The sequence below is a fragment of the Globicephala melas genome, chromosome 5, assembly GCF_963455315.2.
Source record: "Globicephala melas chromosome 5, mGloMel1.2, whole genome shotgun sequence".
Lineage (NCBI taxonomy): Eukaryota > Metazoa > Chordata > Mammalia > Artiodactyla > Delphinidae > Globicephala > Globicephala melas.
Window position 1 is genome coordinate 76,152,022 of NC_083318.1, and position 288,358 is coordinate 76,440,379.

Here is a 288,358-nt window from a genome sequence, read left to right on the forward strand (position 1 = left end):
CCCTCCCCCCAGGAGAAAAGACTGCTCCCACATCCCACCCGCTGTCTGCAGCAAACAGTGGGGTGTCGCTTCAGGACATTGCTTCAGACATGTTAAATTCACCCCCATCCATTAAACCATTGATGTCTCTGTTGCTGACTCCAGGCTCTTTCTTAACATCTTGAAGCTGGGCAAGTATAGGCTTTGTAGGCCGGCTGGGTGCAGCCCAACACCCCCAAAATTGGTGGCGGGTGCTGGAGAGATTGAGCACTGAAGGGCCTTTGGTTTTACTATGAGATGAAGGCTTTTGAGCCAAGGAATGACTTAAACTTCGTGCGTTATTTATAAAACCTCAGTCAGGCTGCTACTTTTCCCTATAATCCATTCCCTCGCATTAGCCAAAGTGACCTTTTGCAAACAGACCTGGTCATTCTCCTCCCCTGTTGTTTCTCCTTGCAGAGAGACAAGAATCCAAACTCCTAAAATACTTAAAGAAACTAAACTCTAAAAAAATTTCAGCAAAATATGTCAATCTGAAAAGAAAATCTGATTATTTTCTAACAGGTTTTTACAGTATTTAATACTATTCTATAGTATTTAAAGCAGGGGTCGGGGTAGAGTTCCTCTCCAGACTAAACCAATTCCAGAGGAATGTTGGAGGTCACTCTGAAGTGATCTGCATATGCAAACCAATGTCCTTTAGTTTATCTATTCTATCAAAACCTTGTCTTCAGTTAAAGACCTCACTCCTGTAAATGGGAAAATAATTTTCTTTGTATTCCTGAAACTGCATGTCACAAATGCACCAAATAAACATGTATGTGAAACATCCTCTATTTCTTCCATACTGACTTTATCTATCCTCCTACAACTCTACTTTGGGGAGATTCCTCCAAGAAATTCAATTTGATCTTTTTATATATAACTGGATTTGGTGGGTTTTAGGTCTGAGCACACTTTACTGGAATATTTCTAGGAGACACACCCAGTAAAAACGATGAATAAATGAATTTCATTTGTGCAACATAAAGAAAATTTCAGTATACAAATATTTAATTTTGTTTTTGGAATGCTTTAAAATTTTAATACATGGGATTCTGGGAATTTATTAAAAAGAACTAGACAAATCTACATATAATGACAGGTTCAAGATCTATTATAAAAGGAAAAAAGTTCTGGACAGTATGTAATAATTTTAGTTTGAATATGTATTTTATATGTATGTCATATATGGTTAGAAAAAAGCCTTAACCATGTAACTATTGACACTACTTATTCTTGAGTACGAGTGATATATAAAATTTTAGTTTTCAAATCGTACACTTCTGGAATGTTTGATATTTTTTACAAGTTTGTTTCTAATTAGTTGTGAATCACAAAAAATTCCAGAATCTAATACTTATAAAGTATATAGTACTTCAGTGTTTAAATTCATATTTATAGAAACTAACAAAATAGAACTAAATTATGACTATTGTAAAATAATGATAGTCAATGATTGGACTAAAACCTCTCTCTAGGTGTAAATGACCCATTTTATTTGGACTTCCAGATTAAGATGATCTATACTTGCTGACAAATTATCAGTGATTATTCTAAAAAAAAAAAAAGTTATGCTTCAGTTTTGCGGCTATATTAAGGAAAAGTCTACCTCCTTACTATAATTCCCACTTCCGTCTTTAAAAAAAAGGGGGGGGGCTTACCCAGTTCCTGCTGATTTACTAACCAGCCCATCTTGGTACTGACCAATAGTTGCTCTGCTCACTGTGAATGGGAAAAGATGGATGGTACCTGACCACAGGCTAAGTTAGTTTGGCAGAATATCAAGCAGGAATGTCAGTAACTGAATATTCCTGAAAGATCACTGAAAGAGTTCCCCTCCCTCAGTGAACCACTCACCACATATAAGAATAAGACTATTGGAGCCTTGTTGGATGGATTTCCTCCACAAAGTTGTTACCCGAAAACTGGGTTTCCTTCTTGGTGGGTGTCAGGGCAAAAGATACAACCAAGCCAAAGATTGGAAGAAGTAATGATTTGTGAAATAAAAGTCATATCTTTATGTCAAGACAAGAGAAGTTTAAACAAAAAATCTTCTCAGCCCTTTGGACTCCTCTCTCCCCACACTGTGCATTGTATATCTGCATTATGCATCACCAACCTTCCCCTGGGAGGGGGAGGAATACCTGCTCAACCTTAAAGAGGAACTTCTAGCATCAACAAGACAACTCCTTAAAAGATAGCATTACTTCTTGATCTTGTAAGAGGTCACATGACCTACCACAATGACTCATTTGAGGTCCAGCCCTCTGTCTCAAAAAAGCTTATGTAACAGTGCCTTGACTTCTAAAGGGTGGAACAGTTCTCAGAGCTTTCTGACATGCTCTTCCTGGGTTATAATCCTCAAATTTGTCTCGAATAAAATTTTCCATTTCTTTCTTAGATCGACTGATTAATTTTTCATCAACAGATTTATTACTTGCAGCAAGTAAGGAGAACACCAGAGATCTTTCCCAAAGCAGTGTCTCTCCAAACAGCAAAATGTGGAATTTTTAAGCTAAGGGTACATGCATATTTATGAAGGGGCTTGGGTGGTATATGCATATTCATGAAGGGGCTTGAGCAAGGGAGAATTCAGGCTAGAATTGGTGCAAAAGTCGACAGAGTCCAAGCTTTAGTTGATGGAAGTCAGAAAAGGTCAACATCATCATTCAGTCCTCCACCTGAGTGGGGCCCTCAGTTCCTGGACAACTCAGAATATCAGATTGTGATGTATACCCCTTGAGGGGGAACTAGGACTCTGTTTTATTGCTGAACTATTGCTTCCTGACTGCTTTTCTTTTGTTCCTCCATTCCCTCACTTCCCTTAAGATCATTAATTACTGAGACCCATTCAAGGGCAAATCATTGTGGCCAGGCTTAGATCACAAAATGGCTTAGGCCAAAAATGGCTTCTCTTATGTCAAGAAAGCCATGCCTGGTTCTCTTTCTCTGGGGACCCCCTACCCTACCTGCTTACGAAGTCAGTGTCTCCTCCAGTAAACCTGTCCTGGCCCAGACTGGGTTAGGTGCATGGATTGGCTGCCATGCATAATTAAATAAATCGTGTTTAGGGCCACGACATCCAAGTACCAGGTACTAACAGAGCACATAGAGGCTTAGCAGGACTTGATGTAGTTCAGGTGGAGGCTTCCTGGAAGATGTGACATTTAAGCAGATTCCTGAAATGAGAACAAGCTGCCCAAGCAGAATGGGTCTGTGTTGCAATGGGGGTAAGTACTGAGGCCCAGAAGAACCATTTAGGTAGTTGGAACAGCACGTGGAGATAGTCTGAGACTGGAAATGGCCAATGTGGTGGAGCTGGTGAAAGGAGAGGTAGCAGCCCAGGTCAGGCAGCTTCTTATTGGACTTGTTAAGCAGTTCAAACATTGCCCTAAAAGAAATGTGAAGGCACTGAGGGGATTTTATCCCAGGAATGATGTGATCAGATGATCTGATTTGCATTTTTAAAAGTTGACTTTTTAAGGCCTCTAGATGAAGAATGGAATGTAGAGGAGCAGGAATGGGCAAAGGGACATTAATTAAGGCAAGAGATAATGGTGGCTTAATGCTTGTAGATAGAGTGAATGACAGAACTTTTGAATAAAAGTATAGGATATAAGGTCTGAAAAGTCCCCACAAATCCCTGCCAGGTTCCAGGTTTTATGTCTCAGTTAACAAGGCACCATGAATTATCCAATGCTACATAGCTTATTCATAGTAGAGATAGACTACAAACCAATTCATAGTAGAGATAGACTACAAACCAATTGCATTTTTCTCTTGCTACCTTTTTTTATGGACCTCCTCATATGACTCAGCAAGTTTTTGAATTTTAAAAAATACAGTGCTTTACTAAATGATGGATATATGAACTTCATTACACTAGTCTCTCTACTTTATGTTTGAAAATGTTATAATAAACAGTTCTATATAAAGCAGTGCTTTAAAACTGTTGGGGCATAGGTACAAATTCAAGGCCTTTGAGTCAGTTTAGCAATGGAAACAATTCCAGAGTTTCCTGGGGCTCCCATACTCACATGGTACCCTCTGGGCCCCAGCCTGGTAGACTCAGCTGGGTAGTATTTGGACTGATTGCCATAGTCATAGATAATGCCAGATTGCTGGACTCCATGGCACTTCCCTGGGGCAAGACATGGAACCTCTCTTTGAATCTTCTGTAAAATGGGAGTCCATACTATCAAACGACAAAGATAATACAATTTAGTAACGCGTTCAATGAACTGTATTGAAGGGAAAACCATCCATGAATTGGGGATGCTGCTCACAGAGAGTGGATCCCTCTTTCCGAGGGGTTTTAGGCCAGATTGAGTTTTATAGCACTTAGAAGAGGCAACAGGAAACGGCATGATTTCCTTATAAGCCTAGTAGGTCCTATTTTCCAGGGTAAGGTGAGCTAGCTAAAGCTCAGCTAGAGGACTGTGATCTGTGTGTGTTAGGTTTCCTTGAGAGTGCGGCGTTTCCTAGAAGTGCAGGCTGACTCAGGTTTAGATTTGTGACCTGGGCCGGGCTGCTGGGGCGGCCTCCATTTTCTGGGTCCCCATACATGAATTATCTTTATCCATACTTTCTATACAGGGGATATTGTGAGAACAAAGTGAGTCTGTGTTGGTCCCACATTCCCTAATCACTGAACGTCATTTTTTCTTAACTGTTCCTTGACGTTGAGTAATCAATGTCACCACAGCTGTCTGCATAAACCACCAAGAGTGACCACATAGTTGTCTCTTTTTGAGTTATATTACATGTTAAAAATAAACTTGAAGAAGTTCCAGGTTTGTTTTAAGCTGGGGACTGTTACTCATTTAATAGCTTCCGAATATAGAAAGCAAAGATAACAGTTTATATTCACTAAAACAATTATATGGAAGGTGAGTGAGTGGTGAGGTAATTCGATTGACTTTCAGTCTGAAACCTCTGGATCTTGGAGGGTGGTGGTTGACAGTTAAAGGAATTAGCTTTAGCTATTAATTTCTTTTCCAAAGTGGCTGGTGTGGCAGGTGTTCCTTAGGATTGTGATCAAGGAACTCTTCAAATAGCACCCTCTATTTTGTTTTTAATTTAAAAAAATTTGTTTATTTTTGGCTGCATTGGGTCTTCGTTGCTGCTCATGGGTTTTCTCTAGTTGCGGCGAGCAGGGGCCACCCCTCGTTGCAGTGCGTGGACTTCTTACCGCGGTGGCCTCTCTTGTTGCGGAGCATGGACTCTAGGCACGCGGGCTCAGTAGCTGTGGCTCGCAGACTCCAGAGCACAGGCTCAACAGTTGTGGCACAAGGGCCCAGTTGCTCTGCGGCATGTGAGATCCTCCCGGACCAGGGCCTGAACCCATGTACCCTGCATTGGCAGGCGGATTCCTAACCACTGCATCACCAGGGAAGCCCCAGCACCCTCTATTTTATCTTCTACCCGGTCTTTCTGCACCGTGTAGATTCCTTGGTACCCAGAAAACATTCAATTAGTCATCTCCTTATTTGCATTGGTGAGGGAAGATTCAAAAGAGTAAACCTGACACATTGTAAGTACTGAATGATTGTTGAATGAATGAAACAATTTATAAGCAAATTTGAGGCCTATAATTTAAATATAACATTATAAGCTGCATAATATAGAAATGCATATTGTAGAAAGTGAAAGTACCCTCCCATAAGCCCATTCCACAAAATAAACCTGGTTAATATTTTAACCACTAGTTTTATTGAAAACACTGGACTGAATATACTTGTATATCTATATACACTAGAAGATTTTGTTGGGTCAAAAGCCTTGTGTGTTTATGTGTGTGTGTGTGTTTATTTTGGCAGTGCCAAGTTATTCTCCAAAAAAGTTGTAACATTTTTCACTCCCCCAAACATACTCTTATAAGATGTTCCAAGATTATTTTATTTTACTTTAAAAATTCTTATTTTCTATATTATAAAAGTACACATCCTTTTGAGAAAAATTAGAACAATTTGGGAACATACAAATTAGAAAATCATAGTATTTCCTACCCTCCATCCAATTTTGGGGGTTATTTTAGAATTAGACGATGATATGGTCAATATATTAACCTCTCAAAATCAATTTTAGTTTATTATTTTTTTCTTTTTCCCCCCAGCATATGTAAACAACCTGTGTCACTCCTAAGAAATTCTGGGAGAGACCTGCCTAGGCCTCCGAGACCTCAGGCACTCTTGCTTTTCAAGGCCCTACCTTACATCCTACCAATCAACTTCAAATGCAGCCACATCAAATATTATACATATATATATACCCATACAAAATGGTAATAATTGAATATTTTTCTCTTAAAAATACTTGGGTGTAAGTAACTTATTTAATTTGTCAGTTATGATTTCTCAATAACTGTTCTGCATACTCAGGATTTCTTGAGAAGTGAGAAAATATAGTCTGTAAGTTTTTAAAAATATATAATGACATTTAGTAAATGCTAAATTTATGAATTAAGTTGACATAATGTATTTGTAATCTTTCATTAAACCTTTGTCAACTTGTCTTACAATTCCTTTTTCAAAGCTTAGAGCATAGACCTTGTAGAGATGGCTGATCTAGCTTAGAAAGAATCATACCAGAGCAGATGGACAGGATTTATTCTTTCTACACAAAACTATCTGGCCCAGCAATTCTTCAGAAAAATACTGTGGAGCTTAGTCTGAATGAGGGAATTTTCTGGAGGATACTATTGATTGTTTGGTGGCAGACAGTGCAAAAGATGTAACAGGAAAATGACTTGGCTTTTTGCAGGCTTCCAATCAGCCTACAGCCCATGGCTATATCATGGTGCAGAGAGGGACAAAGAAGCGGAGTTTTCTGTACCCAGATTGATCTTCAGAAAAGTCAAGGCAACAAAGCAGTGTAACACCTAAGGACAGTGGGTCTCAACCAGAACAACTAGTGCCCCAGGTAAGTTGCCAGATTTAGCAAATAAAATTATAGGATGCAACAGAGAAATATTACATGTGACAACCTTATAAAAATTATTTGCTATTTATATGAAATTCAAATTTAACTGGGTTGCTATGTAAGGCAACCATGTCACTAGGAGACATTTCCAATGTCTGGAGTCACAACTGGGCAGGAAGGTGTGCTACTGGCACCCAGAATGTAGAGGCCAGAATGCTGGTAACATCCTAGACTGCAAGGACAGTGACCCTAAATGAAGAATTATCCAGCCCAAGATGTCAGTGCTGAAGTTGAGAAACTCTGACCTAGGCTAACTGGTACATAAGGCATTTGCTGGATTGGCCATATATTTACATTTCAGTTTTTGAAAGAATAATTCTTGTTATAATAAAAAATTCAAATAGCAAGAAAATTATTATTTGAAAGCAGAAATCTCCTGTCATCCTACTTCCCAAATCACCACAAATAGTTTGAAACATTATTCCAGATATTTTTTCAGACCAATGTATACCCTTTTTATTTTTTGGCCACACCATGCAGCTTGCAGGATCCTAGTTCCCTGACTAGAGATTGAACCCAGGCCCATGGCAGTGAAAGTGCAGAGTCCTAACCACTGGACTGCCAGGGAATTCCCATATACTCTTTTTAAAAAATTAAAAACTGGTGCATACTATATGATCTGTTCTGAAATCTGCTTTTTAAAAATTGTACAATGTTAGATATCTTTTTATACCAATATACAGTACTATTTAAGCCATATTTATCTATATGAAACATTTATTTTTAAAAAAGTTTTTATTGGAGTATAGTTGATTTACAGTGTTGTGTTACTTTCTGCTGTACAGCGCAGTGAATCAGTTGTACATACACATATATCCATTCTTTTTTAAATTCATTTACCATATAGGTTATTACAGAGTATTGAGTGGAGTTCCCTGTGCTATATAGTAGGTCCTTATTAGTTATTTTATATATAGTGGTGTGTATATGTCAATCCCAATCTCCCAATTTATCCCTCCCCCCATTTTTTCCCTTTTAGAAACTATATGTCTATGATTACATCCAAAACCAACTCCTGCTGATGAGCATTTGGACTGTTTCCAGTTTTTTGCGATTGCAAATAGTGCCACAATAACCATCTCTCTCTCTCTCTCTCTCTGTGTGTGTGTGTGTGTATATATATATATATATATATATATACACATACACACATATATATGTATATATATATATTTTCCCCCAAATATTTCTGTAGGGTAAATTCTTAGAAATGGAGTTGCTAGGACAAAGTGTGTGCACAATGAAGTCTTCAAGAGTCTACCCTCCCAAGCCGAATTACCCTCCCAAGAGGTGATACCAGTTTACATGGCAACTTAACCATGTATGAGCCTGCTTAGAGATTTCTTTATGAGGGTTACTAATTTATTTACTTTACATTTTTACCCCACTGGAACTGAAAAAGCAATGTAAACACCAGCAAATAAATATGTTATTTATTTTAAATTTATTTATTTATTTATTTTTGGCTGCACTGGGTCTTCATTGCTGTGCGCGGGCTTTCTCTAGTTGCAGCAAGCAGGGGCTACTCTTCATTAACGTGCATGGGCTTCTTGCAGTGGCTTCTTTTGTTGTGGACCACGGGCTCTAGGCGTGCGGGCTTCAGTATTTGCGGCACGTGGGCTCAGTAGTTGCGGCATGTGGGCTCAGTAGTTGTGGCATGCAGGCTCCAGAGCGCGGGCTCAGTAGCTGTGGTGCACAGGCTTAGTTGCTCCACAGCATGTGGGATACTCCTGGACCAGGGATCGAACCTGTGTCCCCTGTATCCGCAGGCGTATTCTTAACCACTGGAACACCAGGGAAGTGGACTTACCAAAATTACTTATCAAAATTAACAAGTTGCTCATTAATACTTGTTTCAAGACCGTCACCTTGCTATGCTCACCAATGCTATACTATTATATTATAAAGTCTGCCCATTCCCGACCAGTTCCCTGCCTTACCAGAGCAGCTTAAAGTCATCTGACCTGGGCCTGAAACCCTATAAATATCCTCCTCTTATTATTAAGAGTCTGTCAAGGTGCTGTTCCTTCTTTCTGCAGTATTAAACTTAGCTTTGCTTAGCCAACAAGTTTTTTGGTGGTTTTATGGGAGGTTAATGATTGACAGCAATAATCTACATCACAGGATTGTCATGAGCAGTGAATGAAATCAAGTCCTGAAAGCATCTCTAAACAGTAATGTACTTTCCATTGCACAGCAGACAGTGCCTAAGATGGTGCCCAATTATCACTTCCCTCCTCTTCCTCTTTCTTGAACTGTGCAGGCCTAATGTGGCCTGAGAAACTTAGAAGAGCATGGCAAAGAACTGACATTTACTGAGCACTTGACACAACACTGTGCCAGGCACTCTGGTAGGAGTTCTCCATTTATGACCTCACTTTGTTCTCACATTAGACTTGGCAAGATGTCATTATTATTCTGATTTTCCAGACTAAGAGATGGAGACTGAGAGAGGTTAAAGGATTTGCCTGAGGTCTAAGTAGCAAAGCCAGGATTCCATCCAGCTCTCTCTGACTCAGCTTGTACTTTCCCTCCTATTACTACTTTACTTCCAAGGCTTGTAGAGTTTTCACTGCAATTGTGGAAGGTCAGCCTGAGATTTCAGGGCAGGAGGCCACTCAGCTCCTTATATAAGAACCCCAAAGGAGAACATCACATTCTAGGGCAGCACTGATGAAATTGAAATATAATGCAAGCCACATATGTAATTGAAAATTTTCTAGCAGTCATAACTGAAAATAGTGAAAAGAAACAAGTGAAATTAATTCTTTAAATTTTTCAATTTAAAGTAATTATAGATTCACAGAAGTTGCAAAAATAGTACAGAGGGATTTGATGTCCTCCTTCGTCCACTTTCCTCCAATTATAACATCTTATATGATTATGGTATAATATCAAAACAGGAAAATTGATATAGGTACAATCCACAGACCCTATTCGGATTTATCACATTTACATGCATATAGAGCTATTCCATCACCACAACAATCTCCTTTGTGGTGTCCCTGTATAATCAATCACAAGCCACCACCCCATCCCCCCAACCCCACAAACACACCCCCCTCTCCATTCTTAATACCTGGTCACATCTAATCTATTCTGCATATCTATAATTTTGTCAGTTTGAGACCATTACATAGATGGTATCATGCACTGTATTAGTTTCCTAGGGCTGCTGTAACAAATTGCCACAAACTGGGGCTTTAAAAAGAGAAATTTATTCTCTCACAGTTCTGGAGGCTGGAAGTCCAAAATCAAGGTCAGCAGAGGCATGCTGCCTCTGAATGGCCTCTAGGGTAGGATCCATTCCATGCCTCTTCTAAATTCTGATGGTTGCCAGCTTCCTTGGCTTGTGGCCACATCACTCCAATCTCTGCTTCAGTCTTCACACTGCCTTCTCTGTTTTCTTCTCTGTGTATCTCTTATAAGGACACCTGTCTTTGGATTTAGGACACACCCAGATAATCCGGGATGATCTCCTTATTTCAAGATCCTTCATTTAAGTACATGTGCAAAGGTTTTATGACAGCACTATGCTAGGCATGTGTAGCTGGAGCCCAGTGAGTGAGAGTGAAAAAAAGGAAAGAAATATAGTAGGAGATGTTAGGGAGAGAATAGCAGGAGGAGATGCAAAAATTAGAATACTAGTTGTTTAATGACTTAATTGTTGCTTGAAATCAAAGTATGGACGGTATATGTTATTAGCTATTAACTGACTTTGTGAGCATGGACTTAATATCAGGAGAGATAATCTTCACATCTATTCTGAGCCAAAAAATCCAAGTGAACTATGCTTGTCCTAAACCTAGATTATGCATCTCTGTCAGATTCAGTGTCTCAGTGCTCTGCGGACAGTGTTAGGTAAACAGTGCCAATATTTCCCCCTTCATTTTCCTCTTTTCTAGATTACATGCAGACTATCTTCTTATGGAAACATTCTATCTTCTGAGCACAACATCGGAATTTAGATTTCATTTTCATCCAAATCGATACACTTGATTCAGTTAAGGTTTCACGGTGTTGATGCCGAAAGCTCCGCCGCTGTGCACCGGTGCTGAATTGAATCTTGGAGACAGAGTTTTGGGTAAAGTAGAAAAGAAGAGCTTTATTGCTTTGCCAGGCAAAGGGGGACACAGCAGGATTCTGCCCTTGAAAACTATGTGCCCCCTGGGCTTCCCTGGTGGCGCAGTGTTTAAGAATCCGCCTGCCAATGCAGGGGACATGGGTTCGAGCCCTGCTCTGGGAAGATCCCACATGCCGTGGAGCAACTAAGCCCGTGTGCCACAACTACTGAGCCTGCACTCTACAGCCCATGAGCCACAACCGCTGAGCCCACGTGCCACAACTACTGAAGCCCACGTGCCTAGAGCTTGTGCTCCGCAACAAGAGAAACCATCGCAATGAGAAGCCCGTGCACCGCAATGAACAGTAGCCCCCACTCACCGCAACTAGAGAAAGCCTGTGCACAGTAACGAAGACCCAATGCAGTCAAAATAAATAAATAATAAATATATTAAAAAAAAAAAGAAAACTATGTGTCCCAACCCAGGAGGATTTAGTGAGATGTTTTATAGCAGTAGTTCAAGGGTGGAGTTGTGCTGACAAAATTAGGGTGTGTGCAGGGCCTGCACTCCTCTAATCTGGTCTCAGGTAATCTTCTTTTTTTAAAAATAATTAAATAAATAATTAATTAAAAAATATTTATTTTTATTTATTATTTTTGTCTGTGTTGGGTCTTCGTTGCTGCACACCGGCTTTCTCTTAGTTGTGGAATGCGGGCTTCTGATTGCGGTGGCTTCTCCTGTTGCAGAGCACGGGCTCTAGGCACACGGGCTTCCATAGTTGTGGCACACGGGCTCAGTAGTTATGGCTCGCGGGCTCTAGAGTGCAGGCTCAGTAGTTGTGGTGCACGGGCTTAGTTGCTCCACAGCATGTGGGATCTTCCCAGACCAGGGCTCGAACCCGTGTCCCCTGCATTGGCAGGTGGATTCTTAACCACAGCACCACCAGGGAAGCCCTAATTTATTTATTTTATTTATTTATTTTGGCTGCATTGGGTCTATGTTGCTCCGTGCAGGCTTTCTCTAGTTGGGGCGAGCAGGAGCTACTCTTTGTTTTGGTGCGCTGGCTTCTCACCATGATGCCTTCTCTTGTTATGGAGTATGGGCTCTAGGAGCGTGGGCTGCAGTTGTGAGTATGGGCTCTAAAGTGCAGGCTCAGTTGTTGTGGCACATGGGCTTAGTTGCTCCACGGTGTGTGGGATCTTCCCGGACCAGGGCTTGAACCCATGTCCCCTAGCATTGGCAGGTGGATTCTTTAAAACTGTGCCACCAGGGAGGCCCCTCAGGTAATCTTGATGAGCCTCTCTGCTTCCTTTAATCTGACTTCAGGTAGTCTTCTGTGGTATGAGGAATGCTGACATAATCCATTTTGGGGTTTTTAATTCTATAAAGAGCTTAAAGACATTGTTATGCGTATTCCTTGAGAGGGAACCAGGACCCTGCTCCAAGGCTGCACTACTGTTTCTTGGTTGCTCCTCCTTTGTCTCTGCATCCCATCCCCTCCCTGATTAGCAACTGTTTGAACCTGCCCTTTGGAACTCAGCGAAAGTCATGGAGGCTGAAACCTATTCCCTACAAACAAGAATCAAGGGACACGGAAAGGCTTCCGTGCCCAGAAGCCCCACAGGGTCCTGCTTGGTTTCACTATTGAAAGGGTCAGTAATACCCACTCACTGTGGCATAGAAATTATTTTATCAGAAGGCATTTGAGTTTGTGAAATCTCTTATCTTCCTAAAAGTAGAATTAAGAACTCAATTGTCATAAATCCCCTACCCTAGAGGCCATCCCTGGGATCCACCAGGGATGATTGACTCTTATCAGGAGCCATGAGAAGTCTCCACACCACATGTAAACAGACATTGTTACAAAACTATCCTATCTCCCATCTGTTCTCCTGAGGCCAATTTATCTTTCCAGAAAGTCATTTGTTTCCCCATGAATGCCCTTTCTCCCTCCCTTTCCCTTATTGAGAACTCATTTGTTTCCCCATAAGTGTCTTTCTCTCCCTCCCCTTCCCCATTAAGGTGGTATATAATAAGCCCTAAATTCTAACTGCCCCTTGAGTCACATTTTTCTGTGCACCCTCTACATACCTTAAGGAAAATATGGTGATTGAATGTTATCTTTTGTTAATCTGTCTTTTGTCAGTTGAATTCAAAAGACCTGAATCAAGAAAGAATGAGTACAGGAAAAGTTTTTGTTGTTGTTCTTTTTTTCTTTTTTATTAAAGTATAGTTGATATACAATGTTGTGTTAATTTTTGTTGTACAGCAAAATGATTCACTTATATATACATTCTTTTTTTTTTTTTTTTTTTTTTTGCGGTACGCGGGCCTCTCACTGTCGTGGCCTCTCCCGTTGCGGAGCACAGGCTCCGGACGCGCAGGCTCAGCGGCCATGGCTCACGGGCCCAGCCGCTCCGCGGCATGTGGGATCTTCCCGGACTGGGCACGAACCCGCGTCCCCTGCATCGGCAGGCGGACTCTCAACCACTGCCCCACCAGGGAAGCCCTACATTCTTTTTTTAATATTCTTTTCCGTTATGGTTTATCTTAGGATATTGAATAAAGTTCCCTGTGCTATACAGTAGAAATTTGTTGTCTATCAATTCTATATATAATAACTTACATCTGCTAACTCCAACCTCCCACTCCATCCCTCCCCCAACCCCCGCCCACCCTTGGCAACCACAAGTCTTTTCTCTATGTCCATGAGTCTGTTACTCTTTCTTAAATAGGTTCATTTGTGTCATATTTTATGTTACTTTTTTTAAGAAATTTATTTATTTATTTTTGGCTGTGTTGGGTCTTCGTTGCTGCACGCGGGCTTTCTCTGGTTGCAGCGAGCGGGAACTACTCTTCATTTTGGTGTGAGGGTTTCTCATTGTGGAGCAAGGGCTCTAGGTGCGTGGACTTCAGTAGTTGTGGCTCGCGGGCTCTAGAGTGCAGGCTCAGTAGTTGTGGTGCATGGACTTAGTTGCTCCATGGCATGTGGGATCTTCCTGGACCAGGGATCGAACCCATGTCCCCTGCATTGGCAGGCAGATTCTTAACCACTGTGCCACCAGGGAAGTCCCTGTGTCATATTTTAGATTCCACATATAAGGGATATCATATGATATTTTTCTTTCTGACTTACTTCATTTACTATGATAATCTCTGTCTCCATCCAAATTGCTGCAATGGCATTATTTCATTCTTTTTTAGGGCTGAGTGGTATTCCATTGTATATATGTACCATATCTTCTTTTCTTTTTTTTTTTTTTTTTTTGCGGTACATGGGCCTCTCACTGCCATGGCCTCTCCCCTTGTGGAGCACAGGCTCCGGACGCGCAGGCTCAGCGGCCATGACTCATGGGCCCAGCCGCTCCGCGGCATGTGGGATCCTCCCGGACCAGGGCACGAACCTGCATCCCCTGCATTGGCAGGCGGACTTTCAACCACTGCGCCACCAGGGAAGCCCCTGTACCATATCTTCTTTATCCATTCATCTGTCAGTGGACATTTAGGTTGCTTCCCTGTCTTGGCTATTGTGAATAGTGCTGCTATGAACATAGGGGTGCATGTATCTTTTTGAGTTATAGTTTTGTTGGTATATATGCCCAGGAGTGGGATTGCTGGATCATATGGTAATTTTATTCTTAGTTTTCTGAGGAACCTCTATACTGTTTTCCATAGTGTTTGCACCAACTAACATGCTCACCAATAGTGTAGGAGAGTTCTATGGGAAAAGTTTTTTAACTCCTAGACACTTTTGTATGAGTATATTAAAATTTTATTCATTCGCTAGCTGGGCTTTAGGATTGTTTCTGTTCTTGGACACTAATCTATAGGGTTTTTTGCATGGCGTAAGTTTTCAATTCTCCTCAGTTGATACCTGGAATGGCATATCTAGATTGTGTTCTACATGTCTCTATAAGAAACTTTAAGACTATTTTCCAGAATGGTTCTTTTGGGGGATGTTGAACCAAAAGACAGAAGCAAGCCGAAGATTGGGAGAAGTGAGGATTTATTACTTGCAGCAAATAAGGAGAACACTTGGGACGTTTCCCAAAGCAGTGTCTCCCAAACAGCAAAATTGGGGAACTTTTAAGCTAAGGGTACATACATATTCTTGAAGGAGCTAGAGCAGAGAATTCAACACAGAACTGGGACATAGGTTGACAGAGTCCAAGCTTTAGTTGATAGAAGTCAGAAAAGGTCAATATCATCATTGCATCCTCCACCTGGGTAGGGGCCTTGGTTCCTGCAGAACTCAAAGATATGTAACAGATTGTTATTTATATCCCTTGAGGAGAAACTAAACCCGTCTTATCTCTGAACTATTGTTTCCTGACTGTTTTTCCTTTGTTCCTTTCTTTCCTAATTTCCCTTAAGATCTTTAATTACTGAGGCAAGCATGGTGCCAGTCTTAGATGCAGAAAACTTAGGCCAAATTAGTTTCTCTTATATGTCGGGAAAGCCATGCCTGGTTCTCTTTCTCTGGGGACCCCCTACCCTATCAGTTGTACCAGTTTTCATTTCCATTATCAATAGATGAGAGCTCTAGTTGCTCAGCTTCCCCATCAGCACCTTATATGGATAGCTATGTTACTTTTAGCCATTCTGGTAGGTTAAGTGATTATTTGAAGACAAATAAGGAAATGTCCATTGAAGAAACATTTATTTATAAAACCACCACCTGGTTTTAGCTTTGGCTGGGTTGATATAAATACTTTGTTTGATTTTATTGACTGTGTCAGAAATAAGATCATGTGGAGAACACACAACACAATTCTTTATCTCTTCAGGTCCTCATGGTCAGGTCAGAAAGGGTATAAAAACTATGTACAATAGTATACCTCTCATGGTACTCTGGAAGATTTTGCCTCTTTTCGGAAGGAAGGGAAAGACAGCCAGAAGTCGTCTTTTGAATCAAGTCCCATTTCCCCTAAATTGACAATGAGCTTTGTAGGTTAAAAGGTCAATGCTGGGGCATGAGTGTTTTAAAAGCAATGCAGGACAATAAGGGTTTCCCTTGCCAGAAGGTAATCTTAACCTTAAAATAGGCTTAAGAGTTAAGGAAATGTGGATCTGAAGAGACTTCTTACCTCAGATATATGCTATCTGTATAGCCATTGAACAAAATAATTCACCAGGCCCAAAAGAGTAAAAGATATTTTAGGTAAGGGCAGACTGCTGCCAGTGAAGAGAATTTAAGGCACGTGGGAAGGCCACTGGACCGGTTGGGAATCTGTGTCCCTGGATCCAAGTTCTGGCCGTGGCCTAACTAGTTGTGCAAATCTGGACAAGACAAATGCTTGCAGGCCTGTCTCTTTTCATCTATAAAACAAGAGCTTGGACCCCTAAGATCTCTTCCAGTTGCAACATTTTGTGGTCAGCATGACATGGAGGAAGGATTCTGGGAAGAAGGACAATAGAGGAGGCCACAACAAAGAGATGGAATGCAGGGGAGGGGCAGGGCTGTGCAGGGAGAGGGGTGTGGCTTGTATTTAAACAGGGGCAGGCAATTCCCTGGCAGTCCAGTGGTTAAGACTCCTTGCTTTCACTGTGGAGGGCCTGGGTTCAATCCCTTGTCGGGGAACTAAGGTCCCACAAGCTGCATGGTAGTGGTGGCGTGGCCAAAAACAAAAAACAAGGGGCTTCCCTGGCGGTCCAGTGAGTAAGACTCTGCCCTTGCCCTGCAGGGGGCACGGGTTCGATCCCTGGTCAGGGAAAGTCCCACATGCCATGTGGTATGGCCAAAAAAAATAGAGGCAAAAACCAAAAAAACAGGGGCAAATGGAAGGACCGTTGAGGCCCAAACGGACTCTTAAATTTCACCAAGGATAATCCAAGGAAAGACTGGTGTGTGGAACTAGGAGTGTGCTAGGAATACAATATGCAGAAGAGCCGGAAGGGAGATTTTCGACAGGAAGGCAGCGCACAGGGACCGGTGATCTGAGAGCATTTATTTGTCCATTCAACAAACAGCTATTGAAAAGGGGATATTTTAGGGGCCATTCAAAGAGGCAGGCCAGCATTTAGCATGAGGGAAGTCTGTGATGGGTATTGAGCTGGGGGTACCAATGGGGATATGAGGGGCCCCATTTTGAGACTGTGACACCAAACTAGGATCCTGTAAATTTAACAAACACTTGTTGAGCAGCTACCATGTTATAGGCACTGGAGATAAAGACTAATTTCTCTGCCCTTCTGCACCTTGGTTCTAGTAAGGAAAGATAAACAATAAAATGGTAAATAAAATGAATAAATAAAATACATGGCATGTTTGTTAGTGATAAATGCTAATAAGAAAAACAAAGCAGGGAAGGACAGTAGGATTGGGTGTAAAGGGAATGGGGCTGTAATTCTAAAGAGTGTGGCCACTGAGAAGATAACATCGGACCCAGGAGGGGAGGGAGTGAGCGGGATGGACAGAGAGGTACTGGATAGTCTTTCAGAAAAAGAACAGCAAGTCGGGAGAGTAGCCAGGGTTCAACAAGGCCAGTGAGGTGAAGGGAAGAGGAACGAGGGGAGAGTAGTTCAAAATGTGGTCTGGGTTCCATGAGGAGGCAGGAAGGATCCCGGCTCATTCTGGAGCTCCCTTGCTCACCTCCTTCCCGTCCCTCAGCATTTAGGGAACACCTCTGTGGCTCAAGCTGCAGATACTGTCATGGATAAGACACTGTGTTCCAGTTACCAGAACCAGAACAGAAGGTCGGGGCCCAACTGGCAGCGAGGGGAGATGAAGCTGCTATCAACAGCACTAGATCAGGCCGTAAATCCCTGTCTTCAGACACCATCATTCTTGAAGCCAGTGTGGCTCAAGACCTACTGGTGGGTCTCCCCACAGAGGGCAAAAGAAGCTACAGAGAAGAAACTAGGACTGCCAGGTATACTGAACTAATATATATATATATATATATAACTAATATATATATATATACTATATATATATATACTATATATATACACTATATATATAGTATGTACATATAGTATATATAGTATATATATAGTATATATATTAGTAATATATATATACTATATATAGTATATATATAGTATATATATTACTAATATATATAGTATATATATTGTATATATATATTATATATAATATATATGTTCTAGGAAATACCTGCACAATATTCAATTTTTTAAAAATAAATTCATTTATTTATTTATGGCTGCGTTGGGTCTTCGTTGCTGCGTGCGGGCTTTCTCTAGCTGCAGCGAGTGGGGCTGTTCTTCCTTGCGGTGCGCCGGCTTCTCGTTGCGGTGGCTTCTGTTGTTGCGGAGCACAGGCTGTAGGCGGGTGGGCTTCAGTAGTTGTGGTGCGTGGGCTCAGTCGTTGTGGCTCGCGGGCTCTAGAGCACAGGCGCAGGAGTTGTGGTGCCTGGGCTTAGTTGCTCCGCGGCATGTGGGATCTTCCCGGACCAGGGCTTGAACCCGTGTCCCCTACATTGGCAGGCGGATTCTTAACCACTGTGCCACCAGGGAAGCCCAAGATTCAAATTTTAACAGAATAAAAAGCACCTTATTGCTGTACAGCAGAAACTAACACAACACTGTAAATCAACTATATTCCAATAAAAACTAATTGAAAAAAAAAAGCACCTTAGACTACTAAGCTGCTGAGAATTTTAGCCATCAATAGTACAACCTCTTCATTTTACAGAAGAAAGTCAAGAGCAGTGATTTCTCAAAGCAACATAGGGAAGGAGAAACCATTCTCTAGCCTATCTGGCCAGTGCACTGTCTAATCTGTTGCCGGAAAAATGGGGCAGGAGAGGATGGTCATGTCTCAGGTCTCCGGTGAGTTCCTGGGATGGGCGCCAAGTGAGGGTCCTTGGCTTCTCTCAGGAAAGAATTCAAGAGCTAGTAAAGTGAAAGCAAATTTGTTTAGGGAGATACACATTCCATAGACGGATTGGGGGCTGTCTCAGAAGGCTAGAGGCCCTGGGGTGTGCAGGTGTTTACTTTTTATGGACTGGGTAATTTCAAAGGCTAACAAGTGGGAGGAATATTCTAACTACCTTGGAGAAGGGGCAGGGATTTCCAGGAATTGGGGCACCACCCACTTTTGGGCCTTTTATGGTCAGCCTTGGAACTGTGATGGCACCTGTGTGTGTTTCATTTACATGCTAATGTATTACAATGAGCATATAATGAGGCTCAAAGTCTACTGGAAATCTAATCTTCTGCCATCTTTGGCCTAGTAGGTTCTAACCCGTTTCTGTCATGTCCTGATCTTCTTAATGGTTATATCATTCTTTTATTTGTTGTGCCCTGAACCCTTCCTTTTCTGTCTCAAATCTATCACAACTTTTGTTACCACCACCAAAAGTTTCAGAATAAGATTGTAGAGAGCACAAAGCAATATTTTAAGTTACTGTAAGTTATTATTATAAGTTATTAAAAGTTATTGTTAAGTTATTGTAAGTCACTGTGAACTAAATGAGAAATGGAAATTGTGCTGACTCAGAGAACACAAATTTCAGAGCCAGATTTTAATCCTTACAGGATCAGTTATCTCTGGAGGAGACTCCTGGAGGTGCAAAGTGGAAATGTAGGGAAAATGGGAGAAAGGCCCCAGGTATTCGTCCAATGTTACCTCTTTGGCTGGTGATAGTGGAACCATAACGTTTCAACATCAGGATGGAGATGTTGTACCCTAATTTTTTTTTTTTTTTGCGGTACGCGGGCCTCTCGCTGCCGTGGCGTCTCCCATTGTGGAGCACAGGCTCCGGACGCGCAGGCTCAGCGGCCATGGCTCACGGGCCCAGCCACTCCACGGCATGTGGGATCTTCCTGGACAGGGGCACGAACCCATGTCCCTTGCATCGGCAGGCGGACTCTCAACCACTGCGCCACCAGGGAAGACCAAGATGTAACATTTAAAGTGGATTATTGAACTTCTTAAAAAGAGCTCAGTCAAATTGAGCTTTTCCTGAAGAAAAAGCGAATCATGGTCAGGAATAAAAAGCATAGAAGCTCAAAAACAATATTTAACCAAACTTATGAAGTGAATCTCTAGAGAAAAATATTACTAAGAACATATGACAATTAAAAATTTTTAAATGATGAATTAAATTTCTGGGAAAGAATCCATGGGCTTAGATTTTAAAAACCAGAAATCAGTGACAGTTTAAAGTCTTTATTTTGTAGAAGATCTTAAATTTTGGATGCAGCAAAGTAACACAGAGCTTCTTGAAAACAATTAATAATTAGTTTATAGAACCAGCTTTTCCATGGAAAGTTTCTATTGATTTGTAACTTGGCTTTGAATTTGACCTGTGGCCTTCATGTCATGATAATTTGGGTCACTCTGAATATGCCATCTCTTGAACAAGGGCCTCCGCTAATTTTAAATGAATGCAGCTGCTGATTTGCCATTCATCTATTTGCATCACAATATGTGGGAATAAATTCCCAATTAATAAAACATTTCCAGTAAGCAGTCAGACTGAGGAATGAAGGACATTTATCTAGTAAGTTTAAAAAGAGATGTTGCCTTTTTGGACATGAAAAAGGGAAAGAATGTTAACATTTTTGAGGGCTTTGTAGAGGACAGAATTGTTCCCTGGGCTACAGCATCTAAAAAACCCATGCAACCTCAAATTAGATTTTAGTTAAAAAAATTTTTTTTTAACTGAATAAATGTAGAAACATTTGGGGGATTCCCTGGTGGTGCAGTGTTTAGGACCTGGCGTTTTCACTGCCAGGGGCCCAGGTTCCATCCCTGGTCAGGGAACTCTTGATTCATGCAAGCCATGTGGTGTGGCCAAAAAAACAAAAAAGTTTGTTACCAGGCCTACAAAGGTTTTCTTCCTTCTTTCCTTTCTTCCTTCCTTTCATTCCTTCTACACTCCCCCCACCCCCCATTCTCTCTTTTTTTTTTTTACCGTTCCCTTCTGCATTTTTCTTTTTCTTTTGGGATCAATGAAGGTGAATACTTCTTGATTCATGGGGAGAGTTTGAATTTGATATTAAGTATCAAAACCTTTTGTGGTTAAGCACCATAGGACCTTCATTCCATTTTGCATCTGACATTGCATTAATTAATAACATTGTCAACAGTTAGGAAAAGAAGTCTACTGAGGAGTAGACCAGAGAGTCTGAAAGCTCTCTCATAAGAGAAAAAAGTGAAGGAACTTTAAAGAGAAGGAACTGGGGGAGCCTGAGAAGGAGGTAGGGAAGTCTCAGGTAGGTTTTTGAGCTTGCTGTTTTCACTGTGTATAATGTTCCTTCCCTTATTTTCTACCTGTTGAAATTCTCCCAGTGCTCAAGGCCAGATCAGATAATCATCTACTGTGACGTTTCTAGATCCTCTTAGTTAGAAACTATCTCCCTCCTCTAAACCCCCAAAGCACTTGCTGCTACCTCTTTTATAAAACTGATAGTCCAACTTATCTAGATCTGGGTAGTCAGGATCTCGAATGCCACACTAAGGGGTTTAAGGGAGCCATTCAATTTCTGAGGACAGCTGTTATTTAAGACATCTAAGGCATTTCTGGTACAAAAAGAAGGGAAGGGGGCATGAAACTACTCTCTCTCTCTCTCTCTCTCTCCCTCTCTCTCTAGCATATTACTGTGTACCAGGTAGCATGCATGGGTTACCCCACTTTATAAACGTGGAAGCAGGTTACTCTCCAAAACTTGCTCAGGAAGCAGCCTCCACGTCCTCACCACCCTCTATACCCTCTGTAATCTGAGGGTAATTGCTACACTGAAATAGTGCTTTGAAGGCTCAGCAATGACCTTCCACGTCTAGGGACTTGTCCCCTCTGTCCTCATTCTCACAATTTTGAATCCACAACCTTCCTGTAACATTTTCTTTTCACAACTCACTAACTGATTGCGTTTTTTTGGCTTACATTTTAAAATTTGGAAGGCATTTTTTACGTAGAAGCTTAAAATGAAGCTTAATTAGTTAAGGGTGGCGACTTGAAGAGATTCTTAAAGGTATTTTCAAGCACTTTAGACTTGAAAGGGAGGGTGACAAAGCTTATACATTTTTCTTTTAACAGTGCTGTTCTCATGCATGCACGCCAGGGCTGGGAGTTAACTTTTCTGTTTATGATGGAAATCAAGAAAGGGAGGCGGCCTCGCTTCTCTTTAGACCTAAGGGTCAGAGTTGGGGATCTGAGGAGGTCAGGGTCAGCTATCCGTCGGGGCGCCCCTAGCACGGCTGGGGCCCAGAGCAACCTCCTTCATCCAGGGGCGGGGCGCGCCAGGCGGCCACGCGCGGGGGCGGTGGAGAGGGCGTGTCCCGCGGGCGCGCGCGGGAGGCGGAGGGGGCGTGTCCCGGGAGTGGCGGCGGCGGCTGCGGCGGCGGTGGCGCCGCGGGCCGGGTGCGCGGCGCAGCCTTCTGTGCTGGAATGTGCGGCTCCCGAGAGCTCACGGCGCAGGAGCAGAGCAAGCGCCGCCGAGGTCCGGGGCCCCAGGTGGCGGCGGCGGCGGCGGCGGCGGCGGCGGCCGGGACGGTAGGGCGAGAGCCGGAGGCCTGAATACTCTCTGCAGCCCCTCTCCTGGGTCTTCGCGGGCCTCGACTGCCCCAGCGTCCAACTTTTCCGCCCTCTCCCTCCCCTCCCCCGAAACTCCAGCAACAAAGAAAAGTAGTCCGAGAAGGAGCGGCGACGCGGGTCTTCGCCCCTCCTCGCCCAGGAAGGCCGGTAAGCGTGGCGCGGTCTGGGAGACGGTTGGGTGGGGGCGGCGGGCCGGCCGGGCGGTCGTGGCGGCGGTTGCCGCGGGAGGGGGAGGGCGCGGAAGGACGCGGAGCGAGGCGCTGTCCAGGGCTGATTTGCAGATACTGTGGCTCCGGCGGTGGCGGCCGCGTCGGGCGGGGACTGGCGGCTGAACGGGATCGGGTTACACCGTCGCGGTCCGGGGGCTGGGCCGGGGGCGTTGGTGGGGAGCGGCGCGGCGCCGGGACCCCCTCCCCAGTTGAGGCCGGGCCGCCGCCTCCGCGCGGGCCCGGGCGTCCCTGGGAGTCTTGTCCTGAGGCCAGGAGCGGAGCTGCTTGGGGCCCTAGTTCTGAAACTTCCTCTCGTGCTCCTGCTCCAGGTCCCGCCGCAGCTCCTTGCTTGCCGGCGGTCCTCCCGCCCCCTCCCTCTGCGGCCTCTCCCTTTCGCCGGAAGGCGCCGTTGAGTGCGGCCGGGAGGGTTGAGTCAGCCTGGGGCTCGGGTGATTCTGCCAATGGGGCTGGACAGCGATTTCTGCGATCGGGCCGCCCCGCCGCCGGGGCCCTCTGCGTGGGGCCACCTAGCCGCCGCCGTCGGCGGGGTCGGGGCGCGCGTCCCGCGGGGCGCCGTGGGGGAGTGAACCCGCAAACTTCCGGGGCGCGGGGTGCCCCCTCCGGCGCTCGGGGCCCGGCGCCTCGGGAGGGCGCTCGCGGCGGCTCCTCGGCCCCCTGCGGAGGGCGAGGCTGGGGCCGGCGAGCAGCCGGGACGGCGGCGACGCGGTAACTTTCCTCCCTCTTCCCGGACTCGGGCGCGCGGGCCAGGAGGGGGCAGCCTGAACTGGGGAAGACTTGACCTGGCCCAGCGGCACCCCGAGTTTGCCCGTCTTGCAGTCTTTAGTGTTGGGGAGCCCAGGGAAAGGTTCAGGACGAGTGTGGCGGCAACTGGTGTGTCAGTGGTGCAGTGAGCGGGCCGAGCCGAGAGGAAGCGAGAGCTCCCGAGTTTGCAAAGAGCTGCTTTGTGTTTGGTACGTATTTTGAGAAAATGGCCGAATGCCTATTTCAGTTAGGAATGCCGCCGCCGAGGCAGGCTCTGGTGGCAGCAGCACGTAGGAATTCGCGTAGCACGTTGGGCTTTCGGACTGTGCTTGGACAGTCTTCCCGACCAACGTTAAAATCCCTTTGGGGATGGTAGTTAGAGTTTGGGAAGAATTAGAAATTACCGAGTAGTCTGGGCTGTTAAACCCTTGGACAGCGTTTGCTTTGTGTGATGGCATTTGATTCCAACTTTTGTTGGTACCTATGACTCAACCGGTTTGTGTTTATGCACTTGGGTGAGACAGGATTACTTTTTGTATTTTGGGTTTAACATTTTTTTTTAGCCTTTGCCACCTATTTTGCTTTTTCTAATTCGCAGGAGAACACCTAATTTGAGAATTACACCTTTTAGATTGGAAAGTAGCATGGTTAAGACAGTTTATAAAAAAGCCCAACATGTTTTCAAGGTGATCTTGTTATGGATCCGCCAGGCAAGTGGGCCAAGTCAAGCACAGTGCAAGAAAGTTGCTGATTTGGAGATGAGTTGTCCAGTTATTTTATTAGGGGGTTTGAAAGTTTCTGTATTTTCATTTGTGTATTTTTGAATACACCAAACTTCCCTTTTTACAGGAAGAAAGGTCCATAACTTTTGTTTACTTTGAAACAGGTCATTAAAAAAAGAAACTAAGTGGTACTTTAATGGTACTAAGTACGTTTTCAGAGTACATTGGACCCTTGAACAACAGGAGTTTGAGCTGTATGGGTCCACTTATATGTGGATTTTGTTTTCCAAGAAATATATTGGAAAGTTTCTTAGAGATTTGCAACATTTTGAAAAAATTTACAGATGATACACATAGCCTAGAAATATCGAAAAAATTTAGAAGGTACCTCATGAGTGCCTAAAATATATGTAGATAATAGTGTATTTTATCATTTGCTACCATAAAATATATACAAATCTAATAAAAAGTTTAAATTTATCAAAAATTACACAAACACAGACCACCCATGGCACCATTCCAGTCCAGAGAAATGTAAACAAATGTAAAGATGCAGTAGTAACTCATTACTGCCTAATATTAACTGTAGTCCATACTGTAGTACTGTAATAATTTCATAGCTACCTCTTTTTGCTGTTTTGGTGAGTGCAAGTGTTGCAGGTATCCACTCAAAACGTCTTGTGAGTCTGATCATTTCCAGGTGAGCAGTTGGTCTCTCCAGTAAACTGTGTTTGCAGTAAAAAAAAAAAAAAAAAGTCACCTCTCGTAGTTCCTGAGCGTTTTTTATCGTGTTTAGTGTGATACCAGAAACCTTGAATAACACCGTGGGACCCATATGAAGTGTTCTAGTGATGCTGGAAATGCTCCCAAGAAGTAAAGTCATGACATTAGAAGAAAAAGTTGAATTGCTTGATATGTACCATAAACTGAGTTCTGTAGTTCCTGTTACCCGCCATTTCAAGATCAATGAGTCCAGTGTAAGGATTGTTGTAAAAAAAGAAAAGGAAGTTTGGAAACTGTCTCTGCATTTTTGCCAGCAGACATGAAAGACTTACACTTTTTGCGAAATGCCTTTCTATCTCATTGAAAATGCATCTTTTACGTGGTTATAGCATTACTATAAGAAAGGCATACCTATAGAGTCTAATATGATTCGAGGAAAAGAGAAGTTATATGACGACTTAAAGCAAAAGGAAGGTGCAGTTTCTAAATCTGGAGAATTTAATGCCAGCAGAGGATAGTTTGGTAATTTTAGAAAAAAATATCAAGATACCAGAACCGGCTTTGAGTTCCCAGATGCCGTGAACACAGTTATTGAAGAGAAAGGCTGTCTGCCTAAACCAGGTTTTTAACACAGAGAAATGTGCCCTACTCTGGAAAAAATTGCCAAAAAGGTCATTCATTAGTAAGAAAGAGAAGTGAGCATCAGGATTTAAGGCTGATTGAAGACTAACATGTTTTGTGCGAATTGATTTTTTGATCAGGACTGCTCTTATCTATAAAGCTGCTAAGCCCACTATCCTTTTTTTTTTTTTTTTTTTGGCCACGCCATATGGTTTGCGTGATCTCAGTTCCCTGACTAGGGATTAAACCTGCGCCACGGCAGAAGCCTGGAATCCTAACCGTTAGGCCGCCAGGGAACTCCTGAAGCCCACTATACTTAAAGGGAAAAAAGATAAATACCAGTTGCTATTCTTTTGGTTGTACAACAAGAAGGCCTCGGCAATGAGAACACTTTTCTGGATTGGTTCCATCAGTGCTTTGTCCCTGATCACGAAGTACCTTGCAGTAAGGGACTGCATTTTAAAGTTTTTTGGTATTGGACAATGCCCCTGGCCACCTAGAACCATGAGCAACATTGAAGGTGTCAAAGTGGTATACTTGTCCCCCAACACAACGTCTTTGAATGAAGCCTGTATTGAGGTGTTGTAAGGACCTTGAAGGCTCATTACTTGTGGTACTCTATGAAAGGATTGTCAATGCTATGAAAGACAACCCCGATAGAACATCATGAAAGTCTGGAAGGATCACATCATTGTGATAGAAAAAGCTGTGAAAGCCAGCAAGCCTAAAACAATAAATTCCTGCTGGAGAAAACTGTGTCCAGATGTGCAAGACTTCACAGGATTTACGACAGCCAATCAAGGAAGTCATGAAAGAGATTGTGGGTATGGCAAAAAGGTGGGGGGGGGGCGGTGAAGGACTTCAAGATACAGATCTTGGGAATATTCAAGAGCTAATAGACACCATACCAGAGGAATTAACGGGAGTCGATTTGGAGTTAAGTGTTTCTGAGCCGGTGCCAGATGATGAGGAAAAAGACATGGAAATAGCAGTACCAGAAAACAAATTGACATTGGACAGTCTGGCAGCAGGGTTCCTTTTGTTGAAGACTACTTTTGACTTCTTTTATGACTTGGACCCTTGTGTGATACAGACACTAAAACTAAAGCCAGTGGTTGAAGAAGGATTAGTACCCTATAGAAACATTTTTAGAGAAGTGGAAAAGCAAAAAAGTCAGACAGAAATTAAGATGTATTTCCCTCAAGTTACACAGAGTGCCTCCCTCCTTCCACTTCCTCCACCTCTTCTGCCTCTGCACCTCTTTCTTCCTTCCCTTCCACTTCCTCTACCTCTTTCCACTCTGCCACTCCTGACTCAGCAAGACCAACCCCTCCTCTTCCCCGCCCTCCTCACCCTACTCAACTGAAGACAGAAAGATGAAGACCTTTATGATGATCCACTTCCACTTAATGAATAGTAAATAATCATGCCATTCAGTTAATAAACTTATCTGTTGGATATGTGTGTGTGTGTCTTGTGAAAATCTAGTAATCGTATAACAAGAGCTGGGAGACATTGTGTCATCATCGTCATTACCTAAGTATTCATTGTGTGTAAGACTTGTACAAAGGTATAAGATGATATTTAATATGAAATTAATAATGTATTAGTTTTTCTACTGCTGTATAACTTTGCTTTTAAATACTTAACATTAAAATACAGTATGCCTCTTACAATTTGAGAAAGCGTATCAGCCTATCATCACATGTATGTAGTTTCTTAAAACAAAACAGTATTTCCAATACTATATTATGAATATGCCTTATACTATATGCTTAAAAATTTTGTGATTAATTCATTTGCATATAGGCTAGGCTACTGTGAAGCAGTCCTATTGATCACAATAGACTACCATAAAGCAATCATTGTTGCTGCTTCTTTATCAGTGCATTAATCGTTATACCTGTAAATAAGTATGAATTTCTTTTTCACATTATCTTTTCTCTTTTGATGCCTAATGTTAGTAATACGTGTAACATCTACAGTATTTTGCATCGTATAATACAATATTGATAAAGATACTGACAAGCACAATTCATCTTGTACACTATTATATAATGCACATAACATGCAAAATATGTTTAACTGATTGTTAATGTTATCCATAAGGCTTCCGGTCAGCAGTAGGCTATTGGTAGTCTGGTTTTTATGGAACCCAAAGTTACATGCAGATTTTTAACTGCACTGGGGATTGGTGCCCCTAACCCTCTTGTTCAAGGGTCAACTGTAGTTTATTCTTTTGGAGCTAGTTGAGTTCATATGAACTTCAATTCACTAACTATAGGCTTCTGCTTTTCAGGCTGTTTGTACTTAATAAATGCACAGGTAGCTTTTGGATTTTTCCCCTTTCTGATTCAGACCAGTAAACTTTTGAAGGGGGAGTTGAGAGGACAGCAGTTTACTGTTCATATATGGAATTTAAAATAAAATTTTAATTAGCACTAAAAATGAAGGTTACTTATATTTTTCCACTAGAAAAAGTAAAAGTGCTTGAGGGAAGGCAAGCCAGTGGTAGACCTAGTTGATGGATGAGTTGTGTCAAACGCTTGATAGAATTTTTTGTAGGGGCTCATAGAAATTTTTTTGATGACTGCAGTAAAGAGAATTTGGAATTACAAAAATATTGTAAAGGCTTATTTTCAGTAGTTAATGAAGCTGATTGAGTTTAAAGATTATATTGGAAAATGTATCTTTTTAAGTTATGAAGAATTACAGTGATGTTGTGGTTTTAGACCAGTAAAAGTTGTGTTTAAAGTGGTGCTTTCGTGTTATTTGTTTTGTTTTGAATGCAGAACACCGTTATGGCCACCCAGGTAATGGGGCAGTCTTCCGGAGGAGGAGGTCTGTTCACCGGCAGTGGCACCATGGGCATGGCCTTGCCTAACGACATGTATGACTTGCCTGATCTCTCCAGAGCTGAACTGGCTGCGCCTCAGCTCATCATGTTGGCAAATGTGGCCTTAACTGGGGAAGTAAACGGCGGCTGCTGTGATTACCTGGTTGGCGAAGAAAGACAGATGGCAGAATTGATGCCTGTTGGGGATAACAACTTTTCAGATAGTGACGGAGAAGGACTTGAGGAGTCTCCTGAGGTAAAAGGCGAGCCCAGTGGGCTGGAAAACATGGAACTGGAGAGTTTGGAACTCAGTGTTGTGCAACCGCGGCCTGTGTTTGAGGTGTCAGCTGCCTCAGAACCGTACAGCGCAAATAAAGATCTTCCTCGGGAAACACCTGTAGCAGAGGACAAATGCAAGAACTTGAAGACCAAGCCCTTTCGCTGTAAACCATGCCAGTATGAAGCAGAATCTGAAGAACAGTTTGTGCATCACATCCGAGTTCATAGTGCCAAGAAATTTTTTGTGGAGGAAAGTGCAGAGAAGCAAGCCAAAGCCAGGGAATGTGGCTCTTCCACCGGGGAAGAGGGAGATTTCTCCAAGGGCCCCATTCGCTGTGACCGCTGCGGCTACAATACCAATCGCTATGATCACTATACTGCTCACCTGAAACACCACACCCGAGCTGGGGACAATGAGCGAGTCTACAAGTGCATCATTTGCACGTACACCACAGTAAGCGAATATCACTGGAGGAAACACTTGAGAAACCATTTTCCAAGGAAAGTATACACATGTGGAAAATGCAACTATTTTTCAGACAGAAAAAACAATTATGTTCAGCATGTTCGAACTCATACAGGTAAGAGGACCTTTCTTGTTTATAAGTGTACGCTACCCCCCAAATGAAACACTTTAAAAATGAAAAATTTCAAACATCTCAGAAGAGAATGCCCCACTGCACCCATGGGTCCCCATCAGCTATACTCAAGAGTTATTAATATTTTGTCATATTTGGCAATTCAGTTTTTTAAATAACAGCTTTATTGAGATGTACTCCACTCCCACACAATTCATCCATTGAAAGTTAGAATGCATTGGTTTTAGTGTGTTCACAGAATTGTGCAGCCAACACCACAGTCAATTTTGGGACATCTTCACCCCAAAAGGAAACCCCTCTCAGTGGTTGCTCCCCATTTCTCCCCAACACCCCTTAATTATTCACTTTTAAATTGACTTTCATTAAGGGGTCTCATTTTTTTTTTTTTTTTTTTGAGGTCCACGGGCCTCTCACCGCTGTGGCCTCTCCCGCTGCGGAGCACAGGCTCTGGACGCGCAGGCTCAGCGGCCATGGCTCACGGGCCCAGCCGCTCCGCGGCATGTGGGATCCTCCCGTACCGGGGCACGAACCCACGTCCCCTGCATTGGCAGGCAGACTCCCAGCCACTGCACCACCAGGGAAGCCCAAGGGGTCTCATTTTTTAAAAGCAGTGTTTGTAACTACTGATAGTTATGTTAACATTTTCCTGATGTGAATTGGTACCTTTGAGGACTGATTACTGGTCTGAACAAAATGGTTAGGGTAACCTAGTACTCTACTCTGTATCAGAAGTGAAAAGGGGCTCTGGAATGCTGTTTGCATCAGATCCCTTTTGCAGTAGTTGTCACTCTGCAGGACTGAACCCCATGCTGAAGTGAGTCATACTGAGGAGAGGAATTGATGTTGCTTTGCTTAAGTGGTAGACATAAACAAGAAAACTTGCAGATGAAATTCCATTATAAGAAAGACCATGTGTAGCAAGATTCCTAAGCTCTAGTAGATGGCTTCTGTGTAATTTAAAGCTTTAAAATCTAGTTATGTAAAAGAATTTGCAGTCTCTTTGGAATTTGTTATAATCTGTGATTGTCTCCAGGCTTCAAAACCATTTTATTACAAAAGTAAAAAAGTACACACACTTCACAATTACATGGCATAGGAAATGAGAGTTACTTGGGAATTCTACACCATTAATCACTTAACAGTTTTAATTAAACAAACTGTTAGACTAAACTAACCTCACCTGCAATATCATTAAAACAAATCCCAGATACCATATATTCTTTCACCCTAAGTACTTTATGTCCTTTCACAGTTTTGTGAAAACCTTGGGGCCTAATTTAGAATTGGCCATAATCTGTAGAGCTTTCAGGTAGTAACTGTGACATGGTAAAAGTGCATGACTTTTATGTGTACACCTTTATGAATTTTTTTAAATTGAGGTATTATTGACAATGATGAAGTTTTACAAATATATATACTCATAGCCACCATGCAAGTCAGCATAAGGAATATTACCAGTGTTGGGACTTCCCTGGTGGTTCAGTGGTTAAAACTCTGTGCTCCCAATGCAGGGGGCCTGAGTTCGATCCCTGGTCAGGGAACTGGATCCTGCATGCCGTAGCTAAAAGATTCCCGCATGCCGCAACTAAGATCCAGCGCAGCCAACTGAATAAATAAATATATTTTTAAAAAGTATTAAAAAAAAGAATATGACCAGTGTCTTTGTCTTATTAAATTTTGATTTTTTGGTGTCAGTTATATTTTGATACTTTCAAAATTGTTGAGTCACTGAACAGTTTAAAAATTTTCCCCAAAATCTAAAAATGTTTTCAACAATAAGTCTAAATTAGTTGATTTAAGAAATTTTTAGAATTAAAAAAAAGGAAAATGGAGAGAACTGGGAAAATTTCAGTTTTGTTGTATATTCTCAATTTTTTATGTATACTTTTTTAAAAATAGGATCTCTACTTTTTGCCATTTCTTAATTTTACAGTGGTTTCTTTTCACTTAATTACTGTCTAGGTGACTAATTTTAATGGCTGTATTTTATATACGTCATCATTCATTACTTAACTTTTTCTCCACATTAAAGTTGCTATTTCCACAATAAGGTTATGACTTACATAGCTAACATTGGTTGTACATATCTCATTTCATTTTAGTGTTAAACTTATTTGGTCTTAATACATTTTTTATTAAAAAAATTTTTTTATTTATGTGTTTTTTAAATTAATTAAATTTTTTGGCTGCGTTGGGTCTTGGTTGCTGCACACGGGCTTTCCTTTAGTTGCGGTGAGCGGGGGCTACTCTTCACTGCGGTGCGCGGGCTTCTCATTGCGGTGGCTTATCTTGTTGTGGAGCACAGGCTCTAGGCACGCGGACTTCAGTGGTTGCAGCACGTGGGCTCAGTAGTTGTGGCTCGCGGGCTCTAGAGCGCAGACTCGGTATTTGTGGCACACGGGCTCAGTTGCTCCGTGGCATGTGGGATCTTCCTGGACCAGGGATCGAACCTGTATCCCCTGCATTGGCAGCTGGATTCTTAACCACTGCACCACCAGGGGAGTCCTGGTCTTAATACATTTTTTAAAAAAATATTTGTTTTATTTTTGGCTGTGTTGGGTCTTAGTTGTGGCATGTGGGATCTTTCGTTGCGGTGTGTGGGCTTCTCTCTAGTTGTGGTGCAGGGGCTCCAGAGCGTGTGGTCTCTGCAGTTGTGGTACATGGACTCATTAGTTGGTGGAGCTCAGATTGCGTGGGCTCTGCAGTTGTGGTACACGGGCTCATTAGTTGGTGGAGCTCAGGCTCAGTTGCCCTGTGGTATGTGGGATCTTAGTTCCTGGACCAGGGATCGAACCCACGTCCCCTGCATTGGAAGGTGGATTCTTAACCACTGGAGCAGGAGGGAAGCCCCTGTCTTAATACTTTTAAAAAGCTTTTTCCCCCAGTATTACCTAATTTGTGGTTTTTTAAAAGAAAAAAATTTCAAAACAGTTTGTTGGTGTATAAATAGAAGGATAGTATTTATTATGTAAATTCTGAGAGTATCAGTGGTATTAAATGCATGGTTCTGAAAATGGTATTTATGGAAAAATTAATTCATCTAGTGCTGAAGAGCAGAGGAGATAAGAAGCGATCATCAGCAGGAATCACTTGTTTCTTATTTCTCCCTTAGGTAGCCTACTTTTCAGGTTCACTTAGTGGGTGTCTTATGTTCCTGTATTGAGTGCTCAGTGTTAGGTGCTTTCTTCTACTCTCTCCTAATCTTCAGAACAATTTACTGAGGAAGACGGTGTTTACTGAGGGAGAACTTCAGGCTTGATAGCCTAAAGTGATGTGCCCATGGTCATATACAACTAAGATTCAAACTTCTGAATCTCATTTTATAGGTAATCATCATGGTAGGGGGCTGAGGATTTCCATTTGAGTCTTCAATCAAAAGAGTTTTCATTTTGTGGTTTTGATATCTAACCAGTTCACAAATTTTACTTTAGTGCATTCATTTTTTTTTTAATGTATTTATTTATTTATATTTTGGCTGCATAGGGTGTTCGTTGCTGTGTGCTGGCTTTCTTTAGTTGCAGCGAGTGGGGGCTACTGTTTGTTGTGGTGTGTGGGCTTCTCATTGTGGTGGCTTCTCGTTGTGGAGCACGGGCTCTAGTCGCGCGGGCTTCAGTAGTTGTGGCGTGCAGGCTCAGTAGTTGTGGTTCTCGGGCTCTAGAGCGCAGGCTCAGCAGTTGTGCACGGGCTTAGTTGCTCCGCTGCATGTGGGATCTTCCTGGACCAGGGCTCAAACCCGTGTCCCCTGCATTGGCAGGTGGATTCTTAACCACTGCGCTACCAGGGAAGTCCTCACAAATTCTACTTTAAAAGATGATGTTTTTGCCTATACGTGTGACTGAAAAATTACTAGCACTTCTAGAGTATTTATGCCTATTTTGGTGAGTTGTACAGGCAGAAGCAACTTGTTTCGTTACGAAGAATTTAAAAGTAGATTATCCTTAGTTGATCCTTCACGTTAATCTGTAAGGGTATCAAATTTTTCTTCCGTTAACTTTTTTTGGTAACAGCTTGACTGATACACAATTGATGTACCATATAATTCACTGTAGATTGGCCTGTTCTGAACATTTCATATCAATGGAATCATATAATATGTGGCCCTCAGTGGCTACCTTCTTTCACTTAGTATAATGTCTTCAAGGTTCATCCATGTCCTATGTACAGTACTTGTTTTCCTTTTACTGCCAAATAATACTCTCTTGTATGGTTAAGCAACATTTTGTTTATCTGTTTATCAGTTAATGGATTTTTGGATTATTTCTACTTTTTGGTTATTATGAGTAATGTTGCTGTGACCATTCTTATACAAGTTTTTGTGTAGACATACGTTTTTATTTCTCTTGGGTAAATATACACCTAGGAGTGGAATTGCTAGGCCATATGGTAATTATGTTTAATCATTTGAGGGACCGGCAAACTGTTTTCCAGAGTGGCTGCACTGTTTTACAGTCTCACAAGCACTGTATGAGGGTTCCAAATTCTCCACAACCTAACAAATAAATGTTAACATCTGTTATTTTTGATTATAGCCATGTTGGTGCGTGTGAAATCTTCATCTCACTGCGGTTTTGTTTTAATTTCTCTTGTGGCTAATGATACTATGCATCTTTTCATGTGATTATTGGCCAATTATGTATCTTTTTTTACAAAAATACATTCAACATTTTTTTTTTTTTTTTGCGGTATGAGGGCCTCTCCCATTGCGGAGCACAGGCTCCGGACACGCAGGCTCAGCAGCCATGGCTCACAGGCCCAGCCGCTTTGCGGCATGTGGGATCTTCCCAGACCAGGGCATGAACCCGTGTCCCCTGCATCAGCAGGCGGACTCTCAACCACTGCGCCACCAGGGAAAGCCCACATTCAACATTTTTTAAGCTATCTTAAAATTCATCCAGGCTAAAGTAGGCATTCTGTTACCATGAGCTATTTATGTCTAATCTATAGTACCAGCTAATAACAGCTGAACAGTTATTAGGAACACATTTCACACTTATCACCACATTCTCTTTTTATTTTTCACTCTGTCTATTCCTTTCCTTGTCCCATGTTATTAAATACATCTATTACTGTAATGTATAATATAGACAAAATAATAACTGTTGTTTATGTGCCAGGCACAGGGGTTGAATGCTCTACAGGTATTATCTTAAATTCTCACAATTCTAGAAAATGAAGGTAGTGTTACTGTTATAGATGAGGAGGCTTGCCTGAAGTCATACTTATTATCTTGTGGCCAAAAAATAGACAAAAACAAATTGTCAAGGTGTTTTTTTCAGTATATTTTGTGGTTGACAACCCCTGTCCAAAAAACACACATGTTCTGCCTTTGAATCTTAAATTCTTTAGTAGTAAATCACTGGTCTGTTATTGTCAGCTGGTCGCTGTCCCTGTGGCTTTATGAGTATAATTTAAAACTGACCTGAGTCTGGGACTTCCCTGGTGGCGCAGTGCTTAAGAATCCACCTGCCAATACAAGGGACATGAATATGAGCCCTGGTCCGGGAAGATCCCACATGCCGCAGAGCATCTAAGCCCGTGCGCCACAACTACTGAGCCTGTGTGCTAGAGCCCGTGAGCCACAACTACTGAAGCCCGCGTGCCTAGAGCCAGTGCTCCGCAACAAGAGAAGCCACCATAATGAGAAGCCTGTGCACCACAACAAAGAGTAGTAAGTAGCTCCTGCTCGCCGCAACTAGAGAAAGCCCGCACGCAGCAACGAAGACCCAACGCAGCCAAAAAATAAATAAATTTAAAAAAGAAAAAGAAAACTGACCTGAGTCTTCTATAAAACTTCTAATTATCACTTGAAATTTTTAGCTTAAAACAATAGCCTCCCCACTCAAAAATGTTATTGCTTTAAGCTAACAATTTAAAATGGTAGATTTATCATTTATAAGGATCCAAAAAATTACCCAAGCCATAGCATCAGAAAATTTGGGTACATGGTTTTGTTAAGGATAATTCTGATTTTCAGAAGTTGATTGATACCTGATCAAGATAATTTTTCAGTTCTTAATATTTGCTATTACACATGTAGCATTACTGTGAAAATTAAAAGGGCTGTAATTCAGAAAGCCAATGATACTTTTTCTTCAGCAAAGCAGAAATAATGTAGTTATGTGTATTCTGAATTAAGTCATTTACTGTTTCAATAAATGATAAAAACTGGCCATTTTGCCAATAATAGGGAGAAAAAATTCTTGGTAAAAAATTTTTGCTCAGTATTGAATAATGTATGTATTGTTAGTGAGAATTGTATTTGCCTTATTTTATTATTTGAACATTAATCATTATATTTTTGTAGGAGAACGTCCGTATAAATGTGAGCTTTGTCCTTATTCAAGTTCTCAGAAAACTCATCTAACCAGACATATGCGTACTCATTCAGGTTGGTAAGAAATCGGAATTTTTCTATCATTTTTAGTAAACTACCATTATAAGGAAGTTCTTCTAGACTTGGAACTGGGTCATTATTTATGATTTATTTTTAATATAATTTGGATATTTATATACTTTTAATAATTTCAGTGTGTGGCTGCTGGGTTCCAGGGATTCCTACTTAGCTGCTTTCCTGAAATTTGGATTTGTGCTCTTGAGAGTTGATAAGGTTTCTGAGGATTGATTAACAAAAGCCAAACTTTAAGGAATGATTGATAATCCAGGATCCCAGTTTATTAACCTATAATAAATAAAATACAGGACTATAACAAGTGAGAGATTTATCCACTCTAGAACTGAAATAATCATTGTCACCATCCAGAATTGGTCCCCGTTATGAAGGTATATAGATGGCAAAGTTAAAAAGCCAATATTAGCATAGGTGGTCTTGAATGGATAATTATTTCATTTTGGCCACACTGACCCTTGGGTGGTCCTAGAGATATTGACATGGTCCACAACTTCCTTTCCTTTTCTCAGTAGATATGTTACCATTTCATCTTGCATGAAATATTTCGTACTGGAGGAAATACATCCAGTTTGTATTTGCCTTTGTAATATTTTTGTAGGTATCACACTGGATAGTTCCCCCATCCTGCTAACATAGGAATTCGTTTCCCATTGTGAGCACAGTGAATGTTTGTTAAAGGGAATTGACATCTTACTAAGTTTTTTCACGGACTACTCTTTTTTTTTTAACATCTTTATTGGAGTGTAATTGCTCTACAACAGTGTGTTAGTTTTTGCTTTATAACAAAGTGAGTCAGCCATACATATACATATATCCCCATATCTCCTCCGTCTTGTTTCTCCCTCCCACCCTCCCTATCCCACCCCTCTAGGTGGTCACAAAGCACTGAGCTGATTTCCCTATGCTATGTGGCTGCTTCCCACTAGCTATTGATTTTACATTTGGTAGTCTATATATGAACATGCCACTCTCTCACTTTGTCTCAGCTTACCCTTCCTCCTCCCCATGTCCTGAAGTCCATTCTCTATGTCTGCGTCTTTATTCCTGTCCTGCCCCTAGGTTCTTCAGAACTTTTTTTTTTTTTTTAGATTCCATATATATATGTTAGCATACGGTATTTGTTATTCTCTTTCTGACTTATTTCACTCTGTATGACAGACTGTAGGTCCATCCACCTCACTACAAATAACTCCATTTCATTTCTTTCTATGGCTGAGTAATATTCCATTGTATGTATGTGCCACATCTTCTTTATCCATTCATCTGTCGATAGACACTTAGGTTGCTTCCATGTCCTGTCTGTTGTAAATAGAGCTGCAATGAACATTGTGGTACATGACTCTTTTTGAATTATGGTTTCTCATGGTATATGGTAGTGGGATTGCTGGGTCAGATGGTAGTTTTATTTTTAGTTTTTTTTCTTTAACTTTTTTTAAAATTTATTTGTTTTATTTATTTTTGGCTGCATTGGGTCTTTGTTGCTGCGTGTGGGCTTTCTCTAGTTGCGGTGAGCGGGGGTTACTCTTCGTTGCAGTGAGCAGGCTTCTCATTGCAGTGGCTTCTCTTGTTGTGGAGCATGGGCTCTAGGCACACGGGCTTCAGTAGTTGTGGCTCGCGGGCTTTAGAGCGCAGGCTCAGTAGTTCTGGAGCACACATTTAGTTGCTCTGCGGCATGTGGGCTCTTCACGGATCAGGACTCGAACCCTTGTCCCCTGCATTGGCAGGCGGATTCTTAACCACTGCACCACCAGGGAAGCCCTATTTTTAGTTTTTTAAGGACTCTCCATACTGTTCTCCGTAGTGGCTGTATCAATTTACATTCCCACCAACAGTGCAAGAGGGTTCCATTTTCTCCACACCCTCTCCAGCATTTATTGTTTGTAGATTTTTTGATGATGGCCATTCTGTGAGGTGATACCTCATTGTGGTTTTGATTTGCATTTCTCTAATGATTAGTGATGTTGAGCATCCTTTCATATGTTTGTTGGTGATCTGTATATCTTCTTTGGAGAAATGTCTGTTTAGGTCTTCTGTCCATTTTTGGTTTGGGGTGTTTGTTTTTTTGATGTTGAGCTGCATGAGCTGCTTGTAAATTTTGGAGATTAATCCTTTGTCAGCTGCTTTGTTTGCAAATATTTTCTCCCATTCTGAGGGTTGTATTTTCATCTTGTTTATGGTTTCCTTTGCTGTGCAAAAGCTTTTAAGTTTCATTAGGTCCCATTTGTTTATTTTTGTTTTTATTTCCATTTCTCTAGGAGGTGGGTCAAAAAGGATCTTGCTGTGATTTATGTCATAGGGCGTTCTGCCTGTTTTCCTATAAGAGTTTTATAGTGTCTGGTCTTACATTTAGGTCTTTAATCCATTTTGAGTTTATTTTTGAGTATGGTGTTAGGGAGTGTTCTAATTTCATTCTTTTACATGTAGCTGTCAGTTTTCCCAGCACCTCTTATTGAAGAGACTGTCTTTTCTTCATTGTATATTCTTGCCTCCTTTATCAAAAATAAGGTAACCACATGTTCTTGGGTTTATCTCTGGGCTTTCTATCCTGTTGCATTGATCTATATTTCTGTTTTTGTGCCAGTACCATACTATCTTGATTACTGTAGCTTTGTAGTATAGTCTGAAGTCAGGGAGCCTGATTCCTCCAGCTGTGTTTTTCTTTCTCAAGATTGCTTTGGCTATTCGGGGTCTTTTGTGTTTCCATACAAATTGTGAAATTTTTTGTTCTAGTTCTGTGAAAAATACCAGTGGTAGTTTGATAGGGATTGCATTGAATCTGTAGATTGCTTTGGGTAGTATAGTCATTTTCACAGTGTTGATTCTTACAATCCAAGAACATTGTATATCTCTCCATCTGTTTGTATCCTCTTTAATTTCTTTCATCAGTGTCTTATAGTTTTCTGCATACAGGTCTTTTGTCTCCTTAGGCAGGTTTATTCCTAGGTATTATTTTTTTGTTGTTGTAATGGTAAATGGAATGTTTCCTTCATTTCTCTTTCAGATTTTTCATCATTAGTGTATAGGAATGCCAGAGATTTCTGTGCATTAATTTTGTATCCTGCTACTTTACTAAATTCATTGATTAGCTCTAGTAGTTTTCTGGTAGCATCTTTAGGATTCTCTATGTATAGTATCATGTCATCTGCAAACAATGACAGCTTTACTTCTTCTTTTCCAATTTGGATTCCTTTTATTTCTTTTTCTTCTCTGATTGCTGTGGCTGAAACTTCCAAAATTATGTTGAATAATACTGGTGAGAGTGGAGAACCTTGTCTTGTTCCCGATGTTAGAGGAAATGGTTTCATTTTTTCACCATTGAGAATGATGTTGGCTGTGGGTTTGTCATATATAGCCTTTATTATGTTGAGGTAAGTTCCCCCTGTGCCTACTTTCTGGAGGGTTTTTATCATAAATGGGTGTTGAATTTTGTCGAAAGGTTTTTCTGCATCTATTGAGATGATGATATGGTTTTTCTCCTTCAGTTTGTTAATATGGTGTATCACATTGATTAATTTGGGTATATTGAAGAATCCTTGCATTCCTGGGATAAACTCCACTTGATCATGGTGTATGATCCTTTTAATATGCTGTTGGATTCTGTTTGCTAGTATTTTGTTGAGGATTTTTGCAACTCTGTTCATCAGTGCTATTGTCATGTAGTTTTCTTTCTTTTTGACATCTTTGTCTGGTTTTGGTATCAGGGTGATGGTGCCCTTGTAGAATGAGTTTGGGAGTGTTCTTCCCTCTGCTATATTTTGGAAGGGTTTGAGAAGGATAGGTGTTAGCTCTTCTCTAAATGTTTGACAGAATTTGCCTGTGAAGCCATCTGGTCTTGGGCTCTTGTTTGTTGGAAGATTTTTAATCCCAGTCTCAATTTCAGTGCTTGTGATTGGTCTGTTTATATTTTTTATTTCTTCCTGGTTCAGTCTCGGAAGGTTGTGCTTTTCTAACAATTTGTCAGTTTCTTCCAGATGGTCCATTTTATTGGCATATAGTTGCTTGTAGTAATCTCTCATGATACTTCATATTTCTGCAGTGTCAGTTGTTACTTCTCCTTTTTCATTTCTAATTCTATTGATTTGATTCTTTTCCCTTTTTTTCTTGATGAGTCTGGCTAATGGTTTATCATTTTTCTTCTCAGGACTACTCCTTTTAAGATTAAAAAAATATTTTCTTAAGCAAAAATTATTTTCCTCTCGCCAAATACTTGATGGTTACTATGGAGGCACTTTTTTTTTTTTGGCTGCACATCCTTCAGGATCTTAGTTCCCCCACCAGGGATTGAACCTGTACCCCCTGCAGTGGAAGCGCAGAGTCCTAACTGCTGGACCACCAGGGAATTCTGTGGAGGCGCTGTTTAATAGCTGGGTCATTTGACACATTTTATGGTTTGAGAGTCTTTTTATGAATTTTAGATTTTTTTTTTCTGGTCACTCCAGGCAGCATGTAAGATCTTAGTTCCTCCACCAGTGATCGAACCCGTGCCCCTTGCATTGGGAGCTCAGAGTCTTAACCACTGGACTGCCAGGGAAGTCCCTAGAATAATTTTTTAATAATTTTTATTAAGGTTTAATTTACACATACAAAAATGCACGCATCTTAGGTATATGGGGCAGTGACTTTATGTTTTCTCTTGTTTGACTACACCATCTAGGTGGAGACATGAAATGTTTTACCACCTTCAGAAAAGTTCCCTCCTTACCCTTTCTAATCGGTACTCCCGTAGTCCCCCCTCAACTGATACTCTGACTTACGTTAAGAAATGTAACATCTTTCTGTAAAATATTTTTGAGATAGATTTCATGCTGCATTTTCAGAACTCTAAATTTATTGCTGAGTAGTATGCCCCTGTTACTCACTAATTAAAATTTCCCTTGTTACTCTTTCTGGGCTCTTCTTGATAAGCATGTGTAAAGCTTATAAAACTCCCTTTTTGAATTTGCCTTACATCTATAAATTCATTTGGGAAGAATTAAACAGACATCTGACATTTATAAAGATGAAAAGCAGGTAAATTTTACCAGAACTGGAAAAGGGAATTAAGTTAAAACTGTTGGTACAGGGCAAAAGAATTTTCATTTAGCTAGGTATTAATAAGCTAAACTTGATGAATTGATTTTCCAATACAAGAAGGATTTGATGGCAATAAAGGAAAAATGGGGGTGGGGTGAATGAATCAAATAAATGATGTCACAGTTTTATACAGACTCCTAGGAACTCGCATTCTCTGACCGTTTCACAGGTGGGGGCTTGCATCTTGTTTGATTCTGGCTGTGAAAATACTCTCATTCATTAGGGCTTATAAAATGATGACATTTTCTTTATAATTCTTTTAAGAGCACAACTATTTTCCTGAAGAGATAAACTCCATTTATCAGCTGTTTGTTTACTCAAAAGTAGGATTTATGTACTAAGGCAGGATAGGCACATGAAATCTTCCCTTTTGTTTACCTATTCTAAAACTTACCAGTTCATTCCAAAAGTGATGCATTACAGGTAATGTGTATTGACTGCTTGGCTATCTATCCTTTGCTAAGAGCTCTATGTGGATTAGATTATTTATAGTTCACAACACTTAAGAATATTTTACAGATGAGGAAGTTGAGCCTTAGAGAGTTTTCAGTACCTTGCTCAAGACTTCACAGTAAGTTGCAGAGCCCATATTTGATCTCCGCACGTATTTTTACTGTAGGACAAGTTTTTAACCGTTATGTCACATACCTTTTCCCCATTCTGTATCTATATATGTTAAGTAAATGTCTCCATTCAAGTCATTCAATGGAGAGGACAAGATAGGGCGAAGTATAGAGTGATGTAGCATATTGTTAGAAACCTCTATTTATGAATCTGTTAGTGGATTAATAATGGAAAAGAGTTGTCCAGTTAGCTGCATTTACAATCTGACATGGGCAGATAAGTTTTTGTTTTGTGATCGAGTATTCTATCATCAGGCATTTTTTAATCATGTAAAGCTCACCATCTACATGGTTTTACTTCATGTCTGAGTAGTTTTGCTTTATGAAAACATTAAATAAGATTTGATGTGAATTTGAGAATGTTTGAGAGATGAATTTTCATAAATGTCAATTTCCATTTTTCTGCTATGCATTCCATTGGACCAGTGGGGTATGGATACCATTTGGTAATATTTGCTAGAGTGTGATCTAGATGGGTATGTATTCAGATAGAATGAGTTAATCTTAATGCCTTTAATTTGGGGGTTGGGGGTGGGCTTCTAGTCTTGTATGTACGTGTGATTACTTTCTTTGCTAATTTTATATACCATATATATTTGTATGCCCCTTTTCATTTACCTAGTTTCTTTGCCCATTCTTTAGAAGAAGGTGGGAGAAAATCAAGAAAAGATTTCTGACTTGTTATATTTTTGCTGCAGAATAGAAACTCCAGCAGTGAAAAAGTTTGCTAAGTAAAACTTGACTCAGCTCTTGCCACGATGCACAAAAGGGTTAAATTTAAAGGAAAATCCTTTTGCTCCCTGAAGACAAAGCATTCTTTTAAAACTTTCACACAGAAGGTCTGGGAGTGTAGCCTAGAGTGTATAATATTTCTTTTGAAGTCTCAAGGTTTATCTGAACTGTATGGGATTTTTCTGTTCTATTCCATTATACATTTGTTTTAACTAAACATAAAAACTTTAAAATTATCTTATCTCTTTGAGTGCCTTTGCCCCAAAATTAACATCAAGAGCCCAAGTCACTTTTCCAGTAATTGTGTATTTCTTGATGAATCTGTGTCCTTTATTAGTGCTGGAGAGCCCTAGCTTGATGAACTTTTTTGAAGATGGTGATTAACTGATATAATTATTCTCCCATTTGTTATGAGAATCAATGTCAAGAGATAGAGGAAGGATATACAAATAAATATGGTAAATGTAATTTGCATGATAAAGTCTTCAAGAAATAGTTTTGGTGGTTTTTTGTTTGTTTGCTTTTTTACATATATCCAATTCCTTACAAGTATGCTTGAGTAAATCTTGAATTCATTTCTTAATGTATGCCTTCTGCAACGTCTCTCGTTTACCTTCAGGTGAGAAGCCATTTAAGTGTGACCAGTGCAGTTATGTGGCCTCTAATCAACATGAAGTAACCCGTCACGCAAGACAGGTTCATAATGGGCCTAAACCTCTTAACTGCCCACACTGTGACTACAAAACAGCAGATAGAAGTAACTTCAAAAAACACGTGGAGCTACATGTTAATCCACGGCAGTTCAACTGCCCTGTATGCGACTACGCAGCTTCCAAGAAGTGTAATCTGCAGTATCATTTCAAATCTAAGCATCCTACTTGTCCTAATAAGACCATGGATGTCTCAAAAGTGAAGCTAAAGAAAACCAAAAAGCGAGAGGCTGACTTGCCTGATAACAAAATCACCAATGAGAAAACAGAAACAGAGCAGACAAAAATGAAGGGGGATGTGACTGGGAAGAAAAACGAGAGGTCTGTAAAAGTGGAGAAAAAAGATAATGTTTCAAAAGAGAAAAAACCTTGTAGTAATGCCTCAAGCCAAGTGACTACCAGAACTCGCAAATCGGCACTGGAAGCTAAAGAGACGGATGTGCACCCAGGAAATAATGCAGAAAAAAGCTGTAAAAGCAAGAAAAGCAAAAGGAAGACAGAAGCTGAAGCCCGTTCCTTACAAGAACGTGTGAATGATGAGGAACCTGTGACAAAAAAGAAAAAGAAGGCAGAAAGCAAATCCAGAAATAGTCAGGAAGTGCCGAAGGGTGACAGCAAAGTAGAGGAGAATAAAAAGCAAAGTAGTTGCATGAAAAACAGTGCAAAGAAGAAAACTCTGAGAAGTAAATCATGTAAAAAAAGCGGCAAGCCTGCTCAGAGGAGGCCCACTCAGATAGAGCCTCCTCCTCCCATGGAGTCTGCTGAGGGGGGGCCTGTTCAGACGGAGCCTCCTCCTGCCGCCCCCCCATCTCCTCCCCCTCCCCTTGCCCCCGAGCGGCATGCTGAGGTCGAGGTTGTTCAGACGGAGCGGCCGCCTCCTCCTCCCCCTCCACCCCCATCTCCTCCTCCACCTCTTTCCCCTGGGGGGCATGCTGAGGTCGAGGTTGTTCAGAAGGGGCCTGTTCATGCGGAGCCTCCTCCTCCCGTGGAGCCGATCCCCAAAAGGTCTCCTCACAAAGATAATGGCAAGGAAAAGTCCAACGTGCAGAGTGAAATGGCGCAGAAGGAGCAAGTCCTTATTGAAGTTGGCTTAGTGCCTGTTAAAGACAGGCAGGTTCTAAAGGAAAGTGCCGGTGCACAGGATCTCTTACCACCATCACCACCTCTGCCAAAGGAAGACTTAAAAGAGGAAGAGTCAGTAGACCAAAAATTAGTCCCTGCAGGCGAAGGACATAAAGAAGCTCCTCTTCAAAAAGTGGAAGCAGAAGAGGCAGATAAGAGTCTAGCTGGTCTTGCTGCTGTTACCAAGGCATCTGCCAGTATTTCATCCTCTGAACAAAACTTGAATATTCCAGAGGGTGAAACTTCAGATGGTAAACATCAGGCTGACGCTATGCTTTGTGAAATGAAGATGGACGCTGATGAGAAGAAAACAGAGAATCCCCCCAGCAGAGACTCGGCGGTTGAAGAACCAGCTTCACCACCACTTCTTCCTCTACCGCTAGAAAAATGTGAAGCAGTGTCCACAGCTACTGTGGCACCACCTCCTGTCACCGTGGCAGTAAATGAGTCTCAGGAAATGGATGAAGACGAAGGCATCCACAGTCATGATGGAAGTGACCTAAGTGACAACATGTCAGAGGATAGTGATGACTCTGGATTGAATGGGGCTCGGCCAGTTCCACAAGAGACTAGTAGAAAAAATGGAAAGGAAGCCTTGGCAGTCAAAGTGGCCGAGGGAGATTTTGTTTGTATCTTCTGTGATCGTTCTTTTAGAAAGGAAAAAGATTACAGCAAACACCTCAATCGCCATTTGGTTAATGTATACTTCCTTGAAGAGGCAGCTCAAGGGCAGGAGTAAATAAACTTTGGGCAAGGCTTCAGTTCTTAGTTTGTAAGGTCTGTGACATTTTGTATTCATTTGTAGTAATAGACAACCTTTTGTTTTTAAAATTGCTTTAATTAGTATCCAATCTTGATTTTTAAGTGGCATTCTTTTCCTTAGGAATCCGTGTACCTATTGATGTACACATTTTAGCAAAGCCAAGGGAGTTAGTGTAATAAACCAGCAGACATCTAAATCTATTAGCTTTTGCTTTTAATTGAACCCAGAAGGCCAAGGTGGTATTAGAGCATTCTATCGATTTGTTCAGCTATAATTTGTGAGTTTTTTCCTCATGTCTATCTTCCTGTTTCACGTTAGTTTATTCTTAGTTCCTTGTTTAGCTCTGTAAAAATTAGCATACTTAAATAGCAAATTACTTGAAGAATTTGCCTGCTTTATATAAAGTTAGCACTTTAAAATTGTTTTAGAGATGAGAAGAGACATTTAAATTGAAGAGAAATTCTCCCAACAATGGATGTTATATCAGTCCAGGTATTTACTTCCTGAGTTTTGATCAGTATATGTGTTTTGTGTATGTCAATCGTCATAAAAAGTGGTTTTGGTGGGTTTTTTTTTTTTTCGGTGCTTTAATGCCTTAAGATGTTGCACATTGTTGTTTTTAACCTATGCAGTTAAATTTTTTCTAGAAATAGCATTGTGTTGTAACACTTTATATCTATATATGCATGTTTATTTTGACCTCTTTGGAGGGATGCTTAAGTCTTGTTTGCAAAAGAGCAGTTTTCTTTTCCCCTGCTGCAATTGTCTTTTTTGCAGAATATTAGTCTGTTCAAATTTGTGAGCAAATGAAAGATGCCGGTTCAGTCCATTGATTTTGATTTTAACATCTTATATCTATGCCAGAATCTGTATTTCATATAAGTTATTTATTTTAAATTGATGTGGTGAATCACAGCTCTCAGTTTGAACTTTACAATAAATAAACCACTAGGCTCCATACTGAATGGATTTTTATCTCAAGTACCAACCGTAAGTAAACTTTTGGCCTGTTGTAGTAGATTTGCTTCCTAAATGTATGGTGTTAAATCGTATCTTAGAGGAAAACCTCTTCTCATAGATGGTTGGTGTATTTATGGCTACTCCGCTGAATAAAGAACTGTAATTTTTATCTGGAAGCTGCAAATCTGGAATTAGGAGGCATAGTTACTCCTTCAAGTTATACAGGATTATCAGTTTGTGAGATTCCAAAGCCATAGCAATTATGTGGAAAACCTAGAATGAGAAAGGGTAGTATGAGTGCTGGTAGACCAGCTGCTACTTCCTGTGAATTCAATGAAAAAGGCCTGGTGAAAGTTAAGTTCAGTCCAGATTAAAAAATCATACTTTCTCAGGGATGTCCTGGCTGTTCCCGGGACAGCCTTTTTCTACAGGTGAGGCCTCAAATGAATAGAAGCTATTCTGGTGTTCCTACAGGACCACTTTGTATGGAAAAGAGTATGTACCCCATATTTGTTAGTAGGTTCTTTGGCCAGTCACCAAAGAATATGAAAGACTCTAACATAGGTTTTTTTCCTTGCTGATAAGTTATTCATTACAGTAAAATAAAATATGATCCCAGTAGGGAACTTTGATTCCGATCCTCCCATGTTCTATTCTGAAGTAACCACTTTATATTTCATTTATTTTCTTTTGTCTGGTGATCTCTGAGGCAGGTTTCAGAGTTTGGCAATGCAACATGAAAGATTAGGAAAAGTATTAAAGTGTGGGTAGAAAACTTATTAACCTGAGAGTGAAATTTAAGGTAAAAGACATCTGAACCTTGGAATTGGCTGGGAGGCCAAAGATTTAAAGAAGCAGAAGATTTTCTCAAGACATGAGTAAGTTGTTTGTTACTGGTGTGTGTTTTGTTGAATTGTAGGTGAATTCTCAGCTCTGACAATCATTGTCATACAGATCAATCTGCAAATATTTATGTTTTAAAACTTAAATTATGAAGCTAGTTAAACCTTTCTAACAACTAGATTTAATATTCATGGATACATTTTATGTTAAAAAGTTACCTTTTACAGTACATATGAAAATATTTGTGTTAAGTTCAAATTGGAGATTGGGAATCAGTTTGGGGAAGAGGTTTTGTGGATTCTTTGACACTTCAAAAGAAAAAAATATGACTTCTGGGGAATTGGACTAATTTTCTTATTTAGATTTAAAACTAGAATTCCAAAAACAAAAATGTGAAGGAAATTAAAACCCCTTATTATTAAAGTGATCTGTGAAAACATTGTTACTGGAAATTGAATGAACTTGAGGCCTTTCCTCCAGAAAACAAGGACTTGATTGTCAGGCCTATATTAGGTTCTGAACCTTAATGCCATGTATTTGTTCTTATTAAAAATTGTTTCATTGAAAAGTATATTAGTAATATGAACTTCTGGTCTAGTTGGGAGTTCTTCCATTTGAAAAATGTGCTATTTGCATGAGACTGTTTGAATCTTTTTGTTTTCTCAGTTTCCCCTCCACTGGATAGGATTGAAGCTAGACTTTTCCCTTTTGATAACAGAATAAAAAGTGAACATCTTGTTTATAAATTGATGTTTAGTATTAGAGTGAAAGTTGAAATACTTAGAATACATTATAAGCCTAATGCTAGGTAGCCTTGTAAAAATAGATCTATTTTAACTATCTTCTGCACCTATATTCACATTGCTTTTCAAGATATTTTAAGTTATATTTTTTTCCTCTTTTCAGAGCTGCTTCTTTGGGGCTCTTTTTTTTTTTTTTAAATTGAGGTGTAATTCACAAAGGGCTACATTTTATTGATAAGACTTCTTATAACTATTGCTAGATGTTTTGCTCTAGTCTTCCAGGAAGGGCCATTTTATTTTTTAGAGTCACTTCTAAAGTCATGTGGTCCTTAACTTTGGGGACTCTTGCATCTGAGTGCTAATTCAGATTTAAGCCTAAGTAACCTCATTGCCTCTCACCCCATGAATGTTGACAATGGATGAAATACTTTGCTGTAGTTCTGGACTAAAATGCTGGGGAAGAAACTTAATTTTCTTTTTTGCACAAATCAGGAAAACAGCTACTGTGCAGAGTTTCCTTTTGACCTCAGAAGATGAACTGGACTGATAGTGTTAATTCAGATTTAAGAAATTATCTGAATCTTGGTTTGAGTTGATTCGGGATCTACATGCAATATTAACTAGATCGGATACCTTTTATATTTTCACATGTATGCATAGGCTCTCCTCACCCTCATCAACATCCATTAGTTATTGAACTTTGTGAACTGTCATTGAAACATTACAACAATGTTTTGTTGCACCAGTTTTGTAAAGTTTTACAGTGCAATACCTGTTACTTTTCAGAGACAAACCAAAGGTTAATTTCTCAAGGATCTTGCTGTTTGCTTTAGCAGCATTTGATGGAGTATCTTTTTTATATATATATACATTTGTAATAGATGAAAAATAAACCAGATTGCAAATCCTTTTTTTTTTTTTGAAGCAAACCATGTACCAGGTTTTTGGTCCAAATTGTGTAAGATAAGTTAAATTGCATTCTGTTAACCCATATGAGTGTATTTCTGTATGCATAGTTATGTTGAAATAAAGTTTTAAAAAGCATTTTATGCCTTTGTTTATTTTTGGTACATCAAATGTCAAGGAAGCCAAATTTATTTGACCAGAACTGCAAGTGTATTAATAATTCTCAAAATATTTTCCCCCTGATAACCTAGAAGTAGAAAGGTTGTGGAAGTCTTTATTTGGGGTAAACAATCCAGTGGGTAGTAGTCCAAATCCTCTCTTCCTATAATCTGCATTCTGGGAAGTGGATGTGGAGGTAGGGGAGAAACAACCTGAAGACAATTTTATAGGAAGTTTTATGCGGTAATATTTTCCAAACCACAGGTCCCCTTAACAGTTGTAATATACATGTCCATTCTCAGTAGCAGGCCTGGTATCAGTAAATTTTCACGCATAATTGGAAAAAGATGCATTGAAGGGAAAATAAGATTAAGTTACATTGAGTGTTCACTGAATGCTAGGGCAGTATTTTAAGGATTTTACTCTACTAGTGGAAGTCTGAGATGAAAGTGAAATCCAAGGGAAAGTGATAAGCCATATTGTAGTAAGGTTCTGCTTCCTTTGTTAATGGAAATAAACAGTTGTGCTTTATGTTGAAGGCTTAGGTATTTTTGGACTTGAGAGAAAAGGGAGAGTGAGTTGGAGAAACATCAGAACAACTGGATTGCATTCTGTCCTGATGCAGCAGGTGACCTAGAAGATTGTGAGTCAGGAAAGAACGCATATTTTTTGTTGAATTGATGAGTGATTCACCCTCTTTCCCCTCCTGCAAGACTTTATCAGCGAAAAGCAAAATGAATTTCCACCATTTATTTTATTGGCATGGTGGAATCAATAACAAGAAGTATGAAAATTTCTGCCTAACTAAGGATATATGGGGAATTTATCACGAATATATAAATGTTATTGATGTGTGACTTGGTTTGTTACCCTCAAGTTACAAGTGTGTTTGGTTACAAGTGTGTTTCTCCAGTCCTTTGCTACTCCTTTCTCAGTCATCCATTTTACGTTTACCCTTTGGCCATGCTTGTATTCTGCTCATGTCTCACTAAGGGCTTGACCCTAGTTTGTAGGCAGAGTTAACGGTACGGTAGTATGAGCTCCCCTCCAAGAGTACTTCAGAGGTCTCGTCTTCAGCTCCATAAGGGCAGGTTGGTGAAGATGCTAAGGATAATGTACTGATCTCTGGTAATCGGGAAGTTTCAGTGTCACAAAATGCCTTTTTAAAGGATTTTGATGCTTGCTGTACTAAGTGCTTGGTTGGCCTTGCAATTAGAGCTGGTTCACGATGGGCCTCTTACTACTGTAGTTGGGCAAATCATTTTTAACTTTACTGAACCTGTTTCTTCATCCAGAAAATGGGGGCATATGGTACTTCCATCCATAGAGTGGCTTTTGAGTGTTAAATGCTTTTGTTGGTTTTTTAAATATTTTTTTTGTCTCTGCTGCATGGCTTATGGGATCTTAGTTCCCCGATCAGAGATTGAACCTGGGCAATGGCATTGGAAGCACCGAGTGCGAACCACTGGACCGCCAGGGAATTCCCGAGTGTTAAGTGCTTATTAAGCACTTAGCCTAGTGCTTGGCATGTAGTTTTAGTATTAAGACCTTTTCCACTAGATAACAAAGCAAGTAAGTATCCTTAAATATATAAAGTGCTTCCTCTGTTTGGCATTGATTAAGTTGTATAAGCCACCTGCTTCTCTTCCATGTCTTGCAAAATAGCTTTTAATGTTAAAGTAGTATGTGGGTTTTTGTGTCAGATGATATTGTAATCTCCGCTAGAGTCAGAATGCTTTTGTATTCACTGCTTTACTCAAGTACCTAAAACAATATCTGGCCCTTAGAAGGGCAAATAGTTGATTGCCCAGGCCAAGGATTGTGTTTGTGGTGTTTTTCTGTGTATGTGCTTCTCCTTAATTTCAACTAATTAATATACAATGGTCGTTTTACTGTAACTTAAAAATTCTGGTAATGCAGAAATCTTGGTTCATAGACGTCGGTATTGTCTGGATGCATTAGCAAGGCAAGGAGGAGAGTTCACTCAAGTAGCAGGAAATAGCAAGTCTTGAGAAAGCGACTTTAAGAAACAGAAATGTTTAAACTTACAGAGAAGTTGGAGCAGTGGTACCCTGAAATCTTGTGTACCCATTATTTGGATCCACCACTCACATTTTGCCTTCTGTATATTATGTGTGTCTTATGTGGTGGACCCCCAGAAATTAAGTTGTAGGCATACCCCTTCATCTCTGAATACTTCAGTTTGTATCTCCTAAGGATAAGGGCATTCTCTTGTACAATCATACTGTAAAAATCAAATTCAGGACTTTAAAGATTGGTGTAGTTCAGATTGTGCCAAATCGCTTAATACTAATCTTTAACAATCTCCCTGTTCCTAATCCCTCATTGTATTTAGTTGTCACATCTCTTCAGTTTCCTTTAATTTGGAATAACTCCTTAGCATTCGTCCTTCACAGCATGAAGAGTTGGAAGCTGTTTAAAGAATGCTCCTTAATTTGGATTATTCTGATTGCTTCTTCATGCCTCAATTCAGGTTATGCATCTTGGCAGGAATAGTAAGTACTGGTGCATTACGTCAGAAGACACATGATGCCGTTATTTGTTGTGTTAATTTTTACTATTTGGTTAATGTGTTGTCTACCAGATTTCTCCACTAAGTTATTATTTATTTCCCTTTGTAATTAACATTCTGTGGGATGATATAGCGAAATTATCTTCAACAAACCCAGTGATTTTAGCGTATATTGATTTTTTGCTTGAGTCAATTATATCTTTTATGGTAACTGATATTCTCTATCAAAAAGAGCTTTCTTTCCCCTTTCCCCATAGACCCAGGTTCTTGTTTCTGTGTTATCTCACAGTCATTTGTTTACCCCCATTCATCCTGTGCGGTTGGGGGAGGGTGCCCTTTCAGGCTTCCTAAATGAGACTCTCGTGAGACTATTACACTGAACGACTGAAACTCAGATTTATCACATTTCTCTCTGCTTATCTTGTAACAGTGCTATAAAATTTATGAAAGCTTGATGGAATGCCTTAAGGATTAAGTTGTGGAAACTTACCAGTGGTCAAGATTCTACCACCAGAAGGGGCAATTTTAGAGAACAGAATCTTAATTCTTATATTGATTTTGAAATACCACACCTTTCATTTCATTTTTTTTTTGTGCTCTAATTACTTTTTAAAGATCACATAATGCACGTACAACTGCATACTTATAAAACTCAAACACGTTAAAATCTATCTTGACTAGCTCTCTTCCTACTAGTCTTCTTACTCTCATTTGTTTCTTGAGAATTAAATACTATTAATGGTTAATATTAACTCTTTACCTCCATATGTGTATGCATGTTAAATGCTTGATTTCTATGCATTTTACATAACTGAGATTATTGATACTCTGCAATGAGTAGAATTTGGAGATCTTTAGTCAGTATTTAGGACTATTTTCATTCTCTACAACTATCGCATCATGTTTTATTGTATGGATATATCTGGTTTTATCACTTTAATTATTGCCAAAATTGGTTGACACTTTGGAAGTACTTTGAGAGTGGACGCCATGTGAAGTGAGTGATTCAGGGAACCCATAATATCTTACAGCCTTACAAGTTATGTTTATGCTTGTGTTCTTAAGATAGAACTTCTTTCAGGGCTTCCCTGGTGGAGCAGTGGTTAAGAATCCGCCTGTCAATGCGGGGGACACGGGTTCGAGCCCTGGTCCAGCAAGATCCTACAGGCCGTGGAGCAACTAAGCCCGTGTGCCACAAGCTAGAGCCCGTGAGCCACAACTACTGAAACCCACACGCCTAGAGCCCATGTTCCGCAACAAGAGAAGCCACTGCAATGAGAGGCCTGCGCACTGCAAAGAAGAATAACGCCCACTTGCTGCAACTAAAAAGCCTGCGTGCAAGCAACGAAGAACCAACACAGCCAAAAATAAATTTCAAAAAAAAGGTAGAACTTTCAGATTTGCTAATAGTAATCATGTCTTGCACTCTATATGTTCAAGTTTTTTTTTGTTTGTTTTAACACAAGATGTATATATTCGGGATGTTTAATTTAGTGTTGCTTATAATAACAAAATGATGGATAACGTGTTCATTTAACATTCATCATTTATGTGGTAGGGGAGTGGAGATAGCTTAGATTTGCATCTGAATGGAGTTTTTGGTCATCTTAAATTTACGAAAGTAATACACCCACAGTTAAAAAAAAAAACAAACTATTCCTAAAAGATTTATGATGAAATCAAAATCCTACAGCCTTGTGTTCCCTCCTTTTCTCAGTCACGTAGCTGCTCTATGTATCTGACTCCTGAGGTAAATTTAAGTTAGCATCAGATTTCTTATTTGATAAATTTACAATGGATTCTCTTCACATAGGTTAGAATATATAGCATGTTATACTGCATTTTCCTCAAGGTGATGAACATGCTGAAACCTTGTGGTGGATGAAAGTGGCCACAGATTCTTTGCAGCCCTTCCAGTCAGCTTGAGTCTGTGCTGCCATTGCGACTTGCTTTGACCAATAGAATGCAGAAGAGTGACATTGCGTGATTTCTGAGCTTCAGCCTCCAGAGGCCTTGCAGCTTCTACTCTCATGCTTTTTCTGAACATGATGACCTTGTGAACAAGCCTGAACTAGCCTACTTTAGGATGATATTCTAGGTAGAGAGAGGGACCCATGGAAAAAGGTCCAGGTTTCTCACCTATTACAGCCATCGCAGCTGAAGCTTCTGACATGGACTGAGGTCTGTAAATGCATGTCCCCATAGAGCAGAAGAAACACTGAGCAGAGCCCAGATTAAACTGCCCAACTAAAGAGCCAAATAGAAGCTGTTTCAAGTCACTAAGTTTTGGGGTGATTAGCTGCTCAGCAACATATGTGGATACAAACCTAATTATGCCCTCAATCTGGTTAAAAAAGAAGCGTTTCCAATTGACAAATGAGTAACTGTACCTAGAAGTTACTGAAGCCACGCTGAATGGTAGAGTTGGTGGGTTAGTGGGACTGCTAAGCATTGTTTTCTTTTATTGAACAGTCTTAGCCAAGTCCCTGTGTTGCAAATCTTCAACACATTCCTCAGAATTACTTTATGTAATAGCCTTAGTTGTCCAGTGAAAAACAAATTTTTTTAGCTAGTCCTTCAATAAAATACATCTTTCATCCGATATTTTAAGGGACAGTCGTCCCCATTTTTCTGATTTTCCTTCCTGTTGAATATTTAACCATAGTTTAAAGTCAAAGACAGGAAAAAAATCTTTTTAGGCCAGATGTTAAATGCTGAGGAAAACTGGAGATTAATAAAAAGCCTTTAAGTGGGCAACCAGGATCCCCTTTTAGTGAAAGTAAGATGTGAAAAGGAACAGGAAACAGGATGAGTGCTACACAAGTACAAAAGACAAGGTCACTTAAGTTCAGGGCCAAATTTTGTTTTTGAAGCTATTGGTTTTGTGAATAAATACGGACCACCAGTTCTCCTATGTCACTAATAGGATCAGAATTTTAAATAGGTTTCTATTTTAGGATAGTTTAGTGATCTAATTCTTTGGATGTTTGCATTCCAAATTTCCTGTGTATGTAATTTCCTATTTTCTTTTCTTTTTTTTTTTTTTTTTGCGGTACGCGGGCCTCTCACTGTTGTGGCCTCTCCCGTTGCGGAGCACAGGCTCCGGACGCACAGGCTCAGCGGCCATGGCTCACGGGCCCAGCCGCTCTGCGGCATGTGGGATCTTCCCGGACCGGGGCACGAACTCGTATCCCCTGCATCGGCAGGCGGACTCTTAACCACTGCACCACCAGGGAAGCCCTCCTATTTTCTTAATCAGGATTGTGGGTTAGGATCTCCACTCATGCTGTGATCTGTCCGTGGTACTTGGCAAAGCTCACTAGCAATGTGAAAAGATTCCCAGCCAGCTATGAAAGCACTTTCGTTTTAAAGCTGCCTGAGATGGTAAGACAGCATGGAAATCACAGTGGGACACTTGTTTAGGTTTGGGCAGCATTGCTGAAGTAAGACAGCAAGGGTGCAGCACACCGCGCGTGCACACACACGCACACACACACACACACCAGCTCTGAGGAATTGTTTTTAGGAATATTCTTCTCAGGCTGGAATTGTATATGGGAGGATTCAAAGGAAATTAGGAAGGGTCAGTAACACAACACAGAGTTTACAAGAAAATTGTGTCATTACCTTCTTTGGAGGCCTTCAAAGTGGTTTTCTTTTCTAAGATAACACATTTCCCTCCTAAGGTTGAAAAGTTCTCGCTTTTAGATTTGTAATGGATTCTAGTAAATACAGGAAGTATTGTTGGGTGGTTAAAAACCTGGGTGTTGTTGGAACTTTTCTGTCCTGATTATGATGGTTGTTAAACGAACCTATATGTATATTAAAAATCCATAGAACTGTGCATTGAAAGGGGGAAAAAAAGTCATTTTTACTGTATAATTAAACAAACCCACAGGGTACTGGAGCTTGTGTTTGAATCACGGCTCTGTCACTCATTAGTTGTGTGACCCTGGGCAATTACTTTTACCTCAGCTTCATCTCTAAATACAGGTAATAATAGTATATACCTCCTACATGGGGTTGTTCTAAGGATACAGTTAACCTATATAAAATGCTTAAAACAGTGCCTGGCTCATTGTATGTGCTAAATAAGGGCTAGCCACTAGTATTATTATAAGAATGTAAGGAATTAAAAGAAGCTATATGGGCTATCATGTGATCATAGCAGCTAGGAATAGTCTCAAATACAACTATCTTAAGGTATTGCATTTAGGCAGGACGGGAAGAAACCCTAGAAAAGTGTCAGTGCTACTAAGCAAATTTAAGTCTGCTCTATTGCTATTTTTCAGGGAAGGCAAAAAACAACACCCCAAATAGAAAAGTCCTCTCGTTCTAATTCATTCATTCCTGTACTGAATGCTGGCTGTTTTCCAGGGAATTACTGAAAAGTTAGAAAGGACCTTGGCAGTCTCTCATGTCCAAAATTACCTGATGATGTGTTCTCTAGCACGTGTATCTCTGTGTGGCCTCAGTTTTCTCAGATTTACCAATACTCCTGGCCAGATGTACTGACTGTGATTAAGCATCATACCTGTTGCACCTACCAGTGAGAATATTATGACCAAATTCTTCCACTAGGTTCATTAGCCAGAAGGTAAATTCTGAGAATTGTTTGAGAAGCAAAAGCAAGCTTCTGCAAAACAGGAACCTGGGGCTCCAAGCCATGGGTATATTAAGTATGCTCTTAGGTATATTCAGATCATGAAACTCCTGTACTAAATGAGAGAATATCGATGGTCTTTGACATGAAGGGGAAAAGTGAGGCATCATTCCTATATGATGTTAAAACGTTAATTTTCTTTCTTTTTTTTTTTTTTTGCGGTATGTGGGCCCCTCATGCTGCGGCCTCTCCCATTGTGGAGCACAGGCTCCGGACGCGCAGGCTCAGCGGCCATGGCTCATGGGCCCAGCCGCTCCGTGGCATGTGGGATCCTCCCAGACCGGGGCACGAACCCGCGTCCCCTGCATTGGCAGGCGGACTCCCAACCACTGCGCCACCAGGGAAGCCCCTAAAATGTTAATCTTTAGCCATTCCCACCCACTACAGGGCATCAGTGGGGCAGACAACATGACAGAGACATTAAGAGCAGGCAGAGGTGCTATCTATTGGATTCACATGAGTCTGAAGTTTTGTTTTTATTGTTTAAGCACTACTCTTTGACAGTTGAAAGAAAACAATCCCCCGGGGAGGAGGAGAGCCGCCAAGAGAAAATGGAACATTCTGAGAAAGAATGGAAATGATTCTGTTGCTCCACAAGACAGAGCCAAGTGGGAGGGAAGCCAGGGTAAATGGTCAGAGGCCATCGACAGAACAGCTCGCCTCAGCTTCAGTGCTGGGTTCCTACTCAGTGATTAACAGCTCTGCCATGTCTGGCACAGCTGGAGCTCCAAGTTAGTCATCTGCAGGAAACTAGCCTTGATTTCCATTTTGCAAAAAGCATCTGAGTGATCAAGAAACACAAGCACACAGGATTGCATCTTGTGCTCCACTTCTTGGTTGTCATGGGAAGTGTCCCAAGTATCATAAACACATTTAGACTCTGGGGAACTACACAGTAAAGCCCTGATGATTGGTAGGGCTTGCTGTTTATGGTAATTAAAAATACAAAATGTGTTAAGCTTCACTTTGTAACTTTGAAGAAAATGCTCCTGTTTTAAAGGTGACGGCAGGGGTGGTGGGAAGAGAGATGGGGGTACTTCAGCCTCTCCTGTGGACAGGAGGGGGCTGTCCTGACACCTTGCCATTAATTTCTACTCTTTACTAATTCTTGCATGCTGCCACAGTGTAAATGATTAGTGATGGAAGGGCAGTCTTTGCACTTAGATCAATGGATTAATAAGTGTCAGTAAGCTGGGCTTCCCTGGTGGCGCAGTGGTTGAGAGTCCGCCTGCCGATGCAGGGGACACGGGTTCGTGCCCCGGTCCGGGAAGATCCCACGTGCCGCGGAGCGGCTGGGCCCGTGTGCCATGGCCACTGAGCCTGCGCGTCCGGAGCCTGTGCTCCGCAACGGGAGAGGCCACAACAGTGAGAGGCCTGCGTACCGCAAAAAAATAAATAAATAAAGTATCAGTAAGCTGACTTAGAAACCAACACAGTAAGAGAACTTTCTTATAGCAAATCCGCTGTGGATCAGTTGGATAGACCGGCAGTGATCCTTGGCTGCATTAGGTTGGCAGAATGTAAATTAATAGCAGATTCTAGCAGCAGTTCACTGCCTTATGCTCAGAGGGCCTTTTCTTTTTTCTGTCTGAGGTATTGTAACCACTCTTTCCTGGCTTTCCTGCCTGTTTTTGCTGAGAATCATAAAAGGTTAGGACTGAGAAATATATAGTGTAACTCCCTCATTTTATAGATGAGAAAATGATGACCCAAAGAGACTGATATAACCAGAGAAACTGAAACTTACTTAGTAAATTGCACTGGTACATTGCAAGGTACATTGGAACATTTTTTAGATACTACTCGGTCAAAATGTAACTATTGAATTTTAGAGGTAAGAGAAACCTGAGAATATAAGTTATGAACATTTAAAAATGGAATCTTTGCTAGTAGAGAGGTGTACAAGCCTAGGGAGAAGATAAGGAGGGAGAAATGTTCTGCTCTCTAAAATACATTATAAGTTTTCAGGGTAAATACAGCATCAGTTTTGGGGTTCTGTATTTTTCCACAAATGTCAAGTTTACCATATTTTCTTCATTTAATCTAAAGATTCAGGCCTAAGCTCCAAACTATGAACAGTACATAGAAATATAATGGTCACAATTTTAACTTGTAAAATTAACAGTATTTCATTCTCTCCAAAATCATCTAAAAATCGACTACCAATCATTTTCTCAATTTGGGAAGCTACCGCCCTCTAGAGGGTGGGTCTGGAAACGTCAGGGGTACTTCTCAACTATCACGATGAGGGATGGGGCTGGGAAGTTGCTCCTGGCCTTTCATATCTGGGAAGGATGCACATAAAGAACTACCTTCCCCAAGATGTCAATAGTATTCACTTTGAAAGTCAATGAAAGTGAGATCTACAGAGTTTTGACAAGTTGCATTTTAAAACATTGACCGTTTATCCTACAATGACTTACTTAGTGAGAAGGGAGCTAGAGTGTACACGTTGACAGAGACCATGGGACTATTGAGAAGTTCATGCTAAACCTGAGTCCATAGGAAGCTCATGGATCTGCGTTTCAGGCCACCTTACTCCACGAGCGTTTATCTCAACATTGGGATCTGGGACTTGACTGGCCAGTTCATTGTCCACAGCTCTAGTGCCACTTACTCAATTAGGAATACAGAAAGGTAAAGACTTCTGACTGATGTAATGTTATACAGTTTACAGGCAAATGTTGATAAAATGGTTAAAGTGCTCTGATCCTTGCAGAAGAAACTCTGAATGCCAGAAAGACATAACATGAATTCTTTTCTAAGATTTTCAGGCCCTTTTAGATTATGTAAGAGAAACTTCTACTTGTTTTCCAGTTTCCATTCTCCCTTTCTTCCCTTAAGTAATACAAGTCCGAAATCCCCATTTCCCTCTACATCCTCCAGCTTCCCCATGGCGGGTGCGGCCATGTAAGTGTTGACCAGTGGGCGCTGTGATGTGGGCAACTTCCAGCACTTCCCCCTTCTTTTCAGTAGGGGAGCTGCACGCTCTTCACTCTCTTCTCTTTTTGCCATTGCGAAAGGATGACAACTTGAGCAACCACCTTAGACCCAGAGATGGAAGCTGCGGCATGTTCCCCCGGTTGGGTCCCTGGATGACTCTGTGGAGCAAAGCCAGTTACTCGCTTTTATCTCATTTCAGCCCATGTATTTTGGAGACATTGATTTTCTGCCATTTTTTCATATGCCAACGGCTAAGCTGCTCTCTCAACTAGACTCCAAATTAGAAATGCCATCTGGTTTCAAAAAATAGTAGTGGGAGAAACCTGAGTGTAACAGAACTCCATTTTAGGTATATTTGAACCATAGATACACACATATACATACCCTACCAAACAATAACTTGTGTTTACAAACTAAATTCATTAAAAAGAGGCACGGTCCTTGGTAGCTTAAAAAGGGTGGCAGAAGGTTTTATTATAGCAATATTTAATGCAATGCAATGTATACAGTATGTTCTATATCGTTAATCTTCGGTGTGAACAGGTTAGCTTCATATATTTATCTTTTTTTCTTTTTCTGCAGATTGTACACAAGGGCAGGAGGCTTTTTGGTTTTATAGGCCACGCTTCTCCGGATGCGCTCTCCTTTGATGTTAACTACATGTGGCAAGAGTGGGCGCCGGACCGTCAGGACTGTTCCTTGAGGTGTGTAGCCTCGGAGGTGCAGTTTGTCCTTAAACTGTGGCGTTACTGCTACCCAGCCTATGCAAGAACATGGCAGAACACAGGTGGTGTTAGCAACTATCTTATTAAAAACACCAAACACAGCTCAAAATGGAAACCCAAGGGAGGCTACTGCTGTCTTTCACTCTATTTTTTAAAAGCATACAATGCATTTGTGAAAAGGTACAGATTTATTTTCAGAGTAGGTTACATCTTATGAATAATCTAGTATGTATTTCTTAAAATATTCAGCTTATGTCAGTTAAGGCATATCTGTATAAAAATATACTAAAGGTCAGTAAGGCTACTTTATTCACCTTTTAAAAAGTGCCTGGTGTAGGGACCTCCCTGGCAGTCCAGTCGATAAGACTCCGTGCTTCTATTACATGGGGTGCGGGTTCGATCCCTGGTCAGGGAGCTAAGATCCCACATACCGCGCGGTGCGGCCAAATTAAAAAAGATAAAAAAGTGCTTGGTGTAAAATTACCTGCAGAGGAGAACTTGATATCAGCCACTGCTTCAGGTTCCCCAAGTCCTTCATCTAATGTGATGTCTTCAGCAACAAGAGGAGGAAATCCTGCCATTCTTTCTTCTCCACCCATTGGAACCTTCCATTGGGAGGAGATGAAGATATTTGGAGGTTCAAATTAAACCCCTGATAACTCTAATATTAAGTAAAGCACTGATAAGATAATACTGTACAGGTATCAAGAATAAAATCCTTTCAAACCATTTAACTGTTGAAAAAAACCCAAATCACACTTCTAGGTCAAATGAAAAGCCCGGGAGCTCTGTGATGGATGAAGCCTATAGATCCCAGTGACAAGGGCCCCATGTGGGCATCCAACTGGTGGTAACGTCCAGACAGCAGAATCTTGCTTTATTAGCTTACAGTTTTTACAGTCCTCCATAAAGCTTTAGACACAATAATTTTGGGCAATTAAAGCAACATCCTTCCAAATACCTTATTTCTTACAGGCCTGGCTGGACACACAGATTAATCCCTGCCTCATCACCTCTCAAGGGTACATGGATAACGGGTAAGATTCAGCTTCTATGTTTACAGGTGTTTCCATGAATTGGAAGTAACTGGATAATAATTTACCTGTTTATTAACAGATCTCTCCGTGTTTAGCACTAAGACACAAAGATAGCTATTACAATATGTTCTATATGGTCCCTACCCCCGAGGAGATCAGAAGGTGGAAACAGCAAGTAAATAAATTACAAGGTAAGAAACGTGATGAGAGGCATCTACTAAGTACTGTGATTGTGAAGGAAGTAATGAACGTGGTTTGGTCAAGGAAAACATTAATGAAGAGCAGAATTTGAAAAATAGATTAAAGTTATTCAGTGGGAAGGTATCCTGGGTTAGTATCATGTACACAGAAATTGGAAAAAGGATAATGAGTTCAGAGAACTGTAGTTTAACTGTGCAGAGTATGTTATGTGTGTCTGTGCATTACTGATGAGGCTATCAGTTTAGACTTCTCTCAGTAATGTGGAACTACCAAGGAATTATAAGCAGGAAAGAGAAAAGAATCAAGAAAGAATACTGTGGCCTGCTTTGTATTTTGGAAAAATCTGCGTAGTGCAGGGTTTCTCAACCTCAGCACTATTGACCTTTTGGGCCAAATAATTCTTTGTCTCGGGAGGCTGTCCTGTGCATTGCACAATTTTTAGCAGCCTCTACTCAGCATCCACCAAGTTGTGAAAACCAAAAATGCCTCCAGTCTTTGTCAAATGTTCCCTTGGGGTAAGAGTCAACCCTGGTTGAGAACTACAGCTGTGATGGGGTGAGGGTGGGCAGAAGGCAGTAAAACTGGGAGCTGGGAAAATACCTCAAAACAGGATCTCAAAACAGCCTAAAGAAAGTAGATTACAGTTTGGACTATGAGGCTGGACTCGGTGATAATTAGGAGGCAGGATTGCCTTTGACTTGGGAGGTGAGTAAGAAAACCAGAAGGCAAGGATGAGCCACAGAGCAGCCCAAGAAACCATTTGTATTACACCGGAAGAGAAGCCTCAGTGTTGTTTTGTGAATTATCAGTGAGTCCACTCTGAAGACTACACAGATGCATGGGGGTGGAGCCCTACCCTGAAAATCCCACATGTCTCTGGAGTATTAACTTTAGGGCAGTTATTTCGATGGAGTTTTAATTTCACTCTGGCTTTCTTAGGAAATCCAGAGAGAAAGAAGCATTTACTTCCCAAGTCAGGTTGGTTTTATCCTTGTTGAAGGGCGGGTGTGTATTTTGTGTTTTGACTTATTTTCAGTTGTATGAGCGTTAATTAATGGTAAATCACCTCTGCATTGGATGTACCCGCTATTTTTGCAGTAGGTATGTCCCATAATCTTCATCACCACAAATACGGAGCAGTGACAACAGTCCCCTTGCACTTGATCTTCTCCACAACCTCGTGGTGTAGGTACAACAGAGAGAGGTAAAGGAAACTTACCTAAAGTCACACAGCTTCGTTAAGTGGTGGAGCAGAGCAGGATTTGGACCCAGCCTGGCTCCAGAGATCTTAACTGTCATACATTACACACCAGCCAACAGTGTGTACCCATGTCTGGTTAAAGATCTGTAAACAGGCCCCATTCAGTCTCTGGTGAACTTGGAACAATTTCAGTGGCATAGAAAGGGCACAACAGGGACTGCAGAGCATGGGACGTGAGGAGTAAACTTGATTGTAAAGAGGAGGAATGAGCGGGACACTGAGTTTTGTTTTTTAAAGATTAGAGAGAGGGACTTCCCTGGTGGTCCAATGGTTAAGACTCTGTGCTCCCAATGCAGGGGGCCCAAGTTTGATCCCTGGTCAGGGGACTAGATCCCACATGCATGCCGCAATGAAGATCCCAAGTGCCACAACTAAGACCCAGCATAGCCAAATAAATAAATATTAAAAAAAAATAAAGATCAGAGAAATTTTAACACACTGCTTAACAGGTCAAAGGAAGGAGCAAGTAAAGCAGGAGAGAAGAGGTACAATAACCTCTAAGTGCCTGGGATTAAGAACCTGGGAGGAGAGCTTTTCCACTCATACAAGGGCTTCTCAACTCAGCACTATGCACGTTTTGGACCTGATAACTCTGTGTTGTGAGGTGCTGTCTTGTGCATTGCATTATGTTTAGCATCATCTCTGGCTTCCACCCACTAGATGCCAGTAGCATCACCCAGTTGTGAGAAAATCTGTAACTTAGAGCTCTTCACTCACAGTATACAGCACAACTTTCTGCAATAATGTGACCGCTGGGCAGTTGAAAAGTGGCTAGTACAAGTGAAGAACTAAATTTTAAAGTTTATTTCATTTTAATTAATTTATTTAAATAGGCACACGGGCCTACCGTATTGGACAGTATGACCTAGAGAAAACCCAGCTCTGTCACTATTCTAGGATCGGTCCAATCCAACGTCCCTTTTCTATAGGAGCCCACCTCACAAATATAGTCAAAATCCTCAAGGTGAACAAGGTCAGGGGAGAGCTAGCTGAGAGTGTAACAAAGATGGTTCTATCCAACAAAGGCATTTTTAGCAGGGCCCTGGGACTATCACAGGGTGTGTTAACCTAACTATGCAACCATCAAAGCGTGTTGTCTTACCTTGAGTAACGTATGACCCCCGTGTTTCTGATATATAGTGTCTGCCTTGTCCAATGAAGTAATGTGAACGGGAAGGAAGTTGGAAGCCACAACTGTAAACCAAGCTGACTGATTTCCCTTAAGAAAGGAAGAAGGAACTTATTTTATATAATGAAAAACTTGCAAAACCAGCACATAACAAGGTATGATTAAAAAAAAAAATGGAATTCCCTGGTGGTCCCCTGGTTAGGGCTCTGCACTTCTACTGCACGGCGCACGGGTTCGATCCCTGGTTGGGGAACTAAGACCCTGCATGCTGTGCAGTGCAGCCAAAAAAAACAAGGTGGGGGGGGGGGCAAAATATGGCAGAATACTGCATTTCACCCATTTACATAAAACTATGATTCCTTCCATAGGTTTGTTGATACTTAAAAAAAAAACAAACAAACGTCTATTATAAAAAACAAAAAATACTGTCTGCTTTAAGCGTCCCTGTGTAAAGTTTGGTTTAAAATGTTAACATTCTATGGTCTCTATGGAAATACATAAGGTTTTAAGTGTGTAAGCCTAAATTTCCAACAAATTATGAACAAACACAAAACCAAGAAGTGTGCTAAGGCAATGGCTTGCAGGTTGCATTTAGTGTTGTTGGACATATCCATGTTTCATTTTCCATTTTTCTCCTCACTTTGGTAAAACGGGGATCAATTCTACAGTTGCTCTAAAATCTCTGAGTGATGCTATGTAAATGAATACCAAACCCAAAAACACATCTATAAAAGTATACACATCATGGAATATAAAGAGCATGGAATTTATTTAATGCATATTAACCCTGCACTTAAAGGTACGACCTCTGATTTCCATGTAAGACAATACCACAGGAGAGGGAAAGTATCTTTGCTTAATGCCAAGCTGTATGGGGCACTCGACTGCCTACTGAAGATACAGTTTTTTAAGACCTATTACTTTTTTTCCCCCCATTTCATTATCCCAGGTTTTTACTATAGACATTTTCAAACACACACAAAGGAATAGTATACCAACCCCCACATAGTCATGACCTGGTTATCAACATTTTGCTAGTCTTGATTGTATATCTGCTTCCTTAAAGTAAATCCCAATACTAAAGTCATTTTTCAATGGTACGGACTTTCCTTACCTTCAGAAAATCTATGCGGCCTATGGCACCCAAAAATAGAACCATTCCTGGTTTAAGCACGAAAGTTCTTGGAACAATGGAATGTGTTGGCAAAACAATATTTACTTCTTTTTCTGTTAGAAGACTTAAAATCTGTAAAGCAGAGGGCAGGTTTTTTAGAGAATTACTTTCAATGAACGTCTGATATATCATGCTTTACCTGTAGGATAAAAAGTTATTATATATTCCAGGCTTCACAAGAAATCAAAGTATGTATTTTAGAATTTTCTGCACATAAAATTCATATATTCTTTCTAAATGAATCAATTTATAGATGGCTTTACTCTTGTTTTAAAACTTAATCTTGAGTAATGGCAAAATAACTTTACAGGAATATGAAACAGCAGCATCCTCTGAATTCTGTCAAATTTGCTGTGAACTGAAAACACTGATGATTCAATCCCAGGAGAAAAAATATGTTCTCTCGTCAAGCCTTCTAGGGAGCAGTAGTTTTCAGATAAAGGTAAGGTAAGGTAACGTGCTATATTCTGTCCTAGTGGCAGCTATGCATGCATTAAATGAAAATGATCACCCCGTTCTTGGAGCAGGCAAAGAGCTTGAAGAAGCTTTTCTAAATTCCAGTCTTTGGTTTCCTTATTTCCTCCAAATACTCAGCAAAAAAATGAGAGAAAGTTATGAATCCTGTGGCTTCTAAGGATGAAGAGTTCCTAAATAGACTAGAGAAAATGGAAAAGAAAAGCCAGGCGGTACAAGATTCTTGTAAGACTTAGGGAATCAAAATCTGATTTAAAAATTTTTGAGAAAGTAAAAAAATGGCCAGAAGTCTTTTGTGAACTTGCTTCTTAAGAAAAATAACAAGGAGATAACAAAATATGTGATATCTAGGGAGACTCACAAGAGAATATGTAAGGGGGCTGTGAGTATTTGTGCTTGAAAAAGCACATTAAAAGCCACGTGCAGTAAAGAAATATTTTAACCCTTTTAGCAGAGACCCTAATACTTCACAATAGAGTTCCTTGGTTCAGTTTGGGAAACACTGGTTCAAGGCATTAAATATATCAATAAACGGACAGAAAATCAAACTGCCTGAGAGAACTCTTATATCTAAAAACTTGAGGGTCTCACTGCAAATTAGCAAATCTGAATTTGCGAGTTAGCAAAGTCTTGCCTTTCTGACTAATTGACAAGAGGATATACATGACTGAAGTAACTGCTATCTCTGACCTAACTGAGCCTAAAACTGAAGAATGAGTTGGTGAAGTTAAAGTTAAAGAACAGTTAAAGTTAAAGTTGAAGTTAAAGTTAAAGAACATTACTAGGAAGCACTACAGTTACTCTGAAGTTCTGGATTGCTAAGGAAGTAAAAACTGGACACAATTATTCTAGGAGAGAGAAAAAAAAAGTTAAAAGGTACATCAAATTCTGAGAAGGAAACAAGTGATTCTGATGAGGCAAAGGAAGGAAAAGTATCTAAGAATCTAATGTTGTTTCATAGGGATATACAGAGATAACTAGGTGAATTAGAACCTGGTCACTAACCATATTCAAAGGAAGCTGATTAGTGGATCTGTTGAAAGGCAGTATCCTGGATACACACTTGATTCAGTCAGTGACTTGGATAATGATCAAAACTGCAAATGAGGGCTTCTCTGGTGGCACAGTGGTTAAGAATCCACCTGCCAACGCAGGGGACACAGGTTCAAGCCCTGGTCCGGGAAGATCCCACCTGCTGTGGAGCAACTAAGCCCGTGTGCCACAACTACTGAAGCCCGCGTGCCTAGAGCCCGTGCTCCGCAGCAAGAGAAGCCACCGCAATGAGAAGCCCACACACCACAACGAAGAGTAGCCCCTGCTTGCCACAACTAGAGAAAGCCCACATGCAGCAATGAGGACCCAGCCCAGCCAAAAATAAATTAAGTAAATAAATTTAAAAAACAAAAAAACCCAAAAAAACTGCAAATGAATAAAAGGTTCTGAGATATAACAAATATGTAGGATATAGGCTGAATTTAAGATAAAATAAAAGTTGCCCGGGAGATCCTGCAACTGGACTAAAAAGATATACAAGGGCAAGATAGGTAGAGTTGATCCTATTCTAAATTAGGTTCATCTGAGGGCACTTACATAAGAAAGTTAGTTCTTTGTGTCATACTTTCAGGAACAAAAACAAATTAGAATTCGTTCTGGAAAGGGTCCTTTGTTCATAGCCTGTTCTCAGAATAGCTATAGGAAATGAAGACAAACCATCTGGATTATGTCAGCACAGTAAGTGCTCCATGTTTGTTGGCTGAACTAATGAAAGAGAAGAAAAGGGTAGAGTGAGGAAGAGAGAGGATATTACACTCTAAAACATTTCAATGTCTGGCAAAGGGAACTAGACATTATATTTGTTCTATACACCTTTGGGGAACAATAGGTACAAATTACAGGGACACTGCTCGGCTCAATATAAAGAGCAGGGTTACCTTGGGAGGTGAGGTGACACTGCTTCAGCTGATGGTGAGTCACTCCTTACTTCAATTCAAGGTGGATGCACCTTCTGGTGAACATGTTATAGAGGGAACTCAAGCATGGAACAGGTGGCTGGACTGCAGTGATATTTATGATTTCTTCCAACCTCAAAATCTAGGATTCTGTAAATGTCTTCCTAACTAAGGTAACAACCACAAGGATAGAAGTAGGTAGTTAGCAGTGACGTCTACCAAATGGCATACAGTACTTGATGGCATATAGATTCATCCCTGAAACGCTTCTATGCATGAATCAGAACTGAGTCTAAAATGAAAGGATACCTCTTTTTCTGCCAATTAAGACACTACTCTTGCAATTGAAAGTTAATGTTTCTAAAAGACATTAAATACCTACACAATTTTCTTTTGTAATTCCAGGGGTGTCATAAAACCAGTGGGCATCTTTCACATCTTGCGGGGTCAATTCTACTCGTTTGGTGGATTTATCTGCAACCATAACAGGTTCATTTCCCATGTCAAAGGCAAGTGAATCGGCATCAAACTCAAAGGCAGCTTTATTCTTCTGTTCTTCTGAATACAAGAATGTTCTTCCAACTCTTCCTAGAACAAGTTATACTGAAGTTAGTAGTCACTCCTTTAAAGCTTTTGACTTGAGACAGGTAGTTCTTAAGTTTGCCTCGTAGAAGTTACTAGGACTAACAATGGTGTTTGGAAGGAAGTGAGACCACAATGATACTTTTGCTTTATTTCTAAATGCAGTGGGAGTCGGACTCTTGCATTGATCAAGTATGTGTGGCTGGCTGTGCACACTGGGCAAAGGGGGAGAGTTTTGGGAATCAAACTGTTTTTAGTAAAGAAAGGTTGTAAAGAGATACCAAGGAAAGGGGGACAATCCAGTTTAAACCTGCTGCAGGTCAACAACTTGTACAGGGGGCTGGTATCTTAGTGAAAATGCTTGTTGCTGACAATGGCCAGAGAGGCAGTTATTTGCATTTCCTTTCCTGGATTTCTCCAAGTATCTACTGTCTCAATTTTCCCAACACAATGAATTCTGGGTTTCCAAACAGTAGCCTTGCCTCTAAAAGGCCTCTGTGTTCCAGAAAGAGGAAGTGTCTCTCCCTACAAAAACTGGCTAGCTCCAGAGAGCTCTATTTCAGGTTGTTCTACAGAAAATTTTAGCATAGACCTAAGGAAGAGTTTTCCTACAGAAGATGCTTACCTACTACGTAACCATGCTTTTTCAAGAGATTAAGTTTATTTTGTTCTTGCTGACTAAGATCTTCTTCTGCTTCCGTTGCATCTTTTTTAAGCCTTTTTTGCCTTTGAAACATTCTGTAAGGAGTTGGGTTACAAATAGGAAACTTCAGAAGGTTTAATGTAGTACCTGAAATACCAAAGAAGACATATATTCTCATAAACGTTGTACAAGAAAATGGAATAAAACATGTATGAGGATCTACACTGTCTTGGATACTGTGATTATTTCTCTTAACTTTCATGACAACCCTCCACAAAATTATTCTTACTTTACAGATGAGGCAATAGGTTCAGAGATTGGCCCACAAGCTCAACCAGGATTTGAATGCCAAATCTACAGGCCTGATCTTTTACATCTTCTGCATACTCCTAACCGGTATAAAAGCACTTCTGTGTATAAGTCAACCAGTGTCCCTGACAGAGAAGTACAGCTTATCAAGCAAAGTTCAACACTGGTTTCAAAGAATCAAATGAAGTAGTTCACTTTGCCAACTATTAGATACAAACAGGTCACAGAAGGACCCAGTTTGCAATTACTACAGACGTTTCTTAAAGTCACAAAGTTGATATTTCTTTGCAACAAAGCCACATATATTGCATTAGTGAATTATTCAAATGTTAAATCTGTATAGTACTCTCCTGACTAAACTCAAGATATGAAGAGTGAGACTGAAGGGTGGAGGGAGGTTTAGAAAGTAAAAGGACTTTCTGGAGAAATATACAAAGAACTAAAGTTACAAGGGAAACCTCCAAGAGAGCAGACACTGCTTTGTCCCCTGGTTCATCTACAGTGCCTAGAACAGTGACTGGTACCTAGAAGTACTCTAATTATTTCTATTGGAAAGTTACTAAAACATGTACTGAATTTCCAAGCATTAAACTGACACAAAAGAGAAATGTGACCGAAGTAGGTAGAGAATTTTTAAAGGAAGCCTCCAGCCGGCCCCTGGTGTACATTAAGGAGGGATATAGGACTAGGTGCCTGAACTACGATCAGACTTCCAGCTTCTCAGAAAACGAAGGAGGGTACTTCCCTGGTGGTGCAGTGGGTAAGACTCCACGCTCCCAATGCAGGAGGCCTGGGTTCGATCCCTGGTCAGGGAACTAGATCCCACGTGCATGCCACAACTAAGAAGCCAGCCTGCCGCAACTAAGGAGCCCAAGTGCTGCAACTAAGGAGCCTGCCTATCTCAAGACCAGGCACAACCAAATAAATATTTTAAAAAAATACGAAGGGGACGGGCATCCTAAGGCTCACCAGGCCAAGAGGAGATGGTGGCTCTGTCGATAGCCTCAGCGCCCTTGGCGATGCAGTAATCGGACTCCAGGAGCGTGTTGAAGAGAGTGGACTTGCCAGCGTTGGTGGCGCCAACCAGGTAGACGTCGCCGCGGTAGCGCCAGGAACGCTGGAGCGCGGAGATCAACTCTTCGACTCCATAGCCAGTCTTGGCGCTGATGAGCCGCACGTCTCTGAGCACCGTGCGGGACCTGGGCGAAAGATTCGCATTCTCCCCATCCCGTGGCCGGTCCCCGCTGGGGTGTTGTGGCCTTCGGTAGCCAGGGGGCGGCAGGAGCCCGGCGCGGGTACAGTCGTCCCACAGTCGCTCCCGGAGCCGCTGTCGGTAGCCGGGAGTATCCTGGGGCAGCAGGTCCACCTTGTTTCCCAGCACGATCAGCTGCTTGGGGCCCACCAGCGCGGGCAGGTGGGGCAGCAGGGAGTCGGGCAGATCAAGCAGGTCCACCATGTACAGCACCAGGGCGGGCTCGGGCCGCCGCAGCGCGGCAGTCACTAGCTCCAGGTACTGCTCGCGACTCACCTGCACGTGCAGGGCGCGCCGGTGATGCACCAGCAGCCAGCAGCGCTGGCACACGGTCTGCGTCAGTCCGCCGTCCTCCTGCGCCGCCGCGCTGAGGAACTTCTCGCTGGGCAGGTAACCGGGCAGTCCCGGGTCCTGGCAGTGCAGCTCCGCCCCGCAACCCGAACAGTTTAGGCCGCTGGGCGGCACCGTCGCGTCCGGGTGCCCCACGACCGGGTGCACCCGCCGGCCGGTGCGTAGTTTCTGCTGCCGCCGCTCCTCCTGCCGCTGCAGCACCCGTCGCTCCTCCTCCTGACGCTGCTGCAGCTCCCGCAGCTGGTCTTGGAGGGTCACTGCGGGCTCCGAATCCGGGACGTACTCGGGGAACACAAAACTCTCCTCCATGTCAGCCCTTCCTTGGTTATCCCCAGTCGCTGTCGCGCCACGGGGAAGCCCACATCCCAGGCCGGATGAGTGCCGGGAGGTGGAGTTGGTCGCACATCTCCTCTCGAGGAGCGTCTCCCGGAGGCCATGGCGCGCTATCGTGGGAGTGGATCCCCGCAGGAAGCTGCACAGAAGCCTACGAGTGAGGCCCGCGGGCAGCATGAGAAACGCGGGCGTGGGCAAAGGGGCTGAGCCACCTTTTCTCACGTGCTCTGTGGCCCCAGATGTGCGTAAAACGGTAGCGACAGCCCGGGACTACCTGAGAGCTGTCATTTTTCAGCGTCGCACTTCAGCTCCTCCCGCGTCTAATCTCGTGAGTTCTCGCGATGAAGGCTCTGTGGTCAGAGAGCCCACTTAAAGCGGAGATAAATGCCCCGGGCACCTTAACTGGGGTGGGTTGGCCCAATAGGCTAGTGAGTGAGGGTTTATCAACTTTCAGGCTTCTTCAACGCGCCGCCGCTGGCACTACCTGCCGTTAAGAAATCACATTTTTTAAAGCTTCGTATTGTTTTGTCTTTCAGATTGGAAAATAGAAAATCTAATGCCGCAGACTTATGGCCACAATTAAAACCTTTTATTAATACATCTTCCTGGCTTTATTATTTTTTTGCGGGTGTCAGTATTTGTGCAACAACATTAAAATATTTCTTAAACATTTTAAAAAATTGACTATGGTTTATGTACACAGAAATCTTTTTTTTTTTGCGGTACGCGGACTCACTGTTGTGGCCTCTCCCGTTGCGGAGCACAGACTCCGGAGCACAGAAATCATTTTTTAAATCTTCGTATTTTTAAGTCTTTGGAACCGAAAAAAATAAAGCACGGCTACAACTAAACCCTTTATTATTAAATCTTTTTGACTTTTTTTTTTTTTAGGTGCCATTATTTGTGCAACAACACTGAAAAACAAAGTTTCATTGGCTGGATCCGACTCAAACTGTAAGGAACAGTTCTCATTCTCAGGCACGGGGAAACTTCAGCCCACAAATCGCGCATGCACAATACTAACCCTTAACACAGCTTAACGTACCCTTCGCGCAGGCGCAGACCTTAATTGGCGTCTTTGTGGGCGGAGCTTCGTGTGGGACGCAGCGTATCCTGGGAACGCCGGAGACGGAAATTACTTCGCCTCACGCTGCAGACGTCGGAGTCGTTGCGCGCCTTTCCGTGTGTGATTCTAGAGTTAGGAGCTCCGGAACCGTTTGCCAATATGTATGACGCGGACGAGGGTAGGTGACCACCCAGAACACTCCGTGGCGACCCGTCTAAGGGGGGAAACGTGGGTAGCTGGACGAGTTGAGGATTTGCGGTCTCCTCCTCGGCCCGCCGCACCATGGCCCCAGTCGTTTCCCCACACTCCCGAGGCCGGGAACGAATCCGGGATTTTGAGAGGTGGAGGGTGCAGGGAACGTAGCCTTTATCATCTCGGTCAGGGTGACTCTTGTTCTCTCCTCAGTCTGCCCCTGGGTGAGTCTGACACTCCCTTCCCGTCTTGAAAACAGCGCGCAGAACCATGCGACAGGTTCCGTTGTTCCGACATTGAAGCAAAGGACTCCTTTTTTGATTTCCCTTAAGGCGAGAGTTAATGAATTTATGAATAGTTGAATTTTTGAGCATCATCCTGTGCCAGGCATTGTGTTAGGCTCTGGAAGAACTCTGGGGACAAGGAATATAGTTTCTGTGTGTGTGCGGCGCGGGGGCAGGGTTTGGTTTAGTTTGGCGTTCCTTCATGCTGTCATATGCCTAAGTAAATTATTTTAAAAGATGACCTTTACATTTCCTCTATCCGCGAGATGACACAGTTCTAGATGGTATGTATTTTAACGAACAGGGACAGTATGTCTTTTTTTTTTTACATGTAGAGTTCGTAGTCACGTGTAGTGTATTTTCATTGTATATTTTTAATGCTCCCTCTTCCGTTCTCCAAAGCTGCTATTTCAAAGTTCGTTTTCTTCTAGCTCCCAATCTCCTGGCCACCGCTTACATTTCTCTTTATTCCCTCAGCTACTTCATGGAGAAAATAGAAGCAAAAACTTAAACTCTACTGTTTAAACTTGTCTCATTTTTATCTTGCGTCTAGAAATTTATTAGCATCATTGTATTCTTTTTCTTAACTCCTGAGAAAAAAATTCAAAAAAAGTTTTTTCAGCTTAATTTTTTGAGTAGGTAATATAGTCTCATTTCTCAGAGGCTAGAAAACAAAAATGTTAAAAAGGATAAATGATGTACAAGTATAACTAAAACTGACTTCATTATTATCTCTCCTTTTCCAACCTTCCTACTTCTCCTGGGTGGCTGTGATAATAACATCTAGTGTGCCATCAAAGCTAGAAATCTCCAAGCCATTTTAGATACCTTTGTCTATTTTACCTCGCCCCCCATGTGTAGGAGTCAGTAATTCCAGACCATTCAAGAAGCACTTATTAATAATTTATTTTGGATATGTATCAAATTTTGAATCAAAGTTGTTAAGTTTTACAGACTATGTATATAGGTCAGAATAGAAAAACAAAAATAGAGCACATTTATTCTTTTCCATAAGAAGATGAGACTAATATTAGCACCAGTGCACACTGATTTTTCAAATGCCCCATTTTATAAATTACTGTTGCTGCACAAATTCCCCAAAGTTTTGCTGCTTAAAAATTATTTAATATGTTCATGGATTAAATGAGTCAGGAATTTGGACAGGCATAGTAGGAATGACTTGTCTGTTGCCTGATGTCTGTCAGTGGTTGAACTGGGAAGACGCAAAAGCTGAGTGTTGACTGCTGGGGGCTGGGTGATGTGGAGTGTTTACTCATGTGTCTGGCATCTAGCCTAGGAAAACACAAGGATTAGGATTGCTGATTGCAGCATCTCGTAAGTGGGCCCACCGTTTAGATTTTCTCACCTAAGTAGTAGGAGTTCTTAACGGCAGCTCAGGGCTCCAGAAGTAAGTGTTTCAATAAAGAAGGTGGAATTGCATTGTTATTCCTGACCTAGCTTCTAAAATCATGTAGCATTGCTTTAGCTGTATTCTCTTAGTTATGGGAGAGTCAAAAACCCACCCAGATTCAAGGGGAGGAAGCATAGACCCTCTATATTTTGATGGTAGGAGTGTCAAGATCACTTTATAAAAGAGCATGTGAAATGGAAGATAGTTGTGTCCATCTTTGGAAAATACAGCCTGTCATCCCTGTCCATGTGTGAAATGTTGCTGTTATAGACAGTTCACCTTAAGGTATTGCCCAGCTATTGGAGTCCTTTGCTGACTCCTCCCTCTTAACCTGATCTCTGACTGCAGTCTCTGAGGAGCCTATTGATCAGAGGATTATGAGCTTGCTCCTAGTTATCATTATAGGTAGTTATTAATGAGAATTATATGGGCTTCTTGGAGATGATGGAACAATTACAGATTCACACGACTTGCACTGAAACTTTCTCACGAGGCCTCTTTGTGTATTGGGAGAATACTGTGACGTAGACCTATGTATGTGTACATATATACCTATGTATATTGTTTCATTACAGTTCAAGTAATGTGATGACTGAAATTTTAAAGAAGTGGGGTAAAGCGATTGTTTTTTATTTAGCAAAGAGTAAATGTGTTTTTGCTACTTCACATCATAGTAAGATGTGAGCTAGTAGTATTTATTGCAAGTGAGAATGATTTTTTTTGTTTTTGCAGATATGCAATATGATGAGGATGATGATGAAATCACACCAGATTTGTGGCAAGAGGCATGCTGGATTGTGATTAGGTAACTTTTTAGACCAAACTGAATAAATTTTAAAAGGCACTGTAAACTGTACAGGGATTTCCTGCTTATTCTGTGTTTGAAAATTAGATGTTCTGTGTGAATATGCTGCATGAGAGCTGGTTTGTCATTTTATTTATTTTTTTAACTTTTAAAGTATTCTGATATACAGAAAAGTTACACAAAGAATTCATGTACACTTCACCCAGATTCCCTAAATGTTAACCTTATGCTGTGTTTTCTTTGCCTTATTCTTTCTCTGTCTACGTATTTTTTTTCTGAAATATTTGAGTCAGTTGTTTACCTAGGAATATTCTTTTACAGAATCATAATCTTATTAAAATAAGGAAATTAATACAGTAATCTTATTTAATCTAGAGACCTTACGCAGATTTTGCCAGTGTCCCAGTAATGTTCATAGCAAAATAAAAATTTTCTTATCCTGGATCCAACATAAGATCATATATTACATCTTGTTTTCATGACTTATTCTTTTGTCTTCTATAATCTAGAACAGTTCCTCAATCTTCCTTTCTTTTTTTTTGTTTCGCAAACTCACCATCTCTCTACAGCTTCCCATGACCTCACCTTTTTTTTTTGACCTTGACATTTTTGAAGAATATAGGCAAATTATTTTTTAGACTGCCCCTCAGTTTGGGTTTGTCTGATGTTTCCTCATGATTAGTTTCAGATGATTACTTTTGGCAACAGTGATGTTGTGCTCTCAGTGCATTGTATCAGGAGGCACATGATGCCTATTTGTTACATTACTGGTGCTGTTAATTTGATTCCTCTTGGTTTTCTCCTTGTTTTAAATGGATAAAGTTACAACAGGTGGTATTTCGACCCACATTCCCATCCAATTCTAAGTGTAATTAAACTGTAATAAAACTCAGCAGGAAGCCTTACATATAGGTAAGAGAAGTAACTTTTAAGTAATAAAGTAACATCCTGCTATGTTAGGATATAAAATGCTGCAAGTCTCCTCACTTACCAAACTGACAGGTGCTTTGTATATAGTAACATTTTGATGCCTGTTTGAGCCCCACCATCTCCAAGATGCACATCCTCTCAGTTGACACTCCCTTTTCAAAGAGCACAAGCTTCTGACATTCTACCAGTTGTGTATGGAATAAAACTGAACCTTTGCTGAACGTTGTTTTAAAAATATGAGTTTTGGGGATGTAAGTATGTGTTTTTTTTTCCTATTAAACATGGGCTATAAACACTTTGTATTGAGACACTTGAATCTTCTATGATTTTGAGTATTAAACACAAAGAGACATTTTTAGCCAGATATTTGGAGTATGCCTATATTTTGTGATTGCCAGGGAGAAAGAATATTTTGATCTTAGCCAAAAAAAACAAATTGTTTTCAACTTCGGTGACAAATTGCTCAAGGATTATATATGCTATTTGACAAGTCCTTGCATTTTACATTTGTTACAGAATAAAATGCCGTTTGATCTTTATATTTTAATTGATTATAGGTGCTTTAGTTTTTGTGATATGACATTTTGTTTTTTCACTATTTAATATCAAGTGATCTTTCCCAAGCATTGTGAATGTGATATTACTTAATATATAATGACTTCAGTAATATGTCTCTTGGACAATAATCATGGTAGTAGATACCATAAATAAGAACTATTCAAATAGTTTAGGTGTTTAAGGGATGGCATTCTAATGAAGTACTGTCCTAATGATTTTGGGGAGAGTAACTATGGTTCAGCTTCCTGGGAGGATGAAACTTGTCCATAGTTTTTTAAAGATTTTTCATTGTAAATTGTCCATAAAAACCATTGCTGATTGTGCTTTCCATGTGCTTATGTACCAATGGCTGACCTAAATGGTTGTGAGAAATTTCTTTCCTGTCAGCTCACAGTCTCTACTGAAGGAAGTTGCCTCCACTCTTCTTGAGTCTGTGCCTTATACAGGGATGAATGTGTACTGTGTTCTCTGCCATAGAGAGCTTCTAATATTGGTGGCCATGGTTGATTGAATCAGGGTGGAACCTTGACCCAAAGCCAGCCAATCTGTAGGCTGGCCAGTTACGTGTGAGGTGATCTGATGATGCCAAAATGGAAGGCTGATGATTAGTTGGGCTACGAATGTTGTCTCAGAAAATTGATGTGAGGATGGGGGGAGTTAGTTACTAGGCAGAGAGGGCAAGGAGCTAAGTCCAGCTATGCAGCTTTTCCTGTGTGGTGGTGAGGGGAGAGATTCCTCTTGCAAACGGTGTGTCTACTCTTCTCGAGTCTCTGTCCTTCTTTAGGGCTTCAGTATTTGATTTCTGTGTCTATACTAATAGCTTTGATCTCTCACCCTTGCTCCATTTTTAATCAGTCATTTGCTGAGTATTTTCACTTGAATGACTTAGTCCCATCTTACCTTTAACATATTCAAAGTAGAATAATCTTTAACCTAAAATCGAAGTTCTTACACATGCTATATTTTAGTCATTGATATCATTTTCTTCCCTCTTATTCAAATTAAAGTTCTTATTTTTATCTTTTTTTCCATGCTTTTTTTTGTTATATAAGTTTTAGGTGGACAGCATTATAGTTCAACATCTGAATACACTACAGAGGGATCACCACCACAGTCTAGTTACCATCCATCACCATACCTTTGACCCCCTTCACCCATTTCACCCACACACACTAACCCCCTCCTCTCTGGTAACCACTAGTCTGTTCTCTGTGTTTGTGAGCTTTTGTTATCTTTTGTTTGTCGGTTGGTTTTGGTTTTGGTTTTTTTTTTTTTTAAGATTCCACATATGAGTGAAATCATGTGGTATTTGTTTTTCTCTGACTTTTTTCACTTAGCATAATATTCTCTTTGTCCATGTTGTCATTTATTTTTCTGTTTGACTATGCATTTCATTAGTTTTGAGAAATGTTTCAAGAGGTTGGATGAAATTTATCTATAAAGGACATTTATAAATTAGGACTTCCTTATAGTTCTTATGTTGTGCTTTAATAATTTTACCCACAAGTATGTCTCATTTCCCCAAACTTAACAATAAGTCCTACAAAGAAAGTGTTCCTAATCTTACCTCTTTTTTGGACACCTCATAGTATTTTATGTAGTGATGAGTGCAGAGTGTTGGTATTTAATGATTAGTATTTGTCAAATTTGATGATAATGAAAATGGGGAAATATGCTAGAAAACATCACTAGGTGTAACTGATTATGAACTCAAATATTTTCCCAGTTCCTATTTTGATGAGAAAGGCTTGGTCAGACAACAGCTGGATTCTTTTGATGAGTTTATTCAGATGTCTGTTCAAAGAATTGTGGAAGATGCTCCACCTATAGACCTACAAGCCGAAGCTCAGCATGCTAGTGGAGAAGTTGAAGAACCGGTAAGATGGTTCAATAAAGTAATATAAATAAGGGTATTGATTCGAAATTTCAGTCCTTCTGTCACCTGGCTTAAAGGTTAAAAAAATAAAAAGTTAGGAGGTGTTTTTATTAGTGTACTTAAAACGTTTCAGTCAGCTCCTGATTTATTCTTACTAATGGAGAGATGCATTTTTGCAAGTAATGCAGAACCCTAATTCTTTTTCAGATAGTATGTGTTTAATAGCCAGGAAGAGGAAACTCAGAGGTATGATGAACTACAAAGAGAAGCAAGCCAGAAATAGTCGTGTTGCCTCAGAAAATCCCACTTTTTTCTTTCACAGAGTAAGGAATCAAAAGAAAAATAGGTGAAGGACCTTTTTCCCTTGATTATTTGTTGCATGAAATACATTATTATATCAATATAAGAGCTAATAAGGGAAAAGCACCCAAATATATTAGCTCTTTTAACTTTTCTAAGTTCATTGTAGTCTTTTTTTTTACACATATGCATGTTTTCAGCATTGTTAAATCATAGCAAGGCTATCATTTTAGAATCTAGTTTTACATGAGTGATTGTAAATAACTGTGTAGTCCAAAAAATGACTGTCCCTAGTTTTTGTTTTTTTTTTTTTTTTAACATTATTTATTTATTTATTGGCCGCGCTGCCTGGCTTGCGGGACCTCAGTTCCCTGACCAGGGATTGAACCTGAACCACGGCAGTGAAAGCCCAGAATCCTAACCACTAGGCCACCAGGGAACTCCCATGTCCTTAGTTTCTGAGTAGAGAGGCAGCATGATGGGCCTTGAGGGACAGGGAAAGCTAAAAAAAAAAATGAGGTAGAGAAGAAGTAGAATTAGACAGAGGGAGAGATTATTATTTCCTGCCAGTTCAGTCCCTCTTTTCTGTAGCTTATCTCGTAAGGGCTAATGTATTATTCTCATTCTGGTTGGAGGTGCTGCACAGACTTTTGCTGTTAAGAACAAAAATAATTGGCTCTTCTGGCACTGTGTTGGAAAAATGGGTGTAAAATGCTTTTCCTATACTTACGGCGTTTTCTCTTCATGGTCTTTTCAAAACAAGAGAGATAACAATATAACATAGCAGCTTCATAGTGCCAGAATAAGTACTACCAAAGAGCTCTCTCAAGCTTGGCTATCAGAGCATAGTGGAAAAGATGGGAGGGACTTAAGCTGACTGTGAAGGGCGTTAGTCTTAGTAGGGAAAAGATATTTAATCATTTCAGCAAAAATACTTTGTGTTTTTGGCTTATGGCTGGAATAGAGGGACCACAGTAGTCAGTAGATTGTTTTTGGTTTGATCTGTTTTTGATAGGTGTTTGTGGAAGATAAGATGGAACCAGATTGTCACATGCTTTGGATGTCATGGGGCATTGTGGAAAGATTGTCAAAGAATGTACATGAAGCATTATTTTTAAAAGGTTACTTTGGAAATGGTGTTTACTTGGAGTGGGAAGAGGCTGGAGTCAGATTAAAATCTTGGAATAGCTGAAGTTTCAGATAATAATGTCCTAGATTAGGGTAATAGTGGAAATGAGTAGTTGGATGGCTGAATTCCTTTTGGTTCATTATCACCACTAGTTCTCTTTGCTCTTTACCTACTCCAGTTTGGGAAACTTGGGTATTAATAATTTTCCTTTAGTGGTCTGCTTAGTCCCATCTTTTCCTTTTCTGATATTTGATTTAGAGAGAAATCCACTATCCATTTAGCTCTGGAAAGTTCTCATGGATCTTGTTTTATTGGGTAGCAGATACATATTTAATTGAAAACTTTTCTTTCTCCTTTCTTCCTTTCTTTCTTTCTTAACTATGGACTGAGCTAAAGTCAGCCAGGGTTGGAAATTCTCATTCCTTTATGTAGAATAGTAATTAGGATTTTCTGTGTGTTTTTAAATTCCTCTTTGCACAGAGCGGTATATGAAGGTGGCTGTCATCCTGACTCTATACATCCCTTACACAAAAATGCCCCCCAAGGATGCCCAGTTATCCACCCCACTTCAGTTTTGGAGAATTGGCAGGTGGGGCAAAACACTAAGTCTCAGGAGGGTTTCTTGAGACATTTTTGTGGGAAGTTTTGGGTCAAGGGGAGAGATGAGACCCAACAGTGGGTGTGCCATCCTCTGCCTTCCTGGGGAAATCCAAATCCCAAAAGTTTTCTGAAGAGAGGCACCTCTCTCCGTGACCTAGGGAGGGGAGGTGACCAGATGACCAGACCTACTGCCTGGATGTAAGGCTGAGGCAGAGAGAGGACAGGGTCAAGCAGATATCTCAGACCCAAGACAGAAGAATGAAATGCAAGAGAGGGGGAGAAGGGGACTGAGAGATCCCAGAGGCCCAAGTCATCAATTCCACCCTGTCTCCAGTTCTGAGCAGAAACTCTTCTTCCCAAGACTACAGTGGAGTTTTAGTTCAGGGACTGGCTTTGCTCCAGGGCACAGAGAGGACAAGCCAGGCAGAGATCCCACAGGTAGTGAAGGTGGAGAGTTAAGGTATCGGACAAAAAGATGGACGCTCCCACAGTGGGTACGCACAGACCACAGCAGTTTTGAAACTGTAAGCCAGGATCAGGGTAAAACATGCAGCTGTGGCTGAAATACAGAATGTTATAGGCCCTCTCCAGTAAAATTTAAATCACTGCTTATTCCACTCTGTCCCCTGCCTATGAGCTGTTCCCAAGGTTTTTTCCAAGGCTGGAGTCCTGGACAGTAAGAAGGAATGGGAGAAAATACTGAGGTCAGCATGTAGGGCTGCGGCTGAGACTTGATATGCCTCTCCCCACCCCCACTCATTCTGTAGAAAAGAATTTGCTCTCCCTCCCCTTGATGGGCTGTTGGAATGAAGGCAGGGTAAAGAAAAAGGGAGGAAAACACTCAGCACATTCTTTCTCCTGCTTTGATCTGAAGTGTAGCTGCAGCCAAAGGGCACAGAAGTGGGGGAGAAAATATGGGGGATAGGAAAGCATGGGAGCATAATCCAGTTGAGAAAGGAAGAGGGTTCTTCCACTGCCCTGTGTCCAAAAATCTGCTGAGAGCTTTAGTCCCGGAACTGCAAAAAAGAGTGCGAAGGAATGGGAAGCGTATATGGGTTTGTGGGGGAGGCAGCCACAGACAGGATGGAGATCTAAGGATCCCTGGGATCCCTGAGCTGACTCTAAAAGCATTAGTTGGGGGACTGGATGAGAAGTCACAGCAGACATGTGGATTTTTTGAAGGGGTATGGAGCCAGGAACAGTGAGGTCTTCACCGAAGGAGTGACCACTTGATCTGTTCTTTGGCTGACTGCAGCACCTGAGACTCAGTCTTCTCTGTAAGGGGGACATCTCCCCTTAGTGCCACCCGCTGTACCACTTGCTGGGGATTGCTCTCTAGGATCACCCCTCAATCTACGATTTCATCCACAACCAAGAAGAACCCCTCCATGTTCTTCAGCAGAGCTCACTTTTCTGCATTTTTCCTCAGCATCTGGCTCAGTGAGTCGAAGAAGAGGCAGTTCAGAATAGCCATGAGCATCATCTCATTTTCGTATGAGCTGCCAATCGTATAGAAATAGAGATCGATAACTGCTTTTGCATACTACTGTCAGGCCTCCCAAGAGGGCAGTTTCAGTGTCAGACTGACAGGTCTTGTTGAAAGTGTTCTTCTCAAAGGCCTTTTGCTCCTTGACACAGAGGTAGCTGTCATCACAGTACTTGGCAAAAAATCTATCTCCATCATTGTCCAGAGTCAGAATGGCTTTGACAGTGTACAAGGAGGGGTCCGAAATCAGTGCATCTATCTTGCCCCATAGCTGGCACCGATGTCTTCTGTACATTTAATTGAAGAGTTAGGTTTTCTTTTTTTCTATCTTCTGTTGATTAGTTTAGAACACACTTCTAATTGTATGAATTTATCTTTTCTTTGTTTTCTGATAACTTTGTTAACCTGACCTAAACTAAGGAGAGGGCACATGAAACAGCTATACAGATCATTAATGCAAATCCATTTCAGTTGTTTGATATGAACTCAGAGCTTAGTCTTTATTTACCTGTGATACATTAAATCTCCTTTTGTCTTCCACCTTAAGAAAGTGATGAAGTATAAAACTTGACATTTGTGGAGTATGAATGTTGCCCTGGGAGAGTCACCATTTTAGTAAAGTGGATTGACTTTGGCATTTTCTAGAGCTGTTTCTACTCAAAATGTTAATGTTGATTAAAATGGAATCATTAAATCGTTTATGGAAAAAAATTATTTACCCTTTTCCATTGTTTTTGTTTTCATTTTAGCCAAGATACTTGCTGAAGTTCGAACAAATTTACCTCTCCAAGCCTACCCATTGGGAAAGAGATGGTGCTCCATCACCGATGATGCCAAATGAGGCCAGATTAAGAAATCTCACGTAAGAAAGATATTTCTTTTCCAGCAGCTGATATTGAAATAAGATTCAGAAAATAAAATTTTAGCCAGTTGAGAGTTTTAGTAATCACCTTAGTATTCACTTGTGATCTATTTTTATTTTCAAAGGTACTCTGCTCCACTTTATGTTGATATAACAAAAACAGTCATTAAAGAAGGCGAAGAACAACTTCAGACACAGCATCAGAAAACTTTTATAGGAAAAATTCCAATTATGTTGCGTTCAACTTACTGCCTATTGAATGGCTTAACAGATCGTGATCTTTGTGAGTTAAATGAATGCCCCTTGGATCCTGGTGGCTACTTCATTATTAATGGATCCGAAAAGGTATAGTAGCATTATTTTTTTTTAATTACCAAATGATGATTAAGATTTAAATCATGAAAGTTGAAATCAAAAAGTAAACTTTTGTATAATCTGGAAGTAGCAGTTGAATTATTAAGGAGGTGACAGCCGAATTTATATTAAACCAAAACTTTGTTTAGTTATATATATTGGGTTGGTCAACCCAATAATATACACTAGAAATTTGGTCAGTTTGAGCTTATATGTTTTGGTGAAGTGTTTATGCAAAATGGAGTTTGTAAAGTTCAAGAATTGATGTTTCAGTGAGCCTATACAGTCAGACTAAATAAAGATGTAGCTTTGACTGTTGTTTCTAATTCAAAGATCTTGTTGGTTTTATTGCTGTAATTTTATTGTCCATATAGGTTCTGATTGCTCAAGAGAAAATGGCAACAAACACAGTCTATGTGTTTGCCAAAAAGGATTCTAAATATGCCTACACAGGAGAGTGTAGATCATGTCTGGAGAATTCTTCTCGACCCACCAGTACTATCTGGGTTAGCATGCTGGCAAGAGGAGGACAGGTATGGACTATTATATGCTATTTGGGTTTATTCCTTTTGGTCTAGTTTTGTAAGTTACCAGGCTGCATGTTTAGTCAGAAAGTTTTTCTGGAGCATATTATCAGTGTTGTATGGTAGGCATTTTATTATTTACTTACTACTGTGTAATAAATCACTCCAGTAGCAACATTTATCATCTCACAGTGTCTGGATGTGGATTAGCTGGGTCCTCTGGTCACAGGGCTGCAAACAAAGTGCTTGGGCTGCAGTCATCATCATAAGGCTTATTTGCATGGCTGTCGGCAAGATCCAGTTCCTTGCTGCACGGCTCCCCTCCATACAGCCCCTGACAATATGGCAGCCTGCTTGTCGGAGAGAGTAATTGAGCAGAGCCGTAGAGCATATGAGCAAGGTGGAAATCACCATCTTTTACACCTTAATCTTGGAAGCAACATCCTATCATTTTTGCCATGTTCTTTTTGTTAGATACAAGTCAGTAGTACATCTAGTCTGTACTCGGGGTGGGGGGACTACACAAGGCAGTAGTAGTAGGCAGGGATCATTAGTCACCATCTTAGAAGCCACCTACCATAGGCTTGTTACTTACAATAATGTAATCTAATAATAGCATTTCTTGACTGTTTGCTATGTGCCAATTATGTTACTCAGATTGCTTGATTTAATCTTTGCAACTATACTGGAAATTTGTTGTAATTAACTATTTAATTTCATGTACATTTTTATTTGTAAAATTTTAAAAAATAAGTCATATACACATTAAATAGTTCAAAAAAGTACAAAAAAGCATACACTATAAAAATTAGTCTTCCTTTGACCCCCAGATCTCTTCTCTAAGAAGCAGCTGATTTGATAATTTCTCATGAATCCATCCAGAAATAGTCTTAATTAAAAAATGCAAATGGGGGCTTTCCTGGTTTTACAGTGGTTAAGATTTCGCCTGCCAGTGCAGGGGACACGGGTTCGATCCCTGGCCTGGGAAGATCCCACATGCCGCAGAGCAATTAAGCCCATATGCCACAACTACTGAGCCCATGCGCCGCAACTACTGAGCCTGCATGCTACAACTACTGAACCCTGCATGCCTAGAGCCCGTGCTCTGCCACAAGAGAAGGCACTGCAATGAGAAGCCCATGCACCGCAACAGAGTAGCCCCCGCTCACAACTAGAGAAAGCCCACTTGAAGCAACGAAGACCCAATGCAGCCAAAAATAAATTTAAAAATTAAAATAAAAAAACCAAATGGGAGCATACCATGCACACTGTTTGAACATTGCTGATACCTTTTAAAAACAGATTTAGATCAGCAGTTGATCATTGTTTGTAAGTTGATATTCCATGCGTAGATATAGCATAATTTATTGAGCCATTTCCCTTGTGATGGATGTTTAGGTTTCCAGTTTTGTGCTCTATTATAAACAGTTCTGCAGAGTCTAATGTCACTTTAATAAGTTTTATAAAGAAGAACTTGAACATTAGAGAGGTTTAAGTGCCTGAAGTTAAAATCCTGTGTGGAATAGGTGTTTTAAAGAATTAAAATGGTTTTTACTTGTGAATGGGGGTAGAATGGGGCCCAAGTACAAGTGTTTGGAAAAGATCCCCAGGTGATTGTGATGTGCATTCTTTGTTGATAAGCATTGGCCTGGATTATGAAGGGCAAACGAAAGGAAAATCATCTAGATTTAGTGATAAGTTTGATATGAGGATGAATCAGTTAAGATTCTTTGGTTCTTTCCAGAATTTTCATTTAATCAATTTAGGAATCGGGCCTAAATTGCTGTTGGTGCCCATGTTGCTGTTGTTTTTAATTCCCCAGAGTAGTCTAATGCGAAGCCAGAGTTGAAAATCACAGCAAAAACACAAGGTCTTTGTCTTATAATCATGGGAAATAAAATTAAAAGGATAATATTTTAAAGGGAATGAAGTGAACAATCAAGGTGTATGGTCTTTATTTTGTTGAAATTCAGTATACATGTATATTTCTGTGTAGGTTTTTTGTTTGTTATTTTGTTTTGACCTTGCCACTCGGCTTGCGGGATCTTAGTTCCACGACCAGGGATTGAAACCAGGCCTCGGCAGTGAAAGTGTTGAGTCCTAACCACTGTACCACCAGGGAACTCCCTCTGTGTAGTCTTTTTAATTTTTTTAATTCACAAACAGTTGTTCATAGTGATTCTGTCGACTTGGACGTTGTGGCTAAAAGATGTAGCCAACTGCCCATTCCCATACTCTGTGTGCTTTCGGAGTGCTTTGTAGTCAACCCTGGCTAAGTATGGGACAGTTGGTATCTCACAACTCCTTGTATCCACCAGGCTTTGTGTAATCATTGCCAAGGGCTTCATTGTCATGTCCATTAGTGCCCACAGTAGCTATTTTAAAACAATCTGAAACCTTCCCTCGCCTTTCCAACTTTACAAATTACTTGCCTTGGGCCTTGAGGCTTGCTGGCAATGGAGTGAAATTAGGATTCTCAGCCACTGAATTTCCTGTATTTATTAGGCTCCTAAAGTGTGTGCACCCAAAAAGTTGACTAGTCTGCCTGAGCTGCCAACATTGTGATTATAAGTATCAGCAGCATGTGGGCAGCCGCAAAAAAAAAAATTCTATCGTTCTCTCCTGAGGTTCTAGATAAAATAGAGAACGTCCAAGAATTGATTTTTAGAAAGAACCTAGTGAGTTCATTTTTAGACAAAAGGTTTGGAGGTGGCGTGGTGCATGGTGTAGGCATTCTTTTTTAATGTTTTGTGTATTCTGAAAAAGGTCTATGATGAAACAAATGGAATAATTGAAAACTAAGTTGAAACAGCCAAATGGCAGTTGGGATGGGAGGGTTGAGAGTACAGGAAAAAGGTCAAGATGAAGATTCACCTGTCCTTTATGTAAAGTTGTTACTGAACATCCGTGAGATAGGTTAAGGTTTCTAAGGAAGGAGGCCTGAAGTAGGAGGAGGAAGACAACAGAAACTTATTAGATGGACCATGATAATGTAGGGTTATGAAGCCAAGAGAAGATAGACTTTGATATTGAAGGAAAGAAATTTGATTAAAATTGAGAAACTAGGTGTTTGTATGCCAGTGTAGTAACTTTTATTTCACTTCTGTGTTGCAATTAAAGAGGGAGAAATTGGAAGAGAATCTTATGTGAGAGAGGCTGTTTGTTGATTTTGAAATGTTATTCATATTTGGAGATATGTCACAGACCAACTCTGAGTTAGTATTTATTTTTCATTCTGTGCTTAGCTTTTTTCCACATTTGTCTAGCTATATTCTCTCTTATTTTCCCCTCATCTATTTCTTTCTTCCAAAATTTTTAATTGTTTTGGTTGGGGGAAAGGACGAGGGGGGGTCTGTGTTCATACCTGCAGCCAAAGGTCATTTCCAAATACAGTCTGGGGCAGTTCTAGAGGATCCTGGCAGACAGAGAGTAGAGAATGGAAGTCCTCTCAGGTTCAGATGACCAGTCTATCCATCAAATAAGTAAACCTCTTGCAGTGGTTTTTGAAAAGCAGCCATAGGATGTTCCTTAGAATATGAAAGCCATGCCTCTTTTGAAATACCTACAATGAACATGTATGTAAAATTGTTCTTTTGATGTTTATATATGGCTATAACGTCTGTATTCTCATATTCTAATGATTTTTTATTTTTCTAGGGTGCAAAAAAGAGTGCTATTGGTCAGCGCATTGTGGCAACCCTACCATATATCAAGCAGGAAGTTCCCATCATTATTGTGTTCAGAGCATTAGGTTTTGTGTCTGACAGAGATATTTTAGAGCATATTATTTATGACTTTGAAGATCCAGAGATGATGGAAATGGTAATGTGCAAGCAAAATGTATTCATAGTATTTTTCAAGAGGTTTAAAGTTACTGTTGCTAATCCAAAAACATAGTAGAAAACTGCTCTGAAGATCAGTTTAGCTGTTGCAAACCCCATGCTGTTTACTGTGTAGTGAAAGCCTTCAGCCCTGCCTTGGCTTCTTTCTTATTTTTTTTTAAAGGCATATAAATACCAGAATTTAGTGAATTAATTTTCTGTTTTACCTTTTTTTTTTTAACACCTTTATTGGAGTATAATTGCTTTACAGTGGTGTGTTAGTTTCTGCTTTATAACAAAGTGAATCAGTTATACATATACATACATCCCCATATCTCTTCCCTCTTGCATCTCCCTCCCTCCGACCCTCCCTATCCCACCCCTCTAGGTGGTCACCAAGCAACAAGCTGATTTCTCTGTGGTATGCGGCTGCTTCCCACTAGCTCTGTGTTTTACATTTGGTAGTGTATATATGTCCATTTGGCTTCTTTCTTGACAATTCTCTGTAAAATCGACATGAAAACTAGAGGCAGTCAGAGTTCATTGACAGCAGCAAGAAGAAACAGTAGTAAGGAAAATCGTAAAAGCATACTAGTCTGATGCAGTGTAGTAAAAAGGGAAAATGTAGTTGATATCTTCTTTTTTTAAACAACTTTTTATTTTGAAATCATTTCAAACTTACAGAAAAGTTGCAAACAGCTCCTGTATACTCTACACCTATTTTCAGCAGTTGTTACCTTTGCTGCATTTGCTTTAGGATGCTCTTTATCTATATATACACATTGTTTTTTTCGGGATCATTTGAGAGTAAGTTTTAGGCATCATGCCCTTTTACTCCTAAATACTTCAGTGTATATTTCCTAAGAATCAGGATATTTACTCACATAATCATAGTATTACAATTTTTAAAATTGGTACTTCAGTGCAGTACATACTGTTAACTTGGAGATCTTATTTAGGTTTATGTCAGTGGTCCTGATCATGTCCTAATGGCATTTCTTTTTTTTCCTGGTTCAAAATCCAATCTAGGATAATGTATTACATGTTGTTTTTATGTCTCTTTAGTCTCTTTTAATCTTCCCTTGTCTTTTTCCTCAGTGTTTCATGACACTGAAGTTTTTGGATAGGATAGGCCATTTATTTTGTAGAATATCCTTCAATTTGGGTTCTTCTGATATTTCCTCATGATTAGATTCAATTTATGCATTTTCTGGCAGGACAAATACAGAGATCATATTGTGTGCTTTCCAGGGCATCACATCAGGAGTCACATGATTTTATTGTGTCCCATTATTGGTAATGTTAATTTCACAGTGCCGTCTGTTAGGTTCCGCCACTGTAAAGTTATTATTTTTGTGGGAAGGATTGTTGAGTCTAGAGAAATATGCATTTCCTTATCAATCTTTTCCATTGATGATCCTTGGCTAAGGAGTAGTTGATATTCTTAAAGTTGTCCTGAATCATCCAGAGTCTTTAAGACTACAGAGAAATAAGGTAAAATACAGGCTAAACATCGGTCACAAAGAAGCTGGAGTATATTTTAGTTATTAGAGTATTTATTGATATGGTTACATGACAAAAATGGATTCTGGTTAGATTTTTGGCAATAGTCATGTGCTTTTTTTATTTTTTAAACTTAAAGATAATAAGTATTTAGATACTTACAAGATAACCTTTTAAACCAAGGCTGAAAACAGCATGACACATTTATTCATTTGAGACTTAGTAAATTTTAATTTGAGTGTTAAACTTCTCTAAATTGATTTTAGATATTTGAAAGGAACTTTTTAAAGCTACTGTTCATTAAAATGTAAAAAACAAACAAAACATCCCCAAGACTCACTGTGCTCTGTTATAATGGAATTATTTGTATTTTTCTGGAAAGTATAATTGTGCTGATGAGTGGATTTTTTTCAGAGGTCCCTAGATCTCTAAGGTGTCTTCAAGTTCTAAGATTTTGTGATTCCTTGAATTTCTAAAAATATTTGCATATTCAGTTAGGTTCATAGGGATATTTAACATAAATTAAGTGACAGTTGCCTTATTTTAAAGTAAAGATGTGAATTTGAAAATAATTTTTATTTAAATTAACTGCTAGGTTAAACCTTCTCTCGATGAAGCTTTTGTCATCCAAGAACAGAATGTTGCACTAAATTTCATTGGTTCAAGAGGGGCAAAGCCTGGTGTCACCAAAGAGAAAAGGATTAAATATGCAAAGGAAGTATTACAGAAAGAAATGCTCCCTCATGTTGGTGTCAGTGATTTTTGTGAGACCAAGAAAGCTTATTTCTTGGGGTATGTCAAATTTCATTGTTTTAAGTTCTTTGCCAAGCTGTGGTTGAGATAAAATTTTTCTTAAAGCTAAAAATGTCAAAATTGATCTTTTTAATGTATAAGTTTAAAAAAAATCCCAAACCATGTCCTTTCTTTTTTACTTCTTTCTTTTCTTTTTTTAAAGGTACATGGTTCATAGGTTGCTGCTAGCAGCTTTGGGTAGAAGAGAATTAGATGACAGAGATCATTATGGAAACAAAAGATTGGACCTTGCTGGACCACTACTTGCATTCTTATTTAGAGGGTAAGGAATTACAGAATGATATTGTTAAAAGTAGAGAGATTTCACTTTAGATTCGTTATTGCACTTGAGATGCTAAACTATCTTGGCATCCATATTGGGTACACATGAAGTTAGCTACATTCTTTGCCACTTGCCCAGTTTAGTTCTATTGATACTTCAAATTTGAGAATTTCAAGATTGTGAGGAAATTTATAACTTGTTTACGTTTTCTCTACCTTTACAAAGCATTTGAGAAAGCTGAATTATTGCCTTGATTTTCTAAGTGCTGATACTGGAATTTTTATTAGTTCTGCTTTGCAGTTTATAAAAACAAAAGCTGGAAGGAAGTCTATCAAGATATTAGCAGTGGTTGTCTCAGTATTGGGGTTATATGTGATTTTTATCTTATTCTTGATATGTTTTTATATTTTTCGTATTTTCTATAATGAACATATAATACTTCTATAATTAGAAAAACTTATTTGTAAAAATAATGTAGGTAATTTAATATAGAAATAATATTAGCAATGTTTTGTATGTGTTCTGTTATTTATTATATTGTATATTAGTGTTTTTCAACCTCGTTTTGTTATTGCCCCACTAAGGGGCCTCTTTTGAGTATTTTTCTCTAATTGCTTTGCTTGTATATGTTTATGTACCGTATGTACGTCTTTGCTTTTTATATAAAAAGTAATAACACTTCCCTCCCTCTACCTCAACCACTTTTCGCCCCCTTGTGGGCAATATTGTCCTTGTTAAGGATGCATATTGTAGACCTTTACATGTTTAAAACATTTTATTGGGCAGAATGTTTAAGAATTTGCTTAAAGAAGTACGGATCTATGCCCAGAAGTTCATTGATCGAGGAAAGGATTTTAACTTGGAGTTGGCAATTAAAACAAGGATTATATCTGATGGCCTAAAATATTCTTTAGCTACTGGGAACTGGGGTGACCAAAAGAAAGCTCATCAAGCCAGAGCTGGAGTATCTCAGGTAAGGATGTTAACTGTGACTACAGGTTTGATAAGAAAATGTTATGGGACTAATAGAATCTTTCATTCACTGAATGTAAATTGTTTTGCCTTTTTTTTTTTCTTGGTCAGATATAAAAGTACTTGGGGGCTTTTGAATTATGAAAGTGAAATTTTTCTTAAATTAGCTGTTAGCATTACTAAGAGATTTAAAAGTTTTGACTTGCATCAAGATATTTAATGAATTCGAGTAGCTTCTTGGGAGGTGAAACAGTCCATGTTTGTGAAATTTTTGGTTTTTTTTAATGCCTTAAATATTCTTCTTTAATTAATTAATTAATTTATTTATTTTTGGCTACATTGGGTTTTCGTTGCTGTGCACGGGCTTTTCTCTATAGTTGCTGTGAGCGGGGGCTACTCTTCGTGCGGCGCGTGGGCTTCTCGTTGCATTGGCTTCTCTTGTTGCGGAGCACAGGCTCTAGGTGCGTGGGCTTCAGTAGTTGTGGCACGCAGGCTCAGTAGTTGTGGCTCACAAGCTCTAGAGTGCAGGCTCAGTAGTTGTGGTGCACAGGCTTAGTTGCTCCGTGGCATGTGGGATCCTCCCGGACCAGGGATTGAACCCATGTCCCCTGCATTGGCAGGTGGACTCCCAACCACTGTGCCACCAAGGAAGTCCCAGTTTTTCTGTCTTAAAAGCTCTGTATTAGAAGCTGATACCCAGAGAATAAATGGGCATCTGCTTCCTTTTTTGCAAAATGTAATACCTCTAACAGTGATTTCTCTATGTTGGCCTGTTGTTATGTACAGTGATTGCAATAGCTACTCTCAGGAGGAGTAATGGGGGAAACCTTTTACAAAAATGTCTCACTAGGTATTTTTTATTTATTTTTTGTATTTTCATATAAGATTGAAAATTTATAGTGTATATGTCTAGCTTTATGGAGGGGATCTCCCCCTCTTTTTTTTTTTTTTAAACTAGCCTATACCAGCATCACCTTATTAATTTGGCATTCAGACACCAACTTTAAGCTCCTGATTCCTAGAAACCTAGATGCCTTAAGAAATTCTGGAAGAATGCTTAGAGTCCAGTTAAATTTCTAGTTCCTTTTAGTTTAGTAAGGATTTGTTGAGTCTACTTGGTGTTTGTGATGCTGGGTTCACAGAGTTGAATGAGACGCTCTTCCAGCCCTCGAGCTTACCATCTATTAGAGGAAACATTCGTCCATGTACAGCTCATTCTGCCTTGAGCTGAATTATGATAAACGCCATCCTGCCAATTCAGTTCAGTGTGTGTACTGGGACTTAAGATGTGCCAGGCACTCTGTCACACATTGGAGATACAGAAATGAATAAAACATGATCCTTGATCTTCAGTAGTTCACAGTCTATACTCATAGATGTAAACAGATATTACAACATGGTACAGTGAGTATTAAATGAGAGCTGTGCACACCTGCTCTGTGGGAATGCTGGAGAAAGGCATTTAGCACTGGCTGAAAGGGTGAAAAGAAGTGTTTTCTTTAGGAGGTGACAGTTGAGCTGATTCCTGAAGGGTTGTTGGGAAATAGCCCAAGTCTTGGAGGAGGGTAGAACCAGTAGCTCACAGGAAAACTGGAGAAAACTTAATATCCTGAACAAAGGGACAGGGAGAAAAGAGCATGTGTATGTGGAAGGAGCTAGAGCATTCTTGGGTTTTCAAATCAAAGCGAGAGAGTTAGGAAGATGGGGTTGGAGTGGAGAGCTGGAACACCTCATAGAGGGGAGTGACATGTTCATTTTTGCTTTTTAGGTAGATTCACAGTAATTGGCAGTGTGGAGAAAGATTTGAGAAGGGCAGAGTTGGTGGCAGAAAGATTGTTGCAACAGCCTCAGTGAGAAATAATTAGGGCCTGCACTAGAGCAGTTTTGTAGAGGTGGAGAGTGGAGTCAAATTTGAGAAATATTTACGAAATAAGTTTTGTAAGACTTTGTGACTGATTAGTTGAATGATGGAAAACTCCACAGAGTAGAGAGAAGAGAACAGTTCTTCCTGGAGGTGGGTCGTATGTCTTCTATGGAAGTGGTAACATTTCACCAGACAGAGCAGAATGGGGTAGTACATTCCATTCTGTGGCAGTAGCGTGGTCAGAGTTGTGGAGGTGAGAAGGTGTTTGGCAATGTGAATGGAGTACAGGAGTTCTGGAGACTGCTGGTAGGGGAAGGTCATCTGGGGCTTCATTGAGAAGAGCTTCAGAGTCACGCTGCTCTAGTTGGCGGGGAACTGTTTAATATTTTTTAATTCAGTGAGTGTTGTGAACTTATCTATATCTGTGTTTTAATAATTCTGGTAACTGAGGAGAGTAGATTGGAGAGGACATTACAGGAACTTATGAGCTGATGGCGATAGTATAGGTAAGAGATAAGGGGCTGGTTTATTGCTGTGACATTGGGAATGGTTTTTTGAGAAAGTTTGAAAATAGAGTTGACAGGATATGTTTATTGTTTATTATATGTGAAAGGAGGAAGTCAGAGACAAAAATATCTTGAGATTTCTAGATTGGGAGATAAAGGGAAGGGTGATGCCATTAACAATGACAGGAGACTTAGGAAGAAGAAGGAGGATGGGTTGTTGTAGGGCTGGGGAATGTGGTGATTTTGTTATTAGGTACATTGAGTTTGTGTTGCTTGCTTTATATCCCTCTAAATATTATCTTACTTACAAGTATTACCTTGCTTAGTGTTCTGTAAGTGTTGAATCTCTGTGTTGGATTCAGAGGCCTCAGCCTGGGAAAAGTTCTCGGATGGATTAGTGATGTCTGCTATGATCAAAGGAATGTGAGTTGGTAGCGTATAAGACTTACTGAGTGCCTAATGTATGCCAAGTGTACTGTTCTAGGTACAGGGATACAACAGAGAACAAAACAAACAAATAAAAATTCCCCACCCTTGTGGAACTAACATCCTAGTGGTTGGAGATAGACCGTAAACAAAACATTTATGTGGTATGTTAGAACTGTGTGTCATATATTTGCCATTGCTGCTGTAAGGGTCAGTTAAGTTACAGGGGTGAATAAGATTATCCAGGGCAGGATGGAGAAAGGAGGGAGGGATGCGGACAGTTGGACACTGAGTGGATTATATGTAAAAATATGACTTTGCCTGATTCTAGTATTTGCCAAAAATGTGATAATGTGAGTAACCGAAATGCCCAAAATTTAAAGATTTGCTATTGTTTTCTAGGTATTAAACCGCCTAACTTTTGCATCTACTCTTTCTCACCTGCGTCGTTTAAATTCTCCCATTGGTAGAGATGGCAAGCTAGCAAAACCAAGACAGTTGCATAATACGTTGTGGGGAATGGTGTGTCCTGCTGAGACTCCAGAGGTAATGCATTAGAATTTATGTTCAAGACAGAAAGTCCAACAGTAATCATGTAGGGTATAATTACTTTTATAAGAAATTTTTTGTTACTTATAATTACTTATAATTTTATTTAACTATGTAGTATAGTTTAGAACTAAGATATTATAATTTTGTTCTTAGGAAGTAAGAGTACATTCTGAAATCAAATTGGAGGAAAATGTTTGTGGAAAAGAATTTGGATAGGCATGTTAAATCAGTATGAGTAATATGTACTTTATTTATTCCAAGGGCCATGCTGTAGGACTTGTGAAGAATTTAGCTCTGATGGCTTATATTTCAGTTGGATCTCAGCCTTCTCCAATTCTGGAATTTTTAGAAGAATGGAGTATGGAAAATTTAGAAGAAATTTCTCCTGCAGCTATTGCTGAGTGTGTATAAATACAATTTAAAAAAAAAACTTGTTAATCTTCGGTTATAACTTATTAGAGGGTTACTAAGTGCAGAATGCTTTTGGTTTTGCATTTTAGTGCAACGAAGATTTTTGTTAATGGCTGCTGGGTTGGAATACATAAAGATCCTGAACAACTTATGAACACTCTACGGAAATTGAGGCGTCAGATGGACATCATTGTGTCTGAAGTAAGAGTCCTTAATTAATTAAGAGGACATGATCTCTGGGATTTCCAAACTAGGCATAAAGACTAGTGAAAGTTATCTTTGCTTTGGTATCTTTCTTGAACTGGTTTCCTTTGAATTGTAAAGTACATTTTCAAAATTCTAGATGATGTTTTGAGCTAGATTTAATTATAAGGTATTGTTTGCTTTAATGCCTTAGATATACGCATCTAAAATTTTGACATGTAATTTGTTATTAAATTATATTTTGGAATTCAAATTACATTTTGAAGTAAAAAATTCTTTTGAGAATCTTTTTGTAAAGCTGACTACAGTGCTTTTAAAAAGCGAGTGAATATCTCTGATTTCTCCTTTGTCGGAATCCAGAGATTCATTCATGAAATGTGATACACCTCTATTAGATTCCTTTATGTTTAGGTGGATGTTGAAGAGCTCTGGGATTAGGATGGATTTTTTTTTTTTAGTCATCAAAATACTGTATGAGCTTTATTCCTCCCCAAAATAGGGCTTTTGCTTTTAGTGTACTGTATTGAGGGCTGGGCTCAGGCTTTTGATTTCCCCAAATCTACACCTTTGGGTCTGTCTCGGTGAAAGTGGATTTGGAGAGAAACTGTAACACACTTAAGCTGACCTCCTGTCTATGTAGCAAAGCAGAGAATCGAGGTTTGGCTGCTCCAGGCCTTCCTCTAGTAGGCAAACCTGGATTTTGACCCAGGCGTATTCATGGCTTGAAGAAATCAGGAACAGCATGCTTCACTTGAGTGTGGTGGGCAAGGCTAAGAGAAAGCCTAAGAACGAAAATTGGTTGTGTTTTTTGTGATTGAGAACTTTGTTAATGCCAGGTGTTTCTGCTGAGAGCTGCCTTTAGGTTTTCTGTCTTCTCTAGGATAAAATTAAATTCTTCATGCTGTTTTAGGCCTCTTTACCTTTCCATGGGCCCATTCCCTCAACCTGGAATGCTTGTGCTCCTTGTCATCCATGCGTCCTCAAAAATGGGTAATAGGGAAAAGGGTGCTTATTACTTTTTTTTTAGGTAAATCTCACCAATTCTGCAAAACTCTAGTGTTAACTCTCGTCTCCTTCAGGATATTTCACCTGACCACCCAGTTTGATTTAGATCAGAGGTTGGCAAACATTTTCTTTAAAGGACCAGGTATTAAATATTTTAGTCTTGGTTTACCTTACAGTGTCTGGTGTGTATTCAACGCTGCTGTTGTAGTAAAAAGTAGCCATAGACAATACATAAATCAGTAAAACTTTATTTAAAAAAAATAGATGGCAGGTGAGGGCAGATGTGGCCTGCAGGCTGTTCGCTGAGCCCCTGATTTAGATCTGTCTCTGTGACTATATGTGGCATATTTTCCTTAAATAACTTCTGACAGAATGCTTATACCAGATAGTAACTGTTGATTTATTTGCCTACCTCACTTTCTAAACTATTAACTTCTCAGAGGCAGGGAACATGTCTTAATATGACTTTGTATTTTCAGTTCTGAGTATGGTGCCTGACATGTAGTGTCTGACACTGAGTGAGTGTTTGTTGAAACTATGAATGGACCCTATGTCCTTGGACTAGGCTCTTTAATCTCCTATTGGAGAGTGTTGTTGGGAGCTTCTTAGTGGGAAAATTGTGTATATTTTTCAGGAGTCTAGTATTTTTTCTTTTCCTTCATACTTTCTGATAATCAGAGGTCCTCATTTTACCCATTTCTAACTTTAGCCTTGTGTTGGACCTGTTAGGCTTTCCTGTCAATAGTCCTCTCAAGAACACCTGTTTCCTTTGGAACACAAGATACTGTTTGGCCTTTGAGGAGACGCAGCTCAGTTTATGTCTTCCTGTTAAGACAAGAGCTATATTCTATTAACTGTATTGTAATATTCTATATTCTATTAGGAATTCTCTAAGGATTCAAGGTAAGCATTTGAGAATGCCACGCATGGTGTTTTTGCTCATAAACACAGTGTTTCAGATTGTTTTCTAAGGACAGGAAGTGGGCTAGGAATGTGGGACTTATCTTCTTCTTGGCTTTTGACTCTTTACTTTGGGAGAACTTGGTGTTTTTGATCAAGCTTTTATGATTTACTATCATTTTAAAACTGAGTAATCCAAACCTTTCCTTTCTTAAATAAACCCAATCTTTAATTTCTTTCTTTTTTTTGGCTGCATTGAGTTGCTTGCGTGGTTTTAGTTCCCCCACCAGGGATCGAACCTGGGCCCCGGCAGTGAAATCGCAGAGTCCTAACCACTGGACCACCAAGGAATTCCCCACCCAATCTTTTCTTTAATAAAAGTATCCAGATGCTGATTTCACTTTTTAAAAGTACTTTTGTGTAGAAATACCAATCTGTTTTTCCATTTCCCAACTCATTGGCAATTCATTGCTTAGTTGACTTTTAAGATTATATATTAGATCTAGATAATTTACTGAAGATTCTTATTTGTTTACTTCTTGACTTATTTCTTTTTATATTGGCACTTCAGAGTCTGTAGTGCTTTTAATATTATGTTCTTTATCGTAAGTTTTCCCAAAATATTTTTGATGTTTTCCAGGAATATATTTTCTAGCACTATCCAGTAGAAATATAATGCAAGTTACATATGCAATTTATGTTTTTCTACTAGTCATGTTAAAAAAGTAAAAAAAAGGGAATTCCCTGGTGGTCCAGTGGTTAGGACTCTGCGCTTTCACTGCCGAGGACGTGGGTTCAATTCCTCTTTGGGGAACTAAGATCCTGTGAGCCATGTGGCATGGCCCCCCCAAAAAAGAAATAGATGAAAATAATTTCATTATGTTTTATTTGACCGGATACATCAAAAATATTACAATTTCAACATATAATCAATGGAAAATTATTAATGATAAATTTTATTTTTTTGTACTATCTTTGAAATCCAGTGAGTAGTTTATACTTACAGCATATCTCCTTTCAGAATGGCCACATTTCAAGTGATCAGTAGTGACATGTGGCTAGTGACTGCTGTATTAGAGAGCTAGACTATAAACCATTTGTCTTATAGGTGATTGTGAGAAGTCAGGCTTATTACTGGGAAAGCCTGATCAAGGCAGAGTGATATAGGGCTGGATATTGAAAGGTTACACACGTGAAGTACATGTAATTACCAAAGAGGGAAAACAAGAAAATAAGAAATATACTCGTATTTGTCATATCAAACATATATTTTCTTCATTTTAATTTATTTTGCATGACATTATTACCAGATATTGTTTAGCTTTATAATTACCAAGGTTAGATATTTATCCTATATAAAATTTTAAATTATACCTAGGTTTTTAGTATATTGAACAATGATAAACTAAGATCTATTAATTTTATTTGATAATCTATTAATCCTGTTGTATTTTTAGCTAAGCCTTAATGATACAGAGAAAATAAAAGTTCATGAGACTGTTTTGTCTTTTTATGTATAGGTTTCTATGATCAGAGATATTCGAGAGAGGGAGATTCGGATCTATACAGATGCAGGCCGTATTTGTAGACCACTTCTGATTGTGGAAAAACAAAAGCTACTTTTGAAGAAGAGACACATTGATCAATTGAAAGAGAGAGAATATAACAACTACAGGTAAGAACATGCAGTTAGAAAAAAAGTTAGATATAATTCACATGCCCTAAAATTAAGCATTTTAAACTATGTAGTTCGGTGGGTTTTAGTATAGTCACAAGATTGTGCAACCATTACCACTATCTAATTCCAGAATATTTTCATTGACCCGGAAAGAAACTCTGTACTCACTAGCAGTCACATTTGCTTTTTCTTAATTTTTGTTATCAAGTAAGAGACTTTTAGGGTTTTATTTAAGCGTAAAAGTCTTTGTGACATGGTAAAGACTACCTCTACTACTAATAAGAAATAACCTCTGTGCTTTCACTGCATGGGGAATGGGTTCGATCCCTGGTTGGGGAGTTAGGATCCTGCATACCGTGTGGTGCGGCCAAAAAAAAGAAAAATAACCGATGTGATATAGATAATGTATAACATAAACAATATAATAATAAATTTAATAAAAAGAATCTTTTACAATTTATTATTAGTGATATATGAATGTGTATATTTTTATTGTTAAAAATTCAAAAAATAGGTGTAATAAAAAAATACAAAAGCCCCCAATTCACACTCTCCTTTTCAGAAGTAAATACTGTTACCATTTGGGGTATTTGTTCTTCCAGACCTTATTTTTTGTTTTTATATACTCACCCTAGCCCCACAAGTAGGTTCTTTACATCAGAGCAGAGCAAAACAAACTAACAGTAGTTACAGAGCCATACTTTATGTGTATTGTTCAGTAACTTGTTTCTTTCACTGTTAACAATGGTATGCTTATTTTGGGACTCTTTCTATGTGAATGCATACAGATATAGGAATACTCTTTATTAAGTAGGAAGCCTAGTTAATTAAAATAGTTCAGGAAGTAAGGAAATTAAATGAATTCTTTTTTAGTTGGCAGGATCTTGTGGCCAGTGGGGTAGTAGAATATATTGATACTCTAGAAGAAGAAACAGTGATGCTCGCAATGACCCCAGATGATTTACAAGAGAAAGAAGTAGCTTATTGTTCCACATATACGCACTGTGAGATTCATCCATCAATGATTCTTGGTGTCTGTGCATCTATTATTCCTTTTCCTGATCATAACCAGGTTGGTAGCAGTTTTTGACTATGCTTTGTAAGGAATTGGGGGAAGCAGAATAAAAATTAGAGATTAGTCTGTAGTTTTTTCTGGAAGAAAAGCCTTTTAGTGTAAAGATGATGAACTACAGCATTTAATATGCTTATTCTTGTGTTTGACTCTTAAGAGCCATAATTGATTATTCCAAATGGTTATCACTTATCTTTCGGAAAGAATAGGAACTTTACCAACCATATTTCTGATTTATGAAGTACCCTGTAAAGTCTGTTTATTTAGAAGTAATTAAATTTTCACTGATTCCGCTTTTCATTTCTACCTTTAGTCCCCTAGAAACACATACCAGTCTGCTATGGGTAAGCAGGCTATGGGGGTTTATATTACCAACTTTCATGTTCGTATGGATACATTGGCCCATGTTCTCTATTATCCTCAAAAACCACTTGTGACTACACGGTCAATGGAATACCTACGATTTAGAGAGCTGCCAGCAGGTATGTTCAGTTTTGTTCTACATTTTTTAAGATCCTGCCATGCTTAAGACACTTTTGTGGGTTCTTTGGAGGGTTAATAAATGCATATGAAACAGTCTCTATTCTCTTAGAATTTATAATGTGGTGGGAAAACATGAGCACAATTCAATAAAAAGGTAGATATATGTAAAGTGTTATGATGGAGGTATAGATTCCTTTGGAAGCACAGAGTGAAAGAAATGATTGATTCCTGTTGGAGTCTAGAGCCAATTTCATAGGGGAGGTAGCATTTTGGACTAGAGTAAAGTTGATGAAAGGGTATTTGAATTTGAGAGATGGTTTGAACAAGGTCCTGGGTGCATGAAGGCAACTGTCAGTATTTATGTCAGTTTAGTATGGCCTGAGTGGAAATGCATGGAAGTGATACTTGGTCTCATAGTGTGGAGACAGCAGGTTGAATTTTATTTGGAGAATGAAGAACTATCCAGCCTTTTTTTTTTTTTTTTTTTGCGGTACGCGGGCCCCTCACTGTTGCGGCCTCTCCCGTTGCGGAGCACAGGCTCCGGACGCGCAGGCTCAGTGGCCATGGCTCACGGGCCTAGCCACTCCGCAGCATGTGGGATCCTCCTGCACCAGGGCACAAACCCGTGTCCCCTGCACCGGCAGGTGGACTCTCAACCACTGTGCCACCAGGGAAACCCTATCCAGCCTTTTTGAACAAGGAAGTAATACAGTTACAAATTTATTTTACAGTATAATTCTGGCAGTCACGTAAAGGATCGATTAGAGTCATATACGGTATTAAGTAGGGAGGTAACTTAGAGGTTCTTGTAGTGGTCTAAGTGAGAAATGGTAAGGTCCTTATTGAGACATGAAAAAGCGTAAGGGCGTGAAACACCTGTTGGAATACACTTGTTAAGATTAACACTTGATTACTTATTGGATGTAGAATGATGAAGAGAGGGGAGAAAGGAATTGGAAATATTGTTGGTGTTCTTGGCTTGGGTGATCGAGAGAGATACTATTAATAACATTGGGAGCATGTTAGAAGAAAGAAGAGGTTTTATTTATTTATTTTTTTAAATCAATTTTTATTGGAGTATAGTTGATTTACAATGTTGTGTTAGTTTCTGCTGTACAGCAAAGTGAGTCAGTTATACATATATCCACTCTTTTTAGATTGAAAGAAGAGGTTTTAGACGTAAGATAATAAGTTCAGTTTTCAACATGCTGATTTTGAGTTGCTGCCAAAGCATCTCAGGAATGATCCTCCAACAGTGAGTTGCAAATGTGGTTAGAAAGAAGGTCAAATCAAGAGCTGTGAAGTTTTTGATATATTAATGATAATTATAGATTACTGTGAAATTGCTGAGGGAAAATTCAGCGTGAGAATAAAGCCAGAAAAAATAAAGTCAGGCACCAGGAAGAGAAATCCAGAGAGGAGATTTGAGATGTAGATGATAAGGAGAAGAATCAGGAAGTTGCAGGAAGAGGTTCTCAAGGAGACTGGACAATGGGTAAAATGGTGCAGAGAAGACTGAAGGGTATCAGTATTGAATATAAAGGAGACAGCATAGTTCTTTGGCAGAGTTGTTGTCTTACCGTATTATTAGCGGAATTTTGGCTTTGACCCTGGATAACATTATTTAGTAAAGTTTGCCTTGTAAATAGTGACTTTAAATTATTTAATAGGGGATCTGACATTTTGATAGCAAATTCTCACAGGTTAGAATGATTTATTTTCAAAGTCTTCCACAAGGGGTTACTATTGTCTAGAAAAACAAAATCTGTTACGTTGTCTACAGTATGCTGGTATCTTTGGGCTATACTTGCAGTGCTGTGTTTTTCTTCAGCATTTAGATAATTTCTTTATGGCTAGAGAAGAAAAGAAACAGGTGAAGGATTGGATTTGAAATAGAATGTTCCTTTGGCACTGATACGAAGTGGTGAGGGCATGGCTGGTAGGGACTACAAGCCTTGCAGCTCTGTTATTGCTTCATGCCTTAATCTTGTTATCTATCTATATTTTAAAAAACTTTATTTTGAGATAATTTCAAGCTTACAGAAAAGTTGTAAGACTGTTACAAAGAACTCCTATATAATATTCATCCAGATTTCCTAGTTCACATTTTACCACACTTGCCTTATTCTTTCCCTTTCTCTTTCTTCTTGAACCATTTAAAAGTTAAGTTACAGACCTGAAGCTACATGACTAATTAATTAATTAATTAATTAATTTTTGGCTGCGTTGGGTCTTTGTTACTGTGCGTGGGCTTTCTATAGTTGTGGTGTGTGGGCTTCTCATTGCGGTGGCTTCCCTTGTTGCGGAGCACGGGCTCTAGGCACGCAGGCTTCAGTAGTTGTGGCACGCGGGCTCAGTAGTTGTGGCACGTGAGCTCTAGAGTGCAGGCTCAGTAATGTGGCGCACGGGCTTAGCTGCTCCGTGGCATGTGGGATCTTCCTGGACCAGGGCTTGAACCCGTGACCCCTGCATTGGCAGGTGGATTCTTAACCACTGTGCCACCAGGGAAGTCCCACATCACTCTTTTTTTTTTTTTTTTTTTTTTTGCGGTACACGGGCCTCACTGTTGTGGCCTCCCCCGTTGCGGAGCACAGGCTCCAGACGCACAGGCTCAGTGGCCATGGCTCACGGGCCCAGCTGCTTCGCAGCACGCGGGATCTTCCCAGACCGGGGCACGAACCCGTGTCCCCTGCATCGGCAGACAGACTCTCAACCACTGCGCCACCAGGGAAGCCCCCACATCACTCTTTAATTCTTCAGTGTATGTTTCCTAAAAAAGACATTCTCCACAGTACAACCATCAACATCAGGGGGTTAACATTGATACCCATCTAGTCAGCAGTCCCCAATTCAGACTTTGCCAGTTGTCCTCATAATATCCATTATTGGTCTAGGATCTAATCCAGGATAGTGCATGTCTCTTTAGTCTCTTTAATGTGGAACAGTTCTTTCGTTTTTCCTTGTCTCTATGACCTCCACATTTTTGAAGAGTCCAGTCAAGTTACTTTATACATTGTCTCTCAATTTGGGTTTGACTATTGTTTCCCCATGGAAACAATATTCAGGTTATGAATTTTTGGCAGTACTAGCATAGAAGCAGTGCTATATTCTCAGGGCATGATATCAGGAAGCACATGCTGTCTCTGTCCCATTATTAGTGATTTTAACTTTTATCATGTAATTAAGATATTGTTTGTCAGGTTTCTCCACTTTTTATTAATTATAATTATTTTGTACTTATTAGGTAAGTAATAAGTCTTTGTGAGAAGATACTTTGAGATGATGTGAATAGCTATTCCTTGTCACACTTTCAGTCATTAATTTAGCAGGTGATTATTGCCAAATGGTGATTTTCTAATCTTATCATTCCTCCCTGTTTGATGCTGAAATTGTCCCAGATTTTCCAATGGGAGTATCTTCAAGATGACTCCTGATAGGTCCTCATTGTTCTTCAAGCACTTCCTTACATTTTGCCTCATCTTGTGCTTTTCTTCCCCTAAACTTGGACTTGGTCATTTCTCCTTTTAGGATAAAAGAATAGTGTGTAGAAACCAAAATCTGGGTGCTAGGTGTGCTCCTTGCTATTATAATGTCATCATTTCTAGGTCCTCTTGGCTGTTGGAACTACGAAAATATATGTATGCATATACCCCTCCCCACCTTTATCTATTTTTTTTTCTCTATATACTAAAGAACCATGAGTTCATATCAATACCATATCTCCCATCCCAGTACAACACCATAGTGTTTATTTTAGAATTCCATTCTCTGACAGTGACAAACCTGGCTCCCGTTGTCCTCAGTATATTTAGTTATTTGCTCAATCTATTGATGTAACCAATCTCCTGACCATCGTGGCTGAATTATTAGCTCTGGCCCTGCCTAACCTGCCAGCTGCATTGGCCAAATTCTAAGGGGCTTAGGAGCCCTAAGGAGAAGGGGCTAATAGGGTTATCTTAAGGAATGTCTTTGGATTAGTATCATTCCTATTTCTATAGAGTACTGTTTCTTTGGTTGACATCTTCTGGGAGCAAAGATCCTTGTGACAAAAGTTCACCTTGACTTAAAGTGAGTCAAGATACTTAGAGCCTCCTTACTGCTGAGCTGAGGTTTGAAGTAGGTGGGGACAGAATGGCTGAAAGGGTTTGAGCCTGGCTGACAGGTGGGTTGTAATCCTAGATTTCACGTTTATAGTCTTTGAGATCACAGATACTTTTTTGAAGTTACTAATATTTATTGAGCAGTTCGTGTGAACCACCAGCCAAGGCACCTTACATGTTATTTCTAAGCATCATAAAAGCTTTGTGATGTTTTTTCACCTAAAAAGTGAGAATAATAATAGTACCTGCCTCATAAAGCTTTTCTGATGATTAGATGGTTAAATCCACTTAAAACTCAAGGTTTAGTGCCTAGCAGTTAATAAGGGAGAAATAAATGTTAGCTGATTAGTGATAGTGGTGGTTGTATCATCTCTGTTTTACAGATGTGGCGACAGGATCAGAAAGGTTATTTGCCCAAAGTTTATACAACTTAATTTGAAAATCCAGAATGTAAACTCTGGTCCTTTTTTTCCCCTTTTAGACCAGATGTACACCTTCCCCCCATTTCACTTTCTTGTGCTGTTTCCTCTTCACTACATTGTTTCTTGATTTGGGGCTTTTAAGCTAAGAAGAAAATATTAGACATATAATTCAGAAGTTCACTGTTTTTAGCTAAATTTAGCTGATCTTTCAGACTTGCCCAGATACCTTGGATAAAGGTTGTAGGATGGAGGGGGTTGCCTCCTGGGCTGTAGTTGATACAGCAAGTGTGGGCGATCCAGGGATTGTCACATGAGAGGAGGAAAGCCCCACAAGGGCCAAGACAGTTGAGCACCTATAGGCTGTCACCTGGAGAAGAGGGAGGGCATAGGTAGCGCTGCATAAAAACATGAGGACGTGCTAGGGAAGTCTTGCCCATTCGATGTATCACAGATGTCACGTATGTCCTGCTCCTGGCTCCTTAGTAGTAGGATCATATTACATCTCCCAAGACCCTGGAATTTCTGCCAATTCCCGACTCCTTTCAGATCACCCCCCTGCCGTCAGGATCCTGCATCTTTATGTACTTTTTCTGTGTTATGCAGCTTGACTGTGCGTGAAAATTAAAATTCTTCTAGTTTTCTCAGACAGTCCACACAAAAGAGTGGTGACTAGTGTGGATATTACTAAAGATTCCTTAGAGGAAATCATTTAGATTTCAGGAGTTTTCATTGCACGCCTGAGGAGAGACTATTTGACTTTTCTGATCTCTGAAAACTCTTCTTGGCTCTCTGCTATTGGGTGCTTTATCTCTGGTCCTTCCCAGGAAGGACTCAGCTTCCTTGACACTGCCTTTCCCTTGGAGGATTTCTTACTCCCCTTCCTCTCCCAGCAGAGCATTTTAGTTTTTCCTGCTCCAAATACAGGTACACAAACCCATCAGGGTGCCCAGAACAACAGATGCCCTCTTGTTACTATGATCCTTCTTTAGAGAGCAATCAAGGTTATATTTAGCACAAAGTGTTTCGTGTTATCTGTTCAACAGAGCTTGCAGTCTCAGATTCCTACAGGCTTAGGCAAGATTGGTTGAGTAGGTGGAGTTGAAGAGAGGTTTGCCTTTTTGCTGGGGTTAGCCCTATTCAGCTTCAGCTGTGGTTGTGATGTGTACGTGCAGACTCAGTGATGCCAGATCTGACTTTTCAAGAAAAGCTTGAAATCTAAGCTTTAGTGTGAATTTATTTTTTAAAATGTTATGGTCAGTGCATTTAAAATAGCTAGTGGAAAGCTTTCTGTGGCACAGTGGGCCATAGAAATGTAGTTGTTGAGGAGCAAATGTGGTAGTTGGGGAGGAGGGCCTGCTTTTTGTGTGTATCTCTTTCTACAAATCTATTCCTACCTTGGGTTGGGAATTACTGATAATCAGAGACTTGGAGGAGTGTGTCTTTAGTGACCCAGACTCAGACCAGCAGTGCTGCCACCCCTTACCTGCACTCTGCTTATGAAAACTTTTGCATCCCTGCTGTACACATAAAAGTGTGAATGAATGGTGTGTCTCCTCTTGAAGGGTGGGTTGTGTTTTGTTTTGTTTTGTTTTTTGCGGTACGCGGGCCTCTCACCGTTGTGGCCTCTCCTGTTGTGGAGCACAGGCTCCGGATGCGCAGGCTCAGTGGCCATGGCTCACGGGCCCAGCCGCTCCGCGGCATGTGGGATCCTCCCAGACCGGGGCACGAACCCGTGTACCCTGCATCGGCAGGCGGACTCTCAACCACTGCGCCACCAGGGAAGCCCGGTGGGTTGTGTTTTGAAAGTTGAATTTAGCTTTAAGGAAGCAAATATAAACAGTTTATTCAGAACTTAGATAACCAAAACATTCAGTCATCCAGATTTTGATTCCTTTGTATTCTGTAGTCATAGTTTTTACTCCACATTTGAAATATTTAGGTCAAGGTACTATGTTACTGTAGCTTTAGAGTTGAGTGTGTTTCAGTTTTTGGAAAATCTGATGATTCACGTATATATGAATTATGTTCATTGAAACCCCACTCAGGGACTTCCCTGGAGGTCCAGTGGTAAAGAAACCACCCTGCAATGCAGGGGACTCGGGGTCGATCCCTGGTCAGGGAACTAAGATCCCAAATGCTGCGGGGCAGCTGAGCCTGCGTGCCATATCTGCTGAGCTCGCACGCCTCAACTAGAGCCCACGTGCTGCAAAACTACAGAGCCCACGCGTTCTGGATCCCATGCGCCACAACTACAGAGCCCACGTGCCCTGGAGCCTGTGCACCACAACTAGAGAAGAGAAAACCACGCCACAACTAGAGAAGCCCCCGCGCCGCAACGGAAGATCCCGCATGCCGCAACTAAGACCTGATGTAGCCAAAAATAAAATAAAAAAATAATAAATAAATCTTAAAAAAAAAAGAAACCCCACTCACATTCAACAATCATTTCTTATATTGCAATCTACTAGTTTATAGAGTTTTCAGCTTTTTTTCTTCTTTAATACTTGTTACTTTATTTAAATATAATTTTAATTTTATATTGTAGTTGATTTACAATATTGTGTTATTTTTAGGGGGTACAGCAAAGTGATTCAGTTATACATATATACATATCCGTTCTTTTTCAGATTCTTTTCCCATATAGGTTATTACAGAATATTGAGTAGAGTTCCCTGTGCTATACAGTAGATCCTTGTTGATCCCAAACTCCTAATTTATCCCTCCCCCCCACCCTTCCCCTTTGGTAACCATAAGTTTATTTTCGAAGTCTGTGAATCTGTTTCTGATTTGCAAAAAAGTTCATTTGTATCATTTTTTTAGATTCCACATATATTCCAAATATCATACGTGTCTTTCTCTTTCTTACTTCACTTAGTATGATAATCTCTAGGTCCATCCATGTTGCTGCAAATGGCATTATTTCATTCTTTTTTATGGCCAAGTAATATTCCATTGTATATATGTACCACATCTTCTTTATCCATTCCTCTATCGATGGACATTTAGGTTGCTTCCATGCCTGGCTGTTGTAAATAGTGCTGCAGTGAACGTTGGGGTGCATGTGTCTTTTTGAATTATGGTTTTCTCTGGGTATATGCCCAATAGTGGGATTGCTGGGTCTTATGGTAGTTCTGTTTTTCATTTTTTAAGGAATCTCCATACTGTTCTCCACAGTGGCTGTATCAATTTACATTCCCACCAACAATGCATGAGGGTTCCCTTTTCTCCATGCCCTCTTCAGCATTTATTGTTTGTAGGTTTTTTGAAGATGGCCATTCTGATCGGTGTGAGGTGATACCTCATTGTAGTTTTAATTTGTATTTCTCTGATAATTAGTGATATTGAGTATCTTTTCATGTGTTTGTTGGCCATCTGTATGTCCTCTTTGGAGAAATGTCTGTTTAGATCTTCTGCCCATTTTTTGATTGGGTTGTTTCTTTTTTGATGTTGAGCTGCATGAGCTGTTTGTATATTTTGGAAATTTATCCCTTGTCAGTCACTTGGTTTGCAAACATTTTCTCCCATTCTGTGGATTGTATTTTCATTTTGCTTATGGTTTCCTTTTCTGTGCAAAAGCTTTTAAGTTTAATTAGATCCCATTTATTTGTTTTTATTTCCATTATTCTAGGAGGTGGATCCAAAAAGATATTGCTTCGATTTATGTCAGAGTGTCTGCCTATGTTTTCCTCTAAGAGTTTTATAGTGTCCAGTCTTACGTTTAGGTCTTTAATCCATTTTGAGTTTACTTTTGTGTATGGTGTTAGAGAATGTTCTAATTTCATTGTTTTACATATAGCTGTCCAGTTTTCCCAGCACCACTTATTGAAGAGACTGTCTTTTCTCCACTGTATATTCTTGCCTCCTTCCTAGATTAATTGACCATAAGTGTGTGGGTTTATTTCTGGGCTTTCTATCCTGTTCCATTAATCTATATTTCTGTTTTTGTGCCAGTACCATACTGTTTTTATGACTGTAGCTTTGTAGTATAGTCTGAAGCCAGGGAGCCTGATTCTTCCAGCTCTATTTTTCTCTCTCAGGATTGCTTTGGGGTCTTTTGAATTTCCATTACAAATTTAAAAATTTTTCGTTCTAGTTCTGTGAAAAATGCCATTGGTAATTTGATAGGGATTGCATTGAATCTGTAGATTGCCTTGGGTGGTATAGTCATTTTGACAGTATTGATTCTTCCAATCTAAGAACTTGGTATATCTTTCCATCTGTTTGTGTCATTTTTGATTTCTTTCATCAGTGTCATATAGTTTTCAAACTACAGGTCTTTTGCCTCCTTAGGTAGGCTTATTCCTAGGTATTTTATTCTTTTTGATGTGATCGTTATTGGGATTGTTTCCTTAATTTCTCTTTCTGATCTTTTGTTGTTAGTGTATAGAAAAGCAAGAGATTTCTGTGTATTAATTTTGTATCCTGCAGCTATACTGAATTCATTCATGAGCTCTAGTAAGTTTTCTGGTAGCATCTTCAGGAATTTCTGTGTATAGTATCATGTCATCTGCAAACAGTGACAGCTTTACTTCTTTTCCGATTTGGATTCCTTTTCTTTCTTTCTCTTTTCTGAGTACCAATGGCTAGGACTTCCAGAACTATGTTGAGTGAAAGTGGTGAGAGTGGACATCCTTGTCTTGTTCCTGATCTTAGAGGAAATGCTTTCAGCTTTTTACTGTTGAGTACGATGCGAGCTGTGGGTTTGTCATATATGACCTTTATTATGTTGAGGTAGGTTCCCTCTATGCCCACTTTCTGGAGATTTTTTGTCATAAATGGGTGTTGAATTTTGTCAAAAGCTTTTTCTGCATTTATCGAGTTGACCATATGGTTTTTATCTTCAGTTTGTTAATGTGGTGTATCACACTGATTTGCAGATACTGAAAAATCCTTGTATCCCTGGGATAAATACCATTTGATCATGGTGTGTGATCCTTTTTTTTGTGGTATCTTTGTCTGGTTTTGGTATCAGGGTGATGATGGCCTCATAGAATGAGTTTAGGAATGTTCCTTCCTCTGCAATTTTTTGGAATAGTTTTAGAAGGATAGGTGTTAATTCTCTCAATGTTTGATAGAATTTGCCTGTGAAGCCATCTGGTCCTGGACTTTTGTTGGAAGTTTTTAAATCACAGTTTCAATTTCAGTACTTGTGATTGGTCTGTTCATATTTTCTATTCCTTCCTGGTTCAGTCTTAGGAGATTGTACTTTTCCAAGAATTTGTCCATTTCTTCTAGGTTGTCCATTTTATTGGCATATAGTGGTTTGTAGTCTCTTATGATCCTTTGTATTTCTGTGGTGTCAGTTGTAACTTCTATTTCATTTCTGATTTTGTTGATTTGAGCCCTCTCCCTTTTTTTCTTCATGAGTGTAGCTAAAGGTTTATCAATTTTGTTTATCAATACTTGATACTTTAAATCTTTATGGTCTCATCAAAAATATTTTTGGCAGCAGCAACTAAATAAGATTGTTTATATTAAAGACTTGCTTATATCAAACATTTAGCCATCAGAGTAGTTGTCTCACAGATTGCTATTCCAGGAGGAGGAGACTTTGACAGTTACCATGGTGAAAACATTTGAGGCAAATATGATTAAATAAAATTGATTTAAAAGAAAGGGGTAATTTTTCTTTGTTTCTCATATGGTGCTTTAATGCTTTCTCTTAAATGCACTGCAGGTATCAACTCAATTGTGGCCATTGCATCATACACTGGATATAATCAAGAAGACTCTGTTATCATGAATCGTTCAGCTGTAGACCGAGGCTTTTTCAGGTCAGCTATTTATAAAAGTTGTCAAAATACATATATGGTGGAAATATTAATATTTTATTTTTAAAAAGTTCTTTAAAAATAGGTGCGAATTGTGTGTTTCCAAACTTTTGGGGGTTTTAAATGTCAGTCCGGAAGAAATTTTGATCTGACAGCAGAGAAATTTTTCTGTTAGGATATTTAATCTTCTGCCTCCATTCATGAAACGTTGTGGTTTCCTATATAGGGGTTAGTGTAGTAAAATCAGTGCCCTACTCCAGAAAGCAGAAGGCTTGGGTGATGGTCACGAACAACTGAAGACACTGCTTCTTGTATCTGAGGATTTTCAGTTGCTAATATTTTGAGCCCCCCTTTATTTGTAAGCAAATAAATGTTTGTGTTTAGATAATATAGAAATATCTAAAGTAAAAATAAACCTAGAGTTTCAGGACCTGTGAATATTGGGTTAGCTAAAAAGTTCGTTTGGGTTTTTTTGTAAGATGTTATGGAAAAACCCGAATGAACTTTTTGGCCAACCCAATAACTACTATTAAAATTATAGTATATTTTATTTTTCAATCTTCTATTCTTCAGTTTATTTTATTGTCAAACATTAATCTCAAATCCATGGTATGTGAAAGTTGGTTAAAAAACTGGGAGTTAAGAAGAGAGGATGGATTTTTTTCTGTATAGTTTTCAGAGGATAGGCACTAAGACCAGAGGTGGACGTTATAGCTTAATATCATAAACTTCTCACTAGAAATATTGGGACAGATCCTGGGTGACCATCTCTGAGGGTTATTATGGGAGGGATTCTTATTTTGGGTAGGAGGTTGGACTCAGTGACATTAGTCCTTCCTGGTCTCATATAATTCCAGCTGTGTTAAGGTTATGGGTCAAATGCTACATGTGTGGCCTGTACAGCTCTTATGACTTAACTTTGACCCTTAATACAGTTAACTCTTGTCCCAGATTCATGGTTTAAATTGCCATGGTTTAAATTACCACATATCAATTAAGTAAAATTTATTGGTATGTTCTAAGCCCTATTATTAAAGGAAAATAAAAGTTAACTTTAGAACCATGTGTTTTTAGGTCTGTTTTCTATCGATCATACAAAGAACAGGAGTCTAAAAAAGGGTTTGATCAAGAAGAAGTTTTTGAGAAGCCTACACGTGAAACTTGCCAGGGTAAGCAATACTGACATTGAAATTATGGAATTCAAAGTTAGCTTACCATGGTTTTCCTGATTAATTTTTTGGGTTTTGCCCGCCCCCCTTTCTTTTTGCCATGTGGGAGTATGTTTTCTTATTATTCTTAGAGCTTATATTAAGGAAATAGGTATATTTGCCAGAAGTCTTTGCACCTAGGAGTGGGCTTGCTATAGTCCTTCCATTCCGCTAAGTCTTGCATTGAGGAGGGGATTTAGGATATCAGAGAGGTCATGTAATTTCATGGGACACACCTCAGCCCCATTCTCACTTGTACTGTGTCCTGTCCCTCAGTTTATCTATTTGCATGGGAACTTCCTCTCCTCTTCACATTGTGGTGTGACCATAGTGTTTGTCTAGCCACACTATTTGTATGTATTTAACAAATAACTAATGAGAGGACGCCTAGAACTTTCTGTTTCTTCTGGAAAACTCAAAACTTATTTTCTAGTTATTATTTTTACAGTCACTTAAAAGCTGTATAAAGTGGGATGGATAGGATATCCCAGGGAAAAGGGTTATCTCTCCTATAGTTTTGGCTTTTTTTTTTTTTTTTTTTTGGTACGCAGGCCTCTCACTGTTGTGGCCTCTCCCGTTGCGGAGCACAGGCTCCGGACGCGCAGGCTTAGCGGCCATGGCTCACGGGCCTAGCCGCTCTACAGCATGTGGCATCTTCCCGGACCGGGGCACGAACCTGTGTCCCCTGCATCGGCAGGTGGACTCTCAATCACTGTGCCACCAGGGAAGCCCAGTTTTGGCTTTTAATAGTATTGCATGAAGTAAAATGTTTTTTTTTTCCTTAGGTATCTTCCTATTACTCCATTTCCTGTGGGTGGTTCTCTGTGGTAGTGAATTGATGTTCAGTGGAGTTAAGATTATAGAAGATTAAATTCAAACTTTCTGTTGGAGTTTATATGTAGAGGACATAGATACTCTTCCTTATGCAATATAGAGATCAGAAGATGGCAACACACTTATCCAAAGTCACTTAGCAAATGGAGAGTCTGAATCAGCCCAATGCTTTTCTACCGAGTTCAGAATAGTTTGTAGTATTTGGAATAAGGGCACATTACTACACATGTTAGAGATTCCTATGAACTTCTCTCTGACTTGGAACTGATTTATATATTTGGTTTTTAATCTTTTGGGGAGGGGGATTATGGGACATTTTAAATACTTTTCTTTATGGTATTACCATTTCAGAAAATTCTCTTTCTTCTCAGGTATGAGGCATGCTATTTATGACAAGCTGGATGACGATGGTTTGATAGCTCCTGGGGTTCGTGTATCAGGAGATGATGTTATTATAGGCAAAACAGTCACGTTGCCTGAAAATGAAGATGAATTGGAGGGCACTAATAGACGCTATACTAAGAGAGACTGTAGCACTTTTCTCAGGACTAGTGAGACGGGCATTGTGGATCAGGTTATGGTAACTCTCAACCAAGAAGGATATAAATTTTGTAAAATAAGGGTGAGTATAGCTTTGTCATATTGCTATTTATAGAAAGTAAATCAGAATGACTTAACTAACCTATTTTTTGTGTGAATTCAGGTACGCTCTGTTAGAATTCCACAGATTGGAGACAAATTTGCTAGTCGACATGGTCAAAAGGGTACTTGTGGTATTCAGTATAGACAAGAGGTAGGTATCTTTTATCACCTCTAACCCAAAGTTTTGTTGAACATTTTATTAAATCAAAATGTTCTTTAACTTGAGAGCCCAGAGGCAGTAAAGGCTTGACTTTTAATTTTAGTGGTTTTTTTTTTTTTTTAGATTTTATTTATTTATTTATTTATGGCTGCATTGGGTCTTCATTGCTGTGTGTGGGCTTTCTCTAGTTGTGGTGAGCAGGGGCTGCTCTTCGTTGTGGTGCATGGGCTCTAGGCACACAGGCTTCAGTAGTTGTGGCTCGTGGGCTCAGTAATTGTGGCTCATGGGCTCTAGAGTGCAGGCTCAGTAGTTGTGGTGCATGGGCTTAGTTGCTCCACGGCATGTGGGATCTTCCCGGACCAGGGCTCGAACCCGTGTCCCCTGCATTGACAGGCGGATTCTTAACCACTGCGCCACCAGGGAAGCCCTAATTTTAGTGTTGAATAAGTAGGTGAACACACTACGTTGAACAGAATTTAGGACATAGAAAAGTTTAGATGAGCAGGAGCTAGTTCTAGTTCTCTAGCTAAGAGATTTAAGTTTTTTTAAGTGTCTTTAAAAAAAATTCCTTTATAGGATATGCCTTTCACCTGCGAAGGTATCACCCCCGATATCATCATAAATCCCCATGCCATTCCCTCTCGTATGACTATTGGTCACTTGATCGAATGTCTTCAAGGGAAGGTAAGAGATTTTCTTTAAAAATACAGGTTCCAAATTGATGTTTCTTCTGAAATGTTAGGTCATTTCTTTCATTTGAGCCAGGGTACTTTGGAAAAAGCCAATATGACATTTAACTTTCCTGCTTTTAAATTGGTTTGATTATGTCTCTGTTTTTTGCCAAACTTTGCAAAGTTATGACTGAGAAGTTTTGCAAAATTTACTACATCCAGTCTTTACTTGTATATATGGTTATTCTTTTGACTGGTTCTTTTCTATAAATGGTGGTTAGTTCAGTGTGAACCTAATGGTTTTATAGCTATACTATTAGCTATGCATGCATCTTTCAGTGGAGGTTTTTCTATTTTTGAGTATCTTATTAAGGCAGAGAGGCTACAGCTTAACACATGGATGGCTTGGTTTTAGGGCATTAAAATGTCATTTTCCTTGAGTCGTAGGAAGTACTTGGGAGTCTCATTCTTTTTGTATCTGGCCTCACAGAGTTTCCTACTTGAAGGCTTATAATTGAGTTGCTTTTATTTTTTAGGTAAATTAGTTTGTTATATTTTATGTAAAATGCTAATAAAATGAACCTTACTATATTACAGCTTTCCATAACATAGATATTTAAGTTAATCATTAATCTTAAGTTCAAAATCTTCCTTTCCAGAAAGGATTTTTTTTTTAATATATTTATATTGACATAGACTTCTAAAGGGTGACAGAAGGAAGCAGGCTTTTAGAGATGACTTTTCTTTTTAAAGGTATCAGCTAACAAGGGTGAAATTGGTGATGCCACTCCATTCAATGATGCTGTTAATGTACAGAAGATTTCTAATCTTTTATCTGATTATGGTTACCATCTCAGAGGAAATGAGGTATGTTTGCTCTTACATTGGTAATTTGTTATGAGTATTCTTTTTTGTATGTGTGTGATTTCATTTTTTAAAAAATTAAATTTTTCATTAAAGTATACCACATACTTCAAATTACATACAAAATCGTAAATTTACAGGTTGATGAATTTTCACAAAGTGAACACAGCTGTGTGACTGGCACCCAGATCTTGAAAATTACCAGAACCCTTTTATGCTTAGATGCCCCCCTTGTGTCCCCTTCCAGTCACTACCATCATACCCCCCCCCGTGACTACTCTCTTTACACTATAGTTTTCTGTTTTGATTTTTATAGAAATGGAATTATACAGTATATGCACATATATTCTTTGAGCTTGTTTAATACTTTTAAGTCTGCTTCAAAATCTGTCTGTTTCAGGTCCTATACAATGGATTCACTGGTCGAAAAATCACATCACAAATTTTTATTGGCCCCACTTACTACCAGCGTTTGAAACACATGGTGGATGATAAGATTCATTCTCGTGCTCGGGGACCTATTCAGATCCTTAATAGGCAGCCCATGGAGGGTAGATCTCGGTAAGAGAGCTGCATCATCATCATTTTTATATAAAGGAATGGTTCTCAAATTTCTTGATTCCAGGACCCCAAAGGCTTTTGTCTGGGAGTTGTATCTTTTTTTGTTGTTGCACTGGGTCTTAGTTGCAGTAGGCAGGCTCCTTAAATATTTTCCAAGTAAATTTAGTGATGAGTGACATTGGTTTACCTTTTTGCAAATCTTTTTAAATGAACTGGTTTGTGAGAAGACAGCTGGATTATTGTGTCTGCTTCTGCATTCATCCCATTGCAGGATTTTATTTTTTATAATTAAGTATTGCTATATGAGGAAAATCTGACCTCACACAGATTTGTGGTTGGAAAGGGAAGAATATTTTAATAATTTTCAGGTGATTGTGGATTTTTTTTTTGATGCTACACCAAAACAAGTTGTCCTTTTTTTAAAAATAAATTTATTTACTTTTGGCTGCGTTGGGTCTTCGTCGCTTTGTGCAGGCTTTCTCTAGTTGCTCCGAGCGGGGACTACTCTTTGTTGTGGTGTGCGGGCTTCTCGTTGCGGTGGCTTCTCTTTATTGTGTAGCACGGGCCCTAGGCAAGCGAGCTCAGTAGTTGTGGCGCACAGGTTTAGTTGGTCCGCGGCATGTGGGATCTTCCCAGACCAGGGTTCGAACTCGTGTCCCCTGCATTGGCAGGTGGATTCTTAACTACTGTGCCACCAGGGAAGTCCAAGTTGTCCTTTCTTAAAGGTTACTTGTGATGTAGAATTTGAAACCACTTAAGTGAATCTTTTATGTTTATTATATTAAAATCCATTGGGCTTACACTTTGTATCTTTTATACTTATGTAATTTTATAGTATCATATTTGGTCATTTGGAAAATATTTTCACTCAGCAGTGAAAGCGCTGAGTCCTAACCACTGGACTGCCAAGGAATTCCCTCTCACAGTCTGGATTTTTGTTGATTGCATTCCTGGGCTCTGTGTTCCTATTTTTCTTGTAAATAGCTAATCGGATCTAGAGCCTTGATGAGGTGAAATAGCTAATCGGATCTAGAGCCTCAAGGTGAAGCCTTGATGAGGTGAAGCCTTGTGTTCTTTCACAGTAATACTTCAAAGGCAGTGCTGTATACTTTCAATATCTGGTTGTCTCTTTTATGACTTTAGCAGCTATTAATGATCATTACGTAAAACCTTTAATTATTGGGCTTCCCTGGTGGCGCAGTGGTTGAGAGTCCGCCTGCCGATGCAGGGGACACGGGTTCGTGCCCTTGTCCGGGAAGATCCCACATGCCGCAGAGCGGCTGGGCCCGTGAGCCATGGCCGCTGAGCCTGCGCATCCAGAGCCTGTGCTCTGCAACAGGAGAGGCCACAACAGTGAGAGGCCCGCGTACTGCAAAACAAAAAACAAAAAAAACCCCTTTAATTATTTAAAGGTTTGCAAACTGATGAGATTCTAATTTATCATTTCTTCATTTATTAGCTGGAATACTTTCATAGAGAGAAATGTTGTTTCCTCAGCTGCTAACCTGGTGACATGGTTCATATACTAAAAGGCAAAATAAATGCTTAATTCTTTCCTTTTATTTACCAATTTTCAAAGTGACGCGGTAGTTGCCTAGAATCCTCCAAAGCTGACCAAATGTTTTGTTTTTGGTAATATCATTAGAAGCTCATTGATCTTATGTATTTTGTACATTAAGAATGTTAAGGAAGCCATCATCCACTTGCCTGGCCATCAGAACAATGCATTTCACTTACATGCTGGGGAAACCTGTGATTAGTCACCTGTTCTTTCCATCACTTTTGCCAACATGCATTTATCATTTTAGGTTTTATTGCCTGGGAGTCTCATTCATGGAGAAGCTGCTTTATTTAGATTGACTTTTTTATTATTCATTTTTTAGTATAGAGGTGAATTCTAGTAAGTTAAATAGTCTGATGAGATTTTATTTTGTACTTCATTGTATTTTATTTGGAAAAGTATATGCTATACTTGAGAATCTTATGTGTTTACTCTGGGGACCTTCTAATGCACACCAAATAGTTGGTAGACTTCTCACCCTCCCCACCATATAGAGAGAATGCAAGAGTAGAAAAATCGGAGTCTAGTTCTCTTTCTTTCTAATATTCTTTATGATAATAGAAAATCAGTACAAAATAGTCTGTTGTTCTTTTCCATGACAGTGATGGTGGCCTGCGTTTTGGAGAAATGGAACGAGATTGTCAGATTGCCCACGGAGCAGCCCAGTTTTTAAGGGAAAGACTGTTTGAGGCATCAGATCCATATCAGGTTCATGTTTGCAATCTTTGTGGAATAATGGCGATCGCTAACACTAGGACCCATACGTATGAATGCAGGGGCTGCCGAAATAAAACCCAGGTATGTACATACCTTACTGACAGTTGATATCTGTTTAGGATATAACCACGTTGGCCTAATCATCCAGGCAGATTTAGTGTGGTGGAACAGATTGGCATTTTCACAATTTTGATAGCATGCTTCTATAAGATAAGAGTCCTAGTTTTAAATGAGGAAAAAGGTAACAATTCTGTTTTTCTAAAAACTAATTAAGTTTCAGTGTGGTAATTTCTCTAAGCTAAGCTGTTCATCTTTTGGAAATAAGACCTTGTACAAGGAATTTTAAACAATGAGTTTTGTTAAACCTTTTAATTGAGAAGGGTGAATATAAATTATATCTGGCAGAAAGGGCAGAATACCAAAGCCTTTTAGGAGAAGAGCCCCAAAGGCCAAGGTAGGATGAGTGTTATCAGCCTCATTTGTTCATCACCTCCAGTACCAAGTCTTTAGCTTTTTCTGGGGTAGGGAAGTGGGGGTCCCTTCAATACAGCTTTGCTAATTACCTTTTTTTTTTTCTCTCCCCCAGATCTCTTTGGTGCGAATGCCTTATGCATGCAAACTGTTGTTTCAGGAACTCATGTCTATGAGTATTGCACCTCGAATGATGAGTGTTTAGCTCTTTTAAAAATCTTTGTGTCTTGTTTGTTTCTATGATATAGCTTTTAAAAAATTTTTAAAACAACAAAAATGTACTTGCACTAGGAGAAAAAGCATTTTATTTGTTTTGTTTAATGATATGCATGCTTTTCTTCTGTAAATAGACAAATTTTTGTAGACAGTCTTGATGTGTTATCTTTATTTTGTATTTCATGGTGTAAAACCAGTGAATATAACTAAAGTGTTAGTGGACTGGATGAAAAGAAACTGGTTATTAGGCAAGAACAGGGGTTGTAGTTACCCATGACTACTTTTAGCTATGCAGATTAATATATTCTGCAGGTTTACAGCTCAGCACCTTCACCTGTTTAAAAAGAAAAGATAAAAATAAGTTACATATATGGACATGGTTGACTTTCTAATTTTGAGGTAGTTTAGTGTTTGTTTCCAAATAAATGAAGATGTTAAAATGTGGGGATAAAGGATGTGTGAGTAACTATAAATGATATGGTGGAATTTGAGCCATATGGTTTTAGATGTGGAAGGTGATTTTGTTGTACTTGTCTATCTATAAGTGACAGACCTTACTATAGAACTGGGAGAAGCATGTTTCACAGATGAGCAAGGTGAGATCCAGAGAGGCCAAGGAACTTTCCTTTGTCATCCAGTTCTCATTCAGAATTTAAAACGGAATAATTAGTGGCAGAGCTGAGACTCAAACACATGACTCTTAGCTACTGCTCTGTTTCATCACTTGACTTTACACATCTTGGCTGAAGAGAATCTGACCAAACACATCTTTACTTGATATTTCTTCCTTTCGTACCGCAGCTGAGTGATCCACACAGTGGAATGGTTTTGACAAATGCTGACAGTAAATTTCGTTATTTTTGGCTTAAGGAAAAACCAAGTCAGACATCAGTCTAATAGATCTATATAAATGTAAAGTAGCATTACTCTCATACCGCCAGGATGGATGCTTAAGAGGAAGCTTTTGACAGTGAAGTGGATAGAGGCAGAACAGAATTGAGTACTTGCCAATATACTCTTTCTGGGTTTTTTCTTATAAAAGCTCAAAGTGAAGGACCAGAATTGTCTACAATCATTTCCTTTTAAATGGGAATTTAATATAATAGTCACAACACCAAGGAAAATGCTGTGACGATAGATAGAAAGTTATGGGAAATATAAACCATTCCAATCAGGTTTGACTCTTATGTGTAAGATAAAGTGAAAGCATCTGAGTCATAATAATAGCATTCCATCAACCACTGAATGTTCTTTTGGAGCCATGCACTCTACATTTTGATTACATACTTAATGTCCTTCCCTTGTGGATTCCTAACATCACAGAATTTCATTAAGAGCTATGTCTGATACTTTCATACTTGGTTCTGTGCTTTATTAAACAAAAGCACTAGTCATTTTTAAATGGTTATGAGATTTATTACCTACCTTTTTTCACTGGTATTTCATGTAAGGCATCAACCACTGTAATTTTTGCTGATGCCGAAGCCTGTCCTTGGGAATTGGATGCATGGCACTCATATTCTCCGGCATCTTCCTTACTAAGAGGAGATACCTGTGAAAGAAAAAGGATCTTTAGTTTCTCTATGGCAGTGAACTTTTTTCTTGTGACTTCAATTAGGTCATTATTTCATAAGTTTCCTAACATGACCAGGCGTTTCATAGCAAAGTATTTCTACTGCTAGAAACAGTGCAAGTCTTGTGTTAGGAGTAATTATATAGCTATCGAATTTGGTCTGCCAGGAGGATTCCTACTATGAGGTAAAGCTGTCATGGACAACTTTAGGTCACGTTGCATAGGTTAAAAACAGGCTAGGTGCACATATCCTCATTTGAGGGAGACGTTGGTGTAGGGTATGTGATCTAAGTACTATCCATGCGTGTCCATGGCTATCAGAGGTCAAGTAAAATAATCAATAATTGATTAAAATAATGCTTGGGTCATTAGTTCCCTTTGAGGATTTTGCTTTGAACTCTTAGGGGAAAAAAAAAGTTGGTTCTCACTTATTTTTTGGTGATTTCCAAAACATCCTAATAAAGCCCAGCTGTTTTTTTTTTTTTTTTTTTTAAGTTTCCTTTGAAAGAGAAACAGCAGCTCGTGGTAAGGCTGTTCTAAAGAGATGTGGAAGGGCAGACGAATACTTTGAGCCTGGTAGTACATCAGGCACCTTTGGTTTGCTCTGTCTATTCCTAAGAGTGAAATCCTTGCTAGCTCTTGGTACTCACCAGCACCCAGCCAGTTACTTCATGCTTTTCTGGGCCACCCCGGGTCTGAATGGCCAGGTTGTCTCGGTCGCCAGGCAAGAGTTCTGTTCTTTGAACTCCATAATGACCCCTTTTAACCTGCAAAAAAAAAAAGGCGGGGGTGGGGGATATAGTCTGAGTTTTCTGCACTGGATCATCAGCTTGGAAGTGGTCAACATTCCTAGAATTGCACAGGGTATGCATCAGACTTTCTAACTGGATTAAACCCAGCAATTTCCATATTACCCTTTCCTGAATACTTATGTAAAATATACATTCTTTTTTTTACTTCTTCCTGTCAGTTTCCCTCTAAGCTTGTATATTTTGAATTAATGTATTTTTCTGCATGTTTGGGGAATACAGACTCACACTTTCCTGCCACTGGCTACCATCATTAACGCATGCCCTTGTAAATTCTGCTTCTCAATGTTGGGTCTTGTTTGCCATATGCCATTTTGATAAACTGTCACCGAGTCCTGGGTTTGATACTTGGGACCTTGTGTAAGAGCTCAACTCTTGGGACTCTTCCTGCAACAGCTTCATCAATGGAAAATAACAGTTTGAGTCCAAAGCCAATACCATTACTCTATTCTGAGGGCTAAGGGTTCATCACATGATTTACTAAAGACCTGAGAACAAAAACGCCTGTCCAATACGAGCTGCTGTCGTTGTTCTCTTATGACAAAACTTGCTATCCCTGTGCATGTCATGATGAGATTCAGAAAGATGAAGAAAGAAGAAACTGGGTTTCCTTGGCTTGAGGCCACTAGAGAATACTGTCCTACTTCCCCCCCTCATCTAAAAAGGTAAACTGTGCTCATTATGTAAACTTTGGAAAATGTATAAAAATTCACAGAAGAATAAAATTTACCTGTAACCCCTCCATACATATACATTTAGCATAAATTTCTAGAAGTGGAATTGCTGAGTCACAGTATAAATATTTTAAGGCTTGTGATAATGATGGGTTTAAAAATATATATCGAAGAATACATGAAGCAATGTTTGTTTATTCCATCCCAGCCTTCAAGAGTTAGGTTGATGTTTATTGATATTACCTTTGTAATTAGAAAAAAGGATTTACAGTCTCAAATAGGTAGTTTTCATTTTCTTTTATAATTAAGCAAATCTTGAGTTAGATCATAGTATCTAATTTTTTTTTTGACACTTTACATCAGAGTTGCTTCTCCTACTTGTGAGCCCACTGCCACCACATGCTGTTACTAAGCTGTTATCTCAGCATCAAACCCACCCTTTATTTTTTCTGCTTCATGACACCAGGATTGGCACTCGGCAAACCATGTGGAATCTAGGCCAACTCCTACTCTAAAAAATACCTAGCATTACTTATTTGGAATGCCTGGTTTTCGCCTGTTTGCTTTTCTTTTTTTCCCTGACAGTTCCCCATATTGCCACTATTAGTGAGAGAAAACCAGGTATCTCAGTGTTTTTCTCATATGAATGTTATAAAGACAAAACAGATAAACTCAATAGGCATCTTTTTCCTTCAGTTTCCAAGTTGCAAACTGGAAGAAATGGTTTATACTAGTGCAGATCTTGAAACATTTATTTAAAAACGGTTTTAAATAATGGTTTTGGTATTTCTCTCTTTTTTTTTAAATAATGGTTTTAAGTATTAATTTGATTCAGTGGCTAAAGTAATATATCTCTGGTCTTTATATATTGAATTTCAGAATTCTTTAAGGGTTTTGTATGTGACCAAAGCAGAAAAACACTACCGTGTTGAAATAGTGAATCTTAGCAACTGAGCTGTTGCTCCTCAGCTCATGTAGCTCTCAGTAAAGAGCATTCTGTACCAATTAACCCGACCCACTGTGTGCCAAGAAACTGTTCTTGTTAAGTATTTGATTGGAAAATGAATGCTTATATTCAACAGAACTCATATCTTAATTAACGTATTGTAAAAAGTTTTATATCATGTAGAAAACATACAGAAGTGCAAAGAATTTTTACGTGGCAAATTTTTATATGGCAAACTACTGCCTTACTTATGTAAGGGGAGTGGGTTGATAAATACATTTTTGGTTTGAGAAAAAAAGATGCAGGCCGAGCTGAGAAAAGTGATTTCTAATACAATTCTACAGATGTGCAATGGGCTGGAAGTTTGTAGGGTGGAAAAAACTGCCTAGAAGTCACTGCTCACCATAGAGCCTCAACTAGGTGAAGAATCAGAGGGAGACCCAGGAATTCACCTCAGCCCTCTGTGGTTGTGTTTTAGCTGCAACAAGCAATAACTAAGAAAAAGGTGCCAATGACTACAGAAACAGGATGCATTAGTCTGATTGCTACAGGTTGATAAACCTCAAGCATTCATTGAATTGCAGGGATCATTTATGCAGCTTAGAACATATTTGCTGTGCCTTTTTGGTGAAATTTCAGAATTCTATGATGAAATAGAATACACAACTGTTAAAATTTTAAGCTCCTCAGCCACTGTAAACAAATAAAAGAATGGTTGGCTAGGAAGAAATATTTGTAATACATGATAAAGGGTCAGTATCTCTAATGTACAAAAAGCCACAAACTGATAATAACAAGAATCAACCGAATAGAAAAATGACTAAGGCTATGAACAGGTAATTCATATAAAAGAAAATTCAAATATAAAAATATTCTGAATGTAGTCAAGGAAATTAAAGCATTAATGAGATGATACTTGTACCCATCATTAACAAAAACTAAAAAGAGTGGTAATATTCATTGCTGGTGAGGATGCAGGGAAATGACATCCAAACATTGCTGGGGAGAGTGTGAACTGCTACAATCCATTTAGAAAATGATCTGACACCACAGCAATCAGACAGGAAAAAGAAATAAAAGGTATCCAAATTGAAAGGGAAGAGGTAAAACTGCCATTATACTCAGATGACATGATTCTGTGTATAGAAAACCCTAACTGTCCACACAAAAACTACTAGAACTGATAAACAAATTCAGCAAGACAGCAGGGTACAAGAATACCATACAGAAGTCAGTTGCATTTCTTTACACTAACAAGTATAAGAAAGGGAATGTAAAAAAAAAATACCTTTCAAAATTGCACGCCCAAAAATAAAATATTTAGATATAAACCTGACCAGGAAGGTGGAAGACATATGCTGAGAACTATAAACCATTAATAAAGGAAACTGAAGATGATTCAAAGAAATGGAAAGATATCCCATGCTCTTGGATTGGAAGAATTAATACTGTTAAAATGGCCATATGACCCAAAGCAACCTGCAGATTTAATGGGATCCCTATCAAATTACCCATGACATTTTTCACAGAACTAGAAAAAATCCTCAGGTCTATATGGAACCATAAAAGACCCAGAATTGCCAAAGCAATCCTGAAGAAAAAGAACAAAACAGGAGGCATAACCCTCCCAGACTTCAGACAATACTGCAAAGCTATAGTAATCAAAACAGCATGGTACTGGCATGAAAAGAGACATATGGATCAGTGGAACAGAATAGAGAGCCCAGAAATAGACCCAAACACCTACGGTCAATTTTCAACAAAGGCAAGAATATACAATGGGAAAAAGACAGTCTCTTCAGCAAGTGGTGTTGGGAAAATTGGACAGCCGCATGTAAATCAATGAAGTTAGAACACACCCTCTCACCATACACGAAAATAAACTCAAAATGGCTTAAAGACTTAAGCATAAAACAAACCATAAAACTCCTAGAAGAGATTGTAGGCAAAACATTCTCTGACATAAATCGTACCAATGTTTTCTTAGGTCAGTCTCCCAAGGCAATAGAAATAAAAATAAACAAATGGGACCTAGTCAAACTTACAGGCTTTTGCACAGCAAGGGAAACTATACAAAACCTGAAAAGACACCCTACAGAATGGAAGAAAATATTTGCAAACAATGTGACCCACAAGGGCTTAATTTCCAAAATATACAAACAGCTCATACAACCCAGCAACAAAAAAAATGACTCAATCGAAAAATGGTCAGAAGTCCTAAATAAATATTTCTCTGAAGAAGAAATACGAATGTCCAATAAGCACATGAAAAAATGCTCAACGTTGCTAATTATTAGAGAAATGCAAATCAAAACTACAATGAGGTGCCACCTCACACCAGTCAGAATGGCCATCATTAAAAAGTCTACAAATAACATGCTGGAGAGGGTGTGGAGAAAAGGGAACCCTCCTACACTGTTGGTGGGAATGTAAATTGATACAGCCACTATGGAAAACAGTATGGAGGTTCCTTTAAAAATAGAATTACCATATGATCCAGCAGTCCCACTACTGGGCATATAGCCAGAGAAAACTGTAATTCAAAGATATGTGCACCCCTGTGTTCATAGCAGCACTGTTCACAATAGTCAAGACATGGAAACAACCTAAATGTCCATCAACAGATGAATGGAAACAGTAGATCTGGTTCATATATACAATGGAATACTACTCAGCCATAAAAAGAACAAAACAATGCCATTTGCAGCAACACGGATCTAGAGATTATCATACTAAATGAAGTAAGTCAGAAAGAGAAGACACATATCGTATAATATCACTTATATGTGGAATCTAAAATATGACACAAATGAACCTATCTACAAAACAGGAACAGACTCACGGACATAGAAGACAGACTTGTGGTTGCCAAGGGGGAGGGGGTTGGTGGAGGGATGGAGTGGGAGGTTGGGATTAGCAGATGTGGGCTATACTCAGACATATAACTGAATCACTTTGCTGCATAGCAGAAATTAATACATTATAAATCAACTATAGTTCAATTAAAAAAGAAAAGAAACCAGACAGAATTCCTTGAAAACAGCAACAAATGAGATTAGCAGAGTGCATAACACACTGTAGATAAGAAATAAATGTTTACTGTATTGAGGGTACTAAGGAGTGCTCTAAGAGGTACACTGCCTCCAACTTGTCAGATTTTTTAACATTTCCATAATTATTAAATGAAGTGGTAAAGAATTTTAAAAAAAAGTAATCTGACAATGTCTATTAAGACTAAAATTAAATCTTTTGACTTAGTCATGTATCTTTTGGGGGAATCTATCCTATAGGGGCAAAAAAGGTGGTTGCATGTAGGATATGTATACTCAGATATTTAAGGCAGCATTATCTAAGGTGATGAAAAGTTGGAAACACAGAAACTGTGTTTATTATGGTATATCCACACTTGGAATATTATGTAGTTCTTGAGAAGCAGACCTGGAGGGATGCCCAAGAAATATTTCTTGAGAAACGCAATTTCAGAGTACTTGCACACTACATCCCCACCTCACCCCGCACACTGGGAATATGTGTTTGTATACATTTGGGCATGAATAAGGGTATAGAAAGATAAAAACCTGGGAAGTTCACATTGGTTATTTCAAGGAGTGGAAGGAGGTGGGAGGATGTTATGACCTCTTTCTTTATACATCTTTGGATAGTTTCTCCTTTTTACCACAATCAATCACACACATATACATATATACATACATATATATATATATATATATTTTACTCAAAAAAGAATATTCTTAGAGGTCATGAAAGTCCTAATCTGAAGAAATGTTCAGGTAGGAAAAGAATAGAAAGCCTCAATCTCAGAAACATCTAAATGTTTGGAAGGAATTCTGGTGTTTCACGTTCCTTGTAAGCATCCCTCTGACTTACCAGGGTTAAGGTAAATTCAGCTATTTCAGTTCATTTCCCCATTTCAAAATATTTCCCTTGGAATCTTTATAGGCTAGGGGTTTTCTGAAAAAAACTATGGGACTTGTTAAGGTCACATGATAAGTCCTGGTCAGGATAGCACAGACCACTCACTAGGCTGCCATAGAACTGTCGCTGTAGCCTGAAGTGTCTTGGAGAGAAGGCTTATCCTGTCAGTTCTGCTGTTGCTAAGAACCCTTGAGCAAGAAAGACATGCTACCTTCTTTGAACCTTGGTTTAAGTCAGGATTCTAAGATTCATTTATATCCAAAAAGCAGTTCTGCGCTTAAATTGGCTTTGACAGGTGATCTTAAATATAAATCTGCATTCTTAACAGTTTGGTTACAAGGAGAGTGGGGCAGAAAACAAATGGCCTGTTTTAATTCTTTAGGTCAGTGACTCTCCAAGTGCTTTGACATGTTCCATAGTAAGAAATATATTTTGCATTGCGATCTGGAATATACAAAGGAAAAGTTTTATGAAATACCTTTACTAAATGTACCTTTACCTAAGACATTTTATATTTTATTTTTTAAGAAATTTCTTGTTGTGATCCCTACATTAAATTCAAGACTCACTGATGGGTCATGGTCTGCAGTTTGAAAAACACTGCTTTAGGTCATGCATGTGGCAAAGTACATTATGAAGGTGGAAGAAAATCAGCAGAGCCTGGCAGTTGGGTTTTTGTTTGTTTTGGCAAGTCTGTAGACAGTTTTTTTTTCTGTTTCTCTCTCCACTCCCATTCCATCCATTCCCACCGCCACCCCCCCCCCCGAACTCCCCCAGTTGACAAGCCCTCAGGGAAGTCCATGGAATCTGCCCCCATAGGATCCTAAAGTTTAAAGGAAAAGATTCCTGAGGTTAATTTATTCCCTGGTATGTGCGTACGTTAGCTGGAGCGATAGGCAGAGCAAGGACTGAAGAAATTACTCTCTGTCAAGATCGGTCATGAAGGTCACATGCCCTGGGACGCTTGGGTCACCCTGGCTTCTCATTGTGTATCCCTAGAGAACTGCACAGAGCTTTTTATGGATATCCTTTGGAAAAGTTGTTCCTCACCTCTCCACCCCCTGGATCAAACCAGCAACCTCCAAATAAGCAATGAGGAGCATAAGCAGCTTTTGCTGAAGGCCAGGAGGAACACATCCACCGGCTGCATTTTTGCTTTTCACTGCTCCTGCCTCCCCTTTTAAAAAATATAGTTTACGGAGGTAAAATTTCATCCCTCCCTTTAACAGACGTTCTGGCTGTAAAGGGCAGTAATAGCACAGCTGGTGTCATCTCTGCCCACCCCCCAGCCCCAGAGAGGTTCCAGAGTCCCCCTGACACCGCTCCTGCCAGACGGCCACATGGGGGATCCGGAGGTTAGCAGGTGACCCAGCCTGGGTCAGAGCCCTTCAGTGGGAATTCTACAAAGCAGCAGAGAGAGGAGGCGCTTTCTTTCCTCTGGGGTCTTGAAACATTATAATGTGACCTTGGAGCTGCCAGTGACACTATGGCCTATAGCATGGAAGAATCTTTCTGAAGTAGAAGGAAAAAATGATGTAAGGGTACATTGAGAGCAAAGAGTCAAGAGTTAGGGTTCTGACCCAACTGTGTACCTGGATCCAGCTGCCCTTGAGGCTAGAAACGTCCCCCACCTCTTTTTTTTTTCTCTTTTGCCTAAACTAGTGTGAAGTGAGTTTCTACAACTTGCAAAACAAAAAGTTCTGACAATGGGAGCCAAAATCCCTCCTGGAGTTCTAGAAGTTGCTCCCCTGGTCAGACACCAAGGAAACAAGATAATCAGGAGAGCCCATCATCCACCTTAGAGCTTGCTGGAGAAGAGAAGCAGCTGAAAAGGGGCTTCTTGTCATGCCTTTTAACGGAAACTACATTTCCCTTTTGTTAGCATGAGTTCGATGATATTTACCCCACAGACTGTTGTGAGACTTAAGTCAAAAGGTATAAGGGCAATAATGTAAAATAATGTACAGTATGACTGTGAAGTATTACTTGAGCTGGCAAACGAGTGTTTTCTCTTCCCTTCTACAGACACACTAAGAATATGTTGTCTTTCAAATATAAAGATAGCTATACAAGATAACCGCTCCTCAAAGGGAAACATGTTCAGGAACAAGAGCTAACATCTCCTGAGTGCTAATTATGTATCTGACAACGGGCCAAGTGATGTAGCTGGGTTACTTTATGTAATCTTTACAAGAATGCTATGCCATGTTCATGTGGAGGAAAAACTGAGAGAGCATTGTTTTTCAATCTAGGGTGGCTTTTCCCCCAGGGAACATCTGATAATGTCTGCTGGCATTTTTAACCGTCACAGTGGTGTGTGTATGTGCGCACACGCGCACCTGCTACTAGCATCAGGTGGGTAGAAGCCAGGGACGCTGCAAAACTACTTACTGTGCACAGGGCAGCTGCCACAACAAAGAACCATCTGGATCAAAATGTCAACAGTGCTGACGCTGAGAAATCCTGGCTCAGAGACAACCCAGCCAATCCGCCCAAGGAGCTCACAATCTTAACTTGTAACAATGTTACACTGCAACACACACATACGCTCACACTCACATATGCGCACACACACACACACACACAGAGGGTGGGATGGGTGTTTAGCATCATAGTTCTTCCAGCTCCTAAGGCTCCCTGCTCAGGGACTGCTAACAAAAGCAGGGCAGGGACTATTCTGGAGGTCAGTAAAATTGTTTGATAGATCCAGGACAGGTGTCTGGAAGACTGTCAGAAGGCCTTGAGTTTAAGGAGCCGCAGGCACTGGACTGGCTGAGGACTTTAGGCTATTACTACCCTGTGCAGCATAAGAGGAGCCGGTCAATCTAGGGTATCTTCTGAAGTCTGGGCCACTGACCTTGTTCCAGATGAGGACAGGGGTTGGGATTCCGATGACCTCACAGCTCAAGTACACCTGGGCACCAGTGACATTCCAGATGTCCTTGGGGGGCGTCACGATGGAGGGACCTATAAGAGAGGGCACAAAGTCAAACCATCGTTTTAAGCAGTCTTTAACATCCCTCAGCGTGCTAGTAATCTGTTAAGTATTACTAGGAAGTAAATACCTCATTATATTTAGGAGGCTATCCCCTCTGTTGATTACCTGAAGCCAATTTCAAAGACCAGACTAGCTTACCCCAGCCACCAGCGGGAGTTTAAGCTATTCTCTGGTGATGCATACATCTTGACAGTCAAAAGACAATTAGGAAGAAAAACACATTGCTTACAAAATTTTCTTCTCCCACGAATCATGCTTAAATGAGTTTTAATTTACCAGCTGTTTTGCTTATCTGCGACTTTCCAATTAATATAGTGAAACTTTACTCCCAAAATAGTGAATGTTTCTCTTTTTTATATACCAGTATTTCTGTCTGGGGGGAAGGGGCAACAAACAACCACTCCTTGGTTAATGTGCTGGACACTCAGCACATCCACTGCTAATTCGCAGTGCCTGGTTTCAGGCACCAGGGGCCTTCAGAGAGTCCACATTAGAGGGAAGGAGAGCCAGGAGCCTGGGGTGACAGCACATTACTTCCAGAACCGAACCTGGCCTGAACCCAAAGCTCGACGCCATTTCTTCAAAGAATGAGTTAATTATTCCCTCTGAATTTCAGCTCTCCACTGCCTTGGGTCTTCCAGCTGAATAAAATATCTAACTTTAGGGTCATCTTGCATCACAGTCCTGGGAAAGGGACAACCTCCCCTTGGGGCCTGGAAAGTTTTCTGGCATAAGCAGCATTCAAAGGGCATGAAGTCTCCCCTTTTGCAACAGGCTATTTCCAGCCCACGATTAACTTCTTGAAACAGAAAGGAAATAACAGCATGTAAGATTTTTCCCACTCATCTAAAGTATTAGAAGCTGATTTTTTAAAAATCCCTCAGGGTAGTTTTATTTTTCCCCTTTGTAAGAATGTGCCAAACAAAGTTTTGAAAGCTCTAAATATATTTCGTGTTTCCTTCCCGCTAAACCCTAGGTCTGAAAGGAAGCATCTATCTTGGCCAGGGGTCTTGGCTTTTCTGTGGCAAACATGGACGTGGTTAGCACAGCGGTGCTGTGTTTATGTGTGTTGCTGGCTCGGTCTCTGATGTTTCCTCATCTGTCCTCACCAACACAAGGCCCCACAAAGGGCAGGGTAGGGCAGGGCTGGGCCTCACTGCATCCCAGCCTTCCTCCAGGGCCCTGGGACCCCAAGAGCTTGGACACCACAGAACCGGATCTGGCTCACCTCTGAGGGCCCCAAGAGACTGTCCTCCTTCCCACACACGGACTTGGTGGGATGACCTCAAGGCTCGGGGGTTCTCAAGGGAGTGTTCTGAGAAGAATACACCAGTGTTCAGAGATTGGAGGGGCTCGGGAACAAAGCTGCCTCTCACGTAGCAAAACCACATGAGGAATGCAAGATTCCTGTGAGATCTGAGTGCCTCAGCCTTGTGACAAACCATTTATTTCAACTCACAGCCATCTCTCTATAGGCAGAGCAGGGAGCAGAGTTATCCATCGTTGCCAGGGGCAGATTCTGGAGAGCACGTGGAAGAACTCCAGCCTAATTTTCTGTCACACATCTTGAAGACACGCTATGGATTCCTCTGACAGCCTAATTTTAAAACTAAGATATTCTTTTTTTTTTTAATTTTATTTATTTATTTATATTTATTTATTTAGCTGTGCCAGGTCTTAGTTGCGGCACATGGGCTTCTCTCTAGTTGTGGTGCACTGGCTCCAGAGCGTGCGGGCTTAGTTGTCCCACGGCATGTGGGATCTTAATTCCCCAGCCAGGGATCGAGCTGGCGTCCCTTGCATTGGAAGATGGATGCTTAACCACTGGACCACCAAGGAAATCCCAAACGAAGATATTCTTTATTTTACTTATTTATTTTTGGCCACACTGCGTGGCTTTCAGGATCTTCCCTGACCAGGGATTGAACCTGGGCCACCACAGTGAAAGCCTGGAATCCTAACCACTAGGCCACCAGGGAAGTCCAAAACTAAGATATTCATAGTTTTAATATAGTCTGATATATCAAAATTTTCTTTTATGATTAGTGCTTTTTGTGTCCTGTTAAATTTATTTTGCGTAGCCCATGGCCCTAAAGATCTCCTGTTTTCTTCTACAAGCTTTATGGTTTTACCTTTCACATTTAGGTTTGTGGTCCATCTTGAATTAATTTTTGTGTATGCTATGAAGTAGAGGTCAAAGTTCATCACTCTCTCCCCAAAGGATAGCCAATTGTTTTGGCATCATTTGTTGAAAAGACCATCCTTTTCCTACTGAAAGTGGTGCCTTTGTGGTAGATCCATTGGTCATATATGTGTGAGTCTTCTTCTGGATTCGCTATTCTGTTCCATTGGTCTATGTGTCTATCCTTGTACCAACAAACATGGTATGATTTAGAATTAAATGTAATAAAACTGAAGCACTGAATGGAGAACAGATCTGTTTTATCTCCCTGCAATTCTCTCCTTATTCCATGAAGCAGAACATTTCAGGAGGAGCAAAAATTCTTTAAAAACATCTGAACCTACCCAGGAATACTCTGAGAGCCATCACCAGGGCATTCAAATTAGGACGAATCATGCTGTGAGTTCCTCTTTCTCTCTCCCAACTCTTGAAATACATATAAAACCTTGGGTGGATGGGCTGAGTCAATATTTGGACCATCCCAAGAACATAAATAATTTTGTCAATTCTGCTACCAGGCAATGCCTAGAATTCAACAAGAGTTGCATACCACAAAAATCTGTATTACTCACGGACCCCTGTTGAGTTGATGGGGTGGAGAGGCAAAGGGAAGGGCCATCAGGACCAGTTTGCTGCACAACATTTACAAAACCCCTTGCTACTTCAGATGTCCCTGAACAAATGTTGACCCACAGAGACACCAAGTGGACACGTTCTGTATGGAAGTGAAGGATGGTGAAAATATGTGGGGCTGATATGATGGCAGATCCAACAGCACTGCACCCCGTCCCCACTCTGAAGAACCACCATCCCACATACTCCACTGACAAGCAATTTCACTGCCAAAATTACCTCAAATTGCATGTGTACCATGCAATTCAATTCCTGAAGGTTCTGTTCTACCTCAGGAGAGCAGTTGAAAAAATGACTCTTTACCAAAATAATTTCTAAATCTTTCCACATTGCCTTTTTTCCAAGAAGGCCAAAGCAGACCCAGAATTATTTCTGTTTTTAAGGATAAAATAACTTTTTAGTTCATTCTGAGCTCATTTTTGGGCAGAAAGCTCAAAACCAGCCCTTGAGGCCAAGCCAAGGGTAACAACATTGCCATCTAAATCACGCACAGTGTTTGGATTCCACTTAAAACAAGTCACAGAATATTTAAATGTATAGGGACAAACACCAGAATAGGTTCAATTATTTATTTATCCTTGCCTTTGTTCCAGTAAGGACTTCAGGCTGCACAAACATCTGTCTAGCAGACATCCTGTACAGATTAACTGCCCACTGCCTCTCTTCTCTCCTTCCCCACTGTGGACAACTCCAGGCAGCAACCAAGCTGTCACAGCGATGCCTGGTGGCTGATGTGGGGAGAGTCCATCCCAAGACTTTCCCCACCTCCAACTCACCCTATTTTTCTATTTCACATGAATGCCCCCAAACCAGGCTACTCCATGTTCCATTCTTACCTTTCTCAACTCAATTCTCATTCAATTTCATTCGATCTTTCTCAGATCTCTAAGTTTGTTTTCTTGCTCCCCCCCCTTTTTTTTTTTTTTTTTTTGCGGTACGCGGGCCTCTCACTGCTGTGGCCTCTCCCGTTGCGGAGCACAGGCTCCGGACGCGCAGGCTCAGTGGCCGTGGCTCACGGGCCCAGCCGCTCCGCGGCATGTGGGATCTTCCAGGACCGGCGCACGAGCCCGTGTCCCCTGCATCGGCAGGCGGACTCAACCACTGCGCCACCAGGGAAGCCCGCTCCCTTATAAGTTTTGCCTGGTAAACTTAGGTGGTCTCTTCCTTTTAATCAATCCTTGAAGAGAAAGAGGAAGAAAAAGAAGGGAGGGAGGGAGGAAGTAAAGGAGAAGGAGAAGAAAGAGAAAGTGAAATAAAGAGAACCAGGTCCTGAATGAAACTGTGTAAGGAAGAAGAAAGTTTTAAGTTTGGAAGAAAACTAAAATTAAATTTAAGGAACCAGTGTCACCCTAAAACTACCTGGAAGGAGTCAGATTCTCCTATGGAATCTACATCGTCCCCCTCAGACACTCTTAATTAAATTCTAGACAAATGACCCACAGACCACAGATTGCTTATTCTATTATAACCTAAAACTAGCTATGGTCTGAAAAATCACTAAAGATATAGAAAAAGAAGAATTTTCAATGGATTTAAATTTGTAATATTTCTATTTGATTCTGAAGAGGTAAAGAAGGGCAGTTCTCACAAAACACACAAATGTCATGAGAAAAAGACCCTGAAATAGAATTAATTTTGACCTTGACAAGAAATTGATTCAACCTGATCTTACATAAAATTGTAGGAGAGGACAGAGTTAAAATTTGTTACCTATAAAAAGCATGGGAATAATATAAAAGAAATATGTGAACAATTTCCTAGTCTCTTACAGAGCACAAAACACTCCCCAGACATGACCTGAGATGCCCTCACCATGTTACCATTAAAACAAACAAACAAAAATACCCAAAGCACTTTTGGGAAGAGAACACTTGGCTCTGGATCCTTGTCTACTGCTTATAGCCAAGAGACCTTGGACAAGTCACTTACCCATTTATACAGAAGAAACCAGGGCAGGTCTAAGAATTTTCTTTTTGGGCTGGAAGTGAATGTACCCATCATGAATGTGTCCTAGAGCACAGTCATATGGCATCTTTGACAACCATGAAGTTTTGAGGCTCCACTGCCTGCCTGGTTCTGGGAGCTCTCATTCCCTACAAATCAGTCCAATGCACCACCTCATCTACCTAAATGCACTGTACATGACTCATAACAAAGTTCATTCTCCCAGTGATGGAAAAAACAGAGCTTTATTAGAAAGGTATCAGTGGTTACCTAGTTAGCCAATATTTTCATCTGGAAAAGCTGCACAGAAGATGTTAGGAGAGGTCATGTTTTGGAGCTAAATATAATACTCGATTGAACCTGGGAAATGGTCAAAAGTCAAATTCTCCTTAACAGTCAATTTTTGTTCAATTTTGTTGATATCCTATTCAACCACATTTTTTTTCATTGCTGCCTTCATTTTCCCCATGATCTCTCCCATGTTTACCCTACAAATTCACTCTTCTTTCTTATTTCTACCAAATTCTCTGCTCCTAGCCTTCATGCTCACTCTCTCATTACATGCTTATTACCACTTCTAGAACCTTTGCTTATGCTGATGCACTTGCCTACTTGGGATGTCCTCCTTCCTCTCATCTATTATCTATGCCCTACCCTTTTATTTGGAGCTCTAAGGCTGAAGTTTCATCTCCTTTTTGACTTTTTTTTTTTTTTTTTTTACAGCTCCAGTTTGCACTTATTTCTTCTCTGAAATCTTGTTGAGTTCAGAGTTAGTGCCACACAGCTTAGTGCGTCATTATTCTCTAGTGCTTTCCTTAGCAGGGCTAATTGAAGATGCCAGTGTCCTGATAGGGTCATAACTGAGCCAGAAACTCTGGAATCAGATGTACTTCGTGTTCATTGGGAGGAGGGACAGACCAGATTCTATGTAGTGGAAAAAGGGCAGCAGTAAATTCAGAACATAACATGACTAGTCATACGGAACTAAGAAGATAGCCACGATCTTGAAAATATACCAGTGTACACATTTGCCAAGGTACCTAACCAAAGTGGTGCTATAGTCACTTCTTATTTATCAACTGGAAGATTATTCACTGCGACTTTCTTTAATCTTCCACTTGACTTCCTCTTGCCATAAACAAGGTTTCTTGGCTACTGCCCACTCAACAACCAATTTGTATACAATCTGGGATGTAAAATAATTTAAATATATATTAGCTAAGAAAGTTCCAATGAGAAGGGTAGATCTGCTGTGGGGAAACGATCATCCATCAACCATACATCAAAAACAGGGTTTCTGCAATAGGCTGGTTTATATTATTCACATTATAGCTCTCACTAAGTACTTATTAACATGGCTAAGAGAGTCGAGTATAAAGACTTCTCCAAGTTATGGTAATTTGCAAACCACACTCATCTTGTCTCTTAATGATGCTGGGTCCTAAAATAGCTCACAGAGTATGTGCATTCATACCAAAAAAGGAGGGTTTAAGAACGAAGTGAGACACCACATATGGAGATAAAGAGTTCAGACAACTTGGCAAAAATCCCCAGATTGGATTCCGATAACACGTTGAAGGGAAAAGCACCAAACAAAAGTACAAAATGGGAAAAGAATAGTAGGAAGGCACTATGGCCAAGAGGGGGAAGGGGATGAAAGATGTGGAAACTTCCTGATATTAAATCAGGGGAAGCAGGAACTGTATGGCTAATTAAAGGGCAGAGCCATCTGCCAAGGCAAGTCATTTCGGGAACTTCTAGAGGTGCAGTGATACAGCAGCTGACCCTAGGTATGAGAATCTGGCACACAGTCTCATGGGTATCAGTTGAGGACAGTAAGGGCAGGAGAAGAAAGGACTAAATCTTAAGCACCATAGGCCAGATTTAACTTCAGAGCTTTTGTTTAAGGCAAAGTCATCTCGTTATGGTTGCTCCTGTTGGTCATTTACATTTTAGTGTGAGTGAAGGCCCAAAAGTTTATAATGATGGGGTTCTCCCAAACACTGCTGGGGGGAAATGTATGTAAGAAATGCTTCCTCTTTTTCGGATACAATCTATTGAGGTGGGATGGGGAGGTTGAACAGATATAGACAGATTAAAATGCTAGGAAGGTAATAGACTGCTCTACCACTTCTGAGTTATGTGACACTGAACAAGTTATTTAACGTTTCTCAGTTTATTCATCTGTGAAATGGGATAATACCTAAGTCATTAGATTTTCAGAAAGATCAAACAAGATACAGCAATTAGCACAGTACCTGGCATGGGGTAAACACTCAGTAAGTATTAGTTACTGCTTTTATTTCAAAGTAAATCCTTATGACTGGAGCTAATACAAATTGCTTCTTCAGAGAATGGAGATGACACATCGTTTGGAGCTGGGGTGGCTGGCGAAAGGAGCTGGTATCTGAGCAGGCCCTGAAGTTCAGAAGTAAACTTTCTCTCAAGGAAGGTTTTCAACTTCAGAGACCTGCCTGAGCAGAGGTGTGGAGGCAGGAAAACAACAGCTGGCTGGTGGAACAGCAAGCACCCCAGTCCGCTTGGGGAGAGCATAGCTGAGATTCGGGTGTGGAGCACAGCGGAAAGAGGAGGGGGGGACACTTTGTGGTCCACTGCGTCTCTGAATGTTGGAGAGATGTGATTCAAGTGGCATTTCAGGAGATGACTTTGGAGGCCTTTGCAGCAGGACTGGGACAGGGTGGGGATTAGAAGCCTAAATCAAGGTGGTAGCAATGGGAACAGAAAGGAAAGAGGCAGATTTGAGAGATTATTCAGGAAGAACCAACAGTACCTGGGAACTGACTGGATGTGGGGATGAGGGAATGAGTCAAAAGTTGTGGGCTGGGTAAGAGGAGGCTGCGACACCATGGACAGAAAAGCCAGGGTGTCTGTCTGAGGAAGGCCTTGGATTGGAGAAGGGGGAAAGGATTAGTTTGGGCTTAGATTTGCGGATTTGGGCAATGAGGAGGTGCCGAACCCCACAGAGAGAAAGGAAACAGACTGGGGGACCAGTGGTACCAAGGTAAACACGGTCAAGTTTACACTTTAGCCCTGGCAGGCTGGGTGGGTTCCTGGGTATGGAAGGAAGACAGCTTTGGCTCGCTTTCCCAGGGACAGCTTCTCTGGAGGGAATTCCAGCAGCTCGCTGCTGACACCCAGCGCATTCTCACCCCACCCCATCCCAGGTAAAGCAGGGGAGTAGACAGCTAAGACACTGCTTAGCAACCAGCCACTTATGTGCAGGGGCAGTTCATCTGAAAGTAGACTGTCCAGTATGATGCAACCCTGGTAACGGCATACACAGATCCTGTGAATTACATTTCTGGGCTGACAGCTAGTTATCTCTGGGTTAATGAGACACCCCATTTTGGCTCCAATCTTTGATGCTGAAAATCTTCCTAGAGTGTATTAATCTTTTTTTTTTCTGTAGTAGATATCATAGTATTCAGATGTCTTTCTAGGATTGTGACTCTTGCAATGTCTCAGAAGTATCATAAGTTTGAACGGACCATGGAACATAAAAAGAAAGTTGCTGTTTCTTGTAATTTGTTGCTTGCAAACCAATTTCTTATTTCATGATGTCTTCTTATTCTTTTCCCCTAACAAGTATGGACCCAGCACAAAATGATAGAATAATAACCAAGGGTCTGACTCCAGGCTGAGGTTCCCACCCACAGGTGATTCTGGCACATGTGGCCTGGGGTCATCCTTGCAGCCACGCTGCACTAGGTAAAATAAATCCATGAGGGATTTAAAGCCAAGTTCAGATGTGTAAGGTGGAGAGATCACTCTGGTGGCCGTGTGGTGGCTGAGCTAACCTGGGGCTGTGTCAGCAACATTGCCAAGGGATGAGCTCATGTATCCGGCAAAGCTCCCACGGAGCTGGAATAGCTAAACTACCATCACAACACCGGCATGACTGACATCCACACATGTTAAGTTAGCGGGCTACATTTTTATGTGGTTTGAGCACATGGAAGAACTGACTTCACACAGGGTACCTTTATGAAGGGAAACTCCCTAGTTATGTGGGTGTATCTTGTTCATGCTAATGGAGCCTTGGAAATGCTTTTTTCCCCCACATTTCATGGGCCTGTCCTATCTGGACTGTGACTCACCTTAATTCCAACACGTGAAAATTTAGAGTCACTTTTTCCTATTCTGCAAGCACAGAACTGGGTGGGGAAGTTTCCACAGGAGGGCACTTATGGCCACCTGATTCTGAGCTTCCTAGAAACCCAGAGTGCAAGTTCCCCCAGGACACTTCGTCTTTGAGTCCTTGCCTTCCCTACACACCCACAAGTGCCTGGCATCGTCAGGCATCAGAACTGTTTCCTGAGACGAGCTGTGAGCTGTAAGGGGAACTCCTCCCGAACCTGGAGGCTCACCCACCCTCAAAGCTTAGTCTCTGTCCATAGGCCCCGAGCTGACTAACAAGGGATGTAGTCCAAAGAAAGAGATGCTCTTGAACCCTGCCCCTAGGGGGAAGGATATGAGGGACTGCCAAGTGGCCTTCAACTTCAGGAGCGTTGGACTTGCTAAGCCTAGTACCTAGAATATTTTGGAAAGCTGAAGCAGGCTGAGGCCTGAGCTCCCAGGAGGACCTGGGAGGATGCTACTGTGGGGCCACTTCTGCAGTTCCCTGTCCACTAGACAGCCCGGACTCCAGGGAGCTTCCCACCTGGGGTCTTAAGTAGAAGACTAAAGTTCTTCAGCTCCACTGAGAACTAGATAAGTCCTCAATTCCACTTCATCCAAGGAAGAGATTTACATTGTAGGAGGCCCAGTAAATCCCTCAGGCCAGGCTGACCACTCTGGAAGCAGACTGTGGAGATGGGCAGTGCAGTACCGGGTCACTCTTTTAGATTAGGAATTATCAAAAAGAGGAGATTTGTTCAGTCTCTGGAAGGTTATGCAGGTTGGAAGAGATCTTGCAGAGGGGCATCTGCAGGAATAACAGGCACCAGACACACAGCCAACAGGGCAAGCTCCAACCACCCGGGAACCAGCCTCTAAGAAGGATGCTGTCTTGCAGTGGCTGCCAATCCTGGCTGCACACTGGGCTCCTCTGGGAGCGGTTAACTACTACGCAGGCCTGGGCTGCACTCCCAGAGTTTCGCGTTGGTCTGGGCATTGGTCTGGGTGTGGGGTCTGGCACTGGAATTATTTTTTTTCAACTCCCCAGGTAGAACCACTCACTTAAAACACGGCTTCAGAGCAGGAGATGCTCAGATGACAAAGACAACACCAACGTGGAAAGTAAGAGAGGAGAAGAGGAGGACCGATAGGGAGAAACATTGCTCCCAAGTCTTTTCAGGGAGAGGCCGAGGACACTGGGAGGTGCAAGCATTTAAGGAGAAGAGAGGAAAGTTCCAGGAGCTGGAGTGAAGGGTATAGATACCCGATAACCTTCTTATTGTTACTATTATCGCTCTAGCTCCATGGGGGGTACGGTGGGCCATGTCTGACCTCCCCGCGTTTGTCACAAGCTTTGAGTTGCCTGCTCTCAGAGTCTCAGTAGTTCTCCTTCTATGCTGTTTTCCATTTTCCTAAAATAAAGCACTTGGTTCACATCCCCAGCCCCGCCCCTGCCCCTCTCCTGCCCTCAGAATTCCTACCCTTCATGACAGTGCCAGAGATGGGGCTCTGCGTCCGTCTGGAGTCTGTGGGTCTCATTTAAGAACCCACTAGATCCGGACCCTTTGCCTTTGCTCATTTAGAGTCAGATCGCCTCCCTGCTAAGACGTGTTCAGCTCGGCTTTGCGAGGGCCTGGAGCCGCATTAAACACAAGGGATCTGTGTGAGGCACGGCCCCCTCCGTCCCCCTCCACCATGAACACAGTGCGGGGCATGCCGTGCCTGTGCCTGGCTGGCATTTTTACCCAGTGATGTCTTTGCCCGTCAGGCCCCAGTCTCTACAGCTCTCATGGTTACAGTTGCCTCCTTGGCCCAAAACCCCAGACATTAATCAGCCGCGCATAACGGCTCCCCCTGTTCTCTCTCAGTGTTTTCCCCTCCTTCACTTGTGCCCTCTGGTTATTTTCTGTACTCCTCTGTGACCTCCACAGACTTGAAAGCTCTCAGCTATTTACCCCAAGTCTCATCCTTTGTTTATCTCTGCTTTGCTGAGTGTTCTCAGATTTCCTCCCCACTTCCTAGTAGGATTTAGGTTCCTTCTCCCATGTTCTGCACTTCTCTAGCACTGCCCTCCAGGCTCAAACTGGAACAGAACATTCCTCTTACCCGTGGGCTAATTCTTTTCATGTGCGTCCTGAGTACTTACTACATTTGCTACTGTGTACTTGCTTTGTGGACATACTGTGTGTTCCCAGTATAACAAGACATTCTTTCTGAGTGCTGAGAGGAAATTCACATTACAGAACGTGCTAGATGTGGGTGCAGTGGACCACCTGAGCTTGGAAGAGCTGGATTGTTCAAAGACGCTCAGAAGTGCCAAGTAACACTGCTCTGAAAATCAGGGAAATGGGCAGGTCTCTGATCACGGGGGAGGAAGACCTCTCTAAGAGGGACTGGGGGACTTTGAATAAGGGTTTTGTATTTTTCATTAGTGAGGCAAGTCTTGCTTGCTCTTGTTGGGTGGAGGTTGACCTGGAGCCCACCCTGCTGGGCGTGAGCTATGAAAGTGGGAACCAGACTTCCCTGGTGACGCAGTCGTTAAGAATCCGCCTGCCAATGCAGGGGACACGGGTTCAATCCCTGGTCCGGGAAGATCCCACATGCCGCAGAGCAACTAAGCCCCTGCGCCACAACTACTGAGCCTGTGCTCTAGAGCCCGTGCGCCACAACTACTGAAGCCTGCACGCTTAGAGCCCGTGCTCCACAACAAGAGAAGCCTGCACACCGCAACGAAGAGTAGCCCCTGCTCGCCGCAACCAGAGAAGGCCCGCGCGCAGCAACGAAGACCCATCGCAGCCAAAAATAAATAAGTAGATAATAAATCAATTAAAAACAAAAAAAAAAGAAAAGTGGGAACCAGGTGAAGGAAAGCTATGCTACCTCATGGGCGAGTAGTTACCCCAGAAGGAGGGTCTCTGGGGGCATAAAAATGCTCTTTGCTGCTCTTACTGGTATTTATAGGACCAGACAACTTTACTTTGGCATCTTGATTATTTTCAGACAGTGATTATTTTTCTATAATTAGTGGTTCTTTTTCTTTTCTTCTTTTTTTTGAGTTTTTTTTTTTTTTTTTTTTTTTTTTGTGGTACGCGGGCCTCTCACTGTTGTGGCCTCTCTCGTTGTGGAGCACAGGCTCCGGACGCGCAGGCTCAGCGGCCATGGCTCACGGGCCCAGCCGCTCCGCGGCATGTGGGATCCTCCCGAACTGGGGCACGAACCCATGTCCCCTGCATCGGCAGGCAGACTCTCAACCGCTGCGCCACCAGGGAAGTCCCCGCCCCTGTTTTTTTTTTGAGTTTTGTTTTCCTTGAGTTGTTAATTCCTTTTACAATGCAGGAAAAAAGGGGGCTCTCATCGTTTCAATAGTAAACTGGGTTTGAAAGGTTAAGATACCGCATCTTTACAAGGACTTGGAGCAACTGCATGTGAAGTGTGCTATGGGGCCCGTCATCGAAACATCCTTTCCCTCTGCAGGTGTTTCTTCCAGGGCAGCCACCAGCTCCAGCCTTGGAGATTCTATTCTTCTGTTTAAGTAAAGGAAAGTAATTTCCTTTCAGAGCAGTAGCTGGGATTTCAGACTGGGCACCTCTTTAGAGCAGCCATGCATAAAAGCAGGAAACTCGTTCTTTACAAACTTGGGGAAGAAAATGTCCACGATTTTCCCGAAATTGACATAGAACCTGCGCTTTATGCCTCCTTAGTCCTTGCCTTTTGGGTACATTCTCAGGGGATCTCTCTAGCAAACGTGTGACCCCTTTAGCAAGCTGGGGGCTTCAAGGGGATGATGCCTGCTCTGCCTATGAACAAGGGGTGGAAAGCAGCCCAGACTTATCTAGTCCATGGGAAAGGATTATGGTCTCTGAGCCTGTAAATCAGTTAAACTGACACTTGAAGAGAAGAAAGTAGACTCAAACAGGTAAACTGAGACAAGACCCCCGGGACAAGCATGACGCTGGTAATCACGAAACCTGCTTCCGCCCACACATCCACGGGAGCTTGGCCTCCGTGAAAACACAGTCATGATCTCTGCAGCTGAGAGAGCTTAACCTCACTCACAGACGGTTCTGAATAACGCTTTGGAAAACAAGCAAGCAGCATTTTAACCTACACAGCAATAATGAGGAATAACAGATCCACACATACTCCAGTGTCAGCACTAGATAGCTTTCCCAATGTCATAACATGCTCAGACGATTAAAGAACAGATATTTTTGGAACATATTGATCGACAGATGTAAAACTGGGTTGGCCAGGGACTTACTTCCCTGGTGGTCCGGTGGTTAAGACTCCGCACTCACTCCCAATGCAGGGGCCCCGGGTTCCATCCCTGGTCAAGGAACTAGATCCCACGCCGCAACTAAGAGCCCACATGCCGCAACTAAGAGCCCACATGCCACAACTAAAGATCCGACATGCCGCAACTAAGACCCGGCACAGCCAAACAAACGAATAAATAAATAAATAATTAAAAGAAAAAAAAAGAAACTGGACTGGCCAGTGGTTTAATTCCTATTAGTTAGGGGTTATCAAAAGAAAAATGTCATCACTTCATCATTAATATTCATTTCCTGTAATGAGAGCACTAACTTCTACTGTTGCCTAGATGAAGTTACTCCTTAAGGGAAAATCCCTATGGAAAAAGGTATAAAAGTTGAGAAAGACTCACAATGAAACTAAATCGAATTTCAGCATTGTATGGCACTAAGCAGGTAAAAACAAGGAGTGGATTAATTCATTCAGGTCCTCCACAGACTAAGTGCTGTGCTGGGTGACAGGAGGAATGGAAAGATGATGGGGTTGGACTCCTATCTGACATGGATTTAGAATCCACAAAGTGTAGACTAGAATACAAGTATAGAATCAATTATAATATGGAAGGAGTATGACTGGTCCTATGATATAAATATAAAAAGCATTCTGACTGAGTAGGTCAGAACTGAATTCATGGAACAGGAAAAGGGCTTTCAAAGTTAAAGGCAGTGGGTGGGGTTGGTAAGGAAATTCCAAGCGAGGGGGTCAGCCTGCTCGAAGAGGTGAGATGTCGCTGTATATTGGCGTTGGGGTTTACAGCCCACGTAGAGTTTTTATAACTATTACTTCATTTTCACTTTCCCAACAATCAGCTAAGCGAGTCATTTTACAGATAAAGATATTGAGGTTCACTAACGTTGAGCGTCTTGTGCAAAGTCCCCAAGCCTGGGAGTGGTGTGTCCAGGACATGAATCTACGTTTTCTGAGTCCAAACCCAGAGCTTTCCCTAGGCTCCTGTGGTGCCTCTCTACACAACCCAGTATTGCTGAAGTGTCCCTTTCTTGCTTTGTTTTGTTGGAACGTGAGGGGTTTGGAGAGAAGGAAAAGAAGTCTTGAGAACTGGAGGCCAGACTAGATTGCAGCGGTTTTCAGTGTCAAGGCAAGGAGATTAGGTATGTCTATAAGTTACCATGAAGAAAAGAAAAACAAGATAATGAAAACATTAATGTCTTTTGGAGAAAAGATTACACAATCGTGAGAATCCTAAACAGAGGTCACGGCTCACCATGACCTGACTCAGAGGTCACGGCTCACATGACTCCGGCCTGAAATGTTTCAGGGGTATTTTCTGAGCGGCTCTGGGTAAGCAGTTTGGACTTGTAACCCCAAACAGGTCAGAATTATCCTGCTCATGCTGAATGCTCAGCAGATGTTAACTCTACCGCGACCACGTAGAGTCCTACCACATCTTAGAATAAAACAGTCTGAGAACGCCAGGCCTTTTCATTAGATTTGAATGGTTTCAATGAATGTTTAATGGGAAAATCAGTATTTGAAAATAGGCTTCATGTTTTGCTTTGCAAATCATTAAGAAGATGCCATCTTCTTAGAAAGTACCTTATATAGGCAGGAATCCTATGAAAACTTTATTTTTTTAATTTTATAAATTTATTTATTTTTGGCTGTGTTGGGTCTTTGTTGCTGCACGCAGGCTTTCTCTAGTTGCGGCGAGCAGGGGCTACTCTTCATTGTGGTGTGTGGGCTTCTCATTGTGGTGGCTTCTCTTGTTGCAGAGCACGGGCTCTAGGCATGCGGGCTTCAGTAGTTGTGCTGTGTGGGCTCAGTAGTTGTGGCTCGCGGGCTCTAGAGTGCAGGCTCAGTAGTTGTGGTGCATGGGCTTATTTGTTCCACGGCGCATGGAATCTTCCCAGACCAGGGCTCGAACCCGTGTCCCCTGCATTGGCAGGCGGATTCTTAACCACTGTGCCACCACGGAAGCCCTTTTTTTTTTTTTAATAGAAAACTTTAAAAGTCAATGTTAACAGTTAGTAAACATTCCTGGGCAGAGCCAAGCAATCCTTCTATCAGTGAAAATGTCTCCTCTTTGGGCTTAGATATGTTTCAGATTTACATCTTCATCTTGAGAAAAAATTTAACTGCCAGTAAGGGGAGAAGGGTTCGAAATGACTACATTTATTTAAACTATAAAATCCAGAATAAATAAGATCTGGCCCTGAGTATGTTCCCAGCCTCCTTTCTTGCCTCGTCCCTCCTGAACTCTGAGCTCCAGCCATAATGAACTTCAGTGTTCCTCAAATGTGTCCTGCTCTCCCTGGCCCCTAGCCTTTGGGCATGCCATTCCTTTTCCTGGAACATTCTCCCCATTTCCCATTCCTTCCCACCTTTGCCTAGTTAACCCCTAGATATCCTTTAGATCTCAGTTATCTTTTTGTTTGACACACCTCCCTTGACGTCTTTCCTCATCCCCCTTCCCCCTATTTAGAATGGAGGCCTTCTCAAGAATATACAATGGGGAGGACAGTCTCTTCAGCAACTGGTGTTGGGTAAGCTGGACAGCCACATGTAAATCAATGAAGTTATAAGAAACCCTCACACCATACACAATAATAAACTCAAAATGGCTTAAAGACTTAAACATAAGACATGATACCATAAAACTCCTAAAAGAGAACATAGGCAAAACATTCTCTGATCTAAATCGTACCAATGTTTTCTTAGGTCAGTATCCCAAGGCAATAGAAATAAAAGCAAAAGTAAACAAATGGGACCTAATCAAACTTACAAGCTTTTGCACAGCAAAGGAAACCATAAACAAAACAAAAAGACAACCTATGAACTGGGAGAAAATATTTGCAAATGATGCAACTAACAAAGGCTTAATTTCCAAAATATATGAACAGCTCATACAACTCAATAACAAAAAAACAAATAACCCGGGCTCCCCCGGTGGCGCAGTGGTTGAGAACCTGCCTGCCAATGCAGGGCAACTAGGCCCATGAGCCACAACTACTGAGCCTGCGCGTCTGGAGCTTGTGCTCTGCAACAAGAGAGGCCGCGACAGTGAGAGGCCCGCGCACCGCGATGAAGAGTGGCCCCCGCTCGCCGCAACTAGAGAAAGCCCACGCACAGAAACGAAGACCCAACACAACCATAAATAAATAAATAAATAAATAAAAACTTAAAAAAATAACCCAATTGAAAAATGTGCAGAAGACCTAAATAGACATTTCTCCAAAGAAGACATACAAATGGCCAAAAGGCACATGAAAAGATGTTCAACGTTGCTAATTATTAGAGAAATGCAAATCAAAACTACAATAAGGTACCACCTCACACTGGTCAGAAGGGCCATCATTAAAAAAAGTCTATAAATAACAAATGCTGGAGAGGGTGTGGAGAAAAGGGAACCCTCCTACACTGCTGGTGGGAATGTAAATTGGTGCAGCCACTATGGAGAACAGTATGGAGGTTCTGCAAAAGACTAAAAATAGAGTTGCCATATGATCCAGCAATCCTACTGCTGGGCATGTATCTGGAGAAAACTATAATTCGAAAAGATACATGCACCCCAATGTTCACTGCAGCACTATTTACCACAGCCACAACATGGAAACAATCTAAATGTCCATCAACATATGAATAGATAAAGAAGATGTGGTGTATAAATATATACATATATACACACACACAGTGGAATATTACTCAGCCATAAAAGAGAATGAAATAATGCCATTTGCAGCTACATGAATGGACCCAGAGATTATCATGCTAAGCAAAGTCAGAAAAAGAAAGACAAATACTATATGATACCACCTACATGTGGAATCTAAAATATGACACAAATGAACCTATCTATGAAACAGACTCACAGACATAGAGAACAGACTTGTGGTTGCCAAGGTTAGGGGAGGGGAGGGATGGACCGGGAGTTTGGGGTTAGTTGATGCAAACTATTACATATAGAATGGATAAACAACAAGGTCCTACTCTATAGCACAGGGAACTATATTCAATCAATATCCTGAGATAAACCATAATGGAAAAGAATATAAAAAAGAATGTATATATATGTATAACTGAGTCACTTTGCTGTACAGCAGAAATTAACCAACACTGTAAATCAACTATATTTCAATAAATAGAATGAGGGCCTCCTTCCTCGTTCTTGTATGGCTCTATTTACCCTCATCACAGCAATTTCTCAGGGCTTTCACTGTGTCTTCGCACCCCGTTAGACTGTGGGCTCAATGCTGGTAAGGACAGGCCAGCTTCTCTCAAGTTCTATTCTGTATCCCAGTGCCTGGCACTGAGTAAATGATCAACAAACCTGAGTAGCTGAGTGTACTGATGCTGTTACCAAAATATACACCAGGTTTTGTGCTTTCATGTAAAGGTTTAAGTAGCAAGACTTTAGGAACCATTCCAAGAGCTTCCTTTGTTGTTATTAAAAAGATTTGGGGGGGCTAGCTAGTTATAACTACTTTTATTCCAGAGTTTGTACAAGGGCATGTTTTACCATTTGGGCAGAAATTTTGATTACTGTGGGTTTTTTTTTTTTTTTTCGCGGTATGCGGGCCTCTCACTGTCGTGGCCTCTCCCGTTGCGGAGCACAGGCTCCGGACGCGCAGGCTCAGCGGCCATGGCTCACGGGCCCAGCCGCTCCGCGACATGTGGGATCTTTTCGGACCGGGGCACGAACCCGTGTGCCCTGCATTGGCAGGCGGACTCTCAACCACTGCGCCACCAGGGAAGCCCCTACTGTGGCTTTTTAAAAATTGGTCCTCAGCTGTTCATACGTACAAACAGGCCAATGTTTAGGGATGCTCTGTTTATGTTCCTGACCCAGCTACTCAACTAGAGCAATAAAGTGGCCAGAGTTGCTGATGCTGTATTCTTATGCTTACATTAACATAGAGCATATGTTAAAAATCTATACAAAAGTAGCAATTTCATTAAAAAATTTAGATAAAACCCAGGAGACAAAAGATAAAGGATGACTCTATAGCAAAATGCTGCCTTATTAGTCAGTTTATAAGATTTAAAAATTGGGGGTCACTGGTCAGACTTTTAGTGGGAGAAACCAGAGTGAAGTTTGGGGCAACTATTTAAAAGTGCAAAAGGGCAAGTCTATGTTGACAAGCAATAATGTTATATTAGAAAAGATGGATTTAAAAGAAACAATCAGCAAAGCATAAACCCCAGTTCCCTAAAACACGTTAAAAACATTTATGTGAGGTTTTAAGTGAAAAAGGTCCACTTTAAAGTCTGTTTCCAAACGTGAAAGAAGAATTGCTGATTCCACGTGCAGAGGAAAAGCACCGGCTGACAGACAGGCCCTTTCCGGTGGGATGGTTGACAGGAGACAGTACTGAGATTCTCCTCTTGTGGTAAATAAATCCTACCCTATTAATACTTCCATGTTCTTAAATTATCACATAGCCAGTGACCTTTAGATGTAGAAGGACCCTAAGATCCATCTTGTCCAAATTCTCATTTTATAGATGAGGTTTGGGAGGGGCGCTGATTCAACATTTGCCTACACTCATTCCAGGATGCGGGCAGAAGCAGAACTAGAACGGTATGAATTCATTTCCTTGTACTTTATTAATAATCAGAAAAAACATTATCTGTTCTCAATCAGCCGGCTGCCATCTGAACAGTGTAAAGCTGAGAGATTAGAAAGGCGCGGAGCAAAAGCATTAAGCATGAACAGCTGCATTTCCCAGGCAGAAGGGCGGCACACAGTTTAGTTGTGGGAGTATTTCCAATTTGCATGAATGGAACATGGACAAGTAAGATAAAGCTGGCTCCAGAAAAGTAATTCCCCCAATTTCCATGAGCCTGGGATTTGGGAAACTGCAGTCTGCTCTGGAATTCGGGGACATGACAAACGATACTGGGAAGAACTCCCTAGGTGACCTCAACCTATGCACACACAGAGGCTTGTCAAGGTCCCAGGTGCTGGGCTCGCCCACGGGTTGTGGCTGAGACAGAAAAACAAAGGAAGACAAAAATGCTCCCCAAACACACACATAAGCAAAAACGATCTTCCTGTGTTCTCTGCCAAGAGAACTGGAGCCACAAAGGATGAGTTCAAGAATCTGATTCATCCATCAAGACAAGTCAACTCAGTCTAAGGAGGCTAGAAGGGCAATTGAGGTAAACAAAAGTTCAGTTTCAGAAAGAGGCTTTGGAGAAAACACAGAGGCCATCCCTGGAATCCAACTCCATAGTGAAAACAGAAAAGGGCTCACTCTTAAGGCATGGAGTTCTGAACATGCCAACAGGTGGACATGTTCCAAGGGGCAGCTCCAGAGGCAAACAGCACCAAGATGTTAGCCCTCCTCCCATGTGGAGTCTGGGTTCTGAGCCAGCTCCTTGCTGAGCTGAAGAAGCATCTCTAGTGAAGAAGGCCTGAGAGCACTGTTCAAGTTCAGCAACAGCTAAGGAAAGTCATATCGGCGAAAAGTACTTCCCCTCCAGGAGTGCCAAGCTCCTGGGCTGGCCTGGAGCATCGACCCTTGCTCACGGTCAAAGCCACTACTCTTACCTGTATCATTTCTCTGGTTTGGCTGGCCAGTTGTTTCCCCAGTTCCCTCCCCCACTGCTAGCCCCCATGCCAGCCACAGATTGGAGTTTGTGTCCACATTCTCTTTCTCTTTGTCTCCAGGTATCACTAGAGTATCTGGTCCAGATCCTGTTCATCCCTTCTGCGTCATGGGTCTCCCATCCCCTTATCAAATCCTCCCTTTTTAGGTGGAGCCGAATTCTGCTGCCCTTGAATGTGGGCTAGATTTAATGACTCCATTCTAATGAAAAGAATGTGGTGGAAGTGACAATATGTGAATTCTGAGACTACGTCGTTAAGGGCATTGCAGCTTCCTTCTTGCTTTTTCTCAGATCACTTGGTCTGGAAGAAGCCAGTTGCCATGTTGTTAGGATGCTCAAGCAGTGCAATGGAGATGTCCACGTGATGAGGAACTAAGTCCTCAGGACAATAGGCATGTGAGTGAGCCAACTTGGAAACAGATTCTCCAACTTCAAACTTTCAGATGACTAGCCCCCACCGACATCTTGACTGCAACCTCATGAGAGACCCCCAAGCCAAAGACTATTTAGATAAGCCAGTCCCAAATTTCTGACCCACGGAAACTGTATGAGATAATAGATATTCATTGTTGTTTTATTTAGGCTGCAAATTTTGGACTAATTTATTGTGTAGCAGTAAATAACTAATACAACATCTTTGAGCTTTCTCTACCGTCAACTAGAGTTGTCCCTTAATTAATCATAATCTCTTTTTGGAGAAGGAGGGTTTTTTGTTTTTGTCATACAGTTCTTTCCTCAAGGGTTACAACAAAACCTCCCACATTTGTACAGTCCTCATGGATGGACATTTATTGATTTGGGGTCATTATGGCTAAGTCTCAAGGAGATCACTGCAATAATGATAATATGCATTTTCAAGGACTGTTCTTTGTACATGCTCTCCTAGAATCTTTTATGTTACTTCATCGTTATATAAAAAATAATTGGACCTTGTATCCCCCCAGGATCCCCCAAACATAAGCCTTAACTGTGAGTATTTGTAACCTTAAACAGCCCATAGAAACTATAAAAGACTTTTTTTTTCCTTAAGGGTCTTATATTCACACTTTAGGAAACAGTGAGATTAATCTGCCATATACTACAACATGGATGAACCTTGAGGACACTAACCTAAGTGAAATAAGCCAGTCATAGAAAAACAAATGTTGCATGATTTCACTCACACGAAGAATCTAAAGTTGTCAAACTCATAAAAGCAGAAAGTAGAATGGTGGTTGCCAGGGGCTAGAGGTGGGGGAGATGCAGAGTTGCTGTTCAATGTGTCTGCAAGATGAGAAAGTTCTAGAAATTTGCTGTATACCAATGTGCCTATATTTAATAATACTGTATGTACACTTAATTTGTTAACAGGGTAGATTTCACGTTATGCATTTTCTACCTCAATTTTAAAAAAAAGGAAATAGTGAGTGAGATTAAAATGACCTTATTCCAAGATTCACAGCAGTGATTCCTTTTTTGCAACGCCTTTTCCAATACACCACTGAGTGTCATGTCATCCCCAAGCCCCCTCAAAACTAAAAAATTTTTTACTTGTTTTTACATTAAAAAACAAAAAATGTTGTTCTCTTCTTCCTGGAGGATTGATAGGGTGAAAAGGGAGGTAGGATCTCATACAAACCAAACGTAAGGATAGGTTGTTACAATTCCCAGAAGTTTGGGAATCATTGATCTGGAGATATGTTGAGGTTTCAGAAGAAGTATGCTTGAAAAAACATCTGACATGTGCCTAGAGCCCGTGCTCTGCAGCAAGAGAAGCCACCGCAATGAGAAGCCTGTGCACCTCAACGAAGAGTAGCCCCAGCTCGCCACAACTAGAGAAAGCCTGCGCGCAGCAATGAAGACCCAATGCAGCCAAAAATAAATAATTAAAAAAAAAACTTTCAGGCAAAGAATCAGAAAAATGTTAGCCATAAAAAAGTACAAATAAGTAATAAAAAAAATCTGAGCATTTGAAAAAGCTAAGCTCCAATCAAAGGACTGCTGTCGCCAGTTTACTATCTAATTCTCCATAGAGACAAGACCTATAGACATCATGCCCAAGAGATCAAGGCAAAACAGAAGCCAGTGAAGGCTCAGATAAGAAATGAGCTAATACCCAGATAAGAGGAGCCTAGTAATGCATCAGCAATGACAGAGAAAAATAAGGAGACTGAAATACTTTCTAGCCGTTAATACATGATTGGGGTCAAAAGTGAAGAACAGGGCTTCCCTGGTGGCGCAGTGGTTGAGAATCCGCCTGCCAATGCAGGGGACGTAGGTTCGAGCCCTGGTCTGGGAAGATCTCACAGGTCATGCAGCAACTAAGCCCGTGTGCCACAACTACTGAGCCTGCGTGCCACAATTACTGAGGCCACACGCCACAACTACTGAAGCCCGCGCACCTAGAGTCCGTGCTCCGCAACAAGAGAAGCCACCGCAATGAGAAGCCCGCGCTCCAGGGAGGAGCCGGAGGAGCGAGCCGGCCCACGAGGCAGAGAGGCAGGCAGGAGGCCAGAGCTTATTTAATGAAAAGTACCACAGACTGAAAAACCAAATATGAGAGTAGCAGGTGCTGCAAAGTTGGTGGTGTGGTAGCCCTGGCAGTATTTTTACTGACATTCTATGTTATTTCTCAAGCATTTGAAATAAAAATGGATGCGAGTTTAGGAAATCTATTTGCAAGGTCAGCAATGGACGCAGTTGCACATTCCACAAAACCTCCCAGGTATAAATGTGGGATCTCAAAAGCTTGCCCTGAGAAGCATTTTGCTTTTAAAATGGCAAGTGGAGCAGCCAGTGTGGTAGGACCCAAAATCTGCCTGGAGGAGAATGTTTTAATGAGTGGTGTTAAGAATAATGTTGGAAGAGGAATCAATGTTGCCTAGGTAAATGGAAAAACAGGAGATCTAATAGACACCAGATATTTTGACATGTGGGGAGGAAATGTGGCCTCATTTATTGAGTTTCTGAAGGCCATACAAGATGGAACAATAGTCTTAATGGGAACATATGATGATGGAGCGACCAAACTCAATGATGAGGCCCGGCAGCTCATTGCTGAACTGGGGAGTACATCTACTACTCATCTTGGTTTTAGAGACAACTGGGTCTTCTGTTGTGGAAAAGGCATTAAGACAAAAAGGCCTTTTGAACAGCACATAAAGAGCAATAAGGACACAAACAAATATGAAGGATGGCCCGAAGTTGTAGAAATGGAAGGATGCATTCCCCAGAAGCAAGACTGATGTGGAGAAAATTGAAGAGAGCTCACTTTCACTTGCTAATGGGAAAGTCCTGACGGAAAAAACTACATGTAAATATTTTAAGAGCATGCAGCCATCTCGGTGTGTGCGTGACCATTATCTCTTTTGGTATCAGGATTATTTATTGCTAAGGTAAATAGACATCTTTGTAAATAGTCATAATGAGCAAATCACTGAACCATTTCTAAGCACATCTCCCTAATAGTACAATGTCCAGACTGCGATGATAATGGCATCTTTTAATTCTAAAACCATTACCCAATGGATAACTGAACAGATTTGAAAACTATGTCGATATAGGGCTTCCCTGGTGGCGCAGTGGTTGAGAGTCCGCCTGCCGATGCAGGGGACACGGGTTCGTGCCCCAGTCCGGGAAGATCCCACATGCCGCGGAGCGGCTGGGCCCGTGAGCCATGGCCGCTGGGCCTGCGGTCCGGAGCCTGTGCTCCACAACGGGAGAGGCCACAACAATGAGAGGCCCGCGTACCGCAAAAACAAACAAACAAACTATATCGATATATATATACTAGTCACTGTGAAAATCTATCATGGGATAATATGGATTTTAGGGAGGAGACTTTTCTTTTATAAATATATATATAAATAAATATATAAATATATATTAAAATATATATAACCTTTTGATGATAGTATCTTTTAAATTAAAAAGATATTGGGCCAGTTGTGTGTGTAATGTTACTTTACAGTCTGACTCCCCTGTTCTATTTCTTTTTTCTTAGTCTTTCTCTTCCCTTCCCAAGAAACCTAGAAATAAAATATGAAGACTTATATCCAATATGTGAAAAGCACAACAGAATTCTTTGTTTAATGTACACAGTAAAAAGTAACTATATAAATGTAGGTGGCATCAGGGCTGTAGCTTGCTGGATTTTGTGTTAACAGTGTGCATAAGTTGATTTTGTATAAGCTATTTAGAGTAAGACAGGAGGGGGCAACTTCACAGAGCTGAGGAACCAGGCCAGGTCCCTTCCCCAGCCTTGGTAGGTCACTCAGGACAGCGTGTCAGTATAGTTAGAGAAATACTGGCCTAAGTTTTCCTTATTTAAGTGTCATCAGCATTGACCAAATGGTTTGGAAAGAGGCATGCTTTAATGTCACAATAATAATTTTGGATTGTAAACCAAGAAATTCTGTATTTACTTTCATCTAACTTCATAATAGTAATTTTTGCCTGAAAAGATGACGACATATTTTAAAAAGTCCTAATTACTGATTGGGACTGATAACATTTAAAAATAATTTGACACACAATGACTTTATACCCAACTCTACATAAAAATATAAGAGATCTAACTTCAGATGTTCACAAAATGACTCAAGTTTTTAAAATATTTTTAGGGCATTAAATATCTGTTGTGTGTGAAGTGTCAAACTGGAACATAAAAAATGTTAACAATCAAACTGCTATTCACAGTAAAAGGCAGCACTTCAATTTTGGATTTAATTTTAGATGACTTATATAAGAAAAATTAAAAGCGGTATTTTTTATTTTGTTATAAACCAAGGCGAAAGTTATTCAGCTAGTTCTTAAATATCAGGGCGTCTGGGGGCACCGTTTCTTCCCTCAAACTGAATATAATTCATGTATGCACCTTACACACCTAACAATTTTTGTAGACTTTTCAGATTTTTGGTGCTGATACACTAAATCACATTCAGCATGTGTGTTCTGACATTTAAAATACTTCCCTCAATTCTGTAAATTAAAAGAATGGCTATTTTACAGGTCCAGGGATTGTGAAATAAGTGTTGCTTTTTTCTTTTTAAATAATGAGAATAACTACTCTTGGTTTTACACTGTGAATTTTTTGGTATTATCTGGCAAAGTGATATGCCTATAGAACTTCACACAGATTTGTCAAGCGTGTACTGTACTGCTTAACATGCAAAATTAAAGTCATTCCTATGGGTAAACACACTAATATCCTCAGGCTATATCTAAACATGGATAGAATTTAAGTATCTAGATGGCAGGACATCCCTTTCAAGATAAGGACTATCACGTGATAGCTTTGTAGAGCTGTATAAAATGCCAAAAGAAGGGATAAAGATCGGTTATGTAACTGTTTTCATGCAGTATGCTATTGTTTCAATTCTGCCTTGTATAGATTATGTCAACATAACTTTGGGAAGCAATAATTTTACTGTATTTTATTTTCAGATAGCTTTTAAAAATCAGCATTGTAAATGCAGCAATGCTCCTTTAATGTTCAGAATTTTCATTAAAATCAGAAATTTGGCATTGACACTTCGGTTTCTTTTAATGGTGTTGAAGGACTTATGGATGTGTATTTTTTTATTTGTAATCATAGAGGCTGTCCCAGACTGTTAAAATTCAGCAAAGACAGTAGGAAAATAAGTGATATGTGGGAAATTAAAGAAAAATTGAGGTAGAATCTTTATATTCCTGACTTTAATTTGATTAAAGTTTATCACTGTTCTTTCAAAACAAGAAGCCCGCGCAACGCAACTAAGAGTAGCCCCCGCTCACCACAACTAGAGAAAGCCCGTGTGCAGCAACGAAGACCCAACGCAGCCAAAAATAAATAAATAATTTTTTTTTTTTTTTTTTTTTGCGGTACGCGGGCCTCTCACTGTTGTGGCCCCTCCCGTTGCGGAGCACAGACTCCGGACGCGCAGGCTCAGTGGCCATGGCTCACGGGCCCAGCCGCTCCGCGGCATGTGGGATCTTCCCGTACCGGGTCACGAACCTGTGTCCCCTGCATCGGCAGGCGGACTCTCAACCACTGTGCCACCAGGGAAGCCCAATAAATTTATTTTTTTAAAAAAAGTGAAGAACATGCAGATGGCAAGTTTCTGTTATATCATTTTCCACAAAAAAGGAAAAAATATCGAAAGAGAGGAAATGGCACATGAAGGGTTAAATTTTCAGGATGCATATACATAATTATCATCGCCATGTAGTAAACCAGGAATGGGGTTAGTGGAAGGCAGGGAGGGAAGTGAAAGGAAACTTCGGGTGTTATATGGAAAAGGAGAAAGGGCCAAATTATGTTTAAATTTAGAACATCCACTAATGCTCTCCAAGTTGTCTGACAGCTGGAATGTGCTTTCGCTTCCATCATTCCTCAACTTGCTTTTTTTCTTTTGTTTTTAACATTAAAAGCTAATTCTGTGAAGCTTTTCAATTTGCCATTCTGGTGTGCAGAATCCATCTGAAGGACATGAGAGAAAAGCCAAAGCTCTAAGGAAGCCTTTCTAGCCAAGACTAGAGAATGTTCTGAGCCTCTTGCCCAGACATTACAGTAGGGTCCAGGGCGGGGGGCTTCCTCCAGGCCACCACTCTCAGGCTTTCCTCCAGGAGTGACAGAGACTGTTATATCCTCTCCTTGTATGGTTTCAGGACAGAATATTACCATGAGACACACTGACTTGCCCAGGAGGGAAACTCAAATTGGTGTAGAAGCCTGAAGGCCCCTCTGAGTCTCTTGGACCACCTGTGGGGCTGGACGGAGCAGAAGAGAAGAATGAAGATGGCAAATGAGCGGAAGCTGGGCAGGAAGCAGAGGCGGGGCCACAGGGGAACTTCCAGTTACTGGGATCTCTCTCTCTCTCTCTGGGTTGTTTATGGTCCCTCACCACAAAACACAGATGGGAGGTCCGCCACCAGGAGTTCTCTTTAGATTTCCTGCAGGAATCTTAGGTGAGTCTTTCTTTCTTCTAGAAGTCCTTCCACAGTAAGATGTTTTCTCTTCAAAATGCCGATCATACTCACTGTACCATGTTATCTTATTAAGAAATAAATTTTATAAAGAGGAGGCTGGTTTAAATAAAAATGAAAATCACGTAGATACTCATTTCATGTTTGTTTTTTAACATCTTTGTTGGAGGTTAATTGCTTTACAATGTTGTGTTAGTTTCTGCTTTATAACAGACTGAATCAGCTATACATATACGTATGCCCCCACATCTCTTCCCTCTTGCATCTCCCTCCCACCCTCCCTAACCCACCCCTCTAGGTGGTCACAAAGCACTGAGCTGATCTCCCTGTGCTATGTGGCTGCTTCCCACTAGCTATCTATCTTACATTTGGTAGTGTATATATGTCCATGCCACTCTCTCACTTCGTCCCAGCTGACCCTTTCCCCTCCCCATGTCTTCAAGTCCATTCTCTACATCTGCGTCTTTATTCCTGTCCTGCCCCTCATTTCATGTTTGACATAGCTTTTCCTATCTTTGTTTCCCCTATCCTGTCTCCCACTCCCAAATCTGACTATATTCACACAGATTCTGTTTATCTATGCATTTCCATTATGGCTAACAGATTAAAAAAAGCGCATTTCCCGCTGAAAATCACATTTAACAAATCCCTTTGGGGGACAGAAAGAAGTGCACACCATTGAAAAAGATTAGTTTGTAGGAGGCAGAAGTCAGGCCCCAATCACTCCTTTGCGTTAAGCTCTAGTTAAAATGAGGTGGGCGCCACAGGCCACATTTATAATGATGGAAGTTTCTCAATCTCTGACTGTGGGCCTGAACCTCTGTGAGACCATAATCGGCCTCAAAAACATGCAAAATGAACCACCAAAAGTTTAAATAAGAATGCTTCTCTTCTGAATGCCTCAGACCCCTTGAGCCGGCTCACAGATTTGGGGGAGGAGTAATGAGCAACGAACACAGGGGGGCCTCAGTGCATTTTTCTATTTGGTTAAGATTGATTCCTCCTGAAAAACAAATGTGATCGATCTTGAAGATCCATGCTGAACAGTACAACACAATGTATTAAAGAATGTACTGAAACAAAACTGCTCATTAAAAAGGCCAATTTTTCTGCAGATGGGCTCTCCCTGCACGTGTTCGTTTTTCACTACATGCTATTTCTTCTGCTCTAAACACACCAGGCTCACCTAGTTAAGGAAGCCCCTCGGTCCTTGTGCATGTGGCAGTGGTGAAACCTAGCTGGAGGAAGTGTGTGAATCAGTACAAGCTGCAGCAGGAGTACATTTTGGCCAAAACTGATGCTGATCAAGGCACAACTCTAGGTCCTACTGAAGGCACCATTTCTTGTATCTCCGGGGTACGAAACACTAGCTTGGAACTTACAAAGAATGTTCCTCTTTCTTGCTCTAGCCTTTGGAAAGCCTCTTCTAGTCAAACACTATGTTCCATGCTGCTATTGAGTACATACATGTCTCATCAAATCAGGCGAGTTCTGCGTGGGTAAGAGAAGGACCAGTCAGTAGGAGGCCTACTGGGGCTGTTACATTTAGCAGGCCTATTTCCTTCCTCTGTCTGTGCTGACAAACAAATGTTCGCTTTCAGTCTGGCACTGTCCCCGGTTCTTGATCATTCAGGCTTAGACTAAGCGACTCCAGATTCCAACGCTGGCGGGTTCCAACACACACGAGGTAAGACAGCTTCCCTTGGTTTTTCCTGGGTGGTCCCTCAGTGGGCAGGATCCTCTAACAGCACACGCTGGGCCATCCCCCTCCCCGCCCACAGTCCTGGCTCCCAGCCCAGCAGAGGGGGCTGGGCTGGGTCAATATCATGACAGGTGTAAGGGAGCCACACTGGTGTTGTGCATACTGTCTTCCCTCAATATCTGCAGGGGTTTGGATCCAGGAGTACTCACGGATACCAAAATCCACAGATGCTCAAGCTCCTTATATAGAATGGCGCCGTGCGATGAATACAGTTGGCTGTGGGTATACTGAGGATGAAAAGCCCATGGATTTGGAGGGCCGACTGTACTTGGCGCGGGGGAATATCTGGGGACTCAGGAAGGCAGGTCCACAGTGGCTTTCAAAACTTTGAGCCTGGGGCTTCCCTGGTGGCGCAGTGGTTGAGAGTCTGCCTGCCAATGCAGGGGACACGGGTTCGAGCCCTGGTCTGGGAAGATCCCACGTGCCACGGAGCAACTGGGCCCGTGAGCCATAAATACTGAGCTCTGTGCGTCTGGAGCCTGTGCTCCGCAGCAAGAGAGGCCGCGACAGTGAGAGGCCCGCGCACCGTGATGAAGAGTGGCCCCCCCTTGCCACAACTAGAGAAAGCCCTCGCACAGAAACGAAGACCCAACACAGCCAAAAATAAATAAATGAATAAATAAATTAAAAAAAAAAAAAACTTTGAGCCTGCTTAAGAGGTCTTGTCTTGAACAGCTTTTCTCTGCGGATTGTGAACCCTTGCTGCGGGAAGGGAGGTGGTTATAAAGAAAGCCAGAACTGCCTGAGAACTAGGGCCTCTGGATCAGAAGGGGCAATAAGATGGGCCTTCTGAGTAGCCCCATGAGCTTGCACGGCTGCGAAGGAACTGGCCAGGCTTGGAGTCAGTCAGGATAAGACATCAGAGTCATCATCACCACCTCCAGCTTGCCCCACCATCACTGCCCATTTGTGGAGAACTTTCTAAACTGTGTTATCTTACCTGACCCGCAGCACAGAGCTGTGGAGTCGGTTGAGAGCCTCTGTGACCCCTAATGCACAGAGATGAGGAAACACAGTGTGTGTGTGTGTATGGATACTCAGTAACCTGCCTGAGACCAGTGACTCACACAGCGGGTCCTGGTCTGAGCACACAGATCTCCAAACTGCATTTTCTTTGGAAAATGCACCTCTAACACAGAACTAAACCATTTATTGTTTCTGCCCGTCCCTCCCTCTCTCCTACCTGCCTTGGAAGGTATGAAAAGGTGAAAGTGAGCCATCATTGGCAACTGGGTTCTGCTTGTCAATCAGGCAAGCCGAAAAGCACTACATGATTCTTTCATTTATGTCTGTCACTATGCAGGAAGCTCCAGTTTCCTCTCCAACCTTACTTCAGCGGCTTAATGTCACTCTTGCCAAAATGCTCCATTCCTTTTCCTTTATCTCTCGATAAAGGAGGAGGCCCTCCTTTCATACGACCATTTGCTTGCTGCCCTATTTATACCATTCTAATAACTGAGCCCTCTTTTTTGTTTTTTTTTTTTAAAAACACCTTTTCAGGGTTTCCCTGGTGGCGCAGTGGTTGAGAGTCCGCCTGCCGATGCAGGGGACACGGGTTCGTGCCCCGGTCCGGGATGATCCCACATGCCGCGGAGCGGCTGGGCCCGTGAGCCATGGCCACTGAGCCTGCGCGTCCGGAGCCTGTGCTCCGCAATGGGAGAGGCCACAACAGTGAGAGGCCCGCGTATCGTGCAAAAACAAAAACAAAAACAAAAAAACACCTTTTCAGACAGCTTGCTTCAAGTCTTTCAATTAAAAGAAAAAAGATACAGCTCCTTAAAAAAAAAAAAAAGTCACCAGCATCCAAGTATTGCCCTGCTTCAGGAACTTGTACTTCATTTGGTATACTCTGTGTTGAAACAATATAGCATTATCTACTTTGAATACACTAGAAGCCCTCCCGGTAGCTTTTTTGTAGGAGAGACATTAAATCTGGTTGGAACTCAACAAGAAACAGTGTCATGTGGGAAATCCTTGCCTGTTGGACCCTTGACTGATCACATTTCAAAGCCCAGTGCTGTGCTAAAGGGCATCTTTCTTTAAAAATAAAGCAATCCTATTAGTCAGATCCTTCTCTGCACACCATAGCTTTGAAGGAATTTGAGAGTTTGCAAATTCAAAGTTGAAAATTAAAAACCCACGAATAAGACTTGAATCCATTTATTCATGGTAAAATGAATATAGCTTTGAAAAGTCTACCCTCATTAGGATCATTTCAATGTGATCTGTGATCTGGAGTGAGTCTGTTTAACTAGGCTCTTGCCACAGAAAGAGACCCATTTTCTAAAGCAAGTCCTGTCTTCAAAGGACTCAGGAGATACCACAGAATAATATTAAATAAAGTGCAATTCTTTTTCGAGAATGTTTCATTGTTTTCTTAATCAGTGTTATTTTTATTTTGCCAGATTTAGAGTACCTCTTCCCCTTCCCCCTCAAATGCATTAAAATAAACCCTGGCCCCTGCTGGAGTGATCAAAGCTTCCCAATTCACAGAGGAATGTCCGTTCCTCCAAGCCTGGGGAGGTTTCCTAACTAATGAACTAGAACACTGTCAGATGTCTGGTTGCCAAGTAATATATTAAAGTGCTTTTCTAATGAGATTTCTGCAAGGTAACTATAAAACCATGAAAAGCACATTAACCTTCAGTAAAGCAAAAACATTTAAAAAATAACCAAATGCCTTTAAGGAAAAGAAGAGTTCAACACAGCAGCTAAAAAGCTGAAGAGAATTTGACAAGTGGAAAAATAAAGCCCAACAATTTCACATCTGAGAAAAAAGGGTGGACACAAAGCAGAGCAATGTAGGAGTTAGATCAAAGGGAGCCACCTGATGATCTCAATATGTGACTTTAAACGTCTCCCTCTCCATGCACCCCTGTCTATTTGTAACATGGATCTGTGATAAACATAGCTACAAATGCCCCCTCTTATGAAAAGAAGGAACAGCTTTTCACTTTTAGAACTTGTGCCTGAGAATTGAGCAACAGTCCACACAAATCTTGAATGTCAAGGATCCTTTTGTTAGAACCCACATGAGGAACTCTCACGTGAAATACAAACGATAGCAATGACTCGAAGTCTCTATCACGGACCACTCAGAAACAGTTTGGGGAAATCCTTCTAGTTGGCTTCTGCTTATCACCCTTTCTTTATTATTTAACCATGGAGTCTACCATGACATCAGTGAGGCTAGGAGGCTGGAGGCCATCTGTCTGGGTCTGCATTTGTGTGACCCTGTGGCTGCAGTGTGTTCTGTATTGATCCGGTCAGTCCTGCAGCCCTGGATCTTGTTCAAACTCTTAACCACCCGTCAAAGACTGGTGTGGGGTCTGAAAACCAACACAGAAGGTGATGTGGGTGTTTAGCTTAAAGAAGAGATGCCTGGGGTGGGGGACTACCTGTTAAATATCTTCTACCATCTGAAGGGATGCCATGTCAGGGAATGAGGAGTCTTGATGTTACTTACTCCCAAAGGAAGCACTAAGATCAAAGACGCATCGCATATTTAAAGTCAGGGTAACACAGCATTTGTCAGCAGTTAAGGATCTCTAACAATTTCAAATGCATCCATGCATGGATGAGCAAAGGCTGAGAGTTGTCAGGGATGGATTCTTCATTTTATTCACAATTTCAATCAGATCCAATCAAACGATGGATTGATTCCAAAGGAAAATTTTTTATTACTTAATATTATCGTTTCTTTTAAATAGCTAACCAAGAACTGGGAAATGATTTACTCCAGATTAATAGAATTAAAGTATTTTTCAAAATATGGTGCCTGGATTTACACAGAACAAAACAAAATAAGGCATGTATTCATGGGTATGAAATATTTGCTTCAATGGGACCATAGAACACAATAAATCAGTCCTCTCTTTGCAGAGGTTCTCCAAGGAAAGCACACTTTAAAAAGTCAAATAGGGACATCCCTGGTGGCGCAGTGGTTAAGAATCCGCCTGCCAATGCAGGGGATACGGGTTCGAGCCCTGGTCCAGGAAGATCCCACATGCTGCGGAGCAACTAAGCCCGTGCGCCACAACTACTGAGCCTGTGCTCTAGAGCCCGCAAGCCACAACTACTGAGCCTGTGCTCTAGAGCCCGCAAGCCACAACTACTGAGCCTATGTGCCACAACTACTGGAAAGCCCGCGTGCCTAGAGCCTGCGCTCCGCAACAAGAGAAGCCACTGCAATGAGAAGCCCGCACACTGCAACCAAGAGTAGCCCCCGCTCGCCGCAACTAGAGAAAGCCAGCGTGCAGCAACGAAGACCCAATACAACCAAAAATAAAGTAATAAATAAATTTATTAAAAAAAAAAGTCAAATAATTGACAGAACAATGACCCTGGCACTCCAGGTCCAATGCACGTGCTGGGATGCAGCCTTCAGTTGAAATCTGTCCTGACAGTTGAAATCTGTCCTGAAGCTTTAGTCTTCAGGAATGTGATAGAAAATGGAAAGCAAAGGGAACAGAACTGCTGTGTTGTGAACATAATCTCTGGATTCAGACAGATCTAGGTGATGTTGGGTAAGTTACCTAACATTTTGAGCCTCAGTTTTCTCATTGATAAAAATGGTGTAATAATAAGTACCAGGGCCCACGGGATTGTTAGGATGTGTGCACAGGGCTTCCCATGCTGTCTGGCACACAGTGAGTACTCCATAAACGGTCACTGTTATTTATGATTTCAAATTAATTATTTTAAAGTGGACTAGGATTTGTTTTCCTGGTTAAGGAGGAAGCTGGACCCAGTGACTTTCCTAGTTTCTAACCACCATATACTCTGTTATCCTATTTCATGCTAATTGTTTCCCCTCAACTCAGTCCTGCCCCCCACCTCCCCACCAATGGCCATTCACACCAACAGCTACGCCTATTCATTGACTGCTCACCATGGGCATTCAGGTATGTAACTAATCTAACCCTGTCAACCACTCTGTGAGGTTGGGGCTGCCTCCCATGTCACAAGAGGAGACACCGGAGGCACAGGGAAGCTGAGTGATTTGCCTAGAGTCGCGAGGCTTATAAATGGTAGAGGTGGGATTCCAAACCAGGCAATTTGGTTCTAGAGCCCAGGCTCCTAACCACTGTCCCATATGACCTTCCAGGCAACCTAAAATTCTGCCTCGACATATCAGCTAACCCATGTGCAGTCAACTACTTGCTGCAGCTGATGAAAACGTGGTACAAGATCCAGTGTTTGCCTTCAGTCTCCTCTCCTCCGTCTTCGCCACAGATCTTCTAGCTTTACATTCCAGAGTTCATTCCTAATCACCAATTTCTCTCCCTCCCCACAAAACACCCTGACCTTTGACGGCCCAGTGATATAAATATGCATTTCCATTCACTTGTGGGTTTAGGGTTGTTTTTTTCCTTCAAAAAATGGCTCTACCAAGTTCCTCTGATCTTTGCTAGTGATGCAGACCAGGTCCCTGGAGGGCTGGCTAATCCTGAGCTTACAGAGCCCTGAGCACAGTCAGGCATTTCAGAAATGCACTTAGATGATGCGGAGGTGGTTTCTCTAACAAGAGAAAGTTCCCACCATCGCCTGCTGGCCCGGGGAGCTGCCACATGGGTGCAGCTGGCTCCCGCCCACAGGGTCCCCAACCCTCCTGGGCTCAACTCAGGCCTCCTGCTGCAGTTGCTCGTTCCTTCCTGTTCCACGTTTCCTCTAGCACCGATGGTTAACTCCCTCTCTTTAGGGTAAGAAAAATGACCTTGCTCTCCATGCAAGTAGGGACCACTCATTCCATCTACAACAGATGCACACAGCTACTCGGTTCAACTCAAGAGTATCCTCTCTGCTGTCTTGTCACTTTTTCAAGCAAGGTATTACATTGCCTTGTAATTTCCTTTTTTCTCTTAAAACCAAAACAAATTGCAGGTGATTCCTTGCAATTCGTGTTGCAAAAATTCACATTCTGCTGTACTTCATGAGTAAAAGCTCTTTCATCCCCACCTTTCAACACTGCCCTATGAGATGCAAATAGAACCATTTCAGTTTTCCAGTTGAACAGCCAGGAAAAAAGAAAAAAGAAATAAAATGTAGCAGCACCCTGCTTATCTCCATGTTACACATTAACATGGTCCTCCTTTGCAGAGGTTCTTCAAGGTAAGCACACTTTAAAAAGTCAAATAATTGACAGAATAATTACCTTAAGCACTCTAAGGTCAATGCAAATGCTGGGATGTAGCTTCCAGCTGAATGCTGTACCAAAGCTTCGGTTTTCAGGAATGTAATAGAAAATGGAAGGCAAAGGGAAAGGAATTTCCAAATTTCTCCACTAAGATGTCATTGAAAAAACTAATAGAGCTCAAGGGAAAGAAAGCCCACAAGTCCTCTCCTGTCCAGCAATCTCTCGCCTGCTGAAACCTATCACTTTTGCTTTGCTCTCTCACTCTTGTGCTCTTGGTCTCATTAATAGTAGTAATCGCTAATAACAGAAATTACTACTATCCTTACCATAACCTCTAATACTGCCTCTACCACCACGTACTGAGCTTATTATATTCCAGGAACGGCGCAGGTTCTCTCATGTTATTTCAGGTAACTCTCACAGGAATCCAATGAGGTGTTTATGCTTATTAGTCCCATTTTCAGGTGAGAAATCAGAGGCTCTGAGAGGTTAAATACCTTGCACAGAGCGTATCCGTAGCAGGGCCAGGATTCTATGGTACGTTTAACTCTAGAACTTTCATCCTGAGTAATGGCCCATTGACATGGCCCATTCCATCCCCCCAGAGCCCACCATAGGGCTTGGAGGGCACTTGAATGTATGAATTAATGAATGACTACATGAAGAAACAAATCAACAAACAAGTGGATGTGCTTTCTGAAGACTAGCTTTTTAAAGTAAAGTTCTCTCTCATGTCTAAAATGGAGTATGGGAATACTCCATGAGTCCACAGTCATGACTTCAAAATGAGATCTCCACCTGCTTAAAACTCAACAGTAAGTGGGCTTCCCCGGTGGCGCAGTGGTTGAGAGTCCACCTGCCGATGCAGGGGACGCGGGTTCGTGCTCCGATCCGGGAAGATCCCACATGCCGCGGAGCAGCTGGGCCCGTGAGCCATGGCTGCTGAGCCTGCGCGTCCGGAGCCTGTGCTCCGCAACGGGAGAGGCCACAACAGTGAGAGGCCCGAGTACCGCAAAAACAAACAAACAAACTCAACAGTGAGTAACTGACACAATTGCATTCTACCTACATTGGTCCTCAGTGCTCCCGGCCACAGAGGTAATGGCTGAAATAACTGAAGCTGACATATTCAAAAGAACTTTGATTTCAGATACATGAAGGGTTTCACTAAAGTTGACATCAACGTCTCTTCTTCCAATACTGAATTCCCTCCTCCCATTGAGAGGGAGCTTGCTGACTGACATTTATTCTTCTTGCTTTTTATTTAGTACAGGGGAGACAGAATGCCAGTCTTTACCTACATCTCCTTCCCTCAACACACACGCATCCAGGAAATGTAAGGAGACAAACCAAACAGCCCATGGGCAGGGAAGTGCTCAAGACACTGTATCTGCACTACCAGTGAAAGCCCTTTGGGTCACAGAAACTATGCTGCTTTCTTTTCCCCTGTGAAGGGGACATCTATGCTGGCTCTCTGCTCTTCAATCTCTGCTCCCTGTCCTGGGCCAACGCCCCAGAATTCCTCGGGTGGGCTGAGGATGCTGAGAAGTCCCATCTGGACCAACTCACCTTTCCTCCCCCAGAAGTCAACGCCCATTTCCTCTACAGAGCTTCCCCCTTTTGTCAGCAAAGGAAGGGAGCATCCCAACCGGGTACTTAAATTGTGCCTTGAGGGCATACGTTTCAGGGCACTCGTGGTCTGAGGGCGGGAAACAGGGAAACCGGCCCTAATTGTCCTGCGTAGCTCCAAACTTGCTTGGTAATCACTTTGGAATTGCTGGATCTTCACCTTTTCCATCTCTCTCCTCTTCTGGCAAGCACCCATCTATGGGTCCTAAGTAGGAAAGCCTGTCAGAGTATTAAAAATGGTTGCTGCTAAAATGCTTAAGAATTATGGAAGGAGGAAGCTGATGTTTAGATTTATTCCCCTCTACTCCCTCCCACTCACACCATAGACTGCATAGTTTCCCCTCAGAAAGGAAAACATTCTTGACCTCTGTTTAAATGTTTATCAGAAGTTGTCTGGACGTGCAGAGTCTGAAGTCACATTCAGTATTAGTCACATCCTTCTGTGTGTGTGGTGTAACCCTCCTATCAGGCCAGGAGGAATGCCTGGACTTTGTACAGAAACCATTCGGTGCTAGAAGCATCCACTACCACCCAGGGATTTTCACTAAGCCCAGACACAGGCAGAAGCTGAGCAAAAAACTTGAGCTTCCTGATGGCTGTAGGGCTTCAGTTTTGAATAGGTACAAAAAAAAAAAAAAATCCTCTAGCTCTGTGGGTCCTGTGGGGTCTTGATTTTAAAACAAAGCTCTAGCATGGAGCCTGGAAACAGCGGAGGTTCTAGGTCCTCAGCACAAAATGAGGGTCATTCAGAGTTTTATCCTTGCTCCGAAACACTCCTACTTTGGAGTAGGAAAAATCGCTTTGCCTTCTTGGGCCTTTGATATTGATAAATTAGTTTATGCTTCAGAAGTTCTGTAAGTAGTACATATCTAATAGACCTTGTATCAATGCGTGAAAGGCACTGTATGTAGACTCAACTAGGTGATGCAGGTGTGTGTCTGAGAGGAAGGTATGACTAAGGCAATAGAAAGTGTGTGGTCTGGCAGGTAGGATAAGTGGGTTTTGGTACCACTCTCACCACAGGCAGGTTACACATTCCACTCGTCCTCAGCTTTTTCATCTTTAAAATGGGAAGTTTGAAGCAATCATCTAGGAGGTCCTTTGGGTGCCAACAATAATTTCTGATATTTTTGTCTCTAATATCTGAAGCTGAGGCAATAGGCATAAGCTTCAGCCCAAAGGACATGAGTCACAATAAGAAAGACTTTCCTGAGAGTAACCCTGAGTTTGCAAAGGACACTCTGGAACTTTCCGTTCTAGACCAGTGTGGGTCTTAAACTGCGGTCCAAGAAAACTCTTCCAGGACTGGTGTTTTGGAGCTGTCAAATTTGAAATCTCATAGACTGGGATGATACAGGATGTGGGCATTGGATGGTTATGGTGAACTAAAATATCACTTGAGAATCATTCTAGATCTATGAGTCTACACTCAAAATCTAATTAAGTTTTTTGGTAATTAAAAGAAGGGAAAGAAAATTTCCCTTCACAAATTTAGCAGCTTTTATCATGTTACACAGGGATCACCAATGCTGTAATGGTACAGTATTTTTTTTTTAATTTTGTTGGTATTTAAAAAAAATACAAAAGTGCATGCTCATCAACATCATTTATGATAAAAACCCTCAACAAAGTGGGTATAGAGGGAACATACCTCAACATAATAAAGGCCATATATGATAAGCCCACAGCTAACATACTCAACAGTGAAAAGCTGAAAGCTTTTCCTCTAAGATGATAAACCAGATGAAAATGCCCACTCTTGCCACTTTTACTCAACATAGTATTCGTAGTCCTAGCCAGAGCAATTAGGCAAGCATCCAAATCAGAAAGGAGGAAGGAAAGCTGTCATTATTTGCAGGTGACATAATGTTATATATAGAAAACCTAAAGACTCCACCGAAAAACTGTTAGAACTAATAGACAAATTCAGTAAAGTTGCAGGATACAAAATAAATATACCCAAATCAGTTGCATTTCTATATACCAACAGTGAACTATCAGAAAGAGAAACTAAGAAAAGCAGTCCCATTTACAACAGCATCGAAAAGAACAAAATTCTTGGGAATATATTTAACCAAGGAAGTGAAAGATCTGTACACTAAAAACTATAAGACACTGGGCTTCCCTGGTGGCGTAGTGGTTGAGAATCTGCCTGCTAATGCAGGGGACACGGGTTCGAGTCCTGGTCTGGGAGGATCCCACATGCTGCAGAGCAACTAGGCCCGTGAGCCACAACTACTGAGCCTGCGTGTCTGGAGCCTGTGCTCCGCAACAAGAGAGGCCGCGATAGTGAGGCCCGCGCACCGCGATGAAGAGTGGCCCCCGCTTGCCACAACGAGAGAAAGCCCTCCTACAGAAATGAAGACCCAACACAGCAAAAATAAATAAGTAAATTAATAAACTCCTACCCCCAACATCTTCTTTTAAAAAAACAAACAAAAAAAACTATAAGACACTGATGAAAGGAACTGAAGAAAATACAAATAAATAGAAAGATATCCCTTGCTCATGGATTGGAAGAATATTGTTAAAATGTCCATACTACCTGAAACAATGTACAGATTCAATGTAATCCCTATCAAAATAGTGTTTCTCATAGAAATAGAGAAAACAATCCTAAAAGTTGTATGGAACCAAAAAAGAGCCTGGATAGCCAAAGCAATCTTGACAAAGAAGAAGAAAGCTGGAGGCATGATATGTCCTGATTTCAAACTATATTACAAAGCTGTAGTAATCCAAATGGGATGGTTTTGGCATAAAAACAGACACATAGATCAATGGAACAGAATAGAGAGTCCAGAAATAAACTCACACATTTATGACCAATTAATTTACAACAAAGGAGCCAAGAACATACAATGGGAGGAGAATAGTCGCTTCAACAGCTGTGTTTGTAAAACTGGACAGCCACATGCAAAAGAATGAATGAATCTGGACCACCATCTTACACCATAAACAAAAATTAACTCAAAATGAATTAAAGACTTGAATGTAAGACCTGAAACCATAAAACTCCTAGAACAAAACATAGGGGGTAAGCTCCTTGACATTGGTCTTGGCAATACTTTTTCAAATCTGACACCAAAATGAAAAATAAACAAGTGGAACCACCTCAAATCAAAAAGCTTCTGCACAGCAAAGGAAACCATCAACAAAATGAAAAGGTAACCAACCAGTGGGAGAAAATATTTGCAAATCATATTATCTGATAAGGGGTTAATATCCAAAACATATAAAGAATTCATACAATTCAACAGCCAAAAACCAAACAATCTGATTGAAAAATAGGCAGAGGATCTGGATGGACACTTTTTCCAGAGAAGACAAACTGATGGCCGACAGGTACATGAAAAGGTGCTCAATGTCACTAATCATCAGGGAAGTGCAAATCAAAATCGCAATAACACTTCACATCTGTTAGAATGACTACTATCAAAAGAGAAGGAATAACAAGTGATGGGGAGGATGTGGAGAAAAGGGAAACCCTTGTGCACTGCTGGTGGGAATGTAAATTGGTGCAACCACTATGGAAAAAAGTATGAAGGCTCCTCAAAAAATTAAAAATAGAACTACCATTATGATTCAGCAATTCCACTTTTGGGTATTTATCTGAAGGAAACAAAAACACTAACCCGAAAATATATGCACCCCTGTGTTCACTGCAGCATTATTTTTACTAACCAAGACATGCAAGTAACCTAAGTGTCCACTGATGGATGAATAGATAAAGATGTGCTGTATATATATACAATGGAATAATATTCAGCCATAAAAAAGGAAATCTTGTCATTTGCAACAACATGGATGGACCTTGAAGGCATTATGAAAAGTGAAATAAGTCAGACAAAGAAAGACAAATACCATTATGATCTCGTATGTAGAATCTAAAACAAACCAACAATGGAACTCATAGATACAGAGAACTATACTTATAGATACCGTGGTTGCCAGAGGTAGGGGATTGGCGAAGGGGGCAAAAGGTACAAATTTCTAGTTATAAAATAAGTCATAGGGATGTAATGTACAGCATGGTGACTACAGTTAATAATACTATATTTGAAAGTTGCTAAGAGAGTATACCTTAAAAAATTATAACTATGTGTGATGATGAATGTTAACTAGACTTATTGTGGTAGCCATTTCACAATAAAGTATACAAATATTGAATCATTATGTTGCACACCTGAAACGAATATAATGTTGTATGTCCATTATATCTCAATGAAAAAACCTTTAATAAAAAATAATCACAAGTCTCACTGTATAACATTAAGCTATTATAAAACTATTGGGGTTGGAAAGAACCTTAAGAGTCATCTAGTCCAACCCTCAAACTGGACACAAAAGTCTGCTCTCCAACAGCTTATGGTTCTCTGTCTGAATACTTCCAGAAACCCTCAACCAAGGTTCCCAAATCCATTGCTGAATCACTGTTGTTGTCATAAGGTTCTTCCTTAGGTGAACTAAAATCAGCCTTCCTGCAACTTCCACCTTTGATTATAGTTCCACCCTCCAAAACATCATTGAATAAGTTAAATTGTTTTTCAAGATGATTAAAAAAAAAGTACATGCTCATTGTAACAATTAAAACAATATACAAGTATATAGACAGTAAATTGTCTACTTTTAATCTCATGATAATCCTAACCTCCCAATAACCTGTTAACAGTTTATACATCCATATACTTTTTCATTTTATTTTTTAAATTAGAAAGTTTATACCTATCACCCTACAAATTGCCTGTTATCAGTGATCAATATATCATATATTGATTTATTAAGTCAATACACATAAATCAACTTCATTCTTTTCAATAACAGCAAAATGTTCCATAACACGGGTGTACCTCTTTAATAATATTCAGGGTGTTTCAACTTTTTTCTATATGCAAACTATGATACAACAAATATTCTTACACATATTCTTAGTGCTTTTGTTTCTGTGGGATAGGTTCCAAGAAATGTGCTTTCTGGGTCAAGGGTATGAGAATGTGTAATTTTAATAGACATTCTTAGATCACTTTCAAAAAGTTAGGAATTCTTGCACCTAGTGATAGTGTATGAGGGTGCTCATTTCCTCACACATTTCCCAGCAATGGGAGTTAGGAATTTTAAAAAATTAGCCCCAGTTGAAGGGGGAAACGCTGTATGTCATTGCTGTTCTAATTGCATTTTCAGGACTGCTTGTGTGGTTGAGCAACTTTTCAGAGCAACTCTTCACATGTTTATTGGCCATTTGCATTTGTTCTCACTTTAATTCACTATAATTTCTGTTTATTTGCCTTTGGGTCATTTATCAATTTATATGAGCTCTTGTTCATTACAGATATTTACTCTTTATATTTTGCGAATAATTTCTCCATGCTATGACTGTCTTTCAAGTTCGTTTGTTTTTGTTTTTTTTACAGACATTTATTTGTGGTACTGGTTGCCATATAGCATGTAAGCTCCTTGAGAGCAGCGATACTGGCTCTTTAGCACACTGCTGTATCTTCAGCATCAAGAACAGTGCCTGGGGCTTCCCTGGTGGCGCAGTGGTTGAGAGTCCACCTGCCGATGCAGGAGACGTGGGTTCGTGCCCCGGTCCGGGAAGAGTTCACATGCCGCGCAGCGGCTGGGCCCGTGAGCCATGGCCGCTGAGCCTGTGCTCCACAACGGGAGAGGCCACAACAGTGAGAGGCCCGCGTACCGCAAAAAAAAGAACAGTGCCTGGCACATACTTCGCTCCCAATAAAAATAATGCCTGACTAACTGAATACAAGCTTAAAACTTGTATGTAGCTGTTAACCTTTTCCTTTATGATTTCTGGGTTATCAGAATAGCTCTATTTTATTACTTTTACTTTTCTGCATTTAATCCTTTAATCCATCTTGAATTTTTTGTTAAAAAAATTTTTTTTTCCTATTTGGAGTGCTAATCCATCTTGAATTTGTTTTGCATGCAGTAGGAAGCGGGGTAAACTGTTTGACCCTGCTTTGGCCACTACTTTGTATAAAAGGCATTATATTAAAGTAAGTTCTAAAAAGAACTTGCATTTTATGTGTTCTATACATTAAAATAGAAGTACACCCTACCAACCATTTTATGTGCTATTAAAATATCTAAAATTAATTATTCAAAAATAAAGATGGTAACTTGCTCTTTGAGATTTCCTTGTTCTGTTTCCCTCCCCAGTTTTTTGTTTTTTTTACCTCCCCACTGGAAAATTTTTAAAATTTTTATGTAATTGGTGCTGAGCTGCTCCCTAGGAGAATTACTTGATAAGAGACCCAGGTGCTGCTTGAGACTTATTCTGCTTAGACAATAAAATTATGTCACAGGCTTGAATGTGGTTGATTATACCTTATATTATAGTCTAGGAACCTTAAAGATAGAAATCATACCTTATTCATTCTACATCCTGCCATAATTCAAAGATTATTTTGATATATTAGGTAGTCAATAATACTTATTTAAATTAATACTGTGGTAGTAGAGCATGTATTTAACTTACCCAAGAGAATTGAGGATATTTTGAAAAGGCTCAAACAACTGCATATGTCACCCTTGAAGACTCATTTTGCATGTGTGATAACATATCTACCAACTGCAATTAACAGAAGAATTCCCATAGACTTGGTGTGACTGCACTATTGGAAGATCAGAGGCATAATTGGGCATGATGGCAAGATAGAAGATAGCACATTGTTGCAAATACTGTTGATTATATACCCAGTAGGCAGGCCCCTTCTTCCTTGATGGCAAACCAGGCTTTTGTTTGGGTCTTCAGTCTCTCATGCGACAGAAGCAGCTTAATTCTTAAGTGGTGAATTATGACTGGTGTCAGCCCATCATGGTGTCTCATTCCCCTTGGCAGTGATTGGTGCAGGCATGCGTGTGTGCTCCAATTCTGGCTGATGAGACTCACGAATAAATCTACAGGAGCATTTCTTGGAAAGGTTTTCTCTGATAGCAATGTGGAATGCATGAGAAGATAGGATCCTCTTTTCTCCGGTTGTTGTTGAGCTGTCTCGCAATCACAAGGACCTAAATCCCTCCCCAACTGCTTTTGTCTTTCCTTCATCTCTGTTGTCTCTCTCCTGCTCAATTTTGATTCTACTTCTAGAAGTTTCTCCTTGGTGAAGGACCCTGTCCTGGAAGGGAGTCCTAGTCAGCTGTGAGAATTCACAGGGCTCAGGATGCTCCAGCTCCATAGACCCTCCCATGGGTACTTGCACTCACCCACTAATGGACTGGGTGCACGACACTTTCCAGTAAGTGAACACCTGTTGGCTATGTTGGAATTTTCCTATTATCAGATCTGTCTTCACCTCATTACTTCCCTCTGCTTCCTTCCACAGAGCTGCTGACATCATGCAGGCCTCCCAGCACAGGGGGCTTGTTTAAAGCCACTTATATTTTGGGATTCACAGGGCTAGCTTGTCACTTTTGTGTGGTAAATGCTGTCCATGGGGTTTTGATTTTGGTATCTAGTGGCTTTATTTTTTACTTTTTAAAAAACTGTAGTAAAATATGCAACATAAAATTTACCATCTTAGCAATTTTTAAGTGTATAGTTCAGTAGTGTTAAGCATATTCACATTGTTGGGCAACAGAGCTCCAGAACTCTTTTCATCTTGCAAAACTGAAACTCTATAGCCACTCAAAAACTCCCTACTCTTCCTTTCCCCCAGGTCCTGGCAACCATCCTTCCAGTGGCTCTGTTTTTATGAGGGGATTGAATTCAGGGAGATCAACAAACTCTGCTGTTGCCACGGTCCCATTATTAAACTGTAACTCCTGGAGACTGGAGCCTGTTCCATGGCCACAGTGCCAGTGTAGCACCTGACACATAGAAAACATGCACATAGTTAACTGACGAAGGAGACATTCTTAATTCCTGTTGCTTATGGCAGGGTGATAAGGATGCTTTCTTGTACTCATTAAAGTGATTGATGGTTAACATAAAAGTGGCCATCGTTACCTGGACTGATACCTTTCCGGGTCAATATGCAACACGAGCTTCTAGATGGGAGAGCACTGCCAACTCTTGATTACTCAACAAATGGAGGGCAGGAGAAGAAAAGACTAACTCAAATGGATGCTGATTTTAAACTACTTTATATTTTTGCTGTGTATGAATTTGTTGGGGCAGATTTCCTCACTAATTATGTTTGGTTCAGGCTAACATTATAACATAAGCAGTTCCTGGGCACTCTTTGCTGGTAGTGATTTGAAGGGAAGGCGTACATGGGGTGGCATATTAAAAAGTAAACATTTGACACAGGTGTACACAAGGTAGTTAACTAATTGGGCATATTTGAGAGTTGTTGCTATAACGACGGGTGAAATCAAAGGGAATCAAATCTTGCATTCATACAGGGCTTTACAGTTACAAAGAGCCTTCAAATCCATTACCTCATTTCTTTCCCATAACCTTAACCCTTTAATACAGGTCTTGGTAGTTCCATTTTACAGGTGAGGAAATAGACAGGACTGGGAGATTAAGTAATGTGCTCACAATCACACATTTGGTCAATGTATAATCAGGACTCTGACTCTTCTAAGATTAGTGGTTTTAAAATTTTTTTATAATTTTATAAAATTTTATTGTATTTATAGGTTATAGCCACCCTTTTCATTCCTAATACCAAATGTTCATACCCTTTATTTTAATTTTTATTTTATTATTATTTTTAACTGCAGTCTAATTGACCTACAACACCATGTTAATTCCAGGTATACAACACAGTGATTTGATACAAGATTAGTATTTTTAGAACACTATTGTTACACCTGAAGAGTGTGATGATATAGACTACCTCATATTCCATTTTGGAAGCAGGCAGGGTACCAATTATACATATATAAAGACAAAGAGGTTCTGGACTAGTTTGGGCGAGAATAGCCTTCATTTTCTCCATACAGTCCCCCCAAATTACTCCTACCATTCAGTTGCCGCCTCCTTCCTTGATTACCACATCTCTAGGCATCCTTGCAGAAAAAGACAGAAAAAGAGGGAAGAAGGGTAAAAGTACCAGGATGACATTTGGGGGCTGTTCCAGAAGCATTGGCACTACAACTAATATGAGGGTAATGACCAGACTGTGAGCCCCTACTGTGTGTGCTGAGTACCACGCTTGAAGACAACCATGAAAAGTAGGCAATATCGTCCCCACTTTACAGATGACAAAACTGAGGCTCAGAGAAGTAACTTGCCCAAGATCATGCATTTAGTAAGTGGGGGAGTGGGAACTTGAACCTCCTGCTCTCAAGCATTTATCTCTGCAATACATATGATTTAAATAAGCATAAAAACATTACAGCAATTAGAAATTCACCATACTTAGACCGGAGGATGAACTGAAGTTCATCTTTATACAATTTATGAAAAATCAAAGTATGCTTGTTTTCTAAGCATTTTTACAGCTCTTACCCACAAACAATTAAAAACCCCACTTTCCTTGTTTGAGTTAATTTCAAATGATCCCTTTCCACGTATTTAAAGCAAATAAGGCATGAACCCTCAAATCTGTTAGCCATCATTTCTGTTAAGGAAACTGTTAAGGAGTGAAATATCGTTTCTTTCAAAGTGGTCTCTATGAAGATCTTTGGCACCTTTTACATAGGACTTCTTCCCTCTTCCCACTGAATTTTGGGAATGACATATTTTTCTAGAAAGCTCTTTTTTTTTTTCCCCAGCCATGATCTATGTCATCACCTGCTTCTCAAAAGTAACTGATTACTGTTCAGTGAAATCTGAGGGGGTCTGTGGACTCTCAAACACTGAGCTTCCAGTCATCCTTTGAATTTGCCTCCAGCAACTGTTTCTGAAGTGTAAAACTAATAACTGCTGCCCAGTTATAGCAGACATTGTACGTAGGCAGACTCTGCCCTAATCTCCACCCTCCTTCTCAGTCTTTCTTGCAGCTAGAGGTAGCCAAGTGACCCATTTTTGGCCAATGAGATAGACGTTTGCTGAGAGTGTACGGGAAACTTTTGCTCACCTGATAAAATGGGACATGGGACAGGCACTGCCCTTTTCCTTGTTCCTTCTAATTGCCTTGAAATTAGGACTCAGTGATCTGAAGTACTGCAGCCTCCTTGTGACCATTAGGCATGAAGTCAAAAGCCAACACACAAGGGACAGCAGAGCACAAAGAACAAACCTGGGTCCTCCAAGCTGTTACTGTTGAACTGTTAAACCCACACCAATAGCTGTCTACACCTGGACTCTGTTCTGCAAGCAACCAACCCCCTTCTAAGGGAGCCACTGTAGCCAGGTTTTCTATTACTTGCAGCTGAACATGTTCCTTACTGAGAGACCAGCTCTTGTGCTTTTGGGTGATCATTCTTCTTTTCCCCTTCCCCAAATCTAAACATCCCCTTATATGTTGAAGGAACTGGTATAAGAATGGCACTTTCACATCAGGTACAAGCTCACATAACCTAAAAAGTATTTGCAAACTAAAATATAATGCACACTAAATTACACGACTGATTCAGAAAATTGCTGAGAAATGTTCCTTCACCTCTGACTAAGAATTTCTTCAGTCTGAGATAAATGTCACAATTTCATGAGAAACCTACTATTTCCTGCTTTCTTTGGCAGTATCTGAGGTCAAGGCCTTCTAGTTCTTATGATACACTGTTAGTTTTAAGGACCTCTCAGTGGGTCACATTCTCATTCCACAAAGATGAAGCACACGCACATGAATTCATGTGACACAAGGAAAAAAAAATCCCGAAATCTCCCTGAGACTCAATTTTATTCAAATTGATTAAAAATTTAATTTGTTCTTCACAAAGTTCTCCTTAGGCTCTTCAATGATATAGGTTTTATTTGTTAGAAAACATGTGAAAGCAGCGATTTATCTCATTACCTTTTCTAACTTATTTTGCACTTCCCTCAGAACACTGAATGGCACACTGGTTATTTCACCGAGCAAAGCTTACAGATCCTGGCAGTGTGCTTGCTTTGGGAGTTGGACTACCTTAATTAACCAAGTTAATCACAAGCACTTGGGGAATTATTATTTCATGCTATATTAGACAACTGCCACTGCCAAAACCTTGAATTTAGGTTATTTGCTGAAACAACAGCTTCGGATTCTCTTTCTTCGAAGAAGGATTTTCCATCTTTCTTCAAAAATACATACATGGTTTAACAAAACAAGCACAAGTATATGCATTTCCATACTTTAGTAATAATCAAAGTAACTTAACAATACAGGCGGGACTTCCCTGGTGGTGCAGTGGTTAAGAATCCGCCTGCCAATGCAGGGGACACAGGTTCGAGCCCTGGTCCAGGAAGATCCCACATGCCACGGTGCAACTAAGCCCATGTGCCACAACTACTCAGCTTGTGCTCCAGAGCCCGTGAGCCACAACTGCTGAAGCCCACGTGCCACAACTACTGAAGCCCGCATGCCTAGAGCCGGTGCTCCGCAAGAGAAGCCACCACACTGCAACAAAGAGTAGCCTCCGCTCGCCACAACTAGAGAGACTGCGCGCAGCAACCAAGACCCAACGCAGCCCCCCGCCCAAAACAAAACAAAACAAAACACAATACAGGCAATTTAATGGAGACACAAGTTTAGGAATGGCAACTGAAATGCACAGATCAAGAACTGGAATGAAGCATTTATGTTTAACTGGCTCTGCAACTCAATTTTAGCTTCCTGTGGCTTTATTTTATTTTTTTTTTTCTTTTTCCTTTTTTATTGAGGTGTAGTTGACATATGACATTATATTAACACAGATTCCTTTTCATCAGAAGCTTAAGTCAATATGGTTTGCAACAGCTCCCTTGCAGTGGAGAGGTGTGATTTGTTTGGAACTGGTATTGTAGAATTCCCATTCTCCTAGTCTTCTCAGGGTTCTGCCATCATCATCTCCCCCATCCCCATCTCCCACGTGCCCAATGGCTGAGTTCAAGTGGGGCAGTCCCCTATCTTCTCCTCTGATCCCGCCTCCATGCCTGCCATGGTGTCCATCACCATTCTAGCTCCCTTCCCTGATACCAGTTCTCTACCAATTGCCTTGGCAAGATTGCAGCCAAAAAACCATAATAGGCCAGAGTAGCGACCTAACTTCCTACAGCAAATCCACCATCAGGGACAACAGCCTTAGCAGAGCAAGATCTGGGAGGAGTGAAGGGGAGGGATAAGGAGAGGTAGCCGAGAAATCCAAGAGAAAGGCTCAGCCACAGTCTTCAGATACTGAGAGCAGGCTAGCCTTCTCTCCAGGGAGCAGTGGGACCCTGTGGAGAAAAAAGGCTAGTGGAGACCACGGGTAACATAAGGTATGCATGGATGCCCCACGTGTGCAACTGAACATATATTTGCACACACTTGCTCCAGAGTCAGCCTGCAAATATACATGCTCCTAATGTATACATCCCATGCACGCACCTGCACACATGCACCCCTACAAATAGGCCTGCACACACAAGGGCTCACTCACAAACACCCACCACAAATCTGCACGCTCAAACTCACTCATACAGAAACACACATCTTTTGCATATATATCTTCACTCATGCACACATACACACACCGTGGGGTACCCATCCACACATGCATATACAAACTTACTTCCTCCTACGTACATACTATACATACACATATGTACATACTCACACATAGGGCTGCTGCTTCTCACGTGGCCTGTGCACATCTGCCTACATGCTAGCACTGACATACTCACTTATGCTTCCCTGCACTCACACCAGCAAAGAATCTGTACTTGCTTGTGCACAACACACATGTCTGCAAATATATACATAAACCCTTGCACACCTGTGCAGAGACGCCCTTAGCCCTGGTCCTGGGGTGTGGATGGTGCTGCCCTCTGTTGGAAACAGCGGATAAGCTCCTTCCGGTTGTCTAGAATGGTGTCAAAGCTCTCCTGCAGACGGGCCTGCTGGTCAACCAACTGGTGCTGCAGGCCCCGGATCCACTGGAGCAGGGCCAGGCGACGGTACATCACCAAGTGCACATGGTGCTTCTCCTTCTCCTGCTCTTTATAGCGCTCTTGAGCCTGCAGCTGCTGTACGGCCTGGGCCACCGAGGGCAGAAGGGGAGCTGGAGGGTCAGGGCCAGGAGGGGTCCCACAGGCAGGCTCAGGGCTGCAGCTAGGGCTGTCAATGCTCAGGGAGCTGCTGGCATAGCCATTGTCCTCCAGAGGGGAGCAGACTGTGCTGGCACCACCCATCTTCTCAGGCCCAGCTCCAGGGATCTCTGCCCCCTCTGGTGGGCTGCGGACCTCCCCCTCAGGGAGTCCAGGATCCTGGAAGGCCTGGTTGTCAGAGGGCAACTCAGAGAAGCTCCTCATCAGTATGGGTTCCACTTGGCCTGGCATCCCATGCCAGTTCTCATTGGTATCTTTGGCACTTGCCATGAAGTTGGAGTTGCTGTCTGGTTGAAGCTCGGGCTGACATACTCCAGGAGGCGCGTCCCCCGGGAACTGCCCCCCTTCAGCTACCCCTGGCTGGATGGCAAACATCTGGTCTTCAGCTGGAGTTTTTTTCCTTATGAGGTGACCCAAATCCTCACTTGTAAAGTCTCTGAGCTTTGGTGGTCTGCAGTGATACAGGTCTTCCTATGTCATTCCTGTGGCTTTAAATGTGGGCACACGGGTATGTGTGTGTGCGCCCATCTACACAATAGCTCACCCAAAATCCTTGCTCCAGCTTCACTGGATTCCCCCTTAATTAGGGCTCTGTTTGGGCATTCAAACTGAATCATGGTTGCCTAATTTATAACGTACGGATAACACACCACAGGGTTCTGGTGGGGACTAAAAAGGTGATATATGTGTGCATGTAGGTGAAAATGCTTATAAACTGTACTGTGCTATGTTGATTTAAGGTCTTGTTAGTATTCCTCTCTCGCAGTCAAATATGGGAAAAATTCCACCCGAACAATCACATACAGAGTCTCCATTTTATAAATATATTCTCAGCACTGTTTAGTTACTGTCTTAGCTGGAATAACTGCCTTACAAAAGACTTTTGTTGCTGAATGTGCTGGAGATTAAAGGACTTAAGGAAAAAAGAAACAAGGCTTTGCCAGTCTCTTTAAGGACCCAAGGAAAGCCCCAAGGACACGTGCAGTAAAATGTTGTAAGTAGATTCTTTTCCAGTTTTATGAAGTGGAGCAGGCCACAGGCTCTCACTGAAAAGTGGAGAGTAACAGTGCATCTCACAAACTGAGATGAAACAGGGGTCAAACCATGGTCTTGGTATTATGCACACAACTCATATTTAAAGAGATGCTGAGAATCAATTGTACGTATATTTGGCTGTAGTCAAATAAAGCTGTGAAGGCTATTTATTTTCTTCTGTGAAAAAAATACCAAAGACAAACCTTCCAAATTTCACAAAGTTTTTACTGTTTATGTCCCATATAGGTGGCTGCCACTGCAACAGACATTTTCAAGCTACTCTAGCAGGGATGCACGTGCTTTGTATAAACCCCAATTCAATGATGTAAGCAGAGTTCTAGCTGATCTGAACTATTCCCGATGCCTGGCAGTCTTGGACGCAAACTAGATGAGTGGCAGGGCCCTCGGTTTTTTGGCCAGTTGTTACAAATTTCATAAATGGGAACTGGGCTGAAGGAACAACTCTCAATGGTCTCTATGCCATCAGAGTGGGGCAGTCACGAGAATAACCCAAGTCTGAAGATAATTAAAAAGTAATTCCAATGGCATATTGAAATGCTTTGCTTTTGGCCTTTTGTTTAAATTATTTTGGAGAGGCTAATTTTTAACCTGGAATCTACCAATGTCAACATGTATCAAAAAATGTTTAAATGTTCACACCTTTGAATCAGTAATTCTAATTTGCAATCTATTCTAAAGAAATAATGCAGAAGAAAGAAGATCTATATGTCCAAAGATGTGAATTTAAAGCTTGTTTTTGACAGAGGAAAACTGGGGTAAACTATGGCTCATTCAAATGCCTATGCAACATTGTAAATATTTATAAAATATTTTAAACACATGGAAAATAGTTACAAATGAAAAACAAGATGTAAAAAATATATGGATAGCACTATCAAAAATGGCTGTATAATACATGCCTAGAAAAACACTAGAATAAAATATAATAAAATATGAACTGGGTAGAATAAAAATATTAATGATTGATTTCAATGTATTCTACAGATTTCTTTAACATTTTTCTTCAATAACAAAGATCTTTATTGAAAATGAAATTAATTCTGGGAATTAACATTCCCAGAACACACAGCTGAAATTAAATGAACAAGGATATGTAAGTCCAGAATTTAAAACCCACTGTGGTTTGTCCGACAAGCTAAACATCTGATGGCTGTTTAGCAGCTGCAAAATATATCCTCCTGGTCTCAGTAGGTCACTGCCTCTGTTTAAAATTTTGCTTTTACACATTGCCAGGGAATTAGGTAGAGCAAAGTGAATTTACTGAGTTTCTTTCTTAGTGTTACCAAAGTATTTAAACACAATCTTAAAGATTCTTTTGGATCAATATTCTATACTTAGTTCAATTCTGAGCAAACAAAAATAAAATTCACTCGTCTCCTCTCCGGAATGGCACTTTGGGCAAAGTAATAGCTAATTCATTTATCTACTACACACCTAGCCATAGTTACATTCTTTATAAGCTCTTAAGTCTATAATTAAATTATGATGTATTCATAGGCCACAAACATGAATGTACTTTTGTTCATCTTTTCCCTTCCAGTATAAACTGCACAGAAAATAAATGCTTCCAATGATAAAGAGTTGAGTACATATGTGTGTGTATTCTTTGCTCCTATGCATTCTTATTAACCTGACTTACAAAGGGCTCTTTTATTTTAGTGTAAATGCCACTTCTGCCTTCCCACACTTTACCAACCACCAGATGGACCACAGGTTTGTAGGCTTCTTAGAGAAGGGACATTATCGTCCTCACCACTGCAAATTTCCTTATTATGGCACCTTGCACAGCATTTACAGAAAGCAGGCACTTGACTGACAGGGAAGTCATTATCATTTTCCACTTCTAATGACAGCGAGGACCAGGTAACCGTTGTTTCCCGAGTTACGTGATGCGTGAACTCATAGGAGCCAGGAGAGAGCCCGACTGCTAAGCGTAAACCTGGAGAGGGATGAGAGGCCCGGCTGCGGGCAAGGTGAGGGATGGCACCATGAGCCTGGCTCTGCGTGAGGAAAGGAAGGGCACCCAGGAGACCAGCTGGTGGTAAGGCTGGAGAGAGAAACGGGAGGACCTTCCTGCCACCCTACAAAGACTTAGTAAAATCTACACTTCTCATGAACGCCTTTGGGATGGGAGTCCTGCTTGCAGGTGGGTGCAGGGCAAAAATAAAGACTGATCACGGGGACAGTCAACACAGGGATAGCACATGTGTTTGTTAAACTGGGTCACGGGTCCAAGAATAATCTTCTAAGCACCTGCTTAGCGCGCACCTCCAAGCACCAGAACTATGCAAAGGAGGCATAACCCATACGTGTGCTCTGCTTTCAGAAACCCTGGTAGTTCCCTATTGCTTGTCACTGATCTGACCCTTTCTAACAGTGTTGATCATCATTATTTGTGGGTTCCGTATTTGCGAATCCACCTACTTGCTAAAATTGATTGGTAACCCCCAAATCAAATCATCCTTGGACATGCACAGAGTGGCAAAAAACGTGAGGCCCAGCTGAGGTCGAACAAGGCGACACCCCCCTTCTCGTTCCTGGTCTCACACTGTAACCTTGCGGTCTATTTAGTGCCACTGAGAATTCAACAATGAACAAAAAGGATAAAAAGCACTGGGCTCACGGGACTTATGTTCTAGTGACGCGACTGAAAGGTTGGATTGTGCGCTTTAGGTGAATACTTAAAGTACTGCGGTACTCAAAGTTTTATTAATACCAACAAGACCGATGGATGTAGAAATACTTTCATTGCGTCCGATTCAGATTCCAGCACTGAAACAGTCAAGGAAGCAGTTAAGCAGTTAAGCTGCTTGTGTTGTATCGAGTGATCATGTCTTCTAGGGTTTCCGCTTCCTGCGGTGTACTAGATAGCCTGAAAAGTCATCCTGCTGTAAAACACGAGAAGCTGGATGAACTGAGCAAAAATTGGCCCATCATTACTATAATTATCCCGAGGAAACGATGCACCGCCTAGGTCACACGAAGTCTTTTAAGAACAATGGTTCCGAACCTCGCCTGGACATTAAATCATCTGGGGAGCTTTTAAAAGTCCTGCTGCCCAGATCACAAGCAAACTAATTAAACCAGCATCCTGGAGCGGCACTCAGGCATCAGCAATTTTATAAAACTTCCTAGGTGATCTGGTGTCCAGCCAAGGTCAAGAACTACTGCTTTAGAAGGTGATAGGGTATATAGTGCATGGAGAGGCAGTAGTCCCAATGTTCTGTCAACTTCACTCAAAATTACCGACGCTGGGGAATCTGCAAAGTTATCCAGCTTCTTAAATCTCTTCTCCACAACCTCATTTCTTCTGCTTTCCCCCCTTATACTGGGAAGTGGATGCTATCACTTTTCAGATGGATGCAAAGAACCAACCTAAGTGGGTACCTTCCTGAGTCTAAATATGCCCGTTTATAGTTAAACATTTGAGTTTTTAAAATGAGTTCCCGCTAAGCTAAGGCTACATATGAAAGCCAAAGAAGGGACACGTGAATTGCAAACAAAAGACTTTATTATTTCCATCAATAAGTCTCTAAAAGTCAAGGGTAATACCCAATATGGACTTAATGGATACTAATCATACTCTTCCTCTGCCAATCTCTGTGTTTTTGGTTCACATTCCTCTTTGGAGACAATAACTCCATTTTTTTTTTTTTTAAATGAACCAACCAGCAAAACCCCACAACATTTCCTATACATGTAGGGAAGAAATAGACCAGTAATTACTGAATTTGAGTGTCCTGAAAATCCAAAATGTCCTCTATACCTAAAAGGTGTTATTAGAAAATACTGTGTGTGACCTGCGCTCGAAGATGGAACTATTCCATGCTGTAAAAGCAAAGTGAATCCTCCGGCAGGTATCCTGCGGGGTTCCCATGTGATTGTGCATTTGGACTCTGGGATCTCTCCCCGATGGAGTAGGACTCCCTGTCCCGGAATCCTTGAAGCGCAAGAACAAGAGCTAGATGGAAGTTTCCAGGGATTTGTTTATAAGAACATTACACTGCTATTTTGTTTGCATAGATCTAAACACAGGTTTCAGATCTAACCTGGAGATAGTTTGGATTGGTCAAAGTTAAGACATCAAGACGTCACAGTCAAGGCACTTATAAACTAACTCATACCAGGGTTTATGATGCTAATAACAATAAAAACTGAAATGAAAACAGCATTTAATGAGACTTTACTATATGCCAGGTACCAGTGCTTTTCACGTATCTCACTTAAGCTCCCAACAACCCTAAGTGGCAGACAGTATTATTATACTTGATTTGCAAGTAAGAAAACTATGAATCAAGGAGGTTAGAGTCACACAAACAGTTAAGTGGCGGAGAGGAATTTGACTCAGGTGGTCCGAGTCCAAAGTTCACCCACTCACCCCTCTGCTGTATTTTCCCATGCATACCAGGCACATTTTGGTTTCTGGTGACCAGCATAGTCACAAGAGTTGAAGACAAGAGTCAGGCCTGGGGTCAGCCTTGGGGACCTGTTAAGCCCATGGTCACCATGGGATGTGGCCATCTCCCCAACCCTCTGGACTGGACCTGAGAGGGGTCACAGGGTTTGGGGCTGATTACACGGAATGGATTAGGCTCCTAAGACATCTGAAAAACTGCATCCCAAAGGAGTATCAAGAAGAGAAGGGACAGCCAACTCCTGGCTGACGTGGACCGAGCTGGCTGCGTTATAGGGGTGGCACACCAAGTGTCCGCGTCTTCATTGTCTTGTGGGGGAAGCCAGGAGATGGCTCATGAGTCTGGGGATGGAGTTGAGGAAGCAGATTGAGCAGAGCTCACCATTTATAAAGTTGCCGGCCAGGCTCTGTAGCTAAGAAAGGGGTGGGAGGTGGAGAAAGAACACCACATTTCTTTGCACTCAGTCAGACAGGAAAAAGGGGCAGCGTGTAATGACAGGCCAGGCAGAGCGGGTGAAAAGAAAGAGGCTTCAGATGAGGCGGGGCTGACAACCTGCCCACATCACGACTGGGTCCTGAACAGGCCTGCCCTGGCCCTGACAGTTATCTTCTAGTGCATCAAAGGCTCGGCGGTGTAGAAACAGCCAAGCTGGATCAGCTTCTGTCTTCTGCTCTGCAGCTCTGATCTGAGACACACCTGAGCAGAGAGCGGCCTCTGGCTCCACAGTCCTGACCTGTCAAAACTCAGGCAGCATCTTCATCTCTGCCCCAGCCTGCCCTCTCCAGCTGGGCTGAGCATCTCTAATAAGCGGCCTCGCTGCACGGATCCCTGGCCTCACCTCCTCTAACTCAGAGCTGCACCGCCGCCTGGGCACTTCATTCTGGATCACGCGCTCTACGGCTTCCTGAGGGGTGTCCCCTGGAAGCCAGGGCTGCGGTGTAATTGCTGCAGCTGCTATTGAAATTCACTTTTGGATTTCCGTTCCCTGAGCAGAAAGTTCTGAAAGCTCCCAGGGAGAAGGGAGCAGGCTTTGCATCCTGCAGGCTTGGGCTATCCTGAAAATTCCTAAAGGCTCATTTCTGTGTGGTCTCTTTCAAAACCTTCTGAAGGTTCCAGGAGATCTATTTCTTGATAACTTTTTCTCCCTTGCTTGAGGTCGGGCCAGAAGAGAGCTGAACAGATGTCAGATCTGAAGCTTTCCCAATTCAACCAGTTGACCACCGGCCTGCTAATCTGCCCGAATGTAAATGAAATGTCTTTGAGCTTTTCTCACTCAGAGAAAAAGACAAGATTCCAAAAAAGCGAGAGACATCCCTTCTTCAAGAAAAACAACATGAAAGAACAGGGTGATTGGAGTCAGCTGCATTTCTGCCTGTTAGAATATTAAAGTGTGCGTGTCTTCCTCTTTCTCATAAAGTCACAATGGATTACCTTGAGTTCTCAAACTCCTACATGGATTTTTCCTTCTTCTGCCAGTTGTCACTTGACTGACAAAAAATATGCTTCAGTCCCTAAAAATGCAAATTCCCTGAAGAGAGTACTGACCTACAATGAACTACAGCTGAGATGTGGAGTAAATGTTATTATCCCAGCTAGGAATATTGATGGCTCCATGCTGGGGGCAGGCCTCAGTCAGCACTCAGGGCTAAAACCTCAGGTGAAAGCACACACTTGAGCGTGTTGACAGTTATCTTAGTGATTTTCTCCTATATCCTGCTTGGAGTTACCAGAAAGGCCTGGCCAGTGATCAAACACCACACACAAACGTTATACCCCAAGAGGTCCTGCTTGGGAAAATATCCAGGCCAGCTGCCCCCAGCATACTGGATCTTTAAGAGCCTCTTGGTTGCAATTAAAGACACTGGCTCTCTGACTTCCAATCTGGCCCTGGAAGGGCTGACTCTAGACTGGGCTCAGGGATCTGTACAAAGGCGCCCCAGAGACACTCATTCATTGAAGACATACCATCTTTTGCTGAATATATTATGACATTTATTACAAGGTGTACCACATTACCACAAAAAGCTAATTAAACTATGATATCAACTCTGTTATCATATAGAATTTCTCTTTTATGCTATTGAAAGAGCTCTTTTAGAGCAGTTTAGACGGGAATGTATCACATATCCCCCTTGTCGATTCATCAAAAGGCAAACAGAAGCAAGATAAATTCATTAAGCTCTTCCTAATGCTTTTTCACACCCAAGAGTTTGACTTTGTGAATCCCTTTTGTTTTAAGCTGTTAATTTGGAAATAATTTTAGGTTTACAGAAGAGAAAGACAGTATGTACACAGAGCCGATGCCACTGGGTCTGCATGCCACACTGTGAACAGCAAGGCTGTAGCAGAATTCCTAGATTTATGTACCAGAACTGCTAGTTACTGGCTGTGTGATGGCTGACCTTCACTTCCTTATTTGGAAACTGGGATAATCATTCCCCTTATCTTCCAAGGCTGTTGTGAGGTTTTGGAGGAAACATCCACAGAAACCCTAAGTGCTGCACAAACATCAGTTATCATTAACACACCCTACAAGGCACTATGTAGGGTTCTGGTCCCAAAGGAGTTTACAGTCCAGTCAATAACGGTTCTTTGCATTTATTTGGTGCCGCACAGTTTTACAGGGACTTCATATCCATTCTATAATCTGACCTTCGCATTGATCCTGTGAAGTAGGTAGACTATACTGTGCCTTCATTTATTATATATGTTACCCTGAGGTTTGGAGGGGGTTCCTTTCTCATAGTGGTAAACTCTACTTTGAGCACGTTGGCTTGTCCTTGGCCTTGCCAACACTCTTACTGTAAGTAACTTCAGACCATGTGAACGGGGCTTTGTCAACAGTGGGTTACTAGGTCTGTCTAACCTGGTCTGAACCTTTCTTACTTTTCAGACACCAAACTTTGCAACCTGGACCTGCTTTGGGGCCCAGGCAATTTCATGGATGCCTCCTCTCTCTGGGAACCCACTGCTTGGTGGAGGCCCTGAGCGGGTGGGGCTCTTGCTAGCTCCAGCTCTTTCTAATTAACCTCACCCTGCTTTCCTCTTAGGATGGTTAAGTCAATTCAACAGATAAGCATTTTCAAAGGCACCGGATCACTTGCCATTAAACCAGCTTGGGATAAAACAGAATTCAACCATTTTACACATTAATTTTCAGTCAAGAATAAAACACCCCTCCCTCCATTATCAACCTGTTTTTTTTTTTTTTTTTTCTCCTGACCTCCTCACTTTCTCTTGGAGACTTCATGGGGGTAGTGGGATACTGGTGGGGTGATGGTCTATGATCAACCTGAAAAATCCACACAAGTCATCAGGCTTGGCAAAGCTTTCCTTAGAGATTTCTATAGTCCCTCCCACTCTCCTACCCCCCTCATAAAGAGTAAAGGACTCACTGGGAAATCTTTAAAATTTCCTAAAGTAACTAGACTCATTCATTTACATATTCCTAAGTCTGCTTCCATCTCAAAGCTTTTTAACGGTGCCACTCCCGGATCTAAACTACAAAAAACGTTAGTCATATGTTCCCTGGCTTAAAAATTCTTTTGACAATAATTCACCTTTTTTTTGTTTTTTTTTCAAACAGTTGCTAAAAACAAGATGTTATTTATCTTACAATTAAAAACACAGATGAGGTGAGATCATTTGTGGGGTAGCTTGAGGTAAAGGAAGCACCATAATCTTATCCACTGTGGGGAGGAATTTAGAATGAGGGAAGGCTGGCTGGCCTTGGACCCTATCCAAGGGAGTTCTGTCACTAAACTACCCAAAAGAGAGCCTTATAAGGCAGTTTCTTCTAGAAGGCAAGTCTGTAATAAACCCTGAGGGCAGGCTCTAGAGAAAGATGGAAATCGTATCTAAGGGCATCAAATAAATGCCTTCTCAGCTCAATCACTCCGTAGCGTAGGTCTAGAGTGCAAAAGATCTTAAAAGTTATAACATCCTCTCCCAGACACTTCCCCTCCTCCCTTACGAAGCTGAGAGATAACCTAAAAGGGAATCTTGGAAACAGAATTCTCCTGACTCCCACATAGCACTTACAGTATCCAACAGCTTTTATTGCAAGTTCTTCCTGCTGTGCAATTTAAATGTGCCTTGTGGCTATTTAATTCCAGCCTGTTAATTCCTCTCCCAAAGAGCTGTAGAACAGTAGGTCAGGCACCGTCCATTTAATTCCCAAACCACAAAGAAACATTAACTTGTTCTTTCGATTACATTCCTTTAAAAGAATCTTGTGTGCGTGCGTGTGTGTGTGTGTGTGTTTGAAACTCTTGTATTTTATTTTTTTAACATCTTTATTGGAGTATAATTGCTTCACAATGGTGTGTTAGTTTCTGCTGTATAACAAAGTGAATCAGCTATACATATACATATATCCCCGTATCTCTTCCTTCTTGCATCTCCCTCCCTCCTACCCTCCCCATCCCACCGCTCTAGGTGGTCACAAAGCACCCAAGCTGATCTCCCTGTGCTATGCGGCTGCTTCCCACTAGCTATCTATTTTACGTTTGGTAGTGTGTATATGTCCATGCCACTGTCTCACTTTGTCCCAGCTTACCCTTCCCCCTCCCCGTATCCTCAAGTCCATTCTCTAGACTTTTAAAAGAATCTTAAGGCAACCTATGGAATAGGAGAAAATATTTGCAAATGATGCAACCAGCAAGGGCTTAATTTCCAAAATATACAAACACCTTACACAACTCAAACACAAAAACCCAAACAACTCAGTCGAAAAATGGGCAGAAGACCTAAATAGACATTTCTCCAAAGAAGCCATACAGATGGCCAAGAGGCACATGAAAAGATGCTCAACATCACTAATTATTAGAGAAATGCAAATCAAAACTACAATGAGGTATCACCTCACACCAGTCAGAATGGCCATCGTTAAAAAGTCTATAAATAAAAAATGCTGGAGAGGGTGTGGAGAAAAGGAAACCCTCTTGCACTGTTGGTGGGAATGTAAATTGATACAGCCACTATGGAGAACAGTACAGAGGTTCCTCAGAAAACTAAAAATAGAATTACCATATGACCCAGCAATCCCACTCCTGGCCATTCATCCAGACAAAACTCTAATCCAAAAAGATACAAGCACCACTATGTTCATAGCAGCACCATTCACAATAGCCAAGACATGGAAAACAACCTAAATGTCCATCAACAAATGAATGGATGAAGAAGATGTGGTACATATATACAATGGAATACTACTTGGCCATAAAAAAGAACAAAATAATGCCATTTGCAGCAACATGGATGCAACTAGAGATTATCATACTAAGTGAAGTCAGAAACAGAAAGACAAATACCCTATGATATCCACTTATATGTGGTATCTAAAATATGACACAAATGAACCTATCTACAAAACAGACTCACAGACATAGAGAACAGACTTGTGGTTGCCAAGGTGGGGGGAGGGGAGGGATGGACCGGGAGTTTGGGGTTAGTTGATGCAAACTATTACGTATAGAATGGATAAACAACAAGGTCCTACTGCATAGCACAGGGAACTATATTCAACATTATGACATAAACCATAATGGAAAAGAATACAAAAAAGAATGTATATATATGTATAACTGAGTCACTTTGCCATACAGCAGAAATTAACACATTGTAGATCAACTGTACTTCAATAAAAAAATAATTTAAAAAAAGAATCTTAAGTCCTTTAAGACCTTCTTCAAGGCTGCCTATTTTATTTTCTAAAGCTTCTTCAGGTTTTCAATTCTTTCCTAAGATGCAGTGATTAAAACTGGGTAAAGGGATAAGAACGAACCAACAACTCACTCAACTTTCTGGAACTTTCTGTCTGAAAAAGGGCAACTGAAGCCAGAAGAATATTTTAAAGCATTTCTATTGGGCTGGGGTAGACTCTTTGAGATCTGACTTTTTCTGATTCTGATCTAAAAGCGAGGTGAGTCAATGTCAGATGTATTCCCGGTCTACACATCAGACAGGCAGAAGATGCAAGGAGAGAAGAGGGCAGACATGCAGCAGAGCCCATTGCCTGCATTTCCAATGAGAAGGCATTTTGAGAGGAGTCCTGTGTTTAATCAACAAATATTTAGGGAGTGTCCAACCATTAGCCAGCCACTGTGTTTATGAAGAATAATCAAGATGGAGTCCCTCTTCTAGGATGCTCCCAGTCTAGTGGGGAAGACAGACATTCAAAGAGCTCTTTGGAGTCAGTGGAAGATGCTGTACCAACTAGAAGAGTTCTTTCTCTCCTCAGGAGCTCTGTTCCCTTTCCTGAAATCCTCACGAGGGTCCTCGGCATGGCTTGGCCCACCTCACTTAATACTGCTCAACCATCCCTAAGTCTCTATCCTTTGCCCTGGTGTACATTCTTTACAGCACATACTACTACATGAAAGTATCTGTTTACTTGTTTCTGTCTAAAGCTTATGGTAAATGCCACAAGAGAGGGATCTTGTCTATCTTATTCAAGTCTGCTTACCCCGACAACAGAAGAGTGCCTGGCAAATTCATATATTCATTCATTCATTCATTCAACATATATTCAAAGCATCTACTAGTGCCAGGCACTGATCTCGGCCCTTGAGGATAGAACAGGGAGCAAGAATTCCCTTCCCTCCTGGAGCTTACTTTCAAGTTGAATAATGACAACAGTAAACATTCATTGAGTGCTTTCTATGGATTATCTTATTGAATCCTCACAACAATTCTATGAGATAGGTATGATTATAATCGTTATATTATAGGTGAGTAACCAAGGCCCAGAGAGGTCAAGGAACATGCTCAAAGCTCAGTAAGTGGCAGGGTTAAGATTTACACTCAGGGAGTCTGGTTCTAGAGTTCTGCATCTTAACTATTCTGCTAGAATGTCTCTTGTTCACATATACATAGTACATGTGCAATGAATATTGTTTAAAAAATTGCTAGAGGGCAGAGGAGCTGAATAGGTATTTTTCCAAAGAAGACATACAGATGGCCAATAGGCACATGAAAAGATGTTCAACATCACTAATTATTAGGGAAATGCAAATCAAAACCACAATGAGCTATCACCTCAAACCTGTGTCAGAATGGCTATTATCAGAAGAGGATGTGGAGAAAAGGCAACCTTTGTACACTGTTGGTGGGAATGTATATTGGTGCAACCACTATGGAAAAGAGTATGGATATTCCTCAAAAAATTAAGAATAGAACTACCATACAATTCTACTATCCCACTTCTGGCTATTTACCTAAAGAATAAGAAAACACTAATTTGAAAAGAAATACACACCTTATGTTCATCACAGCATTATTTACAACAGCCAAGATACGGAAACAATGTTAAGTGCCCATCCATGCATGAATGGATAAAGATGTGGTACATATACACAATGGAATACCACTCAGCCATAAAAAAGGTGAAATCTTGTCATTGGCAACAACATGGATGGACCTTGAGGGTATTGTGCTAAGTAAAGTAAGTCAGACGGAGAAGGATAAATATTGTATGATTTCACTCATATGTGGAATCTAGAAAAAATAAAACCCTAAAATAAATAAACAAAGCAAACAAAAATAAACATGTAGATACAGAGAACATAGCAGTGGTTACCAGAGGGGGTAGGGTGGGGGAGATGGCAAAATGGGTAAAGGGGGTCAACTGTATGGTGACAGATGGAAACGAAATTTTTGGTGGTGAGCACCCTGTTGGGTATACAGAAGTAGAAACATAATATTGTATACGTGAAACTTATCTAATGTTATAAGTTAATGTTACGCCAATAAAAAATTTTAAAAAGTAACACCCTCCACCCACCCCCCCCACAAAATGTATAAACAGAATCAGAACATAAAAAAAAGTCTGGGGTCTTCCCTGGTGGCGCAGTGGTTGAGAGTCCGCCTGCCGATGCAGGGGACACGGGTTTGTGCACCGGTCCGGGAAGATCCCACATGCCGCGGAGCGGCTGGGCCCGTGAGCCATGGCCACTGAGCCTGCGCGTCCGGAGCCTGTGCTCCGCAACGGGAGAGGCCACAACAGCGAGAGGCCCGAGTACCGCAAAAAAAAAAAAAAAAAAAGTCTGGAAGCCTACACAGAGCTGCAAAAGGACAAAGACATCATTATGGGGGGTGGAGAGGGGAAAGACAAGGGGTTTCACAAAGAAAGTGACACCAGCTGATCCTTCAAGGCTAAGAGTTCAAAGGGTGGAAAGATAAGTGAGGGTGTGATTATAAACAACAGCAAAGAGCAAACAATTACGGTGGCCGGACCACAAAGGGGGTTGGACAGAAGAGGCCAAAATAAGAGTTATTGCTAGGTAGTTTTTTAACTTGCTACTAAAGGTACTAGCAAGGAAGACCCTTAAGAGTGAATTCTGATTCCACAAATAAAAATTAATTCTAAGGAAGAAGAGCGGATGGGACCCAAAGGAAACAAGGGATTGCCAAGGAGCTCAGCTATAACGGACCATGAACAAAAGGAGTAACCAAGAACCGGAATAAAGGAGCACCATGTTCTCTTCTAACTGTGAGATTTTATTACACATCTTGGTGTCTCTGTTAACTTTTCATTAAACTGAATTTTCAAATCTCCTCTTCCAGTTTCGCATGACTTCAGGGACTGAATAAGATCTAATGGCACTAAATTAATGATAACAGTTTTAGATTTGAGATTATTACGTCACTACCTTTTAGATAAGATTTTTTTTTAGAAAGATGGCTTTGCCTCTTATCACAGAGGCACAGAAAACAAGCAGACCAAGGTCTCTCCACAGAAGGTGGGTAAGTGTTGACCTCAGAAAAGAAGGGACTGGGAAAAGATTCAGAGTGGCTCCAGGGCAAGCACTCTGGGAGGTAGGTTTGTAACTTGCACGGATACTTTGTTAATCAACAAGACCAGAACTGTTTTGTGCATCCTCAGCTGTAAAGCATCTTAGCACAGTGCTGACACCTGACAGATGCTCAATAAATGCGGGTTAAATGAGACCAATCACCAGAAGGAATGATGCCCCCTCCCTCTCAATACTTGAGGAAGCATAAAGTTTCTTCCGCGGGTAGAAGAACCCTTTCTAGGCTGGAAGAACCTAGAAAATGCATTTCCTATTCTTTGCAAAGCCCCAATACTAAATGGCACAGAAGTTAATGGCACTCTGATGGGTTTGCTTCTATAATTGTTAAAACACTTCCAGGAGTCAGCAGAAATATATTAGGAGATCTGGCTTTAGCCCCATTTATCTCTGCTGTGGAAAAGTACTCTGGTGGACCTCACATTCTTTTCTGCTCTCCCTGGCATTCTTCTATAAATGGCCCGAGGCACTAGACCCCTTATCTCTAAATTTAGGTTGGGAAGAAAGGTTAATCTATGACAAGGTTTCCAGTTTTAGATGCTATTTCTCTTAACATTTTCCCCAAACATAAAGAAAAACTAGGTCTGTACCCTCCTGAGGTTTGCACTCTAGAGATGCTGAGGATCTGCTTTTCATGATAATGAGGTTATATGACTAGTTCTATATGACTATCAGTCTCAATATTTTATAATTGCACTGTGTGAGGGTTTAGAGATGTAAATAGCACGAGAGAAGATGGATAAAACTAGCTACAGGCTAGAATTGACAATAATACTTAAATAATCACCAAGCTATCCTTCTGCTCTGATAAGGCAAGTTCCAGTGATTTGGAAAGACTGGGGAAAAATTCCCCTTGGAATGTGTAAGAAAAATGTCAATATTTGGAGTGAATTCTTAAGCTATGCTCATTTCTCTTTTCATGGTGTGACTGATAAATTAGACCCAAAGGGCTGTTTCTGTGGGGAAAGTGTGTGATTATTTTGGATTGTGATTTAAGTTTAAGGTGATGATAATATAGTTAACAGTAAGCTGGTTACACTATTTAAGGCTTTCAATAGTGAACTCTGAAATCAGTGGCAGATGACCTATTAGCCATGTGGACTTCTGGGAAAAACTAAAAAAAAAAGAATTACTTGGAAAGCTTGGAGAAAGTCTGAACTGTGTTAAAGAAGCAACTGCTTCTGTCATTTCAGGAGAACTGCCTCTTCTCTCCCTTTTTCCTACCTTGGCTGGGACCAGGAGAGAGACTGCCAAGGTTGCATTTCTAACCTTCCCTTGAAACTACTGCCTAAGCAGACATTAGAATTAAAAGCTCTTTTTTTTTTTCTTTTTTGCAAGTCCAGACTCTATTTTCCCCTTTCATTTATGGCAAGCCTGGACTTGTTTGGAATAAAATAAACGATCAAACATAACCTCAAAGGCATTCCTGCTGAACAGTGCATCCTGGGGACAAATTACACAAGAAAGGAAAAAGAAAAACAAAATGGTCATAAGGTTCACAACACAAACGACATCATAAAAACATCCTTCAAAGAGTTTGTATTTTTTCGCCCACAAATAATTAGCTAGTTAGATTACTGTTTGAGAATCTGTAACTTCCAGTAAGTGAATTATTTTCCTTAATATTAAGAAACCATGAAATCCAATTTTTAAAATTCTTACAATCTAACCAATCAAACATGGGACAAACAACTTCTCTCTGAAAGTCCTTATACTGTATTTCATCGTCAAACGCCTTTCTCCTATCTCTTGACTTCATCTCTATACACTCAAGCCAAGAAAGAATGGAGAGAAAATGACATTTTTGGGTTCCTAGAAGAGTGGGGGCAGCTTTTGCGAATCAACTTGCCGGCTGTTAGCATGAGCTGGGTGAGCTTTGGGGACGGGAGAATCTGTGGTATCTGGAAATCTTTTCTATACATACACTCGCCCTGCAAGTCCTCACTTTCTTGGCGCACGCATCAATCTCTCAAAACCACCAAAAAAAGAGAAGGGGAGGCGTCGCCCATCCCTCCCGGCATCACGCGGCTGCCAACTCCCCCCTCCCCGAGTCTGCCCGGATGCCCACGGGAGAAGCCGCGGGAACCAGCCAGGTGCGCCGGCCGCGGACGCCCTGTCGGCTCTTCCCCGCAAGGCGGCGCCTGGTTCTCCCCGCCCGGCGGGGCGGGGTCGGAGTCGGAGGGGAAAGCGCACATGCCCACCTTGCTCGCAGGTGCCCTTGCTGACCTGGGTGATAGCCTTCTCCCCGCGGCTCTCGGCCTTCAGGCTGGCGGCGCGCAGCTGGCAGCCGCTGGGGTAGGTGATGCCGTTGCTGCCGCACACCGGGTAGCGGCTCTTGCACACGCACACGCCGCTCACCTCCGGGCCGCCGGCTGCTGCCCCGGCTTTACCCTTCCGCCTCTTGCGGCTCTTCACGCACTCCATCCCCGGCGCGCAGTGCCCCCTGCCGGCGCCGCTGCCCCCGCACGGCTCGCCCTCGCCGCGGGCGCACACCGGGCAGCAGCCGCACGCGTCGCGGGTCTCGCCCAGCTGGCAGCCCCGCGGGGGCAGGGGCGGGCAGGCGGCCGGCTCGCAGGGGCCGCAGGCGTCCGAAGAGGAGGAAGAGGAGAGGGGCAGAAGCAGGAGCAGCAGCCCGGCTGCACCGAGGAGCAAGGCGGACAGCGGCGGCCGCTCCATGGCGTGGAGCGTGGGCGGCGGCGGGAGCGTGAGTGAGGCGCGTCCCGCCGGCCAGCGCTTTAAATCCGGCGCCCCGCCCGCCCGGGCCGCGGGAACCACACCCCCCGGGCGGCTAGAGCTTGGCCGCCTCGTCCGCACCGCCCCTCCCGGGACCGCGGGGCTCGAGCGCGCCCCTGCTGGCGGGGCATCCGCTGGGCCCGGGAACGCTCCGTCTCACGCCTCTTCGCTTTTGGTTTTGGCTCTGAGCGCACCCCGCCGGCTGCTGCTGAGCCCCCTGCTCCCGAGGGCTGCACCCCGTCCTTTGGGGCTCTCCCGCAGTGAAGACAGTTCCCTCCCCTCTGGTCCCTCTACTCTCGCAGTCCGGGCATTCATACTTATTAACAACAGCTTTGAGATGACCCCATGTGTAATCCATTATATTCTCCGTGAGTCTGGGAGACCTGAGTGTTGATTGCTCTGCGGTTTGGGAAGCTCTTTTAAGAACAATTAGTTTTTCAAACCCCGCTTGGGGATTTTGTGTCCCCGTTGGCCACAGGCCCGGTGTGGTCTTGGGTGCCAAGCTAAAAGGACAAACCGTTGCCAACCACTCCTGTTCTCAGCACCTCATAACTGCTTCCTTATGCCAAGTTTTAAGTCTGAGTTCTGGAACCCATGCGAGAACAAGTCATGTCTTCAGTTTATAATATGTGGTGCTGGACCTCCATCAAACCTGTCCGGAGAACTGAGCACAGCTGGGGGTGCCACTGAGGCCCCTAAAGCACCCCAGTTTTCACCAGTCATTCCGTGAGGTTTTTGATATAAACGACTGACAATTCCTCCTCAGTCTTTCTCAAAAGTGCTCTGCAAGCTCAACTTCAAAGCTTTTTTTTCCAAGAAAAAGGGCTCTTCAAATCCCTCTTACCCAGACTTTTGTTTCCATGTTTATTAGATACACAACACTGCAGTGTGCGTCATTCTGCACGTCACATCTGAGTTCTTTTTTCTTAGCACAAATCCAAGGATGTATAGGATTGCTAACTCAAAGTGTGCGGTTCACTATGCCACCAGCAATGTATAGATGTCACTCTCACCAGTCTTCCTGGGATAATCATTGTAAACTTTTCTGAAAATTAGATAGTCACAAAACTCAGAGAATAAAAAACCAAGCACCCTCCTAACCAGAAAACCTAGTACCTATTCTTTGGCCTCTCCTTAGCATATTCTAGAAAAGTGGCACTTTTTTTTTAAAGGTCATGTGTTGTCATGACAATTGTTTATAAAACAATGAAAAGTCTTTGGAGCAGACTTTTTCTAAGTATTCTTGCCTTTGTCCCTCAGTAATAGAGTTTACATGACCCAGTCTACAGTCCCAAACTAAAACAAATGCAGAGAGGGCACTCTGATATTGCCTGTTCTATCTCAATTTTATTAATTCACTGGTCAAGGTCCACTAAGTTGGTTTCATGACCTGTTATAACTGTTGTAGTTTTAGGATCTCCAGAACCTGAGACAAGGATTCCAGTGCAAGTAGTTTACCTGAGAGGCCATGTCAGGACGTACCAACTCGGGGGGTGGGGGGGGGCAGAGGCGGTAGGGAGTGAGCCAGAGGGGAAGACAGCCAATAAAGATGCTTATCAAGTCAGCTCTGGGCAGGGTGGGCTCTGTAGCCAGATGAAGCCCCCTCAGGCTCTGCAAAGTTTTGTGTATGGGGGGGTTGGGGGAGTAGGGGGCAGGCACTGCACCACCAAGGGCTATATACCACCGTGTTTTTCAAACCCTGCGTTGGAGCCAGCAGTAAGAAGGCAAATACGAGGCACAGTAGAATCCCTTTGGCGGCGTGGGGAGACCCTATTGCCCAGCAAGCAGAAGAGCAAGTAGGGTTTTTAATCACTGGAGGGGGTGCCTGGGCTTTGTGTGATGACACCAATCTGGAGGACTTGAAAATAAGAAGAGATGTGCTTATTCAGAAGAAGGAGAAAAGGCAGGAAAATGGGGCCTTTACAAAGAAACTTGACAACCCCTGCCTTCCAAGAAAGAAGATATTGTCACCCATTCAGCTTCAGTTCTGGTGAGACGAAGAGCCTAGATCTGGAGACAGGATATGTTATCTGCAAATAGAGAGCATTTTACTTCTTCCTGTTTAAGCTAGATGACCTATATTTCTTTTTCTTGCCTAATTGCCCTGGTTAGAACCTCTAGTATAACGTGGAATAGATTGGTGAGAGTGAGCTTCCTTGCCTTATTACTGACCTTAGAGGGAAAGCTTTCAGTCTTTCACCATTAAGATGTTAGCTGTGGGTTTTCCATAGATGGTCTTATTACACTGAGGAAATTGCTTTCTATTTCCAGTTTGTTGAGTGCTTTCATCATGAAGAGGTATTGCATTTTGTCAAATGTCTTTTTTTGCATCTACTGAGATGATCAATAAAGTTGTATTTTATTTTATTGATTTTTGAATGTTAAACCAAGCTAGCATTCCTGGATTAAATCCCACTTGTTATATAGTGATGTATAATCCTTTTAAATATGTTTCTGTATGTGATTTGCTAATATTTTGCTGAGGATTTTTGCATCTATATTCATAAGAGATATTGGATTGTAATTTTCTTGTGATGTCTTTGATTTTGATATCAGGGTAATAGTGGATTCATAGGATGAGTTAGAAGTGTTTTCTTATCTCCTGCTTTTTTGGAAGAGTTTGTGAAGAATTGGTATAATTCTTCTTTAAATGTTTAGTAAATTCAGTGAAGCCATCTGGACCTGGGTTTTTCTTCATGGGAAGTGTTTGGCTATTAACTCAATCTCTTTACCTATTATAGGTCTGTATTAGTTTGCTAGGGCTACCATAACAAAATACCACAGACTGTGTGGTTTAAACAACAGAAATTTATTTTCTCACAGTTCTGGAGGCTGGAAGTCCAAGATCAAGGTGCCAGCAGGGTTGTTTTCCTCTGAGAGTCATAAGGGCAAGATCCTCCCCACAAGGTGCCACCCACAAAATACCAAGAATCCTCCTCCCTTCACTAAATAAGACCTGCTGCTTTACCAGTTGTAGCTTTACATTGCTCAAGTCTGCCTTTCTTATAGATAAGATTTATTGAGATACTCAGTCACAGAATTCTCCCCATCTAGAGCAAGCTCCTGCTTCCTTAGACTTTTGCCAAAATTACTCAACCAAAGCCCAAATCCCATGATAATTTCATAACTTCCTCTTACTGAGACCCCCAACAGTTCCATATGGAGTCCATTCTCTCTTGCTAAGATGGGTAATAAACCCAACTTATTTGACTACGGGTATGTTCCTGGAGGTCTTTACATGAAGGGCAATGACACATGAGAGATTTCCTTTCAGCTCCTTCTCTTCTATCCTACTTCAGCTCAAAATTCTCCTGCCCGAACCCATAGTACACTCCAATAACCTTCGCTGATGGGTCCTTGTACCTGGCAAGCATCTTTCTTTGTGGGGCATCTTTAAGACTTCTCTGGCAAGCAAACTTCAGTGGCATTTGTAGGAAACCCATGGTGCCGTGCAGTCTACACTGCTGTGTCCCTCTGTGCCCATCCTTCCCAGCAGTTAGATGGCTACCTGGAAAATGGAATGTGTGTCTCCCTTTATTGCAATCGTCACAAATATGTTGGCTTCTCCCCCTTTACTTGGCTTCTTTGGGTAGGGGGGACAGGCATGGAAGGGGAGGAGAAACCCCATGCATCCTCCACTAGGCTCTTATCCCCAACCTCCTTATATAGAGAGGGGGTTAGTGTGCCTGGTGGGGTTGATTGAGGTAGGGCCATTTAGGAAAATTTGAGGAACATTCTGCTCCAGTTCTTGGTGGCTCTTTTTCAGAATGTGGGGACACATAGCACCTGTACTTTTGGGTTATGGATGCTAGTGCCGTTTTCAGGCAAGGGAAAAGTTGTTCTATTCAATAGTCCGTTACAGTAATTATCTATCATCTTTATCATCATCTCATGTTTTCCCCTCTCCCTCCTCCTTCATCATCACCAGTAGGTAGATTGTCAGGTGGTGGGATGGGATGTGGATGACCCTCCCAGCCTAGATAAACAGCATGTAAAAAGGAATGAAGCCAGTGGAAATCATTTGGGCACATTCCAGCAACCAGAAAAAGTCCAGCACAGCTGAAGCAAGGTGTGTTGGGGATATGGGGGGAAATGAGTCTGGAGAGAGGGCAGATGTCAGATAACCAAGGGCTTTGCAGATCATGCCCAGGACTTTGGACTGGAACATATAGGTGACAGTGAGCTGTTGAAGGATGCTGGGGAAAAGGAAGATCAGGTTTTCAATGTAGGAAGGTCAATACAGAGGAGAGAAATGCATTCAGATGGAAATGGACTTAAGAAGTAATGTAATTTTCACAGTGCAGAGGCGACCTGAAGCCTATGCAGCGCCTTCATATGAGAAACTATCAAACTCTTAGAGGAAAACATAGGCAGAACACTCTATGACATAAATCACAGCAAGATCCTTTTTGACCCCCCTCCTAGAGAAATGGAAATAAAAACAAAAATAAACAAATGGGACCTAATGAAACTTAAAAAGCTTTTGCACAGCAAAGGAAACCATAAATAAGACCAAAAGACAACCCTCAGAATGGGAGAAAATATTTGCAAATGAAACAACAGACAAAGGATTAATCTCCAAAATTTACAAACAGCTCATGCAGCTCAATAACAAACAAACAAACAAACAAACCCAATCCAAAAATCGGCAGAGGACCTAAATAGACATTTCTCCAAAGAAGATATACAGATTGCCAACAAACACATGAAAGGATGCTCAACATCACTAATCATTAGAGAAATGCAAATCAAAACTACAATGAGATATCATCTCACACCAGTCAGAATGGCCATCATCAAAAAATCTAGAAACAATAAATGCTGGAGAGGGTGTGGAGAAAAGGAACACTCTTGCACTGCCGATGGGAATGTAAATTGATACAGTCACTATGGAGAACAGTATGGAGGTTCCTTAAAAAACTACAAATAGAACTACCATACGACCCAGCAATCCCACTACTGGGCATATACCCTGAGAAAACCATAATTCAAAAAGAGTCATGCACCACAATGTTCATTGCAGCTCTATTTACAATAGCCAGGAGATGGAAACAACCTAAGTGTCCATCATTGGATGAATGGATAAAGAAGATGTGGCACATATATACAATGGAATTTTACTCAGCCATAAAAATAAACAAAATTGAGTTATTTGTAGTGAGGTGGGTGGACCTAGAGTCTGTCATACAGAGTGAAGTAAGTCAGAAAGAGAAAAACAAATACTGTATGCTAACACATATATATGGAATCTAAGAAAAAAAAAAAAAAAGGTCATGAAGAACCTAGGGGTAAGATGGGAATAAAGACACAGACCTACTAGAGAATGGACTTGAGGATATGGGGAGGGGGAAGGGTAAGTTGTGACAAAGTGAGAGAGTGGCATGGACATATATACCCTACCAAACGTGAAATAGATAGCTAGGGGGAAGCAGCCGCATAGCACAAGGAGATCAGCTCGGTGCTTTGTGACCACCTAGAGGGGTGGGATAGGGATGGGGGGAGGGAGGGAGACGCAAGAGGGAAGTGATGTGGGAACATATGTATATGTATAACTGATTCACTTTGTTATAAAGCAGAAACTAACACACCATTGTAAAGCAATTATACGCCAATAAAGATGTTAAAAAAAAAGTGACAACTTAAATGATATATGGAATATTTTGCTGACTTACAAGAGCATGCAGAATATGACAGAGTTGAAAAAAAAAAGAAAAAGAAAAAAAGCACTGTAGGCAGATGCGGCACTGAGGGTACAAGACTTGGCAAGAAGCTGGCGCCTTTGTGCCAAGAAAAAGGAACCTCTTTCTCCTGAGAAGAGGACCTGCACCCCACCGAGGTGCATGGCTTGGCAGGTGGAGGAAGGGCTGAACTTTGGCCTCACTTGCTCCCTGGGCTGGGCACCCTTGCACAGTGTGCAAACTGCACAGACTTACAGGGAAACCCAATCTGGTGCCAACACTGTGTGTGGTTCAGAATTAGCACTCAATTAAAAAGTTTGAAAGGTAGATGGATGAAAGGGAAGATCAGTTGGGCAGCTACTACCACCCACTACTGTCAACTATTACTACCATCCAGGCAGGAATCAATGAGAGCTTGGAGTAAGTCGTGGCCATGTGGCTGGAGGGAATGGACTGTATCATTTCTGGTCCTTCCTGGATAAGTTTGTGAGCAAAAGGGGGCACTGTTCATAATTACACTGGACAATAGGCATAAATCAAGATTGCCTTGGACAACAGGGACATGTGGTCACCCTAAATAGAGGGGAAGGGATGGTTGAGAGATCTTTAAGAGGTAGAATATATCAGGCCTCAGGAAGCAACTGACTTGTGAGAGGAAGTCAAGAAAAACCTTGACATTTCTTACATGGGAGACGGGGTGAAAACTGCTGCAGGTTTGTGTTGGGGGAAGGAAACCAGCTTGATTTTGGACATGCTGATTCTTTACAAAACCAGGTCTATCCTTTTTGGACAGTTCTAGAAAGGGAAACAGAGGAAACTAGTAATCATATGACATTGCTGTAGAGACACTGCAGGGCTCTGACTTAGAGTAAGCCCTTGATGTTTGTTCTCTCTATATGTGAAGTCCCTCAGTGATTAAATCTTATTGTTTAATAAAGGACAGAAACTGATTTCTTATCAGCATTCTGTATCTGATCTCTTAAAAGAGCTACGGCTATGCAGGGAAATAGCTAATGATATAATTGAAAAGGCATTAATAGCCTATAAAATTCAATATTAGAGACAGAACTTGAAGGACTCTCTAGAGGTCATTTAAAGCTAGCTGACACTGGAGTGTGCCATTAGCCCTGATGGTAAGTCATCAGGGGCACAGAGATAACTGAGAACTCTTAGAGATCATCGAGGAAGATGGTCTTGTTTGTATTCTGCTCTATTATTTGACAGTCTTTCAAGATTTCAGAAAGTCACTGAATAATTAGCCAACTTCCAAGTATATACAGCTGCAAAGAAAATGTAGGTTTCAGCTCTAATCCTTACCATAGCAGGTATGTCATGAGAGGCTTTTAAACCTCTAGGAGCTTCACTTCCTGACTTAAAATTCATTATTTTATACCTTAACTTTGAATTAACATAGACTTTTACATTTACATTCCTCTATAAAATAAATTAGAGAGCATTGCTTCTTATGACAAAAAGTAGGAAGAAATCTCTTTGGGTTATTCCATAATTAGGCTTCATCCTTTTTTGTTATGGGGGAAATGATATGATCATTTGGTGGTAAATGATGCAGTGCCCCTATATTAATCTTCCAGTTGCCTGATTCCATAATTCACCTTGGCAAAGTAGAAAAATAAAAAAATTAAAAATGGCTCCTCATCGTAAGAAGCCTGGGAGAACATCAAACCAGGAGGGAAAAGAATATTTTCAGGGAATAAGCGGTTCAGTCACAAACTTAACTGAGTGAAACTTTGTGCTCATGAAGAGGTTACATGGGTGTCTTTGATCAGCGGTCCCCAACCTTTTTGGCACCAGGGACCAGTTTCGTGGAAGACAATTTTTCCTCTGATGGGGGTGTGGGGGTGCGGGTTGGGGAATAGTCCGGGCGGTAATGCGAGCGATGGGGAGCAATGGGGAGCAGCAGATGACGCTTCGCTCACTCGCCCGCCTCTCACCTCCTAATGGGCAGCCCGGTTCCTAACAGACCACGGACCACTAAGGGGGTTGGGGACCTCTGTCTTTGATAGTTTGTGAGGATGTTTATCCCGAGAGCCTCGATTCCTTCCCTTCTGAACGGATGATCAGCTACAATGTTAAGAAGTTGAGGAACAAATTTTCTTTCACTGATGCTGTTTTATTTATTCATTTTAAGCTTGTTAAGGGATTAGAATAACACTAATAATAATGTTATTAGAATAACATTCCTTTCAATGCTGCTAAAAATTCACTTTTTAAAAAGCTGATACCTGAAGGACATGATTGTTCCTTTATTCTTGCAATGGAGCTACCTAGCTGGGATGTCAGCCTCTTAGGGGAGTAACAAGCTAATTCCAGTATTGTCAAAATCCATATCTTATCAAGCTTCAAATTCAAATCCCTTCATGCCAAGCCACTTCCCTCATTAGTGCCTCCTCATATCATTCATGTTTAATAAAAAATGCTTGCTTTTTTTTTTTTAATGCTTGCTTTTTAAGATAGATGGTGATGTGCCAGAACTGAGGGAATACCGGAAAAGTGTAAGTCCCTCTTCTTTTTTTTTTTTTTTTTTTTTTTTCGGTATGCGGGCCTCTCACTGATGTGGCCTCTCCTGTTGCGGAGCACAGGCTCTGGATGCGCAGGCTCAGCAGCCATGGCTCACGGGCCCAGCCGCTCCATGGCATGTGGGATCTTCCCGAACCGGGGCACGAACCCATGTCCCCTGCATCGGCAGGCGGACCCCCAACCACTGCGCCACCAGGGAAGCCCCCTCTTCTTTTTATTTTATTATTTTATTTTATTATTATTATTTTTTTTTGCGGTACGCATCCTGGATCCTCCTTCAAGTCTCGGCTCAGACATTGATCTCCATGGGAAGATCATTCTCTAACCCTCAGGTCTGGCGGAGGGGCCCCTCCTGGGCACGTTCTCCCTCTTAGCTTCATTGCACTCTATCCAACCAACAGAATGTGCAATCTCAAGGATGATGAATGGCTTTAGAAACTGATTGACTATTAATGTTGTATCTCTAGCACTCAGCCCAGTAGGAGCATGCATGCATGAATGAATGCATGAATGAATGTCTTCTCTCTATATCTTCCACGAGTTAGCTCTCTGTTGTCTAAGACATCTCAGTTACCATACATTCTTCAGACTCTTTTTTTGCGGGGAGGTCCCTTTCTTCTCTTATTCCAGTTTCCAGCAGTTTCTAGCTGTGTGACCTTGAGTAAGTAACTTAACCTCTCTGTGCCTCAGCTTTCTCATCTATAATGTGAGGAAAAGAGTAGTACCTACCTCACAATGTTGTAGGAGCATCAAATGAGCTAATACACATTGAGCACTTAGAATAGTGCTTGGGATCTAATTAACCCTCAATAAATCTTATTTTTCTATCATTTCCTGTGCATTCTTTGGTGTTTTCACAGGATTACTAAACCAACAATTTTGTCAAAATTGATAGAATAAAATATTGTTGGACATTTTCCTCTCACTAGGTTGGCGGGAGTTATGTAACATAGGTTTATTTTCCCTTCACTTTGCTTCTGCATTTGACTCCTCCTGTCTTTTTTGGAGAGACTCAGGGTACTGAAGGGCGGGGAGTGGGTAGCTCTGTTGGTGGCCCTTGGGACTAAATGATTTTGCAGGCCACACTTAGGATATTAGTGATACCTAAGGTTTGAGACTTAAGTTTGAAGATGTTTCAACAGTTTTACAAGGACATCTGTATTAAAAAAAAAAAAAAAAGCCCTATGTGAACACTGATAAAGTTAAAATGGTGCCTGGGACAAAATGAAAACTTGTTTGTGTAGGGCTAGTCTTTCTAGCCTAACTTGCAAGACTTACAAGCTGGATCTCTGAGCCATGTGCTGATGGGAAGGTCTCTAGGAGAACAGTCCATACTTCTTGAAAAGCACCGCCTCCTCTGCACCCGTGGAGTTCTTCAGTCTCATGGCTGTTGCCTTAGGACCTACAGAAGTGTGTGGATTCTCCTTCCTCATTCTTTTCAAATAAGCAATAAGGCAGAGGTTCCAAGGCATCAAAGGGTTTTCCTATTGCTCTTTAATTCAATATCTCAAAGAATTGGAAATGACATTTAAATATTCCCCACACTGGTTTCAGCCCCCTGCTGGTCAGATACACTTTTTTCCGAAGGCTAAATATTTCTAGTCCTTCACTTTTTTTTTTTTTTTTTTTTTTTTTTTTTTTGCGGTATGGGGGTCTCTCACTGTTGTGGCCTCTCCCATTGCGGAGCATAGGCTCCGGACGCGCAGGCTCAGCGGCCATGGCTCATGGGCCCAGCCGCTCCGCGGCATGTGGGATCTTCCCGGACCGGGGCACGAACCCGTGTCCCCTGCATCGGCAGGCAGACTCTCAACCACTGCGCCACCAGGGACGCCCCTCTAGTCCTTCACTTTTAAGGGCAAAGTGAACACAGAGGGTTCAGCTCACAAACAGGGGCTGATTCAGAGGGGTTGGGGTAGGGCTGTTTTTATTATCTCCCATGTAGCAGAAATGATGATGAGTGTCAATATCCAATCTGAATTTAATCACCCCATTTGAAGGAGGTTCATAGTTAAGTCCACCTCTGCTCCGTAGCAGCAGCATTGAACAGTGAACTGGCACAACTTTTAGGGACAGGTGTCTCCCAGGAATTGCACAAGCATTACATGTTCCAGCTGTTGCAGTATTTGTCTTTTTGGAAAACGTGCTTGCAGATCTCAGTGTAACTTGTTTAATATTCATAGATTCTCAATTCCATCCTCTTTTCCAGAGAGAGGAAATATTATTAATTTTATGGTGAGTGTTAGGGGGTGGTGTCTTACATATTTGATGAAGCAGAGCCTCCATAAGAAAAGCCAGTAGATGCTTTGGAAATGTCCTGTCATTCTGGCTTGAATAATGGAGAGGGTGGTGGCTGTATTAGTTTTCTATTGCTGCTTAACAAATTAACACAAGTTTAGCAGCTTGTAGGACTGACTGGGTCCTCTGTCTAGGCTGAAATGAAAGTGTGCGTTGGTTTGGGTTCGTATGGAATCCATAAGAGGGTCTGGGGGAAGAATCCACTTCCAAGATCATTCAGGTTGTTGGCAAAACCCAGTTCCTGTGGTTGTAGGACTGAAGTCCCCACTTCCTTGCTGGTTGTTGGCTGGTCAGCTCTCTGGTCCTTGCCTGTGGCCCCCTCCATCTTCAAAGCCAGTAATAGCATAGTCAGATCCTTCTAGTGATTCAAGTCTCTCTGACTTCCTCTTCTGCCACAGAACACTCTCTGCTTTTAAAGGGCTCATGTGATTGGACTAGGCTCATCTGGACAATCTCTCTTTTGATTAACTCAAAGTCAATTGATCAGTAATAATTTAATTATATTTTCAAAATCTCTTTTGCCAGGTAATATAACGTAATCAGGGACATGATATCTCATCATATTTACAGTCCTGGAGATTAGGGTGGGAAATCTTGGATGGTCAGTTTGGAATTCTGTCTATCACAGTTGTCAAGTGTTGTTTTCTGAAATTAGCTCTTCACTGAAGCCAAGCTTCTGTGACTTTCCTTTCTTTCTTTTATGTGTCTGTGAACCTTGCAGTTTGTTGCCTGTTCCCTGTCTTATCGATGTGGTTCAAAGAGGGTGCCAACCTTCCAGGGCACTGATTCCTGGGGCTCTCTGTTGGTTTTGGACTTTGAGGTTTGGTGTTCCAAGCACCCATCTTTGCTTGGACCACCCAAGGAGAGCTATGAGAAGCAGATAGCAGTCAACAGAACCAGGGCCAGCCTCCAAACCTGGGTGTTTTTAGTTTTACAAGGAAATAAGAAATTTCTGCTGTATTCACAGACCAACAATTATCTCATTAAATAACTCCTCAGACCTTGATTTAGCCATTATGAAAGATGTTTTGGTAAAGAACATCTGGTGTTGTTTTCAATTAAATATTGTACCACTAAACTTTGATTAAAAACTGATTTAAAATTTTAATAGCCCCTTCTTTAGAAGATGGCTAAATGCAAAAAAGAAAAATGTCACTTATTTAAATTGTTCCCTCCCCCGCCCTTTGTTGCTCTATTTTATCCGGATTCCTATTAATGACTGTTTAAAACCCACGCAATTTTGGATGCAGTAAATCTAGATGCATAAATAAGATTACCATACCAATACTGCTGTTCTCACTCTTTTACTATTGGTACCTCATTTTATTTTTATGCTTTAATTAAATTGAGTATATTTTATGTTTCCATTTGCTTTGAAACAACTGCAGTGCCTATAATTGACACTATTTCATCCTTGTTAGAAAGTGCTGAGTTGAATTAAACACATCAGTTCCATTTCCTTTTACATTTACTCTGTGGAAAAGCCAAGACAGAAATAATATGAACTGTATTTCTTTTCCAAGTTGCACTGATAGGTGAAAATAACTAACTGCTTAGTAGTTACTAATAAAGACTGAAATGAAATCTTTACTGTTAGCATACTCTTACCTATGTAAAAATATTTAGTGGTATAAGGTAATTTTACTTAGTAATTTTTCCCAGATGATATGTAACAAACAACAAATACATTATTGCTCTTCCATGTACTCCATATAAAGCATAAATCTTCAAGCACATATTTTAATATAGTTTTACTTAAGATATCATGTCTAGCTTAAGTATTTTTGGTGGGGAAATAACATTACGCCATGTTTCAGAAGAGCAGCCTTGGCAAGATTTTTTTGGTTAAGGGCCACATAGGAAATATTTTCAACTTTACGGGCAATATGATCTCGAAACTATATAACTCTGCTGTTGTAGCATGAAAGCAGCCAGAGATGATAGTTAAACAAATGAATGTGACTGTGTTCCAATAAAACTTTATTGACAAAAACAGGTGGTGGGCCCCGGCTTTGACCCATGGGCTATTGTTTGCTGCCCCTGACTATCGAGGATAATGACCAAGCATTGGCTAATGTAAACAGCTGAGAATAATCGATAGGTCAATTCATGGATTAGGGTCCTGATTAGGGTCCAAATTTTTGTTATCATAGATTTTTTTTGCTTGTCTTGCAATAGTTTGTCTTAATTTAATCTGTTGATTCCCACGTTGGAATTCCCCCCTACCCACATCTTGTATTTAAAGTGGGAACCTAGGCTCATCGACATTTCCACAAGTCTAAATTAAGTCAATGAATAATTATCCTGATTAAAAATTTCTCTTCTCTGTTGGTTCAGACTATAATGACAGCACATTTATTTTACACACAAACTTGGCTTAAGTCAGGCCAGACTTTGCAAGTCTCAGTTCATATGATTGTAGATTGTAGATTTTAGATTTAGTGCCAGTTTTGGGTGGGAAGAGGGTCAAGCAGAGAGAAGAAGCCAGGAAGCATTTCTTGAATGGAATTTGGGAACTGGATACTGTTATTTTGCTAATAACAAACAGGAAAGATATTTCTCCTTGCCTCTTGTTCGTGATGATGGAGTTCCCCTTACATACAAATGTGCCTGTAAAACGTGACAGGTGCCTGGCCCATGCTCACGTGATGTTCCCATAGTGCTTTTGCTGGGCTTCCCTGGTGGTGCAGTGGTTGAGAGTCTGCCTGCTGATATAGGTGACACGGGTTCTTGCCCCAGTCTGGGAAGATCCCACATGCCGTGGAGCGGCGGGGCCTGTGAGCCATGGCTGCTGAGCCTGCGCGTCCGGAGCCTGTGCTCTGCAACCGGAGAGGCCATAACAGTGAGAGGCCCGCGTACCGCAACAAAACAAAACAAAGTAGTGCTTTTGCTGCCCGTTGCTTTCTGTGGGCACAGCATTCTTATTCAAGAGCAGCTACTGACTTCTATGTCAATTGCTTTGTGGCAGAATAGCTGCCTCCTGGTCTGTAGTTGCTGACACAAATGTTATTTAATAAGGGCATATTGCCTCAATGAAAAGTCAGATTCTGGACGATGTTAATTTTCAGAGAAGCATGCATCTGGCCTGACAAACAACTTTCCTGTATGACTGGACTGAGGGAGCCTACACAGAAACAAAGCAATCCGTAAAGCACTAATATTTTTTCATGCAGGTAACATTGTCTTACATGTTTAAACCATACAGTGTTAAACATCAATCTGCAACAGGTTGGGGGAAGGCATTAATAATACTTATACCCACCATTTCATTGAGGGTCCACTATGCTCTAGGAATTGTGAACATGTTTTCTCTAATACTTACAATCATCATACGAGGTAGGAATTATTAGCACCATCTCACCTGCATGGAGGCTCAGAGATTTTAAGTGACTCGTGGAAGATGGCAAAACTGGTAAATGGTGGAGTTGGAATTCATGCTCAGCCTGCTTTGGAACCAAAGCCCTTGTTTCTCTCTTATGATAGGTGTTTTGATACAGCTTCAGGCCAGTAGTTTTCCATGACCACACCCTACCTCAGAGCAGTTAAGTCACTAGATTGGGGTCTGGACTTCGGTAGTTTTCAAAAGTACTCCAGGTGATGTTAATCATTGGTCCAGGGGTGCAATCTAGAGACACCTGTATTTGGGTAAAGGCTGGGCTTATCCTGGTTGTTAAATGGGCACAATGTTATCCCTGGCTGCCTCTTTCCATGTCAGTTTGTGCTGCCACAGCATTCTCCAGTGGCCTCCTACAGGAAGGAGGCCACCTGGCATGGATGTCACGCTTTATCTCCATCTTACTGTGAATAAGTCTTTGGGTTACCACTGCTTGGGTTCTTTGTGTGGCATTTTATTACCTGATTCTTGCCTTTCTCTTAGAAAGAAGCCTGGAATAAGTTCCTAATAGAAGTGAAAACAAGGTGGCTCCAGGGCCTCCCTGGTGGCGTAGTGGTTGAGAGTCCGCCTGCCGATGCAGGGGACACGGGTTCGTGCCCCGGTCCGGGAGAATCCCACATGCCGCGGAGCAGCTAGGCCCGTGAGCCATGGCCACTGGGCCTGCGTGTCCCGAGCCTGTGCTCCGCAACGGGAGAGGCCACAATGGTGAGAAGCCTGTGTACCGCAAAAAAAAACAAAAAAAACCAAAAAAACACAAGGTGGCCCCTTGGGAGAAAGGAGTGACTAATTTAGAATTACAGAATCTGGAAAAGGAGTAAAATCTGAGTTGAATTCTGAAGTGAGGCTATAACATCTATAGACTGGTAGTGGGGCTGGGCTAGTTGGGGCAGACTTTTCTGGCAGAGAGGGAAGAGCTTGAGGCAAGATCTGGAAGCAGGGGATACAGGGTGACCTAACAAAAATTTTGGAGTGTCTAATTTGAGCCAGGTGTCTGCATGGTGAGTGGCCCATGGGAATGGGATAGAGAATGGGTTGCACACACACTTGTTCACACATGTGTGTAATGAGAGGTAACTCTGCAAAGTGGCCAGCTCTCTCTGAGACAGGTTTCAGTATCTTCTTCATCCATAGAGTCCTCTAGAGACCCAGCACCTCCCATTCTCTTGGAAAGGACTGTCTATGACTCCTCCCCTGTGACCTGGCTGATTGGACCAAGGACAGATGCCATAACTAAAGGCACAAGTCCATTAGTTGGCCAGAGCACCAACCGGATGATCTCTCTTGGGAATTTGAACCAATGCTCACAGAGATTTTCATAGCAGAGGGCACTGGGTGTGAATGACCATGCATTTACAGAGTGTTACCCGCCTCATGCTCTTTTAGGGCCCAAGACAACAGTGGTGCACATGAGAAAGTCCTCTTCTCATCGAGCTCATGTCAAAGTGGGGAAACGACCAAAGGAAATTTTAGTGTTCCTTGTCCTAGTCAGTTTGGGCTGCTATAAAAAAGTACCATAGATTGAGTGGCTTATAAACAACAGAAATTTATTTTTCTCAGTTCTAGAGGCTGGAAGTCTGAGATTAGAGCGCCAGAGTGGTCACATTCTGGTGAGGACCTGCTTCTTGGTTTGCAGACAGCTGTCTTTTAGTTGTATTCTCACATGGTGGAAAGAGGGCTAGGTAGCTCTTTGGCCTCCTCTTATAAGGGCACTAATCCCACTCATGAGGGCTCCACCCTCATGGCCTAATTACCTACCAAAGGCCCCACTTCTAAATAACATCACATGGGGGGGTTCAGTTTCAACAAACGAATTGTGAGTGTGACACAAACATTTGATACATTGCAGTGATAAAGGCAATGGAATGATAAAACAGGGTCATCTGATAGAGTATAACTGGGTGAGACAGATAGCACCATATAGAGGGGGTCAAGGAAGGCCTTTCCAAGAAGGTGACGACGTTGTTGGGCCGGGAGGCCATGGCCACAAACAGGAAAATAGTTGACAGGTGGAGAAGTCCATGAAGGAACCAGAGATGGGAGGGATGATGAGGTCCCTGAGGGATTTAGGGAGGTCACAGGTGATTCCTGGTGGACCCCTGGTTGTTTTGAGCCTCTCTGCATTCCTTCAATAATATCTACACACACACACACACACACACACACACACACACACACACACACACCCTCTTTTGAGCTAGCTTGAATGGGTCTCCCATCTTGCAAGCCAAAGTGCTTCAACTAAGAACAGGGATAAATGGAGGAAGATTCTGAGTGGCCGTCTGCAGTTTTGGACTTTGTCTCTGAAAGGGCTTTTGAGCAGTGAAGAGAGTTGTCTTCATGCTTTGGTGTCAGGGAAAACATTCCTTTTTCAAAAGTGGAAAGCTTCTGATTATACTGAAGCATGCATTCCTCTGCCAACTGCTGGAACAAGAAAAACCACCACCACCGTCCTGACTGCCAGCAGTCTGCCCAGCTAACACATGTTCTCAATGTCTGTGTGTTGTGTTTAGCTTAGCTAGGCAGCTCCAACAGCACCTGGGCTGCAAAAACATCCTGAATTTCTCCAAACACCACAGCGGGGCTGCTTAAACAGCACGATATTCAGGAAATAGTCATTATCTCCACACCTCCTGATTCCAGTGGGTGGATTATTGGATGAGCTTCAGAGGGCAGCTCCAACGAGTGCCAAGTCCTACCCACCTATATCTCCCATCCACGTGGATATGCTGCCAGTGGGGAGGTGGGAGCAATGGAACCAGGCTGCTCCTCAGGATGTTGGAGAAGAATTTGGGCTGGATTCTTTCCTCCTGTGTGGGGTCCTCTCTGCACATCAAATGAACTGTCTGCCTCAGCACAAAAAATGGGTGCAGTTTTGCGAGGGAAGGGGAAGTGACTGTTGTTTTTGCACATCTTTTCCACAGGGGCTACTTTGGCCAATTACAAGTGGGGAAAGGTGGAGGTAGGCGGAAGAGTCTCGTTTCTCTTCACTTCCTCGGAAAAGAAAGAGGATACACTGTCAGCCATCACCTGGTGTCGTCTTCCCTTCATTTCCTCTTTCCTTTCCATATCCGGCAGCTATCAAAGCTGACCTCAGAGGGAAAGCAATTGTTATGAGTTTGCGCTGGATGAGGTTCTCATCAGGGAAACATAGGTGGGTAGTCAATAACCATGTGAGACTTTAAAAATACTCTTCATTTTACCACTGTGTATTGTCACCCTCTGGTGTACCGGATGTGCACGCCTATGCTTTTGTGGTTTTTAAACTTTACTTAAAAGTCAAACCCTTTATTCATGTGAATTTTATAAAGCTGGATTAGGAAGCAGGTCAGCTGAGCTACTTCCTAGGGAGGCAACTATAAGGGATTCTGGAATAAATCAGAAATATGGTACTTTTAAACTCAGGTTTCCACCTGCTATTATTACCTTCAAAAGCGTCAAAATGTACATTGTTCCTAATCCTAGTGAAGCAGAAGCCTTCATGTGGAAACAAAAGCAAAAACACGAAACGCTCTTTGAAGGTGGCGGCCAATTTTGTCTGAATGTTTTGGTGACTCCGTGAAGTTCAGTCGGCCCCAATCAAGCCTAGCCAGCCAGCCAGCAACCAGCCAAAATTCTGAAACTCAACAGCACTCGCTTCGTCCCACTTACTGAGAACAAATGATTTATTTTATCACATAAATTTTAAGCCCTTTAATGTCCCCTAAAATATATCTGGTTTGGCTACACCCAGGTTTACAGCCTAAATAAGATCAAACATTTCAGGAAACAGAACGTTCTGTTAACAAGAACAACAAAACGAAACAGGATAAAAGCACATGGAAAAAAGCCACGTAGGCTCCTTCTATCCCAGTGAGTCTGAAGAGCCGGGTATGAGTGCACAGTGCTTAGCGGTTAAGAATAATGGGAAAATCCGTGAAATGAAAGACAACTGCAAATAAGTGCAAGTATTATGTTGATGATAAGTATATGGAATCGCCTGTTGTTCTGAACACAGAAACGTATATAATTTTTATCAACAAAAGTCAGTTCATTTCTTTCTCTTCTCACCATATAGGCTCACTCGATATTTAAAGACTTGGCACGAACCATTAGCCAGGCCAGAGAACCCATGTGCTCCCGACTAGCCTGATTAGGTGGAATCCTAATATATGTTGAATGAGGGTAAGGCCTCTCTGGTTGAAGTGGGAGCCAGGAGACCCACAGCCGACCTTCTCCTCCTTCCCTGCAGCTACTCTGTTCAATCATTGTTTGATGGTTCCTAATCTTCATCTCTTTCTCTACATTCACTAGTCCATACTGACTCCATTCTTGTATTTTCCGCCACCTCTCAGCTGGTAGTCCCCAAATGCCAGTGCTCAGAGCAGCCCTGGCCTCTGACAAAGTTCATACTATACACGGCGAGTGGTGAAAGAAAACATAAGCACCCTGTAGGGAGTTTTTGCAAAACCAAGTTAATCAATATAAAATATTTTCTTTCATCATGGGATAATGTCTGCCATACCTGTATGTCTGTTAAAAAGTTCTTTCTTTGGGCTTCCCTGGTGGCGCAGTGGTTGAGAGTGCACCTGCCGATGCAGGGGACACGGGTTCGTGCCCCGGTCCAAGAAGATCCCCCATGCCGCGGAGCGGCTGGGCTCGTGAGCCATGAGCCATGAGCCGCTGAGCCTGCGCGTCCGGAGCCTGTGCTCCGGAACGGGAGAGGCCGCAACAGTGAGAGGCCCGCGTACCGGAAAAAAAAAGAAGTTTTTTCTTTTATGAAATAATGAGGATAGCAGATTAAATAAATAATCATTTGGGAGGCTAAATATAAAATTATTAGCCCTGTGTTAGTTCTCAGAATTTTTATTAAAGTTGTACTTGTCTGTAAAATTCTAAAATCTGGGCACCACTGTCTTAAGGTGCATTTTAAAGATGCTCTATATTTTATTGGAAAAAAAGGAAATAGGTCTTTCTTTCTGATTACAGTGTTACACATGTTTATTAGAAAATTTAGAAAATAAAGATATGATAGAACTGGTGACACAAAAAGTATTAACATGTAAGTAATCTCAGCTTTCCCCACTCCCTCCTTTTCTGAGAAGGCTCAGCTCGAACATCTTGCTGTGCTAACTGAGGAAACGTGAGGCTGCAGAACTGGAAAGAAGAGAGAGACTAGATTGATTTTTAGTGGGAAGAGCCCAGAGCTACTGGGAGAGCAGAAAGGGTCTCAGAGCAAGTGGCTGGGGTGGGAGGAAGAGGAAGAAGGATGAAGTTTTGCGTGGAGCTGCGAAGGAGAAATATTAAAAAAAAAGACAAAGACATTTTCCCAAGTGTCATGCCATCTAATACCCCTTTCCCACACTCTTCAAAAGAATTTCATAAAAATTTTAATTGCTTTTCAATGTGCTTTTTTTTTTTTTCTTTTGGATTTTGGATTCTTTTGCATGCAACACTGTGTTGAAGCTAACCACGGAATACCCAGTTTTATTTGGGTTACAAAGGGAAAAACAAGTAAGAACGTTTTTAAAATGCATAATTCCACTTTTAGCATCTATTAGATTTTTTGAAAACATGGTAAAGATAGCATTTCACATTTATTACCTTTCATTCCTCTGAGGAGAGCAAACACATCAGAAAATAAGTCATGCTGTTTTCAAGTAGGTAGAAACGGACTAGCCACTGTCTTCTTTTGATAACGGGACGCTAGTGTCATCATTAACTTGGTCTCTGCTGTAATGTTTCTTTTTTTTTTTTTTTTTTTTTGCGGTATGCAGGCCTCTCACTGTTGTGGCCTCTCCCGTTGCGGAGCAGAGGCCCCAGACGCGCAGGCTCAGCGGCCATGGCTCACGGGCCCAGCCGCTCCGCGGCATGTGGGATCTTCCCGGACCGCGGCACGAACCCGCGTACCCTGCATCGGCAGGCAGACTCTCAACCACTGCGCCACCAGGGAAGCCCTATAATGTTTCTTTTTGATAAAGGCTGCTGGAACTTGTGACCGATGATTTAGGGGCTATCCAGGGATTTCTTGGCACTTCTGAAAACCTTGGGTTCCCTCTCCCCTCCCCCCCACCATTTCTCTATGGTGTCTGATATTTAATACATTTAATACCAGCTTCAGTTATCTCTGTTGCATGTTAGTTTAACAAACATCCAGTAAACAGCTTCTATCTGCCAGGTGTGCCTCTTGGGACTGGAGATAAAGACAAAGATCACTGAGATCGTGGTCCTTGCCCTTGATGGTGGGAGAGGGAAAACCTCCACATTGATCTCTATGCACAATCCCCACCATTACATAGATGTGATGGCAAGTGGGAGAGCTGGGAAGGACACCTATATCTGCCTGACTCTAAAGATCTGTCTGATAGAAAACAAACTTATGATTACCAAAGGGGAAGGGGTGGGGAAAGGGATTTTCAGTTTGGGATTAGCAGATACAACATAATATAAATAATATAGATAAACAACAAGGTCCTAGTGTACAGCACAGGGAACTATATTCAATATCCTGTAATAAACTATAATGGAAAAGAATATGGAAAAGAATATATATATTGTATATATCTGAATCGCTTTGCTGTACAGCAGAAATTAACACAGCATTGTAAATCATCAACTATACTTCAATAAAAATAAAGATCTGTCTGTGCTCTTTCCAATATGCTGCACCACCCTGGGCTTGCCTGGAAGGCTGAGGAGCAAATCCCCAGTTGGGGGAAAGAGAACCACATTTGAGCATCCACGATGTGACTGGCACTCTAGAAATAGAGTTTGAAGGACATAAAGTTTAGTCATTGAACATAAGTCTAGTCTTTGCACTTTCTCCATGGAGAGAGGATTGAGATGTCTTTGAATTGGAGGAGATAGGTGCATATTTAGAGGTTGGGAGTGAGAAGGTGGAGAGATGGGAGCATTTGTGGTGAGGTGCTGGATGGGGTAGAAATGAATATTTCAAGATACAGCAGGAGGCAAAAATGGGCAAAACTAAGAGAAAGTTGAGGTGTTTTTTTGGGAATGGAAGTGCATTTATCCTGGGATGAGTTTGAAGGAGGGACAATGGATTATAAGTACATTCAAAGGTTGAGAGGAGAGAGTTTGGAGGATTTATCCCCAGGCGGGTTTTCTCAGAGGCCAGTGGGTCCTATGATGAAGGTTGCATTGGATAATCTCAGACTGGTCTAGTTGTCCTAAAACACAAGAGGTAAACTGCTTCAATTAGTAATAGAAACTGGAGAAGTAAAATAGATACACATGAAGTAGGTGGGATGGGAGTGTCTGTGTAGGAACCATCTCTATCTATTTATAATGGTCACACAAAACAAGCCAGAAAAGAAACTTAGTGAATTTTGGAGCTCGGGGCAATTTTAGGATCCATTTTTGTTTTGTTTTTAAATTTTTTTGGATCCATTTAGAGTAGAAGAGTTTCAGTCAGTAGAGACCTTGCTGAAAAGAGATGGTAAAGAGGTCTTGAATACGCACACAGTCTAAGTCTCAACTGAGTGGGGGGAACCGACTCCGTTCTTACTTGGGGGAAAGAGAAAGATGATTAAGTCAGAGGGAGAAACATGATTAAGTCATTAGTTAGACAAATCAAGAGCTGACAACGATAATAAAGCATTGATATAGCTAAAGACAATTTTTTGTGAAGCTCTAACAAATATTTTACACTTTTAAAAAAGCAGGTGGGGACTTCCCTGGTGGCGCAGGGGTTAAGAATCCGCCTGCCAATGCAGGGGACACGGTTTGAGCCCTGGTCTGGGAGGATCCCACGTGCCGCGGAGCAACTAAGCCTGTGCGCCACAACTGCTGGGCCTGAGCTCTGGAGCCGGTGGGCCACGACTGCTGAGCCTGTGTGCCACAACTACCGAAGCCCACATGCCTGGATCCCGTGCTCTGCAATGGAAGAGGCCACCGCAATGAGAGGCCCGCACACTGCAGCAAAGAGTGGCCCCTGCTCGCCACAACCAGAGAAAAGCCCGTGCAGCAATGAAGACCCAACTCAGCCAAAAATAAATAAATTAATTAAAAAAAAGGTGAAGTCAACTAATTTGTCTTGCTATATAAAGCATTAAAAACTTTTTTACTGACACCCGATGATATTGAATAGTATGTTTCTTCTCTTCACATCCTCCATGCCTCAAGTCTGTCTGCCCCCCGGTCCTGTTTCCCTCATTAGGCACCTGGAAACAGCCAATGAAATGAGTTACAGAGCTGGAAAGGCATGAAAAACCTCTTCTGGGACTTAACTGAGTTTCCAGGAACATCCTGTGGAATTTTCCTTCTGTCCATAGAGCATCTCACTGGGACTGATTTCTCTTATAAATTGGATTGGTATTTTACTTGAGCTGATCCTGGGCTAAATTGGAAAGTAGGTATCTGTGGTGTCTTTTTGCATTTCCTTTCTGTGACTCTCTTCCTGTTCCTCCTGTCTCTCCCCCATCAGGATGCTTCAAATTGTCATAAAACCTTGTGCTCAGTGCCTGCCAATTTAGAGGACATCTCTGCTAAGGAGGAGATAATATTTAGCCCTCTCAGTGGTACTAGAATTTCACAGGGACCACTGAGAGACCCTCACTTTGACTGAACTCTAATGAACCACATTTTTAATGGTGAAATTTTAGGTATAATAGGCTCCCAGGGAAGGGCTTGGGGTTAGGGAAAACCTTAGGAGCCCTTGAATTCTACCCTGTGAGAAACTTCATACTTAAAATTCCTGAGCTCACTGGACTCTGATGTCCTGGGGTTGTGAATAGCATGAGGTTGATGCTCAGAGAAACTGTTGTCTTCCTCTGTCGGCCAACAATGACCAACCAACTACCTTCCACAGGTTTTAATAGTATTCTGGTAGCCAAATTAGCCTTTTTTTTTTTTTTTTCCCGGTACGTGGGCCTCACTGTTGTGGCCTCTCCCGTGGCGGAGCACAGGCTCCGGACGTGCAGGCTCAGCGGCCATGGCTCACGGGCCCAGCCGCTCTGTGACATGTGAGATCTTCCCGGACCGGTGCACGAACCCGTGTCCCCTGCATCGGCAGGTGGACTCTCAACCACTGCGCCACCAGGGAAGGCCGCCAGTAATTCTTAATTCACCAGAAAGTGATAAAAACAACGATTGGTGCATTTGAGCAGCAGGAATGAAGTTTGGTCTGGCCTGGGGGGAGGTGATGACACCCGGTATATGTGCTGGTTTCCATTTGGTCCCATTCTCAGTCAAGCAGAAAGTGTTTACAAATTAGAGTAGGTCAGGCCATCAGAGATTTAAGTTGTTAAATGGTGGCCAGGCCTGGGAATATGGAGTGACTTCTGAGGAATTCAGTTCTGCAAAAGTTTAAAGAATATGAGGGTGCCTTCATCTTAGTCGAATGCAGGCAATCAATCTGCCCTTTGCATGCAATAAACCGGGACCTTAGAAGGGAAGATCAAACAATTCAGGGTGGAAAATTGGCTGGAGAGCGTCCAGCCTGACCTGGATGTAGACATGTCTCCTGCCCTGTCTTGTCTCTCGCTGCAAATCATCTTGCAAGGAATAGGCAACAGCAACTTCAATCCACACACATTTGAAGGATGGTGACTTCCGCATTATCCGTGGTGAAATACACAGCCAACAACCATTATGTATTTTCAGGCAAAGAACCATCATTTATTTCTGTTATCGGACAATCTCAGGCAGAAATCATATCTTTTGTGACTTGAATGCACAGCATTTTCAACAGCTTTTATTACTGTGACCGAGAATAGAGCTTTGCTCTGACTGGCATTTAGTTGCCGCAGTCTTCTGAACTGCCATTTGTATTAGGTTGTCCAGGATAAGTGTGAGTTTTTGGGGAAGAGAAGGGGAAGAAAGAGAAAGAAAAAGTTGTCCTTAGGGAAAAAGCTATTGTTGTTAGCTTGAAGCAGCTTAACTTGTTATCGACACTGAGTGTAATGTTGATTTAACTTTTGCATTTGGGGGTATTGATTTTATGGTGAAAAGTCAGACACCTGCCGTTGTCTAACAATGAGCATCACTACTAGAACTTCAAACCCAGCATGACATAGAGGATGAATGGCGGCCCGAAGATAAAGGGTCTTGTCCTGGCTCTTTGAAGAATTAGCTTGAATGACACTAGCCAAGTCACTTTACCTCTGTGGGCTTCAGATTTTGCATCTATCAGGAGACAGATGTAGAATGCTTGACTTAAGATGCCTTCTAGCTCTGAGAGTCCTTGACCCTGTAATTGGGGTGATGTTTTACTCTTCATTAACATCATAAATGCCTAAAATGAGGCAGGTTTCTAGTGAACGACAGTAGGTTGTTTCCAACTCTTTGCTGTGACGAACAATGCTTCAATGAACTTCATGATTGTACATATATATATTTCCATACTTGTGAGAGCATGTCTGAAGATTATTTTTCTGGAAGTAGAATTGCTAGGACAAGAGTTATTGCACATGCAAAAAATTTTTTTATAGATATTGACAAGTTGCCTAACAAAAGCTGAAATGATTTATACTCTGTACCCATTAAAATGGTTTTTGTGTCAGGTGATAGAAAAGTCAACCCAAAGTGGAGAAGGAACATTTAATGGACCTTCTACCAAACCACTCTGAGGCATGGTTCGATACAGGCTTGGAAATGATGTCATCTGGCTCCAGTTTCTCTCTCCTGGCCTCTCAGCTCCTCTTCTTCTTTGGTGGCTCCATCTCAGACAAGTTTCCCTTCAAGCAATTAAAACAGCTATGGAGTTCTAGGCTTCATCATTTCAGAGTCCACTCTAGTGAGAAATTTCACATGTTTATATCCCAGAAGCTTTCATCAATGTCTCTTTGGCCTTGAAGGGTCATGTGCCCATCTCTGAATCAGTTAGAGTACCCAGGGTCATGAAGGCTTTTATTGGCCAAACCTGGAGCTGGGTGTGGACTCAGCTGCACTAGAACTTCCTGGTCTGAGAGTGGGGCAGGGTGGCTCAACAGTTAGAGTAGGCAGCTATTTCTGGAAGTAAGGTCAATGGATAGAGTGTGAAATCGATAAATGTGGATGGAGTCCTACTGTGGAGACAGACACTTTCATCTGGATTTAGGAGCTTAGATTGTGTTCCATCCTGTGAGTTGGCTTTTTTTTTTTTTTTTTTTTTTTGCGGTACGCGGGCCACTCACTGCTGTGACCTCTCCCGTTGCGGAGCACAGGCTCCGGACCCGCAGGCTCAGCGGCCATGGCTCACGGGCCCAGCTGCTCCGCGGCATGTGGGATCCTCCCGGACCGGGGCACGAACCCGTGTCCCCTGCATCGGCAGGTGGGCTCCCAACCACTGCACCACCAGGGAAGCCCCAGATCACTTTCTTGATGATAGGATAGGAACAGGAGGCAAAGCAGAGGATGATAGAAAGGAGCACAGAAAGGGGTGCCTGGGGGCCTGCGGACCTAACCCTACAAATACATTAAGTGAATTCGATACTCCTCTCAGGATTATGTATTAATTTTTCTTCCAACTTTGGGACTGTAGTCAGCCTCAAAACTGGTCAGGTGGGAGGAGTATTTTGGGAGCAGGGGACCTTCCGAGAAGCCTTGAAATCTCATCAAATGGTGAGTCTGCAGTTTTTCTCCCACCTCTGCTCTTCCCTTAAAGGGGCTCACTCATTCCAGAATTTCTGGTGCACTTTAGGTCATCAGCGATTCATTTGGAGGGTCTTCTAATCAGCAAGCTCCTGGTGGGAGCATACACTGGTGCTGGACTGGCTGAGTTCAACCCCAGTTCTGCCACCCTGTGACCCAAGGGCAAGTTACTAAACCTCCTAGAGCCTTGGTGTCCTCAGTTGTAAAAGGGAAATTCTATATCTATATCTATCTATATCATCTATATCTATATCTGTCTATATCATCTGTATCTATATATCATCTATATCTATATATCATCTATATCTATATCTGTATCTATATGTGTATCATCTGTATCTACATCTATATCATCTATATCTATATCTATCTATATCCAACTCATAATAGTGCAGATGAAGAGGGGCAACGTGTTATGAAACCCAGGCCACTGCAGGCTGGATTTTTCAGAAGCAGATGCTGAGATGGAGTTTGGGGTGCAAGCCCTTTCTAGGGACCTGCCTCTGTGAGTAGCAAGGCGGGGAGGCATGCCTGGGCAGAGGGAGAGCTGGGCTGCAGTGCAGGCCCCCAGGCCCCCCACTGCCCATCTGCATGGTCCCACGAGGGGCTGAGATGGCCGGCCCTCTCCATCCCTGCCTCACTCAACCACCAGATGTGGCTGCCTCGGAGAAAGGCGTGCTCTTTGGTTAGGCAGCTCCTGCATCAGAGGCAAACCCTGAGCTGACATCGGGAGGCTGCCTGCTGGCCACAGTCCTACAGCAAGACTTCCCTGGAGACTGGGTCGGCTGGTCTACCAGGTAGGAATGCAACAAACATGCCTCCTCCCGGCCACCAGAGCCATCCTCTTTTATAGCTTTCCTCCATCTTCTTTCCATTCTCCATCTGTCTGCTTCTCTTGCGCCTGCTCCTTCAGGAGCTCCCATCCTTCCCATAGTCCTGAGAGCTTGCGGCTACCCTGCAGGGGGCCTAGAAGTGTGTGCGCTTCAGCTGTCTTCCGTACAGTTCTACGAAAGCAGGAAGTTTCTTAAAAATTTGTTGTCTCATTCAGATAATCTGTCAGTTACTCAGGACTCCTCTTTTACTTTGGTAGAGAGAAAAAACAGCCAGGCTTTATTCTGCTGGATAGAACAACACAGATGCTGGTGAATGCACTGTCGGTCCATGGCCTGCCAGCTGGTACTAACAATAGGGGAGAAGGCTTGGATGCCTTGCTTACAGATTTCCAAGAACACCATGGGCAGCCAAAAAAGCCATTTGGGCTGGTTTCTTTTCCCTCTGTTACCTTTCTAAAAGATAAAGAGGCTGACAGATCCTGAATGGCAACATGGATTTGATAACATTTGGGAGGAGGTTAATGTCAAGGGTGCTGGGAAGCCAATGTACAAAATAGAAAATAGGAGAAGATGATACATTTCTAATGCCTTTGACATTCAGAAGCTGCTCTTGTGGGAAATTTGAAGGTGCGTGGGCCATGGGAAACCAGATCATGGGCAGAGGGTTGGAAACAGCTGTGAGGGCCCCCAATGGGTTTGTGATTGTCTTCCTAATATGACTGATCCTGGCATCACTCCCTGGAGATGCTGGCGTTTTTCGTTTTTTGGTTTTTTGTTTTTTTACAACAACCACCGTTTTAATTACTTGTGATTCTACGCGTCAGCAAATTAGGCTGGGCTCCGGTGGGTGGTTCCTGTGTTGGTTTTGCCTGGGGTCACTTCATGCAGCTGCAGTCCTGTGGTCCACATCTCTCTGAGCTCCTGGGATAGTTCCAAAAATGGCAGAGAGAGTGAGAGCATGTGCATCATTTGGCCACATTGTAGAGAGGGCCACTGATTCTGTGTTCTGGCCGTTGGTTTGCTCTATGTGAAATCTCCTACGTCTGGGCTAGAAGCCCACGCCAGGGGCTGGAAGAGACCACCAGCTCCCTCCACGGACGGCAACCATGAAGTCCACCCTACGGGGGCCCCTCATGCACTAGCTTCCTTCAGGAGTCCCACAAAGGGGAGTCCTAGGGAAGTGGAAACTCCCTTTCAGACACTATTTCAGGCCTCAGCCATTCTTTTTTATTTTTTTAATTTTACTTTGCTACAAAATACTTAACATGAGACCTCTCTCCTTAACAAATTTGAAGTGCACTTATTATTGCTGACTACAGGTACAATGTTGTTCAGCAGGTCTCTAGAGCTTATGCATCTTATTGGGCTGGCCAAAAAGTTCGTTCGGGTTTTTCCACAAGATGTTATGGAGAAACCTGAACGAACTTTTTGGCTAAGCCAATAGTTAACTGAAACTTTATGTCAGTTGATTAATAACTCTCCATCCATCCCTGGCCCCCTGCCCCTGGCAACCACTGTTCCAGTCTTGGAGTCTATGAACGTGACTATTTTGGATACCTCATATAAGTGGAAACATGCCGTGCTTGCCTTTCTGTGTCTGGGCTTATGTCATTTAGCATAATGTCCTCAAGGTCTAGGCATACTGTCGCTTATTGCAGAATTTTCTTCTGTTTTAAGTCAAGCCTCAGATATTCCACGGGAGAGGCCAATAGCAGGACCCTGGTTTAGTTCCATGTTTGGGGAGGTAAGCCTGGAACCCTGGAGTGCCTTGTGCAGGAAAAGAGAAGTATCAGGTTTGGCGGTGTTGACACTTGACTGTCACAGCAATGCTCCATTTCACTTGTGAGGACACCGGCACCCAGAGGGGCTGAGTGACTTGCCCCAGGTCTCACTGATTGTGAACAGGTCCCGAGTTGTGGCCCCATCTGGCTCCGTGGACTTCAGGTCCGTGGTGACCCTGCTTCTGATTTTTCTCAAATCAGAGAAGACATGGGGCCATAGACATTTAATCCCATGGACACTCAAATCAGGCTGACTATATAACCAGGGCTTCAGAGGATGCTCTCACCCTCATTTATAAGCAGTCAGACATCTTCTGCCAGCCCCTGGACTGTGCTGGCCACCAGCACATGAGGCGGCTGAGCCCTTGAAATGTGGCTCATCCAAATTGAGACGTGCTGTGTGAATTTTAAAAGCTTAGTATCAAAGAAGAAGGTAAACTACCTCATTCATAATTATCAGATGGATTACATGCTGAAATGATATTTTGGATATATTGGGTGCAATAATTACATTTAAAAATTATACTTTGTATTTATAAGAATATAAAATATATTATTACAATTAATTTCACTTGCTGCTTCTTGCTTTTTAAAATTGTGGCTACTAGAAAATTTAAAATACCCAAGTGGTTCACCTTACATTTCTATTGGATTACTCTATATTCACCCACATCCCTGAATGCCTTTACTCTATTTTTAGCTTCTGCTTCTTCATTTGACATCACTGTTGCTAGTGGAGACCAAGTAGGTCTTCTGCTTTGGACCTTAAAACTTAAGAGGTAGTTCACAGCATGGTGTTATCTTATACTCAGGTGTGAGTTATAATCGGGTGTTCATCAGGGTCTTGGTAGTTTAATATCAATGAGGAAGCCTCCTGGGGTCATTCACTCAACAAATATTTATGTAACATCTTCGTGATGATGAACTATTATGCCAGGTTCCGGGATTATGTCTGAGAACAAGAAAAAATAGTCACTGGGCTCAGGGAGCTTACAGTCTGGTAGGGGCAAGGGACATTATGATGGTTCACTTTCTGTGTCACCTTGACTGGTCCATGGGGTGCCCAGATATTTAGTCGAACTTTATTCTGGGTATTTTAGGATGAGGGTCACATTCTAATCGGTAGGCTGAGTAAAGCAGATTGCCCTCCCCAATGTGGGTGGGCCTCATCCAATCAGTGGAAGATCTGAATAGAACCAAAAGGCCGAGTAAGAAGGAACTTCAGAGGCAACCCCTTGAGATGGACAGCAGTCTGTTCTGCCTTCGGGCTTGTACTGGCATTTACACCAGCAGCTCTCCTGCGTCTTCAGCTTGCTGACTGTGGATTTTGAGATTTTTCAGCTTCCATAGTCACATGAGCCAACTCCTTATAATAAGTTTCTTTGTCTCTCTCTCTCTCTCCCTGGAGAATCCTGACTAATACAGACATTAAACAAACAATTGACATACTAAATAATTATATAACTGCTTGGGGAGGTGGTATGTGGTGAGCTGATATGGAAATATCTAGGGGCTGAATGTATTCTACCATCTTCAGGGTTATCCTAGTCTCTGGCCTTTTTCCAAAGCACCCTGGTCCACTGGCTCACCTCCCACAATTTGACCACCTCCTTGCGCCCACAGGGCAGGACATGACCAGCCAGGTCTCTACCTTAAGTCTGGTCCAGAGTGGAAAGGCTCTTCCTGTGACTTTACCAGTCTCTACTCCAGGCAGGGGAAATCTGCTCTGTTTTTCTGTTCCCCTCATTTCCTTTTTATGATTTAAAGTTCTTTTGATAAGATGAATTAATGAAAATGAACACCTTGAACACTTCTGCCACCTGGCGTTCTGCATGTTCTATGATGTTTTGACAGTGAAACAAAAAATGTCATCCTTCTTTATATACCTCAATACCATGATTGCAGCTTTAGAAATAGTTTTGCATTCCTGGTGCAGAGCCTAGGGGTGGGCAGGCGGTGGGTACTACACTGTGGGTGGAAGCATGTGGGTTTTGGATGTGGTGTGGTCAGATTAGCATGGATGTCAATCCCGGCTGTCTACTGTCTATGTGACCCTGAGCAAGTCATTCAGAGTTGCCAGACCTCAGCTTCCTTGTCTGTATGATGGGGCTCACACCACATACTAGGTGGGTTTGCAGAAGGATTAGTGATATAGTGCAGAAAGCACCTAGCACCACTCTAGCATACAATAGATGCCCAATTAATGGTTTCTATTGCCATGGTGGTAATTTTCATAGGGAGGCTTCCATGTTCCTCTCTTACTCCTTTGTCCTAGTTGGTCAGGTTGACAGAGGGAGAGTCTGAACACTTAACGTTGAAACGATGTTCTGGTTATCTATGACAGCATTACACACTACCCCTAACTTAGGGTATAAAACAGCAGTTGTGTTGTTATGCGCGTGGGTTAGGGGTAGTGGGTTAGGGATTTGGAGGGCACATGAAGGAATAACTTGTCTGCTCCACCGTGTCTGAGTGGGAAGATTTGAATGGCTGGGGGTTGGAATCATCTACAGGCTTCTTTACACACGTCTGGCTAGGTGTGAGGTGGGTTCTCTGATGGCTAACGATGCTGAGGATCTTTTCATATGCTTATTGCCATTTGTATACCTTCTTTGGAGAAATGTCTAGTCAAATTCTTTGCCTATTTTTTTTTTTTCGGTAGGCGGGCCTCTCACTGTTGTGGCCTCTCCCGTGGCAGAGCACAGGCTCCGGAGGCGCAGGTTCAGTGGTCATGGCTCACGGGCCCAGTCCCTCCGCGGCATGTGGGATCTTCCCGGACCGGGGCACGAACCCATGTCCCCTGCCTCGGCAGGCGGACTCTCAACCACTGTGCCACCAGGGAAGTCCTCTTTGCCCATTTTAACATGGGTTATCTTTTAAAATTATTGACATATATGAATTCTTTATATATTCTGGATACAATTTCCTTATCAGATATTCGATTTGCAAATAGTTTCTCCCATTCTGTAGGGCATCTTTTCACTTTCTTGAAGTGTCCTTTGAAGTACAAGTTTTAAATTTTAAGTCCAATTTATCTATTTTTACTTTCGTTGCTTGTGCTTTTGATGTCGTACCTAAGCAGTCTTTGCCTAATCTGAGTTCGTGAAGATTTACTCCTATATTTTCTTCTAAGAGTTTTATGTTTTTGCTCTGACTTAGGTCTATAATCCATATTGGGTTAATTTTTGTATATAGTGGAGTAAAGGGTCCAACTTCAGTCTTTTACATGTATATATCCAGTTTTCCCAGTACCATTTATGGAAAAGACTATTCCCCCCCCCCCATTTAATTTTCCTGGCATCTTGGTCAAAAATCAGTTGACCAGGGCTTCCCTGGTGGCGCAGTGGTTGAGACTCCGCCTGCCGATGCAGGGGACACGGGTTCGTGCCCCGGTCCGGGAAGATCCCACATGCCGCGGAGCGGCTGGGCCCGTGAGCCATGGCCGCTGATCCTGCGCGTCCGGAGCCTGTGCTCCGCAACGGGAGAGGCCACAACAGTGAGAGGCCCGCGTACCGCAAAAAAAAAAAAAAAAAAAAAAAAAAAAATCAGTTGACCATAATGTTCAGGTTTATTTCTGACTTCAATTTTATTCCATTTATCTATATGTCAATCCTTTTGCCCATACCAAACTTATACCATGAATATTGCAGCTTTGCAATAAGTTTTGAAATCAGGAAATGTGAGCCCTCCAACTTTGTTCTTTTTCAGTATGTGATGTTTTGGCACCAAAACCACATCCCATCAACAAAGCCAAAACTCTAGGTAAAACAGTGAAATAGACAATTTTGGGCAACCTGCCTCCCTTTCTGTATCCCTTTTCTTTTTATTCCCTGTGAGCACTCAGACTCTCTACATGCTTTCCATCCATCCTTTTATCAAAAGCTGCTCGCTGGGGGAGAATATAATAAACTTTTTCTTACGTAGGTATAGATAACTAAAAAAGCTTAAAGTTATTACCATCCTCGGGAGAATTTGCTTTTCAAAAAAGGAAAAAAATGTCTTAAACCTGAGGAATTATTGTCTAATGGTAACATTTTCTCTATAAGCAGGTATGGAAAGTGCTTTTTTTAGGCAGGGAAGTCCTCATATTACATTTGGAAAGATGTTATGGATGGCCCTGTATCCTGCCTATGCCCAAGGCTTTGTTCAAAGTTTATTGATTAATTCTCCCCCAACTGTGAATTTTATACCCATCACTTACTTGCTTTATGTCCTTGGGTAAATTAACTTCTATGAACCTCAGTTTGTCTTATGCAATATGGAGAAAATCATTCTCACTGCAAAAACGTCTAGCATTTGTTCTGTTTAGCTACAAAAAATAAGACCGACATACATTTGGACTTAACAAATACAACTCCAAAAACCTAATGACCTCATCATTATCTCTCCAGGAACAGAGACAAGCTTTCTGTTAAAGTGATTTAATTTTTCCTTACAAAATCCCTAGGGATGGTATGGGAGAACCATTCAGGAAAGTCAGGTTTTATAGAAAACAATATCTGGGAAAATGGAACAGAGATACTCAAATCCTCTCCTCCCTACCAGCAACTGCTGTATGTGCGACATCTTCAGTCACCTCTGATTTGGAAGAAAAGTTTGCATTTGATCACAGCTAGTGATGACATGTAGTTTTATACTTTCCACACTGTTCCCAAGGATCAGCATATCTGATCCCCCAAACATTCCTGTGAGGGCAACTTTATTGCCATGTTACAGATGAAGAAACTGAGCCCAGAGAAACAAACAGACTTAAGACCCAAACCCTCTTTCCAGGCGCCTCACAGATTTGTAAGGCTGAGAATGACCTTGGACCCTAAGACTGCCACCCGCACAATTCCAAACCCCAGAGACTGATCTGCTCTTTGTTTTATACACTTATTGGAGATTTTATCTCATTTGGCCATGGGAGCGATTCTGTGCCTAGAAGCTTCTTTGTGGATGTTTTAAGATGGAAAATCCAAAACCAATGACCTCCAAACACAAAACACCTGTATATTTTCCCGAGTTGCTATGTGAGCCGGTGAGTTTGTGTGGCTAAGCCTGAAAACCGCTCGCTAAGACCAGATCCGGTGCCACTGTTGAGCGGGACGCAGCTCCCTCTGGATTGAAGTGCCGCCCCCCCCACCCCGGGGCGAGCACCGGGCAGGCCGGTAGATGGCAGCATTGCACAGCCGATGCCTCTTCTCCCTGCGCCAGCCCCACTTCTCCCCTCCCCGTCTTCCCTGTGCTTGACCACGAGGCAAAGGTAGCAGCATCTCCTGACTCCCCGACGTCCGCCGTGCTGCACCATCTACAGACGGTCTGTGCCTGGCGGGTCACAACAGGTCGGAATCCACAGCATGGATCTGACTCAGGCTCGGGTGTTTTTGTGGCTCCGGGCATAACCTTTGCTTTGGCTAATTGGCCCAGATCGGTACCCTCCCTCCCCGCCCCCCCCCCCCCCCGCCAAGAAGTGCAGGAAAGGTTGAAAAACGTACCCCATCCAAATGGTTTCTTTCCCCACTCCTTTTGTGCCATGAGCTTTATCCTTAGCGACCCCTGTGTCCCCAGCCGCTCAGGGTCCCGAGTCACTGCCTCTCGCTCGGGTTCTCCCGCCAACGGAGACTCCACGTGCCGTACGATTCCGACTACCGCCACTAGAGGGCACCGACGTCACGTGCTGCTCAGGAGCCCGGCTGGGAAGGCGGCGGTCTGGTCCCACGGTCCGCGTCCTAGGTTGACCTTGGGACCTACAACTGCCTGAGGGGGGGGGCATTCCCTCTTCCCGTGGGCTCCTTCAGGGGTGCTGGGTCCCTTATTCTCAGAAACCTCATTCCACCCATCCTCCCCCTTCTTGCTTGTTTCTCAATCTCTCTGAATAGATTGGCTCGTTCCCATCAGCTTTTAAACACCTTCAGGTAAAACTCATGGGGGTGAGAGGGGTGGATCTCCGTGACACTGAGTTCCTCTCTGCTGTCTACCCGCGTCTCTCAAGGCTCCCCCTCCCCCACCACCAAGCTGGCCAACTTCCTCAATCCCCTTCACCACTCTTCCAGCCCCTCCCCTCCACTTCTCAGAAGCGCATTCTTACTTTTTTCCCATCTCTCTGGAATTGGCACTTTGTCCTTTCCTCCAAGATCTATGCCACCTTGGCTAGATTTTGGTTTTGAGATTTCCACCGCTCTGGCTGTTCCTTTCTCTATTCAGAAATGTGCTCCCTCGCCAACCCTTTAAATATCCATGGTCCCTGAGTTCTGTCTTTGGCCCCCTTCTCACTCTCTTCACCTTCCCTGAGAACCTGTATATGTGCCTGGAGCCAACCTACCACCACCTTCTCAACAACCACCAGCATTTGTTGATCACTAATGCTGATGACAACCATTTTTTTATCTCCAGTCCAAATTTCTCTTTTGAGCTATAGACCCATTTGTTCACTTTTGCCAGGCTAGCAGGGCCTGCATGGAAATAATGTTTAGAAAGTAGTCTCCGGGCTATTACACTGAGCGTGGTGGGCAACCTTTGTCTCCTGTATAGCAATGCTTTAAATTAACAATGTTTTTACCTCCAAACAGCTGGTGCTTCTCTTTCAAGGCTTGTCCAAGATTGAAAAATGTCCTTACCCGAGCTTAACTAGAGATGCAGTCGCTGAACCTAACCATCCCTTCTTCCTCCACCCCCTGTTGAGGGAAGCACATCGGGCCGCACGATCCGAACCTCCGTCCCAGCCCTGCATGATTGGACCTGGGCAGGATGCCTGACCCAAAGCTACAAAACTGGGGTGGCAATGGGATGATCAGAGTCTCCTTGTGAGATTTTGGAACTGGGACACTGAAAAGAACCGTCTAGTCAGACTAGGGAGAGCTGAGCTGAAAAGTCACGTAAATTGGGGGTGGACATGTGAAAGATGAGTAAAGTGAGGCAGCTAGCTGAGTCGAAGGAAGAAGGAGAGGAGGGTTAGGTAGCCCAGAAGGTCTTCATTGCGAGTTTCTCAAGAGACCCAACAGTCCTCTCTGTCCTTGGTTGCTGACGGTTTTTTCTATCCTTTCAGTAGCCTTTTCATTTTGAGCCAGTCCAGAATTATAGCTATTTCATGAAGAAGGGGAGGACAGTGAAAGCAAAGAAAGAAAAGACAGGCAGTAGAAAGGACTAGCAGCATTGAGCAGACACCCTGCTGGACTGACAGAAGCTGGGGAGGTTAGTGGCTGGTGATGAAGGAGGACAAGCAGAGACTCAAGGGCCCTCACATGGAATCTGCCACCTCTGTTACTGAGAATCTCCACACTTCACCTATCGCTGGACCTTAGTTTGGAGTCGGTCAGCCGTGGCTCCAAAAGTCTACTGCTTTTTTTTTTTTTTTTTTTTTTTTGCGATATGTGGGCCTCTCACTGCTGTGGCCTCTCCCGCTGCGGAGCACAGGCTCTGGACGCGCAGGCTCAGCGGCCATGGCTCATGGGCCCAGCCGCTCTGCGGCATGTGGGATCTTCCTGGACCAGGGCACGAACCCGTGTCCCCTGCATCGGCAGGCGGACTCTCAACCACTGCGCCACCAGGGAAGCCCTTTACTGCTTTTTGAAAGTGTCACGATACCTGTGGAACAGGACAATACCCAAAGACAAAGTGACATGGAGCATTTGTTAACTATCTATTCTGTGTCAGGAACTGAGGTGCTTTCTGGGGAAACAGAGGTAAGATATGGTCCCTGCCCTCAAGGAGTTCAGATTCCTTCAGAGAACACAAATACCTACATGTAATACAGGGCGAAAATTCTAAAGTAGAAGTATGTACAGAATGCTACAGGAATATAAGCGAAGGAATCTGCCTTTGATGGGAGTAGGAAGGAGACAAGGAGACCTTCCAAGGGGAGGTGACTTTTGACCTGGACCTTGAAGGATGAGTAGGAGTTTGCCAGACAAAGTGGGAGTTTGCATTCTAGGGAGACAGAGCAAAGCCTCAAAGATACATGAGCACATGTTCTGTGGGAAGACCTGTAGTATTGCAGTGTGTTGGGGGAGGGTGTCGGGAGCAGCAGATGACAAGGAAAAGCAGACAAGGACCAGAACACGATGGACCTTGAATGTCACTATTAGGAGCTTGGACTTCAGCCTGAGGACACTGTGCAGCCACAGAGGTTATTAATCAGGGAGTCGTGTAATCAGAGCTGCCTTTGGAAGGACAGTTGGAGGCTGAATAGAGGATGCCTTGAGGCAGAAGAGGGTAGAGGAGGTCAGTCACAGCACAGCCGGATCTCAGCTGTATCTGACAAACTCTCTAGCAATATCCTGGGGCTAAGATAGAATGTGGGCAGGTCATAAATTGTAACTGATTGGGGCTTCCCTGGTGGCGCAGTGGTTGAGAGTCCGCCTGCCGATGCAGGGGACACGGGTTCGTGCCCTGGTCTAGGAAGATCCCACATGCCGCAGAGCGGCTGGGCCCATGAGCCATGGCCGCTGAGCCTGCGCGTCCGGAGCCTGTGCTCCGCAGCGGGAGAGGCCACAGCAGTGAGAGGCCCGCGTACTGAAAAAAAATAAAATAAAATAAAAAATAAATTGTAACTGATTGAAGCACTGTACTCAAGGAGGGCTGATGAATCCATGCATGCTGCCATCCACGCAAGGGGCAGGGGTTCTGTGGCTGTGCTGCGGTTGCTATTTTCATTCCTTCCTCCCTTCCTTCATTCAGCCTATGTTTATGGAATATCACTTTAGGCCAAGTACAGCATTAGGTACCATGATGAGAAAGCAGACGTGGCCAGTGCTGTCACAGAATCTTTTGTTGAGTGGGGGAGCCTGCTATGAATCAGCTAATTTTGTGAGTGTGTGAATTTCCCACGTGGAAGGAAAAGAATGGGGTTCCATGGGTATATAGCAAAGAACTCACCCTGGCTCAGCTGGAATTGAGATGTTGAGGGACTACAGGGGGTTCACCAGGGGAAGGGAGGGGGTTTCAGGTGAGGGAGCAGAATGTGGTGGTGAGGTCCTGTGGCCAAGAGAGCAGGGTGTGGCCGACCAACTGGAAGGCTGAGTGTGAGATGAGCCAGTGAGAGAGGCAGGAACCAAGCCATGTGACTCTGTCTTGTCCAGGTCAAGCTTTAGATAAAGTATTCGTTTGAGGAGAACAGGTCAGTTACATCTGAATGACACAAAGTTCGGGCAAAGTGGAAAATTTGAATTGCAGAAATAAGATCCAAGAAAATCTCACAGGTCTAAATTAAAAGTGATGGAATTCAGTAAATGTGAAGTTCTACATTTAGGTTAACATTTTAAATAGACTTTCAAAGATTTATGTACAAGGATGTTTATCACTGCACATATGTAATAGTGAAAAAATAGGAAAAATGAAATATCCAACTACTGGAAAATGATCAGATACCCTGTATATTCAAAATTGGGTTCAGGGCTTCCCTGGTGGCGCAGTGGTTGAGAGTCCGCCTGCTGATGCAGGGGACACGGGTTCGTGCCCCGGTCCGGAAGATCCCACATGCCGTGGAGCGGCTGGGCCCGTGGGCCATGGCCACTGAGCCTGCGCGTCCAGAGCCTGTGCTCCGCAACGGGAGAGGCCACAGCAGTGAGAGGCCCGCGTACCACAAAAAAAAAAAAAAAAAAAATTGGGTTCAGATGCTAGCTTCTTCATTTACTAGCCATTATTAACAAGTTACAAAGCCTCTTTGTACCTCCATTTCCTTATTTAGAGTATAGGGTTACTAATACTATCTCACATGGTAAATGCTACATAAGCACTACATTATATGATTACCTATTAATATTACATTTCCAAATATGTTTAATGTCATTAGAAAATGCTCAGTATATGATGTTAAGTGGGGAAAAAGAGTCTACATTATGCAGCTTAATCTCATTTTGTTACACATTATGTGAGTTTGTGTTCGTCTGTAGTTTAGATCTTCTGCTTTGTCACCTTGGGGTATAAGATGAATGAAGATGTGGTCACATGTCTCCAGTGAACTGAGGAGAGGCCCCATCTCACCTAGCATGAAAATTCCCTTCTCTTTCCCAGTGGTCCCCATCTTGTGATACATTTAAGGCTCCTCTGTCCCAGTTTATTAAGGTTCAGTGATATGCTCACGTGCCTTGTGGAGAGAGTCTTGGAGAATCTGGCCCACTGCAGGCTGCGTTTGCTGCTTCCAGCACTGGTGTCTGGTGGAAGCAGTTGACCACCACCTTGGGCCATGCCTGCCTGCCTGTACCATCACTGCTGGTCAGGGCATTGTTCTCGTGGTTCTGAGAATAGGATATGTCTTATTGTTCTCTATGAACAATGGCGTGGGCTCCCAAAGTTTCAGCTTCTTAGTTGGCCCTTGAACACATTTTCCTCAAACTTTCCCTTGGTGCCTCAGGGGTTGCTGCAGTAGAAGGCTCCTGTGTTGGCCTCATGCTCTGTGGAAACCACTTCCCTTCAACACCAACGATTCAGTAGTCCAGGCTCCTGCCTAAGACCAACTGAACTCATCAGAGATGTTTGAAAACAAGTGAACCTCAGGGGAAGTAGTTGGGGTCTTGATTCCTTTCCTCCTAGGAAGCTTCTGGGCTCTCTCAAACTGGCTCACCTACTTCCCAGTGACATTTGGCCTTAGTAACGGAGGACGAGATGGACAGCCTTTGTCAAGGAAAACACTGTCCTGTGACTGACATTCTTGCCTCTGGATGGTAGGTGCCTCAGCCTTATGTCTGCAAAACTGAAACTGCCCATTTGATTGCTTCCAGACACCAATGTGTCCCAAGATGACTTGTTAGACATGGAAGTGGCTGGCAACTTTTAACTTGCAGGTTTTCTTGCTAACAAAAAATTTTAAAGATTCTGTCTCATCAGGGACGCTGCTGCATATTCATGAAAAAGAAATTGACTGGAAAGAACTATACCATAGTATTAGCCATGCTTATCTCTGGGTGGTGGGATTCCAATGGACTATTTTTTTTAATATATATTTTGTTATGTTTTCCAGATTTTCAACAATGAATATACATTACTTTCACAATTAGAACCATAGATCCTGCTAATAAACTTATTAAAAAACCCAGTCACATAGATGAATACCAGATGGTGATATCTGTATGAATTTTTGCCCCTGTCCTAGATTCACCCCAGTTATTCCAAATGACAACCCTGTTTTCCGCAGGCATATCTGGCATATTCCCCCACTACCAGTGAGAGGCCAGTGGGACTCTTATATGAGTCCCATATCATCACAAAGAGGGAGGTCTGGAATTTGTCTTTGTATTGGGTTCTACATCTGAGTTCTAAGCCTTCCAACAAGGCTACTGGTCATAGCCACCTCCTCACGGATTCTGCTATCGGGGTATCTGCGTCGGTTCCCCAAGATTACCCTCAGGCTTGCCGATTTGCTAGATGGACTCACAGACCTCAGAGAAGCTGTTTTCTGTTTACACAGTTATGGTTTGTTATAGTGAAAGGATGCAGATTAAAATTAGCAAAAGAAAAAGGAGTGGAGTCCAGGAGAAACCAGGCACGAGCTTTCAGGTGGCTTCACCCAGTGGAGTTGCACGGACAGCGTGTAATTCCCCCAGCAATGATGCCTGACAACACGCATGCAGGATTGCTAACTTGAGCCTTGGTGTGCAGGGTTTGTATGAGCAGTCAGTCGTGTAGGCATGCAGTGTTTGTGTGACTGGCCTTAGCTACTCAGTCTCCAGCCTCCCCAGAGGTCAAAACGATAAGAGTCTGGCCCAGTGCCCCAGGTAAACAAACATAGGCATTTGCCATATATCACATTATTATTAGAAACTATTTGCCCTGGCTCTGGGCCCCAGGTATACAATATTCTTCTCAGGCAGGATATTCCGATAGCTTGTAGGTGATCTCCCAGGAGCCGGTCAAGGGCCAGTTCTTCCTTTGGAAGATGCAGAGTTTGGGCCCCCATGCCTGCTGAATTAAGCCTTTCCTGCACAGAAGTCAGGCTCTACAAGCTTGGGCCTAGCTCCCTTCTGTTTGGATCTTGGGGTTTTCCTGTTTTTCACCCCTTTCTAGGTCATGGGGCCTGAGTCAGGCAGGCAAAGCCCTGCTTTATTCTCCTTGTGGCTTTATACACTGTTTTCCGAGGCCCTGCTGGAGGCAGAATTCTGTGTAGGACCTTGGGTTGGCTTGATGTTCTCATAATATTTTATACCCCTGAAGTTGTGTCCCTGCTCTGGTCTCCCCACAGGTCTTTCTGAGTCCCCTGGAAATGGGCTGCGTTGGCTATATATCTGCTTGGATTAGGGTTTGGACAATTGATGACCTAGTCTGAGGTCACAGCTCTGCCCACACTGCCCTGTACACCTCCCAGGCTGGGCCCAGCCTCTTTCTCCCAGCATGCCTTGCAATGAATGCCACTACCTTGCAAAGTAACTTACTCCCTGCTAGGTGAAAATCCTTAGAACAGGTGAAGGTGAAAGAGGTCTGGAGATTGTAGTTGACTGTAAATTCCAATAAAAGAACAGGGAGGTGGTCATTAAGAAAATATTAGGCAGTGACAGAGAGAGTGGACAGCAAACAGCATTGGAGTCAAACAGAGCTGAATTTGAGTCGTTGCTTAGCTATTTTCTAGTTCTGTGAACTTGAGAGAGTTATTTGTTCTCTGAGTTTCAATTTTTTTCATCTTTAAAATGGGAATCCTGGGACTTCCCAGGTGGTGCAGTAGTTAAGAATCCGCCTGCCAATGCAGCGGACACAGGTTCGAGCCCTGGTCCAGGTAGATACCACATGCCTTGGAGCAACTAAGCCCGTGCACCATAACTACTGAGCCCACGAGCCACAACTACTGAGACTGTGTGCTACAACTACTGAAGCCCGCTTGCCTAGAGCCCGCGCTCTGCAACAAGAGAAGCCACTGCAATAAGAAGCCCATGCAACGTAACGAAGAGTAGCCCCCACTTGCTGCAACTAGAGAAAGCCCACGGGCAACAATGAAGACCCAACACAGCCAAAAAATAAATAAAATTCAAAAAAAATGGGAATCCTGGGACTTCCCTGGTGGTCCAGTGGTTAAGAATCTGCCTTCCAATGCAGGGACGTGGGATCGATCGCTGGTTGGGGAACTAAGATCTTACATGCTGCAGGGCAACTAAGCCCGCCCGCCACAACTAGAAAGCCTGCGTGCTGCAACTACAGGGCCTACGTGCTCTGGGGCCCATGCACCACAACTAGAGAGAAGCCCGTGCATTGCAACTGAGACCCAACGCAGCCAAAAATAAATAAATATTTTTTAAAATGCGAATCTTAAAATTGGCTGTAGTTCTGATTAGAAAAAATGTATGACATGTGGTGGGCTGCAATGAATTGTAATTACTACTACTATTATTTGGCTGTATTAACAGAGTAGGTGTTTCTAGATCATAAGAGGTAGTTAACACACTCTTAGCTTCATCTGGGGACACGTTCAATTTGGGGCACTCTGTCTTTAAATATTTGCTGGGTTACCATGTAGACACATGGTGGTGTAGCTCCAAAGGACAAATTAGACCCAATGGGGAAACTCTAGGGAGGCCAGACCCTGTCAGAAACAATTCCAGCTGTCTAACAATTAGAGCTGCCCAATAGCAGATTAGACTGCCCCTGAATTGTCCCGGTCCTGGAATCATGCATTGGAAGATATGTGACAGGTGGGAACATGGAGATTTCAATTTAGGATGGGAGCCTGGCTGAGAATCAATCCAAGTCTCCATGTCTTTAGTGGCTGTCTTGCCTGTTTCTCTTATTAAGATTCTATAGGAGGCACTACTCATAAAGACGCCTTGGTACCAAATACCGTTATAACTGTGACGGAGCCGCAAACACCCACGGAATGTGAAAAGTGAAGTCCTCTTCTCCTCTACCTAGTTGTCTCCCTAGAATGAAATTTCAACTTGGTTTAGGAGAGAGTGTCCCAGCAAGTGTTTCTCTTCAGAATGATTAAAGTCTTAAGGCCCATCTGGACTCATTCATTTTAACTATTCCATTTCCCAAGAATATCATCTCATTACTTTTTCAATGACCCAATATTTTCAGCACAAGTGAATGAGTCCAGAAAGTCATTTCAGCCATTGATTATTTTTGGTAACCTTCTGATCTGTTCTGAATCCCTTTTCTTTTAATTTCCATTTATGTCCTCCTGTCTTGTCATCTGTTCTGAGCTGAAAATAGTAACTTGGTTTGACCTTATTATCTACCATTTAAGATTTTTATAGTCTTTGGTTAAATCTCATCTTAATAAGTGTAGCTAGGCTGTAGACTGTAGTTCCTTCTTCTTCTTTTTTTTTTAAAGGCTGCTCTTTGTAGCTCATATCTGTTATCACAGGACCAACTTTACACTCCTCTAAATAAGCCAAAATCTCACTTCATCTTTTCTATAAGAGCTGGCTTCAAAGCCAGTCTTATGAAGATATACCTGTTTGCTCAGAAACAAAAAATACCTCCTCTTTAGCCTTGAACTGTCTCCCAGACCTGTTGTGAATATACAAAAAAAATCCTACTTATATGGGATTTCAAATGCCACTGGGCAGGGCAACATACTAAGTGGTATTAGATCTGAATGTACCTGAACGTATCAGCTTCTTTGCTAGGAGTAAATTTTGATGAGGGAGAAGAGCTAGGGCAATAGGAGAACTCTGGTCATTTATTTGAGCAAACAATATTCTTTAAGCCAATATGTATTGAATACCTGGTTATGATTTGGTAGTAGGATATGGAAACAAACATGAAAAAGACACAATAGTTGACCTCAAGGACCTGGCGTGCAGGAGTGTAGGGATGTGGGTTAAGACATGTAAGAAAACACAGACAGGGAAGTTTCAGAGCCTAGAAGACAAACTTCATATTCTGAGAAGAACAAGATCTGAGTAGCCTAAAGTAGTTTTCATACTCAGAAGTGGGGAGAAAGGAGACAGAAAGTGGTAGAAAAGAATAATTTTCTTCCAGCTCTCTGGGATGCTATTTTCATTGAAGAATAGAATTTCTTTCGATTTTAATGATCTTTCTAGTTTGTCCTGCTTGGTTGAGTGTCACTAAAACCCATCCAGTTCTTTGAGGTTTGGGCAGACCTCTGATGCATGTCCTCAGGGCCTGTCTTTGGTAGCAAATCCAATTTAAGAGGCGGCAGCAAATCAACAGGAAAGGAAAAGACTCCCCTTTCTTCGTGGCTAGAGCCCTCCTCCTTCCTCTCTGTGACACCAAGTCGTCTTGGTGTTCCCAGGCCCAGCTTGCATTCCGCCTTCCCTGTGACACCTTCTCTGAACCCCAGCTGGACTTGAGCTCTGCTTAGCTGCAGTGCATTCAACCATCATTCTCTAGAACTCTCCTGTGGTGCTTACCCTCATTGGCTGGCCTCTCGAGCTGTCCTTCCTGTTTAGGGTGGGAGGCTGGCCACAGTCATATCGCCATCATCACTTTCAAATGGTGGGAGAAGGCCTACCAGGTCAAGGACTCATAAAGGACAGCACTCAGGCCTGCCTTCTGTCAAGGGCTCACAGTCTAGTCCAGTCTTTCTCCAAATGAGGTTTGCTGGGATTATCTCAGGTACATGAATTCTGTGAGAACTTTAAAAAATTGTTTTTCTTTCAATAATAAAAAATATTTTTATCAGTTATAAGGATTGAAATTACATTTTTTTGCAACGATAATTTGCTACCGAGAGACATTTTCAAACAATAAGAGTGAAATATGTTATTTAAATTAGGGTTTTATAGACAATCTCTGGGGTCAAGAGATTATTATTTCTCCAGAAGAGGTCCCTCATATTGCTCAAATTTGAGATATGTTGGTTTAGTTGATTTCATTCATTCATTCATTCATTCACTCACTCACTCTATAAGCATTTATTGTATGTCTACACGTCATGTGCTGGCCACTGTGTCAGGCCCGTGAGCAAGTGTTCAGACATGTTCTTGGCTCCACAATCCTAAGTGATGTTACTGACTTACCAGGGAGCACCTCCCACATGGCTCAGCTTGTCAATTTTTCTATGCTTTGCTTTCTCCATTAATAAAACAAAGGTGAGAGTGTCTTATCTATTTCTGTCATCTCAGAGGTGTAGAAAAACATACCCTGAGATTTAAAAAAAAAAAAAAAAGCCCATGACAAATTACTAGTATCCAAATTTGGTGTTTCTAAGTCAGCTGCAGGTGCTAAATCCACATCTCTTCCTACCTTCTGCTAGTCTCAGGGAGAGGGATCCAGGACCCATGGAAAGTCTCAACCAGCTTTAGCAGAAATGGGTTCTACACTGCAGAGCAGAAGATTTTTCACAAGAGCTATTTTCAGGTTTGTTTATGCTGTCATCGACCTCCAATTTCACATTTCACAAACTCCTGTGGGGCTGAGGAGTTACTCCCTGGGAATATTCTCTGCTTAGTGGAAACTCAAGGGCAGCGTGCCAATGGGTCTGGCGTTTAAAGAACGATCTGTCACAAAGCTAAGGGGCATATTACTCATTCTAATACTGAGCACTAAATAAACACCAGACTAGATGGAGACATAACCTGGGACCTTTAACACAGAGCTAATATGAATAGCCATTAAAGTAGCACATTTGCAAACCCACCACCCACTGAAACAGCTCTTGTTAAAATGCCTAACCATCCGGCATCTAGTTGCAGTGCAGTCAGCAAGAACTACAGCATGATACTTAAACATGTCAGAGTAAATCTCTAAGAGGGCCACTACCCTGCTATTCCACTACTACCATAGTAGTAGGTGGGATGCACTTCGTGTTAAAGGGAGAAACTCCTTTTAAACTATGCTAACAGGCAAATGTGGATCCAGGGTCCCTCAGTCTAGTTGGGCAAGTTTTTCTGATGCTGAACATCATATCCAGCAGGGCAAGCAGACCTCCATTCCGCCAACATTTACTGAGTGTCTGCTTTGTTCCAGAGACCACACTAGATGCAGAGATACAGACGTGGGTAAGACACAGTCCCTACCTTACAGATGCTTATAGTCTAAGTGGAGATACCGACAAGTAAAGAGGCAATTCTAATACAGAGCAGTCAGAGTGATGCTGACTGCTTTGACCCAGTCTTAGAGGACCGGAAAAGGCTTGCTGGAAGTTCAAACTGAGACCAGGGGGTGTATAGGATATAGCAAGTCAGTTTGAGGGAATGGTGAAGTGTATAAGTCCCAAGGTGTAGGACAGCATGTCAGTTTGGAAACTACATATATTTTAGGATGGCTGGTCATAGAATACAAGATGGTATGATGAGAAATGAGATGGGAGAAGTAGATGTCCTGGATTAAATTGCATTCAGGTTGTTTTTCCCTGCACTCCTTCCCCAAAGCAGACATGGCAGGTATACCTCTGCGTGTGTGAATTAAACAAAACAAACCCGCCCCCCAAAAAAAAAACAAAACAAAACCCAACCCTTGAGTAACATTTTCAATTGCTTGGTTGAAGGCTACTTAGAAGTAAAGTGATGGGCTCTGCTTGCTCCAAGTCATGTTGGGAAAAACACCACATGTGAGGCTAGTTATCACAAGGGCTGTGACTTGGCTATTTGCTAACCTTGCAAATATTCAACTGAAAGTTCAGTTTTTAAGAAAAAAAGTTATGCTTGGTATAGTAACAGAAGGAAATGTGCCAGAGGGATGTTAGGAGCAACTTTCACATGTGAACACAAGACATCTGAATGTCTAGTTGTGCAGCCTTTGAGACCTGCAGGAACAGAAACTGTAGTCCTGTGCATAAGATGGTGACTGTTTTGTGACAATTTGGGTTGTCAAATGAAGGCAGTAGGTGTAATTAACAATAAGAACCATATCAAGTCTTGGCATAACAGTTTATATATTCAAAGGATTTTGCAATAATTAACATATTGGTTCAATTGCTATATCAGAGAACAAAATAACAGTGGATTTAATAAAATAAAAGGACCATTTCTTTCTCCCATAGAAATCTGAGCTGTTATGTGGCCCAGGGGTGGTAGGCAGCTCTGCTTCATGAGGTTATACAGGACCCAGACATCTTCTATTTTGCTCATCCACTATCCTCTAAGGTCAAAGATGACCCACCACCACCATGTCCAACTTTCAATGTGCAGGAAGAAGGAAAGAGGAAAGTAGGGCAAACAGCTCCTTTTTAAAGGTGTGGCCTGAGAATTGCAGATATGGTATCCTTTTTCTTGCCTTGGCAAGCAGTAGGTTGCTTGGTCACATCTAGTTGCAATGAAGCCTGGGAACTGTAGTCTCTGGCTGGGCAGCGTGTGTTTAGCTAGAATTTGAGGTGTTATTGCTGAGGAAAGAGGCAGGAATTGATAGCGGTGGGTAATTGGCAGTCTCTGCCACAGATGTTAATCTCCATCATGTCGTTTGAACCTCTCAACAGCCTTGTTAGAAAGGAGGCAGAGATTATTTATCTTCCTGTTTGTAGACAAGGAAAATGAGACAGAAAGACTAAGAGACTTGGTCAATATATGCCACATGGCATAGCAGGACAGCCACAAAAACCTTGGTCATGAGGTGCCCTGGTAGGGCACACTATTAATCACTATGTTTTCTAAAACATATTCCTCAGCCTGGGAATAGTGTTCCCAGCGATGTAGTGCCTTTCTAGAAAAATCTTCAAGGTAAACCTGAGTTAGAAGCCCGAGGAACACAAGTCCAAGGGCATTTTGAATATGGCCCCCATGTCTGGGCTGACCGTGTCTCATCGTGACTCTTCTAATCCAAGGAAAGATCTGGGCAAATAGGACAATGGGGCTTAATGGAAAGAACATTGAATCAGAGGTCAGGAGACTGGGCTCTGGTTCTTGTTCTGTGACCCATGTAGTCATCTTTAACTGGCATCAACGGCCTGCCTAGGAAATCATTGTCACTGAGCCTGATACCAGCATGTCTTTTCATGCAACCTCAGAACAACATTGTGAAGGGGATATTATTATCTACATTTTACAGAAGACATCACCGAGGCCCAAAGAGCTGAGCTGGGATTCCAACCCAGGCTCTCTGACCCCAAGGCCAGAGTTCTTCCTGCTAACGCACACAGTCCTATATGGCAGGCAACTGCTGGGCGAACCGGATCTGAAGTCAAATCTGTGAACTATTGCGTGCACAACCAATAGTGCATCTCAGGGCCCATGGAGTTAGGTGATGCCCTTGTGACTCTGACTTTTTGTGAAAGAAGCCCCTATACTGGAGGGCAGATCCCCTAAACCAGCCTTCCTCACACAGACAGTCTGCTTGATGGGCTCTCCCTGGGCAACCCTTTTTCCTCTATTAATTTTCTTCTCTTTTCCAAATTACCAAAGGAATACATGCTCACGAAATTCAAATAACACGGGAGGGTCTAAGATAGATTGTGACAGTTTCCCCAGCCTCCCCACCTTCCCTTCCAGTTCCTTTTCCCGGAGGCAACCACTGCTGGCAATCTGGTAAGCACATGCAGATGTTTTTGTCTATGCATTTATTTTTTGGCTAGATTTTTAAAAAGTAAAAATGGGAAAGTGTAGATTGTTCTGCAATTTGCTTTTTTCACTTAACAATACATTGCATTTATCTTTCTATCCTGGGACATTAAAATTGGACTCTTTGTTACTGATGGTCAGCTGTTGGACTGGCCACGTAGCCGACTTTGGATCCTGCTCACATTTTGGTATTATCAGATATGTTGTTAATAGTGTGGACTTTAGATCCATACCATTTCCCTTCTGAATCCCGGATCCATCACATATTAGCTGAGCAATCCTGGGAGACTTAACTGCTCTGTGCCTCAGTTTCTTTGCCTGTAAAGTGGGGTTAATAAGAGTAACCTTCCTCATAGCATACTTGGAGGACTAAATGAATTAACACATGTAACATACCTAGATCCTGGCATATATGTCATATGAGTGCCACGTGAGGATTAGCTGGTCTGTTTTTATTTTATTCTATTTTGTCTTATTTTTAGCATCTTTATTGGAGTACAATTGCTTTACAATGGTGTGTTAGTTTCCGCTTTACAACAAAGTGAATCAGCTATACATATACATATATCACCATATCTCCTCCCTCTTGCGTCTCCCTCTCACCCTCCCTATGCCACCCCTCTAGGTGGTCACAAAGCACCGAGCTGATCTCCCTGTGCTATGCAGCTGCTTCCCACTAGCTATCTATTTTACGTTTGGTAGTGTATATATGTCCATGCCACTCTCTCACTTCGTCCCAGCTTACCCTTCTCCCTCCCTGTGTCCTCAAGTCCATTCTCTACATCTGTGTCTTTATTCCTGTCCTGCCCCTAGGTTCTTCAGAACCATTTTTTTTTTTTTAGATTCCATATATATGTGTTAGCATACGGTATTTGTTTTTCTCTTTCTGACTTACTTCACTCTGTATGACAGACTCTAGGTCCTTCCACCTCACTACAAATAACTCAATTTTGTTTCTTTTTATGGCTGAGTAATATTCCATTGTATATATGTGCCACATCTTCTTTATCCATTCATCTGTCAATGGACACTTAGGTTTCTTCCATGTCCTGGCTATTGTAAATAGAGCTGCAGTGAACACTGTGGTACATGACCCTTTTTGAATTATGGTTTTCTCAGGGTATATGCCCAGAAGTGGGATTGTTGGGTCGTATGGTAGTTCTATTTTTAGTTTTCTAAGGAACCTCCATACTGTTCTCCATAGTGGCTGTATCAATTTACATTTCCACCAACGGTGCAAAAGGGTTCCCTTTCCTCCACATCCTCTAGCTCGTCTGTTTATACTTGGATAGCATTTCATATTATGTCCAGTTTCCTATTACTTGACATTTAAATTGTGATTTCTTTTTTTTTTTTTTTTTTTTGCTAAAGGAAATGCTGTTGTGATCAATATGCTTTTACAAATACTTTTGTGCACATGAGGAAGTATTTTTGTAGAATAAATTAGAATAAATTTCTTGGAATAGCATTAGTGAGTCAAAGGGTATGGGCATTTCCAGTAGTGATATAAGCTGGTGCGCTTCGCCTGACCATGCTTCTCTTGGTTCCCTCGCATCAGCTCACCCAGTAGCAGCTACTGGGCTTTGTTCCATCATCTTGGCCTCCACAAGGCCAATGGTTGGCAGAGTTACATGGCAGCAAGCAGTCCCCTTTGTCTTCCCAGGGCCTGGCCCTTTGTGAACACACATTAGACTGGATGGCTTCCTGGTGATCCTGGCGGGGATTCTGAATTGCCACTTTATGTTAAGTGTGGTGCACAGAGGACAGATGACCCTGGCCAAGAACCTTGATCAGATCCCACATGCCCATTGTTAGACTGAGGCTGAGATTGTCCAGGTGGTCAAGAGAATGGACGTGTGGTTTCACGCCTGAATCTGTCCAGCTTCACTAAGGGCTTGATGACATGGGACTTTTTTTTGCCCTCATGTCTTTGCTGAGTGACATGGGGGGAATGAATGTGGCAGGTATGGATGTGATGATTCACAGGACACAGGGACCAAGGGCACTTCCAGAAAAATAGGAAGAGAAACAAGGCAGTGCTATGCATTGCTGCTATGGTATTTCTCTTAATCTAATTAATACAACATGGGCTAAGGAATAACTGTGATAATCTGACTTGGGGAATAAAAGGTTGGTGATTTGTTTATCCAGTTAATGAACACTGATTGAGCAGATACTTTGTGTTCGGCACTATGCTTGTGATTTGCTGGGGGTACGGAAATGACTAAGACATAATTCCACCCTTTGAAGACACCACAGACATTTTAAGAGTCCTTGAAAAGACTTAAATTTTCAGGGGCAATGGGAGTGATGATGATGATAATTCCTATGAGGCCAGAGTTCTAACACAGATCTGAGGCTTGGGGGTGGGTGTGAATGGGTGTTTTGTGGTCCCTTAGCGTAGAAATGATTAGTGGGGAGGATTTCCTGTACAAATATTATAAATTTAAAATTACATTCTATTTTCTTTCTCTTTGATTAGAAAAGATACAGTTGTATAGACATGAAGGAAAATCTAAAGGAAGTTAAAGATCACCCATACCTTTCATCTAGAGACAGCCATTGTTAACAGTGTGTTTATGTTCGATCACATTTATAGTAGGTATATGTCCACCCCTGCACAAACAACGCCTTTAAAAATTATTGAGAAATGCACACTCACACACTCTTAGCTGATACAGGAACAATAAAGGGCACAGGGATTTCAGCCTTTGTTGATGAATGTACCCCGGGGAGGTGGCGAGGGCTCACTGGTCGATTATCATTGTTGTTTCTCCGGGACTCCTGTTTTTTGCTTTTATTATGATTATGATTTTTTTTAAAGATGGGAAAAAAATCTAGAATTTTGAGTGTTGAATCCCCATCCTTTGCAAACACTGCTTACAGGCACACAAAGCAACATGATTTCAGTGTCTACATTCGTTTTAGTATTTAAAGACCACCATTGAAAAATTCCTTCTTAGAACTTCATTCGGGCCTTACCTCTGAGCTGATTCAAAGCTCACCATCCAAACTCGCTGCCCTTCCCGTTTCCCAGTCCACTCACCTAGCGCTGTTTCTCCTTCCTTTTTCAGACACCTCAGCCGCAGCTGACTCCAGAAACATTTTCCGTCTTTTAACTCTGCTCCACACACTGCCCTGTTCCCCTCATCGTTTCTCGTTTCTCACTGTGAAAATCTCTCCTTTCTCTCTTTATGGCTTCCCGAAACCTGAAAATAGAGGTAATTTAAATTTGGCAATTATGACGACAGTGAAACATTTTGTGAAAAGCAGAGTTGAAAATTCAGGAGTTTCCTGCTGTTGAAACCTAACTCTCTGTTTGCCTTCCTTCTGTGGATGACACTGGAGGGGGGGTGCCTCTGAGTTCACTCCAGGCCTGGTTGTCCAGCCCTACAGGATGAGAAACAGTGACCACACACAGGTGACTTCTACCACCTGGAGGGGTGAGGTGGGAGCAGAGTCAGTCAAAATGATCAGGTTCAGCCCGGCCTCTTCTATCTGGAATGACCTTCCTAACCCCCACGTGGAATCTCTGCCCTCCTACCCTGCACCCTGCCCTGGGACTGTCCCACGCTCCAGCCCTGGGGTGGCATTAGGTAGCTGAAATCGCAGTGTCGGGGCTAGGGAGGGTGCGATTTCTTCTCTGCTAATGCCTAGAGGAGGCGCCTCCTGTGGGCGGCTCATGGCAACCTTTTCCTCCATCCTGGGAGCAGGGTCTTCTGAAGACTTCACCCCCTCCATTAGGAAGTGGTTTGAACTCTCCAAAAGTCAGCAGCAAATGTATTAGTGTGATTTAACATCCCACTTCCCTGGCACACATCTGGGCTACCACTTAACCAACTGGCTCCTATTCTCGGTAAAAAAGAAGATCTTCTAAAATCTGGTTTCAGAAGGAGGACACAGGAGGCATATACCTGGAGCCCATCTCCCGACGGGCGCCATCTGTTCTCATTAGAGTGATCTAGCAGCCTCAGCTTGGGAGGGAGGGGCCCCCAGGTGCCCAGAAGGAAGCCTGCTTGCCAGTTAGTTTTTCGGAGACTTTGCTTTTTTGTTTTCCTTAGTTTTGTTTTCTTCTGGCAGGCTCAAAGAGAGACTGTCCTACTTTCCAAGAGAATGATCGTTCCAACATTTTAAGAAATTAAGTCCCTAGGAAAAAAAAAAATCTCGTTTGAGAGGGCTTGCAATGGCTCCTTGACCGCATGTTGTGCTGTCCAACTTATAAGGGAGAAATATTACAGAGGTGGGAGGTTCTTTAAAAAACTACAAATAGAACCACCATATGACCCAGCAATCCCACTACTGGGCATATACCCTGAGAAAACCATAATTCAAAAAGAGTCATGTACCGAAATGTTCATTGCAGCACTATTTACAATAGCCTGGAGGTGGAAACAACCTAAGTGTCCATCATCAGATGAATGGATAAAGAAAATGTGGCACATACATACAATGGAATATTACTCAGCCATAAAAAGAAACGAAATTGAGTTATTTGTAGTGAGTGAAGTCATACAGAATGAAGTTAAGTCAGAAAGAGAAAAACAAATACCATATGCTAACACATATATATGGAATCTAAGAAAAACAATTGGTCATGAAGAACCTAGGGGCAAGACGGGAATAAAGACACAGACCTACTAGAGAATGGACTTGAGGATATGGGGAGGGGGAAGGGTAAGCTGGGACGAAGTCAGAGAGTGGCATGGACATATATACACTACCAAATGTAAAATAGATAGCTAGTGGGAAGCAGTCGCATAGCACAGGGAGATCAGCTCGGTGCTTTGTGACCACCTAGAGGGGTGGGATAGGGAGGGTGGGAGGGAGATGCAAGAGGGAGGAGATATGGCAATATATGTTTATGTATAGCTGATTCACTTTGTTATAAAGTAGAAACTAACACACCATTGTAAAGCAATTATACTCCAATAAAGATGTAAAAAAAAAAAAAAAAAAAGGGATGGATGCTTCCTGGGGACAGTGATCCTCCCACCGGACTCCCCAGCATTTATTCAATCTGGAGAGAATCTGTCTGCCAGGCTCCCACTCCTACATTCCAGGAAGAGCCAGGCCCATTCATTGTCCTCTGTATTTGGAAAGTGATAATAATTCCTCTGAGATGTCATAGGGCTCGGGAAGATGTGATCAAAGTCCTGCTGGTGATGGGAACCGCCTTTGGCGCGCAATTTATACATTTTGCAGGTGTCTTTTTTTTTTAATTAATCAATTTATTTTTGGCTGCTTTGGGTCTTCATTGCTGCGTGCGGGCTTTCTCTAGTTGTGGCGAGCTGGGGCTGGCTACTCTTCGTTGCGGTGCGCGGGCTTCTCACTGTGGTGGCTTCTCTTGTTGCGGAGCACGGGCTCTAGGCACGCGGGCTCAGTAGTTGTGGCGCATGGGCTTAGCTGCTCCGTGGCATGTGGGATCTTCCAGGACCAGGGCTTGAACCCGTGTCCCTGCATTGGCAGGCGGATTCTCAAAAACTACGCCACCAGGGGAGCCCTGCAGGTGTCTTTTTATTGCAAGCCTGCGGGCATGCCCACTGAGTCAAAAATATATTACCATGAAGATATTCCTTTTGAGGGTATCTTATGTCACATTGCAGGGAAAGGCAGATAAAATACAAGAGCATTTGGCCCCAACTTTAAAATGACTTTTCCTAGATTTTATATTATCGACTTTGCCTGCAAGATTAGCCCTGCAAGCCTGAGGGCTAAAATGTGACTATCTCGGTCTCCAGCATACTAGGAATATGTCCTGTCCTGGGGTCTCCTTCCTGCCTGTCCCCCGCACCCCTTACCAAGCTTGTATTTTACCTCCTGTCAAGTGCTTCGTTTGTGTAACACGTCCTGTCAGCTGATTCCTGCTAAAATGTTAGCGGATGTTAAGATGTTAGGATATTCTCAACGGAGGATATTTGCATTTTAATAGGTGGCTTGAATATGGAAAAGCTTCAGCCTTAAGCTGTGAAGCCTCGTGAGGGAAGAGACAGGCACTTTTGGATGGGGACAAGGGTATGTGAGATCTGAGACATTATCAAATCCTACAGGATTGATAAGAAGGAACTAGCCCTTCTTCTATTCTTCTTTTATCTCCAAACCTCAGAGTATACAGCACTTCACACATTCTTGTGGGGCAGAAAGGAAGCCTTTTACAAGCAGGTGGGAAATAAGGCAGCAACTTTTCCAAGAGTACTGGAACTCAGTAAGTCCCAGGGTGGAAGCAGTATCATTGGGGAAAGCCCCCGGCACCTGCTCCTATATAAGGGAGCAATTTAAGCTATATTTTTTAAAAGCACTAAGTAAAATTTTGCTCTGGAATTTGAGGGGGAGATGCACTGATGTAACTGAGCAGAAGTCAAAGACTGAGTGAAAGGTGCTTCTTTCTGTTCCTGACCCTGGGAGTAGACAGGGGCTGAGGTGGCATCACAGTCAGCGCCCTCCCCAACCTCCCACCCGTGGACTGCAGGATTTAGCAAATAAAAATACAGATGCCCAGTTAAGTTTGAATTTCCAATAAACATTTGTCAGCTACAAATTGGCGCTTGCCATTGGCACTTGCCGTCTACCTGTACAAGGATTAAATCATGCGCTGCTGCAGCTGCTGATTTTCAACACCCCCTGAAAGGAGTTCAGGGTGGAGAGCAGAAACAAGGCACTCTGTGCTCTGGGAGAAAACTGGCAGAACAGGCCTTCAGATAGTTAGATATTTTCAGGAGCCAATTTTATGAGCCCAGTTCTTGTATCTCCTCATACCTAGAAAACCACTAAAATCCTTCATGGTGACAACTGCTCCTTGTGACCAGCAGAAAACTTCTGCAAAAAAATATGTGCTCAATGTGAATTGGTACAGCCACTATTGAGAACAGTATGGAGGTTCCTTAAAAAACTACAAATAGAACTACCATATGACCCAGCAATCCCACTACTGGGCATATACCCTGAGAAAACCATAATTCAAAAAGAGTCATGTACCAAAATGTTCATTGCAGCTCTATTTACAATAGCCAGGAAGGACATGGAAGCAACCTAAGTGTCCATCATCGGATGAATGGATAAAGAAGATGTGGCACATATATACAATGGAATATTACTCAGCCATAAAAAGAAATGAAATTGAGCTATTTGTAATGAGGTGGATAGACATAGAGTCTGTCATACAGAGTGAAAAGAGAAAGAGAAAGACAAATACCATATGCTAACACATATATATGGAATTTAAGAAAAAAAAAGTCATGAAGAACCTAGGGGTAAGATGGGAATAAAGACACAGACCTACTAGAGAATGGACTTGAGGATATGGGGAGCGGGAAGGGTAAGCTGTGACAAAGCGAGAGAGAGGCATGGACATATATACACTACCAAACATAGGGTAGATAGCTAGTGGGAAGCAGCCGCATAGCACAGGGAGATCAGCTCGGTGCTTTGTGACCACCTAGAGGGGTGGGATAGGGAGGGTGGGAGGGAGGGAGATGCAAGAGGGAAGAGATATGGGAACATATGTATATGTATAACTGATTCACTTTGTTATAAAGCAGAAACTAACACACCATTGTAAAGCAATTATACTCCAATAAAGATGTAAAAAATATATATGTATGTGCTCGATGGCATGTAGTCCCCCTTCACCAAAGTCACATATATACTAACCTTCCCCCCTACCCCTTTAGGGCAGTTTCTCAGAGCAATCTGAAATGCTGCCCCCTGGGCTGCAGTCCTCATTTTGCCCCCAAATAAAACTTAACTGCAACTCTCACGTTGTGCATTTTTTTTAAGTCGACACATTGAATTTTTTTCTTTTACTAGGAATATGTCCCGTGTGATATTTGGGACATACTTAAAAAAAAAAATTCTTGTTTATCTGAATTCAAATTTACCTGTGTGTCATGTATGTTATCTGGCAACCCACTACCACACTAGCTTTTTATGATTCCTTGTATTTGTTGTTAAAAAATAATTTTTAAAATGGTAAAGTCATGGGCTTCCCTGGTGGCGCAGTGGTTGAGAGTCTGCCTGCTGATGCAGGGGACACGGGTTCGAGCCCTGGTCTGGGAGGATCCCACATGCCGCGGAGCGGCTGGGCCCGTGAGCCACAACTGCTGAGCCTGTGCGTCTGGAGCCTGTGCTCTGCAACAAGAGAGGCCGCGATGGTGAGGGGCCCGCGCACCGCGATGAAGAGTGGCCCCCACTTGCCAGAACTGGAGAAGGCCCTTGCACAGAAATGAAGACTCAACACAGCAAAAATAAATAAAATAAATTAATAAACTCCTACCCCCAACATCTTTTTTTTTAAAAAAAAGGTAAAGTCATAACTCTTATACAAACATAAAATGAACATATGTCAAAAATTTTTTTATTCATTGATTACTGAGAAAACCAGTAAGAGGTCACAACTGGCTCAAAAGAGAATTCAGTACACACACACACACACACACACACACACACACACACAATCAGGAAATGCTAAAATGAAATTTTTAATAGATGCAAAACTAGCCGTATTTGTAGAGCAATAATTAATTGCATTCCCTTGGGCAAAATTAGTTTGCATTTCTATGGATATTACTATCAGTTTTCTACAACTTGCAATAGTTGTAAAAGAGACCAACAATAATGAAAGGCACAGATAACCAGGAAGGGTGTGCTAGACAGAACGTCCAGTAATCATTTTTGCCTATTTTCAAGTCTTTTATAATTTCTCCTGGGAGTGTCATGCTTGCTCCCATCTCAGGGCCTTTGCATATGATGGTTCCCCCACCTCCTCAGTTATTTTCTACTTACTGTTGATATCTTCTCTCAAATATCATTACCCCTGGGGATCCCTCTCTGACCCTTAATCTGTTAGATTCATGTGTTATATGCTCTCAAAGGAGCATATTTCTTTCACTAGAGCATTTATGTCAGTTTATAATTCCTGCCCTTACTGAGGTCTCTAATTCCTTGCCCAGTCAAGCCCCTGTTCTCACCAGCTTCCCTTCGATAATTATGCTTTGGTAATACTTTTCTCCTTTCTGTTCTTCGACCATAACAAGTTCTCCCTTGCTTCAGGGACTTTGCTATTCCCTGTGCCTGGAACATTTTTGTCTCTTGGCTTTTGCATGGTTTTTCTTTCTTTTTTTTTTTTTTTTAATGTCTCAGGTCTCAGTTTGAATGTCAGAAAGGCCTCTCCAGATCGTCTTATCTAAAGATGCTCCCCTTCCCACTTTACTTTCAATCCCAGTGGTTCTTAAACCATTAAGCACAGATCAGAATCCCCTGGCAAGCTTGTTAAAACATGGATTGCTGGGGCTCATGACAAAGTTTTTGAATCAGTAGGTCTGGGGAGGGGTGTGAGGATCTGTGTTTTAACAAGTTCTTGGATGATGGTGGTGCTGCTGGTTTGGGAACCACTCGTGGAGAAAAAATACTCTGATTATTTTCTCTCAAAACTTAACATTATCTTCTTTTCCCCTTTACGAATTTGCTTTCTGTCCCCTATACAACTGAAAATTCTACGTGGGGAGGGACAACGATGCCTCTCTTCTCTGCCTTGTAGCTCCACAGTAGCAAGGGCAGTGCCTGGTTTATAAAAGATGTTCAATAAGTATTTATTGAATGAATGAATGAACCATTTTCTCTCTTCTTGTTCTGCATTGGTATAAAGGGTTTGTTCACCAAAGCACTGTTGAATTCAGGTGCTGAGACTAAGCCAGAGAGATTGGCTTTCATCACTAAAATGAGTTTGGGAAGGAGAGGTCTTGATAAACCACACCAATATCTGTTCAATAACTTGGATAAAGACCTGTGATTGTTGGGGCCTGTGCTGTCCCATGAGTGTGCCCTCCTCCTTGGGGCCAGCGTGTCTAGCCTACAGTTAGATGTCCTCAGGGCTTTGGGTACTGTTGGCAGGTGTTGGGCTGCACCTCGCAGGCCTGCAAGGCTTGTACTTGCTCAGCTTCAAGACCAAAGAAAGAGTCCCAAGAGTTCCGAGTCAGTGACAGAGACATCAATGGTTTAATGGACGGGGGAGCTTACGTTTCTGAAGCAAGGTCCTGGAGCGACACCCCACCGTCTGTGGCAGAAAGCAGGCAGGACCTGGCAGCAGCCTTCACTCCCAGGTGGAGGGGGAGGTTGCCACTTATGGGGGAACTGATGTCAGGTTGGCTCACTGGTTACCAGGGAAACCAGCGGAGGGGAACGCCCCTCACTGCCCCTTTGATAAGAACAATCACTAGCTGGGATCTGAAGCAAGTAGGCAGGAAGGTCAGACATGTGAGTAGGATGTAAGAGAAGCAGGCACTGGTCAAGCAGAGGATGTAGAGAGAGCAAGAGAACCGCCATCTTGAGTGGCCTGACCATGTCGCAGGGCACAGGCTGACCTGGGTTTTACTAGGACCAGCAGCTACAGTGAGCTTGCAGAAGACATGGTCAGGTATGGGGAGGAGGGGCTTGTGCTTTGGCCTCAGGTGTGCTTCCTTGATGAGGCAGCTTGGGTAAAGAAACAGAGTCAGGAGCAGGCTATAGGTATTGCTCTTACATCTTTTGGCATCTTCTTAAATAAATGTCTTAGCATCCTTTGCCTTCTGGTCTTAACTCTTGGCCTCCTGCTGCCAATATTTTGTTCCAAAGCCCTCAGTTCAGGCCTTACAGCACACCATCAGGACTTTCTCCCCAGCAGCCCTCCAAGTTCTAGCTCTTTTTCATCTACTTTCTTCTGTATCATCCCTCTAGGATTTCATCTTCTGTACCATTCATCTAGGTTATGTAGTAAGCTAATGGGTCCTTGAGAAAGACGATATGACATAGTGCTTAAAAGACCACACTTTGAAGTCAGCCGTAGATTCTAGTCTTACTCCTGCTAAATACTGTGTGTCCTTGAGAAAGTTACTTAACCATTCTGTACATCAGATTATGGGGATAATGATAGCACTAAATCTTAGGGTTGTTGCTGGTATAAAAGAGATGATACTTGTAAGAAGTTTAGTTCCTGTGCCTTGTAGCTACAGGGTAATGGCCTACTCCTTTATGAAAACAGCTTTCCATTTTAACAAGGAACTTTGGTAGACACATGCTTTGCGTGCAAGAGTCTTGGTAGCTCGAATACTTGGGGTCCTTTCGATGACAGCATGTGAACAAATGCCAATTCTGTGTGTAGGTTAGAGGAACGTCTGCAGACCTCTCTGGGGAACAGAGCACTATGTTACTTGGCTATTGCCTCTCAGCTTAAGAGAGAAGCCCTGCTCAGACCCTGGCAGTTAAGGGTAAGACAATAATAGCAATGTGGTATTCAGGAGCATTGCTTTAAATAATCCTTCTCCTTAATAGCTTTGCCCCCGGCATGTGACAGGTGTTTACATTATTAAGTAAAAACATTTAAACAGTGACCTCCTTGGTTTAAGGGTGAAGGAGATTAAAATCCAAGCAGTGCTCCAGCCATTTAAATCAATGAGACTTGTCAGATCTGTAACACATGAGCCACTTACAGGGCGCAGGCACCTATTGTTTCTGAGCTTCAAGTAATATCTCAATATGCTCATTCCTTCAAAGTCTGCCCAGGCCCTGGGATGCTTGCTAAAGCCCTGGTCTGGCCATGGCCTCTCTCCCTTTGGAACCAGCATTATTTAATAAACAATAGCATTATTTAATGGCAAATGTGCACCAACTAGAGCTTGCGTTGATTGCTGTTTAGATAAATAACCTTTCAAGGAATCCCAATGGTCAGCTAATCAGAAGCACGGACCATAAATGTTGCTCTTTCCTGCATTAGGGCCTGTTAAACCAGGCTGCTTGAGTTCACTCACAGTCACCCTTTCTTGAATTGTGTCATTCTAGTCTTAGCCACAATACTGGCAACCTCATCTCCATCAGCAGCATTGAAGAACAGAGTTTTTGAGACTTAAAACTTTTTTTTTTTTAAAGCTTCATGCTCCTTATTCTCTCTCCCTTAATGAGCAAACCTAGATTTTCCATATGTGGCCATGGAGGGGGAAATCTCCATGGAGGGGAAATCTCCATGTAAGAATTGCAGCTGAGACTTAAAGATCCAACTCTTATTCCTTGAGATTTATCTTTCCCTTGGAGGTCTCTAGCTAATTTCTGTAGGTACCACCAAGCTGGTTTCAGGGTGCTGATTCATTATTAATGTTCTAGTTCTAAAGGGGACATTTGACCCTCCAATTCCTAGGATTCACAGTTGAATCAGGCTGGCCACAGAAGCAACCGCATGCAGGTGGGGTTACAAGGCAGAGTTTACTTTTCTTCCACTTATGGTCCTATATGCCGGCCTGCAGTGGGGAGTGGGCAAGACCTTGATCCCTGAGGGACTGCTCGGGCCCCAGCTACAGACGTGCCCTGATCCAGCAGAGGGTGAGGAAGTTCTTCTCTGGATGGTCTGAAGGGCTCATTCCCAGGAGACTGACTTGGGTGATGGTTTTCACTTCTGAGGAAAGCCCTCCTCCTACTCACAGAGGTAAGGCGAGGCATGGCCTCTAGTGTCTACAGAACTTCTTTGTCAAAGTGTAACATCAGGGGCTTTGCACTGGAAAAGAGGGAAGTGTAAATAATTCTGGCCACCTGCACGTTCGGGACCAGCAGCATGAGCATCCCCTGGGGGCTTGTTAGAAATGCAGCATCTCAGGCCCCCAGACCTGCTGAAAGAGGATCCATATTTTAACAAACTCTCCAGTGATTCGTGTGTTTGCGGAAGCCTGAGAAGCACAGATACAGCACTAAGAGGGCTATTCTGCCCACACCATCTCCCCCCCTCCCAACCCCCCACCCCACTCCAGGAAACAACTCCGTTTAAGCCTGGCTCAGGGAAGAAAGTTCTCTGATGTCCCTGTCCCTTGAAGCTGAGGCGTCAACGTGGCCTCTGTGGGGTTTTGCTGGATTATGGCAGAATGACTGGGGACTCTTGGATTTCTGAGACTCTTTGAAGGAAGAAGCAATGTTAAGGACCTTCTGCTCAGAGCAAGGGGATAAGATAGCACATCATGGGCAGGAGACCACTGCACAAGTTAATTTGTTTATTTCCATAAGCATGGTCAGTACCTCCACAGCATGTGACCAATGGTGTGCTGGTCCCCAGGGGGCCTGGAGCAAGATGGGTACCAAGGAAGCAGCCTCTGAGGAGAAAGCCCTACTCAAAGCACTGGAAAGCCCCCCAGGCAATGGAACACTCATTTAGTTCAATCAATTCTGTCAAAAGCCCATGCGATGAAAACAATACTTCGTGGGTGTCCAACTGCTTAGTCAAGTTGAGTCTCCACAGCAACCTGGAAGCCATTGATAAATGCAGGCTTAAGGTATTGAAGGAATTCAGGTATTTATTCATAGAGGCAGTAGAGACACCTTACCCTCCACTTGTGACTGGATGCAAGTGTTTAACCTCCCCAACCTTTAGTTTCTCCATTTTATTATTTTTTAAAAATTAATTAATTATTTTTGGCTGTGTTGGGTCTTTGTTGCTGTGCACGGGCTTTCTCTAGTTGCGGCAAGGGGGGGGGCTACTCTTCGTTGTGCTGCGCGGGCTTCTCATTGCGGTGGCTTCTCTTGTTGCAGAGCATGGGCTCTAGGCATGCGGGCTCAGTAGTTGTGGCACGTGGGCTTAGTTGCTCTGTGGCATGGGGGATTTCCATGGACCAGGGATCGAACCCATGTCCCCTGCATTGGCAGGCGGATTCTTAACTACTGTGCCACCAGGGAAGTCCCTAGTTTCCCCATTTTAAAATTGCTGATCAGAATGGTACTCATCTTATGGATGTGTTCAAATACTAAGCTTAGTCCTCATCCTGTATAACACTCACTCTGTGTTACTCTGACTTAAAGTCATCTCTACGAGAGGTAAGAATTTTATTTCAGTAGTGGAAGGAATCTTGAAGTCACCTGATAGAAAAGGGATGAGAAAGGATAACCACAAAGATGAAAAAGGCTTCTGTTTTCATTTTCCAGAGCCCTGGGTTCCAACTCTAGGTCTGTCTTTGTGTTACTGAGATCCAAACAAACATAGCCTCTCAGTGCCTATGAGGAACTCTGGGCAAAATATGAGCTAGGAGCAGAAGTGGGGCTGTTGCAGGTCAGCTGGAGGCCATCAAGCTAGTTAACGGGGAAGCTAGATGAATCTATTTGTCGTGGCAAAATATCAGAAGATCTGAGGTATCAATAGTGTTGGAAAGGGCTTCCCTGGTGGCGCAGTGGTTGAGAGTCCACCTGCCGATGCAGGGGACACGGGTTCGTGGCCCGGTCCGGGAAGATCCCACATGCTGCGGAGCGGCTGGGCCTGTGAGCCATGGACGCTGAGCCTGCGCGTCCGGAGCCTGTGCTCCGCAATGGGGGGAGGCCACAACAGTGAGAGGCCCGCGTACTGCAAAAAAAAAAAAAAAAAAAAAATAGTGTTGGAAAAGAACACAATGTTTTATTCCTGATGATCGATATTGCCGCGAAGGAGAAAGACACAGCCAAATACCACATCGTGGGCTTAAAAGGTGCTCCTTCAGACGAGCTCACAAGCGCCCCTGTGGGCTCTGCACCTCTCCTGCTTGCCCGTCTCCACTCCTCATGGCTGCCAGGGTGCCAGTGGGCAGGAGGAGGTCCCAGCACAGAGAGGATTTTCTAGAGCCATCAACAAGCTTGCAAAGCACATGTACTTTCTAAGGAATATTCACTCTTGCAGTGCGATTCCTGAAGCTTGAATAGCTTGCTGCTTTTCACCAACAAATGGTTTTGGGTAGGGAGATCTCGTGACCTTGTAAATATGGCACGTATATTTGAATTTTTTATTCTGGAAGCTAACTACTGAAAGTAAGTTTAAAAAAATGATCTCCCTCTGTCTTATCTCTGGCAGAAGCTAAAAATACAGAGAGGGGTTTTCATTCAGCAGTGATCTGGGTGCCTTCTCACCGCCTGTTTTCCACATGAGCTCGGCTCGCACTTTCAGATTGCTGTCCTTTTGATCTTCTATTCTCTGTGTTCACGTACCCTTTGGTGCCTACCTGAACCATGTGAAACAAATCATCTTAATTGCTTCAGGTCTGGCTTCCTCCTCTGGTTCTCATTTTTTGAAATTCCTGCAGTGGTTACCAGATAAATCTGTGTGGGGCTCTAGCCCTTGGAAACAGCGCGGAGGCACCTGCAGCAGTGAGAGGAAATTCAAAGTTAGTTAAAAGGCACAGGAGGAGTGAGGGAATTGAATGAGAACCCCCCTGGTTTTCAGCCTGGAGATGTAAGTCTGACTGTACATCAAGTCCATGTTCATTGCAGGGCACAGCCCTCACCCCTTTGCCTGTAGAAGAGAGAATAATTAATGCTGTGTCTCCTTGGTGTGGTACCCAGAGCCCCGTCTCCGTCAGCCGTGCCCCAGATGGGGTAGGAACATACCCTCTACGAGGAAGCCCAGGCGGGCAGAGAGGAGGAAGGAGATGGTCGTGTTTCCTCACCTGCAGGGACTCCCTGTTAGTCACTAGGAGGCCCCTAGCAAGGCCGAGGGTCGCGGGAAAGTGGGCCAACTCCCGAGACCTGTCCCTGAGCTGGAGCTGGGTTGCGTGGGGCTGCATTCTAAGTGAGCCATTCTGAATGAAGAACCACTCTGGCGGAGAGGTGCCGAGGCAGGCCAGGCTGTGATCCTGCATGCTGGGCAGTCTAAGGGGAGGTAATTAGGAGCAACGAGCTGAAACTGCGGAAAAGAAAATGTAAGCTGCGCACCATAAAAACCTTCCTGACAGCGATGTCTATGAGCCGATGGCATGCTCTCCTCAGGGAAGTTTCGAAAGACCCATTACTGGAGGCTTTAAGGGGGCCCTGGTAACATCTGGGGCGGGGGTGGTTGGGGTAGGGGCCTGCTGGGAATTGCATTGCTGCTTCTCAGCAACCAGTGCTACCAGCACCGGCTTGAGGCCAATTGCTTGGACACCTGCCCCTGCAGTGCTGTTGGAAGGGCCACTTAACACGTTCCTCCAGCAGGATTATTTCCCTTTGGAGTGACTTCTGCCCCTGCAAAAGGGAGGTGCTACATAGGCCCGTCTATAAATACAGGCAGCACACTCCACTCCACAGCCCCTCAGGGGTGGGAGGGACCATTAGGTTCCATAAGAGAAATTTTGAAAACAAAATTTTCACTGGTTGGGTGATGGTTTGCAAAATAATTTTGAGGGAGTCTTTTCAGAGCTGGATAAGGTTTACTCATCAAGCATGCTTAGTTTGTTTTTTTTTTTAATTTTTCTTTTTTTTTTTGCGGTACGCGGGCCTCTCACTGTCTGGCTTCTCCCGTTGCGGAGCACAGGCTCCGGAAGCGCAGGCTCAGCGGCCATGGCTCATGGGCCCAGCCGCCCCGCGGCATGTGGGATCTTCCCGGACCAGGGCACGAACCCACGTACCCTGCATCGGCAGGCGGACTCTCAACCACTGCGCCACCAGGGAGGCCCAAGCATGCTTAGTTTTTAAAACCTAGTGATGAATCAGGTTAGAGTCTGCCAAATAGAAATGTCACTCCTCTACCCCCTCTCCCCGATGGCCCCAGTGTCCTGGGGGACTTTGAAGGTCACCCAAGTAACCAGGAAGTGGCTTCTCCTGAGATAACCATCACTGTCCTCTCTTTCCTTGGTTCTGTTCACAAAACAGCAGTGTGTTTGGCACCCTAGGGAGACAAAATGAATTAGATTTGGGCCCCACCAGGGTTTTGCACTCTCTTCCCTCATTCCCTTCCTTCAAAGGGGCTTTGGGTTATTACTGGCAGCCATTTAGGATGCAAAGCTGGACTAAGTCAACAGCTTGAACTTGTAGTTGCTTTGGGCTCCAGCTCACTCTTGATTTTCCTAGGCCATTAGTCCTGTAGCCCTGTTGATAGCTTTTCATAGTATTGCTCATGTTCACCATCTCCATCTCATGTTAGATGATCAAGGGCTCATTCCTGGATAATTGCATGACCTCCCTTTCTTTATATTTGTTCCTTCTAACCCATCCTTCCACCCTAGCCAGGGCCATCTCTGGAAACCACCTTTTCATCATCACTCGCACTTTTGCAAAATTTTTCAATGGCTCCCCAGGGCTTCTAGGACAGAGGACTGGGCTGGAATGAAGGTCCTTTTCTACCTATAAAAATGGTTGGTTCTGGTAATATTTTGAGAGATTCAGACCTATTCATTTCAGGAATTGACTAGGATTGATATTAAGACTGGTGATCTCCTCTTCATGACTTATGATTTTAAAATATATCTAAATATTGACATTGATAATCAAGTTACATTCTGAATCGTTTACCTTTTAAGCTCAGCCTCCTCAGTAAGATGATGAGGTTGTAATAGGACAGTGGTTCTCAGCCCTGGCTGCATGTCGGAGTCATTTGAGAAATATTTCAAATTATGGATGCCTGGATCGGAATCTTTGGAAGTGGGGTCTGGGTGTTAGAATTTTTAAAGAGTTCCCCAGGTGATTCAAATGTGCAGCCACGGCTGGAATTAATATATTAGGATTAGCTCTAAGATATCATATCATTTCACATGTTTTTTGGTTCCCATAATTCTTGAACTGTTCTAGTTCAGCTCAATACTTCTTAGGTAGCATGAAGTAGGATCCTTTTAGTTAGGTACAATGTTAGATCCAAATTGACAGTGCTCTTTTGTGGCCACTATAATCCCAAACAAGATTCTATTTTCCTCCTATTCAAAACACAGTCATCCCCCGGTTCATCCCCCCTGCCAATTCACCCATTCTAAAAATGTTTACTGAGCACCTATTAATTGCCAGAAACCCCATTCTAGTCATTAGGAAAAGATACAATGGTGAGCAGGGCAGACAAGGAGCCTGTTCCCATGGAATTTATATTCTAGAATCAGGTCCAGATTAATATGAATCTCGTACTGGTCTTGTCTGAATCACTTTCCTAAGCTTTCAACCATATTCTTCTGGTTACTCATTCCTGCTTTGTCCCAGGGCATCAACATAAAGTCCACATCTATACTTGATTATCTTTCATCTACAGAAAAGCACTAAATCAGATAAGAGATAACAATTGTGAAGAACAGTATCCAAAGGGTATTATGGTGCCTCCATAGCAGGTGGGATTAATATTCTTTCATAACTAAAATGGTTAAGGAATCTAACCATTTGGATGCATATATTTTCCTCTCCATATTTAAGAGTAAGTGTTTCTTTTGGTAGTGGACATCTCTTGTTGCTATCACCATTCATTCACTCTCTTGTTAAATATTGGGAGGAGACATTTGCTCCCCATTCCTCCATTGTTGTGTGTAGCGACTTCTTCATAGTAACAATCCAAGCTTCTCTACCCCCTGTACCCCCCTTCTCCCTTTGCCCCGAAGGAGGAAGAGTGACTTGCCTGATCGGTGAATTTTGGTGCAGTGACCAAACAGATTAAACTCAGCCCCTTTTTCTCTATTTTTCTTCATCATCCACAGTTTGCAGAGTGTTCTCTGCTTCTCTGTGCCATAAAGCTGACAGGGGCAGGCCTCGGTGGGAGACTGCATGTCTGTGGTGGGGCAGGTCCATCGAATTCAGGAGTTAGTAAGCCCCCTCGGTTAACAGACCTAAACACATGTCGTAAAGGTGACATTTTTGTATCTGTCTACCTGGCTCCCGGGTCCTTCAACTTGTTCCAAGAGTGGGGCATTGAGCCTCCTCCAATAGTATCTATACCCCAATTCCCCTCTATAGAGCCCCCTTCTCCAACCCATAGTTTGGATTAAGTGAAACTGATTCCATACATGAGACCCACAATTAGTTTCCCCTGGCTACAATGATTAGTTTAAGGGTGAACATATGACCCAATCAGATCCAATGAGCCACAGGGATGTTTTCCTTGTTGAGGAACTCATGATCTTATCTGCTGGACCTAAAGAGGGTATAAGGGTTGCAACCATTGCTGCCATTCCGTTCCAACATGAAGCTGAGAGATGGAGAGAAACAGTCCTGATGATATTGGTTGAGCTCAGGATTCAATCGTGACTGAAGCTAAGTATGCTTCTGGACTTTTCATCCTAAGGGAAACAGTAAATTCTCTTTTTGCTTAAGTTAGTTTAGGTTCAATTTTATGCTACTTGCAGTGGTAAATGAGCCACTCTTGATTTTATTTTCACAGTTTTTATTTAGTTTTAATTGATTTTAGAAGCTCACAGGTCACCTCTCTAACTCACTCTAGATTCCAGGAGTAGAGATGACTTCAGAAATTATTAGTTCACCACAAGGAGTATAGTTAGGTTACAGTGTTGCAATATTAATTGTTTTAGGCACTTTTCATTGCTTTTTTCCCTTTGTCTATTCATTTGTTATTTTTTGGAAAGATAATTTTTTTTTTTTTTTGCGCTACACGGGCCTCTCACTGTTGTGGCCTCTCCCGTTGCGGAGCACAGGCTCCAGACGCGCAGGCTCAGTGGCCATGGCTCATGGGCCCAGCTGCTCCGCAGCATGTGGGATCTTCCCGGACCGGGGCACGAACCCGTGTCCCCTGCATCGACAGGCGGAATTTCAACCACTGCACCACCAGGGAAGCCCTTTTAGAAAGATAATTTGATGTGATACTTGACTCAAGTCTTTAATCAAAAACATTCAAAATGCAAACAGCTTACATTTTCCTTCTGATTAACTGGAGAAGAATGAACACTGTTCTTTAAATTTATAATGATCATAATAAATATCCTCAAGGAAAAAGCAAACTCTTTGGGGAAAGTTACTTTATCTACTTATCAAGATAAAGGACTGGAATTTTTTTTACTGGGAATTCTGATGGAGGTGAAATATAACCAGAAGGGTGTTGAGGTTTGGATGGACAACAAGAAGGGGGAAGAGCCTTCTGATAATGGGGAAGGAGGTTATCAGAAGAAGAGCAAGCCATATTCATGGCTGCTGCAGTAGAGATGTCCACAAAAAAGTGTGGTCTCCCTTCCAGTTTGTAGAATTAGGAAGTGGTTGTCCTGCCAGGGACTATATTTCCCAGCACCCTTTGCATCTAGATATGGCCATGTGATTAGTTTTCACCAATGAGATGTGAGTGGAAGTGATATGCAACACTTCTATGCCAAAGCTTTTAAAAAGTGGTTCGATTTCTGGATATCTTCCCCCTTCTATCTGCATATATGGTCCTAGTGGTTAGTAGAGATGTAAGCTCAACGTAGCTTGGGTCCCTGAATCACTGAATGAAGGAAAACTTGCTTTGGATCGTTTTATGAAAGGTAAATAAACTTCTATTGTGTTTGGCCACTATACATTTACAGATATATTTGATACAGTGAGAACTCGGTGATGCTCCAAGTATGGTCACCAGACCAGGAGCATCTGCATCACTGGGACTTATTAGAAATGCAGATTCTCACACACCATCCTAGACATACTGAGTCAGAAACTCAGATCCATAAATCTGTTTTAACAGGCTTTCCAGGTGATTCTAATTCATGCTCAAGTTTGAGGATCACTGCCTTCTTTATCAAATTCACTGTCACCCTAACTGATCAGTAGACGTGAGTTGTTTCCTCAGTTTTTTCTTAGTTAAATGCTCTAAGCATCGTAAATTGCTGGCTTTAGTTAGGAATGGTGACTGAAAGTTAAGAATAAATTTAGAAAAACTGGTGCAGTTGGAAAGACATTTGGTGAGTTTGAAGTTCCGTTGAATTTTGAGGACAAACACATTCTCTTAGAAACAACTTTTGTTTAGTTCTAAATATTTTCATTGTTTAAAGGGCTTATATCCCAGAACAGGGGTCACAACCCTAATGCCTACCAGGTAGTCTAATCAAGGGAAGTGAGCTGAGTGGAGGGAAGCAACCTGTACTCAGCTACAGCTGATGGTTGAGAATGTGGGCCCAGTGTTTTCAAGTCTAAGTGTTTTTGAAGGGAACTGGAAATTTGGATTTTCACATCAAATTTTCTGGTTTGTACATCTTGGCTTACATTAAAAAAACAACAACAACAAAAAACCCAAAACTAAACAACAACAACAAAAACAAAGCCAAAAAACTTTGTGTGGGCAAACATGCTGTAATGTTGAATTTGGCCCCTGGGCTGCCAGTTTTATAACCTTTATCTGGAAGAACCAGGGAACCAGTCAGGCTGGCTAATGTCTCCTCTTAGTCATTAGGAGGCAAAATAACTTTTACATACATGATAAGCTTCAAAAGAGGGAGGAATAAGAGCTGTACAAAGTAGTTGCCAAGGTAACATCTTGCTGATCAGAAAGGGGCGGTGATTAGGTTTTATGTAGACTCAGTGGGAGAATGAAACATAATCTTTCTCTGTATTCTTTCCGTTTAAGATCAGTGAGGAAATGGATGTGGACGCAGTGTGGTTGCCTGAGATTATCAGGAAGCAATTCTTTGCAGAGACCCCTGGGAGACCTGATCACCAACTAGCAACGTAGGGAAGTCACACCTTAAATCTTCCAATTTGCTAGCAGCAAATCAATGAACTCCAAGAGCTGCTGCCCTAAGCTGGCATCCAGGGAACTATGGACAAGCTGTTTGATACCTGAATTTTAGTGAAGGAAAGTTAAAGCTTTTTCTTAAAGCAGGGGAAAAAACTTCTACTATGCAATGAGAGAAGAGTTGAAGTTTTGTGAAAGAGAGTCAGTTGTTTTAAACTATCTTAACTAAAATATATTGGAAAACTATTGGTAATTAGCGTTTTGCTGTTTATTTATACTAACAAATTAATAAAGGCTTTTATATTTTATTTCATTTAACTGATGCTTATCTTTATTTTTAATTATGGAAATAAGGCATTGTTCTAGGGCATGCCAAACTTAGGCAGTCTCTTCTCTCTGGGCAAAATCAGACTTCGGTATATTTTCAACACAATAAGATGGAAACTTTAGGACAGCAAGAGACAGATACTTGCCTGAGGAGTTTTACTTGCTCTTTGATCCTTATCAAATATCCAGATATTACCTGTACTGCCTTGACATGCTGCCTGAAGGTAGGATTCTTTGATTGTATGAAAGAGTTCTAGGCCCAAGAGGTAGTCTAACTTTGTACTGGGGGCAAATAACAGGGTGTTGCCTGTGACATAATCAAGCCTCTTTTTCACTTAACAACCTACTTTGGACATCTTTTGGTAGAGATCTGCCTCATCCCTTTTAATAGCTGTGTAGAATCTTGGACATTTGGAGGTCTCCAAATATTGGTTGTCATTTGTGGTGTATTCTGTTTTTTTTATTATGATAATATTGTAATAAGTATCCTAGCAACCCATTTTTGCTTTCATATAATATAGCTTTTTTTTTTTTTTTTTTTTTTTGGTACGCGGGCCTCTCACTGCTGTGGCCCCTCCCGTTGGGGAGCACAGGCTCCGGACTCGCAGGCTCAGCGGCCATGGCTCACCAGCCCAGCCGGTCCGCGGCATGTGGGATCTTCCCGGACCGGGGCACGAACCTGTGTCCCCTGCATCGGCAGGCGGACTCTCAACTACTGCGCCACCAGGGAAGCCCAAGGATAAATTCTTAAATGTGAAAATAAAGGGTTAAAGTATATATGGATTTGAAATTTCAATAGTTATTACCTAATTGCCCTACAATGGGATTATAACAATTATATTTCCATCAATAGTTCACGAACTGCTGGCTTCCCCTCTGCCTTACTATATATTATAAAATTTCTAATATTGTCCTATCTGGTATGAAAAAAAGTGTTTCATTGTTCTAACTTATTTTTCCTTCATTATGAGAGAGTGCGAACACCCTTTCATGTTTTAAAGATACTTGCATTCCTTTTTCAGTTGAATACCTCTTCATATGTTTGCTTTTCCAAAAATTGTTGGGATTTTTTTATGAACTATAAAAGCTCTTTATATGTTAAGCAATTTAGCCTTTTAGGTAGGTTAAAAAAAAAAGTTCTAAGTATTTATATTCTCAGCCTAAGACACCTGGGGAAAGTCTAGACAATGGCTACACCTAGCTAATTGCCCAGCGAAAATTGCATGATCTCAGAGTGGATAACCTAGAAAGACTTAACCTGCACATGCAAATCTATAAAGGAAGACAAAGTCTTAAGACCATCTGGAGACAGTTTACTGAGTACTTAGTTCAATGTCGTGGGCACAGGTGATGGTTGGAGGTGCCGGGATGAATGCGTGGTGGGAGGGGAAGTCAGGGCTAGGTCTGAGGTGGGATTAATAAGAATGATGTGTATGTGAGCATCTCAGAGCTAGGAGTCTCATGGCAGAGGTGCTTTTCATTCGTATTCAAGGAGAGCCATTTTGCCTCACTGTTTCTTACTTGTGCATGGAGGACATTTAGTTTCCTGTGGATCCTTTTTTGCTGTCAAATGCCTTTCCAGGCTAGGACTTTGCTCGCACTCAGCAGGATGCTTGTTTAGGCCAGCACCAGCCTATCTTGGGGATAATAGACATATTTTCTTTTGAGTATCTTGTGTGGTTCCCACATGACACTTTCCCTCATTTTGGGTCCCAGGCTGGCCCAAATCTCTCCACGAAAGCTAGTGGAAAAACCACAATTAGAGTTAACCCAATTTTCCTTCTTTGGTATTTATAAAAAGCAGCACTTAAAAACCTTGAAATTTACTTAACTAACAAAAAAAAAAAACCCATTGCTCTATTAAATCCTTCTTTAATTCCTTAATTAATTCTATTAATGTGGGAGATGGTTCTTTCTTCTCAAATAGGCCACTTTGCAGACTAGAAATCACCCCAAATCTTCAAATAGCCCAATGTTTTTCAAGTGTGATTCCAGCAAATTGCTGTTTGCATGATGCCGTGGGGACTCACTTAAGAGCTTGATTTGTTACTGTATTTACTGACATTTTAACATGACATTTTTAGCTGCCTAAATAATTGTAATATTTACCAGAAAAAAAGAAATCAAAGTAATGAAATATACTAAAATTATTCATATCTCAACATTACAAGCCTTAATTTCCTGCCTGAAGCATGGTGAATGACTCATTTTTAAAGTCATCTCTAGCTACTGGGAGTCTATGGTGATGTATATAGATGGTTTATAGATTGGGAAAATCATTGAATATCACAGATTGTCAAGATAGGCAGTGTAATTATAGAATAATGAGATCAGCTAAAAACATTGGATCTCAGACACCCAAATTGTAAGGAGAAAATGAGGACTAGGGAAATAACTTGCTCAAAGTTTTGTGGGTACCAAACAATACAGCAGCATCTCCCCCCAACCCCCGCTCCGTGTTTGCCCTTACTATAGGCTTAGGTGGGCTGGGAGATGACTTTGCAGGAGCAGAAAACTGTGATCTAGGCTTTGGGGGATAGGCTTTCTGGTTTTACCATGACTATGCCCATGCTGGGAGAGACCTGTGACAGTATCTAGGTTAGCCAACCTGTGGACAGCATGGGAAGCCCTCATAATTTGAATAAACAAAAATAATGCTTACTTGATCAAAAAATACTTTTTTTCTCCTGATAGAAACTACTATCAGTAGAGTCATTCCTTAAAGGCTCATGAGTTTAAAGGTGCATTTTAATAGGCTAAGTGCTCTTCTAACTGGGAGGGATAATGCATTCCTAGGAAAATAAACATGTAAGTGTTATATCCTCCCTTCCCTTATATCTGGTCTTATAAACCTATGTGCATCTTTATGCCTGTAAGGCTTTTCTCTTGGCCTAGAAAGATCTTCTCAGACTGGATAACTGTCATAATTTTCCAAGGCTCAGATCAAGTATCACTTCTTTCTATGGTTTTCTTGATCCTTCTTCCTAAGTAAAAATAGTACCATACATAAACCTGTACAATTCATTTGTAAGTAACATAAACCTCCTCGGTCTGCAGATAATTTGAGATAGCTTACCAACATACCTACAAAAGGATAAAGGAGAATTTGGGGTCAAGGGTAAGCAAGAGCAGCAAAATAAATACCTGCCACCCACTCTGGTACAGTTGCTCGAGAGGACTACAGATTTGGACCTAAGCTTCTGGCAGCTAAAGCAAAAATGGAAACACAATGAATTATAAGATTTTGCTGCATCTGTAAGACAAAAACAGATGAGATGTTCTGAAAAAACTCTTCCTGAATCTGAGATCTAAGAAGAACTCCCCCATGGGGTCCTTAGAAAATGAGCACAGTGTGATGTAGGGGAGGACAATCTCAACATTCCTACATTGGGTGCATATTTTATTCCATTCAGCAGTTTAAAAATGTTATTCATTCTAGGCAGACGATGAGACATCAAAGTACAGCCAAAGCAAAAGCAGTTCTACTGAGGTGTGAAAACAAGGCTGTGGCTCATGTTGTTTTAGTTCTTCATAGATTTTTTTTCAACCTGAATTATGCTTCTATGTACATAAATAGTAAATTTTAGGATATCTGAAGTGATAGGTGGGCTGTTTGTCTTTTAGGTAAACCTCCATAAATTATTTATTGTAAATATATTTGATAAGGATTTTATGACTGAGAGTTCAAGGTTGCATTTTTTTTCCCCAGCAAGAACCAAGAGTGCACATAACCTGCAGCCAGTCGAGGACAGATCTGTATGGTCTGTCAATCAATCTGTCAGAATGTACCTGTAGTGTAGCACTTATCACTTTGTTTTATAGACATCTGTGTCCCTGGCATAACTGCATACTCTTCAAGGGCAGGAACTATTTCTTTTTTGTCTCTGCATCTCTAGCCCCTAGCATGCTTGAAACATAGCGTCTCTATAATAGACTTTGCTGAATTGAATCACCTTAAAAACTTCCCACTATCATCCAGTGCTACATGGCAAAAATGAGAGTTCTGAGGAGACAAGGACAGGGAACATAGGATAGCTAAGCTTTGAAGACAGGGAAAAGGCAAAGGAGGCAAGACATGACTGGAACCAACCTTTTCCTATTGTGCCAGCTATTGTCTGTTGTTGGTCCTATTCCCATCCTTATTTCCTCTCCTCTGAGTTGCAGGCTGCTGGAAACTTTTCTAGACTCCCTTGGTAGCTGGACTCTAGGTAGGGTTTGTCAATGGAAGCACTTGTGGGAGATTGGAAAGTGGTAGGAACGGAAGACCATTCATTTGGCTGTGAAGGTGGTAGCAGAGGATGGTGGCATGGGAGACTGGAGCTCCAATAGCATTGGGGGGTGGTTCCAGCATCATCAGTAGGAGCTGGGGCTCCTGGGTTCCTCCTAAGCAGCCGGGAACAATAGCCTCCAAAATGGCCTTCGATGATCCTTGCTTCTTGATATTCATGGCCTTGTATAATCTTCTCCTCTAAAGTAACTTGCTGCTGACAAATAAAATATTGCATTGTTGAGGGATACCACTTCTGTGATTTGTTACAAAAGATTTTGACTACTGTCTTGCTAGAAGACTCTCTCTGTTGCCTTCTCAGCTTGCATGATTTTTTGTTTTTTTTTGCCACACCACACAGCATGAGGAATTTTAGTTCCCCGATGACCAGGCATTGAACCTGTGCCCCCTTTAGTGGAAGCGTGGATTCCTAACCACTGGACCACCAGGGAAGTCCCTCATCTTGCATGCTTTGATGAAGCAAGGCACCCTCTTCATGAGACCCTCATGGCAAGGAACTGAGGGTGAACTCTGGCCAACAGCCAGAAAGGAACTGAGGTCCACCGGCCTACAAGGAACTGAATCCTGCCAACATCCACATGAGCCTGAATGTGTATCCTTCCCCATTTGAGCCTTCAGATGAGGATAGCCTAACTGACAGCTTCCTGAAGAGACCCTGGAGCAGAGAAAGGACTCAGTTAAGCCATGCCAGATTCCTGACCCACAGAAACTGTGAGGTAGTAAATGTGTGTTGTTTCAGGCCATTACGTTTTGAGGTAACTTGCTACACAATAGCAACAGAGAACTAATATAATGGCAGAGCCATCAGTTGCAACCTCAGCAGGGAGTATGTGCCAGTGGACTCTGGGTAACATTGCGTTCTCCCCTTCACTCCTCCAGCTATGGGAGGACTGACGACTTTCTGCAGTTGCCAGTCTCTAGGTAATGCCGCCTTCCCCTTAGCCAGCATTTCTATTACTGTTGTCACTTTTTTTTTTGTACTAAATTCCCCCTGTCTGAACTATCTAAGTGGTGACTGATAAATCTACATAACTGTTTTTCCTGGGAAGGAGATGAAGGGGAGCATCACATTATTCTAAATGCAGTCATGTCTCTTTAGACATGTTAAAAAATGTGATGCAACTTTTGGTTTGCTTTTTAAAAAGCAAATAGAGGTTTGCTTTTCTGCAGGTCTTGGCTTCCGGGGAAGGTCAACTTCAAAAGGTGGAGTCATCTGTACCTTCTTTCCTGAGTATAGTAGGTATATATCTCTGCCCACCTGCAGGCAGCAAAGGCAATGCATAAGGGATTCTGAAGCCCACACAGTGGCTTCCTCTCCATTTTCATGTGGGAGTACATGGAAATACAATCACTGCATGCTCCCTGTAACTAGAATAAAATAATATGGCATGTATTGAGGGCAAACTCTTAACTCAGCAGGTGAACAACCATATCGACTCCATTTCCCCTGGAGACTGTGAAACTAGAAAGAAATCTATGTATCAGGCCAGAGCAGCCCTTGATGAGGCTCAAGAGAGAGGTGGCAAACTCACAACTACACAGCAAAATACCACATCAGAGGTAGCAAAAGAACAGAGGGAGAGAAAATGACTAGTCAAAGAGGTCACATCCATCCAGCCACAGAACACCCAGTGAAGAAATTGACCTACACTTCTCCCACTAGAAGGCTTGCGGGGAGGGAGATATTAAGAAAAACCACAGGGGTAGAAAATTAGATAGTTTATCTGAAAGAGAAGAAATGAACTTAAGTGTGCTTTTGATATATAGCTGAAAGTAAGGACAAAGGCAAAGCACCAACGTATACTTGGCATCAGAAGAATGCCTTTTATCCAAAGATCTCAAAGCAGTTTGAGTCTATTAATTGACTTGTGAGGCATTTAAATTATTATTCATTCATTTAGTGCAGCATTTTATTCTAAAATTTGCTAAACATTTTACAACCCAAGTAAATTTGTTATTCCCCAAATAACCTGTTAACATACAGTGTGACCATTCCTGTTTGGCATATGTAGAAACCAACCCTCAGGGAAGTTTGGGTAACATATTGAGGATCAGGGCATGATAGAGGATCAGAAATGAATGTATAAACTTTGACTAAGGAGTGGGGAACTCTGCGGAGACAACTCAGTGTTTTCTATGGTTAGTCCTTCATGGCATCTGTGGTAAGTAGAATAATGGTCCTTCAAAGGTGTCCAAATCCTAATCCCTGGAACCTGTGTATATGTTAACTTGTATGGCAAAGGGGGTTTTGTGATTAAGTTAAGGATCTTGAGTTGGGGAGATTATCCTGAATTATCTGGGTGGGCCCAATGTAATCTCAAAGGTCTTTGTAAGGGAAAGAGGAAGGTAGGAGAGCCAGGAAGGAGATGGAAGCAGAGACTGGAGTGATGTGAGGCCATGAGTCAAGGAATGTGGCAGCCTCTAGAATCTGGAAAGGGCAAGAAACACATTTACCTCTAGAGCCTCCTGACAACCCATTTTAGTCTTCTGACTTCTCGAACTGAAAGATAATAACTTTGTGTTTTTCTAAGCCATTACGTTTGTGGTCATTATAGCAATAGGAGACCAATACAGCATCTTTGAGCAGTGGAGATCTGGGTGGTTCTCTGAAACTACAAACCTAAAATTGTATTTTCTGTGTTATTTGGGTAGCACAATTAAATAAGATTTGGGGAGGGGGGCGAGGATTACTTGGGTATTTATTCATGACAATAACGAATTTAATGGTTTGAAGGAAACGAATAATGGCAGTAACCACAGTGATAGTAATGAGTAATAGTTACTGAGGCTTACTATGTGCCGAGTGCTGGGTCAGCCTCTTGATGTGCCTGCCTTCTGTCTCATATCTTACAACAGCTCTATGTGGTAAGAATTATGCTCATTTTACAGAGGAGGAAACTGAGTCTGAGAGAGATATTCAGGTGGTGGGGGAGTTGGCATTTGCACACCAGTATATCTGACTCTTAACCACTACTTGAACTAGCTTTTCTAGAGACTCCTTAACTCGCTGAAGGGAAAGAACGAGTCCTGTGTGAAGGCAGGCTGTGACAGATACCCGAGGACAGGGCTCTCTGTGGCTCCGAGGAGGTGTGATGACTCTGCTTCTCCAAGAGGAGGTGAGGGACAACTTCTCCTTTCCTTCTTGTCTTTCTGGCACTCTAGCCAACCACTTTATAGAGTACCCACCATCAGAGGGCAACACCTTTCCCCCACTCTTTTTTGCCAAGAGACACCTCTATTGAAAGCAAGCAAGCAATTTCGCATTGCATAGTGAATGTCTTTTCTACTAGAAGCAACTACAAGAGTGCCGAGGTCCTGGGACTTCAGCTTACATAAGTGGCGAGGGGGTTTCAGTGCGCGGGGTCAGGAGGAGTTGAGTAAAAGGGACCACAGTCTTACTGAGATCCCGCTGGAACTAGCGTAATCAAGTTTGGTATCAGTTAGAACTGAATACTTCAAAATGTTATAGGCGCTATTGTAAAATGGACACTTATAATAATCCCTACTTCATAGGGTAGTTGTGTGAATTGAATTAATAAATGTAAAGTGCTTTGAATAGTCCTGTAAAAATGTAGCTGTTACTCTATGGCACTCACTCCTGCTGCTACCAATACTGCCATGGTTATCGCCACTGCTACAATGACTACGACCCCATTGCTACTACCACCACTATGATTACTACACCATTGCTACTATTACTACCACTATCACAGTTACTTTTATTTCTATTACCATTGAATACCCCTGCTACCATTACTGTTATTTCAAATACTACTATTACTACAATAATTATTACTATCATTATCACTACCACTATTGTCAACATCCAGGCATGGCAAATGCTTCCATCATGATAAATATGCAACACAGACTTCCATACCTTCAAAAAGGGGCAGCTAGAGAAAATCCTCAGGTCATCCTGGCTTTGCCTGCCAATACTTCCTTGTCTGGTTCATTTTTGGGGGCTGTTGTCATCCTTTTGCTACTGTTCAGGCTTGGACAAAGTGGCTGTCATTGCCCTGAGCTCTCTGAGGTAGCAACCCTGCTTGCTTCACTAATCCTTGTCAGTGACAAATGCTCCTCAAATCCATTCCCAATGGCCCTTTGAAGTGGACAAACAACTCCACAGCCATGAAATATCATGTTTTAAATAGAAGGCACTGTGTCAAATGTCATCAGCAGCTCAGCCAGAGGGCTGCTGATCTCAGACTCATTCAGATAGTTTGCAGATAATAATAAGAACTAAACTATATTGAGCGCTTATCAGATTTTATCAAGTGCTTTTTGAGGCACTAAACATAGACTGACTTATTTAGCCCTCCACAAAACTTTATGAGGTAGTTCCTGCTATTAATCACGAATAAGAACAAATGAGAGCACTGAGACACAGGGAAGTTGAAGCACTTGTCCAAGATAACACAGTAAGTGGGAGAGCTGGGATTTGAACTCAGGCAGTTTAACTCCAGAGAAGACAGCTGCTGGCCCCGGCAAACCAACACACTGGCTTTACATACACAGCATTCTAGTCAAAGGCAATCAAGACCTGGTAAAGACAGCTGCCCATAGTAGGTACTCAATAAGTGCTAGACCAGTGAATGAATGAATAAACAATGAGAGGAAGAATGAAAGTAACCTAACATGTCATTTGTGTGAGTGAAGAACGGAGGAGGCATTATGAGTGTTCTAAACCAAAGGGGCAACTCAGTTATCTGCAGGAACAAATTGGAAAGGGAGTCACAGAGGTCAAGAAGAAATTGATGAGGAGGTACTACCTTGAGATCTACCTTGCCAGAGATCTAGGGAATTTGTCACTAGGTTCTCAGCCTGTAAGGATTTTCCTGGGCTTCCTGGGTCTGCTGGTGGCTGCAAGTGGAAGGCAGTTCAGTGGTGGAAGGACTTCTGGTCAGTCGACCTTGGCTTGGACTCACAAAGTATGGTACACGATATGATTCCATCCTCTACAAGTCGGCACCTTTCTCTCACGTGGAGAGTGATTTGTTTGCTTCTCTTAGGTATGAAAATTGTGTGCCATAGAATTTGTGTTGAAAAACTCCTTGAAAGTCAACCCCTCTCATTTTCCTCATTAGGCACCTGAGTCCCAAAGGCATCAAGTGACTTGATGAAGCCACAAAACTAGCAAGGAGCGAGTTCCCCTGATTTTCCAGGCACTAAACCACACCTTTAATTATGGTTTATTCGTTTGTCTGCTCTGATCTGGTGACAGTCCCTTGTGCTGATCTGAACGCCTTGGTGTTTCAGATAAAATGGTTGGCTTGAGCCAGGGCCTCAGGTACTCTTTGCCTTCCATAGCACTGGATACAACAAAGACCTAATTAGCTAATTAATCTATATTGCATTCCCTTGACACAAGGTCATTCAACTTTCATCTTTAAGATGGACAAACTAAGGTAGTTAGCATTTGCTTTCATTTAATATTTAAAACCTCTTTGTAAGAGGAAGCGGCCCCAAAGAATTCTATTTGCACTTATATTAATATCACTTAATTTAAAACATTTTTCAGCATTATAAAACATAGAGCAACTACCTTTGCTATATGTTCTTCCAGCAGCAAAATTTTGCCTCTTTACCTAGTTAACAAATATGACTATCATAAGACTGTAATAAATTATTTAGAGGGTATTTACTTTTAATTATTATTTCCTCCATAAATTCCAAAATTCAATTCCAAAGAAACTAAGATGACTTAGTTACATACAAATGTTTCACACAGGACTCATTTTGGCTTTCTGGAAGTGACTACATTATTTTATTAAAAGTTTCTTTTGTCTTTAATAAGGGAGAGACCACTGTGTCATTTAATTGCTCACTCTGTCCTGCTTAGCATGTTAACTTCTCTATAATTGTGCTTTTCCATAGTTCTTCCTCCTGAATAGAAAATACTAAATCTCCTAATTATTTCTCCTACATGACATAAAAGGGTGATTAAAGTAACTCATGTCTAGAACCAATTTGATATATGATAATAAAAATTTCTTGTCAAATTCCAATGTGATCTGGGTGATTTAGGTGTATACACATAGCCTGTTATTGATTTTCCCTGCTTTGATAATCCAGCATTACTTGTCTTTGGATTTTCTCTAGCTCAAAAGGAAAAAAAAAATTCCATTTTTATCCTTACTCTCACCATTTTTATTTATAAGCGACCATCTGGTCGTAGTCACATATATTCTGCAGTATTATAATTCAGGTGAGTAATCTAACCCTAATACCTTTCAGCTATGGATGGGCACACATTTTTCTTGGTTCAATGATGTACACTTCAACCTGAACCCAAGATATTCCCTAGTTCCCTTCCCTCTTTTATTTCTCTCTTCCATTATTCCATTATTTGAGTCTTGTGGGATTAATATGAATTAGCACACAAAATGGAACTCAAGTGTCTGGTTTGAAGCCCCTTTCTTCCTTTGTAGAGCTCACAGCAGAGGAAAATGTAGCTCCAGGAATCTCTTCGTTTTATTTGTGACCTCGCCAAGGAGCCACTGTTACTTTTCCATTTTATAGATGGAGATATTAAGACAGAATCAGCTTGGGGACTTGCTTCAGGTTATATAGTGAATCAAGGTTGCAATCAAGAGGAATAAAACATAGGAATAGAAGTGAGTTAAATAAAGAAAGTCATTGCCCCATGCACAGTATTAGCTGAAAATGCTAGTATAAAACTCAAGTAGGGTTTAAGTAAAGTTGTGGATGATAGAGACTTAATAGGGATTCAAGGACATTTAGGAGTTGCTGCTAAGCTTGTGAGATCATGATTATGGAGGAAATTACCACTCTTTCCTACAAAGTACCTCTCGGTGCTATTGTCAGACAGTTGGTTTAAGCCAGTATGGCAATTCTTATTTTGTTATGTTTCCCAAAACCCCTTTTGGTGTTTTACCTACTGGAGCGTTCATTTGAGACAAACAGCTTATGTACTCTTTCTAGCCAAGCAGAAATCACAATGAATGAGAAAATCGCCTAAGAAAATCTGTCCTCCTGATTTCCCACATGAAGCTGGCTGGAGAGTCACTGTTCCCATGACAGAGCATCCACAGAACTTGTCAACTCCCTGGCTTGTCATGGGGATGGTGGCAGCTGCTGCTTCCGATTCTTCCAATAAAAACCGCAGATAAATATATTCAAAAAGTGTGTTCATCCTAGTTCATCTTTCCAGCTGTTTTTCTGGAATTAGATTAGTGGTGTAAGTGAAACCTTTTCTGAGCCTGATTGAAAGCCAGACTCGCTTAGTCAGTGGCTTCATTTATTTTTATTTACCTATATTCTTATTTATATATTTTTCTTATTTTTATGATAAGGCACTGTGCAAAAAGCTTTATATACTTAGTTCAGGCTGCTATAATCAGATACCATAGATTGGGGGGCTTAAACAATGGAAATTTATTTTTCACAGTTCTGGAAGATGGGAGGTCCAAGATCAGGGTACCAGCAGATTCAGTGTCTGGTAAGGGCTCTCTTCCTGGTTTTCAAATAGCTATCTTCTCATTACATCCTCATGTGGTGGAGAGACTGAGTTCTAGTCTTTTATTTATCTATCTATCTATTTATTTATTTATCTTTTTATTTTTGGCTGCTTTGGGTCTTCATTGCTGTGTACTGGCTTTCTCTATTTGTGGTGAGCGGAGGCTGCTCTTCGTTGCGGTGACTTTTCTTGTTGCGGAGCACAGGCTCTAGGCGCGTGGGCTTCAGTAGTTGTGGCACACAGGCTCAGTAGTTGTGGCTTACGGGCTTAGTTGCTCTGCGGCATGTGGGATATTCCTGGACCAGGGATTGAACCTGTGTCCCTTGCATTGGCAGGCCAATTCTTAACCATCGCGCCACCAGGGAAGTCCCTCTTTCTTTCCTTATAAGAACACTAATCTCATCATGGGAGCTCTACTTTCATGACCTCTTCTAAACCTAATTACCTCCCAAAGGCCCCACCTCCTAATACCACCACATTGAGGATTAGGGTTTTGACATGAATTTTTTTGAGACACAAATGTGCAGTCTATAACACATATATCTCATTTAATCTCAAAACAGTCCTACAAAGTATATGTTATTATCCTTAGTTTACCATGTTTAAGTGACTTGTTGAGGTCACCCAGCTGGGTGGCATACTCAGGTCTGGCTGACTCCAGGGCCTATGTTCTTAATTAGAGTACTCCTAATTAAGGAGTACCCCAGCTGGGGACTTTATAGTCTTGCAGAGTTGAACCCCTTCAGATGTCCTTGTAGATGCACACCATGAAGATGTGTTCTTAATGACCCATTGACACTTCATTTTTGTATATTTCTTAGGGACTGGTGGTAATGACTCAAGCTTTCTGTGAGCTCAATTTTCATGTGCCAATTTGGCTTCAGTGAGTATTGATCTGGTCCCAGACCTTCTGGTTTTCATGTGTGTATATGTGTGTGTGTGTGTGTGTGTGTGTGTGTTTTCTCTGGCTTGGAGAGTCAGCAATTAGTGATGATCAGAGTTCTTAGTGTGCCTTTATTCCAAGGTCAAGTTGAGTATGGTAGTTCTCCCAGATCCTTTCCTCTTAACACAGCAAAGACAAGTGGAATATTTTAGAAGGAAAAAAAGGGAAAAACAATCAACACCAACACCCAAATAACTATATACATGCAACCAAAAATATATGCAACATAGATGGAGATGCATTTTCAGAGCACAGATTGATTATCTAAAGCAAGCTGGACTGACAGTTTCTTGTTGGCATTGCCGAGACTTACTTCTGAGCCTTTAATTCTGCATATGAGCCCTATTGTCATCCCCTTTGGGGTTAAGCTCTCCTTCATCTGTATAGTCACTCAGGCAAGTCTTTCCTGAATGCAGAAGGCTATTCTCTCTGTGGTTACACAATCTCTTCCTGGAATATAGGCTATCTGGTGCTTTGATCTCACCTTCTCTCGTCCATATACCCTCCATTTGCAGGTATCTCTTGAGCTCATTTGCAGGGACAGGATTATTGAAAGAACTCTACCATGTTATCAATCATTTCACTTCCCTAGTTACTCTTGGGAATTCACCTAACCAGAGAGATGGGTAACAGTACAAAAGTACCTCATACATAGTGTAGCAATAATAAACATATGAGAGAAAGAGTATTCATTTTCTGTATGTGTTTCTCATATTATTAAAAAACATAAAATAGGAACCTAGAATAATAATGAGCTTTTTGGAAAGCATACTTTTTTCCCTTGGGCTGTCTCCCCATTCTGGCCTCACTCTCACATTCACGGAAATCCCATAATGATGGATACCGGTTATGATGTTTTGGGTTGCAATTAACAGAGATCAACTCTGACTCTAAAGCAAAGAAGGGACATATGGAAAGCATAGTGGAGGTTGGGAGATCATGTCTGGAAAATGAACATGAACTAGAGAGTCGAGTTGCAAGGGAATCTGGCCACGTCATTGTTGCGGTCATGTTGCTGCCATGAGGACGTTTAACCAACCCTCTATCTTTGCTTCACTTGCTCAGAATTCAGATAGTTGAGAACATCTGATAGGCTGAGCCTTGACTGTGTGCTGGCATTGCCTACCAAGGGGTGGGAGCTTCTGGGAAACCTCTAAGAGAATGCTCAAGGAGGTAGGAGGTAGGTACACCTCAAAACCAGGAAGGGGGAAGGTTGGATGCTATACTGCCATCAAAGAAAAAAAAAAAAAGACAAAGAAGACAAAGGACTATAATGGGAGAAAAAAATGGGAGAAAAAAAATCTGATGGTGAGTCCAATATATTTTCAGCACTGCTTTTTAAAAATATCAGTTAGTATTCTTAACACTGTTCTCAATTTCTATAGCCTTCCCTTTTGTTCTCTTTCTTAAACACATACTTTTTAGGTTAGCAATTGCCTTAGTACTGTCAACATTTTATACTGAGACCATACAGTAACTTGCTAAAGTGTGTAGTCAGAATTGGATTCAGAAGATTGATGTCCTCTTCAGGCTGCAGACCATCTGATTACTGGATCTCCTTTGGGCAATGAAGCTGCCTCCTTTTTCTCCTCTCTCGACCGTCAAGCTTGCACCACAGTAATAATATTTAATAAGAGCAGCAGTAAAACTATGTCATTGCTTCTCTGATGGTCAGAGTGGAATGCAGCTCCAAATAAAACAGGAGTGATAGTCATACAGATAATACAGTTGTTTTAGTTCTTTCACCTTGGGAAAGGATGAGGTAGCCTGAATGCTGATTGATGCTTGCCTCTCACAGCCTACTGGAATAATACATTAGGTGTTTGGGTGAAACTGTGAGGTGCACTTGATCATGTATTAAACATTTGCAAGCTATTTGCTGCTGTACATTCTGATTGGATCTTGAAAAACAGCTTTGCTAGTTCAGGATAAAGGAAATAAAGCCTTTGTGTTTTTGCCTGCTCTGCCTGAATCAGGTGGCTTTTTGTGAGGATGTCCAAGCACTTTGCCTCACTCATCTGCCTTTTTCTCATGTCATCTCAGAATAAGTGAAGAATAATATTAAGATACAGGGGAGCCTCATTAAAAAAAACCTTCTACATACAGAAATCAGAATTTATAAAACAGAAAATTGTGGGTAGGTTATTTACATTACAGAAAATTTTCTTTTTGGTTTTATAAAAGAATTCACATTAGGATTTTTTTAAATTGCAAAGTCCCTTGCTGGATTAAGAATATGACTGAAGCACTATCAGAAATACATCTACTATGAAAACGAGCCATGTTTTATGTCATCCAATTTTATAACTGAAGAACTGGGAACAATTCAGAAAAGAGGCATAGAAACTCTCTGTAGCTCTAGAAAGAGGATCTAGGATACCTATTTTTCACTCCCTTACTCTCCTAGAAAGAGAACAGCTTCTATGGAAATAAAAACTGAGACCCTTCTTTCCAAAAACCTGGAAGATTCCCACATTGTCATGATATAATCATGAGATCATTCTATTACCAGTGACATTTTCAAATGATGAGAATAAGATATCACGTTGATGGTTTGAATTTTCTGCCTTGGAAAAAAGAATTTTAGCAAGTTTGACATCTAAAAATAAAATACACTCCAAGAAAATACTGTCTTCAGGTTCCTTTGTAATTTAGGGGAAGACATTTCACTGTGACCTTTTTGGGACTTAGTTTCCTCACCTGCAAAATAAATTTCTTAAAAATTGAGATATAATTAACATATAATGTTATATGAGCTTTAGGTGTACAACATAATGATTCGATATTTCTATATATTGCAAAATGATCACCACAGTGAGTCTAGCTAACAACCAAAATGAAGGTCTTGAACTAGATAATCTTTGAGGACTTTTATAGCTTCCAAATTTGCTACTTAGTTCTTTATAAGAGTGACATTAATCCTATAATTCTGAGATTCTATCCCCTTTCCTAAGCTTAATTCAAATCTTATCTTAAATCACTGATCTATTCTATGCATTTTCTCATCTAATAAATATACTTAGTGTTCTTAAAGCCTGTGTCCAGACTTGTAGCCAGTTAGAGATCTGAAGAACAGTGCAAAAGATTCCCTTTTTATTTTAATGAGCAACAAAATCTTAGATTGTTTCACAGTGGAGGTGCAAAAAGAATAAAAGTGTAAGGGAGGAAAACTCATAGAGCCAATGAGCAGAGATTCCCGCCCCACCCCGTGGGGATCTTGAGGCAGCTGTGGTGGTTCCTCATTATCCTGAATGAGCCCTGGGTCTGGTGGGTTAAATTAAGATCACCTGCTTAAGTGGGATAATGAAGCACGGACACAGAAGCAACAGCCCTGAGAATAATGTGGCTCATGAAAGCCGTGTGTTGGTGGGTTCTGAATCCTGAAAATATTTTTTAGCCAAGTTGAGATGAATATAGGAGTTTCCACATAGCTTTGAGCAATGACTTCTGACACTAACTACCCAGATTTAGGCCAAACTTTACAGGTTAAGGGCACGGTCCTCCACAAGATTTCCCTACTTCAGACACCAGCCACAGACGCGGGGGTTCCCAAGCTATGCTCATTTATGACCAATCAGTACAAATTTGGGGGTGCCCACCACTTTGGAATAATTTGCTAGAATGACTCACAGAACTCAGGAAAGTGCTATACTTATGACTACCATTTTATTACAGCAAGGAGGATAAAAATCAGAACCAGACAGAAGAGATGCATAGCATGAGGTTTCCTCCTACCCTGGAGTCAGACTCATCAGTGTGTAACAATACAGGCACAGTACTGCCAACCAGGAAAGCTCATTAGAACTTCTGTGTCTGGAGTTTTATTGGGGCTTCATTATGCAGGCACAATTCACTGAATTACTGGCCAAAAGGTTGAAATCAATCTCTAGCTTTCCCCAGAGATCGGGCTGATATCACTACGGTTCAAAGCCTCAACCACCTAGTCAAATGGTGGTGTTTCAGGTGTGGCTGGCCCCCATCCTGAGTGCTGTCATTAGCTTAAACTACAGAGGGTTCATCTTGAATGATCTTGTTAGCATAAACTATCAGGGTCCACTAAGAATAACAAAGACACTCCTATTACTATGGAAATTCCAAGGATTCAGAGGCTTCCTTCCAGGAACTCAGGACAAAAACTACCCAAATTCTTTATAACACCTTGCCTTTGCTTTTGTCTGTTCTGTAGACTTTGTAAGGAGTACAGATTCTAGTTCTATCTTTAACAGGGACTTCATTAGGTTAGAGACCGGGTAGCAGCATGGTTAACAGCAACGACTGTGTTGGGTTGCTCCTGCTTTGGACCTTGGCATGCATTAGATCGGCCCTATCGAAGCCCCAACCCAGAGCCCCTGCCCTGGGCCTCCTGCAGGCCTAGAAACTTGCGGTGGCGCATGCGCAGTTCACTGCCCCAACCAGGCCTCAGGCGGTCCTGCCCCTGAAGCTCCATAGGGCAAGAGGATGGTTGGTCTCCCACACCCAAATTAGCCCTTGGGGCGAGCCAGCCGCAGCGCTGTAACTGACTAGGGAGCACGCGGTGGGGAGAAGGGGGCGCAGAATGGGAAAGTGTCCGTGAGGATCGAGGTTTCCTTGAAAGGTAGCAAAAGCCAGAATCCTTACCGGGTGGTTCTCATTCCGGGGCTTTCCAGTCCGCCTCTGCAGAACTCCCGCGAGATTCCGTGAGGGTCGAGGTTTCCTGAAAGGTAGCAAAAGCCAGAATCCTTACCAGGTGTTTTTCATTCCGGGGCTTTCCAGTCCACCTCTGCAGAACTCCCGCGAGATCCCGCGAGATCGGGCTTCCTCTGGGAGCCGCCTTCGGCCGGGTTGCGGTATGTTTGCCGCGTTCGCTGCCGTTCTCTGCCTGCCCCAATATCTGGACTGAGCCTTACTTTCCTTGTCCTCTCCCATTCATCGCCACAAAGTGCGCCCTGAAGGCTCCAGCGTGCCTTGCTTCTCTTTGTGGGAAGCCCCATATTTCGCCTACTCAGACCAGGCCCCTGGAGCGTCTCCCGTGGTGTTCACAAGAAGAAAGCATTTCCTGACTGAGGGACTTGGTGAAGAAGCCACCTGCCCCACCACAGCGTGCTGGCACTTGGGCTGGGTCAGAAAGAGAGAACAATGCTCTGAGGCTGTTCTTCCGTGGAGAGGCGCCAGGTACTGGTAGTGACGGTCTCCTGGGAAGACTTCTGGGCCCTGGCTGCTGCCGGGAGGGACAGCTGACCCCTGCGACAAAGAAACGGCGTGTTTTGCGTTGCTGCGGCCTTGTACCTTGGCAGACGTGGGATTGACACCCCAGGAGCCTGCGCATAGCCTCTAAGAAAAAAAGGGACAGGTAGGCTGCTTGGTTTTATCTTGGTTCTATCTTGGTTCCACCACTCATCAGCTTGATGATCTTGGGCAAGTTGCTTAACTTTTCTAAGCTTCAGTTTACTCATCAGTAAAATGGTTGCTTACCATGATGCAATAAGTTAATGCTTGTAATGTGCTTAGCATAGCCCTGGGCACATAGGAGAAACTCAGGGTTTGCCATTAATGATTACTTTTGGGCTTTTGAATAGCCATTGAATGTTAGCAAATGTTTATTTTTTTAAGGTGACACAACCAAAATATTGCCAGGTCAGTGTTTTTTATCAGATTTTCAGAAGTCGATCCTTTAAGGAAATCCTTCACAAAATACAAATCTATAAAAGCAGATAAAAATCTATTCAGGGACTTCCCTGGTGGCGCAGTGGTTAAGAATCCGCCTGCCAGTGCAGGGGACACGGAGCAAGTAAGCCTGAGCGCCACGACTCCAGAAGCCCGCGTGCCTAGATCCTGTGCTCCTCCACAAGAGAAGCCACCACAACGAGTAGCTCCCGCTCGCCGCAACTAGAGAAATCCCGGACACAGCAATGAGGACCCAGTGCAGCCAAAGATAGACAGATAGATAGATTAAAAAAAAAAAATCTATGCAAAGCTGAGCTCTTCTAGTTGAAGAGTGTCTGGCTCATCTAACCACTCTTTTATCTCTAGGGTACTGAGGCATGTTTGATGAAGTCGGAATGAAAACTAGTCTACAACACTGCCAGTCTGGCTCTTTTCCAACCTTCCCTCAACTAGCTTCTGTGATAGGGTTAACAGAAGCACCTCTTACAATGTCAAAGTCAGGCTATAATTTTCTTATTTCAGTTTCTCCATGAGCAAAATGGAGAAGATAACGCCAGCTTTGTTGTGACAGTGAATTAGATAATGTCTGCAAAGTATTTTGAGCTTTTGGGGATCAGCTTTAGAGACAAAGACCCTTGCTATCTCTAATTTCTAGCTTGGTTTTTAAATATGGTATTCTAAACACACTACTTAAAAATGGGTCAAACGCTTACTTCTGTGTAATTTTAGGGTAGAATGGAAGCAGTGACAACCATCTAGGAAAAAATGTTCTCTGGTTAATTGAGAAGAGAGATTTTTGAATTAGAGTTATTCAGAAAATCTGTTGGGAGACCAGAGAAAGATATGTGTCAGCATATACAGAAAGCTGTCTATGAAGCTGGGTTATAATCTGGTCTTTCTTGTAATTTAATGTTCTTTGCTGAGGCCTGAGACAGACCCTTACTATAGGCTCCCTCTTCCAGTATGACTAGTTTCACAGCCAGGCCTGATATAATCATTTTGTGTTGCAGTAATGGGAAGTGAGAAGGCATGGCTGGTTATCAGCATGCACTCTGCTGTTAGTCTTGAGTTTGGTCCTGTTTCCATCACATTATCAGAGGAAAGTCTGTAGTTTATTTGAGCATTGGAAGACTAGAAATAATAACGCCTATATCAAAGGTTTGCTATAAAGGTTATATGAGGTAATACATGGAAAGCATAATGCGTGATAGCATAGTAAATAATAAATATGTTAGACATCAGTATTTATTATTGTTACTAAAATTTCTAAAAATCAAGTTATAATTGACATAACATATTAGTTTCATGTGTACGGTGTAATGATTCGATATTTCTATATATTGCAAAATGATCACCACAATAAGTCCAGTTAACATCCATTGCCATACATAGTTAAAATTTTTTTTCTTGTGTGGAGAACTTTCAAGATCCTCTAGCTAGCTACTTTCAAATATGAAATATAGTATAGTCACTATAGTCATTGTGCTGTATACTACGTTCCCATGACTTACACATTTTATAACTGGAAATTTGTACTTTTTGAACCCTTTCACCCATTTCACCCACAACCCCGCCTTCCACCCCCACCCCCAGGTAACCATCAGTCTGTTCTCTGTATCAATGAGATTTTTTTTTTGATTCCACATACAAGTGAGATTATATGGTATTTATCTTTTTCTGTCTGACTTATTTCACCTAGCCTTCCAAGTCCATCCATGTTGTCAGAAATGGCCCGATTTCATTATTTCTTATGGCTGGATAATATTCCATAATATATATACACACACAGACACACAAATACACACACATTTACACATATATACTAATATACCACATTTTCCTTATCCATTCATCCATCAATGGACATTTAGGTTTTCCATGTCTTGGCATTGTAAATAATGCTACAGTGAGGATGGAGGTGTATATATCTTTTCAAATTAGTGTTTTCATTTTCTTTGGGTAAATATCCAGAAGTGGAGTTTCTGGTCATAGGATAGTTCTATTCTAATTTTTTTGAGGAACCTTCATACTGTTTTCCATATTAGTTGCATCAATTTACATTCTCACCAACAGTGCACAAGGGTTCCCTTTTCACCACATCCTCATCAGTGTTTGTTATTGCTTGCCTTTTTGGTAATAGCCATTCTAACAGGTATGAGGTGATATTGCATTGTGGGTTTTGTTTTTGTGTGTGATTAATATACTGACTTTATTTTTTTAATTCTTATTTTATATTGGCATATGGTTGATTTACAATGTTGTGTTAGTTTCAGGAAGATAATTTAGTTACACATATACATATATATCTATTCTTTTTCAGATTTTTTTGCTTATCATAGCATATTGAGTAGAGTTCCCTGTGCTATACAGTAGGTCCTTGTTGATTATCTGTTTTATACATAGTACTGTGTATATGTTAATCCCAGAGGGATTGCCCAGGAGTGGGATTGCTGGATCATATGGTAGCTCTATTTTAGTTTTTTAAGGAACCTCCATACTGTTCTCCATAGTGGCTGTACCAATTTACATTCCCAACAGTGTAGGAGGGTTCCCTTTTCTCCACACCCTCTCCAGCACTTACTGTTTGTAGACTTTTTGATGATGGCCATTCTGACTGCTGTGAGGTGATACGTCATTGTAGTTTTGCTCATTGTGGTTTTTATTTGCATTTTCCCGATGATTAGTGATGTTGGGTATCTTGCCATGTACCTGTTGGCCATCTGAATCTCTGCCCATTTTTAGATTGGATTTGTTTGGTTTTTTGCTGTTGAGTTGTATGAGTTATTTATATATTTTGGATACTAATCCCTTATATGATTTGCATATATTTTCTCCCATTCAGCAAACTGCCTTTTCATTTTGTTGACAGTTTACTTTGCTGTGCAGAAACTTAATTTTATCTAGTCCCACTTGTTTATTTTTGCTCTTGGTGTCTTTGCTTTTGGTGTCAGATCCAAAAAGTCATTGCCAAGACTGATGTCAAGGAGCTTATTGCCTCTGTTTTCCTCTAAGAGTTTAATGGTTTCAGATCTTACATTCAAATCTTTAAAATGTTTTTTTTTTCCTGAATGCAAGCTCAGGCTGTTTTAATTTTTTTGTTGTTTTTTTGAATTTTTCAATTTAATTTTTTTTTTATACAGCAGGTTCTTATTAGTTATCCATTTTATACATATTAGTATATATATGTCAATCCCATTTTGAGTTAATTTTTGTGTGTGGTGTAAGATAGTGGTCTAGTTTCATTCTTTTGCATGTGGCTGTCCAGTTTTCCCAACACCATTTATTGAAGAGATGTTCTTCTCCCATTGTATGTTCTTGGCCCCTTTGTCATAAATTACTTGACCATGTACATGCATGGGTTTATTTCTGGGCTCTCTGTTTGGTTTCACTGATCTATGTCTGCCAATACCATATTATTTTGATTATTATAGCTTTGTTATATAGTTTGAAATCAGAGAATGTGCTGTCTAGTATTATTAATTATGTTTGTCATCATGGATGCTAAATGTCTATATCTATGACGCTGATCTAAAATTCCAAGTTCTGAAATCATCAAGATGTTAGAACTTGAGGGATAATGCCCTTTTATGACTGAAAAACCTGAAGCTAGGAGAGATTTTGATTTGCTCAAAGGTAATCTGTGAGTCCTTGTTATTTAAGTCTTCATTATCTGGGCCCTTGCAGTTATGAGCTTTCATGCAGGAAACAGAGCTCCTTATGTGCCCCCCCCCCCGCCGCAAAATGAAGTGACCAATTATAATATTAACCCCATTTCAATATCCTTGGGTAATAATAGCTTCTATCTCTGTTCATCTTATTACATCGTTTTAAACTAGTCTCTTGTTGATTGCCTTAAGTTGTTAACTTCAGACAGTACATAAAAAGAAAAGGAAAACTGGTTGCAGAGTAAAATTACAAATCTTATAAAGGATGCACGATTTCATGAAGGTAATGAAAGTGATATTGGAGAACTGTCGAATCAGCAGATATTTATTGGGCACCTTCCATGTAGCAGGTACTAGGTATTGGAGACTATCCCTGAATAAGTCAGATAAAAATCCCAGCTGTCATGGATCTGACATGACAGATTTACAGAGAACCAATGACAAATGGATCTGGCAGAGTTGAACCAGTCAACAATCAGAATAGAAAATCAACAAAGAAGACATGATAGATGGTTTTGCTAATTTAAAAACACGTTCACATATTCTTTGACACTCCTCTTAAAGAAGGTAGAGCCTAATTCACCCCTTGAAAATGGGCTGGCTTTAGAGATTTGCTTCTAAGGCATAGAATGTGGCAGAAATGATGCTGTGTGACTTCCCAGCCTAGGTCATAAAAAGTGATATGGCTTCTGCCTTCTCTCTCAGGGGCCTTGAAGTGCCATGTATAAAATCCAGCCATCTGAGGCCACTATGCTAGAAAGACCACGTGGTTTGATCAGGGAGAGAGAGAAAAAAGCCGAAGGAACCCTTGCTGTTTTGGCCTTCAGCTGAGTCTTTCCAGCCCATGTGCCAGACATAAGAAAGAGCAGGCTGGCAGATGATCCCAAGCCCCCAGACTGCCCCAGCTGATGACAAGTGGAGAGTGACAAGCTGTCCCCACTGTACCCTGCACATACTGCCCATTTGTGAGCAAGCTAGGTATTGTTATTTCAAGGCACTAAGTTTTGGGGGTAATTAATGTAGCCATAATAACTAGAACAATGCCTCAAAAGAGAATGATATGAAGATCAAAAGAAAATAGAGACCCATGAAAAAACTGAAGAAACCTTTAATGTTTTTGCAAAAATAGCCCTTTTTATGATCGTTCTTTAAAACTCAAATGGGAAGTGATGGATCTGAAATTGAATAGTCATTCAATTATTTTGGGGGAAAAAAACGGACCCCGCCCCCTCCACATTAAGGCAGTGTTTAAAGATGTTTAGAGTCTACATTCTGTTAAATATAAGACATAATACACATATTCTCTTAATACATACTTTCATTTTTCTAAACAAAGTTATAATCAAACCTTCCCTGCCCACCATGACTTTACTCTTCAGATTTGTCCTCCCTGTTAAGTGAAGTCACATTAATTGGCTTTTTCTCATTTTCCTGTTTTCTCAGGACGTCCTGTAGCAGTGACAGGAAGGGAATGGGACTGATGAGGAATTTGATTTATTATGATTGTTACACAGTGGCTTTCCTCTGGTGAGCTCTGGAGAAAGTATGGAGCACTTTCTTAACATCAACCTGAAGCATAAATAATGAATCACTTAAGAGGTGGAAGTGTACGTGTAGGGTCATCATTGTATTTTAGGTGTTGTAAGGAGGTGATGGTCTTATCAGAGGGTGCTATAAACCTAACCAGTCCTTCCTAAAGGTTCCTGTAGCAAAGGCCCCCCATTTGGTTACAAAAACCTTGCCTTACATCAGACTATAACAACACAATTCATGGTTCATTAGAACAAGCTTTCACTTTGAAAACCAAGATGTATGAGTATCTCGAAGAGGTTGCCACACAGAATAAGGGGTCAACCATTTAAGTTTTGGTACTGAGCAGCTTAGAGTTTTTGTTTTGCAATTGGGATCCCTTAGGATGAACCTGGCATTTTTGTATTGATTGCCTTCTGCACTAATGTAGTTAGAAGAGAGAATTTTTGCAGAATGTGGAATTTAGCAGGGGGAGAATGTATTAGACTGGTTGTGTTTCCTTGCCTCTGGACATGGTTTGCTCCTTGAAGGTTAGAGCCGAGGGAATTCTTTATCTTCCAACATTTTCATTTAGGGCAATCAAACACCACAATGTGCAGTATTCAGCTTTAGGGAATCTCAGATTTCAATAAAGAGGATGGTATTTTATTATCTCCTCAGGTTGTTTTCCGAACTTTGACAAAAAATCACACAAACACTTCTACTGACTGGATGACTTATAATGGGGCAGAACAAACCACTTGAGTCTAGTTTCACTTAGGAAAGCAGTTTTCATTGTTCAAGACACTTGTAGTAAGGATACTACAAGTAAGGTTTTGGATTTCTTAGAAACCTCTTCTGTAAGTAGCCAGCACTTCCATTCCCCCACCCCATAAATTTATTTATTTTTAAAATTTTAAAATTTATTTTTATTTATTTATTTAAACATCTTTATTGGAGTATAATTGCTTTACAATGGTGTGTTAGTTTCTGCTTTATAACAAAGTGAATCAGTTATGCATATACATATATCCCCATACCTCTTCCTTCTTGCGTCTCACTCCCTCCCACCCTCCCTATCCCACCCCTCTAGGTGGTCACAAAGCATTGAGCTGATCTCCCTGTGCTATGCAGCTGCTTCCCACTAGCTATCTATTTTACATTTGGTAGTGTATATATATATATATGTCCATGCCACTCTCTCACTTCGTTCTAGCTTACCCTTCCCCTTCCCTGTGTCCTCAAGTCCATTCTCTACATTTGCGTCCTTATTCCTGTCCTGCCCCTAGGTTCTTCAGAACCATTTTTTTTTTTTTTAGATTCCATATATATGTGTTAGCATACGATATTTGTTTTTCTCTTTCTGACTTATTTCACTCTGTATGACAGACTCTAGGTCCATCCACTTCACTACAAATAACTCAATTTC

The 288,358-nt window shown here is 41.8% G+C and overlaps 6 protein-coding genes and 2 pseudogenes across 10 annotated transcripts; 3 read left to right on the plus strand and 5 right to left on the minus strand.

The window, feature by feature from the left end:
* Positions 1–6,866: 6,866 nt before the first annotated feature.
* Positions 6,867–48,296, plus strand: LOC115865667 (RE1-silencing transcription factor-like). 4 transcript variants are annotated; one of them, XM_030880656.2, is made up of 4 exons: positions 6,867–6,942; positions 28,406–29,309; positions 35,632–35,715; positions 42,784–48,296. In XM_030880656.2, exons 2-4 carry the CDS (start codon positions 28,415–28,417, stop codon positions 44,733–44,735), a joined length of 2,931 nt encoding a protein of 976 aa, XP_030736516.2. In that variant the 5' UTR covers positions 6,867–6,942; positions 28,406–28,414; the 3' UTR covers positions 44,736–48,296. The 4 variants fall into 4 exon arrangements, with proteins under 4 accessions (XP_030736516.2, XP_060155397.1, XP_030736519.2 ...); XM_060299414.1 differs by lacking the exon at positions 6,867–6,942 and adding an exon at positions 22,604–22,723; XM_030880659.2 differs by lacking the exon at positions 6,867–6,942 and adding an exon at positions 23,580–23,756.
* Positions 22,231–25,225, minus strand: LOC138842682 (basic proline-rich protein-like). The gene is made up of 2 exons (XM_070045515.1): positions 25,219–25,225; positions 22,231–23,585 (listed from the first exon to the last, which is right to left on the minus strand). The coding sequence occupies exons 1-2, from the start codon at positions 25,223–25,225 to the stop codon at positions 22,231–22,233; spliced, it is 1,362 nt and encodes a 453-aa protein (XP_069901616.1).
* A 10,654-nt stretch (positions 48,297–58,950) lies between the features above and the next one.
* LOC115865672 (nitric oxide-associated protein 1) lies at positions 58,951–70,528 on the minus strand. Its single transcript, XM_030880662.3, has 7 exons — positions 68,963–70,528; positions 67,667–67,831; positions 66,842–67,047; positions 63,977–64,108; positions 62,836–62,952; positions 59,719–59,839; positions 58,951–59,270 (listed from the first exon to the last, which is right to left on the minus strand). The coding sequence occupies exons 1-7, from the start codon at positions 70,104–70,106 to the stop codon at positions 59,068–59,070; spliced, it is 2,088 nt and encodes a 695-aa protein (XP_030736522.1). The 5' UTR covers positions 70,107–70,528; the 3' UTR covers positions 58,951–59,067.
* Positions 70,529–71,017: 489 nt separating this feature from the next.
* Positions 71,018–119,348, plus strand: POLR2B (RNA polymerase II subunit B). Of its 2 annotated transcripts, XM_030880660.3 has the most exons (25): positions 71,018–71,173; positions 73,615–73,687; positions 76,902–77,052; positions 81,316–81,428; positions 81,554–81,773; positions 82,157–82,315; positions 85,964–86,128; positions 88,226–88,422; positions 88,586–88,705; positions 89,492–89,678; positions 92,876–93,019; positions 93,287–93,426; positions 93,526–93,637; positions 97,066–97,220; positions 98,097–98,295; positions 98,609–98,777; positions 108,978–109,074; positions 110,146–110,240; positions 111,485–111,735; positions 111,817–111,906; positions 112,492–112,599; positions 113,340–113,453; positions 113,851–114,011; positions 116,175–116,370; positions 116,876–119,348. In XM_030880660.3, exons 1-25 carry the CDS (start codon positions 71,155–71,157, stop codon positions 116,963–116,965), a joined length of 3,525 nt encoding a protein of 1,174 aa, XP_030736520.1. In that variant the 5' UTR covers positions 71,018–71,154; the 3' UTR covers positions 116,966–119,348. The 2 variants fall into 2 exon arrangements, with proteins under 2 accessions (XP_030736520.1, XP_030736521.1); XM_030880661.3 differs by lacking the exons at positions 71,018–71,173; positions 76,902–77,052 and having other exon boundaries at positions 73,630–73,687.
* LOC115865698 (coatomer subunit zeta-1 pseudogene) lies at positions 80,291–80,861 on the minus strand (annotated as a pseudogene).
* On the minus strand, positions 117,040–194,280 carry IGFBP7 (insulin like growth factor binding protein 7). Its single transcript, XM_030880663.3, has 5 exons — positions 193,755–194,280; positions 127,772–127,881; positions 119,200–119,316; positions 118,402–118,528; positions 117,040–117,310 (listed from the first exon to the last, which is right to left on the minus strand). The coding sequence occupies exons 1-5, from the start codon at positions 194,227–194,229 to the stop codon at positions 117,291–117,293; spliced, it is 849 nt and encodes a 282-aa protein (XP_030736523.1). The 5' UTR covers positions 194,230–194,280; the 3' UTR covers positions 117,040–117,290.
* Positions 150,225–150,923, plus strand: LOC115865675 (protein FAM3C-like; annotated as a pseudogene).
* On the minus strand, positions 175,864–177,647 carry LOC115865674 (UPF0500 protein C1orf216). The gene has a single exon (XM_030880665.2). The coding sequence runs from the start codon at positions 177,645–177,647 to the stop codon at positions 176,958–176,960; it is 690 nt and encodes a 229-aa protein (XP_030736525.1). The 3' UTR covers positions 175,864–176,957.
* Positions 194,281–288,358: the final 94,078 nt, after the last annotated feature.

What these genes read in the sequence shown, in the direction of transcription:
- LOC115865674 (XM_030880665.2), bottom strand. Translation starts at nt 177,647, where the DNA reads ATGTTTGCCATCCAGCCAGGGGTAGCTGAAGGGGGGCAGTTCCCGGGG.
- IGFBP7 (XM_030880663.3), bottom strand. Translation starts at nt 194,229, where the DNA reads ATGGAGCGGCCGCCGCTGTCCGCCTTGCTCCTCGGTGCAGCCGGGCTG. An exon ending in CAAGGGCACCTGCGAGCAAG is followed by an intron (nt 127,882 to 193,754) that starts GTGGGCATGTGC and finishes CCTCTCTTATAG; the next exon opens with GTCCCTCCATCGTGACGCCC. An exon ending in AAGTAACTGGCTGGGTGCTG is followed by an intron (nt 118,529 to 119,199) that starts GTGAGTACCAAG and finishes TTTCTTTCACAG; the next exon opens with GTATCTCCTCTTAGTAAGGA.
- POLR2B (XM_030880660.3), top strand. An exon ending in GTGGAGAAGTTGAAGAACCG is followed by an intron (nt 77,053 to 81,315) that starts GTAAGATGGTTC and finishes TTTTCATTTTAG; the next exon opens with CCAAGATACTTGCTGAAGTT. An exon ending in GTCCTGCTGAGACTCCAGAG is followed by an intron (nt 93,020 to 93,286) that starts GTAATGCATTAG and finishes ATTTATTCCAAG; the next exon opens with GGCCATGCTGTAGGACTTGT.
- LOC115865667 (XM_060299413.2), top strand. Translation starts at nt 28,400, where the DNA reads ATGCAGAACACCGTTATGGCCACCCAGGTAATGGGGCAGTCTTCCGGA. An exon ending in GCATGTTCGAACTCATACAG is followed by an intron (nt 29,310 to 35,631) that starts GTAAGAGGACCT and finishes ATATTTTTGTAG; the next exon opens with GAGAACGTCCGTATAAATGT. An exon ending in ACATATGCGTACTCATTCAG is followed by an intron (nt 35,716 to 42,783) that starts GTTGGTAAGAAA and finishes GTTTACCTTCAG; the next exon opens with GTGAGAAGCCATTTAAGTGT.
- LOC115865672 (XM_030880662.3), bottom strand. Translation starts at nt 70,106, where the DNA reads ATGCTGCCCGCGGGCCTCACTCGTAGGCTTCTGTGCAGCTTCCTGCGG. An exon ending in GGGGTCATACGTTACTCAAG is followed by an intron (nt 59,840 to 62,835) that starts GTAAGACAACAC and finishes TCCCAATGGAAG; the next exon opens with GTTCCAATGGGTGGAGAAGA. An exon ending in TATCAAGTTCTCCTCTGCAG is followed by an intron (nt 59,271 to 59,718) that starts GTAATTTTACAC and finishes GTTCTTGCATAG; the next exon opens with GCTGGGTAGCAGTAACGCCA.